This window comes from Scyliorhinus canicula, chromosome 4 (genome assembly GCF_902713615.1).
Source record: "Scyliorhinus canicula chromosome 4, sScyCan1.1, whole genome shotgun sequence".
NCBI lineage: Eukaryota > Metazoa > Chordata > Chondrichthyes > Carcharhiniformes > Scyliorhinidae > Scyliorhinus > Scyliorhinus canicula.
This window is the reverse complement of record NC_052149.1, coordinates 85,848,473-86,110,980: the sequence shown is the minus strand read 5'-3', so window position 1 is coordinate 86,110,980 and position 262,508 is coordinate 85,848,473. Positions and strand designations below refer to the sequence as shown.

Here is a 262,508-nt window from a genome sequence, read left to right as displayed (position 1 = left end):
GTCTTACCCAGGGCAACCTGGCCACTTCCAAAGGTGCGTGATGGTTGCAGATGGCAAGAGTTGCTGCATTTGGCACTGGTCACACTGTTTGACCAGATTCTCCATGTTGATATCCATCCTGGGCCACCATAACTGCATGTGGGCATTATCCAGTTTTGTCATCCCCAGATGGGAACAGTGTAATCTCTGGAACAATAGCTTCCTAGCGGGGTTGGGAATGATCTCCCTAGCTCCCCACAAAAATACGCTGCCTTCGCAACTTTATTTATCTTTTCTTACCAGAAAGGGCTGTAGCAATCCATGAACAACCTCTCGAAGCACTTCATTACGACTGAAGTCAGGGCCTCCGACCCCGACGGTAGTCATTGAGACACATTGCCCGGTTCTTCTTTGGCTCCGGTATGATGGTGGTCTTCTTGAAGCAGGTGTGTACCTCGGCGCAGAGTATGGACAGGTTAAAGATGTCCGCGACCACCTCTGCCAGTTGGTCTACGCAGGCTCTGAGTGCACAAACAGGGATCCCGTCCGGACCCATCGCCTTCCGAGGGTTCACTTTCAGGAAGGCCGATCTGACTTCGGAAGCTGTGATGGTGGGCAAGGGTGTGTTGTGGGCTGCTGGGGCACTCGACAACAGATCGTTGGTTTCCTGCTCGAGCCGAGCATAGAAACCAAAATGGGTCAAAATGGACCAAGAGTCTGGATGATTGAAGAGCTAATTTAACGTGTTCAAAGGTTCTTTCTGATGCCCTTTCCATCTCTGGTGTTCTTGAGTAGGGTGTATAACAATGTGGAAAGATTGGGAATAAAACTACCATAATAGTTTACCATTCCTAAAAATGGATTTAAATTCTGATATATTTTTGGGGTTGGTGCATCTTTAGTCATTTTGATCTACTCCTCCATCTGGTGCAGCCCTTTGGTGTCTACCCTGAATCGTAAGTACATCAATTCCTGAGCTTGGAAAGTACACTTTTTGCGTTTCAGCCTTACTCTGGCCTTTTTACATCTCTTTAAGACTTCTTCAGAATTTGCTCATTGCTTCTTTGGAAGCAGGGGCGATAGTGACGTTTAAGGGGCATCTTGTCAAATACACTAATAGGATGGGAATAGAGGGATATGGATGCCAGAAGTGTAGAAGATTTTAGTTTAGATGGGCAGCATGGTCGGCGTAGGCTTGGAGGACCGAAGGGCCTGTTCCTGTGCTGTGCTTTTTTTTGTTCTTTGTTCTCTTCAGACATTCCTGTAATTAGCACATCATTTAGATAGACAACCACCTTTGGTCGGTCTTGTCGTGAACTCTCTATCGTGTGCTGGAATATCAGACTCCAAAGGGTAACTGAGTATATTGGCATAAGTCTTTGTTGGTGTTTATGGTAGCGAATTCCCTGAAAGTTTAGTTTAACTTTAATTGTTGGTACACATGATTCATGTTAAGTTTGATATAAGTTAAACTTCCTCTTTATTTGGTGTATAAATCTTCAATTCTTGGTATTGGGTACTGATCCAATTTGGCTGCCTGATTCACAGTTAGTTTCTAGTCCTCCATATTCTGATGGTTCCATCTGGCTTCACCACTGGCACGATTGGAGCCGCCCACTCTGAAAATGTACAGGTTTGATAATACCTAGGGCAGAATTCTCCGACCCCCCCGCAGGGTCGTGAATTCTCCGCCACCCGGGAATCGGCGGGGGTTGGAATTGCGCCCAGCCGGTCGGCGGGCCCCCTGCGGTGATTCTCCGGCCCGCGATGGGCCAAAGTCCCGCCGCTGTCAGGCCTCTCCCGCCGACGTGGTTTAAACCACCTCTGTGCCGGCGGGAGCAGACGGCGGGAGCGAGCCCTGGGATCCTGGGGGGGGGGGGTGCGTGGGGCGATCAGACCCCGGGGGTGCCCCCACGGTGGCCTGGCCCACGATCGGGGCCCACCGATCGGCGGGCGAGCCTGTGCCATGGGGGCACTCTTTTTCTTCCGCCGCCACCACGGCCTCCACCATGGCGGAGGTGGAAGAGACCCCCTCCACCGCGCATGCGCTGGTGGTGACGTCAGTGGCCGCTGATGCTCCACGCATGTGTGGACTCACACCGACCGGCAAAGGCCTTTCGGCCAGCCCCGACGCCGATCGGCGTGGCGCCAAAGGCCGTTGGCGTCAGTCGGCGGAGCGGGAGCCACTCCGGCACGGGCCTAGCCCCTAAAGGTGCGGAGAATTCCGCACCTTTGGGGAGGCCTGACGCCGGAGTGGTTGGTGCCACTCCGCTACGCTGGGACCCCCCCGCCCCGCCGCGTAGGGGAGAATTTCACCCCTAATTCTTCCAGTCACTTGAGTTCAGATTCAACCTTCTTATTGTAACCCACATGGGACCTACGGGCCTGGCCGAAGGGAGAGGTGACTGCGGGATGGTCCATCTGCCCACCGCTCTGTTAGAACAGGCTGACCACGCTGATCCCACACTTATTTTTGTGGAAGAGCCCTTTGATGACTGTCTGCAGCTGAACTGCATTGCATCACCCAAAAACGCCCCCATTAGGGTCACTGTTTGGGTCAATGGCCAATCTTTGCTGATAGAGTTAGATGCAGGTGCCTCTGCCTCAGTTGTTGGAAGACACAGTTTTGAGTGGCTTAGGGTGAGAGTGCAGCTCCTGTCCTTGCGGGACACCAAGGCCCGGTTGGCCACGTACACAGGAGAACTGCTGGCTGTAGCGGGGACCCTGGTGACCCTGGTGGTGTATGGGCAGCAGTCCACTTGTTTGCCCTTTGATCATAGTGAAAGGTGATTACCCCAGTTTGCTGGGCCGCGACTGGCTACAACGCCTCCGTATGGATTGACAGAAGACTTTCCAACTGGGCTAAGGAGGCCTCAATGAGGCATTGGCGAAGTATGCTGAGGTTTTCCTGACCGGGCAGGGGAACGATCTGCGGTGCCATGGAAAATATCCACGTGGACCCTATGGCGCAACTGAGGTATTTTCGTGCTCGCTGAGTTCCTGATGCACTATTGCCTAGGTGGAGGCAGAGCACGGTCAGCTTGAAGGCCTGGGGATCACCCGGCTGGTGATATTTGCAGGCTATGCGGCACCAGTCACCCCCCTCATGAAGCTCCATGGCACAGTTCACCTCTGTGGCAATTAGAAATTGATGGTGAATAGGCCTCCAAGCTGGACCGGTATCCAATGCCATGGATTGAGGATCTGTACCTTGAATTGGCCGGAGGTCACTCATTTACCAAGCTCGATATGAGCCACATAAACCCTCCCGTTGGAGCTGGATGTGGAGATTGAACTGCTTGCCCAACAGAACAAAGTGTGCCAGGAGCAGCAGAACTCCCACCTGCGGCACCGCTTCATCCCCGGGAGTGGCCGGGTCAGCCGTGAGTACGTCCACATGCCGATTTTGCCGGCCCTTTTCAGGGGTCCATGTTCCTCCTCCTCATCGAAGTGCATTCCAAATAGTTGGGCATCCACAGGATGTCGTCCATGACTTTGAGAGCGACGATCGAAAAGCTCAGGCTCTCCTTTAGCAAGCATGTCATCCCGGAGCTACTGGTCTCTGATGACGGAACACCGATTACTAGTGCGGAGTTCGGGAATTTCATGCGGATGAATGGAGTGCGCCATATAACCACTGCCCCTTATCACCCTGCTTCTAATGGGTGGAACCAAAAGAATGGTGCAGACGTTCAAGCGTGGCATGAACAAGCATACTTTGGGGTTCCTTGGCACACGTTTGGCACGCTACCTTTTCTGTTACTGCTCCATGCCGTGCACCGCCACCAGCGTGGCACTGGCGGAACTTCTCATGGGAAGTTGGCTTTGAACTCACCTCAGCCTGGCATTGTCCGATATCAGCGGGAAGGTATGCTGCAGACAGGAGCAGCTGGGGCGTTGCCCTGCTGAGCAAGCCCCACCTAGATGATTCATACCAGGTGACACGGTCCATGTGCGTAACATTGAAGGCAGCGTCAAGTGAACTCCTGGCACTATCATTCAGCAGACCAGGTCTGTGTCGTACTGGGTTCGTGTGCAGGACTGGAAATCGAAGAGGCAACTCGATCACCTCTGCAGTAGGAGCTCTGTGATGGGCAATCGGCTTTTGGACGACCGGCACATCCCCAGGCTGCCCTAATGTCGGCATCTCTGCCGCGCCATCCTACGGGAGACTTGACACCGAGATGCAGGATGCTGACGATTCCGACTCTGCAGTGGAGGTTTAGTCGCTGGTCGTTTCTATTGGGGAGCCTCCTGATGACCAACCACTGACGGTGCCGCTGCCGCATTGTTCGATGAGGAAATGCCAGTCGCCAGCTTGCTACTTGCCACCTGGCCCTGCTCCACTGCCCGAGAGGCAGCAATGGGCTAAGAGGTGCAGAGACTCCCTCCCTCCTCCTTTGTCGGATGAATTTTCAGACTTTAGGGAGGGAGGCATGTTATAACCCACACGGGACCCTTGAGGCCAGGCTGATTAGGCTCCATGGAGAGGCAAAGCCCCCTTATCAGCAGGAGAGAAAACCCAGCCCAACTGTGAGCCGGCACAGTATTCCCACCCAGGACCTGTGTACATAGTCTTTTCATATCTCTATAAATAAACCTTTCATTCCTGATGCTTCCCATGGGGCTGCTTCTGTGAACTTAATACTTCTCTTTTAAGGCGGAGGTCAAGCTCTGAAAAACTTGGGCATGGCCTCTGGATCCACATAAATCTTTGCTTTAAGGCCCTTTATCTTGCCTAACTCGTTTTGGAAATCCTCCTGTTAAGATGTCCTGAACGCCTCCTTCGATGATTTGAAAGATCTCCAACCAATGTAATTTAATTTGGTGGAGCCAATTCCGGCCCATTGAACCTGGGCCTTGCCCTCCCACCACTAGTAGGGGCAGTTGAGTTGACTGGTCCCAGTGGCTTACGGGCATTGTGGTCGTTCATAGGTTTCTTAAAACTTCCCCAGTATAATTGCCTAGCCTAGCCGACGTGCTTCTTATCTTCATGGGCTGGACCCCATCTTGCAGATAATGCTACATTTGCTCACCTACAGCTGTAGTTGGGGACTCTGTGTTCACCTCCATTCTAAGTGGCTGGCCATTTACTATCACCACAGTCATAATTGGGGGCGTGTTGCCCACTTTAATATTGTTTGAACTGTATACCTCAGCTTCATCTTCAGGGTTATTCTCAACACTATATACTGGAGTTGGATTTTTGTTTTTACTGACCTGCTGTGGGCTTTGCCTAGTCTTGCCTATCCTTGTAATATGCCCCCTTTTGTTGCAGCATAACATGTAGCTTCCCTGAATTGATCTAATTCCTGGAGGTGATCGCCCCCACAGTGGTAGCATTCTTCATAGTTCCTGGTCTGCGGACAAAATTCTCTATTTCTCTGCACTCTTTTGTTCTGAGTCTCTTTGCTCCATGGTTGTTGTACCATTATCACTGCCAGCGGCTTCCTGTAAACCTGGTAGACCTCGTCTGCTTGCATGCTCTGCAACTCCATCGTCCCCCTCCCAATGCTTTCCATGGCTAGGGCAACCTCGAATTCCTTCTTCATGGTAATCTCCGACTCTGCTAGAAATTTGTTTTCCATGGCCGTGTCATTAACACCACAGACCAGCCTATCTCTCAACGTCCCATTGAGTGCAGACACAAACTCACATTACTCAGCCTTTTGTTTTAGGTGCACCACAAATCCTGTGATAATCTCCCCTGGGGCCCATGTTGTCGAATTGAACGTATAATTATTATTGAGGGCTTCAGGTGGTAGTGACCCTTGACTAACTCCACCAACTCCTCCAATGTTTTGGAGTCGGGAGCACCTGGAGTTGTCAAATTTCTAATCAGGTTGTAAGGGGGAGCCCCGCAGGCCATTGGTAAAATTACTTGCTGCTTTTCCTCCCCCTCCCGATACCATTTGCCAGCATTTGTTGCCCATCACTAATTGCCCTTGAACTGAGTGGCCATTTCAGAGGGCAGTTAAGAATCAACAACACTAGCTTTATATTTCAGATGTGTTCAATGAATTCAAATTCCACATCTGATGAAAGAATAAAGAGAAAAAAAAACTCTTGGAATGGATATTCCAATGACATGTCTTGTCCGCAGAGTGGGAGGCTGAGCTTCTGGATGACTAGTCCAGTGATATTATCAATACGCGACTGTGTCCTCCCACTAGCCAAACAGGTGCTCTCTTCAAAGCAATGCCAAGAAGCTCGTTCACATGAGGGCCGAAGGAAACATTTCAAAGACAATCTCAAAGCTTCTTGGGAATTAGCTGCTCAATCATCACAAAATGATGACTCATCGTGCAAAATGGTGTCAAGACATTCCAATCAACATGAGCAGCCACAAAGACAGAATGGCGAGTTAGTCAGAGAGGACAGCTGCTCGAGCCAACAATCTGCCACAAGCTCTACCAACTGATAACTGATGACATTACTGTAAAAGAGTCTGTAAGGCTAAGATAGAGTTCATAATACGTCTGCAAACCTACGCCACTTCCACCCAACCAACCATGAAGAAGAATCATCCTCGACACAAGGGATTATCGACGATGCACTGAGCTAATGTGTGGCATCAGGCCAATCGAATGATTTACATGAACATTTATCGCAGATTTGGCCTTTTCTCAAATTAGCCTAATAGTGGCTGAAAAGGTGACTTGCGGTTCAAATTTAAAGGGATTGACCAATTTAGGCTTCAGTATATTCTTATAAAAGAAATCAATTTAGACTCAACTTTTAAAAGAACCAATTAATCTACAAGGACTCTGCTGATCAGTATAAATTAAGGTTTATATTCTGTGTCTCCTTGTCTCTTCTTTTGTTCTGTCTTGCTATGAATGTTGTCTGAATTTCCATTTTGTCTGTTTCCCTCTATATTTCACACATACTTCCCCTGGTTATCGCCTTGGTGTTTTATTATGAGTTTTCTTACATTTCTTCACCTTTTGTGCTTGTCTCTGTCTCCTGTCCATCTTACTGTCTATCAATGTCGCACAGTTTCTGTCTTTCTGCTTGAGCCTCTTTCTGTCTCACTTAACTTACCGCATGAGCAGTGACGGCGGCCGACCTGGGCGGAGAACCCAAGGTACAGCAGGGAGGATAATAAAGGGCACACAAAGATAAAGCCTGTCTCACTTACCTTACACCTGCTGCAGCGGTGACCATTGGGGCCACCAATAATGGCTTTCAGAGGTGATATCACAGTTCAGAAACTAACACGGTCCCAACAGAAATAGAAGGTAAGCGAGACCTGCAAAATATCTCCTTACTCTTTTTAAAGTATAATATATCAGCTTAAATAAAGGTCGGGACTTTTGATTACAACAGAAGTGTTTGAAACGAAGGAAGGTCCCTAGCTTAATTAAATTCTCTTAAAGGGAGTAACTAGCTTAATCCAGAGAGAGGCAGGAGACCTCAGACCCAGCATGTGCTCCTCTTGCGCAACGTGGGGAATAAGGGACATGTCCAGTATCCCTGATGTCCACATGCACAGGAAGTGTGTCCAGCTGGCTAACTGGCTGACCGCATTTCAGAGCTGGAGCTGCGGGTGGACTCACTGTGGAGCATCCATAATGCTGAGGACGTCGTGGATAGCACGTTCAGTGAGGTGGTCACACCGCCGGTGAAGATTGCACAGGCGGAAAGAGAATGGGTGACAATCAAAAAAAGGAAAAGGAAGGAAATGCAGGAATTCCTTGTGGTCACCCCCCTCTAAAACAGATACACTGCTTTGGATGCTGGTGAGGGGAGGGCTCTCAGGGGAAAGTAGCAACAGCCAGGTTCATGGTACCATGGGTGGCTCTGCTGCACAGAAAGGGAGTAAAACGAGCGGCAGGGCTAAAGGGATAGGGGTTCAATAGTAAGAGGTACAGATAGACGCTTCTGCGGCCGCATCCAGGATGGCATGCTGTCTCTCTGTGTCAGGGATGTCACGGAGTGGCTGCAGGGCATTCTGGGGAGGGAAGGTGAACAGCCAGTTGTCGCGGTACATGTAGGTACCAAGGAAATAGGCAAACGCAGATCTGAAAGCTGAATATAGGAAGTTAGGAAGGAAATAAATTAAAATGCAGGACCTCAAATGTAGTAATCTCAGGATTACTCCCAAGGCCACACGCTACCGAGAGCAGGAATTAGGGGATAGATCAGATGAATGCGGAGTTTGAGAAATGGTGTACCAGGGAGGGGTTCAGATTCTGGAGGCATTGACACTGGTTCTGGGGAAAGTGGGACCTGTACGAGCCGGACGAGTTGCACCCGGGCAGACCTGGGACCAATATCCTACAGGGGGAAGCTTTTGCTAGTTCCATTGGGCAGGTATTAAACAGTATGGCATGGGAATGATGGGAACCCAAGGGTAGGCTCAGATGGGTCAGATTCAGATCAGGAAAAGGGAGGTGGAACATTAGTTAGTGATGTAGTCAGTAACTTGGAAAGACAAACGAAACAAGAGTTAAAAAAGCATACAGCAAAGGAAATTGATGAGGTTGGACTGTTCATACTTCAATGCAAGAAGTATCACAAACAGGGCAGATGAGCCAAGGGCACAGATAGACACGTGTCAGCAGGATGCTGTTGCTATAACAGAAATATGGCTAATGGAGGGGCAAAACTGGCAGCTCAATATCCCTGGATATGTTTTTTTACGCAGGATAGAGTGGGCGACAGAAAATGGGGGGGGGGGGGGGGGGGGTAGCATTATTGGTTAAAGAATGCATGACAGTTGTGAGAAGGGATGATATACTTAACGGGTTAATAAATGAGGCTTTACAGGCTGAGCTTGGGAATAAAAAAGGGGCAGTCACACTACAAGGAGAAAGAAGAACATATATGTCGTCAAATTTCTGCCTGTAGGAATAAGTGGGCAATAATAAGAGACTTTTACTACCTCAATATCAACTGGATTTCAAACACTATAAAGGGACATTGAGGGTGAAAAATTCAGGTACTGTGCCCAGGACTTTGTAAAAAAACAATACATGATAAGCCCAATGAGAGGAGACGCAGTCTGGATTTAATCTTGGAAATGAAGATGGGCAAGTGAGTAAAGTGACAGTGGGCAACCAGATCAAGAATAATGACCACAATTCAGTGAGATTTAATATTATTGTGGAAAAGGACAGAGATAAATCAGGAGTAAAAGTTTTGAAGGCAAATTTTACAAAACTGAGAAATGATCGGGCTGAGGTGGACTGGACAAGACTGCTAAAGGAAAAATCAGTGGTAAACCAGTGGGAGGCACTAATAAGTGAGATCCTTACGGTATAAAGTAGACATGACCCATCAAAATTGAGAATGGTACTGCCAAATATAGGTTCCCTTGGTTGTCTAGCAAAATACAGGGGAAGATTAACCAGAAAAAGAAAGCTCATGCTAGTCACAAAAACACTGCAGATAACCTAGAGGAGTACAGAAAGTACAGGGATTAAGTAAAAAAGGCAATAAGGAAATCAAAGAGGGATGTGAAAAAATATTAGCAAGCAAATTTAAAGAAAACCCAAAGATGTTTTGCCAGTATAAAAAGAACAAAATAATAGATAAGGAAAAAGTGGGACCCTATCAGAGATGAAGAAGGGAACTTGTGTGAAGATGCAAACAATATAGGAAAAGTTTTAAACAAATATTTTTGTCTCCATATTCACAAAGGAAAGGGATGATGTGAATGTAGTAGGCCAAGAGGACCAGTTTGAAATATTGGATACAATAATCGTAACGAGAGGGCAGCACGGTAGCATAGTGGTTAGCACAATTGCTTCACAGCTCCAGGGTCCCAGGTTTGATTCCCGGCTTGGGTCACTGCCTGTGTGGAATCTGCACGTTCTCCCCGTGTGTGCGTGGGTTTCCTCCGGGTGCTCCGGTTTCCTCCCACAGTCCAAAGATGTGCAGGTTAGGTGGATTGGCCATGATAAATTGCCCTTGTGTCCAAAATTGTCCTTAGTGTTGGGTGGGGTTACTGGGCTATGGGGATCGGGTGGCGGTATGGGCTTGGGTAGGGTGCTCTTTCCAAAAGCCGATGCAGACTCGATGGGCTGAATGGCCTCCTTCTGCACTGTAATTTCTATGAGAGAGGAATCATTAGAGGAGTTGGAATCCTTGAAAGTGAATAAGTCATCAGGGCCGGATGGATTGTTTCCTAGGATGTTGAAGAAGGTCAGGGAGGAAATAGCAGACGCTCTGAGATTATTTTACAATCTTCACTAGACATAGGCGAGGTGCTGGAGGACTGAAGGAATGCAAATGTGGTTACGTTGTTTAAAAAGCGTATGAAAGAAAGACCAAATAATTATAGGCTGATAAATCTTACTTCAGTGGTGAGAAAATTAGACGCAATCCTGAGAGATCAGGGGCTGGATTCTCCGATCCCCGCCGGACTGGAGAATCTCCGGGGGGCGGCGTGAATCCCGCCCCCGCCGGCCGTCAAATTCTCCGGCACCGGAGATTTGGCGGGGGCGGGAATCGCGCCGCGCCGGTCGGCGGGCCCCCCCCGGAGATTCTCCAGCCCGCAATGGGCCGAAGTCCCGCTGCTGTAATGCCTGTCCCACCAGCGTGAATCAAACCACCTCCCTTACCGGCGGGACTGGCGGCGCGGGAGGTCTCCGGGGTCCTGTGGGGGGCGCGGGGCGATCTGGCCCTGAGGGTTGCCCCCACGGTGGCCCGGCCCGCGATCGGGGCCCACCGATCCACGAGATGGCCTGTGCCGTGGGGCACTCTTTTCCTTCCGCGCCGGCCGTGTCAGCCTCCGCGATGGCCAACGTGGAAGTGACCCCCTCCCCTGCGCATGCGCGGGGATGACGTCAGCAGCCGCTGACGCTTTCGCACATGCGCGGACTTCCGCCGGCCGGCGAAGTCCCTTCGGCCCCAGCTGGCGTGGCGCCAAAGGCCTTCCACACCAGCTGGCAGGGCAGCAACCACTCCAGCGCGGGCCTAGCCCCTCAAGTTGAGAGCTTGGCCCCTAAAGGTGCGGAGAAATCCGCACCTTTGGGGCGGCCCGATGCCGGAGTGGTTCATGCCACTCCATCCCGCCGGGACCCCCCGCCCCGCCGGGTAGGGGAGAATCCAGCCCCAGATAAACTGCCACTTAGAAAGGCATGGGATAGTCAAGCATAGTCAGCTTGGCTTTGTTAATGGAAGGTCATGCCGTACAAATTTGATTGAGTTTGTTGAGGAAGTGAAAAGGAGGATCGATGAGGGTAGTGCAATGGATGTTGTCCACATGGATTTTAGTAAAGGATTTTACAAGGTCTACTTGACTGGTTATAAAAACAAAAGCCTATGGGATACAGGGTAATGTGGCAAATTGGATCCAAAGTTGGCTTAGTAACAGGAAACAAAGGGTAATGGCCAATGTGGTGTTCCGCAGGACTCAATTTTGGGACCCCTGCTGTTTGCTTTATATATTTATATATTAACGATTTGGACTTGAACAATGTTCAGGTTAGATGGATTGGCCATGATCAATGCACCGGGTTATGGGGATAGGCAGGAAGTGTTCCTAGGCAGAGTGCTCTTTCGGAAGGTCAGTGCAGACTCCATGGGCTGAATAGTCTCCTTCTACACTGTCGGGATTCTATGGAAAAACAAACTTCAGCTGTCGGGATTCTATGTGGCGCATGATTGGGAAAGTACAAAAATTGGCTACATAGAGGATAGCTGTAAGCTCCAGAATTATATAGATGGGTTGGTGGTCTGGGCAGATGGAGTTGAACTCTGATAAGTGTGAGGTAATGCATTTAGGGAGGTCAAACAATAAAATGGAATAAACAATGAGCGGGAATATACTAAGAGGGGTAGATGAAGTGAGAGGCCTTGGCATGCAAGTGCACAGGTCCCTAAAGACAGCAGTACAGGTAGATATGGTTGTAAAGCAGGCATGTGGAATGTACTCTTTCATTGGCAGAGGTATAGAATACAAAAGTAGGGATATAATGATGGAATTGAATAAGACAGTGGTGAGGCCACAACAGGAGTATTGTGTGCAGTTCTGGTCACCACATTACAGGAAGGAGGTGATGGCTATGGAGAAAGTGCAGGGCAGCACGGTAGCATGGTGGTTAGCATAAAAATGCTTCACAGCTCCAGGGTCCCAGGTTCGATTCCCAGCTGGGTCACTGTCTGTGCGGAGTCTGCACGTCCTCCCCGTGTGTGCGTGGGTTTCCTCCGGGTGCTCCGGTTTCCTCCCACAGTCCAAAGATGTGCGGGTTAGGTGGATTGGCCATGCTAAATTGCCCGTTGTGTCCTAAAAAGTAAGGTTCAGGGGGGGGGGGGGGTTGTTGGGTTACGGGTATAGGGTGGATACGTGGGTTTGAGTAGGGTGATCATTGCTCGGCACAACATCGAGGGCCGAAGGGCCTGTTCTGTGCTGTACTGTTCTATGTTCTAAGATTTATTGGAATGTTGCCAGGGCTGGAGAATTGTAGCTGCAAGGAGGTATTAGAGAGGTTGGGACTGTTTGCCTTGGAACAGAGAAGGCTAAGGGATGACATGGTTTAAGAATACAAAAGTGTAAGGGGCAGAGATAGAGTAGACAGGAGGAACTTGGCATAGAGTTCAACAAACAGGGGTCATAGATTCAAGTGAAGTGGCAGATGGATTACAGAAGACGTGAGGAAAAATATTTTTATGCAGAGGGTAGTCAGTGTCTGGAATTCACTGCCTGAGTTAGCGGTGGAGGCGGAGACCTTAAACTCTTCTTAAAAAGTACCTGGATTTGCACCTAAACTGCTGTAACTGCAGGGCTACGGACTGGGTGCGGGAAGATGGGATTAGAAAGGGCACCTGGGTGTCTTTGCATCGGCATGGACAAGATGGGCTGAATGGCCCCCTTTTGTGCTGTAACTTTTCAAAGATTCCATGTTTATCACTCTCTGTTTTTCTGTATGGGTGTCTGCCTGAAATACACTTCCCTTTTCTGCCTATGTGTTTTGTACATTGCATTGGTTTTCCTGTGCTTCTGTGTGCCTGAATAACAACGAATGAAAATAGATCAAATTAATTTAAGCTGCAAAATAAAATCCTCACTGATGTCACTGCACAGGGAGCTACAACGGGCCAATCAATGCAACTGGTTCAGAGGTGGAATGTTGGGGGGGGGGGGGTAAAGTCAGAATGGAAGTCATTTCCAGATTTGACAGATGCCGGTTGTCATGGAGAACAGACTTCACACGCTGACATGGAAGAAGAGCAATTAAGGTCCTTAATAGACTTATTGACCAGGGCGCGATTCTCCGGAAACATTTCTAAGTGTTATAGCGAGCGGGAACTGCCGCGAGCTTCCCGGAGCTCAGCCCAGCGAGGCCGGCAACGCATTCAACATTATTTGATCCACTTAGCGAGGCCTCAGGGGCCTCTTGCCGCAAATGAAGGCTCATCAGCTGATTCTCCGGGACCGCGCCCCCCCCCCCCCCCCCCCCCCCCCCCCACCCCTCTCCTGCTAACAAGGTCTATCAGCTCTTGCTCAGCCAACGCCTGCCAGCTCATAATAATGGCGCCGAGGTGACCGGCCCCAAGATTCTGGGATGCTGACCTGGGGAGGCTCCTAGACGCCGTGGAGGCCAGGAGGGATGTCCTGTTCCCCCGAGGGTCCAAGAGAGTCAGCTAGTGCTGCCTGGGATGAGGTGGCGGCAGCTGTGAGCTCGGGTAATGTGACCAGGAGGACTGGCCTCCAGTGCCGTAAGAAAGTCAACGACCTAGACTGGGCAGCATGGGTGAGTAGACACCAATGCCTCCCCCCCCCCCCTCCAACAAGGGAGCATCCACCCCCAACTCCCCATTTGACCACCAACCCTCCCTCCACCCCCTCCCCCTTCAACCTCCCCCCAACACTACCTCCACACACCCCCTCCCACCACTGTGAACCACGCATGCGGCATAATGATGCCCTCTCTGTGTCGCCTCAGGAAAAGCTTTCCCATAATCCTCGGGAGAGGACCCAGACTGGAAGAGGCATGCCGGAGTTAAGAATCCTCACCTCCTTCGAGGAGCGTACCCTGGGGACCGGAGCATCGGAACGGGCGCCAATCCTGTTCTTAGCCCGGGACCCCGCTATTGGCAGCGGAAAATCCAGCCCCAGTACTCGCCTTGGTAGACTGAATGAAATGATTGATGCCTTTGGGACACTAGATCCATGATCCTTGGCTGCTAACTTCCTCTTTGATCTCCATCCTGGCTCAGATTTGGATGCCAGCCGAAAATCGAGAAAATTGTGGACGGCACGGTTGCATAGTGGTTAGCACAGTTGGTTCACATCTCCAGGGTCCCAGTTTCGATTCCCGACTGGGTGACTGTCTGTGCGGAGTCTGCATGTTCTCCCCGTGTCTGCGTGGGTTTCCTCCGGGTGCTCCGGTTTCCTCCCACAGTCCAAAGATGTGCAGGTTAGGTGGTTTGGCCATGATAAATTGCCCTTAGTGTCCAAAAAAATGTTAAGTGGGGGTTGCTGGGCTGCGGGGATAGGGTACATACGTGAGCTTCAGTGGGGTGCTCTTTGTAAGGGCCGGTGCAGACTCGATGGGCCGAATGGCCTCCTTCTGCACTGTAAATTCTGTGATTCTGTGAGGTCAGCGTGGGGCGCCAACGGATCGCAATGCCTCGATGGCGGCATGAATGCACACTATGCCCCTCGCCGCGGTGGCATGCAAATCGTACAGTAGCACTCATTAACATATCCTTAATTGCCGATCTGGTAGTCTCCAGCCTCCCGTGATGCTCTGCCTTCATCTGGCGGTGGTGACGTGGTTGTGGTCCACTTGTGGTATTTAAAAGCAGGGACCGGGCACCATTGCTGCTGAGGGAAAGACAGGAGGTAAGAAAAGTTTCCAAAGATGCAACAGTGGACAGACAGTTGTGCTGCTGGCTGGGAGTTGGCTGACAGGGCCGGGGGTAGTAGTGGGCAGCTATCACGCTATGAGGCTTGATTATCCTAAATGGGTTGTTAATGTAGCTATTGACACACTCAGGGTTGTTCAGTCCAATCGTGCAAACACGTCTAACAATAGATGTTTTGCATTGAGTTTTACAAGCCCAGGTTGGTTGAGTTCTTGTCTCATTTAACCATCAGCACACTTTTCTCCTGCAGAATAACTTGGTGTGATTCTTTGAAATTTGACATTGTGGCATTGATGCTGATGTGCACAGGGTGAAAAGCTTCAGTAACATGTCTCTCTTTTCAGTAAGGTAGAACTCACAAATAATCTCCATCCATTCATCACACAAAGACCAACATAGTGACACAAAGCACAAGGTTAGCGTGACCCAGGAATATGGGTGAAAATCTATGAAAAGGGTGAAGTAAGTGTGAGTAAAGTTCAGACGTCTTTCTTTTGCCAATTAATCGTATTCTCCCACCCAGAAAGTGAAAATATTATTTCATTTGAGAATATGCAGGAAACATTAAAAGTAAATAAACCTTTTGTGCTGGCATTTTTCAACAGTTAATTAAAGGCTCCAAAAACTGTATTCAGACTAATGCCGGAGACAAACCATTTCCTTTCTAACACAGTCCAAAAGTTTAGTAAGGTTCTAGCGCCTTTAGTGAGTGAAATATTATAAAATGAAAGTTGACTTTGTGTTTCAAAAACAATTAATCGTAACAAATCTTATATGTTACAATATCTCTTTGAGGATGTCCTTACTGCCCCATCTTATTTCTCATCTTACAATTTTTTGATCCGCCCAGTCCCATCTATCTCAAAGGTCACCACTAATGCTGCTCTTAAATCAGCCACTCGATCGCCTGTGACAGCAATTTACATAGATTTACATAGAATTTACAGTGCAGAAGGAGGCCATTCGGCCCATCGAGTCTGCACCGGCTCCCGGAAAGAGCACCCTACCCAAGGTCAACACCTCCACCCTATCCCCATAACCCAGCAACCCTACCCAACACCAAGGGCAATTTTGGACACTAAGGGGAATTTATCATGGCCAATCCACCTAACCTGCACATCTTTGGACTGTGGGAGGAAACCGGAGCACCCGGAGGAAACCCACGCACACACGGGGAGGATGTGCAGACTCCGCACAGACAGTGACCCAAGCCGGAATCGAACCTGGGACACTGGAGCTGTGAAGCGATTGTGCTATCCACAATGCTACCGTGCTGCCCCATTAGACATTAGTTTTAGAATTAGAATTTAGAATTAGACAGTAGTTCTTGTTACATTCCCCTCTTGCCTCCTTGAGGGGAAAAGGGATCAGAACATCAGGAGAGTTGGAAGAAAGGCGAACTCCAGGGTGTCACATGTTGCTTTGATGTGCTGTTCTCCAACCCCATCCTTTCAACTGTAAATTCCTTCACTAAATGTAACATCTTCCCAAGATCACATTATATGAAGAAGGCCTTTTGGCCCATTTGATTTAATCCCCCCGGAATAACCAATGCTTTCTTCTAACTAATATAATAACCAGGGGAGACAGTGGCACAGTGGTACTGGACTAGTCATCCAGAGGCTCAGGCTAGTGCTCTGGAAGCATGGGTTCAAATCCCAGCCACGGCAGCTGGTGGAATTTACATTCAATGAATAAAAATGAAATCTGGAACTGAAAGCTAGTTCAGTAATGAAGACCATGAAATGATCATTGATGGTTGGAAACATATATCTAAATCACTAAGGTTACTTTTGGGAAGGAAATATGTGCCCATACCTTGGTTGACCTACATGTAACTCCAGGTACACAGCAATGTGGTTGACGCTTAACTACCCTCTGAAAAGGCCTCGCATACCACTCAGTTCAAGGGCGATTAGGGATGGGCGGCTGTTGGCTATGTCAGTGCCATCCACATTCTATGAAAGAATGTACAAAAAAAAATTATTCCCCTAAACAGGCTGGAACACACCTAAAGTAAGGCACACCCTGACAATGCAGAACTCCCGCATTGGTGCACGGGAGTACCATGCGATCGAGATCAATGTGGAACTTAAATCTTTTAACCCAGAGGTAAATGTGTCACCACTTCTGCCAAGTTGGCACAATGAAAAATAAATGCAAACCAGCTTATCTTAAATGTACATGAACTGCTTTATTTAATTTTGTCTTCTTTGGTAAAATTTGGTAACTTTTGTAAGAGTGTTCCACCCGGCCATTAATACATTTCCCTTATCCTCTTCTGCATATGAAATTAAATACATGGTTCACTTGGAAATAACTTTTAATGTGACTGGGTCGCTGATGCCAGATAACATCTGCTTTGTTTTTGGTGACTTTGGGTGTTGAAGCAGGAACACGCAATTATTTATTGTTGATTATCCAACGTTGTCATAAGGTTGGTGTCAGAGGATATAAGACCCAGAACAACACTGAAAGGCTTCGTCTGGAAGGGAACAGTGTGTGCGGAACCACAAAATCACAGCACCAGAGGTACATTCTTCACCAACAGAATTTCTGTATGAAGACTTGCGGAAGTGAAGAGAGGATTCTGTGCACTAAAGAAATGGTAGGATACATTTGTTTCTGGGAGGGTTTCTGTTGATCCATGCAGCAGAAAACAATGTGACAAAATATTTTAAAATCTGTGCTTCCATATAGACTGAAATATGAAATAAATGTACATAAAATAGAAACGGGAAGTAGTATCATGCGAATATGATTGAATTATTATTTCAACCTTCATGATGAGATTGTGAATAATGTCTTAAAGAAAGATTTGTATTTGTATAGCGCCACCAAAGCTTTTTGCAGCCAATGGAGTATTTTTGAATTGTACGGTAGGAAAAGTGGCAGCCAATTTGCATACGGACAGCAAGATCCTCCAAACAACAATGTGATATTGGGCAGATAATCTTGTTTTTGATGTTGATTGAAGGACAAATATTGGCCAGGATACCAGCGATACTACCCCTGCCCTTCTTCCAAATAATGCTGTGGGATCTGATCTTCTATAACCATCTTACAAAGGCAGATAGAGCCTCGGTTTATCATCTCATCTCAAAGATAGCGGGCTGGTTTCTCCGCTGTTGGGATTCTCTGTTGCGCTGATAGAGTACCCACGCCCAGGGGTTTCCCAACAGCGTGGGGCTGCCCACAATGGGAAATCCCATTGGCCGGCTGGCAGGATGGAGAATCCCTCTGCCGCTGAGGGCGAGCCGCACCAGAAAACTGGTGTGGCGGGACGTAGAATCCCGCCCAGTGCCTCTGACAATGCGGTATTCCCTCAGTACTACACTGGGGTGTCAGTGTTGGTTTTTTGTGTCAATTTAAATTAATGGGTTAATGCCGCAGCCAAATCAGTATTGCCTATCCACTAATATCACCACGACTAATTCCTCAACTAATATTTAATCGTCTTTTACCGCTGCAGTCATTATCTTTCAAATTTTCCAAGAAAGATGTAAAAATTGGGTAAAATCTTTCCACTTTTTGAAATAAACCCATGATAGCACAGGGCTAAATAGCTGGCTTTTAAAGCAGACCAAGGCAGGCCAGCAGCGTGGTTCAATTCCCGTACCAGCCTCCCCGAACAGGCGCCGGAATGTGGCGACTAGGGGCTTTTCACAGTAACTCCATTTGAAGCCTACTTGTGACAATAAGTGATTTTCATTTAATTTCATTTTGATAAATGTGAAATATTCCGGCAGGCGCGGCAAGCACTAAACATTTATAAAATAAAATTTTATGCCAAATACATGCAGAGGTATGATTTTCTCGTGTTAGTTCCTTGAAATAATAATAATATATTGACGGGATTTCCTTCAATAGGCAGCTTGTGTGGAAACCCATGAAAGGCATAAGCACATTCAGCCTCACTTTTGGCTTTTCGTTGCCATCTATGGTAAGTGTTTTTTCTTTATGTTAAAGCCGAGAAATGATCCCAGTGATGGCATTTATTTGTCAATCTTTTTCCGTTACTGCAAGAGCACTATTTAATCTATTTTCACAGTGTTTCCTTCCACCGCTGAACTACTGGAGAGCCGGATGGGAAGAATGATTAAAGTATACTTGCAATGGCCAGAGGGGTGTGCAAGAAACGTATTCGCCGTGTCACTCTTAAGTCATATTAATGAAAAACTTAATGAAATTACAAAGAGAACATTTACCAGCTCTCATGCACAAAATCATGTGTACCATTGACACACCCCAAACCCTCCCAAAAAAAACATTTGTGCGCCCCCTGTTGGCAGTAGCTGGCCACGAGTGACTGGCAGCAGAGAAAGCTGGTGCTTTGGGTATCAATATTTAAAAAGCCTCCCTTCATGATCAGTTGTGGGGGTGGGGGGGGGGGGGGGGGGGAGAACATCTGAATTGAGTTACTTTGGCAGTTGAGGGGAGTAGACTGCCTTGTTAAAGTGCCTGTGAGTGACTATTCAGCCATTTTAATTGAATTGAGTTCCTGGGAAAGCAATTTATGAGATGGGTGCCTGTTTCTAATAATAATAATTTTTATTGTCACAAGTATGCTTACATTAACACTGCACTGAAGTTACTGTGAAAAGCCCTAGTTGCCATATTCTGGCGCCTGTTCAGGTACACAGAGGGAGAATTCAGAATGTCCAATTCACCTAACAGCACGTTAGGAGGAAACCAGAGCATGCTGAGGAAACCCACGCAGACACAGGGAGAACGTGCAGACTCCACACAGACAATGACCCAAGCCGGAAATTGAACCTGGGACCCTGGCGCTGTGAAGCCACAGTGCAAACCACTATGCTACCATGCTGCCCATCTGAGTATCTTGTTGGTCTAGTGAAGTCCATCTCTCGTTGTGATCCTTTCTGATTTTGTTTGTTTGTTCAAATGGAGGGAAGGCCTGCATTTTATTCGAGTAACAACTATTATGATACATGAGATTGACAATGAATAGAATATGAGGAATCACAAACTCGACTGCAGGCAGTTAGCATGTCTAAGGGCACAAAATCCAGTTCATTCGCCTTTTCCTGCATGTGATATTTTGTCTGTTAATGAGTTTTATTCTCCGTACAAAAAATGTAAACATTCTAACTGGAGTAAAAATAACAATATAAGTTCAAAACAACTGTGGGTAACAATAGAGAATAATAATAGTATTTACCAGTTACCCAACCGGTGATAGGAGCCAACTTAGAGGCGTTGCCATTTTGTCTGATGGGTTTCCATTTTCAATACTTAGAAATTCAAATAACCCGGGACTGGAGTCAGCTTCGATAATTCCGGGCGGGATTCTCTGATCCTGGGGCTAAGTGTTGACGCCGTTGTAACGCCGGAGCGTTTTACGACAGCATCATCTGGCGCCTAGGATCAGCGATCCTGCGCTGTACAGGAGGCCAGCACGGCACTGGAGACCCTCACCCTGCTCCAGCTGCCAATACCGGCATCAGCACGGGCGCCGCGGATCCGCGCAAGTGCGCCACGACCGCCGCGAGTTTGCATGCGTTCCACGGCCGGCGTGAGTTCACGCATGCACGTGGGTTGCCATCTCCACACCAGCCCCGATGCAAGAGAGCTACAGGGGCCCGGCGCGGAGGAACATAGGCCCCCACCAGGATAAGCCTGCCCGCCGATTGGTAGGCCCCGATAGCGGGCCAGGCCACCGTGGAGGCCCCCCCCCGGGTTGGATCCCCCCTCCCCCCACCAGGCCGCCACCCGTAGCATGAACGGTGAGGTCCCGTTGGGTAGGACCACACGAGAATGACACCGGCGGGACTCGACCTAACTTGGCGGGCACTCATCCCATCGTCCGGGGAGAATCGCCGGGCGGGGGGGGGGCCATGTTGAGCGGCTAATGGCACCGAATAATCTCCCTCTGTCTTTGACAGGCAGAATCCAGTCAGTAAAAACAAATACCCTACCGCGTTTCTATTTCTATTTCAATGCTTACTGATGTTTTCACCAAAATCATTTTTTTGTGGACATGGAGACTGATTTCACCTTTCATTTGGACGTGAAAAACAGCCTGAATCAAGAAAACGGTTCTCCTGAAAGGTCGGCAGTGAGGAGGCCTGGCACTACCGAATCATTGGGCAGCGAATACTGAGAAGATACTGGGATGGTATAGAGATTCGGATGAGATATGGGTACAGATGGAGTCAAGCTCATGTAGGGGGTCAGGACTTTGAGTGTTAGTAACGGCTGCCGTACCCTTTTCTCCCGGTAAATATTCTGGCAATTCGGTTGTAACCTCTGTCATAATATCCACTCCTGTATATATTGAAGTGCAGACAGGCAGTGATTGACACACAGGATGACCAGTAAGCACACAGCACAGAGCAGCCAATCACCAGACAGAACGCTACCACTATAAAGCCAGAGGGCACTAGGTTTCCCGCTCTCTCTGGACCCAGCCACTGAGACAGTCAGAGTCCACGAGCTAGCCAGTGCAAACACCCTGCGGTAGCTAGTAAGTCTGGTCAGGCTAGTACTAGGTCTCCAGTCAGTTCAGTATAGTGTCGACCCACAGCTGAGCATGTATATTAGTTATATCGTTGAATAAAATCGTGTTAGATCTTCTCCAGTGTTAGAGGTCTGTCTCTCGCCACACTGCATCAAGTGCAGTCCACGTCGAACCAACCTGCCGAACACATCAACCTGCACATTAAAGATATGGAGACAGTTTTGCCGACACTTCAAATTGGCACAGCAACGAATCTGATGCTAATTTGTATGAAAAGAAAATCATCAGTAGATTCAGGAGATAGGAAGAAAAAGGGGTAGTTGTAATGAAAGAATTATTTATGGAAGGCCGATTTGCGAGCTTTGAAGAATTGGTAGCAAAATTTGGGCTATCACGAATGGAGAAATTTGAATATTTACAGGTGTGTAACTTCGCGAAAAAGATTTTTCCATCTTTTCCGATGTTACGGCCTTCCTTGTTATTAGAGAAGATTCTGTCGTGAACAGGGAAGAAAGAAGGAAACACATCTGGGGTTTATGGAAAGCTTATAGTAGAAGAGGCTGCATCCTTGGTTGGGATCAAAACCAAGTGGGAAGTGGGATTTGAACTGGAAGATGGATTGTGGTGCAAGATTCCATGATGGATTAACACAACATCATCATGTGCTAGATTAGGATTAATACAATTGAAGGTTATGGACAGAGGCCATTTAACCAAATCTAAGATGAGCAGGATGTTTGTAGAAGTTAAAGATGAGTGTGAACGGTATGGAATTGGCCAGGCCAATCATGTACATATATTCTGGGCATGTCCTAAGGTCGTGGAATTTTGGGTCTCCTCCTTTAGCACCATGTCGGCCATTCTACAAATCGCATTGAATCCCAGTCCTCCAGTAGCAATATTTGGGATCTCGGACTGGCAGAAGCTGCAGACAGGGACTGGGGCTGATGTTCTCTCCCTCGCCTTACTAATCGCTCTTAGTCTGATACTAATGAGGTGGAGATCATCTTCTCTACCCAGTGACTCAATATGGCTTGGAGATCTTAAAGAATTTTTATATCTCAAAAAAAGTTAAATACACCATGAAGGACTCAATTGATGGGTTTTACCAGAGATGGCGACCGTTCATTTTATGCTTTAAAGATTTGATCACCATTAGCTGTTGAAGGAATGGGGGAGGGGGCAGGGAAAGGGGCGGGGGCTATTTTTGTTTTGGACATAATTTGTTGTTGTTATTGTTTGGGTTTATGTATGACTTTTAAAAACTGAATAAAAATATTTTTTAAAATAGTAGATAATACTAGGCAATGATAAATGAGAGTATATGATAGTCTTCAGATTACTATTTCAGTGGAGGGAACTCAGCCAGATTTTCAGTTATTGGGAGCAGCGATGCACTGATTTAAGATACTGATGTGAATGGGGACACATTGGAAGAGCTGACACCATTGCTGTATTTACTTGGATGGGTTGATTTGTGCTGACTGGAACCTCCTGCAAATGTCTCTTACACTGAGATCAGTGTTGGAGACTTGGGCCCAATGTGTGCTACTCACTCAAATCCTTTCCCTCGAATTCTGACACAACAGAACCCAATCCACCAATCCCACACCTACTCCCAACAACTCCCCACCACGACCCCCATCTTCCAACCGAACCACAAACTCACTCACTCACTCACCTGTCCACTCACTCATTCACTCACTCACTTATCCACTCACTCACACACACACACACTAACAGACACACACTCACATACTCACTCACCCATCCAGTCACTCACCCATCTACTCACGGATGGGAGGGGGGTGACAAAGTGGTATTGTCATTGAACCAGTAAACCAGAGACCCAGAGTAATGCTCTGCGGTCACAGGTTCAAATCCCGCCACTGCAGGTGGTGAAATTTGAATTCACAAACTGACTCACGCACTCACAGTCACTCACACTCACAGTCATTCACACACACATTGACTCACACAATCGCATACACTGACTCACACAGTCACCTACACACATACTGACTGACACATTCACACACTCACAGTCACCCACACACATACTGACTGACACATTCACACACTCACAGTCACCCACACACATACTGACTGACACATTCACACATTCACACACTCACAGTCACCCACACACATACTGACTGACACATTCACACACACACTGACTCACACACTCACAGTCACTCACACTCACATTCACTCACACACACACTGACTCACACACTCACAGTCACCCACACACATACTGATTGACACATTCACACACACTGACTCACACACTCACAGTCACCCACACACATACTGACTGACACATTCACACACACACTGACTCACACACTCACAGTCACTCACACTCACATTCACTCACACACACACTGACTCACACACTCACAGTCACCCACACACATACTGATTGACACATTCACATGCACACTGACTCACACACTCACAGTCACCCATACACATACTGACTGACACATTCACACACACACTGACTCACACACTCACAGTCACTCACTCACACACACACTGACTCACACACTCACAGTCGCTCACACACACACACACACACAGACTCATTCACAGTCGCTCTCTCAAACACACACTGCCTCACACACTCATCACTCACACACACACTGACTGACACACACAGTCACTCACACACACACTGACTCACACACTCAGTCACTCACACACACTCATTCAATCATTCACACACACACACTCACTCACACCCATCCACTCACCCATTTACTTACTCATCCACACACACAAAATCACCAATCCATTCACTCACAATCATTCACCAATCTAATCCTAACACTCACCCATCCACTCACCCTCACTCACTCATCCACTCATTTGTTCACCCATCCACCCACTTACTCATACACTCACCCACACCGTCACTCACCCACACTGTCACTCATCCACACCGTCACTCACCTCACACACACTGTCTCACACACTCTCAGTCACTCACACACACACTCTGACACACACTCTCAGTCACTCACACACACACTCTGACACACACTCACAGTCACTCACTCACACACTGACTCACACACTCACAATCACTCACTCACACACACATTGACACACACTCACACAGACACTCACACAAACTGACTCACACACACACACTGACTCACAGTCACTCACACACACTCACACACTGACACACACTCACAGTCACTCACTGACACACACACTGACTCACACACTCACAGTCACTCACTGACACACACACTGGCTCACACACTCACACAGTCACTCACACACACTGACTCACACACTCACAGTCGCTCACACACACACTGACTCACACACTCACAGTCACTCACACACACACTGTCTCACACTCATAGTCACTCACACACACACTGACTCACACACTCAGTCGCTCACACACACACTGACTCACTCATAGTAACTCACTGACACACACACTGACTCACACACTCACTCACACACACACTGGCTCACACACTCACACAGCCACTCACACACACTGGTGTGGGAGATGATGGTGGTGGGAGGATGGTGTTTGGGTGAGGGTGGTGTGGGGGTTGATGGTGGTGTGAGAGTGAGTGTGGTGTGGGAGTGAGGGTGGTGTGGGAGTGAGGGTGGTGTGAGTGTGAGGTTGGTGTGGGGGTGAAGGTGGTTTGGGGGTGAGGGTGGTGTGGGGGTGAGTGTGTTGTGAGTGTGAGGGTGGTGTGGGGGTGAGGGTGGTGTGAGGGTGAGGGTGGTGTGGGGGTGAGGGTGGTTTGGGGGCGAGGGTGCTGTGGGGGTGAGGGTGGTGTGGGGGTGAGGGTGGTGTGGGGGTGAGTGTGGTGTGGGGGTGAGGGTGATGTGGGGATGAGGGTGGCGTGGGGGTGAGGGTGGTGTGGGGGTGAGATGGTGTGTGGGTGAGGTGGTATTGGGGGTGAGGGTGGTGTGGGGGTGAGGGTGGTGTGGGTGTTAGGGTGGTTTGAAGGTGTGGGTGGTGTGGGGGTGAGGGTGGTGTGGGGGTGAGGGTGGTGTGGGGGTGAGGGTGGTTTGGGGGTGAGGGTGGTTTGAAGGTGTGGGTGGTGTGGGGGTGAGGGTGGTGTGGGGATGAGGGTGGTTTGAGGGTGAGGGTGGTGTGGGGGTGAGGGTGGTGTGGGGGTGAGGGTGGTGTGGGGGTGAGGGTGGTGTGGGGGTGAGGTGGTATTGGGGGAGGGTGATACATGTGTCACAAGGAACCCCAACACAGAAGGGTCTCACTTCCTCACCCAACGCTGATCTCCACTGCACTTTCCTCAGGCCCACCGACCACATCCAGGGCCCTCTGTTCTAACGCGGTGAGGGGCTGTAGGTCCTGCGGTCTCCCCCCAGCCTTTTCCCGAACCCGGCGGTTATGGGTGGCCTTCTCCTGGGGCCGGGGGAGGGGTCAGAAAATGCAGCTGCCAGTGGTTAGCTGCACAGGGGCTTCATTTTTCCAGCTGGAATTGCACATCCTGGTTGAAAGGGCACCAGATGCAAGGATGTCCTCACACAGCAGCAATGCGGTCACCATTTCTGCAGATCAGACGATCAGGCCCAATGTGCATATTTTAAATGGGTTAATGCTTCAGTTAAAAGTGTGAACAGAGGGATTTCACATGGAGGGGTAAGGGCTGATTTTCTATTTGTTTGTGCTAAGTGTGCACCTGTGCATGGGATTAGATATCATTTGAAAATGGTCAAAGGGCAGGATTTTAAAATGGTCTGGAAATGGTCAGGAATTGATGCAAAGGTGCTTCCTACCTCATTACACATTGATGATGTCCTAAACTAGCATGTGTGCGAGGAAAAAGGTTTGCATTTGATTTCTTTGGGAATGTAACTAAGTTTTATTTCATAGTGGATTGTGATTGGAGATGAAATCTATGTTCCCTAGTGATTAGAAACTACAGATTAGATTTTCTAATTAACTGTACTTTAATACATTGATGTGTTTTTGCAGTAGCAGCGGCAATAAAATACCATCTGTCATAAAATCTGGGTTACTGCCTCCTCACTTCTGTATGCAGTGCATTTATTATCTGATTTCAATCTGATCTCAAACATTTCCCTAGATAATTAATACCAGTTAACCACTTTCCCCATTCGGTCCTTTAAGGTCCCCTCAGTGAATCTCCTTTCTTTGTAGTGGTTTAGAAATGGCTCCTGTGCTAAAGACTTCTGTCATATAATCACCATTTAGTGTTTCTTCCACAGGAGAAGGTGGGCTTGCCCAGCCAGTGTTTTCTCTTTGCCATCAGGCTGGCTACTCCACTATTCTTGTTGAGCATTTCAATGCTCAACATAGTGAGTACCAATGGCTGTCTAGATTTGGAGTCAAATTCTTAAGGTTCTGACTTGAGCAGTCAACCATCTTGCAGGACCATATGAATTACAATTTGTTTATGTTACAATTAGTTCAGACGTTTCAGGGAAGTGTATTGTCTTCACAGAACTAGCAGTTTGGGAAGGAGTCCACAGCTGGAACTATAACTTTTCAACAAACGGCATGACATGGCCAGATGCCAGGAACTATTGCCAAAAGTCCTTCACTGACCTGGTTGCAATTCAGAACAGTGAAGAAAATAACCATCTGAATGAGATGCTGCCAAAGAATCCATCTTATTACTGGATTGGAATAAGAAAGATTCATAATGTTTGGACCTGGGTTGGAACTAACAAAACACTGACTGAAGAGGCAGAAAACTGGGCTGAAGGCGAACCAACTCATGGGTCAGAGGATTGTGTAGAAATTTATATAAAGAGAGGCAAAGATACAGGAATGTGGAATAATGATCCCTGTGGAAAAATGAAACGAGCAATATGCTATTTAGGTAAGATCCAAACTTTATGCATGTTTCAGAGCTTGGTCACTCTAACACTGAATTCATTCCAAACATTAGGAGATGCATTGTTTCATAGACGACCCAGTTTATCTTCAAGCCACCTCTCTCTGACTCAGTTTTATTTATCAATAATGGTAAGTTCTTTGCTTCTCAGAACATTCTGCTGTGTCAGAACCATATTCGAAACAAGACATGCGTCGAACTCACTCTTCCCCAAGTTGGGGAACTTCTTCAATCAGGAACTACATAGCTTCATTGCCGGTGTGAATCTTCACTAATGTGTTTGAGGACCAGAGATACTTGCGCCATACTGCAACATCATCAATAAGTACATTTACGACAGAGAAAGATATTGTGGCCCTGATTGTTTTCCCTATGACCGCTTTATTTTATTGTCCAGATTAAGTTGCAACACTAGCATTAAAGTCTTACAATTTCTGCCCTCACACTTTATTTTCCGCCCTTCTGTAATCTACTGGACCAGCTTGGTGTGACCTGGCTATTACTTCCTGAGTTACCTCATCTCCTTCAGGTTTTAGTGCTGTCTACAGGGTTTGGTCCGACGCCATTGGATTTTCCATTGAAACAACTTCACTCATGTTCAGAGATCAAAATATCGAATCAATAATTCTACTGCTTTCTTTGTGTATCGTCAAGTAAACAATGGTCCAGAATTTGCAGTAATAATAATGGTAAGGCTGTCAGCGCTCATTATTGTGCTGAGTAAAACGAACAGCAACTTCTGGCAATTTGCGGAAATGCAGAAGTAGGTGTCAATCATAACCACAAGATGCCCTGTTGCAGTCTTCACAGATTAAATTATTGGGAATCACTGATCTGTGAACTTAAACTATTTACACACGATTCTCAGTGTAAAAACCAATGAAAATGTGAAGCCTTGTTTAATCAGAAGTAACTTTTAACAATGTACAAAGTCATATTATTACTGAGCAACGTCTCTGGTCTTGAAAAGCTAATTTTAAAAAGCAAATTTTGTTCCCTCAGAATAATTTAAAATTTCAGATTTTTGTGAAAATGTTGTTTAGGTTTTGTTTTGACATTTACATTTCTCCCTTAAGCCGACTTATATGTCCCAAATTTTGTTTTGTTTTCTATACAATGATTTAAATGTGATTTATATTCCCTGCGTTGCTGTCTTATTATCTGCTTTGCTGTCTTGGAGAATCATTTAATCTGATTGGCTGATGCTGGTTGCTGCCTGTTCTGTTGCTGGAAGCCACAGATCCCCTGTGATAGGTGCTTTTCCAATACATCTGCTGTCCTTGTGCTTCTAAATGGCAGCCGTCATAGGTTTGGTAGGTGCTGCTGAAAGAGCCTTGGTGAGTTGCTGCAGTGCATCTTGTAGCTGGTACACACTGCTGTTACTGTGCATTGATGTTGGAGGGAGTGAATGTTGAATGTTTGTGGAAGGGGTGCCAATCAAGTGGCTGCTTTGTCCTGGATGGTGTTGAGCTTTTTGAGTGTTGTTGGAGCTGCGCTCATCCAGGCAAGTGGAGAATATTCCATCACAGTCCTGACTTGTGCCTTTTTGGTGTGGACAGGTTTGGGGTGTCAGCAGGTGAGTTATTCTCTGCAGAATTCCAGCCTTTGATCTGCTCTTGTTGGCCACAGCATTTGTTTTTCTAGTTCAGTTGAGTTTCTGGACAATGGTAACCCCCGGAATGTTGTTAGTTGGGGATTCAGTGATGGTAATGTCATTGAATATCTAGGGGAGATGATCATTACCTGGCACTTGCGTGGCGTGAATGTTACTTGGGCCTGTACTCATTGGAGTTTAGAAGAATGACAGGTATCCTTATTGATACAAATAGGATTCTCACGGGGCTTGGCAGGGTAGATGCTGAGAGGTTGTTTCCCTTGTGGGAGTGTCTGGGACCAGAGGGCTTAATCTCAGAGTAAGGGGTTACCCATTTAAGACAGAGATGAGAAGGGTTTTCTTCTCTGAGGGTAGTGAATCCGTGTAGTTTGTTACCGCAGTGGGCTACAGAGGATGGGTAGTGCCACTGCCCCCCCCCCCAACAGCCCCCCCCCCCCCCCCCAACAGGGCTCCCCAATGGAAGCTTCCCCAGCAGCACTAGGGGGAAGTACCTGGGCATGATCCTCTCTTTAATAAGGACATGGGGAGTCCACACCAAGTAAGAATAAAGAACTTTGCTTTATTTCCAGTTATGTTATATAAAACTCCTGATAGACCCATAGACCCCCCACCTTTTGCACATAGCTGAATGGAGTTCCCCCCACCCCTCAGCGGGGGAGCTCATACTCTGCGAAAAGCATTGGGAAGATCATCATTGCCACCCCGTAAGTCCCGTGCGGGATATGATATTCCTCCCCCACCAAAGTCTGAAGGCACCCTCGACAGCCGAGGAGGAGGAGAAGGAGGAGCAAGTGGAGGATGTCGGACCCTCTTTGGTCCAGTGAAGCATTGAGCCCCCGGAGTGCCGGGTATACCTCCAAGGAGAATATCATGGTAGATGATCAGCAGGAGGCGATGAACTGATGAACCTGCATCTGAGACCTCAGACATCTGCGTCTCCATGTCTGAATCTGTAGATACCATGCTGGGCATGTCGGCGTCAATACAGATTGGAGGTGTCACAGCAGGTTTGTTCAACAATGGAGTTGGAGGATCTAGGATATCCTAGTTATGCTGCACCTTCACAACGATGTCAGTGAGCAAAATAAGTTGTATAAGAAGCTGATGACCCTTGAGCATTTCAGCAGGTGCCACCCCAGTTACTGCGTGCGGAGTGGTCCTGTATGAAAACAAAAAACATGCGGGCCTGGTGTCCATCGAGCTTGAAGTCTCCTTCTTTAGCATCCATTTAACCGTCTGCATGGCACTCTCAGTCAATCTATTTGATGCGGGATGGTATGGGGCAGTGTGGACTCCCACTGCACTTCATGAAAGCAGCAAATTCTGCACTCATCAAAGAGGCCGCGTTATCTGTTACATCGCCTCTGGGATTCCATGGGTCGAAAAAGAATTGTACAATTGTTTAACGGTCGACAGGAGGTGATCGTCGCCATCTTGTGCAGCTCTAGCCACTTGGAGCAGGCATCAAGCAGGATGAGAAACATCGAACCCAGGAATGGACCGGCAAAATCGGCGTGGACATGAGCCCAAGGGTGTCCTGGCCATTCCCAGGGGCGTACGGGTGCTGCCGCAGGGATCTTCTGGTGCTCTAGACAAATGGAGCACTACTGAGCCGATGTCTCTATATCCGTGTCCAAACCCGGCTACCAGATATCACTTCTCGCCAACATCTTCATTTTCGGTGATGCACAATGGCACACGTGACGAATAATGGCTTTGAAGAATTGAAATATGTCAATACCCCCGAAGAGGACAACCGCTGTTTACTGTTTAAACGCCTTGTCCTGGTCCTTGCTCCACACCCAAGGCTGGTGCTTCTTAACGAGGAAATGAAGGGTGACCAGGACTGTCGCCAAATTTGGAATGAATCTGCCATAATAATTGGCCAATCCAAAGAAATAGTAACGTTTGTTGGCATCTCACGGGGCAGGGGCCAGTTGGATAGCTCGCATTCTCCCGCCGTCCAGCTGCAGGCCATCTTGGTCCACCCGGTCCTCCAAGTAAACTACTTCTTTTGCGTGAAACATGCACTTTGAGTGGGGCAGGTAGACCCCATTCTCAGTGCTGTAACACCGCTTCAAGGTTCCGGAAATGCTCCTGGTCCATAGTCCCCGTGACTAAAACGTCGTCTAAGAAGACTGCAACGTTCGGCAATCCACGCAGGATATTCGCCATTACGCGCTGAAAGACTGCGCACGCCAAGGATACTCAGAATGATAGTCAGGTATAATCAGAGAGACCTTTGTACGTAATGATGGTGCCGTACTTCCTCAAGGACCCATCAAGCTCCAGCTGTAGATAAGAATTATGTCCAATTATGTAAATGTGCAGCCACTGGCCAATGTAGCATAAAGATCCTCGATATGTGGTAAAGGATAACAGTCTCACCTCGAAGCCGTGATCACTGTCAATTTATACTTTCTGCAGAGGCGGACTGTCTTACCCGGTTTCATGATGGGGACCACCGGGTCGACCAATCGGAAAAGCACAAATTCTCCAAGTGACAAAGTTCGGTCTCGGCTTTCTCTGCTAAAGCGTAAAGGACCGGGCGGGCACGGAAATATTGGGGCTGGGCTTCCGGGTACACCTGGATCTTGGCTGCAGCCCCTTTAATTGTTCCCAAGCCAGGGTGGAAAACTTTAGGGATCTTGCTCAGGACCTTACACAGACCGCCACATCCCACTTGGAGGATATGCTGCCAATCCAATTGCAGTTGGTATGGCCATTGTGGGCCAACAGGCTAGGGCCGCTTCCTTGCATGACAATGAGGGAAAGGCGAACCAATTGGTGCCCATAAACTACCGGAGTTAGCGTTGTCCCCACAATATTCAGTCATTCCCCTTTATAAGTGGCGAAACGAGCTGCCCTGTCAGCCCAAGTCAAAGTGTGCACACCCCGTCTAATAAGATCAAAGATGGTCTGCATCCCCATAGAACCAGCAGCTCCTAAATCCAATTCCATCTGGAGCACATGGCCATTTACCTGTATTGAAACTCGAATAGGGGCCACAAGGTGCACTGCCAAACAGTTTAACTGCATCTCAGCCTCATCCTCTGCCTCTGCTGGGCCATCCAGATGCAAGGCCCGGCCCCGGGGCTGACCCCTACTCGACCAGGGTGCCTGGAGCACTGGCCCTTCTACCTCCAGACGTTATGCCTAGACCGGCACCAACATGTCGCACACAGGCCGGGGTCTCCTTCAGCCAAGTCCGGGGACATCCCATGCCTCGATGGCCGGCCCTTCGTCCAGAGGCCAGAGTCATTGTGGTGATCAGTCCGTGCCGTGGGGATACCACGTGAGTAGCAACTCCTAAAAACATTCACCTCCATCTCTTGTATTTTTTGGATGTCACATTCCACGCCCTCTCGAGACAAAGAGATCTGTAGTGTCTGTTGAAAAGTCAGGGAGGTATTGACCAAAAGTTTTTGTTGTGTCTCTATATTATTAATAGTACAGACCAAGCGATCATGGAGCATATCAGATATAGCAGTTCCATACTCACAAAACCCGGCTATCTTCTGCAGCCGTGATAGAAACGCGGTGATGAACTCACGGCGGGACATCTCCGTTATATTAAAACGATACCTTTCAACAATCACTGCCAAGGTTGGGTTAAAATGTTGCGCCACAATTGCTACAAGTTGGTCGAACGAGTGTGTATCTGATACTGCCGGGTATGTAAGACTCCTGGTCACTCCGAACATGTGTCCCACCGGCCGTCAACAGTATGACTGTCTGGCACTTGATCTCCGTGATGTTGTTGGCGCGGAAGAAGTAACGCATCTTTTGTGCGTACTGGTTCCAGTCTTCAACACCGGCGTCAAATGCATCCAATTGGCCAAACAGAAGCATGGCAAAATAATTGGGTCCAACGCGAGTCCAGAAAATCGGGGAGGTGGGTCAGCTGAGTAGGTTGTAGCGTCAGCGGCAAATCGGTTTATTCCTCGTCGCCAGTTTAATAAGGACACAGGGAGTCCACACCAAGTACGAATGGTTTATTTACCGTTACATTATATACAAATTCCGGTAGATCCCTACTGGGTCTCTTGGTGGTTGGTGCCTTACTGGCCGACCTTTTACACATTGCGAAAGGGAGTTCCCCTGCCCCTAAACAGGGGAGCCTGTACTCTACAAGAACCATGGGGAAGATAATCATGCCCATCCCGCAAGTCCAGTGTGGGATAACATACTCTTCCCCCCCCCGGGTACTGTACTTTCCTGAGCGCCCTCAGAGGGATCTCTTCTCCAGTCCCTGTTTGTCAGGACCTGTTGTTAATCCTGCTGGGAAATTCTAACGCAGGGGAATAATGGAGTGGGGAATCCTGCTAATAATATTTAAATGTATGGTATGGGATTTCCGAACTTTCATGAACTCCATTACGTCATTGGCGGGGTACAGGGACAATCAGAACAGGAAATCCCGCCGGTGCAAAAGTCGTTTGGGGACTCCCATTGGATTCTCCATCCTCAGCGGTTTTCCCTCCCACCAAATATGGGGACGTAAAATCCCCCCCTCAATGGTCTACCCATACTCTTCATATCACATTGCTTCTCAGAATATTTTCCTAAACATATTTCTGTGTTTGTGTAACACTCTATAATAGCATCATGCAAGCCGACTTCATGCAGTGCACGTGGAGAATGCGTGGAAACGATTGGAAATTACACATGTCAATGCAATAAAGGATTCTGTGGACCAGAGTGTGAATTTGGTAAGAGTCCTTTTCTGTGATACCCTGAAATCAGTAGTAAAGGACTTAAATTAGACTGCTGCAATGGGCACGCTCTTATTATAAATTACTCCTTTGGCTAAATAATTTGAAATTGGTTGAGATGATAAGAGTCGCTAATACTCCCTTCTTACTCAAGGAAAACGAACCAGTCTTCAACTAGTGTCATCCTTGAATCTGTTTGCGAATTGAGGAATTTATGTACAACAAATCCAAGGGTGAAAGAGCCTCCTTCATATCTTTTCCTCTCATAACCCATAGAAGTCAGATTCTGTACGCAAGCCTATGTTTGCTCTGAATTCAACAGTAAATTAATGTGAGATAGTGTGTCCTGAACAAGTGACCAACAAGGTCTCTGAATTTTCATTCTGTGCCCACATCACTTCAGAAAATTACCAATTTTACTCGCACAAAGCAGTTACAGAACTAACTAATTAATTAAAAAGGTTTATCCACGGAGTCAGTTTCATAATGGAAAGTTAATATTTGACCCAGAAGCAGTACAGCAAGGAAACGTTGTCAATTCTTTAAGATTCATGTGGAATGTCTAATTGTTCTTGAGAAGTTTTTAATTGCTTTTCATATAACATAAAGAACTTGCATAAATTGTAACAGGATCAACTGTAACTTTTTTGAATAATAAAAAATACTGATCCATGTGACCTGGCGACCCTTAACCCGGTAGCACCAACAGGAAGGAAGTTAAGATAGAAAGAGGGTATGAGGCCAGAAACAATTTTTGTATTTGCTGGAGAGGTTTGGCAGGGGGATGGAAACCTATGCAAGAGTCACAGGAGGGGGAAACACGGAGAACAACAAAAGACAGAAAGGGGAATGATAAAAGTGATAGATAGAGAAATTAAGGGCGAGAATCAAACAGGCCCTCAGTGAAAAATAATGGGAATGGGGCAAGGAATGTTAAAAGACAAGCCTTAAGGCTTTGTGCCTTAATGCATGGAGCATTCGCAATAAAGTGAATGAATTAATTGCGCAAATGGATGTAAATGGGTATGATATAGTCAGAGTTACGGAAACATGGCTGCAGGGGGATCAGGGATGGGAACTGGGGTGTTCAGCATTTAGGAAGGACAGGCAAAAAGGAAAAGTCAGTGGGGTAGTATTACTGGTTGAAGAGGAAATTAACGTAATAGTGAGGAAGTATATGTGGTGAGATAACCACTGTAGTTATGTGTACTGCAGTAGGGGGATGTATGCCTGTACCTGTAATACAGGTTCCTCCGGTCAGCCCCTGCCGGCTAGCTCCGCCCACAGGGAGCTTATGTATAAATGTATGAGAGCTGCTCAGACCCTCAGTCTACAGTTGCGGATGGAGGGACAACATCGTACAGCAATAAAGCCTCTATTGTACCAGTCTCTCGGCTTTGAGTATAATTGTTAGCGCCACAATTTATTGCTGTACGATTTCCCAGTCACCATGGACATCAGAGTCAAGCCTGACCGTCTGCAGCTGGATCCACATTCGCCTCACGCCAGAAAAGACTTTGATCACTGGCTCGCAGTCTTCGAGGCCTACATCTCTTCAGCACACCCTCCCCCGACGGAGGCTCAGAAAAAGCAACTCCTGTACTCCAGACTTAGCTCCAGCGTCTTTCCGCTCATTCGAGATGCGACCGACTACACCGCAGCTATGGAACTGCTCAAGGAGAATTATGCACCATCGACGAACACCCTGTTTGCGAGGCATCAACTTTCTACTCGCGTCCAGCAGCCGGGTGAGTCGATTGAGGACTTCTGGAGGGCCCTTATACCTCTGGTACGAGACTGCGACTGCCGGGCCCTCACAGCCGCGGAACATTCGGATTTACTCATGCGCGATGCCTTCATTACAGGCATTGCATCGGACCCCATCCGGCAACGACTGCTGGAAGGGGTCGCCCCCGACCTCGCGGCCGCAAAGGCCCTGGCGCTCTCCATGACGGCCGCCTCCCGTAGTGCGCACACTTACTCCGCTAGCCACTCGGCCCACCCGTCCTACCCCTCGTGGACCCCGCAAACGGCTCCCCAGGCCCATCCGTCCCACCCCTCGTGGACCCCTCAAACGGCCCCCCCCAGCAGCCGCCCCCGCGCACTATGCCTGCGCTGCCCGCCGCACCGCACCTCCTGGGGGTCCCCACTGTTACTTCTGCGGCCAACAGAAGCACCCTTGCCAACGCTGCCCGGCCCGCACAGCGACCTGCAAAGCTTGTGGAAAGAAAGGCCACTTTGCGCGGTGTGTCAGTCCCGGACGGTCGCCGCTATCGCGCCGCCGGTCCCCACGCCTCAGCCGCTCCCTCAATGGGCCCCGCCGTCCGCTTCCCCCGACCCCACGTGCAATCAGTGGGCGCCGCCATCTTTTACCGCCCCCGCCACGTGCGCCCCATGGGCGCCGCCATCTTCATCCACCACAGCCAGGCACCCACCACCCTCTGCGTAAAGGAACTTTCCATGCATATCTCCCTTAAACTTTTCCCCTCTCACCTTGAACTCGTGACCCCTAGTAATTGAGTCCCCCACTCTGGGAAAAAGCTTCTTGCTATCCACCCTGTCTATACCTCTCATGATTTTGTAGACCTCAATAAGGTCCCCCCTCAACCTCCGTCTTTCTAATGAAAACAATCCCAATCTACTCAACCTCTCTTCGTAGCTAGCGCCCTCCATACCAGGCAACATCCTGGTGAACTTCCTCTGCACCTTCTCCAAAGCATCCACCTCATTTTGGTAATGTGGCGACCAGAACTGTACGCATTATTCCAAATGTGGCCGAACCAAAGTCTTATACAACTGTAACATGACCTGCCGACTCTTGTACTCAATACCCCTTCTGATGAAGTAAAGCATGCCGTATGCCTTCTTGACCACTCTATCGACCAGCACAGGCACATTCAGGGTACAATGAACCTGAACACCCAGATCTCTCTGGACATCAATTTTCCATTTACCGTATAGTACAGGAGCATGTATGTCATGCTGCAATTATACAGGGCCTTAGTGTGACCACACCTGGAATATTGGGCGCAATTCTCCCCCGCCCCCCCACGCTGGGTGGGAGAATCGCGGGGGTGCCTGGTGATTCCCGCCACACCGCCCCAGCACCCGCACGTGATTCTCCCACCCCCCCAAAACGGCACGCCAAGATTTACGACAGGCCGCTCGGAGAATCGCTGCTCGCCTTTTGTAACGGGCGAGTGGCGATTCTCCGGCCTGGATGGGCCGAGCGGCCTGCCCAATATGATGGGTTCACGCTGGCGCCAAACATACCTGGTCGCTGCCAGCGTGAACAGCGCGCGAACGCTGCGGGGGCAGCTGTGGGGGTGGGGGAGGGAGGATCGAGCACCGGGGGGGGCGCTCAGAAGGGGTCTGGCCTGCAATTGGTGCCCATAATTTACGCGGCGTGTCTCCTAGCTCCCCCAGGGTGGGAGAATAGGGAGCGAGGAGCGGCCTCCGACGCCGGAGTGAAACACTCCGGTTTTCACTCCGGTGTCAACACTTAGGGCGCGATTCTCCGCTGCCCATGATGGGTCGGAGAATAGCGGGAGGGTCTTCCCGACATTTTTCCCGCCCTCCCGCTATTCCCCCCCCCCCCCACGGCCGCCCCACGACACGAATCGCTGCTCGCCGTTTTTTACGGCGAACAGCGATTCTCCCCAGGCCGATGGGCCGAGTTCCCAGGCCTTTACGACCGTTTTCACGAACGCAATCACACCTGCTCTCACCGTTCGTGAAAACGGCCGCAAAGTGCCGTCCCGGACAACAATGGCACCGATTGGCACGGCCGCACCATGGCCGTGCCAAGGGTGGCATGGGCCTGCGATCGGTGGGCACCGATCGCGGGCAGCGGGTCCGATACCCGCGCACTATTTTTTCTTCCGCCGCCCCGCAGGATCAGTCCGCGGGGCGGCTGAGGGGCATGACGGCCCGCGCATGCGCGGGTTTGACGCGTCTGCGTGATGACGTCATCCGCACATGCGCGTGTTGGAACCGTCCAACCCGCGCATGCGCGGCTGACGTCATCGTGCGCGTCAGCTAAACCCGCGATGCCGTGCTTCACGGGGCCGCGCTGCTAGCCCCACCCGGGGGGGAGATCGGGTCCTGGGAGGGGGCGCGGAGGCTGCCGTGATACACGGCCAGTTTTACGGCAGCCTTTACGACTCGCCGCATTTGAGGAGAATCGCGCCCTTAGTCTCTTGTTGGGAGAATCCCGCCCATTGTGTGCAGTTTTGGTCTCCTTATCTGAGGCAGGTTGTTCTTGCTAGAGATAGAGTGCAGCGAAGGTTTACCAGACTTATTCCTGGGATGGTGGGATTGATTTATGAGGAGAGATTGAGTCAGCTAGGATTATATTTGCTGGAGTTCAGAAAAATGAGGGGGTATCTCATCGAAATCTACAAAATTCTAACAGGACTAGACAGGGTAGATGCAGGAAGGATGTTCCCGATGGTGGGGGTGTCCAGAACCAGGGGTCACAGTCTGAAGATACGGGATAGAACATTTAAGACTGAGATGAGGAGAAATTTCTTCACCCAGAGAGGGGTGAGCCTGTGGAAATTTCTACCACAGAAAGTTTCTGAGGCCAGAACACTGTATGTTTTCCAGAAGGAGTCAGATATAGCTCTTGGGGTTAAAGGGATGAAAGGATATTGAGGCAAACGGGAACAGGTTACTGAGTTGGATGATCAGCCATGATCATAATGAATGGCAGAGTAGGCTGGAAGGGATTAATGGCTTACTCCTGCCTGTTTTCTATGTTTCTCTGTTTGTACAAAGGAGAGCTACAAGCAGGAGAGTGGAAGGGTGTAGGCAATGAACACGCAGATGCAGACACAAAGAGAAGCCAGACAGAGACAGAAAGTGGAAACAGAATTTGTGTAAAGAGAAACCCGCAAAGTTCCACCAAATGATTGGTTTCTGTATGACAGCAAGTGAAACAGAATTCCAGAGGTTCTCGGGGAAGCGATAATGAGCTAGCGAAAAGGAATTTGCACATTCTCCCCGTGTGTGCGTGGGTTTCCTCCGGGTGCTCCGGTTTCCTCCCACAGTCCAAAGATGTACAGGTTAGGTGGATTGGCCATGATAAAATGCCCTCAGGGTCCAAATTGCCCCTTAGTGTTAGGTGGGGTTTCTGGGTTATGGGGATAGGGTGGAGGTATGGGAAGGCTTGGGTAGGGTGCTGTTTCCAAGAGCCAGTGCAAACTCGATGGGCCGAATGGCCTCCTTCTGCACTGTAAATTCTATGAATTGAATCCCAAAGCTTGGTACAAATATTTCAGGTACGTGGAAACCCATGCAGACACAGGGAGAACATACAGACTCCGCACAGACAGTGACCCAATCCAGGATTCAAACCCGGGTCCCTGGTGCTGTGAAGCATCAGTGCTAACCACTGTGCTGCCATGTGCCCATTTTAGTCTCGCCCAGAGTTCAGTTACCACCTCTTTTTACACAGAGGGTAGTAGGTGCCTGGAACTTGCTGCCGGAGGAGGTGGTGGAAGCTGGGACGATAGTGACGTTTAAGGGGTGTCTTGACAAGTACATGATTAGGATGGGAATAGAAGGATTCGGACCCCGGAAGTGTAGAAGATTTTAGTTTAGACGGGCAGCAGGGTCGGCGCAGGCTTGGAGGGCTGAAGGGCCTGTTCCTGTGCTGTACTTTTCTTTGTTCTTTGTATAGCAGGTATTCTTGTCAGCTGTGCAGACATTGCAATTACTACTTGTTAAGCCGGGGTGGGCAAACTTTTCCGTGCAAGGACCACATTCAGAAATTCACAATTTTAAAGGGCCGCATAGTATATTAAGTAAAATAATTAATATTTAAAATAGCCAAAATAAAAGGTTTTTAAAGAAAAAAAAAAGCAATTAATTTTTATTAATTAATATTTTAAAGTAGAAACTTCACATGAAACACATGTTGTGCCGAGCAATGATCACCCTACTCAAGTCAACGTATCCACCCTATACCAGTAACCCAACAGCCCCCCCCATTAACCTTGAAATAAAAAAAAAATAAAAAAACATTAAAAAATTTTTTTTTTTAATGACTTGATCTTGGTGGGCCGCATAAAGACCTTTGGCGGGCCGTAGTTTGCCCACCCCTGTGTTAAGCGGTTTAGTTGGACAAAGATTGCTCTGCTCTTTGAAGCAATACTAATATATGAAGAAATAGAAAATAATACTTTTCTATATGATTAGAAACAGAAAAGATCTCCAGTCTGTTGCAATCAAGATCAACTTCTCAATAGCGTCAACACAAGCTAGTATTAGATAATTAATTATTATAATCTTTAATTACATAATAATCCATGAATGATTCCAATCCCTCCTGCCCAGCTGAACAGTGTGCCACTCTCAATGTTCCTGACCAAGCGACTATGAATTGCACCCATCCTCATGGAAACTTCAGCTTTGACTCCACGTGTGAATTCCAATGTGCAGCAGGATTTACACTGCAGGGCTCACAGGATCTCCGATGCAATGCAACAGGAATGTGGACAGCAGAGACACCCAGCTGTGAAGGTACATCACAAACAATACCCACTAAAAGTGGAAATTGCAAAGCAGATTTTAAAATATGGTGCAATATCAATTACGACGAGATGAGAGTAGAATGTAATCGAGGCTTTATTACACAGAGATGTGCGGCCTCCTGCAGCAGCTGACGAAATGGCTGCTGTACGTGGAGCACACATATTCTGCCCCCGTACCTGTAGTACAGGGGCCTTAGCGTAAAACACACATATATATATATATACAGTATATATATCAGTGGTGACTACCACCAAATGTTAACTTAACAAGCATATAAGTAACTTTTGATTCAACTTCTTATTGTTTCGTTTCAGCTATAAAATGTGGAAGTCTCGAAGCTCCAGGGCAAGGATTCATGAACTGTATCCATCCCTTCCGACCTTTCAGTTACAACTCGACATGTGACTTTAGCTGTGATCAAGGGTTTAAGCTTCGAGGATCAGTCAGATTTCAGTGTGGAGTTTCTGGACAGTGGATAGGGCACAAATCCAACTGTGAAGGTACAATCAGCTCACGTTACACTGGAAAAAATAAAGATAGATGGAAGATGCCCAACTCGATTAGCTCAGTTTAATGTATGCCTGCTTGAAATGTATTCTGCAGTGGTACGGTGTGGAAGTCTGCAGATTGCTGGACAAGAATTGATGAATTGCACACATCCCGTTGGAGAGTTCAGTTACAATTCGACCTGCCACTTCAGCTGTACCGAAGGGTTTGTGCTTTATGGATCCGGAATGTTGGAGTGCGGAGCTTCTGGGAATTGGACAGCGCAGCACCCCACCACCTGTGAAGGTACACACAATGCTAGAATACAAATGAGAAATGAAATGAAATGAAAGTCGCTTATTGTCACGAGTAGGCTTCAATGAAGTTACTGTGAAAAGACCCTAGTCGCCACATTCCGGCGTCTGTCCGGGGAGGCTGGTATGGGAATCGAACCGTGCTGCTGGCCTGCTTGGTCTGCTTTGAAAGCCAGCGATTTAGCCTGGTGAGCTTTGATTTTACATTAATTTGTCATTTATGTCTGTAAAATTGCAAAATACATGTGAACTTCCACTCGTTCTGGGCAGGGGCTGAGGAACCTCTCCCATCAATTTGGCAAGACTGTGGCATTAGCTGTGCCGACGGGCTTGAACTCCACACATCTGATTCCACTGTGCACCTTCTGAATAGTAAATAGAAAGAATACCCATCTGTGTTACTCCCCTGATCCCCAGGAACACAATCCATCACTTTCCTGTGTCATTGTTGCAAAGGATGACTCCAGAACCATAAAGGCTGCTGAAGTCAGCAAGATAAAATGGCTTCTGAAGAATTAGGGGCAGGATTCTCCGTCGGCCGACGCCAATATCGAGAAATGGTGTGGGGGTGAGGGTGGTGAGGGGGTGAGAGTGGTGTGGGGGTGAGGGTGGTGTGGGGGTGAGGGTGGTGTGGGGGTGAGGGTGGTGTGGGGGTGAGGGTGGTGTGGGGGTGAGGGTGGTATGGGGGTGAGAGTGGTGTGGGGGTGAGGGCGGTGGGGTGGTGAGGGCGGTGTGGGGGTGAGGGCGGTGTGGGGGTGAGGGTGGTGTGGGGGTGAGGGTGGTGTGGGGGTGAGGGTGGTGTGTGGGTGAGGGTGGTGTGGGGGTGAGGGCGGTGGGGTGGAGGTGAGAGGATGAGGGTGATGTGGGAGTGGTGTGGGTGTGAGAGTGGTGAGGGGATGAGGGTGGTGTGGGGGTGAGGGTGGTGTGGGTGAGGGTGGTGTGGGGTGAGAGTGGTGTGGGGATGAGGGTGGTGTGGGGGTGAGGGTGGTGTGGGTGAGGGTGGTGTGGGGTGAGAGTGGTGTGGGGATGAGGGTGGTGTGGGGGTGAGGGTGGTGTGGGTGTGAGAGTGGTGAGGGGATGAGGGTGGTGTGGGGGTGAGAGTGGTGTGGGTGAGGGTGGTGTGGGGTGAGAGTGGTGTGGGGATGAGGGTGGTGTGGGGGTGAGGGTGGTGTGGGTGAGGGTGGTGTGGGGTGAGAGTGGTGTGGGGATGAGGGTGGTGTGGGGTGAGGGTGGTGTAGGGTGAGGGTGGTGTGGGTGAGGGTGGTGTGGGGTGAGAGTGGTGTGGGGATGAGGGTGGTGTGGGGGTGAGGGTGGTGTGGGTGTGAGAGTGGTGAGGGGATGAGGGTGGTGTGGGGGTGAGAGTGGTGTGTGGGTGAGGGTGGCGTGGGGTGATAGTGGTGTGTGGGTGAGGGTGGTGTGGGGGTTTGGCGAAGAGGGTGGTGTGCTGGTGAGGGTGGTGTGGGGGTGAGGTGAGGGAGGTGTGTGGGTGAGGGTGGTGTGGGGGCGAGGGTGGTGTATGGTGAGAGAGGTGTGTGGGTGAGGGTGGTGTGGGGGCGAGGTGAGGGAGGTGTGGGGGCGAGGATGGTGTGTGGGTGAGGGTGGTGTGGGGGTGAGGGTGGTGTTGAGGGGGTGTTCACACACGTGTCATGGGGAACCACTACTCAGCGGGGTCTCATTTCCTCGTTCGTGACTGCACTCCACCCTGGTGACCTTCCATTCCTCCGGGCCCCCGGCCACGTCCAAGACCCTCTGCTCGGCCATGGTGAGGTGCTGCTGGTCTGGCAAGGATAATCCAGGGAACTACAGGCCAGTGAGCCTTACGTCAGTGTTAGGGAAATTACTGGAGAGAATTCTTCGAGACGGGATCTACTCCCATTTGAAAGCAAACGGGCGTATTAGCAAGAGGCAGCACGGATTTGTGAAGGGGAGGTCGTGTCTTACTAACTTGATAGAGTTTTTCGAAGAGGTCACAAAGATGATTGATGCAGCTAGGGCAGTGGATGTTGTCTATATGGACTTCAGTGAGGCCTTTGACAAGTTCCCTCATGGTAGACTGGTACAAAAGGTGAAGTCACTCGGCATGAGGGGTGAGCTGGCAAGGTGGACACAGAACTGGCTAGGTCATAGAAGGCAGAGAGTAGCAATGGAAGGGTGTTTTTCTGATTGGAGGGCTGTGACTAGTGGTGTTCTGCAGGGATCAGTGCTGGGACCTTTGCTGTTTGTAGTATATATAAATGATTTGGAGGCAAATGTAACTGGTCTGATTAGTAAGTTTGCAGACAACACAAAGGTTGGTGGAATTGCGGACAGTGATGAGGACTGTCAGAGGATACAGCAGAATTTAGATTGTTTGGAGACTTGGGCGGAGAGATGGCAGATGGAGTTTACTCTGGACAAATGTGAGGTAACGCATTTTGGAAGGTCTAATGCAGGTAGGGAATATACAGTGAATGGTGGAACCGTCAAGAGTAGTGAAAGTCAGAGAGATCTCGGTGTACAGGTCCACAGGTCCCTGAAAGGGGCAACACAGGTGGAGAAGGTAGTCAAGCAGGCATACGGCATGCTTGCCTTCATTGGCCGGGGCATTGAGTATAAGAATTGGCAAGTCATGTTGCAGCTGTATAGAACCTGAATTAGGCCACACTTGGAGTATAGTGTTCAATTCTAGTCGCCACACTACCAGAAGGATGTGGAGGCTTTAGAGAGGGTGCAGAAGAGATTTACCAGGATGTTGCCTGGTATGGAGGGCATTAGCTAAGAGGAGCGGTTGAATAAACTTGGTTTGTTCTCACTGGAACGACGGAGGTTGAGGGGCGACCTGATAGAAGTCGACAAAATTATGAGGGGCATAGAGTGGATAGTCAGGGGCTTTTCCCCAGGGTAGAGGGGTCAATTACAAGGGGGCATAGGTTTAAGGTGCGAGGGGCAAGGTTTAGAGGAGATGTCCGAGGCAAGTTTTTTACACAGAGGGTAGTGGGTGCCTGGAACTCTCTGCCGGAGGAGGTGGTGGAAGCTGGGACGATAGTGACGTTTAAGGGACATCTTGACAAATACATGAATAGGATGGGAATAGAGGGATACGGACCCAGGAAGTGTAGAAGATTTTAGTTCAGATGGGCAGTATAATTAGCACGGGCTTGAAGGGCCAAAGGCCCTGTTCCTGTGCTGTACTTTTCTTTGTTCTTTTGTACTTTGTTGGTGGTCCCCCTCCGAGCTTCTCCCGCTCCCGGCAGTTATGCGCAGCCTGGTCCTGGTGCAGGGAGGGTGGGAACACAAAGAACAATACTATTAGATGGTCTGACACATGCAGCCCGGGGGGTGGGTAGCTGGTGGTCTCAGTGGCCAGGGCACCCGGCCATGGCAGCTGATATGGATTCTGGCATGTGGGGCAGGGTGGGGATTCCGCTGTCCCCTGGGGGGAGGAAGGGACGGGTTATGGATATCGGGTGGGGGCGGCAGTGTCAGTGCTGGGGCACAGCGCTGCCTACGCACCCTGGCCACCCTGTGGAGGTCGTGAAGTTTTTTGCGGCACTGCCGTGTGACCTTGCCCACGGCGCTGACCACCTCAGCCAGGTACAACGGACAGCACGCCTCTCAGTCTCCTTCCCTTGCCGGGGTACAGGGTCATCCGCCTCTCCTCCACGGCGTCCAGGAGGGTCTCCAGCTCAGCGTCCTGAACTGTGGCACTGCTCTCCTTCCAGCCATCTTGTTGGCTGGGACGGCGTGTGTGTGGGGAAAGAATCATTTAAGTGCGGCTGCAGCTTGTCGGCCGTAGAGTGTCAATCAAGGGCCCGGCGAACCCGGCACTGTTTCTCATTAGAACTGATTGTGTTCCACATGGCGCCGGTGCTAGCCCATTTGTGGTAGTGGAATAGATGTAGGTGTGGTGCCAGTTTTTCTGGCATGAAATACCACGGATTCTCCATTGGCGTCAACATTTAGGGCGAGATTCTCTGTTGTCCGGCACTGATTTCATAATCGGCAATCGGGCGGAGAATCTATTTTTACAACAGAACCGGACGGCGCCTGTTTTACGCAGTTGTGCATGATCCACTCCCTCCGAAACGGCGTCATCGCAGCGCACCAGACACCCTTGGGGCGGCCTCTTCGCATCATCTGAAGGCCCTGCCCCGATGCTCCGCCCCCGATGGGCCGGATTCCCGACCGCACGGTTGACGTGTGGTCTCAGTGGGCGGAAACCCAGCATGGTGGCTGCGGACTGTGTCCAGCTCATCCACAGTCGGGCGGGAGCCGGGCTGCTGGCCGGGTGTGGGGTGGGGGGATTCCGCGAGGGCTGGGGCGACTGGTGGGGATGGCCAGGACGATAAGGGTGATACTATCTGGCAGGTCGGAACCGCGCAGGGCCGGCGCCATGTTTTACGGCGCGACCACTGCAGATCGTCGGCGAGCGCTTAGGCTGCCATGCACCCAGCCATTCTCCAGCCGTTTTTATTGTGGGAGCGGAGAGTTTTACACGGTGCGTCTGCTAACCCCTCACCAGTCGCAGGATCGGTGAGGGGGCAGCACTGATTTCTTTGACGTAAAACGCCACAGATCCCCCGCACGTAGGCTCAAAAACAGTGAATCCAGCCCTCAGTGCTTCAGAGGGAAAACATTCTTCAACTTTCCAACACCTCGGGACAGACTTTCCTCTCACTTCCTGGGTGGACCGTTCTCGCTTTATTGAAGCCACATTTCTATCGTGCCATTCATAGAATTACAGAATCCCAGCAGTGCAGAAGTAGGCCATTCGACCCATCGAGTATCCACCAACCCTCCGGAAGAGATTTCTACCAAGACCCACACCCACGGCAGATCCCCATAACCCCACCTTACCTTTTGGACAAAGGGATAATTTAGCATGGCCAATCCACCTCACCTGCACGTCTTTGGACTGTGGAAGGAAACCGTAGAACCCAGAGGAAACCCACACAGACACTGGGAGAACATACAAACTCCACACAGACAGTCTCCCGAGGCCAGAATTAAACCCAGGTCCCTGGCACTGGGAGGTAGCAGTGCTAACCATTGGGCCACTGTGCTATCTCTTGCAGTCAATAGTAAAATTCTGCAACGGTACAGTAAGAGATGCTCTTCTGAAGCTAAACTCAGGTATTTTCTTGGAGTAGTGAAGAGGAAGCATGTGAACTTAGAGTACTGAATATTAATGCTATTATGCTGCAGGAAATGATCAGACCCAGTGTCTATCCATAGATGAAGTCTGAGGCTCAATCAATGGAATGAAACAATGTGACGAACACTGGTCTGAACTCATGGCTTGATTGCAGAGAAAATCTGCCAAAATTCCATAATCAATTTGAGAGAGGAAACTGGCGTTCAGCCAATGATGCTTATAGTACTCAATGTTGACACTATTATGCTGCAGGAAATGTACAACTCGAGCTTGATTTAATGTATGCCTACTTGAAATGTATTCTTCAGTGGTACAGTGTGGAAGTCTGCAGATCTTAAAAACAGGGAGGGTTGTGATTATGGGCTGATTAAACACAAGAATGAGAATATTAACAAACGGAAGGATTTGTTGAATGAAGGGATCCGGGCAGCAGAGTTTTGGGTAAGCTAATGAAATCAAAATAGGAGGCTGGCCAGGAGACCACCCAAGTAGCCAAGAAAAGGTGATCGAGGTGGACCATGTTGTTATGGAGTTGAAGTAGGCAGTCTTAGTGATGGAAAGCACATGGGGTTGGAAGCTCAGGTTGAGTTTGAACAGAATGTTTAAGTTGTAAATTGTTTGTAATCTAATATTTTATTATTGTCACAAGTAGGCTTACATTTACATTGCAATGATGTCACTGTGAACATCCCCTAGTCGCCACACTCCGGCGCCTGTTTGGGTAGACAGAGAGAGAATTCAGAATGTCCAATCCACCTAACAGCACGTCTTTTGGAACTTGCAGGAGGAAACCGGAGCACCCGGAGGAAACCCATGCAGACACAGGGAGAACATACAGACTCCGCACAGACAGTGACCCAATCCAGGATTCAAACCCGGGTCCCTGGCGCTGTGAAGCATCAGTGCTAACCAATGTGCTGCCGTGTGCCCTTTTTAGTCTCGCTCAGAGTTCAGTTACCACCTCTTTTTACACAGAGGGTAGTGGGTGCCTGGAACTCGCTGCCGGAGGAGGTGGTGGAAGCTGGGACGATAGTGACGTTAAAGGGACGTCTTGACAAATACATGAATAGGATGGGACTAGAGGGATACGGACCCCGGAAGTGTAGAAGATTTTAGTTTAGACGGGCAGCATGGTCGGCGCAGGCTTGGAGGGCCAAAGGGCCTGTTCCTGTGCTGTACTTTTCTTTGTTCTTTGTATAGCAGGTATTCTTGTCAGCTGTGCAGACATTGCAGTTACTGCTTGTTAAGCGGTTTAGTTGGACAAAGATTGCTCTGCTCTTTGAAGCAATACTAATATATGAAGAAATAGAAAATAATACTTTTCTATATGATTAGAAACAGAAAAGATCTCCAGTCTGTTGCAATCAAGATCAACTTCTCAATAGTATCAACACAAGCTAGTATTAGATAACTAATTATTATAATCTTTAATTACATAATAATCCATGAATGATTCCAATCCCTCCTGCCCAGCTGAACAGTGTGCCACTCTCAATGTTCCTGACCAAGCGACTATGAATTGCACCCATCCTCATGGAAACTTCAGCTTTGACTCCACGTGTGAATTCCAATGTGCAGCAGGATTTACACTGCAGGGCTCACAGGATCTCCGATGCAATGCAACAGGAATGTGGACAGCAGAGACACCCAGCTGTGAAGGTACATCACAAACAATACCCACTAAAAGTGAAAATTGCAAAGCAGATTTTAAAATGTGGTACACTATCAATTACGACGAGACGAGAGTAGAATGTAATCGAGGCTTTATTACACAGAGATGTGCGGCCTCCTACAGCAGCTGATGAAATGGCTGCTGTACGGGGAGCACACATATTCTGCCCCCGTACCTGTAGTACAGGGGCCTTACCGTAAAACACACATATATATATATACAGTATATATATCAGTGGTGACTACCACCAAATGTTAACTTAACAAGCATATAAGTAACTTTTGATTCAACTTCTTATTGTTTCGTTTCAGCTATAAAATGTGGAAGCCTCGAAGCTCCAGGGCAAGGATTCATGAACTGTATCCATCCCTTCCGACCTTTCAGTTACAACTCGACATGTGACTTTAGCTGTGATCAAGGGTTTAAGCTTCGAGGATCAGTCAGATTTCAGTGTGGAGTTTCTGGACAGTGGATAGGGCACAAACCCAACTGTGAAGGTACAATCTGTTCACGTTACACTGGAAAAAATAAAGATAGATGGAAGATGCCCAACTCGATTAGCTCAGTTTAATGTATGCCTGCTTGAAATGTATTCTGCAGTGGTACGGTGTGGAAGTCTGCAGATTGCTGGACAAGAATTGATGAATTGCACACATCCCGTTGGAGAGTTCAGTTACAATTCGACCTGCCACTTTAGCTGTACCGAAGGGTTTGTGCTTTATGGATCCGGAATGTTGGAGTGCGGAGCTTCTGGGAATTGGACAGCGCAGCACCCCACCACCTGTGAAGGTACACACAATGCTAGAATACAAATGAGAATGAAGATCAGCTTTGATTTTACATTAGTTTGTAATTATTGTCTGTAAATACCCTTGAATTACAAATTACAGCATAGAATTTACTGTAGAGAAGGAGGCTATTCGGCCCATCGAGTCTGCACCAGCCCTTGGAAAGAACGCCCCACTTAAGCCCACACCTCCACCCTATCCCCGTAACCCGTTTTAATGTAAGATTCAGAATCTATTCCATGTACGAACTATGAGGAGATACCGGCATTGGACTTGGTTGAGCACAGTAATAAGTCTTACAACACCTGAGGAAGGAGCTGTGCTCCGATAGCTCGTGATTCAAAGCAAACCTGTTGGACTTTGCGGCACTCTCAATTACGACGCGAGAGTGAGGTCGGTAATCAAAGGCTTTAATATACAGAAAACAGGAGAGCATTCGAGAGAAGTGTGCTCGCCACATGGAGCCTTATCCTATATACTGTTTCCTGGGGGCGTAGCCAGAGACGGAGTCCCCCAGGGTTCCAAGCCCCTTAAAGGGGCAAGGTATTAAAGGTAAATACCGTTCATCACAGACTGTAACCTGGTGTTGCAAGACTTCTTACTATGAGGCTGAAGTAATGGAATGAAGTAATGCAATTTACACTGGTCAGAGCTTATGTTTCTAATGCAGTGAAAATTAGTTCAAGGGAAGAAACTGGACTTTAGCCAGTGATCTAGAAAATTGGCGTACCTATAACACAGCACATTAAATCACTGCTAAAACTGGAGCTACACGTCTTAAAAAGCCTGTTTCGCAAATGATTTAAATGCTACGTATAATGAGTTACATTGGCATTTTGGGACCAGAGCCATGGTAATGACATCAAATATTAGACAAATGAGTGGAATGGTGAAATCAATGTGTCCATCAAGTGGTAGAAATCTACAGACAATTTATAAGTCCAGTGAAGGAAACATAATTTTGATCCTAATGCTTTCCCCTCTCTTGTCTCGAAGGGTCTGAGGTGAAATTGCAGCTTAAAATCTATTGTCAAATCAGTATTAGCAACATTTTCTCAGAATAAATTGTTGGTTCCTTGCTGTCCCTCAACATTGGAGTTACAGTGGTGTTGCTATGCCACCGCCTTTTCCTACACTCTTAACGTATTCACTAATTTTTAAACTTTGTTTTGATGTAGTTTATACTTCAGACAGGATGTGGGATCCGTATAAATCTACAGGAGTAATTACTGGAACAGTATTAGCCTTTCTGCTTCTATCATTTATAGTTTGGGCTTTTATACGTCGAAGAAAAGGTAAGATCTTGCCATAATTTTGACTTATTTGTGAAATATTGTTTTTCCCTGTTGTTCTGGTTTCTGTAGGCCATAGGTTGTTCCCTGTTGTAAGAGTGGGCAGGTAAGCTTGCTGCAAGATGTCTGGAAATGCCGCTGTCAGGCTCAAAGCAGACATGGGGCAGTGGGTCCAAGTGTTTATTTTTCTCGGGTTGGTGTAAGAGTCATTAGGAAATAAAGGAACCAGCAAACAAACTTGTTTTCATACAGCACCCACCGCGTTATCAGGACATTCTGAGGTGCCACACAACCAACAAATTACTATTTAAATACTGGCCGCGATCTACGGAAATGTTTATAAGTGTGATAGCGAGCGGGAAATACCGGGGTCGGGATTTTCCAGTCTCCGACATTGAAATCGCGTTCGCCGATCAGCTGGAGAAACCCCGTTTGCGCTGGAATCGGGGGGCGGCGCCTCTTTTGCAATGCTCCAGTCCCTCCAAAACCCCACACGCCGTATGGACGGCCTCAGGACGTCACCTGAGGCCCTTCCGAACCCTCCGCCCCCGATGGGCCGAGTTCCCGATGGCGCGGGTCACTCATGGTATTTATTTCCGTGAACCCGGCGTGGCGGCTGCGGACTGAGTCCAATGCCGCCACAGTCGGATGGGAGACATTCCATGGGCAGGGGTGGCTGTGGCGGGGGCTGTGGGCACTGGTGGGGATGGTTCAGGGGTAGCGAGCCTGGCCAAAGCGGGGCACCTTGTGGCAGGCCGGGTCTGCCGCGGCATGCGCCACGTTCAACAGCGCAGCTGCTGCAGGCTGCCACCGTGCGCATACGCAGTCACGGACCCGCCAATTCCCCAGCCGTATCCGCAGATAAAGCCGGGTCCTCTACGCTGTGTGCCTGCTGCCCCCCCCCCCCCCCCCCCCCCAACCAGATGGTGGATGGGTGCAACTTCTGCACCGTTTTTCTTATTGTAAAACACCACTGCTCCCACGCCGGTGTTAGTACTTAGTCTCAAAATCAGAGAATCCAGCCCCAGGTGTTTCCCGACAGCTGACCCGACGAGGCTGTTAGCGGTATCTAACGTTAATTAGGCCAGTTAATGGACTTCCGCTGGTGGCTAGGAATGAGTAGGTCGCACATTTGTTGGCTCCCGCTCGGGTCGGACCTTTGGACCTTTTCCCCCGATATTTTATTTCATTTTTTTTGTCGGACTTGATTCGGTAAATTGATGGTGGAGGCAATTGTGGAGTGGATTCCTACATCAGTGCATGGAGAAGCGGACCAGGAGTACTCGCAAAGGAAGAAATAGGTGAACAGAGAAGGCTTGGGCTGAGGCTGCAGTGGGGGAAAGCATGGCGGACGACCGGGGTCCTGGCTTGTCGACCCAGCGGTCGATGGAGCAGTTGATGCAGTTTATACAGGAGTACTTCGCCAAGCAGAAACAGGAGTGCTTGGACCCGATTAAGGAGTCGATTGCGTGGCTGGAACTCAGACTGGATGCTCAAGATCGGGCGATCCAGAAGGTGGAGAAGGCGCTGGCTGAGCAGGAGGAACATCAAACAGCGGTGGAGTTGGAAGTGGGGTTGCAGAGAGACCAGCAGAAAAGGCTCCTGGAGAAGGTGGAGGATCTAGAGAACAGGTCCTGCCGGCAGAACTTGAGAATCGTCATTCTCCCAGAGGGGTCCGAAGGAGCAGACGCAGGGGCATACATAGTGGGCATGTTCGAGAAGTTACTGGGGGATGGGACGTTCTCCCGACCCTTGGAGGTGCACAGGGCTCACAGAGCGCTCGCGAGGAAGCCGCGAGTGGGGAACCCCCCCAGGACAATGGTGGTGAGATTTCACAGGTACTTGGACAAGGAGAGTACTTTACAGTAGGCCAGGCAGACACGGAGGTGTAAATGGGAGAATAATATCCTGCAGATCTAACAGGACTTGGGTACAGATGTAGCCAGGAGAAAAGAGCGGGGTTCAATCAGATAAAGTTGACCCTTTTTAAGAAAAAGGTTAAGTTTGGACTGCTGTATCCGGTCCGTCTTTGGGTCACGTATGAGGAACAATTTTATTTTGAGTCGCCCGAGGAAGCGATGGACTTCTTTAGAAGGAAAGGTCTGGTGGCGGATTGAGGTCTTTGAACTTTGCTGCAGCAAAGTTTCATGTTAAAAAAGTTTCTTGTTTTTCGGACGTTATCTGTAATGCCTTCTGTATTGATTTGGGGCCTGTTGCAGAGCTGAGTGAGTTAAAGTTTACATTTGCACTGATGGGGGATGGAGGTGTCTTTGTTAGATGTTGAATCTTCTGTTTGATCTTTTCTTTGTTTTTTGCGTTTTATTTTTGGGCAATTGTGTGGGGATTGCTTTTCTTTTGCGTATGTGTGTCCAAGCGGGGGGGAGAGAACAATGGGTGGGAGAATGTCTGGCACTATGGGCGGGGATCACCAAGCTAGCTGGGCGGGCTAGCTTACGGAAGCGCAGTGGGAGGTGAGCCGATGTTATGCTTGTTGAAGGGGTTGGTTTACATACTTCTGTTACTGGGGGGGGAGAGAGGGAAATGTTCTGCTGATGGGGGAGGGACGTTTGCTGTGGGACAGAAAGGAGGTCGGGGGCGGAGGCTGCCTGAGGGCGGGCCGACGGATGCGTGGGGCGCGGGGTGGAGACTGGCCCAAGAAAGGTGTTGGCTGATCGGCGAAGGGTGGTGGGGGGGGGGGGGGGATGTGACAATGGGCCAGTTAAGAGGGCACGCGTGTTCGCGCATCTGAGGGGACTGAAGGCGGACGTGGTAATGTTACAGGAGACGCACCTTAGAGTAACTGATCAGATTAGATTAAGGAAGGGATGGGTCAGACAGGTTTTTCACGCGGGGCTGGACTCTAAGACTAGAGGGGTTGTGATCCTGATTAATAAGCGAGTGTCATTTGAGGCGGGAAGAATAGTTGTGGATGTGGGAGGCTGGTACATTATGGCCAGTGGGAAGCTAGAGGGGTTGCCGGTGGAACTAGTGAACGTGTACGTGCCAAATTGGAATGATGTGAAGTTTATAAAGAGGATGTTGGGGAAGATCCCGTTTCTGGATTTACATAAGTTGGTCATGGGAGGGGACTTTAACACAGTTATCGACCTTGGGGTAGAACGGTTGAGCTCAAGGACGGGCAGGGAGCCAGCAATGGCGAAGGAGCTAAAGGGGTTCATGGAGCAAATGGGGGGATGGACCCATGGAGATTTGGGCAGCCGAGAGTGAAGGAATTCTCCTTCTATTCGCGTGCATAAAGTGTACTCCCGGATTGACTTTTTTATTTTGAACAGGGCTTTACTGACGGGGACTAGTGGACATGGGGATTCGGCGATCACAATCTCGGATCATGCCCCGCACTAGGTTGACCTACAGGTTAGCAAGGAGAGTAGCCAATGCCAACACTGGAGGCTGGACATGGGACTTTTGGCTGATGAAGAGGTGTGTGGGCGGCTGAGGAAATGTATTCAGAACTACCTGGAAGTCAACGACATGGGTGAGGTTTCGGCGGTGGTGGTCTGGGAGGCGCTGAAGGCGGTGGTTAGAGGGGAGCTGATCTTAATACGGGCCCACAGGGAGAAGGCAGACAGAACAGAGACGGACCGACTGATAAAGGAGATATTGCAGGTCGACAGGAGGTATGTGAAGACCCCAGAGGAGGGCTTCTAAGGGAGCGACGGAGGCTGCAGGCAGAGTTCAGATTGTTAACCACAGGGAGGGCAGTGGAGCAGCTGAGAAAGGCGAGGGGGGCGAATTATGAACATTGGGAGAAGGCCAGCAGATTGCTTGCGCAGCAGGTTAGAAAGAGGAAGGCAGCCAGGGAGATAGGGAAAGTAAAGGATGGGGACGGGAACCTGGTCGGAGACTGAGCAGGGGTTAATAAGGCGTTCAAGGAGTTTTACAGCAGGTTGTATGAGTCGGAACTCCCAGCTGGGCCGGAGGGGATGAGGCACGTTTTAGGGGGGCTGAAGTTTCCGAACATGGACAGGGGGGGTGTTGGTAGAAGGGCTGGGGGCCCCGATCGGGATGTAAGAGATAGCAGAGGGTCTAAAGGCCATGCAGTCTGGTAAAGCCCCAGTGCCGGACAGGTACCCAGTGGAGTTTTATAAAAGGTTCTCTGGGATATTGGGATCGTTTTTGATGAGGACATTCAATGAGGCAAGGGAACGTGGGGTGCTTCCCCTGACGATGTCACAGGCCATTATCTCATTGATCCTGAAGCGGGACAAGGACCCGGAGCTATGCGGGTCCGATAGGATGATATCGCGACCAGATGTGGATGCCAAACTGCTGGCCAAAATCTTGTCCTCCAGGATTGAAGACTGTGTTCTGGAAGTGATTGAGGAGGACCAGACAGGTTTGTTAAGGGTAGGCAGTTAGCGGCTAATGTAAGAAGGTTGTTAAATGTGATTATGATGCCTCCAGAAGGTAAGGACGTGGAGGTAGTGGTCACAATGGGCGCAGAGAAGGCATTTGATCGGGTGGAATGGGAATATCTGTGGGAGGTACTGGGGCGGTTTGGATTTGGGAGGGGCTTCATTGACTGGGTCAGGCTGTTGTATCAGGCTCCTGTTGCGAGCGTACGGACAAACAGGTCAACATTGGACTATTTCAGACTGCATCAGGGGACGAGACAGGGATTCCCCCTCTCCCCACAGGAATGCCCCCTCTCCGCACTGGCAATTGCGCTGATCCGGGGGGGGGGGGGGGGGGGGGGGGTGGACACAGAGTCTCACTGTACGCAGACGGCCTGCTCCTATTTCGGACCCATTAGAAGGGATGGAAGAAAGTATGAGGATTCTGGGGTATTTGGCCAGTTTTCGGGTTCTAAACTAAATATGGGGAAAAGTGAGATGTTTACGATCCAGGCAAGGGAGTAGGAGAGGTGATTGGGGGAGCTGCCGTTTAGGGTGGTAGGGGGAAGCTTTTGATACCTAGGCAATCAGGTGGCGCGGGAATGGGAACGGCTACACAAGTTAAATTTGGCCCGATTAGTAGACCAAATGAAGGACGATTTCTGAAGGTGGGACGCGCTTCCGTTGTTACTAGCTGGGAGGGTGCAGACAGTGAAAATGACGGTCCTCCCGAGATCCCTGTTTGTGTTTCAGGTTCTCCCCATCTTTAATCCGGGGTACTTCTTTAAACGGGTCAATAATATGATCACTGGCTTTGTATGGGTGGGTAAGACCCCCACGAGCACAAAAGGGGATGCTTGAGCTGAGCCGGGGGGAGGGCGGCCTGGCGCTGCCGAATTTGAGCAATTATTATTGGGCGGCGAATAGCCATGATCAGGAAGTGGATGGTGGGGGGAGGGTCGGTATGGGAGCGTGTGAAAGCGGCATCATGCAAGGGCACCAGTTTGGCGACGCTGGCAACGGTGCCTCTGCTGTTCCTGCCTGATTGGTACTCCACCAGCCCCGTGGTGGTGGCGGCCCTGAAGGTCTGGGGGCAATGGAGGAGGCATGTGGGAGCGGAGGGAGCGGAGGGAGCGGAGGGAGCGGAGGGAGCATCGGTCTGGTCTCCAATCTGTAATAATCACCGGTTTGCCCTGGGAAGGCTGGATGGAGGGTTCCGGAGATGGCAGAGAGCAGGGATTGAGAGGATGGGCGATATGTTTATGGAGGGGAGCTTTTCTAGCCTGAGGGAGCTGGAGGAGAAATTTGGATTGGCGAGGGGAAATTAGTTTAGGTACCTGCAGGTGCGGGACTTCCTACGCAGGCAGGTCACAGCCTTCCCGCTCCAGCCGCCAAGGGGGATACAGGACAGGGTAGTTTCCAGAGGGTGGATGGAAGAAGGGAGGGTTTCTGACATTTATAAGAAACTCATGGGATCAGAGGAGACGCAGACCGAGGAGCTGAAATGCAAATGGGAAGAGGAATTAGGAGGAGAGATAGAGGATGGTCTCTGGGCGGACGTGTTCAGTAGAGTCAACGCGTCCACAACATGTGTCAGGCTCATCCTGATACAATTTAAGGTTGCTCACTGGGCTCACATGACAATAGCCCAGATGAGCAGGTTCTTTGGGGTAGACGATAGGTGCTCAAGGTGTGCGGGAGGACCAGCAAACAATGTCCATATGTTCTGGGCATGGCCGAAGCTTAGGGGATTTTGGCAGGGGTTTGCAGATGTCATGTCCAAGGTGCTGAAAACAAGGGTGCCGCCGAGTCCAGAGGTGGTGATTGTCGGGGTGTCGGAAGGCCCGGGAATCCAGGAGGAGAAAGAGGCAGACGTTGTAGCCTTTGCTTCCCTGGTAGCCCGGAGACAGATACTATTAGCTTGGAGGACCCAAAGCCCCCAAAGTCGGAGACCTGGCTAACTGACATGGCTAGCTTTCTCTGTTTGGAGAAAATCAAGTTTGCCCTGAGAGGGTCAATGTTAGGGTTCACCCGGAGGTGGCAGCCGTTTGTCAACTTCTTCCGGGAGAACCGTCAGCAGAACGGGGGGGGGGGGGTTAGTTTAGCTTAGAGTAGGGGGTTAATAAAGGTGGGACCTGTAAGGGAGGAAGACGGCTTTTGCACTATGTTTATATTTTCATGGACATTGTTTATTTTGTTGCTGTTGTAAAACCATAAATACCTCAATAAACGTTTATTTAAAAATATTAGGCCAGTTAATGATTCCCATGGGCTTCACGCCGCAAATAACTGTCCCGTCGGCGGATTCACCGGGACTGCGCTCGGCAGCTCCCCGCTAATGAGGGGGAGCAGCTCTTAAACCGATCCCGCAGAGCAAACCCCAGACAGCACGCAGACATGCCACTGCACAGACCAGCTCCATAATTCAGGGATGCCGACCTACCCAGACTGATGGACGCGGTGGAATCCAGGCGGGATACCCTGTTCCCGAGGGGATCGGAGGGTCAGCCACAGTGCAGCCAGTGCTGCCTGGGAGGAACTGACCGTCAGCTCGAGGAGAGTCACCAGGAGGACCACCACCCAGTGCCGCAAGGTGTTCAATGACCTCCACCGAGCCGCACGGGTGAGTTGGCATTGGCCTCCTGGCACTGGTCCTGCCTGCTACCCATAGAGGACCGCCCTGATGACCCTGCACCTGGCACCGCCACCCCCTAACACAATACCGCAACACTGGCATCCACCAGCAGACCCACCTATGCCCAGGAGTGGTGCACCCACCTGTTCCCACCATGACACCCCACCCGCGATGCATGAAGCGTGCGGCTCACCATGCCCCCTCTTGTGTCCCCGCAGGAGAAGTTGGCCCACAACAGGCGAGAGAGGGCGCAGACAGGCAGCAGGATGCTGGACCTCAGGATCTTCACCCCCAATGAGGAACAGGCTTTGGAGGATGCGGGGTGGCTGAGGACTGATTGGTCACCAACGTCAAGATTGGCCTATGTCGCAGAGGTGAGTATCCATTGGCCCTCACCCAGATAGCCTGTCACACATGAGTTGTTCATGCCAGGATGATGATCTTTCCCTCTCACTGACCTGATGTCCATTCTCCCGCAGGATCTCCATCTGATGGTGCTGGCCCATCCGGGGTGGCCCACACCCGCCCAGCCCCCATGAGAACACCTCTGAGGAGAGCTCCAGGGATGCCACCATCAAGCGGCACAGCTATCATCCGCACCTTCCACCGTCGCAGAGTCACACACCTCAGTGGAAAAATTAGTGGACAGGCTTCTGGGGCACAATTTGGTGAGGACCACACAGTTGCTGATGCATGTCAGGCGGAGGCAGGACTGTGTAGGGGAGGGAACAGTCAGGGATCCACTAGACCCCAGGAGCCAGCTGGGTCCTAGTCAGATGGTGAGCCTCTGGACCAGGCTATCCTGGAGCTGATGCAGTCGATAGGGAGTGGCTGTGAGATTCAGAGGGAGATGTCAGTGATTGGAGGAGTCCATAGTCGATTGGAGGAGTCCCAATGGCTGCAAGTAGGCATTGCTGAGATGCTGCGGAGCATGCCTCAGTGGCTTGAGGACTTTGCCGGGGCGCTGCAGAGCATGTCCAGTCTCCGGTCCAGAGCATGTCCCAGTCACTGAGGATGGTGTCCCAGATGCAGGTGGACATTGGCGAGGCAATGCAGAGCATGGTCCACTCATAGAGGGGCATCGCTGAGGGCATCGACACCATTGTGCAGACATTGGGCTGGCAGAACCTGGTGATGCAGCATCATCGGAGCTCAACCCAGCCGTCCCTCCATTCCGGGGTGACCCCCAGTGCCCTATGGGCATCGATTGGGAGGAGGAAGCACTGGAGATGATCTGGAGCCTCCCTATGAGGTGACAACGGTGGTCAGCAGCTCTCCTGAAACCACCCCCCCCCCCCAACAACGGCGTGTCTGGGAGTCAGCGTGCGGAACAGGGTGGCACAGTAAGGCACATGCCACTGCCAAGTCAGATGGGGGCCTCAGGCCCCAGACACTCCAGAGGACGCCTGCCACGTGCATCAAAGGCCACGGGTCGCAGTATGCACAGGGCCGGCTCAAGGCACCGGCAACTCGGGCAGTCGCCCGGGGCGCCATGTGCTAGGGGGCGCCAGAGACTCGGGTCCCGCGCATGCGCAGTTGGGCAGGTGCCAACCAGCGCATGCGCGGTGGCCGCCCTCCCCCAGGGCGGCTCCCCCTCGGTCCACCCCCCCGGCTCGGTCCGTGCCCCCCCCCGCTCGGTCCGCCCCCCCCGCTCGGGCCGCTCCCCCACCCCCCCCCCCCCCCCCCCTCGGTCCGCCCCACCCCCCCCCCCCCCCCCCCCTCTCCCGCCCCCCCCGCCCCCCCCCCCCCCCCCCACCTCCTCCCACCCCCCCCTCCGCCCCCCCCCCGCGGCCCCCCCCCCCCCCCTTCGGCCCCCCTGCCCCCCCCCTCGGGCCCCCCCCGGCACCCCCTCCCCTCGGCGCCCCACTCCCCTCGGCGCCCCCCCCCTCAGCCCCGCCCCCCCCCCCCCCCTCGGCCCCGCCCCCGCCCCTCGGCCCCCCCCCCCCCTCCCCCAAGGGCGCCGAAGTTCAGCTTGCCCAGGGCGCCAGCAACCCTAGGGCCGGCGCTGAGTAAGCAGCAGGCTGCCCCACCTCGCATCTGCATCCTGGGGACACACCTCGGTGCAGAGGTAGAGCGCGCAGGGCTACGCAGATAGAGGATTACTGAGAGAGCACTTGGGCATAGGGGTCATGATTGCACATCATTAAAACACGTTATACTTGATACCTCTGTCACGTTATTCCGCACTGCGGGCCGGTCTGCACCACCCTCCCCCAGTAGTCCTTCAGTCCTTCGCCCTCCCCTGGCCTCTCTGGCCCAGATCCCAGCCTCCCCCCACCCCAAGACATACCTCATGCAAGTGATGGGTGTGAGCGCACTGTCAGCAGAGACAGGAGTCAGACTATGGTATAGATTGAGGAGCACCAGATCTCAGCGCAGAGTGGGTTATCATCACTCTCCTGCCTTGTATATTGGCCATCTGACAGTGCCGACACAGGCCCATCACCCTGCAGTGATGTCACACAGACCCTGGGAGGGTGGAACAGAGCGATTGCGGGGGATGGGTGGGAAGGGAGGGAAGAAGGGGTCTGGTAATGGGTGGGTGGGTGGCTGTATGGGGGAATGGTCGGTGGGGGGGGAGGAAAGGTGTGGTGTGAGGCAGACTGGGTTGGGGTGGGGAACGGGTGTGGGGGGACAGTGGATGGGAAGGGGAGAGGGGGAGAGATGATGGACGAAGCCACGTCCTATGAGAATTGGGCGAGGATCAGGGCCTCCCTGGTCCTCCGGGCATGCAAGACCCTCGCCACCTCCTCCCTCCAGCTGGTCCCGCAGGTCCTCCTGGGCTCATCCGCCAGCCCCTCCTGATGCGGTTCCTCCTCATCCTCCTCCTCCTCGGAGGTAGCCGCATGTTCCTCCTCCATGTCCAGCATGTCGCCCCGCTGCTGTGCCAGGTTGTGGAGGGGACAGCAGACCACAACAAAGCGGGCGACCCTCCGGGCGGTGTACTGCGGGGCCACATTTTGTGCAGTCCGATGCACTGCTCAATGACAGCACTGGTGGCCACGTGGGCCTTGTTATAGCAGGTCTCTGCATCGGTCTCCGAAATCTGTACTGGCATCATTAGCCAGGTGCTTAGTGTGTACCCCTTATCCCACATGAGCCATCCGGTCATCTTGAGTGTCCCTTGGAGTTGTTGGGGATCTCCAACTGCCCCAGGATGTAGCTGTCAGGCACACTTCCTGGGACGCGTGCACACACGTGCATTATCTTGAGGTGATGGTCGCACACAAGTTGGATGTTCAGGGAGTGGAATCCCTTCCTGTTGCTGAACAGCACTCCCCGTGCTCGCAAGGTGACAATAAGCGCCCCCAGTGCCCATGGGCTGATTGTCCGATTTCGAAGATCACTACTCATCGCCTTGGATCCCCACAGCAGCCATTCCCCCAGTTTCACGTTTTAAATTGGTGTACTGAACGGTTCCTGCGAGGCCGCTTGCTGGGGAGTCCATTCGATATGGGGTCCTTCACAATAATGGGATGGTGATTAGTCTTAATTGGTGATTATTGGTTTCTTGCCACTCTGTGGCGGGATCCCGTTCTCGCCAACGGGGGCACGCCGGTTAGATCAGAAACTGATCGGCGCCCAGCATCTTTCCCGATTTCGGTTCCTCCCGCTATCATTTTTGCGCTCGGTGCGACATGGCTGATAAATCGTACCCGAAGACACTGCTGTAATTTAGGCAAACACAATAGGCTAACTTTCGCACCACAAAACAGCAGTTAATCTGTTTGATGGCGGTGATGGGAGGGTTAACATTTGCCAAGACACAGAGAACTCCCTACTTGCTTCAAAATGGTGCCACGTGTCTTTGGAGTGATAAGGCATGAGTCTTGTCACAAGGTGAGGCTGCTAACAAAGACTACAGGAATTTCCTTAGATTGAGATTTTCCTGAGTTTATGCCAGAGTGCCACACATTTCAGAAAACCAGATGTGTAAGAGCATGTGTGCAAAGGAAGATGCTCGATTTCCTTCCATTTCAATTAACAGAAGACAAATGGAGTGGGTTCCTTTCAAGGTATGGACTCTGACATGTCGAACTTCCTAATATTTATTGGTCCAGTCGATTCGATTTGCACGAACACAGACCTAGGATAATCTGCTTTAAGTATGACCTCAGAACTGAGGAACTGAACTTCATTCTCTGCTGCTCCAAGTGGATTGCTCAAGGAAAGCAATGGCAGAGAAACAATTACAGGGGGAAATACACGAGTGGGTCTGGTGCTGGTGACGCCACTTGCTTCTCCCGGATGGATTTCGCCACCGTGGTTGTCTCGCGTCCACCTCAGCTTCAGCTGTACGTCCCGTCTTTCGCCCGGATTTTCCTTGTTCTCTGTCCCTGTAGGTGGCGAGTTTATTATTGTTCCCCGTGCCCTCCTTCCAGCTATCATTCCTCTCTGGTTCCCCTCTATTGTTCCTTTTCTTCCTCACTCTTCCCCCCTCCCCTTCTTGCCCCCTTCCTCCCTCCCCTTCTCCTGTGGTTCTCCTTTCCTTCCTCTTAGGTTTAGCTGCCCTCCCTTTCATGCCTTGGCTACTTTCTCCTGATTCTTGGCTTCCTGGCTATTCTTCTGTGTCTCCGGCACCCAAACGTATATCTACCTCTCCAGTTTCCTCCCCCCCCCACCACAAACAGATGCCTACTTATGTGTCAAAAATAATATTGCCAATTGTACAGAGTTGCTGCTGTTGAGCTGGTGCATAATACCCTACCAGTTACTTTATTTTATTTTATGTTCGTTCTTTTGTGGTATGTTTGTGTGTGCTCTTCTCTTCTATATATATATATATCTCTTATTCTGAGTACATAACGGTAAATATACTTGGTTCAAAAACCCAATAAAAAACATTTATATAAAAAGAAAAGCAATAGCAGAGTTCTGGGAGCAAGTGGCTGCTTGCAGCGATGAATGCAGCTTGTGGTGTAACACAGGAGAAAAAGTAATGATGTAAATTATGTAAAAGCAATGATAAATGCTTTAACAATCATATTCACTTTCTTTCACAGCTACACAAGAAAAACCTCCTGCTGCAAGGTAATGTTCTGCACTCAGTACATGGGTGAATTTACACTCAGTACATGGGTGAATTTACAAGTCTGTGCTGCTGATGCCATACCAGGAATTAAGATGTGAAGTGCCCATGATTTTCTAACCATTCATAGTAAGAAGAATTTGTGGGCAGCATGTGCCCAAATCATAGAATCCCTACAGTGCAGAAAGAGGCCATTCAACCCATCCAGTCTGTACCAGCCCTCTGAAAGAGTATCCCACATCGGCCCAATCCCCTACCTCTATCCCTGTAACCCCACTAGGGGCAATTTTTGTTTCACGGCCAATCCACCTAACCTGCACATCTTTGACCTGTGGGAGGAAACCGGAGCACCCGGAGGATGCCCACGCAGACACGGGGAGAATGTGCCAACTCTATACAGACAGTCACCCAAAGTCGGAATCGAATCCGGGTCTCTCACACTGGAGGCCAGCAGTGCTAACCACTTTTGCCACTGTGTCGCCCTGTGTTCTACCGGAAGGAAAGACAGTCACTTTTATTTCCCCTCAGCATCAAAACCTAGTGAATGAATTTCTTATACTTACATCTAGAGGATTAGAATAGAACTGGAGAGTCTGAGGTCATACTCTCTGACAAAGGACTTGCATTTCCATCGCAGTTTTCACAACATCAAAATATCCCAAAGCAGTTCCATGCAAATTAAATACTTTTGAAGTGAGGTTACTGTTGTAATGTAGGAAATATTTAGTTCACAGCGAGCTCCCACAATCACCAATAAGATATATTTTTGCGAAGCCAGTTGAGAAACATTTTGGCCAGGACATTGTGGAGAACTCCTTAGCTGTTCTTCAAAATGCTATGGGACACTTTACCCCCATTTTGGACGGCAGATGGGTTCTTGGTTTAACGTCCCATCTAAAAGGTGACCCTCCCAATAGTGCAGCACCCCCTCAGTACTACTCTGCAGTGTCAGCATAGGTTTTGTATTCATGTCTCGGTGGTGGGACTTACCTTACACCCTCTGGCTTCGAGGTGAGGGTGAGAGCACTGACTAATGACTTAATACATCAACCAATGTGCAGGTAGATGGGGAGTTTCTCCTTTATGTTCAGGAGTCGCTGTTAAAATAATTGGAATTGTGGTTGTGACATCACATTCAGCAATCACTTCTTTCACTTATGAAAGCTAGCCAAATTTGATCAGGATTTGCCAATCATTTTTTATTTGGTCTTTTCTTTCATCCTTATCTATTATTTGGCCATTGACCAAATAAAGTCTTCTGCTCGCACCTCACTTTTTGTTCCTAGTGTTTGTCCAATGTTTTCAATTTATGCCGCTATGATTGATAGGACCTAGAGTTAGGTGTCACCCCAGCATTTCTTCACTTTTTGTCTCCTTTCCTCCGATTTTCAATCTTGCCATTGACTTGCATGATGGGACATAACCAATTACATTTCCAAAATTAAAACACAATATTTTATTCAAATTTGCTTAGCACTTTGGGGGAGGGTGCATTGCACAATGTCAGGGGAAATTCTGCAAAACATGGCTAATTTCAGCTTCAGTGAAGAAACTACAATGAAAATGTGAGCTGGGAACAGAAATTTTAAATGAAAAATAACTCCGGGCAAAGGTTTTTATCACATTTAATTACGCCTTCAGACGGGCAGCACGGTGGCCTAGTGGTTAGCACAACCGCCTCACGGCGCTGAGGTCCCAGGTTCGATCCCGGCTCTGGGTCACTGTCCGTGTAGAGTTTGCACATTCTCCCCGTGTCTGCGTGGGTTTCGCCCCCACAACCCAAAAATGTGCAGAGTAGGTGGATTGGCCATGATAAATTGCCCCTTAATTGGAAAAAATAATTGGGTAATCTAAATTAAAAAAAAACAAAAAAAAAAAAAAAAAAAAAATTACGCCTTCAGACTACATAGCTGGCTCAGTCAAAAAAAGCAATGAGTTTATATTTTTTATTTACTCATTTATTCATGGGATATGGATATCATTGGCAAAACCTATCTCTAACTGTCTTTGAGAAGATGGTGGTGATAACTAAATGAAATGAAATGAAAATGAAATGAAAATCACTTATTGTCACAAGTAGGCTTCAAATGAAGTTACTGTGAAAAGCCCCTAGTCGCCACATTCCGGCATCTGTTCGGGGAGGCTGGTATGGGAATTGAACCGTGCTACTGGCCTGCCTTGGTCTGCTTTAAAAGCCAGCTATTTAGCCCTGTGCTGAACCAGCCCCGGGAGCAACTACGTTGCTTGCTGGGCTGTTTCTGAGGGCAGTTAAGGGAAAACATGCTGCCGTGTGTTACGACACCCTGGGCTAGGGTATGGTTAATTGAATTAACAAATAATTCTTTGAAAAATGTCCAAAGTCTTTGGCCCTGGGTTGCCCAATAATTACAGTCACCAGGTTTGTAAATGTAAACACAATTACTTTTTATTTATAACAAGAACTATAATGAAATATGCAGCAATTACAACTGGTTAACTATGATATAATTCCTAATCCCCCACTTTAACTTGTCCCCACCTTCTGTCCCCACCTTCTACATACACACACAAGACAGACACACACAGAGGGGACGAGAGGGGAATGAAAGTGAAAGATAAAAGTCCTTGCTTCAGATAGTTATATCCAAAACATCTTGCTTCCATCTAGGCTTTCAGTTCAAGGTTTTCACTGTAGATTCATGCAGATTCTATGTACAGCTCTGCATTTTTCTGGAGAAAACACAAGGAAGAAAAAGAGAGGGGGAGAGGGAGAGCGTGAGAGAGATAGAGAGTGATAGGGAGAGTGTGTGAGAGAGAGAGAGTGGTGAGAGAGAGAAAGATCCTTAGGTCTCTGGAAGTCATCCCACTCAGACAAGATCCAATCACCATCTGTTACTGGGCAGACTACAGTCTTTTGGCCAATTCATTGGCCATCAGCCAACCATTCGAACCGAGTCCCACCCCATCTCCCGGGTGCCACAAAGTTTGGGTTTTGTTGTTCAAAGCTAGCAGAGTGCACTATGTTGTAACTTCTGAATTCCTAATTCTCTCTGCTGCTTGACTCAAAGATACATGCCCATTAAGCATCCATGGATCAAAACTTATAACAGCATAAATGAAGAAAGGGCAAATAAGGGAAACATCAGGAAATGCCTTTACATGTGTGAAAAGGGTGTCATATAGGCCAGACCAAGTAAAGACAGCAAATGTCCTTCTCCAAAGGGTCATGAGTGAACCAGATGGATTTTTATGATAATCCAATAATTTCATAATCATCATTGCTGGTACTAGATTTTTTATTCCAGATTTATTTAATTCACTGAATTCAAACTCACAAACGCTATGGTGAGAACTCAAAGTTCCAGATTATTTAGTCCGACCTCTGGATTGCCAGTTCAGTAACCTTACCACCACGTCACCACACCATTCAATAGAAAAACAGTATTTTAGAGAAATAGAAAGAACTGTCATGAATTCAGCAATTTTACCCTTGATAATTACACAGCAAATATGTTGAAGAAATCACTGAAGAATCAGCAAATGTCAAATAAACGTTTGCGCGAATGAACTGGAGAATGCCTTCATCCATTCTCCACAGAAAAATGAAATATTGTTTCAATTGATGGAACGATGGAAGTATATATGGTGAGGCCAACAAGTGACAAGGCTAGCAATACTCAAGCAGATACTATCTAGAACAGGGGTGGGCAAACTACGGCCCGCGGGCCGCATGCGGCCCGCCAAAGGTATTTCTGCGGCCCACCAAGTCATTTAAAAAAAAAAAAAAATTTTTTTTTTTTAAAATTTTTTTTTAAAAATTTTTTTTTAAAAGTTAATGGGGGGGGCTGTTGGGTTACTTACTGGTATAGGGTGGATACGTTGACTTGAGTAGGGTGATCATTGCTCGACACAACGTCGAGGGCTGAAGGGCCTGTTCTGTGCTGTACTGTTCTATGTTCTATATGAGGCGCCCAGAATCATAACCGGGTGAAATAATTATTTTACTTAATATACTATGCGGCCCTTTGTGAATTGTGAATTTCTGAATGTGGCCCTTGCACGGAAAAGTTTGCCCACCCCTGATCTAGAATGAAGCAGCCCCACATGATCATCATCCCACCCACCACTCACTCCGCCACCAGTGTACAGCGACATTAGCATACACATTCTACACAATTCACCGCTGCAACTTGCCAAGGCTCCAACAACACCTTCCAAATCACAGCTTTTAATACCTGGAAGGATAAGGGTGCCTGATGCATGGAACATCACCACCTGCTTGTTCCTCTCCAAGTGACACACCAACCTAACTTGGAACTATATCGTCTTCCGTCACAAAATTTTGGAATCTGGTTCTTGACAGCACAATAGGTTTACCGACACCACATGGACTGCAGTGGTTCAAGGCAGCAGTTACCACTTCCTTCTGAATGGCAATTAGGTATGGACAATAAATGCCAGCTAACTTTCTGTGAGCAAATATAAAGTGAGAAAAACAAAAGCTTCCAGTGTATAGATTATATAAATTAGATAGATAGCAGTTAGTTCAAGGCTCTGGTTTAACTAGTAGGAATATGTTGATGAATGTTGTGTGAAAACCCTTCACTTGGAGTATAGTGACATCTTGATATTGACTACACATATATACTCAGCATCAACAGTTAAGGCTTCAAATATTTTGTTTCTCTTGCAGAAATGGAGGAAATATGGAAACAACTTCAGTTTAATGGTGTGCAATTTTGGTTTGCAACCAGTGTTGAATTGCTCACATAGGTGACATGAAAACTTTGTAACTTCTAACAACATTGCAATGACTTCTGGGACTGGTGTGATTTGACTTGTGGCAGAAGCAACTGTCTGAAGAGCAGAACCCCATTCTCCAGAGACTCTGAGAAGCAACCTGTAGAACCTCATCCCTGATGAACTCTTAATATGGCTGTGGGAATTGTCATGCTGTACACTGAGGTTGTAGAGGGTTGCTCCAGAACGTTCATTCCTTCTTGAAAATATTAGATAAAGTTAAGAAATCTGAGGATGGAGGAAGCAGCAAAGGATTTCTCGATAGTGGTATTGATTCAAAGTTAAGTCTCCTTTAAGATCCAAAAATTGAAGATTTGTATTTCCTGTATATTTGGAAAGAAATATTTGCATTTATTAAAAGAAACCCTTAATGTATCAGCTTTAGATACATTCACTCATTCAAGTGATGCCAACTCCACATTCTCCTGCTTGGCTCAAATGCAAATTACTTTCTCGTTAGAGATTAGAAATACACTGTTGTGTTTTAGCACATATTTGGCAGTACCCAGTTATGCAGGAACAGCTTGCTTAATACATTAACCCTTCAAAGATAAATCCAAGTGCAGGTGAATTTTGCGGATATTCGGTACCCATCATCATATTAGACTACGGACAGTGAGAGCAAATGTAAACATAGAACAGTACAGCACAGAACAGGCCCTTCAGCCCTCGATGTTGTGCCGAGCAAATGATCACCCTACTCAAACCTACACCCTATACCCGTAACCCAACAACACCACCCTTAACCTTACTTTTTAGGACAGTACGGGCAATTTAGCATGGCCAATCCACCTAACCCGCACATCTTTGGACTGTGGGAGGAAACCGGAGCACCCAGAGGAAACCCACGCACACACGGGGAGGACGTGCAGACTCCGCACAGACAGTGACCCAGCCGGGAATCGAACCTGGGACCCTGGAGCTGTGAAGCATTTATGCTAACCACCATGCTACCGTGCTGACTGTAAAGAACAGTGAAAAGCTACAATGACACCAGCTCTTCTGGGAAGCAGATGAAAAGCCTCCAATTGTGAATAGTGGGTTTGACTGCTGAGAATTCCTGACCCTGGGTTCTCTTTTAAATTTGAATACCTCCATTAGAGTGGGATAAGTTCAATTAATGCCAGATTGCTTTATGCTGTCCAACCTAATTCCACTTCATTGATCTTTTCCAAATCCCTGCAATTTCTTTCCCCATCAAGTGTTTATTGAATTTCCTTTTGAAAGTGACTGTTGAACCCCTTTCCTACTTTATAGTTACATATTGTGGAAAAAGTTTTTTCTCCATGTCATCGCTCATATTATTTGGAGAGGGCAGGTCATACACAAAGGGGTGACTTATACATGGCAGGTGCAGGAATGTACAACATAGACATAGAACATACAGTGCAGAAGGAGGCCATTCGGCCCATCGAGTCTGCACCGACCCATTTAAGCGCTCACTTCCACCCTATACCCGTAACCCAATAACCCCCTCCGAACCCCTCCTAATGTACAGTTTGCTGGGTGACTGCGTAGCTAGGAGGGAACATTGGTCATCAATGATTCTTCAGTTAATCATATTAACTCGGTGCCCTCTGGCTATTGATCCTACAGCTATTGGAAAGGTTCTCTTTAGTTACTGTATCTCTAAACCATTCATGATTTCAAACATTGCTATCAAATTGCCCATTTGCCTTGTCTGAGGAGAACAACCTCAATCTCTCCTCTATCCATGTAACTCATCCATAAAAAAAAAACTTTTCAGTTCAGAGGCTTCACACCTTTCCTAAATCTGCTGGTCAGAATTGAACAGAATGGGCAGGCTTCTCCAGCCATATCTTCCTGGTGCCACCAAAGGAACCCCCCACCCCCTCCCATCCCGGGTCAGGATCCCCAGCAGTGTGGCCACAGCGAGCATTGCATGTGGCCATTGACTTTGTTGGGATCTTCCAGTCCCATCAGCAGCCAATGGTGAGTTGCCTCTGCTGCTGGAAAACCAGCCGTGGGGGTGGTGATGGGGTGCGGGGGGAGTGGCATCCAGGCCAATATTCCAGGTTAGGGCTGAACCAGTGTTTTACAGTTTTATGAAGGTTTAACCTTTTGGCTTTTGTACTCAAAGGCCTGAAATTCACTTCCACAGCATTGCTGCTGCTGGCGCTATGGAAGCCCCAGTGGCCTAGACTGGCATTAGCTGCCATTGTGCTGCCTCATGGGGTAGGAAGGACACGAGCATGGGCGTGCCATGCATGTTCCAAAACCAGCAGAAGTGATGCGAGCTTCACATTACACGGCCATTTTGGCTGATCCACTTGTGTCCACTTTCCCACCATGTGTAGATCCTGACTCTCCATATTACCCTCTGAAGTCGGTGCAGTGCCAGTTTCTGAGCTGGTGACTGAGTGTCAAATCAGGTGTTGGCGTTTCCGTATCCAGGCTTTGGGATGGCTCTTTCTCTTCCTTCTGGCCATGTTGTGGTTTATCAGGCAGCAATTCATGGATATCTGAAAGCATAAAATCGGAAGGGAAGGGTTGGCGTGAGGGGGTTGGGGGAGGTGGGGGGAATGCAAGAATCCCATTGTCACACCATCTGCAGCTGGCACATCATGTCAAATTGCAGATTAAGGCTTGAAGAGAGTTGAAAAGAGCTTTAAGGCAGTAACGTACCATCATCTTGAATGGTCTGGACAATGACAGATCCTACGAGCTTGCTTGCAGCTGGCTCCATGATATAATGATAATAATAATCTTTATTGTCACAAGTAGGCTTACACTAACACTGCAATGAAGTTACTGTGAAAATCACCTAGTCGCCACATTCCGGCGCCTGTACACAGAGGGAGAATTCAGAATGTCCAAATTACCTAACAGCACGTTTGTCGGGCCTTGTGGGAGGAAAACGGAGCACCCGGAGGCAATCTGGAGGAAAACCATGCAGACACGGGGAGAACGTGTAGACTCCACACAGACAGTGACCCAAGCTGGGAATCGAACCTGGGACTCTGGAGCTGTGAAGCAACATTGCTAATCACTTTACTACTGTGCTGCCCTTTGGGAACACCATCTCCTCTGTTAGGATCAGTAGATGAAGATGTATCTAACCCTACCAAGTCCCCATTGCTCCTTTCTATTGTGGGTTAATTTGTTTCTCAACAGAGAGGGAAGATATTACTCATTGTGCTGGATGAGAGAGAAAGGGCTGGCGCTGGGACTGAATCGCGGTTGTTCTACGACCCGATAGCAGTGCCGGTCCTGGAGTAATTCAGGATATGCTAATGGGCCAGCACCAGTGCGATTCCAACTGACACCGGCGTGGGATTTGCTGTGGTTGGATTGGCACTGGAGAACCTGACAAGCTGGAACTATCTCTAAGCTCCACTCCCGACACACTCTCATTCCAGCCAAGATGCTGCCACCCCGGTGAATGGCCACGATTCACTGGTGCAGAGCTGGAGACACTGTTGGCTGCCATGGAGGAGATGCGGGGCACCCTGTTTCCCAGAGTGGGAAGGCGGCTGCCACCCGCAGATCTCAAACGGGCCTGGGCGCAAGTGGCAGGCAGGATACTGTCTCCCTGCGAGACCTGGCACCCGCTGGCTCTCCCACCGACCCCACCGACTCTCCCACCGACCCCGACGTTTTCCCCACCGACCCCCCCCCTTCTACCGACGCTCCCCGCCCCACACCGACCGCCAACTCCGACAGCGCCCCCCCCCCCATAGCGCCCCCTGCCCCCCAGCCGGTGCCGGCACCGACCACCCTAATCACCCCTGATACCCCCCCCCTCCAAGGCGGGCAAAGGCTCAGTCACCCTTGCTCCCGGATAGACCACCATCGGAACCGACCGCATCCACGGTGCCACCACCAGAGCGGCGAATGTCAGCACGGACGATCAGACCGCCACAAAGACTGAACTTATAATTTAAAACACTTCACACCCGATGGACTATGTGTTTTTTTTATAAATAATTTTTATTGAAATTTTTACAAAATACAAAATCTAAACATCTTAACTTTGTTAACATACAACCGCGGTAACCCTCCATGAGCAGTACCCCCCCCCCCCCCCCCCCCAGCTTCAAGAGCAACTTCAAACAACAGGAAAGAACAAAAGAACAAAAACAAAGAAAAAGAAAGAAGAGAAAAACAAAAGAGAAAAAAAAAAGAGATAGCACCCTCCACAAACCCATGTGCACAGTTCTAAAACGGGGTAAATGTGATGAACGGTATTTACCTTTAATACCTTGCCCCTTTAAGAGGCTTGGAACCCTGGGGGACTCTGGCTACGCCCCCAGGAAACAGTATATAGGATAAGGCTCCATGTGGCGAGCACACTTCTCTCGAATGCTGTCCTGTTCTCTGTATATTAAAACCTTTGATTACCGACCTCGCTCTCGCGTCGTAATTGAGAGTGCCTCAGTTCCCCTCCAAGTCCCTCACCATCTCCACTCAGAAATATTTCACCGTTCCTTCACTCACTGGGCCAAAGTCCTAGTAGGGTTTACCTACGCACACGAACTGCAGCAGTTCAAGAAGGCAGCTCACTATCACCTTCTCATGGACAATTAGGCACAGGCAACAAATGCTGGCTGAGCCAGCGAGGCCCACAGCTGGTGAAAATGAATTTAAATAAAGACTGCCTTTCGGGACTGCAACCCCTACTAGTCTCACAAGCTGTTCGGCTCCGTGTTGTGCAGCAAGGGTGCAGGATGCAGAAATTATGGAAATGAGAAGGCAGAATGAAGTTTGTGTGCGAGCGGCCTCAATAAAAACAATGTGGTTCACGAACTGTGACCCAGCCACACTCAAAAATGGGGACAGATCAATTTGAATCCCTTTAACTGTATTTATAAAGTCCAGAGTCCAATATTAACTTATCCTGCCACTGTTAAAGATTGATGCTCAATGTTACAAACTATGTTGTTCATGCTCCATTATATCCATGGGCTTCAATGTTGCAAACTAGCTTATAATGAGTCTTATATCAAAATGCACAGGGTATAGGTTTATGTATTGGCAGACAATTATCATTAAATAATGAATAGCTTGCATAAAAAACCTCAAAAATCTATAGCTACAAGTGAAAATATTTACTTGTTTGGTACACATTTTTCCCATAAATATTTTAGATACTAAAGAAAAGAAGAATAAAGGTCAAGTTTATTTCTAAACTATTTAGTAACTGGTCCTGAAAGATATGAAAAGAGTTACATGTAAAGCAAATGCTATCTGAATTCACTTTATATGTCATTAAAGCTCTAGTTTTATTTGAAATAATGTAAGGTGACATGATTTGTTACAAGTTAGATTACTTACCTGTTTAACTTTTGTAATTTTCCATAATCTTTACAAACCCTCCTGGTACAGGAAATATATTAGCTGCATATCATCCTATATTATTAGCTATAATCATTCTATATATATATATAGGATGCACAGCGCAGAACTGATCAATATCAGTGTGACGGCATTTTATTTCATTCCTATCCAGTAAATTGGCTAATTCGTAGAGCTAATTCCAAACACTGAACTTAAACAATTGTTCAAAGTCCCGAGAATCAACTTTGTCTGAAATAGAAAGCAAGGTTAATGTCATAGACCTACCCAGTTTTGATGGGTTAGGTAAGTATTTTGGGCTAATCTGTCTTTTCAGAGGTGGCACAGTGGCAGTGACGAGCACTGCGGCATCACAGCGCCAGGGCCTCAGGTTCAATTCCGACCTCGGGTGACTGGCTGTGTGGAGTTTGCACATTCTTCGTGTCTGCGTGGGTTTCCTCCCAGTCTAAAGTCATGCAGGTTAGGTAGATTGGCTATGCTAAATTTCCCCTTGGTGTCCAAAAGTTAGGTGGGGTTATGGGGATAGGGTGGAGGATTGGGACCAGGTAGGGTGCTCTTTCCGAGGGTCGGTGCAGACTCGATGGGCCGAATGGCCTCCTTCCGCACTGTAGGGATTATATGGGCACGATTCACCAGCCACGCTGTGTGTTTGCTTGAGTGCTACGCAGCCGGAGAATGCCGGGAGAGGATTGCAGTGAGCCTCCCGACAACCTCCGCGCCTCCCGGGATTCTCCGAAGTTCCACGAGATGTCGGAGTTGGAACCCGCCCCAAATGAGCAGGACCGAATGACGCTCGCGGAAGTAGGTCGTGAACCTACTTATGGCCTACCTGGCTGGGATTCACCCACCTCCCTCGATTCTTCGGTCTCCTCAGGGAGGCTGCAGCCGAGTGCTGATCAGTGCTGGTCCAGGGGCACCCGGGGAGTCTCCTGGGCTATCGGAGACCCTGGTGGTCAGGGTAAGTGCAGGGTGGCTCCCTGGCCCATCCCCTGGAACGTGGGCACTGCCTGGGTGCCAGTGTAAGGGTGCCCGAGTGCCAGTGTCAAGGGGGCCATGCTCATGAAATGAGGGTGGAGGAGGGGTTTGAAGATTGGGAGAGTGCAGGGCAGGTAAGTTGGGGTCTCCGAGAGGTTGGGTAGGGGTCCTAGAATGGAGGAGGTGCTGTAAGGGGGCCTGAAGAGGGGGGCCCCCAAGTGCGGGGTGTCCTCACTTGGGGATGTGGGATAATGTCCATGTGTGTGGGGGGTGACATTGCCCGTGGGGGGTGACATTGCCCGTGGGTGGGGGACCCACAAACTCATTTAGAGATCGGAACACCCTTTCAAAATGGCAGCCCGATCTCAGAGTTCAGCTCCCCAGTGCTAAAAAATCATTCTAAACGTGGGAGAAACTGGTGAGAAACTCCCCGCCGCAAAAAAGTGGCGTAAGCGTCATTTAGTTGCACGGGAAACTCACTGAAAAACCTGCCACAAATTAACTTGGAAATTCTTTGGGAGAATCGCGCCCTATAATTCTAATCAATCAAACGTGCATTTCCAGCAATTTCTAATTTCATTTAATTTTGGAACAATTTTTGATTTATAGGACATATTTAACATGGATAGTTGGAGGTGCTCGGGAAAAAAATGGTGTAATCATCATTTTCAACCATTACAGGCTGCATAATGCACTGGGGCAGCACGGTAGCACAAGTGATTAGCACCATGGCTTCACAGCGCCAGGGTCCCAGGTTCGATTCCCTGCTGGATCACTGTCTGTGAGGAGTCTGCACTGTGCGTGGGTTTCCTCGGGGTGCTCCGGTTTCCTCCCACAGTCCAAAGATGTGCAGGTTAGGTGGATTGGCCATGATAAATTGCCCTCTTTGGCCAAAAGGGTTATTGGGTTATGGGGATAGGTGGAAGTGAGGGCTTAAATGGGTCAGTGCAGACTCGATGGGCCGAATGGCCTCCTTCTGCACTATATGTTCTATGTTATATGTGAGTTGTTACTGTGCGATACGTAAATATTGATCCTGGGATAAACTGACTGTATCAGGATGATCCAATTCTTTGTGAAAAAACGTGGCAGCTCTCCAAAATTAATGACATGCTGATAAAATGAGCTATTTCAAAGTCCCATTAACTTTCATTCAGAGCCTGTTTATGGAGGAAAACAGTTTTTCTCAACTTTCTACTGAATGAGGAAGTTTGGATCATTCAGTCACAATTATTCAAAAATATTTCACTTTACTTTTTTTTTAAATGTAACTGAGTTGCATGTGATGGGGATTGCTAAATCATGTGAACTATAGCACAAATGTTGCTCTGGATACATTAAAAATACGTATTGTTTTGCATTGTATAACCATTTTTTTCCTTTTCATTCCATTTTATCTCCAAGCTTCCTATAAAACTACTGAAGGAAAGGTGATCTGGGGAAGTTTCCTAGCGCCAACACTCAAAATCAAATAGGTTTCCTTGGTGATTCAGTATCTTGATATCATGAGATGTTCAATTTATTGACCCATCGTTAAGTTCCAAACTTATCAACCCTCTCCTCCTTGTGTTTTGATTGGAATCAGCACAAGTAATAGGAGTCAAATATAAAGGCTTAACACAAAACTAAGAAACACACAAGCAAACAATAGTGAGACTGATAAGTAACATATCACAGAAGAACTGTCTTGTGAATAATTTACACGTCTTCTTCATTAGCATATGTCAGTAAAAACTAGTTAGTATAAACTTGTACTGTATAAAACTGTATTAAAAGTAATTTATGGGCAGCAAGGTGGCGTTCGATCCTGACCCCGGGTCACTGTCCGTGTGGAGTTTGCACATTCTCCCAGTGTCTCACCCCCACAACCTAAAACGATGTGCAGGCTAGGTGGATTGGCCACGCTAAATTGCCCCTTAATTGGGAAAAAAAAAGAATTGGGTACTCTAAATTTATTTTTAAAAAGTAATTTATAAAACATATTACAAGAACATGTACATGCCCTTCTTGAAGAATAAACCATTTATTGATGCAGGTGTTTCAGGGCCCTGAACATAGAACAGTACAGCACAGAACAGGCCCTTCGGCCCTCGATGTTGTGCCGAGCCATGATCACCCTACTCAAACCCACGTATCCACCCTATACCCGTAACCCAATAACCCCCCCCTTAACCTTACTTTATTAGGACACTACGGGCAATTTAGCATGGCCAATCCACCTAACCCGCACATCTTTGGACTGTGGGAGGAAACCGGAGCACCCGGAGAAAACCCACGCACACACGGGGAGGACGTGCAGACTCCGCACAGACAGTGACCCAGCCGGGAATCGAACCTGGGACCCTGTAGCTGTGAAGCATTTATGCTAACCACCATGCTACCGTGCTGCCCTGATCTTGAATGATAATTTATACAGTTCCATAAAATGTTCAGAGTATTTTAAAGAATGATTCAGAAATGTGTTGGAAACAACAGGATATACTTAAGTGGTTTGTTTGTTATATATAGCACTCATTATGATCATGGTAAATCTTCCAGATTTCAACTAGCCGTTCTTTCATATTAACTATTGTCCTCGATCAGTCATGCCGTGTATTTACTGTGAATCAGAACACAGCACACTAACACACACAACCTGCTGCTAGAAAGCAAATTCAGTGATTTCCAAACCATTATAAGAGTCATGATCAATTCATAATCGTGACACATTTTGCCTGCGAAATGCACTTCCCACTGAGACACCTTGGTGTCAAGAATCAGCATTGGCTCAGTGGTAGCGGTTTTATGTCTGTGTCAGAAGGTTCAAGTGCCACTTCAACACATAATCCAAGCTGATACTTCAGTGCAGTGGAGGGACTACTGCACTGGAGGGAATGCCATCTTTCAGACACACTGTTAAATTAATCTCCTGTGTGCTTGCTCAAGTGATCTCAAGGCACTATTTCAAAGAGGAGTAGTAGGATTCTCTCAGATGTTCTCATCCAATGTTCCTCAACCAACATCATTAAATTAGATTAACTGGTCATTATTTCATTGGAATCTAGGCAAATTGGCTGTTGCATTTTCCTACAACAACATCAACACTTCAATAGTACTTCACTGGTTGTAAAGACTATTGAAAACATCTTGGGAGGTTTGGAAAGGCACAATATAAGCCCAAGCTCTTTTGCTTATTTCTATCACAACAGCGGAGAGAGAAGAATGACTGCAAAATAATCATAGGTCTTGATCATTATGTTAATAAGGAAGCTTTTGATATTTGCATGACTGTAGAGGTGTATTAATCCAGATTTTGCAGTCAGCATTATAGAAATAGCACTTGCTGTTCATCACAGCTGTCCACAGGCTTTTCATAGGCTTTCAAGTGGTAACATTTATTACTGAGAGGCCATTCTGGTGCAGCACAATCAACAGGGGATCTGCATGTGAGAGGGGAAACAGCAGCGTGGCTCTTCAACCAATCAAACTGAACAATCCTCACTAAGACACAGAGAGTCTGAACCATAAAGTACACATGAGAAAATTCATTCATTGGAAACTGGTACAGAAAGAGAAATACTAATAGAGAGAAAGGGAGGAAAAAGAGACAAAGAAAGTTTTTGAAAAATTTCTGCCGATAATTAAATCCTGAAGGAATGAGACTTTACATTCGTAAAATTAAAATGTTCAATGTCAGAAAGGTTATTTTGATGGTACTTCAGACATACCATACGTTACACATTCATTTTCACCTGTATTCCCCATTTTTCTGAAATATTTAATGGATAAGTAAAGCAACTTTATGTCCATACGTGGGTTTAAACCAGGAGTCTCCTGGCAAAGCACTGGTGTAATGCAGCAGGATAATTCGGACAGCAGCTTCCAGATTTCTGCAATTAACTGTTGACTCCGAATAGCCTCATCGTCATTTTTATTGCAAAATCTGGGCTATCATTGCTCGATGCAGTGCAGTTGTGAAACATCAAAAATTCCACCTTTTCAGAAGCTTAACCATTGAACATTTTTCCAGGAGCTGCATCAAACTAAAGCTGCTTTTAAAATGTAAGTTTTTAATAATTTGAGATCTGTTTGATAAACTGCTTCACAGTACAATGGTACATACTTTGACAATTTTTAAAATAACATGCACAGAATGTATTAACCAGTCCAAGTAAATGCTACCATTTACCTTTCATATACCATGTGAATACAGCTTAGATTAAGGAGTTATGGTAAAGGTTTCTTCTGCTTTACTAGTTGTTCAGACAATCCAGGTTTTCCCTTCAGACATCACTCAAATGCGTGTGTTATTCAACTACTAACATTTCTCACACTGGAGAATTTTAAATGTTTCATTTCATCAACACGATTCTTGTGAATCTGGAAGGCAGGAGTTACCCAACAAGCGCAGGAACACTGATCACCATACCAGTTGAAAGATCCCAACTTAGATCTGCACTTTGGGCAAAGCAACTGAAAAAAACAAATTAAACGTTAAAAAAAAACATAAAATAAATAATGTACATTTTATCCATAATTTCAAACTGAAAGAAACAGGTAATGCTTGACTGATGAGTCAGTCTTTAGGAATGAAGGTTGATTTCTCTCTTTTTGACAAAAAGAATGAATAGAATTCCATCACTTTTGTCACTCTTAGTAATCCAACATAATAATTTACTTCATAAAAACAGGAAATAAGATTTCCGAGGGAAGAAAACATTTCTAAAGTGACTCAATGATTTTGTCTCTTTCCTCCTTTCCATCTCAAACTCCAGTGACCTCTTTTAGTGTCTGTTTCTCAAATCTTTATCCAATCTATCAGCTTTGAATTCTTCCTTCCATTATTTTCCTCCTTCCATTGTTGCACTTTCCTCCCTTTTTAGTGAGACAGGAAATGATTTAATGCCAGAATTACACCAGTTTTTTCAGCGCCAGTAAACACAGAAGCTCCAATGCCAGAACTGCTCCCCCTCCACAACACTATTACTCAGTGGTCACAAAGAAAACAGTAGGCTCAGCTTTGGTACTGACCGAATGCAAAGGGCAAGAACGTACAGGAAGGGGGATTGAGGTACATAACAGAAAGGGGCTGAAGACAGTAGGAGAGATAGAGATAGAGAAATACAGCACAGAACAGGCCCTTCGGCCCACGATGTTGCGCCGAACTTTTGTCCTAGGTTAATCATAGAATTTTGGACAATTTTTCATGGCCAATCCACCCAACCTGCACATCTTTGGACTGTGGGAGGAAACCGGAGTACCCGGAGGAAACCCACGCAGTCACGGGGAGGATGTGCAGACTCCACACAGACAGTGACCCAAGTCGAAATCGAACTTGGGACCCTGGAGCTGTGAAGCAATTGTGCTATCCACAATGCTACCGTGCTGCCCTTAAGAAGTTAACCTACGCTCCATTATTCTACCCTAATCCAAGTACCTATCCAATAGCCGCTTGAAGGTCCCTAACTTTTCCGACTCAACTACTACCACAGGCAGTGCATTCCATGCCCCCACTACTCTCTGGGTAAAGAACCTACCTCTGACATCCCCTCTATATCTTCCACCATTTATCTTAAATTTATGTCCCCTTGTAATGGTGTGTTCCACCCGGGGAAAAAGTCTCTGACTGTCTACTCTATCTATTCCCCTGATCATCTTATAAACCTCTATCAAGTCGCCCCTCATCCTTCTCCGTTCTAATGAGAAAAGGCCTAGCACCCTCAACCTTTCCTCGTATGACCTACTCTCCATTCCAGGCAACATCCTGGTAAATCTCCTTTGCACCTTTTCCAAAGCTTCCACATCCTTCCTAAAATGAGGTGACCAGAACTGCACACAGTACTCCAAATGTGGCCTGACCAAGGTTTTGTACAGCTGCATCATCACCTCACGGCTCTTAAATTCAATCCCTCTGCTAATGAACGCTAGCACACCATAGGCCTTCTTCACAGCTCTATCCACTTGAGTGGCAACTTTCAAAGAACTATGAACATAGACCCCAAGATCTCTCTGCTCCTCCACATTGCCAAGAACCCTACCATTAACCCTGTATTCCGCATTCAGATTTGTCCTTCCAAAATGGACAACCTCACACTTGTCAGGGTTAAACTCCATCTGCCACTTCTCAGCCCAGCTCTGCATTCTATCTATGTCTCTTTGAAGCCGACAACAGCCCTCCTCACTATCCACAACTCCACCAATCTTCATATAATCTGCAAATTTACTGACCCACCCTTCAACTCCCTCATCCAAGTCGTTAATGAAAATCACAAACAGCAGAGGACCCAGAACTGATCCCTGCGGTACGCCACTGATAACTGGGCTCCAGGCTGAATATTTGCCATCCACCACCACTCTCTGTCTTCTATCGGTTAGCCAGTTTGTTATCCAACTGGCCAAATTTCCCACTATCCCATGCCTCCTTACTTTCTGCATAAGCCTACCATGGGGAACCTTATCAAATGCCTTACTAAAATCCATGTACACTACATCCACTGCTTTACCTTCATCCACATGCTTGGTCACCTCCTCAAAGAATTCAATAAGACTTGTAAGGCAAGACCTACCCCTCACAAATCCGTGCTGACTATCCCTAATCAAGCAAAGGAATGTCTGCATACTAACATTCAAAATATGTAACACAGACAAGTGGATGACCATGAACAAGTTATAGAACAGTTCGACAAATGAAGAGTTTACAGGAGATTATGAACTGTAAGATTGTAGCTTAACATGTAAATCCCCTTCCAAATCACAACATTTATATTGATAGGGTTAGACCAAGAGGGGCGGGAGGAGGCTTGTGTACAGAATAAATGCCTTTCCAGATGCTCAGAAATCCTATCCCTCAGTACCCTTTCCATTACTTTGCCTACCACCGAAGTAAGACTAACTGGCCTGTAATTCCCAGGGTTATCCCTATTCCCTTTTTTGAACAGGGGCACGACATTTGCCACTCTCCAATCCCCTGGTACCACCCCTGTTGACAGCGAGAACGAAAAGATCATTGCCAACGGCTCTGCAATTTCATTTCTTGCTTCCCATAGAATCCTTGGATATATCCCGTCAGGCCCGGGAGACTTGTCTAGCCTCAAGTTTTTCAAAACGCGCAACACATCTTCCTTCCTGACAAGTATCTCCTCATGCTTATCAGTCTGCTTCACGCTGTCCTCTCCAACAATATGGCCCCTCTCGTTTGTAAATACTGAAGAAAAATACTTGTTCAAGACCTCTCCTATCTCTTCAGACTCAATACACAATCTCCCGCTACTGTCCTTAATCGGACCTACCCTCGCTCTAGTCATTCTCATATTTCTCACATATGTGTAAAAGGCCTTGGGGTTTTCCTTGATCCTACCCTCCAAAGATTTTTCATGCCCTCTCTTAGCTCTCCTAATCCCTTTCTTCAGTTCCCTCCTGGCTATCTTGTATCCCTCCAGCGCCCTGTCTGAACCTTGTTTCTTCAGCCTTACATAAGTCTCCTTCTTCCTCTTAACAAGACATTCAACCTCTCTTGTCAACCATGGTTCCCTCACTCGACCATCTCTTCCCTGCCTGACAGGGACATACATATCAAAGACACGCAGTACCTGTTCCTTGAACAAGTTCCACATTTCACTTGTGTCCTTCCCTGACAGCCTATGTTCCCAACTTCTGCACTTCAATTCTTGTCTGACAGCATTGTATTTACCCTTCCCCCAATTATAAACCTTGCCCTGTTGCTCGCACCTATCCCTCTCCATTACTCAAGTGAAAGTCACAGAATTGTGATCACTACCTCCAAAATGCTCCCCCACTAACAAATCTATCACCTGCCCTGGTTCATTACCAAGTACTAAATCCAATATGGCCTCCCCTCTGGTCGGACAATCTACATACTGTGTTAGAAAAGCTTCCTGGACACACTGCACAAACACTACCCCATCCAAACTATTTGATCTAAAGAGTTTCCACTCAATGTTTGGGAAGTTGAAGTCACCCATGACTACTACACTGTGACTTCTGCACCTTTCCAAAATCTGTTTCCCAATCTGTTCCTCCACATCTCTGCTGCTATTGGGGGGCCTATAGAAAACTCCCAACAAGGTGACTGCTCCTTTCCTATTTCTAACTTCAACCCATATTACCTCAGTAGGCAGGTCCCCCTCAAACTGCCTTTCTGCAGCTGTTATACTATCTCTAATTAACAATGCCACCCCCCCACCTCTTTTACCATCCTCCCTAATCTTGTTGAAACATCTATAACCAGGGACCTCCAACAACCATTTCTGCCCCTCTTCTATCCAAGTTTCCGTGATGGCCACCACATCGTAGTCCCAAGTACAGATCCATGCCTTAAGTTCACCCACCTTATTCCTGATGCTTCTTGCATTAAAGTATACACACTTCAACCCATCTCCTTGCCTGCAAGTACTCTCCTTTGTCATTGTTACCTTCCCCACTGCATCACTACGTGCTTTGGCGTCCTGACTATCGTCTACCTTAGTTGCTGGACTACAGATCCGGTTCCCATTCCCCTGCCAAATTAGTTTAAACCCTCCCGAAGAGTACTAGAAAACCTCCCCCCCAGGATATTGGTGCCCCTCTGGTTCAGATGCAACCCGTCCTGCTTGTACAGGGTCCCACCTTCCCCAGAATGCGCTCCAATTATCCAAATACCTGAAGCCCTCCCTCCTACACCATTCCTGCAGCCACGTGTTCAACTGCACTCTCTCCCTATTCCTAGCCTCGCTATCACGTGGCACCGGCAACAAACCAGAGATGACATGGAGGTCATGGAAGATTTGAAACTGATTCAGTACCTTAGCAAAATGCTCTATAAAAGTTATTCTAATATAGAAAATGCTTCAAGATATTTCACACAGGTGTAGTAAAACAAAAGCAGAACTATATAAATTGTCACCTGCTTCCTCGAGGCTACCAATCTTTTAAGATAATTAGAAAGTTAAAACAGTAAAGATAATGAGCATATTTGTCCACAAAGTCCTGTTTACAGATGAACATTTCTCCCAAATTCCCTGGCCTACACCGGAAGAGTAGTGCCTAGGTTTTAAAATTCTCATCCTGGTTTTCAAATCCCTCTGTGTCCTCTATCTTTGAAATATCCTCCAAGGTATCGTTGCTTCCCTAATTCTGGCTTCTTGAACGTTTTGAACTTTAATTACTCCAGCATTGGTGGTCAAGCCTTTAGGTACAAAAAGCCTAAGCTCTGAAATTCCTTCCCTAAACATCTCTTTCTTCCTTTAGGTTGTTCCTTAAAACCTACATTTTTGGCAAAGCTTTTGGCAATTTGCCTTAATGTCTCCTTACGTGGTTGGTGACAAATTCTGCATTATAACACTCTGTGAAATGTGTTGGGATGTTTTATTCCATGAAAGGCACTTCATCGATACAAGTTGTTATTATTAATTAGCACAAGCAATCACATAGTTTTTATTGTATTTACCTACCTTATGTGTAGGAAAATAGTTCTTAAAAGTTGATGAAGTTTGGTATTTCACAAACATATATTTATTTTTTATTCATCGAGGACTTGTTTTGTACCAAAATCTATCCCTGACCTGTAACTAGTGAATCTGCAATCCTGGTTTATTAATCGCAAGATGAAATGGAGGGGGCAGAAAATAATCTGCATTGTATATGGATCAAAATCAATTAAATTGAATTTTAATACAGGAAATGAAGATTATGTTGTATTTCTTTTGGGTACCAACACTGTGAGGCTTTAGAAGTCAACAATAAATAGGTGCCAATTTCACCTGAGCCTGTTAGAGCAAACAGATACAGTAATCCTTTTCCTAGAGTCATTTACCTGGCCATCCAAAACACCAAGTAGTGCGGGTTCCATCCATTGCACCGGTTCAATAAAATAGGATGTACATTTGGTCTGGTCCTCCTCTCTCAGGGTTTGTGTCAACCTCTTGTGAGCGAAGGCAATTGGTCCTGTTCCAGGTACATGATTCAAAATACTTGAGCCACGAAATAAAGAACGCCTGAAATTATTTTTTTTAAAAGAAGGGACTGTCACAGGAATGTCTGCATACTAACATTCAAAATATGTAACACAGACAAGTGGATAACCATGAACAAGTTATAGAACAGTTCGACAAATGAAGAGTTTACAGGAGATTATGAACTGTAAGATTGTAGCTTAACATGTAAATCCCCTTCCAAATCACAACACTTATATTGATAGGGTTAGACCAAGAGGGGCGGGAGGAGGCTTGTGTACAGAATAAATGCCGCACAGACCTTTGGGCCAAATGGCATGTTCCTGAACGGATATTGATCCCTTTATATATATAGGATTTAAGGAATTCCTGTATAATTCAGCATTCTTGTTATTCTATTTTCTAACCTACATAAAATGGTAACATTTAAATAACTGTTGCTGGGGCCAGAGAGCTCTGGCAGCTCATGGAACAAGAGGGGGGGACAGGGAACTAGAAATACTAAACACTCAAAGTCACGAGTCATTGTAAATTGCTTTCTTCAGGGATTTGAATAACATTCTAAATAACTTTGCCTCTTCAACTCGTCCTTAAGGCAGTGTACGAGCAGCGAGTAATCAAAGTGACACAACTGGACAGCACATTATATGAGAAGCCACAAAGAGTAGTCAGTTCCTCTTGTTTTGATCATTGCCAAATAGTACTAAGAAGTCACTGATGTCTTCAGGCACAGTTGTAAGATATTAATCTAACATACCCTGACCATACATTTAGTTTTCAGATCATTTATAAAATTAGAAATATAATTCCACTCCTATGAATTAAGTGAAAGAATATAATTGAACAACTTTGGAATTAACTAAGAAACAATTAGATACTGTAATAAACAAACTAGACACTTTCTGGATGAATGAACTGAGATGGGCCAAATTGTCTGTCTGCCTCAGCTATAATTAACACGTGACAGTATGAGAAGTTGCTCAAACGTAACATAGGTCAAAAACAGTGAGGCCAGTAAGCTTAGTAATAAATCTGCAGCAATCGGAACTATGAGAGGCTCAAGAGACCAGTGCATCCAACAGTAATGGGTATTCAGTAAGTACATGATGCCCACACATACAGAAATATTCTTGCATGCACCATTTACAAATTATTTTCAAACAACACCTACCCATATTTGACATTGTAAGCATATTGTCCATTATATTGGACAAACAGCAATGTTTCTGAAGCTGTTGACAATTAAACTGTTGTTTAGGTTGCCTTGTGTGAGGCAGGATGGGGGTATGAAAATAATTACAATAAATCCCACCAAAAGAGAAACATCAAATTCTGATGGGACCGGATAGGCTAGGTGTGGAAAGAATGTTCCCAATGTTGTGGATGCCCAGAACCAGGGCCACAGCCTAAGAATAAGGAGTAAGCCATTCAGGTCTGAGATGAGAAGGAACTTTTCTCTCAGGGAGTTGTGAACTTGATGAATTCTCTACCAGAGAGCTATTGGGGCCAGTTTGTTGGATACATTCAAGAGGGAGCTGGACGTGGCCCTTGCAGCTAAAGGGATCAAGGGGTATGGAGAGAAAGCGGGAGTGGGATACTGAATTTGCATGATCAGCCATGATCATATTGAATTGTGGTGCAGGCTCGAATGGCCTACTCCAGCACCTATTTTCTAAACAAAAACATAGATTCTTCACAGAGTTGTACAACTCTAATCTTTTATTATTGTCACAAATAGGCTTACATTAACACTGCAATGAAGTTACTGTGAAAATCCCCATGTCGCCACATTCCGGCGCCTGTTCGGGTACACAGAGGGAGAATTCAGTATGTAAATTCATGTAACAGCACATCTTTCGGGACTTGTGGGAGGAAATTAGAGCACCCGGAGGAAACCCACACAGACAAACTCTGCACAGCCAGTGACCCAAGTGAGAATCGAACCTCGGACTTTTGCGCTGTGAAGCAACAGTGCTAAGCACTGTGTTACTGTGCAGCCCATTGTGTCTAGCTACCTTGTACAGCTATCAGCTTTTTAGAATCAAAAGGAATCACAGAATTTACAGTGCAGTAGGAAGCCATTCGGCCCATCGAGTCTGCACCGGCCCTTGGAAAGAGCACCCTAACTAAGCCCGCACCTCCACCCTATCCCACAGTTCCAGCCTATCCCAGTACCCCACCTTACCTTACCTCTTTTTTTGGACACTAAGGGCAATTTAGCATAGCCAATCCACATACCCCTGCACATATTTGGACTGTGGCAGGAAGCCAGAGCACCCAGAGGAAACCCACGCAGACACGGGGAGAATGTGCAGACTCCGCACAGACAGTGACCCAAGCCAGGAATCGAACCTGGGACCCTGGCGCTGTGCTAACCACTATGCTACCATGCTGCCCCCACTATGCTACTGTGCTGCCTCTTGAGAATGACCTTCTCAATTAGGGCTTAAGTTGAGTGTTCGGTTTCACTCAAAGAATAAACAGATCACGACATTATCCCCTAAACAAATTCTCTTTTTTAATATAAATTTAGAGTGCCCAATTCATTTTTCCCCCCAATTTAAGGGGTAAATTAGCATGTTTAATCCACCTACCTTGCACATCTTTATGTTGTGGGGGCGAAACCCACGCAAACACGGGGAGAATGTGCAAATTCCACACAGACAGTGACCCAGAGCCGGAATCGAACCTGGGACCTCGGCGCCGTGAGACTGCAATGCTGACCACTGAGCGACCGTGCTGTCCGACACTAAACAAATTCTGCTCACCTACACTTTCTGCACCGGTAGAGAATGTCATCTGTTTTCTCAAGGCTCATGGGATCCAAAGCAAATAAATCCCGAGGTAAATTCTGCAGTTCTGAATAAAGGAAACAGGGGACATGCAAGCAAATTATAGTTAAGATATTAGTAGGCAGTAAGTTGGTTTAAAAACGTATGGGCCTTACATCAGAGATTGCCGACATTACTAAAATAAAATTTGAATGATGAGAAGCACAGCATATTAGAATAGAACATATTGTATTTTTACAATATATTTATTAAACAGTCTAATTTCCCTCAAGATCTTAATTATCATTTGGTAATGATTGATTAGAGTGGTAGGATTCTAGTATCCGTCTACTTTATAGAGCAAAAAGAGCCTGAAATGACTGCTTTCACTGTTGACACTGTGTGATATGTAATGGATTCGGTACTGAGAGAGAGCGATAAACCACAAGAGGAAACTAAATCTTGAGAATGTATTTGGAATTTTTTTGAAGAATAAGGCATTCAGAAATTTGGACAGTTAAGGGGCCAGGCACTTCTAACTGTGGGTGAGTTTTTAATAAGTTACAATTTATGAATGAACTCGATGTGGGAACATTTATGGACATAACAAAGCAATCAGCTGAACGTAAATGAAGTAGTAGTCATCATGGTTAAGGAATATTGGCTATGAACTGCTACAACTTAGTGAAGTAAATGCTGACAGTTGAAACATGGAAAAAGAGCAAAAGGACAATTCCTCATCCAGCAACTAGAGAGAGACAGGTTTTGGGTAAGGGAGAGATGAAACAGGAAATGTGATACATCCTAATTATGGGATGATGTGAATTTCTTTTCTTGCTCTTGTCAGCAGCCAGCCAGTAGTAGCAGCAGATTACCTGGGTATTTGTCGATGATTTTCTGCAGTCGATATTGTTTATAATCAGCACTCGTTAAATCTACTTTGCAGCCCATCACTTCATACAACTTTAGTTGTTTCACAAATCCATCATTTATCCTATAATACAGGTAATAGAAACATTTTAAAATGTTCTTTCTGTAAAGTGCACAACCAGTTCAAATAGTGGCACAGAATCAGAGGCAACTGAATGAAAACTTACTTGACATCCGGTTTAACAGCCTGGAGTTTATTATGCGCCTCTTCGAAAGTAAGGTCATCAGTTTTCATTATAAAAGCAGTTACTACAGCAGCACTTCTACTGACTCCTGCATGACTGACATTGGAGAAAAAAAAACGCTTTACACTAAATGAAGTAACATTGTTAATACAAAGGACATTTCTTCCTAACTACGGCAACAGTTTGATTCTACTCTCAAGTTGCTGCATCTTGGCAGCACGGCGGCGTAGTGGTGAGCACTGCAGCCTCACGGCACCGAGGTTGCAGGTTTGATCCTGGCTCTGGGTCACTGTCCGTGTGGAGTTTGCACATTCTCCCCATGTTTGCGTGGGTTTCGCCCCCACAATCCAAAGATGTGCAGGTAGGTGGATTGGCCATGCTAAATTGCCCCTTAAATTTATATTAAAAAAACAAGTTGCTTGCTGATCATGGCTCGGCACAACATTGAGGGCCGAAGGGCCTGTTGTGTGCTGTACTGTTCTATGTTCTATCTGACGAATACAAAATATAGTCAAACTGGGAGCAGCCCAGTTGAAAGAGAAAAATGCTGAAATACCCAAGCGGGTCATGGAGCATCTGTGGAGAAACTTAATATTTCAGAAGGCCGTTGTCCTGAAATATTTAACTCTATTTCTCCCTCCAACGACCTACTTAGTAATTCCAGCATTTTCTGTTTTTGTTTCAGATTTCCAGCATCAGTTCTGCGGTCCTTTGATCCGAGTTGAGCAGGCAGTAGAATCTGATTGCTGGCTTCCCTAATCTACGAGACCAATCATTTTTCACCACTGAACTCGGATTTCAACTAATATACAATAAAACATTGTTTCTCGTCCCCTGGTGTTAAATGACAATTGGCAGATACTCCAGAGTTCCCACAATGAAATCTAAAGTGCATGGGAAATAAGTACAATACCAACATCCAAATAAACAGTGTGCTTCTATTACCTAGGGGATGTATAGACAAACGGACTATTAGCAGACTGTATAACAAGATAACATCTCATTATTTTGGATATGAAATTCCTGGTAGAGAATCGGAGCAAGGATAATGGAAGATAGGCTGTAAATTGCCACAAAAGATGACAGGGTCAACTGAGAGCACTGAAAGCAATTAAAGGCCTCAAACCTATGACAATTCAGTCTCTGCTCTTTTCTTTTTAATTATTTTTCAATTGGATCAGATACATAATAGTTTTGCTTATTAATGAGGAAGAATCTTGGTTTCGGTTTGCATTCCGAACTTGAGGACTTAAAAAAAATTTAAACGGCATTGCGACTTTCAGTAGCCTGTGCTGGCGTCAGTGAACTGGAACCATTCATGCATGGGGTAGTATTTTGTTCATCATAAACCCAAACTGTGTTTCTGTGAACAAACCACGGTAACCACCATTTATTATTTGTAACATGCATTATCCATTTAAATGAATTGTGAATTTAGTTTCCATTTTAATTCATAGGTTCACAGCAATTATGCTTGTTAATATGTCACGGACCCTTAAAGGGGGGGGGGGGAAGAGAAGAAGTGTGAACAGAAAGAGTCAGAGGGTTGGGGCAGGAGAGAGAGTCCAAGCATTGATTGGGGGGGGATCCAAAGTTCATTGGGAATGAAGGGTCAAGGGAGGATAGGGGTTGGGAATCGAGGGTGGGCCAGTGAGAGTCAGAGGGTTGGGGGGGGGTGTAGTTTGGGGGGAGGTGGTGAAAGAGTCAGTGGTGAGCTGGAGATGGGTGGGTCAGATGCATTGTTATGCAGTTCAACCAGGTTTTTCTCTGTCAAGTATCCCCTGGATAATGATCCAGGTAAGAATACCAGAACTGTCCGAAATCTCCAACCTTAACTCAAAAGTTGTCGACTTTTTTTGGAGTATTTCAAGGAGTGGGGGAATTTTCTAGCACAAGTTAAAACATCCCATGCAATTCCTACAGAGACCATGGGCGGGATTCTCCGGTCGCCAACGCCGAAATCGCGTTCGGTGATCGGCCGGAGAATACCCGCTTTCGCGATGCTCTGTCCTCGCCAAAGCAGCATACTCAGCGAGCACGCCGCGCCACGTATCAATAGCCTCAGGATATTGCCCGAGGCAATATCCCCCCCCCCCCGATAATCCGCCCCGAACAGCCGAGTTCCCGACAGCATTGGTCTCACCAGTTGGGAACTCGGTGTGGCGGTTGCAGACTCAGTCAAACACCACCACAGTCAGGGGAGGGCCTCTCCGCGGGCAGGGTGGGACATTATTTGGGGCTGGTTAGCACTGTGGATGGGGTGGGGGGGGGGGGGGGGTGGCAGTGGTCTGGGGCACTCGAGCCAGCTGAAGATGGACTCTATTTTGCAGGCCACGGCCCCGTCAATTCTCTGGGGCGTATCGGCAGCTAGTGCCGGGTGCTCTACTCTGCCGTCCTGCTCGCCCCCAGCAGAACAGGGAATTAATGGCTGTTTTGTGCCATTTTTTCACCGTTCCCATGCCGGCGTGGAGACATAGGGCTGGATTCTCCGATTCTGTGGCTATGTGTTAGGACTTCCAAGTGGTACCATAGCAAATTGTCCAGAGCAAATCTGGTCTCCAAACATCTGGAGACTGAAAGATCCGACTCATTGTATCAGTATAATGCAGTGACAGAACCAAAGCAATGACTGTACCAAAGCAGAGACTGTACCAATGCCTGCACTAATGCAGACTGTACCAATGCCTGCACTAATGCAGAGACTGTACCAATTGACCAGCACGCCAGCACTGGCTTCAGACAGCGCCTCCTGTATAAACCGCACGCAATCATCCAGAAAGCTCAGCAGGTCGGTGCACGGCTCATCCAGCGCCCGCACAAACATCGTCTGGCGGTCCCCAAGAGGTGGGGGTTCCTGTGAATCCACGGTGAGGACATGGGAAATAGCGGAATGCGACAGGCTCTCGGCCTGGGCCAAATCAGCAGCATCTCCAATGTAGAGACCGCTCCGCACCGGGAGCATGGCGGCGACGGCAGCGGCATGGCGTCATACGCACCGTGACGTCACAGTGAGAACGCGAGCTTCACGGTGGGTGGGGGGCGCTATAGGGGGAGGGGGGAGGGGATGGATATGGGAGAGTGGTTGGATATGGGGATAGGGGATGGATATGGGGAGAGGGGATGGATGTGGGAGGGAAGGGGATGGATATGGGGAGAATGGATGGATTTGGGAAGGGTGGATGGATATGGGGAGGGGCACGGATATGGGGAGGGGATGAATATGGAGGAAGGGATGGATATGGGAGAGTGGTTGGCTATGGGGGGAGGGGATGGGGATAGATATAGAGGTGGGTATGAGGGTAGTGAATGGATATGGCGATTGGGGTAGGGGATAGATATAGGGGTAGGTATGGTGGGTGGGGATGGATATGGGGATTGGGGATAGATATAAGCGGTGGGGATAGGGTATGGATATAGGGGTGGGTATGGGGATTGATATAGGGGTTGTGTAAGGGAATTGGGAATGGATATAGGGGGTTGGTATGGAAATTAGGGATAGATATAGTGGTGAGTATGGGGATAGGGGGTGGATATAGGGGATGGGGATGGATATAGGGGGATATGGGCATAGGGTGGATATGGGGATAATTATAGTGGTGGGTTTGGGGATGGGGATGGATATCGGGTTGGCATGGAGATAGGGGATGGATATGGGGGTGGGGATAGGGGATGGATATATGGGGATAGGGATGGATATAGGGGTGTTTATGGGGATAGGGTATGGATATAGGGAATGGGTATGGGGATAGAGGATGGATATAGGGAATGGGGATAGGGGATGGATAATAGGGAATGGGTATGGGGATAGGGGATGGATATAGGGTGTGGATATGGGCATAGAGATGCATATGGGGATAGGGGATGGATATAGGGTGTGGATATGGGGATGGGGTGGGTATGGAGATAGGGGATGGATATAGGGGTGGGTATGGGAATAAGGGATGGATATAGGGGTTGGTATGGGAATAGGGGATCAATATATGGGGATAGGGGACGGATATAAGGGATGGATATGGATATAGGGAGTGGGCATAGGGATAGGGGATGGATATAGGGTATGGGGATAGGGGATGGATATTGGGGTTGGATATGGGGATAGGTGATGGATATAGGGGTGGGTATGGGGATAGGGGATGGATATTGGGGTTGGATATGGGGATAGGTGATGGATATAGGGGTGGGTATGGGGATAGGGGATGGAAAGAGCGGGTGGAGATGGGGTTAGGGGGATCAGACGTGGTTAGGAAATGGGGTTTGAGGACAAGACTATGGACAGGGAATGGGGTTAGTCAGATAGGGATGTGAGCTGGTGTTGGGGGTAGTATATACGGTTAGGGATGAGGTGTATGATAATATAAATCGGTCTTGACAGGGTAGATGCTGAGAGGTTGTTTCCTCTTATGGGAGAGTGTAGGACCAGAGGATATAATCTCAGACTAAGGGGTCACACATTTAAGACAGAGATGAGGAAGAATTTCTTCTCTTAGAGGGTGGTGAATCTGTTGAATTTGTTACCACAGAGGGCTGAAGAGGCTGGGTCATTAAGTATGTTCAAAGCTGAGATAGACAAATTTTTAATCAGGAAGGGAATCATAGAATTTACAGTGCAGAAGGAGGCAATTCAGCCCATCGAGTCTGCACTGACCCTTAGAAAGAGCACCCTACTTAAGCCCATGCCTCCACCTTTCAATGCCTGCAGTAGAGCTTTGTCCTTGTTTTTCATTTTGGTTCGACTGTTAGACAGTTTGCCCCCGGCAAAGTCTGAACTTGTTTCAGTTCTGTAATTGCGCTTTTTTGAGGCTTCAGTATCCGCTCACAGCTTGGAAAACTCGATGGCTTTTTCTTTCAATCCCTCCACTTTTCCATTCAGCGGGTTCTTCAACTCTTCAATCTCTTTCTTGTACTCTGTCGAATCCACGATAGGCAGAACACAGAGAAAAAAGTAGAAATTACAGAACAGGGTTTTTATCGATACAATTACAAGACTTCCCTTTTGTCTAAGGGTCTCCTTCCCCGATTTGCTGCTGGGCCGGGGTTTTTATACAACTGGGGCTCTCCATGTAAAGGGGAAACCCCACCCCCTTAAAGGGGAAGTTCATATTGGTTTAGTACAGTGAGCTAAACAGCTGGCTTGTAATACAGAACAAGGGCAGCAGCCCTTGTTCAATTCCTGTACCAGCCTCCCCGAACAGGCACCGAAATGTGGCGACTAGGGGCTTTTCACAGTAACTTAATTGAAGCCTACTTGTGACAATAAGCAATTTATTATTATATTCCGTGGAGGCCATGGGAAATCGTATAGTCCTGATCCTAGGCTCCCCATTGGAGTTATGTCAGATTTCTTCTGAAATATTGAACATATTTTCTTCCAACTGGGTCTTCAGTTCTTTCAGTTACTTTGTTTCGTAATCTTCTAGAGCAACCAAAGTTGACTTGATGGCCTTGTACAGGTTTTCTTTTTCTTTGTGAAGCTTCGTCTTAGGTTTTCTGATCAGTTTTTTCCACTGTTCTTCATTTCTTCATGTTGGAAGGGTTATGTACTTTTACATTTGACCTTGAAGCATTATTTGCTGTTCTTTCAACTGTTCATCTTATTAATCCCTCAGCAATTCACGCTGTGCATCAATGGAGTGCTTTGCAGATACTGATAGTTCCAAAGCAGCTTTTTCTGCATTTTAACCCCTTGAGTTGTTCCAGGGCCAAGTATTGACTCTTCAAATAAAGATTATTATTAACATCAAGGCAGTGAGTTCTTTGAGTAACGTTTCTACATGCTGTTGTGCCTAGCTGTACTGGTTGAGTTCTTCCAGCTCGGCTTTGATACACTAATTTCCTGTGTAATAGCTTAATTTTCTTTTTGCAGGTTTGTTGTTTTTGGGTTACATCAGATAATGTTCCTTTATTCACAGCTCGATGCTCATTCTACATTGCCAACTGCAGTCTGGGTAATGTGTTGCCATTTTCAAAAAGCTCGATTTTTAAACCGTTTCTTTCATCTACACTAAGCTCTTCAGCTCATGCACTTCATTGCGCTGACATTCTTTGCAATCATCTTGTATTTTGTTTGAGTATTGTGTCCCTCGCTCTGGAGTCTCCTTGCCCATTTGTTACTTTATTGGGGGTATTCTATTCTTTTTCTAAGGCATATGCTCTCCACAACGTGGAGTTTAAAATACTTGTCAAAGCTTTCAACGTCTCACCAGGTGTGGTTGAGGATTTATCTGCGCCTTCTCTTATGGTTATATTGTCAGCAAATTCACCAAATAAGTACAAGAATATGTCAACTTACTCTTGCTCTGATTTCCTATTTAATCCTGATATACTCCTGCAATTTAAATATTTTCGTCTCCATGATGCCCAATTTTGTGTCTGGTTTGGGACGCAAGCACTGATCGATTTATCACATCCTTTATAATGGATTCTAGCATTTTCACCATGAGTGATGTCAGACTAAGATGTCTGCAGTTTCCTGTTTTCTCTCTCCCTTTCTCGCCCAGGGAATTTATCAACTTTCAGTTCCATTAGCATTTCCAGAAGTACTTTTTCATTAATACTAATTTCTTTTAGTTTCTCATTCTAGCTTGTCCCTTGGTTATCTAGTATTCCTGTGAAGTTTCTTGTATCTTCCTTCGTGAAGACAGACACAAACGGCCGGATTCTCCATTCCTGAGACTGTGTTCACGCTGGGGCAGGATTCGTGGAGTTTTGGAGTTCTCCGACAGGAAAACTAGCGCCGTACCTGGACTAATTCACCGACCATTACGGGACTAGCATTGGCTTAGCGTGGAACACAATTGATGTACCCCGGGCTGGGAAGGAGGCTGCCAGCTGCCGCCATTCGTTGTGCCTTGACACAGGTGGCAGAGGTCATCAGCGCCATGGTCCAGACCGGCCAGCAGTGCAGGAAGAAACTGCACAACCACCTCAGGGCAGCCAGGGCGAGTAGGCAGTATCATGCCCCTGGCACCAATTCCCGTCCCACACACCCGTAACTCCGCCCCCACCTGGACGGCGTCCGAACGCCCACGCTGCACCACATGCCAGCACCCGTACCGGCCGCCAAGGCGAGATGCCCTGGCCACTGAAGCTACCAGCTAATCGCCACCACTCCACCCCTCAATCCTGGGCTGCATACGTCAGACTGTTTAACACTGTGCGTTTCTGTGTGCCTCCTGCCGCTGAGGAGAAGGCTGCCCATATCCGCCGGGAGCAGGAGAAGACCAGAGGGGGACCACCGGACCTGCGGCCTCTCACCACAGCAGAGCAGAAGACCCTGAACATGGTCAGCGGGCCGGAGGAAAGAGAAGTCACCGGCGTGAAGGTTGGCATCGGGCAAGGAAATAAGACCCCGCTGAGTTGTGGTTCCCCATGACGTGTGCCACCTCTACCACACCAGTCCACCACACCACCCTCACACCCAACACCAACCTCACACCCACCACCACCCACGTAGTGGGGCTAGGATGCAGTGTCCTTGCCACGGCGATGGCGGGAAACCCCGCTGCCCAGGCATCCTGGTGGGCCCGGTCCACATTGAAATGGATATATTTTACCGATTGGGAATATATGGCCTCTGACAGTGCAGATGCACCTGTGCACCAAGATCTGTGAGATCTTGAACAGGTCCCCACTTGCCGCCTGGAAGCACCACGTTGCATAAATGTTCAAGACAACCATCAGGTTGATGGCCACCAGAAGCGGGAGTCCTCCCCCATTCCCCTGTGGTGCCATGTGCACATGATCCGGCAGATATGCCGCACTGTCCCCCTGCTCAACCAGAGCCTTCAACGGCATGTCTGGTCCAGCAGGTTCTCGATTGACAGCCGCTGCCTGTATACGCGAGGCCTCATGCGGCACCTCCTCCTCCTCTGCCCGTTGGAAGGCTGGCTCCCTGTCCTCAGTGGCTGCCTCCTGTTCCTCTGGGGCACGCTTCGCTGCTGCAGCTTCCTCCTCCTTGAGCAGTTCCAGCTCGTACAGCTGCAGGGCATCCCCAGGGCTGTGACGACTAGCAGGAAGGCCACCATTGCTGGTTGTATTCTAATATCTAATGTCTGCATGGTGTGTAACCCTATGCCCAACCAGGTCCAATGGGCTACACGGTGTCCCGGTTGGCACTGCATCTCTGCCCTTGCATGTCTCCCCCCCCATCCCTGCACCCTGGTCTCGTGGCCCTGGTGCCCGCACCTGCTACCAGGGATACTATTGGTAGCCGCTGCCCATGCCAGTGGTATGCTCTGCGGTCCCTGTCCAGCGCCCCCCCTGAAGGGGCTGAAGTGGCGGGTGGTGGCCAGTTGGGGGGGTGATATGTCAGAGAGTGTGGTGCAGGGGTGGAGGCTGGTGTGCAGATGATTGATTGATTGATATTTATTGTCACATGTACCGAAGTACAGTGAAAAATATTTTTCTGCGGCCAAGGGAAATACGTACATAGTAGACAAAAAGAATAATCAACAAAGTACATTGACAAATGGTGCATCAACAAATAGTGATTGGTTACAGTGCGGAACAAGAGCAGCATAGGGCATCGTCAATAGTGTTCTTAAGGGAACAGATAAGTCCAAGGGAGAGTTGTTGAGGAGTCTAGGAGCTGTGGGGAAGAAGCTGTTCCTCTGTCTGGATGTGTGGGTCTTCAGACTTCTTTTCACTGAGTGCTGAATTTGGGTGCATTTGAATGCTATAGTGAGAGTTTGGTGACAGGGATATTAAGGGTTTATTTTTTATTTGTATCTAAAGTCTAGTCTTTCTTTTATTTAGTTAATTAACTTAAAAGTTTCTGTTTGGTTGAGAAGAAGGTGAATTTTCAATCAGCTTTAAACAAAGGTTCTACTTGTAACTATTTGCAGCTGGAGCTTGTTAATTAGTTAATTGGATTAGGCCAGTTTTCAGAGGCTAGAGTCACAGTATAAATCTGAGCTAGTTACAGTGCAGACTTTGTTTGCACTGAGTGCTGAATTTGGGTGCATTTGAGTGCTATAGTGAGAGTTTGGTGACTGAGGGAGTGCTGAATTTGGGTGCATTTGAGTGCTATAGTGAGAGTTTGGTGACTGAGGGAGTGCTGAATTTGGGTGCATTTGAGTGCTATAGTGAGAGTTTGGTGACTGAGGGAGTGCTGAATTTGGGTGCATTTGAGTGCTATAGTGAGAGTTTGGTGACTGAAGGAGTTAGGTGAGGAAGGAGTAAGGTGCGCCTTTCATTTCATTTCCTACATTTCCTCAAAGAGCATGAAGGGAACCGGGAGTTTACAGAGAGTGCAGCTGACTGGGAGCAGAGTCAGAGAGCGGAGTTCCAGTTGGTCCACAGTGCAGCTGTATTCTGCAGGGTAAGAGGGGATGGAGGCTAGGGTAGTTGCATCCTCCTCCTGTAGGATGTGGGTGGTGAGGGATACCACCGGTGTCCCCGCTGACTATACCTGCGGGAAGTGCACCAAACTCCAACTCCTCCGAGACTGTGTTGGGGAACTGGAGCCGGATGAAATTCGGATCATCCGGGAGGCAGAGGGGGTAATAGAGATGAGTTACAGGGAGGTAGCCACACCCAAGGTACAGGACAAGAGTAGCTGGGTTACAGTCAGTGGAAAGAAAACGAACGGGCAGACAGTGCAGGGATCCCTCGTGGCCGTTCCCCTTCAAAACAAGTATACCGGTTTGGATGCTGTTGGGGGGGGGGATGACCTACCAGGGGAAGGCCCTAGCGGCCAGGTCTCTGGCACTGATTCTGGCTATGAGGCTCAGAAGGGAAGGGGGGAGAATAGAAAAGCAATAGTGATAGGAGACTCAATGGTTAGGGGAATAGATAGGAGATTCTGTGGTCGCAAGCGAGACTCCCGGAAGGTATGTTGCCTCCCGGGTGCCAGGGCCAGGGATGTCTCGGATCGTGCCTTCAGGATCCTTAAGGGGGAGGGTGAGCAGCCAGAAGTCGTGGTGCACATTGGTACCAACGACGTAGGTAGGAAAAGGGGTGTGGATGTAATAAATGAGTTTAGGGAGTTAGGCTGGAAGTTAAAGGCCAGGACAGACAGAGTTGTCATCTCTGGTTTCTTGCCGGTGCCACTTGATAGCGAGGCTAGGAATAGGGAGAGAGTGCAGTTGAACACGTGGCTGCAGGAATGGTGTAGGAGGGAGGGCTTCGGGTATTTGGATAATTGGAGCGCATTCTGGGGAAGGTGGGATCTGTACAAGCAGGACGGGTTGCATCTGAACCGGAGGGGCACCAATATCCTGGGAGGGAGGTTTTCTAGTAGTCTTCGGGAGGGTTTAAACTAATTTGGCAGGGGAATGGGAACCGGAATTGTAGTCCAGCAACTAAGGTAGCCGATGTTTAGGATGTCAAAGTGTGTAGTGAGGCAGTGGGGAAGGTAACACTGACAAAGGAGAGTACTTACAGGCACGGAGATGGGTTGAAGTGTGTGTACTTCAATGCAGGAAGCATCAGGAATAAGGGGCGAAATTCTCCGACCCTTCGCCCGGGGCCGCCGAAAATCCCGCTCCCGCCGTGGCAGAAATTCTCCGCCACCCGGGAATTGGCTGGGGGCGGGGGGGGGGGGGGAATCACCCCACGCCGATCGGCGAGCCCCCTGCGGCGATTCTCCGGCCCATGATGGGCCGAAGTCTCGCCGCTGGGAGGCCTCTCCCGCCGTCGAGGTTTGAACCACCTCTGGTGGCGGCGGGATCGGCGGCACGAGCAGGCTCCCGGGGGGGGGGGGGAGCGGGGCGATCGGACCCCGGGGGGTGCCCCCACGGTGGCCAGGCCCGCGATCGGGGCCCACCGATCGGCGGGCGGGCCAGTGCCGTGGGGGCACTCTTTTTCTTCCACCGCCGCCACTGCCTCCACCATGGCGGAGGCGGAAGAGAATCCCCCAGCGCGCATGCGCCGGTGGTGACGTCAGCAGCTGCTGCCGCTGATGTCACCACCGGCACATGCGCGAACCGGCGAAGGCCTTTCAGCCAGCCCTGGCGCCGGGCAGCGGGCGTCAAAGGCCGCTGGTGTCAGTTTTGGCGCCAGTCGGCGTGGTGCCAAACGCTCCGGCGTGGGCCTAGCCTTCTCCGCGCCTTTGGGGAGCCCGACGCCGGAGTGGTTGGCACCACGGGGCCCCGCCGGGTAGGGGAGAATCCCGCCCCAGGTGGGTGAACTTTAGGCATGCATTGGTACTTGGGACTACGATGTGGTGGCAATCACGGAAACCTGGATAGAAGAGGGGCAGAAATGGTTGTTGGAGGTTCCAGGTTATAGATGTTTCAATAAGATTAGGGAGGGTGGTAAAAGAGGTGGGGAAGTTGCATTATTAATTAGAGATAGTATAAGAGCTGCAGAAAGGCAGTTTGAGGAGGATCTTCCTACTGAGGTAGCATGGGTTGAAGTAAGAAATACGGAAGGAGCAGTCACCTTGTTGGGAGTTTTCTACAAGCCCCCCAATAGCAGCAGAGATGTGGAGGAACAGATTGTGAAACAGATTTTGGAAAGGTGCAGAAGTCATGGGTGACTTCAACTTCCCAAATATTGAGTGGAAACTCTTTAGATCAAATAGTTTGGATGGGGTGGTGTTTGTGCAGAGTGTCCAGGAAGCTTTTCAAACACAGTATGTAGATTTTCCTACCAGAGGGGAGGCCATATTGGATTTGGTACTTGGCAATGAACCAGGGCAAGTGATAGATTTGTTAGTGGGGGAGCATTTTGGAGATAGTGACCACAATTCTGTGACTTTCACTTTAGTAATGGAGAGGGATAGGTGCGTGCAACAGGGCAAGGTTTACAATGGGGGAAGGGTAAATATGATGCTGTCAGACAAGAACTGAAGTGCATAAGTTGGGAACATAGGCTGTCATGGAAGGACAAAAGTGAAATGTGGAACTTATTCAAGGAACAGATACTACATGTCCTTGATATGTATGTCCCTGTCAGGCAGGGAAGAGATGGTCGAGTGAGGGAACCGTGGTTGACAAGAGAGGTTGAATGCTTGTTAAGAGGAAGAAGGGTACTTATGTGAGGCTGAGGAAACAAGGTTCAGACAGGGCGCTTGAGGGATACAAGATAGCCAGGAAGGAACTGAAGAAAGGGATTAGGAGAGCTAAGAGAGGGCATGAAAAATCTTTGACGGCTAGAATCAAGGAAAACCCCAAGGCCTTTTACACATATGTGAGAAATATGAAAATGACAAGAGCGAGGGTGGGTCCGATCAAGGACAGTAGCGGGAGATTGTGTATTGAGTCAGAAGAGATAGGAGAGGTCTTGAACGAGTACTTTTCTTCAGTATTTATGAATGAGAGGGGCCATATTGTTGGAGAGGACAATGTGAAACAGACTGGTAAGCTCAAGGAGATACTTGTTCGGAAGATGTGTTGGGCGTTTTGAAAAACTTGAGGATAGACAAGTCCCCCGTGCCTGACAGGATATACCCAAGGATTCTATGGGAAGCAAGAGATGAAACTGCAGAGCCGTTGGCAATGATCTTTTCGTCCTCATTGTCAACAGGGGTGGTACCAGGGGATTGGAGAGATGCGAATGTTGTGCCCCTGTTCAAAAAAGGGAATAGGGATAACCCTGGGAATTACAGGCCAGTTAGTCTTACTTCGGTGGTAGGCAAAGTAATGGAAAGGGTACTGAGGGATAGGATTTCTGAGCATCTGGAAAGACACTGCTTGATTAGGGATAGTCAGCACGGATTTGTGAGGGGTGGGTCTTGCCTCACAAGTCTTATTGAATTCTTTGAGGAGGTGACCAAGCACGTGGATGAAGGTAAAGCCGTGGATGTTGTGTACATGGATTTTAGTAAGGCATTTGATAAGGTTCCCCATGGTATGCTTATGCAGAAAGTAAGGAGGCATGGGATAGTGGGAAATTTGGCCAGTTGGATAGCGAACTGGCTAACCGATAGAAGACAGAGAGTGGTGGTGGATGGCAAATATTCATCCTGGAGCCCAGTTATCAGTGGCGTACCGCAGGGATCAGTTCTGGGTCCTCTGCTGTTTGTGATTTTCATTAATGACTTGGATGAGGGAGTTGAAAGGTGGATCAGTAAATTTGCAGACGATACGAAGGTTGGTGGAGTTGTAGATAGTGAGGAGGGCTGTTGTCGGCTGCAAAGAGACATAGATAGGATGCAGAGCTGGACTGAGGAATGGCAGATGGAGTTTAATCCTGAAAAGTGTGAGGTTGTCCATTTGGAAGGACAAATATGAATGCGGAATACAGGGTTAATCGTAGGGTTCTTGGCAATGTGGAGGAGCAGAGAGATCTTGGTGTCTATATTCATAGATCTTTGAAAGTTGCCACTCAAGTGGATAGAGCTGTGAAGAAGGCCTATGGTGTGCTAGCGTTCATTAGCAGAGGGACTGAATTTAAGAGCCGTGAGGTGATGATGCAACTGGAGAAAACCTTGGTAAGGCCACATTTGGAGTACTGTGCAGTTCTGGTCGCCTCATTTTAGGGAGGATGTGGAAGCTTTGGAAAAGGTGCAAAGGAGATTTACCAGGATGTTGCCTGGAATGGTGAGTAGGTATTATGAGGAAAGGTTGAGGGTGCTCGGCCTTTTCTCATTAGAACCGAGAAGGACTTGATAGAGGTTTATAAGATGATCAGGGGAATAGATAGAGTAGACAGTCAGAGACCTTTTCCCCGGGTGAAACAAACCATTACAAAGAGGCATAAATTTAAGATGAATGGTGGAAGATATAGGGGGAATGTCAGAGGTAGGTTCTTTACCCAGAGAGTAGTGGGGGCATGAAATGCATTTTTCTATGTATTTTTCTGTATTTTTCTATGTTCTACGTTCTGTATCTTCTGCCTGATGGAAGGTAAAGCCTGGGTGGGAGGGGTCTCTGATAATGCTGTCTGCCTTCCTGAGGCAGCAGGAGGTGTATACAGAATCAATGTGGAGGGAGGCAAGCTTGTGTGAATCATTGAGCTGAGTTCACTACACTCTGCAGTTTCTTGCGATCTTGGGCCGAGCAGTTGCCATGCCAGGCTGTGAAGCAGCTGGATAGGATACTCTCTCTGGCACATCTGTAGAAGTTTGTGAGAGTCGGTGCAGACATGTCGAATTTCTTTCGCTTCTGTAGGAAGTAGAGACGTTGTTGGGCTTTCTGCACTGTTGCATCAACGTGAGTGGACCAGGACAGACTGTTGGTGATGGTGACCCCCAGGAACTTAAAGCTATCGACCATCTCCACTTCAGAGCCATTGATGTAGATGGGGGTGTGTGTCATGCTACACTTCCTGAAGTCGATGATCAGTTCCTCGGTCTTTCCAAAATTTAGTGAGGTCGGTTTTGGTACACCATGCAACCAAGTGTTTTATCTCCCTTCTGTAGTCTGATTCGTCGTTGTTTGAGATACGTCCTACCACAGTCGTATCATCTGCAAACTTATAGATTGAATTGGAGTTGAATCTTGCCACACAGTCGTGTGTGTATAAGTACAGTAGAGGTGGAGTGCGGGGGCTGGAGTGCAGTGGTGGCGGCGGGGGGGGGGGGGGGGGGGGGGGGGGGGCGGGGGGGTGGGTGGGTGGAACCAAACAGCTGGTGGCACTCTGCAGAACCAGGGTTCAAGATGAGTGGTCAGCGGGGTACACAACAAGATGGCTGCCTTGCAGCCGCGGCAATGGCGGTCAGTGCCTGGACATCACCCCAGTCCCCATGGGTGGTTACCACGGCCCCACACTCAGGACTCCCACCCCAGCCAGCCTGGCCAGTGTCAGGACCGGCAGCCCACGGTCACGCATCTCCATGTCCTACCTCCTCTCCCTCATCAGCATCGGCATCTGTTTCTCAATTTTTAAAAACACAAGTGAACCTCAACGTCGGGAATTCCCCCCCCCCAATGTAGGCGGAGAATTGTGGAGGCCCTGGAGAATACCCGCTCATGATGTGCAAATGGTGTTTACTGTACTTGAGGAGTGTGTGCATTGTTGCCACTCTTGAGGCACCGGAGAATTGTGATTTGGTGTGAACCCGGCCCCCGCCACAATTTTGGCGTGAAAACCGATTCTCTGCCCAATCGTGTTGAGCGATTCCGGCACCAGCTGATGGAGCATCCCGCCCAAAACATTTGTTTAGTTTCTCTGTTATTTCTGTATTCCCCATTATAAATTCTGCCTATAATGGGCCCAACTTTGTCCTTGCAAATCTTCCTTTTTATATATCTATAGAAGCTTTTACAGTCTGTCTTTATGTTTCCTGCTGTTTACTTTGTTATTCTGTTTTCTGTTTCTTTATCCATTTCTTGATTCTCTTTTGCTGAATTCTAAAATGCTCCCAAACCTCAGGTTTACCATTATTTTTGACAGCTTTATAAGCCTCTTCCTTTAACTTCTCTTGTTAGCCACAGTTGGACCACTTTTCGAATTGGATTTTTGTGCCTCAAAAGAATGTATATTTGTTGCAAATGATGTACTAATTCTTTAAATGCTAGCCATTGCCTGTCTACATTCATAAATTTTAATGCAGTTTCCCAATTTACAATAGCTAACTTGCCCTTCATACCTTCATAGTTTTCTTCTTTTAGATTTAAGACACGGGTTTTGGATTGAACAACATCATTTTCAAGCTTAATGTAAGATTCTTGCATATTATGATCACTCTTCCCCAAATGTTCCTCGACTTCAAGGTTATTAATTAGATCTTTTTCTTTTCACAATATCACATCTCATGTCACTTTCTCTCTAGTTGGTTCCTCATCATGCTTCTGCTCGAAAAGTATCTTGTACATTCGTGGAATTCGTCCTCACAGCATTAGTATTAATCATGTTTGCTGAGTTACTGAGTCAATGTGCTGGATTTTCATATTTTTGGTCTAAGTGTCAACTCGGGCAGGAAAAGCAGGATGTCGCCTGCCAACTGCACTACTGGCTTTCCCAAGATATCTTTTGACATTAGACAAAAGAAAGGTAAGGAGTGGGTACCATGATGTAAGAGCCTACTTGCCAGCAACTTAGGCTCCTGAAAGATCAGATTGCTGTTTTTAAAGGGTGCCCTGATGTTAAAAAAGAGAGAAAAAAACAACACCCCACAGAGAGCATTCCTTACCCCTCACCCCCCCCCCCCCCCCCCCCCCCCCCCCCAATGAAACCCCCGGCATCTCCCTCATGGAATTCCCCAGCAATGCCTCCTGGCAGGGGCTACCCTCACCTGAGGAAGGCGCTACGCTCCGAAAGCTAGTGATTCCAAATAAACCTGTTGGACTTCAACCAGGTGTTGTAAGACTTCTTTCTGTGCACACCCCAGTCCAATGCCAGTGACCATAGGCTGCTTTTCCCTTTGAGGGGGAGAGCTGACTGGTGGTGATTTAACCTGAGGATCACCATACCTCAGGTGAGGGGCAAGAGAAGTGAAGGCAGGCCTTCGTGAATAACCACATGAAGAAAGAATACTGTCCACTCCATTAATGTGTTATCATTTATTTAAAAAGCACTTGTATGAAGCAAAGAACAGTAGATTTTAGAATCGCACTTTCACAGGTATGACACTACAGTAACATTGTGTAGAATGATTTTTCTGGGACAAAACACAAAACTTAATGTTTTCATTGAAAACTCAACCATCATAAGTAAATGTGCTAACATAAATAACTCTAAATGCCAAAAGTCATAAGAATCTTGTTATTTTGCCACCTGTAAGTATTGATTTTCTTGTAGATATGAAGCACAATGTTTCTTTGTAAATCCACAGCAGGCACTCATTGCATTAAAGGCTGGGAGCATAGTTTTGGCGTTTGCACTCAGAGCATGATTGTTATAGAAATTCACCTAAAATTGAGCATCACCCCCTACACACATTTACCCACCTGCATAAATAAAACTGACACTATGGGCGCGATCTACTGGTAACGTTCCGCCGGAATTGGCTGGTAGATGGGGAGGTGGTGACATATTGGTATTGTCACTGGATTAGTAAACCAGAGACTCAGAGTAATGCTCTGGGGCCCCAGGTTCAAATCCCGCCACTGCAGGTGGTGAAATTTGAATTTAATAAAAATCTGGAATTGAAAACGTCTGATGATGACCATGAACCCATTGCCGATTGTCGTAAAAACCCCTCTGGTTCATTAATGTCCTTTAGGGAAGGACATCTGCCATCCTTACCTGGTCTGGCCTACCTGTGATTCCAGACCCACGGCAACGTGGTTGACTCTTAACTGCCTCCTCATGGCAATTAGAGATAGGCAATAAATGCTGGCACCGCCTGCGACGCCCACTTCCCATGAACAAATAAAAAAATAATCCCGGAGAGACACCCCCCCCCCTGGATTACCGATGGCCTTACTCCTCACGAGATTTAACCAGACCTCACAAGCCACTTGCAATCTGGGTCCCACCCACAATGGGCAAGACCCAGTCTCACACCCTTAAGTGAGTTTAAGAACCCACTTAGCCGTACCGCCGCCACCGGATCGAACGGCCACCTGACATCTACCAACCACACTGAGGAGACCCCAGGCGGGCATTGTTCATTACTGGTCCCCGTAAATGGGAACCTGGTGGAATGGTACCTGGGGTGGGGGGACGCCCAGGCAATTGGGGTCCCGTGTGGACGGCCTCTGGGCAGCTTGGCACTCTGAGCCCAGGGGTGCCCTGCCCTTGTGAGGTTGGTACAGGGAGGCTCGATGGCCCCCTGATAGGAAGTTGAAGTGTTGTGAGGGTCCGGGGGTTGTGAGATTAGGACGCCATTTTAAATGGCATCCCAATCTCTTCCTGGCGGAGTTCCTCAGTGATGCTGAGTGTGGCCTTGGGGAGCGTTCCCAGCTGGAGCTCGAAATGGCAACATAGTGCTGTCAGATAGTGGAGTTACCCCGCGAAACCTGCCCAGAACGGACTCTATTTCTTTCCAGTTAGAACGCGCCCTGTATATCATAAATAAGAAAATGACCAAGAAAGGATCTCTGGCTGGTGACTAATCCTGAGCCAATTAGATTCTCACCCATGACCCATACCAAGATACATAATATTTACCATATACAAGACATCTGAACAATTTGATAGAATTATAAGTTTTAGAAACAGGAAAGGCCAATATGCCTAATAAGATCACCATTTCTAAAAATGCCTCAACCCTGTCTACCCTCACTCACATCTCACTACATTTATCTAATTGCTTGTTAATTTAGTATCCTTCCTTTTTAATTTCCTTACAGTAACTTCTCCATTTAAACTATCATAAGCCCCTTATTAGATCAGCGATTTGTTAGCAGTCCCTTATGTCTTTCTCTGGCATGATATTAGTGATGAACTCTTGCTCTATAGCCATCCAGGCTCTCGTCACACCGTCCAGAGTCATGATGACTCTGATCTTTTACAACAGTGATGTTTTATAATCTGCTCATGAGCACTGAGGTTTTCCGTAACACCAGAGCTGATTATGCACAATAGGACCCAATGGGAGGACATCTGGGCCGCAATCTATCGGTGTGCATCGCAAACAATCAAAACACTTAGTTTGGTTGAAGCAGAATGGAAATGATTGCCCCTTTGACATCATGATGTACCTCTCAAATTGTGACTGAATATCTGAGATGGTTTAAAGTTCTACACTTTAGCAAGAATAAAAAAGAAAGACTTGCATTTATATAGCACCTTTCATAAGCTCAGGACATCCCAAAGACCTTTCCAGCCAGTGAAGTACGTTTTTGATGTGTAGTCACTCCTATCAAGTGAGAAAGGTTGTATTTTGCTTAGGACACATGGATTACTTACTGGTGCAATGGTATCACTGAACACTAGGTGTTGACAGAATGAAGGGTTTTGGTTGTAACTGAGCGTATAGCTGAAGCATTCTCTGAATCCTGTCTAGCATTTACATAACAGTCTTACATGCATCATTTGTTTTGGTAAGCAGTAATGATACAATTTTTGTTTTTAAAACCAATCGTTCAACAAAATAGGGGCCGGGATTCTCCGAACCCACAACGGGTCAGAAAATCGGGGGGGGGGGGGGGGTTGGGAAATTTCCGCCACCTGCTCTGACGCCGGGCCGACAATTCTCCAGCGACCAGAGAATCGGTGCCAATCGCGCCTACGCGGTTGCCGCTACAATAGGCCCCCACGCCGATTCTCCGCGGGTGACGGGCCGAACTCCCGCCGAGTTCCGCTGGCGTGGTTAAAACCTGGTACCCACTGGGAGCTTGGACCCGCGGCCGCTATGGATGTCCTGGTGATGGGGGGGGGGGGGGGATCTGACTCCAGGGAGGGCCTCCTCGGGGTCCAGGCCCGCGATCGGGGGCTTCCGATCGGGCGGGGTGGGCGGCCGCGATCTGGAGGGGGCCTACCTCCTTCCGCGCGGGCCCGCTGTTAGGCCCCCGACATGTTGCTCCGCGTCGACGTGGAGACGGCAACCATGTGCCGTGACGGAGACAGCCGTGGCGTGCATGCGCAGACCTGCGGCAGCCGTGGCAGGCAAGTGCGAACCCGCGCCGGCCGTGCAGGGCTGCCCTTTGGCACCGGAGCAATGCACAGCACTCCAGCGCCGTGCTAGCCCCCTAAAAAATGGTGAATTTCTGGGCCAGGAGACTCGTTGACGCCTGCGTACACCACTCCGGGGTTTATGCCGGCGTCAACACTTGGCTGGGATTTCGGAGAATCCCAGTCCGGGTTTGTGCTGTGAAATGTTTGCTCACTGCGCTGCACGAGTGAAAGATCTTGATAGAATAAGCCACAGAAATGGGAAGTAGTCATTTGGTAATACAGAACTAGAATATCATTGAAAAAATACATTTTATTGAAGCTTTCTGTCTTGCACTCATCAGGACAATCTCAAGCAAACCAAAATAATTTTATACTGTATGAGAATAGAGTGCTGGTTGGTTAGCAAGTGGATTCTGATTGAAAGAGGTATTGCCATGGAGAAATCACCAGTTAATGGTGACTGGCAATTACGATGGCAACTAATTTAAGATTGTCAGTCAGGCTTGCAATTTGGCGCATTTCCGTGTACAGGAAGCTACATATAGTAATACACAGTCCCCTCTTGTTGTAGACGGAAAGAGCATGTACACACATCGAGCCTGTTTCTGCTGAACAAAATAAGTGACAGCCATTTGCTGGTTCATTCTTCGGGGAAAGCTTTAACTAATCAAAGTCAAGCTGCCTGGTTCAAATTTTTAAACAATGATTGGTAGTTAACTGTCATTCACCATTAACTGTTGCATTCTCCACGGTAATGCCTCTACCTATCAGAGTCCACTTGCCAACCAATCAGCACTCTCTTCCCATACAAGATGAAGTTGTTGTTTCCCTTGAAATTGATATTCTTGTGATCGTCTTGATGAGTGCAAGATGAAAAGCTTTGAAAAAATGTATTTTTTCAGAAATGGGAAGGTTTGTTTGCATCTCCGTTTTGGAAATTTGGACATGGCTCCTTAAACACACTTTCATTGGTCAACAAAATAACATGAGTTACCCTATCCACTGTATATATGGGAAATATCTTGGTGCACATTGTATTTGGAAACCTGAAACCATAGACCTCTTGTTATGATGGTTTAACATCTCAAACTTTGACACAACATTTAATACAGAGAGAAGAATTTCTAAAGAAAAGTGATGCGCTGAACACATCAACCAAATCATCTGGTTAGCTATTCAAACATACAGAAATCAATAAGAAATTGCATTTTTAAATGCTCTATGTTAGAGAGACATCTCAGATCACTTTACTGAGTTGTAGACATTAAATGAACTATGTACAGGAGGGATAAGGGCCTGCAAAACCGTGATCAAAGAGAAGCATTAATAGCTCCCTCTTGGTGGCAGGGAGAGGTGACAGTAGAGCTGCTGAAGGTCAGAATTCCATGGGATATGGGCATGTTGGCTGAAGAAGCAGACAGTTGTTCAACCTGAGGACGTGGACAATGAGAAATTGTCTTGTGAGAGAGGGAGATATCACTTGAGAAGATAACTAGAAGTCAGGAGGGCTGTAATCGCAGAGGGGAAATTCAATGAAGTTGACTCCCGTGGACACAAAGCACCGGTGGATCTTGACAAAGAAAGGAGTAATGTGAATGCAGGCTAATGTGAGCAAATCATTCTGGATGAATTGTAGCCTATTGTGGATAAAAGTAAGCTGGTTCAGGAATAATTGGCAGTGCAGATTAAGGTTTCAGCAGGGAGAAACAGGCAGTGTTACAACAGTGAAAGAAAGGGGCCAGGTACAGGGGAGAAAGCAGAGTTCAGGGTTCAACAGAATGCCAAGATATTGCATGTCTGGTCTTAATGTTAAATTAGGCAGATTGATGGAATCTGCCTAATGGCCCATGGGTGTTTGAGAAAGCTGAAGGACATTGAGGAGGAAGGTGGCTCTTCAGACCTGAATGTTGGAGAAAGTGGCGATACCCTTGGAGAAAATGAAGGAGGCAGGGAATAGTTCTGAAATACATGCTCGGTGTGGAACAATAACACCCATTTGCCAGATGTCCCATTTTCTTTGTTCGTTCATACAGATGACACTTGTCCTATTCATCAGGATCCTGTTAAGAACAAAAGATTTACCACAATTATACTCGGGTTTTAAACCTAAAGAAACTGACTTTTGGTGATATGACAGTCCCACCATCCCAGTTACAGCCTGGTAAGCCTTTGCTGCACTCCTCCATATCAAGAACATCCTTCCTCAGTGATGTGACCATCAATTCACTCGAGACACGATAGGAAGTAAACTATGGCTTTAATAGACTTACAACTGAGCTTGCTTGCGACCAGAAGAACTGAGGGCAGACTCACAAGGCTGCAGCCCTTTATACTTCCTGTAGTGGGAGGGGTCACGGGCGGAGCCATGGGTGGAGCCGAGGGTGGAGCCCTGTACAAGCTCCTCATCTCCCCCTGTGGGCAGAGCTGCGCAACGGCTCACAGACAGGGCCCACAAGGACACAATGCTATACAGTGTGAACGCAATACTATACAGTGTGAATTACATGATGTACATTCACCACACTCAGTCAAGGCCACCAAAACTGCACACACTACTCCAGGTGTGGCCTCACCAATGCCCTATACAATTGCAGTAAAACATCTCTATTCCTATACTCAAATCCTCTCCCATGAAGGCCAACATACATTCTTTACTACCTGCTGTACCTGCGTGCTTACTTTCAGCGACTGTTGCACAAGGACACTAAGGTCTCGCTGAGTATCCACCTCTCCCAATTTACACCCATTCAAATAATAATCTACCTTCCTATTTTTACTACTGAAGCACATTTACCCACATTATACTGCATCCGTCATGCATGTGCCCACTCACTCAGCCTGTCCAAATCCCTCTGAAGTATCTCTGCATCCTCCTCACAGCTCACCCTCCCACCCAACTTTGTATCATCTGCAAATTTGGAGATAATACATTTAGTTCCCTCGTCCAAATCATTAATATATACTGTGAACAAGTGGTCCTAACACAGGTCCCTACGGTACCCCACTAGTCACTGCCTGCCAATCAGAAAATGACCCATTTATTCCAAATATGTGCTTCCTGTCTGCTAACCAGCTTTCTATGCATCTTAAGACACTACCCACAAACCCATGCGCTTTATCTTTATCTGTTAATCTGCTATACGAGACCTTGTCGAAAGCCTTCTGAAAGTCTAAATAAACCACATCCACCAGTTTGCCGTGGTCAACTCTACTCGTTGCATCCAACACCTTGATCTTATGTTGTTCACATATGGAAGTTGGGTGTCACATCAGTCAGCAGGGCTGATGCACAAAATAACAGCACCAGGTCAGATGCTTTTGTCCCACCAAGTCCCAGGAGGTGCAGTGCAGTGCACTATAAGGGTGCATGGCCTCAATAGTACCATCTGCAACAGCATTATGGATCATGCTTCAGGTCTCCTTCCCCACTACATTGCCCCCCAAATTTCTGAAGCTTCACCTTAGAGGGAATCTGCAATCCTTATCCTGTCTGGCCTGCTTGTGACTCCAAAGCCACAACAGTGACTAGCTCTTAACTAGCCTCTGAAAGGGCCTATCATGCTACTCAGTTCAACGGCAATTAGGGTTGGAAAACAAGTACTGGTCGTGCCAGTGATGCCCAAATCCTATGAAAGAATAAAATGATGCAGTTGTTTCTGGTGAAGAGCTGATATTCCTCTCTCCAAATGCAGGCTGGGAATTCTTGGCACTCTCAACACTCTGAACACAGAATGGTCCAAGTCCAACAATGAAAACAAAAGGCGTTTTTAACAAACAACTTGTCAGTGAGACTTGGACTGGGACATTCCTCAAAGCTGCGAGGGCTCTGGGATGAGGTGAGAGTGGCTGCCCTTGACACCAAGACAGCATTCAACCGAGTGTGGCATCAAGGAGCTCTCGCAAAACTGGAGTCAATGGGAATTAGGGAGAAAGCTCTCTGCTGGTTGGAGTCATGCTTGGCACAAAGTAAGATGGTTGGGGTGGTTTGAGGTCAATCATCTCAGTTCCAGGAAATCACTGCAGGAGTTCCTCAGGGTGGTGTCCTCGGCCCAACCATCATCAGCTGCTTCATCAATGACCTCCCTTCCATCATAAGGTCAGAAGTGGGGATGTTCGCTAATGATTGCACAATGTTAAGCACTATTCACAACTCCTTAGGTCCTGAAGCAGTCCATGTCCAAATGCAACAAGACCTGGACAGTTTCCAGGCTAGGACTGACAAGTAGCAAGTTAAATTCACTCCACACAAATGCCAGGAAATGACCATCTCCAACAAGAATCTAGCAATCGCCAATTAAGATTCAATGCATTACCATCACTGAATCCCCTACTGACAACATCCTGGGGAATTACCATTGACCAGAATCTTAACTGGACTAGCTGTGGCTACAAGAGCAGGTCCAAGGCAAGGAATCCTACAGTGAGTGACTCACCTCCTGACTCCCCAAAGCCTGTCCACCATCTATTAGGCACAAGTCAGGAGTGTAATGGAATACTCTCCACTTGCCTGGATGAGTGCAGCTCCAACAATACTCAAGAAGCTCAACACCATCCAGGACAAAGCTCATATAATTCCACACCTCACCACCTGGAGATTCCCCTCCAGGTCACTCACCATCCTGACTTGAAAATATATCACCTTTCCTTCACTGTCGCTGGGTCAAAATCCCTCCCTAACAGCACTGTGGGTGTACCTGCAACACAGGAACTACAGTGGTTCAAGAAGGCAGCTCACCACCACTTTCTCAAGGGCAATTAGGGGTGGGCAATGAATGCTGGGCTAGTCAGTGATGCTCACATCACATGGATTAATAAAAGAAAAATAAGCCAAATCATTTTTTGTTTCATCAGCAGGATCTTTGAGCTATGGAGTATTCTGGCTGCTGCTGACGTGCACCAAACAGAAGGCCTCTTGAGTCTGAAGCAGGGCTCTGGTTCCCAGTGCAAGTACTAGACAGCGTCCAACACCCATAGAACTATATTCCTGCACCACACAGCATCAGAAATTGTACTCATCATCCTTGAAAAATATTCTTCTTAAATTGGTTACAAATTGTAGTTTCTACCCATACAGTACTTAGTAAATGTTGATAAGATTTGCAGTCTTACCTGCAGCTGCATTGTCAAAGGACGGATTGTCAAATGTATCTTCTGTGCCCCCAATACTGGAAGAATAAATGTAACAGTTTAATTCCGTAGTAATTGACCTTGGGGCGGATTCTCCACCTCCCCAGCTGGGTATTTCTCGGCAGCGAACCTTCTCTGGCAGCGGGATTCTCCGTTCCTCCTGCTGGCCAATAGGATTTCTGAATGTAGCCATCCCACGCTGCCGGGAAACCCACGGGCAGGGTTATACTGCCAGTAGAACGGAGAATGCCGCCAAAGGAAAATTCATCCCCTTGTCATTGCTCATAGACAATTTAAAAACAAAATTGGAATTGAGTCTGCCTCAGGAGGCAACATTTCTGAGCAAACTTGGACCCAGTGTGTGAACAAGTGCTCAGACCTTAACCAGCTCCATATCTTCAATTCAGAATTGGAGTGTTTACAACGCGAATGATCAATAATTGCCGTATTCTCTGAGATGTGTAGGTTCGATGGTTTGACCATGCTAAATTGTCCCTTAGTATCCAAAGGTTAGGTGGGATTATGGGGATAGGGTGGGGTTGGACCTAGGTAGGGTGCTCTTTCAGAGGGCCGGTGTAGAATCGATGGGTCGCATAACCTCCTTCTGCACTGGAAGGATTCTCTGTGTCACAGAATTGGTGATGTCTGGCATTTGATGAACAAAATGCAACTATGGTCTGCGTTCTACGAGGAAATGATGGCCCTGCCCATTAGCTGAATGACCTTTGCAGGCCCTGGAATCCATGACACAAATGTGCATGGCTCAGGAAGTCAATTGCCTGAGGTTGTGGCTTCTGCCCCTATGCCGGGAGATGTCCCGGTGACAAGAGCTGCCAACCAAGAAGATGGTCAGCAACACTCCAGTCCCAACAGCACCGCCTGGAAGCTGGGATTGCAGTCAGTGTCCCAGCAAGAGCATTGCTGGAAGTCAGGCCTGAAGGTAAGTGGAGCAACCTTGCCTCACCGGTCAGCCAGACCCGGCAAGGGGGGGTGGAAGGAGATAATTGGGAGGCGATTAGCTGTCCCACCGCTGGGAAAATACCAGTGGAGGTGGATGAGCGATGGGATTGGCTCCTTCCCACCCATACCATCCATCTGATTTTCTACCCCTCCCGCTTCCCAGAACATATAATTCCAGCCTGTTTGCTGACATGTTAGTAGATCTCCAATGGCATTGCTCCTGGTGAGTTATAGGATGTGTTGTTTTACCCCAAGGTGGTAATTACCTCTGCGTCTGGATTGAGCAATTCATAATTCTCAGTGTTTTCAATCTGAACTTAGTTCCACTTGCGTTGTCTGCTCTGAAATCAGCACCTTCAATTCTCTCCTTCCATACATACTCTCCCAACCACATTCAAGGCCATCCCATCCATCTGCTCGTCTTCCATTTAATATTTTCCCTAATTAACAGCCCGATTGAGATTGGAAAATTTGTGAAGAAGCCGCAAAGACAAACTTCATCTTCTGTCTTTGCTGGTATTAATGGGCCATCACATCAATACAACAGCCTGGAGTTTTAAAAAGAGTTTAGAAATGTTTATTGGGGACTGAGTTGCACAGTGGGTCAGTGCCCTGTTTATGACTTCATAGATTGTTTGAATCCATTCATAAGAACATAGGAACGTGGGACTTAGGAGCAGGAGGAGACCATTCAGCCCTTGGAGTCTGCTCCGCCATTCGATAAAATCGTGACTGATCTGAGCATCACCTCAGCTCCATTTTTCTGTCTACCCCTCAATAACAATTGACTTCCTGGTCTAGCAAAAATCTATCCAACTCAATCTTTAATAAATTCAATAATCCAGTTTCCGAGAACATTTCACAGAATTATGATCCTCTGAGAGAAAAAAATATTTCTCCTGTTCTCCATCTTAAAAAGGAGACCGTTTCTTTGTAAACTGTGCCTGCTAGTTCTAGTTTCCCCTACAGAGGAAATACCTTCCTATCAAGTCTCCTTGGGCTCTTAAATGTTTCTCTCTCAATCTTCGTGAGACAAGAACTTCATCCCAGGAATGAATGAAGCACAGTAGCACAGTGGTTAGCACTGTAGCTTCACAGCGCCAGGCTCCCAGGTTCGATTCCCGGCTTGGGTCACTGTCTGTGCGGAGTCTGCACGTTCTCCCAGTGTCTGTGTGGGTTTCTTCCCGGGTGCCCTGGTTTCCTCCCACAAGTCCCAAAAGACATGCTGTTAAGTAATTTGAACATTCTGAATTTTCTCTCTGTGTACCCGAACAGGTGCCGGAATGTGGTAACTAGGGGATTTTCACAGTAACTTCATTGCAGTGTTAATGGAAGCCTACTTCTGACACAAATAAACATTATTATTATTATTATTATTCATACCCTTTTTCAAACAAGGAGACCAAAACTGTAGACAGTACTCCTGATGTGGGATGACCAAGGCCCTGTACAGCCGCAGGAAAACCTCTTTAGTCCAAAGAGATGGGATGAAATTCTGCTCCTGACTGGCTTCATGTGATATGTGAGATGCCTTTGGGTAGCCTCAACCTGACAGTGAGACTGGTGCCATCACATCACATCAGCAACATGATTCTTATTGACAGTTTTACTCAGAAAAGCTACATGAATAGTCAATATAATGCAGAGCATTACACTAGTATAGTATGTGGTGTGCTTCCAAAACTGGGGAGAAAGCACCTCCTGATGGCAGGAAAAGGAGCTGTGCATTGAAGCCACTGTACAGCACTTGTCCAGGGAGCTTGGCACTGATTCTGGGAGCCCACAATGAACCAGTATTCAATTTCTCAGGCTAAAGTTCCCATTTTGATGAGCACAGACATTTATTTTTAAGTTAAGAGAAAATACAAAGAAGATGAAGTTACCTTTCAGAATTTAGTATTGCTGTATCAGATTCTGAAAAAATAAACAAAACAAATTGAATAGGAAAACTTGTACATTAAAATTTTTAATTTTAACAGCTTTCAAACTTACACGTGAACTAATAAAACACAAGTGCTTTCTGTCAGGGCAGGAATAGGAAAGCTATAATGGTCCTTAGTGCCTCTGCAGGAGGGAGAGATAAAGGGTCAGCAGAGATCCCAGTCTTTGCACTGACTTCTGCTGGGAGTATATGTGTGGGTGTCCGAAAAGGAGACTATGATTAAGTATAGTTGTGATGCCATCCTTGGTCAAAGAGCCAGTTACACTTACTGTCCAGCCTCACACGTGAAGACGAGGCACAGAGGACACCAGCATCCATGAATTAAGCACCCCAGGGAGGACTTTTACCCCTCCCACCGCCCGGCTATGGATGTGTGACAGGTCTGCCCACCCTCAGGTGGTGGGTATTCAATTGAAGTCATTAAAAGCCTATTGGTTTCTTCGTCGGCATCCAGGTCCCCACAGGTGGCAGGGGATGTAGTAACTGCCTGGAGGCTGCGTAATGCCTGATGGACAGGGGGCTGGGGGGGGGGGGGGGGGGGGGGGAGGAATGCGGGCAGGTTAGCACTCCAGGAGATAGATACAGCCTCTCTGCCTGCCTGGATTCAGCAGCAGCCAGGCTCCTCCCCCACAATGCTGGCCCAGCTGCAAAGAACATTTCTTATTTAAAGTTGAAAAAAGTGGAGAGAGGGCACCTCCATTTTAGAATAATCTCCCATAGCTGCCATTACATCTTGCTGCTGCTTTCACACGGCAAGGCCTCTTATTGGCCCACAAGCTCAAGTATTCGCCTGCTATTCTTCATTGGAACTTGCTGGCCCTCCGGCCACTAATTCACCAATTCAGGGAAAGTCACTGTTGAGTGATTGTTTTTCATATATTGTGGGCTTCAGGTTGCCACGTGAAACCTTACAGGGGGGTTCAGAAGCCCACAGAGAAAATTGTACCCTGCGGACTTATATATACAATAGAGGAATGGGGAAATTATAAATTTTAATTTATTGAAGAGCTAGTATGAGTTTGAAAGATGGCAAAATCAATTAGGCAGATGATGCACTATCAGTTACTACAAAGACGAGAGTAGTGGAATAATCGAGGCCTTAATGTGCAAATATGTTGTGCTTCCTGTAGTTGCTACCAGAATGGCTGCAGCACCAGTGAGCACACACATTTATACTCCGCCTACTGGGCGGAGCCAGCAGGCATGGATTTACCCAGGGGCTGGTTTAGCACCAGGCTAAACAGCTGGCTTTTAAAGCAGACCAAGGCAGGCCAGCAGCACAGTTCAATTCCCGTTCCAGCCTCCCCAAACAGGTGCCAGAATGTGGTGACTAGGGGCTTTTCACAGTAACTTCATTTGAAGCCTACTTGTGACAATAAGTGATTTTCGTTTTTCATTTCATTTCTGGTATATGAGTCCTACCGTACTACATATAGTACAGCTAGTGTTGACTGCCACAGCAGACTGCCTGGACATTTAGCATGCGTTGTGTGCCAGAGGTACTTGTATGCGTGAATACTTCAAAAATACTGATTGGCCATGAAACTCTTTGGAACATTCTCAGGTTGTGCAAGGTGCTATGTTTGGCCTTGACCTTCCAGTCAGGAGTGAAGCTGTGGATTATACTGCTGACTGCATTTTAATTTATAATTTTATACCTTTGGTTGGCTATAGCGGGATCTTCCTGTCCTGGCTTCATTGTAGATTCATCATTGAGGTGACCGAGAGGCGAGGTAATGAAGTGCAGTTGCGAAGGAGCCACGCCCCCTTCATTGTCATGAACTGAAGACACATCCTTTGAGAGGAGAGAAGTAATGGGGGTGAGGGCATGAGCCAGGAATGTATGTGGTGGGTAAGCTGCAGGGGGTGGGTGAGCTGGGGAATAGGGAGCAAGTTGGGGTAGTTGGGTGGTTAGCTTGGGGGCGAGAGTGAGCTGGGTGGCCACGGGTGAGCTCGGGGTAGAGCATAAGCTGGAGGGTAGAGGGTGAGCTGGGAGGTGGAGATGAGTTGGGGATTGGGAGTTGACTTGGGGGTGAGGGTTGGAGTGAGCTGGTGGGTTGGGGGTGAGAGGTGAGCTGGGGGAGGGGTTTAGCTGAGATATGGGAGCTGAAGGGAAGCTGAAGGTGTGGGAATTTGTTGAACATGGGGTGCAGAAGCATTGGGGGGCGGTACCTTGCAGGGTGGTGGAGTGGTGGGGGGGGGGGGGAAGACGTGTGGGGAAGGTGAGCTGGGTGAGCCATGAATGCAGGAGCAGGGATAGCCAGAGATGGTGGGGGTTGGGGGTGGTTATTGTTGCCTCGCAGCTTGAGACAACAAAATCTTGTCTTGCAACCCCACTGGGGGTCACAACCCAATTTGGGAAGCGCTGTTCCACTAGGTACAGCTTAATAAATCAAATAAAAAACTTGTAAGTCCTGCGAAAATAACTCATGTTTCCTTGCTGACAGGTCCCAATAGGACACTCAGCAGGGGTTCCAACAGAGCCACTTCTGGCAAACTAGAAATTTGAGATTCCAAAGTAAGTTTCGTGCTACATTAGCAGCAAAAATGTGTTGTATTTGTCATTGTTGTGACTGGAAGATTTGTGTCAATCTTTCTGTGGAGTGATCTTTCGCTCTGGCAATCCAGTAGGTAAGCAAAGGTAATTCAAATGTGAGCAGATAGAGTGGCGATCTACCTGAATGGGAACAGAGTCCCATGCGATGAGCCGGATGTTTCTTGGCGATCGGAGCGCTGACGAGCACCATGCTATCGAACGGCCATTCAGGTAGATTGAGAGCCTCAGTGGGGAAAGCGTGGACGAGGCTCCCCCCCCCACACACACACACACACCCCTTGCACCTGCACAGGGCACTCCTAGGTCCGATCCCTGGCACAGGAAAATTGCCAGCCTAGTACCTTGGCACTGCCAGCCTGTCAGTACCGCTGCCAGCTAACAGTGGCACCTGGGAAACTTGGTAGTGCCAGGCTGGCACCCAAGTGGCACTTCCATGGTGTCAGGCATGCACTGCCAAGGTGCCCAGCTGGCACCAGCAGTGCCAGAGTGTCACCCAGCCCAGAGACAAGCACCTGGGAGCCTCCGATCCCCTGACGCACCTCCACGAGTGGCGTTCCACCTGGTCCCACTTTATGGAGAGCAGCACTGAACAACGCTCACCTGCAATCTCCAAAGCGAGGCGGTTATATCCCACGCCTAGAGTAGATTGTGGAAGTGCATATTAGAGTAAGACTAACATGCAGATTTGTCAAAAGTGATCCCACCCACAATGCGCAGGGTTCATGTTGCGACATCTTGTGAGATCACGTTAGATCTTGCAAGGTTTGGTGAGCTGGGTAGATCCCGGAAGAGGGATCTCCCGGCATCTACTGGTCACATTGTACTGTGCCGCGCTGCCTTTTGGGCGCAATGCGGCCGGTAGATCTCACCCAAAGATATAAGATGGCACATGTCTGGTTAGTATTTGTAACCAGTTCATTGGAAAATAAATCTTATAATTCTTGGACTCATGATACTGCGATTTACCTTCTTTTTTCAGTTTCTTCCTAATCATGACCACAATTGTGCCAACCATGCCAGCAAGAAGAGAAAGTCCAACAGCTGCTGCAATTGCACCCGGGTAAATCTGAGAAGCTGCTGCAGGGGGCAAGCTGCGAAGCACTGAACAGGAAAAGACCACAAGGCTGTCAACATGGTGAACACATACACACACATTACTGGAGCAGTCACAGCTGAATACTAATACAGCAGACCAACAACATTTGTGACCTTTTGCTCGCGGTTTATGCTACACTGATTAATTTTACATCATAAACAGCTTGCATTTGTATAGTGCCTTTAATGTAATAAAACATCCGAAAGGGCTTCACAGGAAGATTATAAAACAAAATATGGCAATGACCACATAAGGAAATATTTCGGCAGATGACCAAAATCTTTATCAAAGAGTACAGTTTTTGGGAGTGTCTCTAAAGGAGGAAAGAGAGCTTTAGGAAGGATATTCCAGAGTTTAGGACAAAGGCAGCTGAAGGCATGGCCACCACCAGTGCAGCAATTAAAATTGAAGTTGATCAAGAGGCCAGAATTACTGGAGTACAGGAAACTTGGGACGTTGTAGAGCTGCAGGAGGTTACAGAGATAAGGAGGATTATAGCGACTACAGAGATAGGTGGGATGAGATTGTGAAGCCATTTGAAAATAAGGGTGAAAAGTTTAAAATTGACGTGTTGCATTAACGGGAGCCAGGGATTATCGGTGAATGGGATTTGGTGTGAGTTAGGACATGGATAGCAGAGTTTTGGATGGACTCAGGTTTACGGAGTGTAGAATGTGAGAGGTTGCCAGGTGTGCATTAGAATAATCAAGTTTAGAGCAGAAGAAAATTAGAATGAGGGTCTCAGTATGAGATAAGTTGAGGCAGGGGCAGAGTTACAGATAAAGAAATAGGCAGTTAGTGATTATGATGCGGTGAAGGAAGCCATAATAAGTGCCTACAAAGTAGTGCCAGAACCTAGAGACAGAAGTTTAGCAATCTAAGAACAGAACCAGGGGCGCGATTCTCCGCACCCCACGCCGGGTGGGAGAATCGAGGGAGGGCCAGGCGAATCACGACACACCGCCCTGGCACCCCCCGCGATTCTTCCACCCCCCCAAAATGGCATGTCGCGTTTTTCGACAGGCCGCTCAGAGAATCGGCGCCCGCCGTTTCTCACGACGACCGGCAATTCTCCGGCCCGGATGGGCCGAGCGGCCTGCCGAACCCAACTGGTTCAGGTCGGCGCCAACCACACCTGGTCGCTGCCGGCATGAACAGCGCACGACCTCTGTGTGCGGGGCCTGTGGGTGGCGGAAGGAGGATCGAGCACCACAGGTGTCTTCAGGAGATGTCTGGCCCGCGATCGGTGCCCACCAATCGTCGGGCCGGTGTCTCTAAAAGATGCACTCTTTTCCCTCCGCCGCCCCGCAAGATCAAGCCCCCATGTCTTGCGGGGCAGCGGAGGGGAAGATGGCAACAGTGCATGCGCAGGTTGGCACGGCCAACCTGCGCATGCGCGGCTGAAGTCACTTAGGCGCCGCCGGCCGCGTCATTCCCGGCGCGCCGCTTTGATGCAAGCGTCAAGGCCCGGCGCCCGAGATTCACGCGCCGCTGCTCCTAGACCCCGGGAGAGGGGGTGGGGGGGGGGGGGGGGGTGTGGCATAGAGAGCGAGGAGCGGCCTCCGATGCCGAGTGAAACACTCCGGGTTTCACTCCAGCGTCGGCTGTTTGTCTCCCGATGGGAGAATTCCGCCCCAGGTCATGCTTATATAGAATTCGAAAGAATTAAAACAAGCTCATTTTGATAGGTGGGCAAGAGCACTAAAAATAAACCAAACATCTGAGGTGCTTCGGGAAATAATTATTTTAGAAGAATTTAAAGATTCACTTCCCGCAGTAGTGAGAACTCACGTGGAAGATCGGAGAGTTAAAACAGCTAGACAGGCCACAGAAATAGCTGACGATTGAGTTGGTTCATAAAGCAAAGTTTAGTGTCCGACATCAATTTCAATTTGCGACGGATGGAAACTGGGGACATGTGAACATACATAGAACATACACTATAGAAGAAGGCCATTTGGCCCATTGAGTCTGCACCGACCCACTTAAGCCCTCACTTCCACCCTATCCCCATAACCCAATAACCCCTCCTAACCTTTTGAACACTACGGGCAATTTAGCATTGCCAATCCACCTAACCTGCACGTCTTTGGACTGTGGGAGGAAACCGGAGCACCCGGAGGAAACCCACGCAGACACAGGGAGAATGTACAGACTCCACACAGACAGTGACCCAGCAGGGAACCGAAGCTGGGACCCTGGTGCTGTGAAGCCACAGTGCTAGCCACTTGTGCTACCGTTCTGCCCAAAGTGAAGTTCACAGGGGGTCCATACAGAGGAGGTGTAGTTGGTGATGTGTTGGGGAATTTGTCTCAGAAAAAAAGGAAACCAATGATAATGATAGAGAGATAAGAAAACTCAAGTGTTTTCATTGTAATAGATTGGACACGAGAGGTTGCAGTGTTGGTGGCTTATGAAAGTACTGGGAAGACAGACTCGGCAAAACAGGATAAGCCAGAAGAGTTTATTAAAGTGGGAAGGAAAACCACTATCCCAGTGGAAGAGGTGCCAGAGAGTGTACAAACTGTTCAGAAGCTGGTGAATAAGCAGATAACTTTTTAAGGATTTTATTTGTGAGCGTAAAGTTTACTCGTGTGTACAAGGTGGAGTAGGTGAGGCGATTAAGACCTTACGAGATACAGGAGCAAGTCAGTCTTTAATGGTGAGGGACAAGGAGATAGTAGTTTGGAAGGCACATTGTCGGAAAAGGTGGTAATACGTGGGATTGGTGGTGAGAGCAGTTGTGTTTCACTATGTAAGGTGAGGTTACAGAGTCCGTTGAAAGGTGGTGAAGTGGAAGTAGGAATATCATTGTCAGAGATACCAGTTATAGTGGGGAATGGTATAGCTGGATCAAAGGTGGGAGTACAGCCTATTGTAGTTGAAAAGCCAGAGGAAAATCAAACAATAGGGTTGATGCAAGAGTTATATCAGGGAGTATTTCCTGAATGTGTAGTAACTCAATCACAAAGCCACAGGCTGAGACAGGAGGATGAGAATGGGAGGAGTGCAGATAGGGAGGATGAATTGTCAGAAACTGTGGGTGTGATCTACCTGAATGGGGACAGAGTCTTATAGCACGAGATTAGCTGGGTGTTTCCCGCTATCTAATGCTCATCCGGGTAGATAGAACATAGAACAGTACAGCACAGAACAGGCCCTTCGGCCCTCGATGTTGTGCCAAGCAATGATCACCCCACTCAAACCCACGTATCCACCCTATACCCGTAACCCAACAACCCCCCCCCCCCCCTTAACCTTACTTTTTAGGACATTACGGGCAATTTAGCACGGCCAATCCACCTAACCCGCACATCTTTGGATCAGGGGCCTCAGCAGGGAACTCCCCGACTTTGCCCACTGGAACTCCTCGGGGCAGTGTTTAAATGGCATTCCAAACTCTCGAACCACTGACCTGATCCTCAAAACCCTTCCAAGCTGCAACTCAATATGAGGGGTCCCCAAGCACCCAGAACCCCCCCCCCCCCATACACACATCCGTGCAGGGCACCCCCTGGCCCGATCACCACTGTACAAAAATGCCAGCTCTGCACTTTGACTGTGTCTGCGTTATACCTTGGCAGTGCCCCATTCCCTGCCAGTTGGCAGTGTCACCTGGGCAGCTTGGCAGTGCCTGGATGCCAGTGGCAGTGTGCCCAGGTGAAATTGGCAGTGCCAGGATACCACCATGCCCAGAGGACACGCTCCTGGGGCCTCGAATTCCCTGGGCGACCCCCACAATTGCCATTCCATCTAGCCCCCATTTGTGGAGACCAGCACTGAATGGTTCTCACCTAAGGTCTCCAATGTGAGGGAGTTAGATCCCACACCTTGGTTAGATCTCGGGAACGCATATTATCGTGAAACTAGCTCTCTCACTCTAATATGCAGATTTGCCAGAAAGTGATCCTGCCCATAATGTACGGGATTCACATCGCAACTTCTCGCGAGATTGTATTAGATCTTGGGAGACGTGGCAAGCCGGGTATATCCTGGAACTGAATTATTGACAAAGGTTTCTTGTGCCTATGGAGATGGTCACAGAGACCATTTTTAGATCTGAGAATACCAGGACCACCTGGACTTAACTAATGCAAAAGTGTCCGAAAGAAAATCTGATTGCTGATGCAATGTGGGAAAAGTTTGCACTGGACAATATTCATGTGATGTTTGCTTATTTCAAAAAAGACTATATGTACTGTACAGAATGTAAACTGTATCTAATCTTAAGAAATGTTTAGAATTGAAAACGGTTGAGAAAATAAAGCCATCTGTGTATATTAATAGATCATTTTCTTTTGAGGAAGGGAGCTGTCATGATAGGGAGATATTTGGAACTTGGGTCCAAGATGTAGAAGGCATTTTAGGGCTTAAAAAGACTGCTAATAGCAAACTCAGAAGGATACGTCCACAGCCTGAGTTGCCTTGTCCCATTCAGACTTAACCTCGTTAGTGGGAATAGACAGGATGATCCACTCAAGATTTTTTGTCATTTGGGCCTACCTTGTTTGACCAGCCATCACCCCATCACAGAGTCTGATGGACATATTTGCCTGTCAATGGAAGGTTAGTTGCATATAAATGACATAGCTCTTTTCTTTTGTATAAATGGGAGTTGGCAATCAGCCAAGATAACGAGAATACATTCAAGTCTGACCACCTCAGGGGACAACCTTTGTTTGAGGGGGTGGGTGGAGCTAGAGAGAGAGAGGCAGAAAATGCTATTTGAACAATTACAGAAAAGGCTGTGGAATCGACTAGGGAGGTCATGAAAGTTGCCACCATGGCAGACTTGGAAAAAAGATTCTGAACAAATATCCCTAACAGAAGTAAAGTGCTCTGTAAATGCAAGTATTGCCTTTGTCTGTTTGTACAAGTGGAACAGGAGCTGCATTTTTATGTACAGTGTGGTTTAATGGGAACTCATGTGTTAAGGTTAAGAAATTGCATGTAATCTTTTATTTTTGTTTTAATAACGTTTGTTTATAAAATAACCAAGTCCTATTTCTTACCTTATCACTCCCAGAACTAATCGGTCTTTCTGCGCAGTCTTAAAAACTTAAAAACATTACGCGTCTGTTTCAACATATTAGCCATTGTTGATGGCTGACCAGGTGTCAGTAACAGTGTGGCAGTCATACATGTGGAAACTAACATTGTGCATTTGGATGATTTTACCCAGGGACAGATATAGATGAAATGGAGGAAGCCAAGGATAGAACCTTAAACAGAAGTAATTGTTCAGGAGTGGGAACAGAAGCCATTGTAAGTAACACTCAATTTACAATTAGATTGATAAGAATAGAAGCAGGCAAATGAAGATCCACCCAGCTAGACAATGTGCAGAAGCATTGGAGGAGGACAGTATGATTAATTGTGTCAAAGGCTACAGACAGGGTGAGAAGGACCAGAATAGATAGTTTGCTTTTGGCATGGTCATGTAGGATGTCAAGTATGACTTTGTTTAGAGCTGTTTTGGTTGTTTGGCAGGGATAGAAACCTGATTGGAAGGATTCAGGCATGAAGTTCCTAGAAAGGTGGGCATGAATTTGGGAGGCTACATGATGTTTAAAGACTTTCGAGATGAACGAGAGGGCAGAGGTTAAGGTTTGACTTTTGAGGAGAGAGGTGATGAAGACAGATTTGAAGGAGAGGGGAACAGGAACTGAGGGGGAAAGAGAAACCTTAGTACCCCCGAAAGCTGAAATTGATGGTGCATAGATATTGACTACTATCTGCAACTCGGAAGTTTAAAATAAAGGATTATATTAACATCCATAAACAAAATATATCAGTTTGAAGTTACAACATATTATTGACAAAATGGCAATGAGGAAGATGCCATTATTCAACCCTGATGAGGGATTCCCTTCAATAATCTCATCAAGGCAGGGAGTTAAAACTGTCCACCCCACTAGCTACCTCACAAAAAACAAAAGTAGAGGATTAATATCCCTATGGTGCGATAGCCAACAAGTAAAGGTTGGTACCTGAACCTGGGAACAGTGGTTGCCAAAGAATGTGTCAAGATGAATACAGTCATTGAGGCATAAATGCATTCCCAAGCTGTGGTCTCAATGTAACTTTGAAATAGTTGCACTTTCGGAAAGGTCAGCTGCAGAAGGTTTAACGATATATTATCACAATGATGTTACAATTCAATAGAGCCCATCAGGTACATTGAAATTAAAGCAGATGACTTCCATACACAGACTTCTTCACAGGATGATCAGAAAAGAAAACAGGCAAATGACCAATATGCAAATTATTGGGAGAAATTTGGCCATAGGTTGATGTTTTGTCAGTTGTCATTTTTACTGTTCAGTGCCAAGACTGCCCATAACCTTCAGAAGTGAATTATACTGTTTCAGGAAGATGGGGGGGGGGGGGGGGGGTTGCAAGAGCAAAAGGACCTGAAATTGCATGTTCACATATCCATGAGGGTGATAGGCAAATTGATTGCGCAATTAAGAAAGTACATAGGACACTTTGCCTTGTCAATAAGGTAATTGAACAGAAGTCATATCAAACCTCTGCAAATCACTGTTCTCAGCCACAGCTGGAGTACTGTGCACAATTCCTGGGCACCATACTTTAGGAAGGATGTCAAGGTCTTGAAAGCATACAGAGGAACCTTTACCAGAATGATACCTGGGATGAGTGACTAAAGTTATGTCGAAAAGTAGAGGCTGTCATCAGAGCAGAGGAGATGAAGGGGAGACCTCATAGATGTATTCAAAATTGAATAGTATTGATAGTGTAAAAAGGGAGAAACTTTTTTCTGGCAAATGTGTTGGTAACAAAAGGTTATATATTTCAAATAATTGGCAAAAGAACTAAAGCAGAAATGAGAATCATAGACATTTACAGATTGGAAGCAAGCCATTCAGCCCATCATGCCATACCAGATGACAAGGAACAATTTGGTCTAAGCCCGGTTTCTGGTTCTTAGACCATAGCCTTGTGTGTGAAGGTGCTTCAAGTGCGTATCCAAGTACTTTTAAATGTTATGAGGTTTTCGACCTCTATCACCCTTTCAGACAATGAGTTCCAGATCCCTATCAACCCCTGGGTTAAAGGTGTTTCCCTCAAATCTCCTCCAAACCTCTTACCCTAAATCTATGCCCCCTGGTTATGAATCCCTCAACCAAGGTGAATTAGAACTCCCTAGCCACGCTATCTAGGGTCCCTCACAATTTTATACATTTCAGTGTGGTCATCCTTTAGCCTCCTCAGTTCCAAAGAAAACAGCTCTCACCTCTCCAATCTTCCCTCCTTGCGAAAATTCTCCAGTCTAGGCAACATGCCTGGAAATATTCTCTGTACCCCTTCTAACACCATATCTTTCCTGCAGTGCAGTGATCAGAACTGCAATACTCTACCTAATGTCTTATATACTTCCAGCATAACCTCCCAGCTCTTATATATTATGCCTCAGCCAGTAAAGGCATGTAACTCAGATGCCTTCTTAGCCATCTTATCTCCCAGTCCAGCCACCTTCAGAAATATATGGACATGCGCTGCCCATTCTCTCTGTTCCTCCACACTTTCTACTATTTATTTTGTACTTTGTTGCCTTTTTAGCCATCTCCAGGTGCATTAGCTCACACTTCTTTGGATTGAGCTCCATTTGCCAGTTGGTTGGCCCATTGATGTCTTTCTTCTTCATTATCAACCACACAGCCAATTTTTGTATCCTCTGCAAACTTCCCCTCTAAATTCAAGTCCAAATCATTGATACATACCACAAAAACCAAGGGTGCGGAATTTCAGTGGGAAGCAGAATTTCAGAGTAGGAGAAGCAGATCCCAGGAACTTTCAAAAGACAATTGGACACACAGTTGAAGAGGACTAATCTGTCGGATTGTCGGGAGAAAAGCTGAAGAGTGGGACTAAATTGGATGGTTCCCTCATTCGAAGAGCTGGCATGGTCACAATGGGTTTCATGGCCTCCTTCTGTGCTGTAAGATTCTATGATTCTGAGGGACAGCTACCCTAAAGGTAACACAGGCCCTATGTGGCTGACAAAGCTGTGGAGGTGAAGGAGGCAAAATGGCACCATTCAGCAATCATCCCTCGATTGGTGTTATTTTCCCTTTAGCTACTGCATTATCTAATCATCATGATAGGGTATCTAGGTGAAGCACTAAACTGGTGTCATCATGCCTTAATTTATTGGGTTTGCAAAATAAGAAAGCTAAGTGCTGTGGACTATTTGATTGTGGAATACCTCACAATAAAACCCAACCCTGCATTCACATGACCTGCACTTTCTCAGTGGGATCTGTGGATAACTGGCAGGAGTAGAAACCTTGATCCAATGGGACTGAGGCTAATTGTAGCACCATTCCCCAACCATCCCTGGAATTAGGGACACACAGACCAGGGATCTAATCTGGGACATTCCTCGGATATTGGGCTCAGGAAAACATAGCTGTGCATTTACTAACAAGAATCAATCTATTTCTTTTGTCTCGTTCAACAAATCAACATGCAAACCTATTTTCAACCATTATATGAATGACATATTGCGTTAGAACATAGAACATAGACCAGTACAGCACAGAACAGGCCCTTCAGCCCTCGATGTTGTGCCGAGCAATGATCACCCTACTCAAACCCACGTATCCACCCTATACCCGTAACCCAACAACCCCCCCCCCCCCCCCCCAACCTTACTTTTTTAGGACACTACGGGCATGGCCAATCCACCTAACCCGCACATCTTTGGACTGTGGGAGGAAACCGGAGTACCCGGAGGAAACCCACGCACACACGGGGAGGACGGGGAGGACGTGCAGACTCCGCACAGACAGTGACCCAGCCGGGAACCGAACCTGGGACCCTGGAGCTGTGAAGCATTTATGCTAACCACCATGCTACCGTGCTGTTCTTATACTAATTATCAAAGGAACCCTGACACTAATCCACTATGTACAACTGTATTTTCTATGTAGTACCGTCGCAAGATGGAATCTGATCTGTCCATTGTCCAGATTCATTGCACTGGAGTCTCACGGGTCCATTCAACTTCAGGCCTTTGACACAGTGAAAGTCGCATATTGAGCCGTAGCTGAAGTTTCCAAGGTGATGTGAACAGTTCATGATCTGTGAGTGGGCAGCTTTCAGTTGCTGGCATTTCACCACTGTGTTGGATTTCAAAGAGTGACATTATTATAAATACATTATATCACTGGCCAATAATTATTAATAGAATTAATGAACATTTTGAACATTTACAATTTGCAAAATGATTTTGACAGTATTGGGTAACCTGAAATTATGTCATGTAAAGAACACCAAAAATAAAAATCACTTCTTTTTTATAAATGAAGCAGCCATCAGGGTAAAATCATAGCACAGAGATGTTTGAATGTAGCAATGTCTGGCAGTAGGACTACAAAACCAGTGCTAATTCTCCAATGTGATTTCTACCCTATGCTGCCGGGAAACCCGCGGACGTGGGTGTGTGACTGGCGCAATGGAGAATCCCGCTGGCAGAGAATTGGTCTTTGGGTTAGATTTTGGTGACACAAATTTACTGACCGACTACTGAGAGAGTTTTGTCAGTTGGCTTGAAACAACTAATGCCAATTGCTGGGCTGGATTCTCTGGCTCCCCAGCCCTCTGTTTCCCGGCAGCGTGGTGTTCATCGGTGGCAGGATTCTATCTTCCCACCGTCTGTCAATAGGATTTCCCATTGAAGCCACCCCAAGCCACCGGGAAACCCGTGGGTGGGGGAGCGCTGCCAGCGGGAAAAGTGATCACAATGACCGGAGAATTCCGGTCACTATCTCTGATTACTGCAAAAAGCAGAGAGTAGGGCGACTAATTTGAATTGCTGCCTGCACCAAGTTAGTGCATTTCAGTCAGGGTAGCATGTGGAAGCTGCGGGCAGCCTCAGTGATTTGACAGAGAGAACAAAAGGAGTCTGGATTTCTATTCAGTGGTTCTAGCTAGAAACTACTCAATGTGCAGTTGGTAGGAGATAACAGGATTGGAAAGGGCTGTTATGATGCCTACATGTCAACCCAGCTCCTGACACTTTCTATCTAGGTTCATACATTAAGCATTGTCAATCTACCCAGTATCTGGTTTAATAGCTTTGAAATGCCCACAGAGATCAACTTTGACTAAACACTAGGTCTATTTAAACCAGCAAAAAAAATAGGGCCTTCCCTTGTGTGTGGCTGGAGTCTTGGCAAAGCAAGGCTTAAGTCATGTATCAAAACAGGATTCAGAAAATGGGTTATTCAGTAAAGACATTTGTTGAAAATCAGCTTCACTTACTGGTTTAACTATACTTCCCGTCTTCTCAATGACTCAATTAATGCCCTGAGTACCACCATTGGTTGGTCAGGAGTCACTCAAATATTCCATTCTGTTGATTTTTGTCAGTAGTAGAAGTCAGGCCATTTGGTAACAGTGTTAATCAGTAATAATCCACGAACACGAAAAAGCTACAGGCGAGAATTTTACCGACTCCGCCAGCGTGTTTGCAGGTGAGTGGGCTACCTCTAGCCACAATTTCATAAGGGGTGGGTGAGGCCGAGAGTCCACCCACCCTTGTTCCAATTGAGGCCCTTACATGGCCAATAGGTGACCACCTAAGGGCCGCTTCCCATCATGCCTGAACTTTGAGGTTGGCAATTGAGTTTAGTGGCAGGGTGGAAGCTTGGCAGGCCACCCTGCTTGGGCCTTGTGTGGGAAGGGGTTCCCGGTGGCTTGGGGTGGCTTCAATGGGAAATCCTATTGACAGACGGTGGGAAGATAGAATCCTGCCACCGATGAACACCACGCTGCCGGGAAACAGAGGGCTGGGGAGCCAGAGAATCCAGCCCAGCAATTGGGAGTTAAAGAGGGAGTTAAAGTGCCCCCTTTCCACATTGGGTGCCCCCCAAAAGTCTGCCCACCATAGCTGCTCTGTCCCCACTCGAAAGTCTCCGCCCTCCCTCCCCACAGGCCACAGCTCCCATCCCCACCATAAGAGCCCCTGCACTTCACTGCACAGAGACTCTGGGACTTTGAGGGACTGCTTGTAGTCTTAGTCCTGGCCACTGCTATCACTGGTGTTGCTGGGGACTAGAGTTGACAGCCGATCAGATTGACTGAATGAGGAGCAGCAATCCTGTCTCCAGCCCATTAATGCTTCTCGGAGTATTACATGGCTATGGGGTTACCGTGATCAGTGGGGAAGCCTTCCCTGTGAATTCTTCCGCTGGCGAAGCAGGAAACCTTACCATCTGAAAAATCCTGCCCCAAGCCAATTTTGTCCAAATTAATTTTCTTTCTCATTTTCTCAGGGAGGAAATTACCCTGAGCAATTTCCCAACTGACAAGGCTGGCATTCCTATGTTTTTACCAATGTTACTCCATGGATGAGCAGCAATGAATAAGGTTGAACAGGGAAGGGCATACGTCTTCAAATTTCATCTCCCTTCCTCGGGGAAATGCCACATTTGAATTCACATGGCAGCTCTAATACCAAACTCTCGGGGGCACGTTGGTTACCTGTCCTCTCAAGCGGGCACCAGTACACAAATGAATATGTGTTTGAAGATTAAAAAATGTAAGAACTAAATAAACAAATACATTATTATTTATCTTTTGAGGTAATCATGTACCTTCACAAGCTGGCATCTCATCTGTCCACTTCCCTGAAGCTGTGCATTCAAGTTTGTCTGCTCCAGTCAAAATGAAGCCCTCCTCCACACAGCTAAGGTTACACACCGAGCGATAACTAAACTCTCCAATTGGGTGGGAGCAGCTCATCCTGCCATGGTGCAGACTCCTCAATATGTTGCACCTTACAGCTGGAACAAGGGAGATGTCTTTTAGTGTCTTCCATTCACTAATATATAAAATGTTAACCATTATTCAAGAAGATCTGTGCTGTGATGTTGCTAGGATTGAATCCTGCAGAACTGACATGCCACACCCAACACACGGAGTTTGCTCTGATAATCTGATTCCTTCCATTGAGTGGAAAGTTAGTAAGTCTGAACCATTGAAATGAAAATTATTGGAGAAGTGGGGCTATCACCATGATGGTACAGAAGGAGGCGGTTCAGCCTAAGGAATCTATGCTAGTTCTCTGTAGAGCAATTCCCAACACTGGACTCTCCATCGGCGGGGTCCTCTGTCTCGCAGGCAGCGCACTCACGTCCACGGATATCCCGACGGCATGTGGGTTCTCACAATGGCAAACCCCATTGGCCGGCTGCCAGGATGAAGGGTCCCACTGCCGGCTGGGACACACCGCACCAGAAAACGGATGTGGCGGGACGGAGAATCCCGCCCAAGAAGTTTTGAAAAAGAACAAAGCCGTTAAATCCAAGAAACTTGTCCATTCTTATATTCCCATCTAACCTGCCTACAAGCTCACCATATAATTCAATTTGTTTTTTCTTCAGAAATATTTCTAATAGTCACTTGAACCCATTTACACTGTTCAATTCAAGTGGTTTACTCGACAGCTCCCACTTTTTAGATGAAAATGCACTTCCTGAATTTTCTCATTTTTAGTTACTGCTTCCTGGCCTTTGCACTCTTCCTTATGGGGAACAACTTTGCTGGTCACTTTTATGAATTTTGGCGTAAAGATTGCCAAGTGCAATCCTGGCGCAATGGACTCTGAGTGGGGTCAGTCCATTGCTCATGTGCCCCTCTGTCACTGCCAGGCTGCAGAGGTGGGATCCCCCAAGCGTTCTGGGTGTTGGGTGGCTTGGGATGTAGGTGAGGGGTTGATCCCGGGACCCTCCAGAAGGATGTGAATTTAGCTGTGATGAAAGGTTGGCATTGACCGGGTTAGGCAGACTTCAGTGTCAAGCCAATGGAGAGTCAGCTTCTGGATGACTCATGGTTCACGGTGCACCTCAGAGTTGTGAACCATAGCCTGGATCCAGAGAGTCAAGTTCAAAACGTCTTACCCAAGCTCCCAATGCCCCCCTGGTCCATCCATGCCCCCAATGCCCCTTTCATACCAACACATGCCCCACCCACTTCCATGTCCATTCACTCTGTTTTCACCAGTGAGCTTGTAGGAATAATGGCACTTGTGGAAGTGCTCCGGAAAAACATCCATTCACAATTGTTTTTTAAACAAACAATCTTCCTACAAATCTATACAGGTGTCGATTAAACAGAAGAGTAAAGTATCAACAACAGAACCTTCAGGTATTTCACGGCCCTTCATATTTTATAAATAAAAACTGATACATTGTCAAAAGAGATCACAGAAAGAACAATTTATTATACTCAAATAAGTGTGTCAATCAAGTATCGGCTGCAGTTCACTTCAGCTATCAAAACAGAACTCTCGCTGAGAAAATGGTTTTATGAGCGTCGGGCCTCAGCCAAGTAAAGCAGGGTGAGGACAGATATATGAACTCTTTAAGTAGAATTGGATGGCCTCATTGTCCATGCTTGCCTGAGAGCCCATACTCTCAGATTTATGAGTATTTTTAGATATGGCATGTGTATTCTTTAAATTATATATAATTTCAAATGTAGAATGGCTGCCCACTTGATTTTAAAATGACTATCCGCGTTACATTCCCCAGTACCTTTACAGTTAGGGGTGTGTGCTGTCCACTCTTTATTAGCTTGACACTGAATACTTTCTGACCCACGTAGTACAAATCCTTCCTTGCAGTTAAAATCACACACTGAGTTGAAACTGAAGTCTCCAATGGGACGGGAGCAGTTCATTGCCCCTTGTTCAGGCTGTTTCAGTGTCTGACAGGTTACAACTGAAATACAAGATCACAACTTGAAATGAGAATGTTAAAAGATAGCATAAACTCAATACTTTCTCAACATGAAACATTGTGGTTGTAAACCCGGCTCTCCTGAAACGTTTTACGTGTTTAGAAATGAATGTTGTGTGAGGTTGTCCAGTACCTTTACAGCTGGGAGTGTGTGTTGTCCACTCTCCATTGGTTTGACACTGAAGTCTGCCTGACCCGGTCAATGCAAACCCTTCATCACAGCTAAATTCACATGTTGAGATGTAACTGAAATTTCCCAGGGGGTGGGTGCAGCTCATTACCCCTCGTTCAGGTTGCGTCAGTGTCTGGCAGGCTACGGCTGAAATACAAGACAGGAATTTCAACTTACTTTTCAACACGTGACCCCCATATTTACATGTGTAAGGATATATAGGGGTTGGTTTAGCACAGTGGGCTAAACAGCTGGCTTGTAATGCAGAACAATGCCAGCAACCCAGGTTCAAGTCCCGTACCGGCCTCCCCGAACAGGCGCCAGAATGTGGCGACTAGGGGCTTTCATAGTAACCTCATTGAAGTCTACTTGTGACAATAAGTGATTATTATTATTATTATATACAACCTACAGAACTGCAAAGGTGAAGCCAGCTTTTACTGAAGAGTTTAATACCAAACTTAGAAATGAGTATTCATAGAGAGCGTGACAACTTCATGAATGGAGTTGGTTCCTTGCCACACATGAAATGTATCCAATTCCCTCAGAATACAACTCGGATATCTTACGTTGAGCTGCAATTGAAGACTTGGATGGGATAGAATCAGTTCCTGGCCCTGTTTTCACGTTGTTATTGGTGTCGAACAGTTTACAGCTAAAATACTAGTTCTCAAGTGGGCTGCACAATAGCACAGTGGTTAGTGCTTCAGAGCTCCAGGGTCCCAGGTTCAATTCCTAGCTTGGGTCACTGTCAGTGTGGAGTCTGCACGTTCCCCTCATGTCTGTGTGGGATTCCTCCGGGTGCTCCGGTTTCCTCCCACAGTTCAAAGACGTGCAGGTTAGGTGGATTGGCCATGATAAATTGCCCTTAGTGACCAAAGGGGTTGGGTGGTGTTGCTGGGTTATGTTATGTGGCAGAGGTGTGGGCTTTGGGGGGTGCTCTTTCTGGGGGCGCTGCAGACTCGATGGGCCGGGTGGCCTCCTTGTGCACTGTAAATTCTATGTCAATATCAGTGAAAGATATCTGAAGGTTCTGAAAGTTGAACAGGTTCACCAGCATTCAAAATTTCATTGGCCTGCACACACGTTTGTGGGATGTGTTGCATTATTGCACCATTTTAATATTTAATGGTTTATCTCATGTTCTTCAGTACCTTTACAGTTGGGACTGTCCATGCTCCATTGACTTAACCCTGGGGTCTGCCTGACCCATTCACTGCAAGCCCTTCACCATAGCTAAATTCACACGTTGAGGTGTGTGTAAATGAAGTCTCCAAAGGAATGGGAACAGCTCACTGTCCCTCAATCTGGCTGAGTCAGTATCTGACAGGTTACAGTTTAAATACAGGATTCAAACTGACAATTCAAATACTGAATGATGGGATATACTAAGGAGGTGATTCTCCAGACGTGTTGCGCTTGGCGCAAATCCCATTATGTAGGGAGAATTGGGGGCGAACCCCAAAATGGTTTTTGCTTCCCATTTTCCTGATCTGCTCCAGCTGCCATGGTCAGGATTTTGCCCAGAAAGGGCGAGAACCTGATCACAACTAATTTTAATATTTGTTAGGGAGATTAAAGTCGAATGCAGTGGCCTCACAGTGTTCATCCACCTCCCTCCCTCTCCTCCCAGTGGGAAGCCATCCGGACACAAATCACTACTAGTTCCTAAAATTAGGGCCCAGGTGCTGGGACACCGATGGGGAGCAAGGGGGTGAGTACCCTCTCTACACTTGGCTCCAGGGTAACCATTGCTGGTTGAATTACAATCTCCATTGGCTGCAGGGGGTGAAAGGCCAACATGTTAGCATGGTGCGTACCCCTGTGCCCAATCAGATCCACTGGGCTACATGGTGACCATGGTTGGCACTGTAGACTCTACCCCTGCAAGCCCCTCCCATCCAAGCACCCCTTGCCCATCGGTGCATGGCACTGGGGCGGGGCCTATGGCCCTGGCACCCATCACTAATGCCAGGGGTACCATGGGCTGGCACTGCCCTTGCCTCCATATGCTCCGTGGCCCCTGCACGGTGCCCCAGCAGTGGGCTTTGCCCTGGATGGGCCGCCTGATGCCCCCCCGGTGGGTGGCAGCCGGGTATGGCGGAGAGTGGGGTATTGGGGTGGGTCCACACATACAGCCGGTGCCACCCTGCAGAACCGGGGCCAAGGTGAGTGGTCAGTTGTGTGTGCAGCTGGATAGCTGTCTTGCAAGCCGCGACAATGGCAGTCAGTGACTGGACACTACCCCAGTCCCGTGGGGGGTTACCCCACCAGTCAGCCCATTACCCAGTCACCCTCCCCTCCTTCCCCTCTGGGCCTGACAGGCCCACACCCTGGCCAGTGTCCGGCCCGGCAGCCCACAGTCGCTCCTCTCCATGTCCTCCCTCCTCTCCATGTCCTCCCTCCTCTACCTCATTCATCAGCCATAATGCAGGTTTCACCATTTTTAAAAACACAAGTGAACCACGCCATTGGGAACTCGGCCCATCAGAGGCGGAGAATCGCAAAGGTTTTGGAGGATACTGGGTCAGGTCCACTAATGATATGAAAACAGTGTTTACTGTACATGCGTTCCAGACTGCATTGATGCCGCTGGTGCGTGTTAAGAAATGGGTTAAGAGACATTCCAAATAGATGTCTCATTGATGTTAAGTATCCAATAATTGACACTGATTATGTAAAGGAGTCACAGGTGGCTCTTGTGGCAGGTGATGTGGTGATAGAGTTTTGTCTGGAGTGTGATAAAGGAAAATAAAGGGTTTGTGAAAAGGAGCAAAACTCTTGATTCTTTACTCAACAGCAGGCAGCAGCTAACAGCAAGGTGGCGGACAATTGCGATTTGGTGTCAAATCGGCACCCACCGCGATTTTGGTGTCAGATCCTATTCTCCACCCAATCGTATTTCCAGATTTCAGTATCAGCCGATGGAGAATCCTGTCAATTACATTTGCAGGTCGGGGTCTTTGCTGTCCATTGTCCAGAGGTACCACACTCCAGCCAGTTTGTTCCAGATAACACAAACCCTTCAGGGCACCAAAAACCACATGTTGAGGTGTAGCTAAAGTTCCCAATGGGATGGGAACAGTTCATCGCCCCATGTTCAGGCTGTGTCAGTGTCTCACATTTTTTAACTGTAATAGAATTTGCAGTTTGTTATTTAAAATCAGTCTTTTGCATGAATACTCAACGGCTCACTTGGCTCATTCCTTCTTTTGAAGATATTTTATTCCAGACATATTCAACATAATAATATCACAGCTTTAACATCCAACAGAGTATACAGTTTGTACATGTTCCCCCGATTTACTTCCCGTGCCCCCCCCCCCCCCCCCAATGACAAACAACTCCTCAAATATCGCCATGAACGGCCTCCACCATACTTCAAAGCCCTCCTCCAACTCCCATGGGGCAAATTTGATTTTCTCCAACCTAAGAAACTTATGCAAGTCCCTCAACCCTGCTGCAACCCCCGGCGCCATGGCCTACCTCCAATTCAACAGTATTCGTCACCAGGCAATCAGAGAGGTGAAGGCCATGACAGCGGCCCCCTTCCCCTCCAGCAGCTTCGGCACTTCCGACACCCCAAAGAATGGCACCGTTGGGTCCTGCTTCATCTCCACCCCTACGATCCTCGATACGTTCCTGAACACCACCTCCCAAACGTTCTCCAACTCCTCACCCCCCAGTAATATGGGCATGGTTTGTCGGCCCCTCCCACACCTCTCACACCCGTCCACAACCTCCGAAAAAAAACCACTCATCCAGGCCCGAGTCATGTGTACCCTGTGCACCACCTTAAATTGTATAAGGCTCATCCTTGTGCAGGAGGAGTTTGAGTTCACTTGGTGCATTACTTTGCACCAAAGTTACCATCCTATCTCCCGTTCTCCCCTTGTCTGCATGGGTCTCCTCCGGGCACTCCAGTTTCCTCTCACAAGTCTGGAATAACATGCTTGTTAGGTGATTTGGACATTCTGAATTCTCCCTCTGTGTACCCGAACAGGCGCCCGAATGTAGCGACTAGGGGCTTTTTACAGTAACTTCATTGCAGCGTTAACGTAAGCCTACTTGTGACACTAATAAGGATTACTATTATTAGAACTTCTCCTTCCACTTCCCCTTGATCCTTTTCACTAAGGCTTCCCCAACCACCCATATATACCCCCAACCTTACCATTCCCCTCCCTCATCCGGATGCTCCAAACTCCGGTACTTGAGGGAACAATGGCAGCTCCTTGCGACATGTGACCCAGTTTAAAGTGCCTCCTCAGCTGGTTCCAAATTTTGTAGATGCCTCCACCACCTGTCTCCTCGTAAACGTCCTTAGGGCAAACTGAAGCGGGGCCATCACCAGAGCCCTCATGCCCGTACCCTTCTCCTCTAATCTGACCCAATCTGCCCTCCGCTCCACCTCTACGCAATAATAATGCAACACATTCGGGAGTGTCAGCCCCCCTTCCCGCCTCTATATTTGCAACAAAGCCCTCTTCACCCTCTACACCTTCCCTGCCCACACAAATTCAAAGATTAACACCTCTACCCTGCGAAAAAAAGGCCTTGAGAAGGAAAATCGTGAGGGACTGAAACACAAACAGTAATCTTGGCAGTATGTTCATCTTCATCATCTGCATCCACCCCAACTTAACACGGCCAATGGCAACTGAAGCATATCCCATTTTTTAAGGTTTCCCTTAACCTCCTCTACCAACCCCATCAAATTCTGCCTATGCATTGTGGCCCACTCATGTGTTACCTGGATCCCTTGCCACCTTAATAATAATCTTTATTAGTGTCACAGGTAGGCTTACTTTGACACTGCAATGAAGTTACCATGAAAATCCCCTACTGGCCACACTCCGGCGTCTGTTCAGGTACACTGAGGGAGAATTCAAAATCCAGGTTTGCCCCCTGCCACAAACCTCCTCAGTAAGCCCATGATTCTGCCAATGCTTTCTAACGAGTCTGTCACGAACAACAACAAGTCATCGGAATACAATGACACCCAGTGCTCCCTGCACCTATCTTGATCCCTCGCCACTCAGCTGAGGCCTGAAGTGCCACTGTCAAAGGCTCAATCGCCAGCCCGGACAATAGTGGGGAGAATGGACACCCCTGCTGTGACTTTATACAAATGTACAGCATGTGAAGAGTTGATGTTATATCAAGCCTAGCCACTAGAGGGAGCTAAGGAACAGGACTATAAATTACACTGGCTCTTGGGCTTGTGGAGGAGATTAGATTGGAGCTAAAGAAGACAAGATTCATAGTGTATTGCAGAGCTAATTAAGATATAATAGTTATAGTTAGTAGATAGAGATAATGTTAGTGAGTGTAGTTTAGTTCTTACATGTATGTTTGCGATTTAGAATAAGTGTCAAACTCAAATTTAGTAATGTTAATAAAATTAGTTTAATTCTTCAAAAGAGCTTTGTATATCTTCGTGATCACTGAACCTTCCATCCTGGAAACCCCTCACAAAGATCACTACATGGTACCAGGTCATGTATTCCAGAAAAGCAAGCAGTAAGAAAGAAGAAAGAAAATAAATTGGCGCATCACTACACATCTCAAAATCTGCAAAGACAAAAGAAAAACCGAAACCAACACGGATCTTGTGCAATAACCAGATAACTTCAAGCTGTCCGGTAAACTAAGTTTGAATTGCAAAAACTTGAAGCAGCAGCTTGAAGTCTTTCTCTCTGTCTCTGCACTTGAATCAGCTTTTGATAGTAGAAAAATAGCTCTCCTACTAAATCTGGCAGGTCCGCAGACATTTGAGCTCTCTAACTCATTTGATTTCTCAGAAAATGAAGTAAAAATAAGTATGAGAAAGTAATGAAAAAATTTGACTCTCATTGCAAAAAACAAGTCAATGAGGTGTACAAGAGATACATGTTTTAAAAAAGATTGCAGCTAAGAGGAGAATCTTTTGACTTTTTTCTATCTGAATCGAGGCTCTGAGTGCAATCCTGCAATTTTTCCTCAATCACAGAATTAATCCCGCGTGACCAAATTGCTGGCATATTTGAAAAGCAAATGTGGGAACGTTTATTAAGAAAACCAAACTTAACTTTAGAAGAAGCCACTATCATCTGTAAAACAAGCGAGCAAGCCACCAATGAATATGTTGAATTCAGATCCCGTGAAAAATGCGCGAACTTCAGCAATGTGGTCGACACCATTGTCTCTGTGGTGCAGATTAAAACAAATCACACTGCAGAAGGTAGCCATTTTGCGCAAACGCGGGTAAGGAAACGCGATGCAATCCCACTGCGCTCTGGCCCACCTAAGAATCTTTTCCTTGTCCTGGAACTTGTGCATTCGCACAATCACTGCCCGCAGTGGCTCCCCCACTCTTGGCCTCTACCTCAGGGCGAGGGGCTGGTTTAGCTCACTGGGCTAAATCGTTGGCTTTTAAAGCAGACGGTTCGATTCCCGTACCAGCCTCCATGGACAGGCGCCGGAATGTGGCGACTGGGGGCTTTTCACAGTAACTTCATTGAAGCCTACTCGTGACAATAAGCAATTTTCATTTCATATGGGCCCAATTCACTTCCGGGTCCTTGTCCAGCATTTTCTCATCCACTAACCTGGTCAACATTCTCACAGCATAACCTGTTGCACTCGTTTCTTCCATTTCCTCCGGTAGGCCCACAATCCAAAGATTTTGCCACCTGGACCTATTCTCCTGGTCCTCCACCTTTGCTTGCAGCATCTTGCACATTTCCCCCAGGATCGCCATCTCCACTTCCAGCAAAACAATCCAGTGACTCTGCTCAGACATAACCTTCTCCACCTCCTGGATCATCACCCCCTGCACCTCCAGGCTCCTCTCCACCCATTCTAAAGTCCCGAAAAGAGGTGCCACTACCCCTATCGCCTTAGATCAGTGACTTTACATTTCTTTACACTGTTGCTGAAATTAGACCTTAATGAAGCTCATCGACTGCTCCACTGGTGGCTTTCCAGTTGATGAAGACCTTTCCCCCTCTGCCATTCTTCCAATTGCTACAACGCCACGAGTCTCCTCCAACTCCTCAGCCAGGGCTCCAACTGTCTTCTGTCGAGTTTGGTAACCCACAGACCTGCCCATCCGGGGAAGAACTAATCCCTCTCCACTCTCCACAGCAACTTTTCCACCGAAATTCCCCAAAGTTTAGGTAAAAGGGGCCAAAACCAATGCCTTCAAGCAGGAGCCACCCTGTGTGTGACCACTCATTCCACTTGGCTCATTTAAAAAAATTAATTTATGGGACGTGGGCGTTGCTGGTTAGGCCAGAATTTATTGCCCATACCTAGTTGTCCTTCAGGAGGTGGTGGTGAGTTGCCTTCTTGAACCGCTGCAGTCCTTGAGGTTTAGGTACACCCACTGTGCTGTTAGGGAGGGAGTTCCAGGATTTATGAACCAGCGACAGTGAAGGAATGATGATATATTTCCAAGTCAGGGTAGTCAGGGTAGTGAGGGGAACCTCCAGGTGGTGGGATTCCCAGGTATCTGCTGCTCTTGTCCTTCTAGACGGTAGTTGTTGTGGGGTTGGAAGGTGTTGCTTAAGGAACCTTGGTGAGTTACTGCAGTGCATCTTGTAGATGGTGCACACTGCCGCCACTGTTTATTGGTGAAATGAAATGACAATCGCTTATTGTCACGAGTAGGCTTCAAATGAAGTTACTATGAAAAGCCCCTAGTCGCCACATTCCGACGCCGTTCGGGGAGGCTGGTACGGGAATTGAACCATGCTGCTGGAGGATTTGAATATTTGTGGAAGGGGGTACAATCAAGTCGGCTGCCAATCAAGTATTGTTGGAGCTGCACTCATCCAGGCAAGTGGAGAGTATTCCATTACACTCCTGACTTGTGCTTTGTAGATGCTGGACATACATTGGAGGGTCAGGAGATGAATTACTCGCCTTAGGATTCCTAGCCTTTGACCTGCCCTGGTAGCCACAGTTTTAATATGGCTAGTCCAGTTCAGTTTCTGATCAATGGTAACCCTCAGGATGTTGAGAGTGAGGGATTCAGCGATGGTAATGCCATTGAATGTCAAGCGGTGGTGGTTTGATCCTCTCTTGTAGGAGATGGTCATTGTCTGGTACTTGTGTGGCACTTGTCAACCCAAGCCTGGATATTGTCCAGTTCTTGCTGCATTTGAAAATGGACTGCTTCATTATCTGAGGTGTTGCAAATGTACAGCAAACATCCCCACTTCTGATCTTATGATGGAAGGGAGGTCATTGATGGAACAGCTGAAGATGGTTGGGCAACATGGGACTATTTTATGAAGTTGCCATTCCTGGTAACAAGGGGCTAATTTATGAAGTTGCCATTCTTGGCACCAAGGGGCTAATTTATGAAGTTGCCCTTCCTGGTAACAAGGGGCTAATTTATGAAGTTGCCCTTCCTGGCAACAAGGGGCTAATTTATGAAGTTGCCCTTCCTGGCAACAAGGGGCTAATTTATGAAGTTGCCATTCCTGGTAACAAGGGGCTAATTTATGAAGTTGCCATTCTTGGCACCAAGGGGCTAATTTATGAAGTTGCCCTTCCTGGTAACAAGGGGCTAATTTATGAAGTTGCCCTTCCTGGTAACAAGGGGCTAATTTATGAAGTTGCCATTCTTGGCACCAAGGGGCTAATTTATGACGTTGCCCTTCCTGGTAACAAGGGGCTAATTTATGAAGTTGCCATTCTTGGCACCAAGGGGCTAATTTATGAAGTTGCCATTCCTGGCAACAAGGGGCTAATTTATGAAGTTGCCCTTCCTGGCAACAAGGGGCTAATTTATGAAGTTGCCATTCTTGGCACCAAGGGGCTAATTTATGAAGTTGCCATTCCTGGCACCAAGGGGCTAATTTATGAAGTTGCCCTTCCTGGCAACAAGGGGCTAATTTATGAAGTTGCCATTCCTGGCAACAAGGGGCTAATTTATGAAGTTGCCATTCCTGGCAACAAGGGGCTAATTTATGAAGTTGCCATTCCTGGCAACAAGGGGCTAATTTATGAAGTTGCCATTCCTGGTAACAAGGGGCTAATTTATGAAGTTGCCATTCTTGGCACCAAGGGGCTAATTTATGAAGTTGCCATTCCTGGTAACAAGGGGCTAATTTATGAAGTTGCCATTCTTGGCACCAAGGGGCTAATTTATGAAGTTGCCATTCTTGGCACCAAGGGGCTAATTTATGAAGTTGCCCTTCCTGGCAACAAGGGGCTAATTTATGAAGTTGCCATTCTTGGCACCAAGGGGCTAATTTATGAAGTTGCCATTCCTGGCAACAAGGGGCTAATTTATGAAGTTGCCCTTCCTGGTAACAAGGGGCTAATTTATGAAGTTGCCCTTCCTGGTAACAAGGGGCTAATTTATGAAGTTGCCATTCTTGCTAACAAGGGGCTAATTTATGAAGTTGCCCTTCCTGGTAACAAGGGGCTAATTTATGAAGTTGCCCTTCCTGGTAACAAGGGGCTAATTTATGAAGTTGCCATTCTTGGCAACAAGGGGCTAATTTATGAAGTTGCCATTCCTGGCACCAAGGGGCTAATTTATGAAGTTGCCCTTCCTGGTAACAAGGGGCTAATTTATGAAGTTGCCATTCTTGGCACCAAGGGGCTAATTTATGAAGTTGCCATTCCTGGCACCAAGGGGCTAATTTATGAAGTTGCCCTTCCTGGTAACAAGGGGCTAATTTATGAAGTTGCCATTCTTGGCACCAAGGGGCTAATTTATGAAGTTGCCATTCCTGGTAACAAGGGGCTAATTTATGAAGTTGCCCTTCCTGGTAACAAGGGGCTAATTTATGAAGTTGCCATTCCTGGCAACAAGGGGCTAATTTATGAAGTTGCCCTTCCTGGTAACAAGGGGCTAATTTATGAAGTTGCCATTCTTGGCACCAAGGGGCTAATTTATGAAGTTGCCATTCCTGGCAACAAGGGGCTAATTTATGAACTTGCCATTCCTGGCAACAAGGGGCTAATTTATGAAGTTGCCATTCTTGGCACCAAGGGGCTAATTTATGAAGTTGCCATTCCTGGCAACAAGGGATAATTTATGAAGTTGCCCTTCCTGGCAACAAGGGGCTAATTTATGAAGTTGCCCTTCCTGGCAACAAGGGGCTAATTTATGAAGTTGCCATTCCTGGCAACAAGGGGCTAATTTATGAAGGTGCCATTCTTGGCACCAAGGGGCTAATTTATGAAGTTGCCATTCTTGGCACCAAGGGGCTAATTTATGAAGTTGCCATTCTTGGCACCAAGGGGCTAATTTATGAAGTTGCCCTTCCTGGTAACAAGGGGCTAATTTATGAAGTTGCCATTCCTGGCAACAAGGGGCTAATTTATGAAGTTGCCCTTCCTGGCAACAAGGGGCTAATTTATGAAGTTGCCCTTCCTGGCAACAAGGGGCTAATTTATGAAGTTTCCATTCCTGGTAACAAGGGGCTAATTTATGAAGTTGCCATTCTTGGCACCAAGGGGCTAATTTATGAAGTTGCCCTTCCTGGTAACAAGGGGCTAATTTATGAAGTTGCCCTTCCTGGCAACAAGGGGCTAATTTATGAAGTTGCCATTCCTGGCAACAAGGAGCTAATTTATGAAGTTGCCATTCCTGGTAACAAGGGGCTAATTTATGAAGTTGCCATTCTTGGCAACAAGGGGCTAATTTATGAAGTTGCCCTTCCTGGCAACAAGGGGCTATGTTATGAAGAAAGGTGAGCAGGTTGGACCTAAATCCACCAGAATTTAGAAGAATGATGATAATAATAACAATCTTTACTTGTGTCACAAGTAGGCTTACATTACACTGCAATGAAGTTACAATGAAAATACCCTAGTCGTCACAGTCCGGCATCTGTTCAGGTACACCGATGGAGAATTCAGAATGTCCAATTCGTCTAACAAGCACATCTTTCGGGACTTGTGGGAGAAAACTAGAGCACCCGGAGGAAACACACACAAGTACGTGGAGAACGTTCAGACTCCGCACAGACTCCAAGCCGCAAATCGAACTCGGGACCCTGGCACTATGAAGCAACAGTGCTAACCACTGTGCTAAATGAGAGATGAATTTATTAAAACATATAAGATCCTGAGGAAACTTGACAGGGTGGATTCTGGGAGGATCCACTTATGGGCAAAACTACTCTTGGACACAGTTTAAAAATAAGGGTTGCCCATTCAAGATGCAGGATCAGTGAATATATTCAATGCTGAATAAGATTCCTTATTGAGAGGCAATGACAGCAAGGATAGACAGGAAAATGGAGTTGAGGCCACATTCAGATCAGCCATGATCTAATCATGAAAGCAAAATACTGCAGATGCTGGAGTTCTGAAAAAAAAACATAAAGTGCTGGAAAACTCAGCAGACCTGCATCATGCCAAATGGTGAAACAGGCACAAAGGGCAAATGGTCTACTCCTGCTCCTAATTCATATATTTGTATGTGGATCCTGTTACAACACCCTGGGATATGCGCGGTCAATTCCAGCCCCAGTCGAGCCGGAGTTGCAACTGCAGTGAAATTAGATTTAGTTGAATGCCAGGCAATGACTATCATGAGAATCTAACCATCACCTTTTGACCATCACAATTGCTGAACGCCCATCACCAGCATTCCGAGGGTCAATATTGACCAGAAATTTAAAGAGACCAAACATTTAAATACTGTGGCCGCTGGAGTGAGTCAGAGGCCTGAGAGTTCTGCAGTATTTCCCTACGATATTTGGGTGGTACCACCATCCGATGAACAGCTGTCCATTCCTCGATCGCAGGTCTTTGAGGGTCTCTCCACTTCTTCATCTGTAATCCGTTCGTAATACAACGCCACTCAGAAACCCCCTCAGCTACAACTTCTGTGAGAGCTGTCTGTGCTAATCTAGATAACTCTTGGTCTGCCTCCTGGGCCTTAATTAATGAAATCCTACCAAACACTTCCTCAAGGATAGTTTTCTTTATTCTACCATCCAATGGTACTGATACTTCAATCTGTTGTGGTGGACTTTGTTTAGTCATTGCCCTGGTCACCATAACTGATGGAAAAATATCTGGAACTAACCCTGTAAATGCTCGATCTCCTTATCTTCCCCAAGACTGTCTGTAATCATGGGTGAAACTATAACCTTCACTCCTAACAATCATTCCCAAAAGTAAGTCTACTCCTTCTATTGGTAACTTCTTAACCATTCCAACAGCTATTGGACCTGATAATAAATCACACTCTAATTGCATTTTATACAATGTAACTGGGACATAATACCCACTTAGCCCCTTCGCTAACACCTTGGGCTGGATTCTCCGCAGCCCCGTGCCAAAATCGCGTTCGGCATGGGGCGGAGAATGCAATTTCACGCCAAAATTGGGTCCGCCGATTGTCCAGGACCCGAGAATCGGTGTGATCGCCGAGACGCCACGCGGCTGGGAGCCCATTGACAGAGGCCAGCCCATCGATCCTCCGCTGCCGACCGGCCGAGTTCCCGACGGCATGGAACTAACCTGGTATTGCCGGTTGGGATGCTGGCGTGGCGGCTGCGGACTCAGTCTGCGGCTGCCCTGGTTGGGAGGGGGGGGGGGGGGGCACTGGACACCGGGGAGGCCTTCTAGGTGGCCAGGGGTTAGATCCGCGCGGTCAGATGCTCGGGCCCGTGGCCGATCGGGGTGGTCTCATTTTTCAGTCTGCCTCCGCGGTCCACGTTCACCATAGAGCTTGGTGCGGCCGCAGGAGGCCGCCGCCGCTATGCACATGCTGGGACTCAAAACCGGAAGTGCGTGGGCCCGTATCCACAGCTAAAGTTGTGTGAACTACTCTGGGTCCTTGCTAGCCCCCTGCAGGACATTGAAATAGCTGTACTTTTCTCCAGGAATCTCTAGAGTACTCACCAACATTTTTACGCGGGCGTTTTGTGGAGAATCCAGCCCCTTAGCTTCCATTGATCTCTCTGGAGTGAAAATCAAATTCCTCTCCAATAGGAGAGTTTGCATTGTGCCTGTGTCCCTTAAAACAGTTCTGGGTTTGGCTGCACATTGCATGAAAATGTGGTGATCTACCCCTTAGATAAAAACCCTGGGCTGGATTCTCCAACAAGATTCTCCAGCGTATTTACCTCAAGTCTCCTAGTTCTCATTGGAGCTACAGTTTGCCCTGTGGTATCTTCCACTTTTATTCCCTTTTCAAAAATCCTCCTTTTAACCGCTACAAATTCCATGGAATTTCCTCACAAATTCCAACAGGCTGAACGAACATCTCCCACTTTATTGCGATGGTAACATTTAGGCCTTCGAATCTCACCTCCATCCTTTGTATCTTCCTTCCTGGTCTGAGGAGTAGATCTTGGCTACTTGTCTTCCTTTTACTCACCCACTTTCTATCCTTTTCCAAAATGAATCTGGGCCTACCGATCGGTGGGCAGGCTGGTTCCATGCCCATGTTCCATGCTGCTCCATGCTGGGCCCCTGTAGGGCTCCGCCATATTTCCCGGGGGTTTATAGTCAGTATGGGCTTAACCGATTAACATGCCGGACATAAACTTCAAAATGCTGAATCTTTAGTAACATTGCTAAGGCTTCCTTTTCAATGGTGGAGTGTTTTTTTTTGGCACATGCTTTGTTTCTTTGAAAAGTACTCCACCAGCCTCTCTTTCCCTGACTCGCCAACCCAAAGCAACACTTACCCCACCTCCACGTCACTGGCATCTGTGGTCACTTTAACCAGTTTGGAAAAATCAGGGACAGCCACCACTGCATGGCTGATCAATATAGCCCTAAATTTCTCTAAAGCTGTTTCGCATTCTGCAGATCATATTATTTTTTATTGTTTCTGCAATTCATGGCCGCGATGGTACTGAAGTTGGGTATAAATTTCCTATAGAATCTGCACATGCCTAGAAACCCCATAATCTCCCATTTCGCTTTGGTAATGGGAAAATCTAGTAAAGCCCTTACTTTGGCCATTCTGGGTGACACTCATCCCTGTACCACAACATGCGACAAGTACGTCACGCTTGCTTCGGCAAACTTGCTTTTCACCACATTGATGACTCAATCGACCAACTGCAGTTATTTAAATAACTTCACCAATTAGACCACAAAACCATAAGACACAGGAGCTGAATTAGGCCACTCGGCCCATCGAGTCAGCTCCGCCATTCAATCATGGCTGTTATTTTCTCATCCCCATTCTCCTGCCTTCTACATGTTCTTTCCATGTGTCAATGTCATCCAAATAGACCACGCATTTGGGCAGCCTAGCCACAACGTGATGTATGAATCGTTGAAATGTAGCCAGTGCATTTTGAAATCTGAAAGGTATCACTTTACAGGAGTCACAAAGGCAGATATACCTTTAGCGCAGGGTGTTAAGGAACCTGCCTCTACTGCTTTAACAAATCAATTTTCAAAAGACATGAGGTGCTGCCTGTCATATCATTCCAGTCCTCCAACCTGGAAATTGGATACAAATCCATTTTGGTGATGACCTTCTGGTAGTATATGCAGAACCGGGTTGTCCCATCCGACGTAGATACTAGTAACCGGTGAACTCCAGCTACTCTTATTCAGTACAATTAAATGATTCTCCAACATGTATTGGATTTCAGCTTCTATATGAGCTAGTTTCTGTGGGTTTAGTTGATATGGATGCTTGGATGCTGTTTTATTGGGTTGCAGTCACCCACGTCTGCATCATGTTAAGTTAATCTAGTGCACTCAAGTATGTCCCCTACAAATCTGCTTATGCTTTTTGTAGTACTCTTATGAGATTTTTTTCCTGCTCTTCTTCTAAGTATGCAAACTCAGTATCTAAGTGCTCTAATATTACCGTATGTTCTAGTCCTAGCACAGGAGGATCACTCTGTGAACTGTCCACCTCTTCCCCTACCTTACTCTTACTGTCCTCTTCCACTACTTCTAACTACTGACACATTTGTACCTTCCTATCCCCTTCCCCATGATGGTATTTTTTCGACATATTTAAGTGACATAATCGGTGCTTCGACCTATGGTCTGGAGAATCTATTCGGCAAGTCACTTACTTGTCCTAACTACCTTATAGGGGTCGTTGAATTTCACTTTCAGAGGTTCGCCCTGCAAAGGCAACAATATCAGTAACTCAACTCCAGCATGAAATGCTCTAGACCTGGCATGTTTGTCTGGCCACATTTTCATTCTTGGCCCTGAAACCATTAAATTCTCTTGGGCTACCTGACAGGCTCCTGTGAGCCTTTCCAGAAAAGTGGACACGTAATCCAATATTGATTCATCCTGTTGTTTCAGAAACTTCTCTTACATCAGCTTTAATGGACCCTATGCATCACGGCCATAGACCAATTCAAATGGGTTAAACACAGTCTATTCGTTCAGAGAATCGCTGGTGGCAAACAGTAAAAGAATGCAATCCCGCATTCTCGCCAGATCGATTTCCCCACCGGAGAGAGTTTTTGATGCTGCACTACAGGGGCTACACCCTCCTGGGCTGTCTTGTGTTTCTAACAGACACAAGCATTCAACCAATACATCATCTATCTTTGCTTCCTTAGCTTTAACTGGCACCCCTGCACTTCATTCATTTACCAATTACATTAACTTGTCTTCCAGCAGGAAGGGGACAGGATATTGGAATGGATCCACATTTACTGGGTTTAAGAGAATGGTAACTGCGATTTGAAATCCTGATCATCTGGTGGGACGCAGGGTGGGAGTCACTGGGAAGGGCTGACAAGCCTTCAGTCCAACTGCCCACACCATGCCCACAGTCAGTTTTGGAGTCATGTGCAGGAAATTCCTGGGTAACTTGAAAATTCCAACAGCTGTCCAGTCGGATTTGTGGCCGAGGACACAGAAATAGAGCTCTTTCTATACATTGAGAAGAAGCATGATTCACCTACTCAGTCCCTGCCAGGAAATAGGGAGAAACTGCAGTGTCAGTGATGGTTAGGGTGCCGATATATTACCTTTGCAGGTCGGGGTCTTTGCTGTCCATTGTCCAGAGGTACCACACTCCAGCCAGTTTGTTCCAGATAACACAAACCCTTCAGGGCACCAAAAACCACATGTTGAGGTGTAGCTAAAGTTCCCAATGGGGTGGGAACAGTTCATCGCCCCATGTTCAGGCTGTGTCAGTGTCTCGCATTTTTTAGCTGAAATAGAATTTGCAGTTTGTTATATATCAGTCTTTTGCATGAATGCTCAACTGCTGACTTGGCTCATTCCTGGCTACAAGGGGACCTCGTGTGGCGGCTGCACACTGTGCCAGCGTCGCCACAATCAGGGAGGGAACTGTTCCGCTGGCAGGGGTGGCTTCGGCGGGGTCTGGGGGGGACTGGTGAGCGGTGGTCCGGGGGTGGCAAGGGGGGGTTACAGTGGGGCAGGTATTGGCAGGCTGAGTCTGCACAAGGCCATCGCCATGTTGTACGGCCCAGCTACCGCAGGCCACCGCCATGCGCATGCGTGGCCACGGACCCGGCCATTTTGCGTCCGTATCGGCAGGTAATGCCGAGGATGGGCACGGCCGCCAACCTTTTGGTTGTAAGACCAGACGGATCCTGTGGACATAGCCGAGATATGCGGACATATGATCTTCTCAGGCAAGGTTGTCTACCTTCCCTGCAGATTCAGCGTCATTGCAGGTTCACAGCAAAGGAAACGCTGGACACCCACTGCTTTCAAAGAATAGATTAGGGGCTGGATTCTCTGTCGCCCGCTGCCGGTAGCACAGTTCCTGATGGGTGGAGAATCCAGTATTGGGGAAAAGAAACTGGATTGGCGTGCTGATCTGTTTCTGATGTTCTGGACCCCCACAGAGTCTCCCGAATGGAGAAGCTTGCCCCAGTTCTTTTACTTCAGCTCCTGAAGAGCAACAAGCTGCTGGTTTTGATACACTTAAAGAGCTTCAACTTCCACCTATGGGCAGCAGGCAGCAGAGACAGGAAACAGCTCCATTCATATAACATAGAACATAGAACAGTACAGCAAAGTACAGGCCCTTCGGCCCATGATGTTGTTCCGACCATTCATCCTAATCTACGATCAACCTAACCTACATCTCTTCAATTTACTGCTGTCCGTGTGCCTGTCCAAGAGTCGCTTAAATGTCCCCAATGACTCTGACCACCACCTCTGCTGGCAGTGCATTCCACAAACCCACCACTCTCTGTGTAAAGAACCTAACTCTGACATCTCCCGTATACCTTCCTCCAATCACCTTAAAATTATGTTCCCTCATGACAGCCATTTCCACCCTGGGGAAAAGTCTCTGGCTATCCACTCTATCCATGCATCTCATCACCTTGTACACCTCTGTCAAGTCACCTCTCTTCCTTCTTCACTCCAGTGAGAAAAGCCCTAGCTCCCTCAACCTTTCTTCATAAGACATGCCCTCCAGTCTAGGCAGCATCTTTCTGATAATTTCTGGAAGGTTCTCTCAAAAACATCATCCATCAGGAACCAATCACTAACTGTTGCCAGGTGGAACACTGTCCTTGGCCAACCCATTGGTTGCCAGTTAACCAATCAAACTAAGTCCCTCCAAAACCGTTCCTCCCATCAACGCATTGCTGAAGATTCTTTTCCAAAATGCAAAGCCTGGGAATACAGATTCTGGCAAATGGGCTATTTTAAACTTTGAGTCCTCTGTTTCCTCCTCTCGACTTAAAGGCGCATCCCAATTATTGATCCATGCAGCAAAACAATAAAATAAAATAAATGGAAACAAAGGAATTAAACTGGAAGAACTCTTACATCCCTCCTTCCTTAGAGAGATGAAAAACTATTGCAAGGATGTTTCATCACAAGGTTTGTGACACAAACCATAAAACACACATCCATTCATTCATCCCCACGACAGAGGTTTCCCCAGTTCATGCATCTGCAACTTATCAGCACTTAAATTTGTGATAATGCACCTGCAATACATTGTCCTATCCGGGAATATGCACAGATTTTATGTGCAGTTTTCTTTGCTTGGATAATATCCACTTTTCCTTCAGCCGCTCCATTTGAGATGCTATTCTCTCAAATGCCATGAAGAATGGTTCTACACCCTTTCCCTCAAATTTTGGTAGGGACTGAATAAACTTTAGCATGTCCCCACTAAGCACTGTTCTAGGGTCAGGCTCCCCTCTAGCTCTTGACAGCTCTCCGTTAATTTCCAGCGCTGCAAGCTGGAACTCTGTCCTTTGGCTTCTTCCTCTGATTCCAGCGACCTCGTCTTTTTCCACATCACCAGCATATCCATTGTTAAAAATACCTTCTCATGCTTGAACTTCACCAAATTCTCTCCAGATCAGTTTCCCCACCAAAAAGAGCTTCTGAGGCTACACTATAGGGACTATTTCCTCGTGGTTTCTCGTGGGTTTCTAACAGACCGAAAGACTCAACTAATACATCTTTGCCATCTTTAAGAGACACCTCTACTTTTCATTCACTTGCTGATGCACCATCAATTACAACGAGACGAGGGTAGAATGTAATCGAGGCTTTATTACACAGAGATGTGTGGCCTCCTACAGCAGCTGACGAAATGGCTGCTGTATGTAGAGCACACATATTTATACTCTGCCTACTGGGCAGAGCAGGGATCTACCCCCATACCTGTAGTACAGGGGCCTTACCGTGAACCCCATATATTCAACATTATACAACAGTGGTGACTACCACATTCACCCCCTGTTAAAAATGAGTCCAGCGGGGCTGGTGGAAAACTATATACATGCAGATTGCTTTTAAAAATTATACAGAAGGTTAAAATTTAGATGATCCGGAGCCTTGATTTGTCGTCGAGAGCGCCGCAGTGCTGGGCGACTCAGGCATCGGCTTAGTCTTCAGTGATTCCGGGAGCGTGTCGAAATCCTCTTCATCCCCGGGTGGGAGCAAGGGGAGGGCGGAGTGTCCTGGAGCGGAGGCTGTGGTGGGGTGCACCGGGGGAAGGGAGGGTGGCGCGGGGGCAGAGGGGGTGGGGGGTGTGTGGGGAACCAGATGGTGTCAGGTCCCTGAGGGAGACTGTGTCTTGGCTGCCGTCGGGGTACGCTTCGTACCATACTGAGGTTTGGCATGGAGTACCTGTATCCTAGGGTCCGTCTTGTGGAGGCGCACGTGTTTACGGAGGAGAACAGGTCCTGGAGCTGCCAGCCACGTTGGGAAAGAAACCCCAGAGGTGGACTTCCTGGGGAAGGCAAATGGACGTTCATGGAGGGTTTTGTTAGTCGCGGCGCACAGAAGCGACCGAATGGAGTGAAGTGCGTCGGGGAGGACCTCCTGCCAGCGGGAGGCCAGGAGATTTCTGAACCGTAGGGCAAGCTGGACGGCCCTCCAGACTGTCCCATTTTCCCTCTCTACCTGCCCGTTTCCCCTGGGGTTGTAGCTGGCCGTCCTGCTCAAGGCAATGCCCCTGTTGAGCAGGTACTGGCGCAGCTCATCGCTCATGAATGAGGAACCCCGGTCGCTGTGGACGTAGGCGGGGAAACCGAATAGAGCGAAGATGGTGTTGAGGGCTTTGATGATGGTGACATATCAGGGCATGGGATGGCAAAGGCGAATCGGGAATATTCGTCGACCACACTCAGAAAGTACGTGTTACGGTCGGTGGAGGGGAGGGGCCCTTTGAAGTCCATGCTGAGGCGTTCAAAGGGGCGGGAGGCCTTCACCAGGCACGCACGGTCAGGCCGGTAGAAGTGCGGTTTACACTCCGCGCAGACCTGGCAGTCTCTGGTGAGAGCCCTCACTTCCTTGATGGAGTAGGGCAGGTTGCGGGCCTTGATGAAGTGGTAAAAACGGGTGACTCCTGGGTGACAGAGATTATCGTGCAGGGTCCGGAGTCGGTCCACTTGTGCGCTGGCACATGTACCTCGGGACAGATCATCGGGGAGCTCGTTGAGCTTACCGGGGCGATACAAAATCTCGTAATTGTAGATGCTGGCGAGCTCGATCCTCCTCCTCACGATTTTATCAGTTTTGATCTTGCCCTGCTGTGTGTTGTTAAACATGAAGGCAACCAACCGTTGGTCAGTAAGGAGAGTGAATCTCCTGCCAGCCAGGTAATCCCTCCGCTGAGCGTAATTCTCCTTCAGTAGCGCCATGGCTTCTGCGTAGGTCGGCGCGTCCTGGACGAGGGGAAAAACGTAGGAGCTCAGCCGCGTGTACAGAATCTGGAGCTTCTGTGCTTCTGGGATTGGGTCTGGCGCAGACCCGATGTACGCTTCAAAGCAAGCTAGCCAATGTTCAAAGTCCTTTTTGGCATTGTCTGCTTGAGGATGCAGCTGCAGGCGATCCGGCTTGATGCGGAGGTCCAGCTCTGAAAAATCTCTGTGTAATAAATTTGATGCACTATCAATTACGACGAGACGAGAGTAGAATGTAATCGAGGCTTTATTACACAGAGATGTATGGCCTCCTACAGCAGCTGACGAAATGGCTGCTGCACAGAGAGCACACATTTATACTCTGCCTAATGGGCGGAGCCAGCAGGCAGCGATCTACCCCCGTACCTGTAGTACAGGGGCCTTACCGTAAAATCCATATATACAATATTATACAACAGTGGTGACTGCCACACTTGCTAATTACATTAACTTAGCAGGAAAGTGACAGGATATTGGGATAGATACAGATTTACTGGGTTTCTAAGAAAGATAACCGTGATTTGAAATCCTGATCATCTGGTGGGGTGCAGGGTAGGAGTCACTGGGAAGAGCTGACAAACCTTCAGTCCAACTGCCCACACCATGCCCACAGTCAGGTTTGGAGTCATATGTGAGAAATTCCTGGGCTTCTTTGAAAATTGCAACAGCTGTCCACCCAGCTTCTTGGCCAAGGACACAAAAGTAGAGCTCTTTCTACACATTGTACAGCTGAGAAGATACATGATTCACCTACTCAGTCCCTGCCAGGAAATAGGGAGAAACTGCAGTGTCAGTGATGGTTCGGGTGCCGATATATTACCTTTGCAGGTCGGGGTCTTTGCTGTCCATTGTCCAGAGGTACCACACTCCAGCCAGTTTGTTCCAGATAACACAAACCCTTCAGGGCACCAAAAACCACATGTTGAGGTGTAGCTAAAGTTCCCAATGGGATGGGAACAGTTCATCGCCCCATGTTCAGGCTGTGTCAGTGTCTCGCATTTTCTAACTGAAATAGAAGTTGACAGTTTGTTATTTAAAATCAGTCTTTTGCATGAACACTCAACTGCTGACTTGGCTCATTCCTGGCTACAAGTGTTATCTTCTGAAGAACGTAAGAAGTCTTACAACACCAGGTTAAAGTCCAACAGGTTTGTTTCAAACACTAGCTTTCGGAGCACTGCTCCTTCCTCAGGTGAATGAAGAGGTATGTTCCAGAAATGAAGAGGTATGTTTCTGGAACATACTTCTTCATTCACCTGAGGAAGGAGCAGTGCTCTGAAATCTAGTGTTTGAAACAAACATGTTGGACTTTAACCTGGTGTTGTAAGACTTCTTACTGTGCTCACGCCGGCATCTCCACATCATGGCTACCTTCTGAAGAAAGGGTTTGAGCAGGTTGGGCGTAAACCCACTGGAGTTTAGAAGAATGAGAGATGATCTTATTGAAACTTAGAAGATCCTGAGGAAACTTGACAGGTGAACTCTGGGAGGACCCACTTGTGGGCAAGACTTCTGGCCGCCCCAAAAGTGTGGAATCCTCCGCACCTTCAGGGGCTAGGCTGGCGCCGGAGTGTTTGCCACTGCGCCGAAGGGCCTCCGCCGGCCAGCGTGAGTTGGCACATGCGCGGGAGCGCCAACGTGTGCTGGCATCATCGCAGTGCATGTGCAGGGCGGTTCTCCTCCGCACCAGCCATGTCGGAGGTTGACAGCAGCCGGTGCGGAGGGAAAGAGTTCCCCCATGGCACAGGCCCGCCCGCGGATCGGTAGGCCCCGATCGCGGGCCAGGCCACCGTGGGGGCACCCCTCGGGGCCAGATCCCCCCGTGCCCCCCGAGGACTCTGCAGGCCGCCCGTGGAGCCAGGTCCCGCCGGTAAGGACCTGTTGTGATTTACGCCGGCGGGACCCCATCGCGGGCCGGAGAATTGCTGGGGGGGGGGGCACTGCCAGCTGCCGCCGACTGGCGCGATTCCCGCCCCCGCCAAAACCCTGGTGCCAGAGAATTGGGGCAGCCGGTGGGGGCGAGATTCACGCTGCCCCCCAGCGATTCTTCGACCCGGCGGGTGGTCGGAGAATCCCGCCCAAGGGGTCGTCCATTTAAGATGGTGATGAGAAGATTTTTTTCTCTGCGAGGGCCTGTAGTCTGCAGAATTTTTTCCTCAGGAGAACTTTGGAGGCGGGATCATTGAATATATTCAATGCTGAGTAAGATTAATTTTCGAGAGGCAATGGCAGCAAGGACAGACAGAAAAATGGAGTTGTGGCCACATTCAGATCAGCCATGATCTAATGATGAAAGCAAAATCCTGCAGATGCTGGAGATGTGAAATAAAAACAGACAGGAAGTAGACCTGGCAGCACCTGCATCATACCAAATGGTGGAATAGGCGCCAAGAGATGAATGGTCCACTCCTGCTCCTAATTCATATATTCGTATGTTGTTCCTGTTATGACATCCTGGGCTAGTGCATGGTCAATTCCAGCTACACTTGACCCAGAGGCGCAACAGCAGACTAGGGAGGTTATGTTGCAATTGTATAAGGTGTTAGTGCGGCCACACCTGGAGTATTGTGTTCAGTTTTGGTCTCCTTACTTGAGAAAGGACGTACTGGCGCTGGAGGGTGTGCAGAGGAGATTCACTAGGTTAATCCCAGAGCTGAAGGGGTTGGATTATGAGGAGAGGTTGAGTAGACTGGGACTGTACTCGTTGGAATTTAGAAGGATGAGGGGGGATCTTATAGAAACATATAAAATTATGAAGGGAATAGATAGGATAGATGTGGGCAGGTTGTTTCCACTGGCAGGTGAAAGCAGAACTAGGGGGCATAGCCTCAAAATAAGGGGAAGTAGATTTAGGACTGAGTTTAGGAGGAACTTCTTCACCCAAAGGGTTGTGAATCTATGGAATTCCTTGCCCAGTGAAGCAGTTGAGGCTCCTTCATTAAATGTTTTTAAGGTAAAGATAGATAGTTTTTTGAAGAATAAAGGGATTAAGGGTTATGGTGTTCGGGCCGGAAAGTGGAGCTGAGTCCACAAAAGATCAGCCATGATCTAATTGAATGGCGGAGCAGGCTCGAGGGGCCAGATGGCCTACTCCTGCTCCTAGTTCTTATGTTCTTAAATTAGGTTTCACTACTTCCCTGAGGTCTTTAGTTGAGTCCACTAAGCTACAGCAAATGATACAAACACAGCATCATTTCAGGTTCACGTCAAAGGATATGCTGGGCAACCACTGCTTCTAAACAATAGATTAGGGCCCTGTTTCACCGCCTCCTGCCGGCGGTGGAGTTCTCAATGTGGTGGAGAATCCAGCGTCAAGGAAACAGGATTGGCACAACATGCTGATCTGTTTCTGATGCTCTGGTCCCTCACTGGCAGCGGGATCGAGGTTTCAGCCCGCACTAGCGGGAGTCTATAATCTGGTCAAAATAACCCATTTCCAATCTATTAATGGGCTGGACACCATATTCTCCATGCCTCTGACTCTCTGGGCCAGGATTTACTCGGGCATTGATTGGGACAAGCATTTCGCAGCTTAGCCCTGATGCAATTATCCTCACGGTGGGCCAGGGCAGTTAGCCATTAAGGTAGGTGCCCGCCAGGAGGCTCCCCTCCACACACTGCAAATCATGCTCAAAATGACGCCCGATAGTAATTGCTTCTGGGTGCCACACCCAGCACAAGCACAAAACAGAAGTGACTCAGCTCCAGTGGGAGAAAATAGTCTTGTGATTGGAGAATCCTGCCCCAGTCCTTTAACATCAGCCCCTGAAAAGTAACAAGCTGCTGGTTTTGATACAGTTAAAAGGGGCGGGATTCTCCGAAAGCCTGCCAGGTCGGAGAATCGGCGGAGGGGTGGGGGGGGGGGGGGGGGGGGGGGGGGGGGTGCGTGAATCCCGCCCCCACCGCTGCTGAATTCTCCGCCAGGATTTGGCGGGGGCAGGAATCGTGACGCGCCAGTCGGCGGCTGCTGGCAGCGCTCCCCCCCCCCCCCCGGCGATTCTCCAGCCCGCGATGGGCCGAGTGGCCGCCCGTTTACGGCCGGTCCCGCCGGCGTAAATTAGAGTGGGTACTTACCGGCTGGACCTGGCTGCGCGGGCGGCCTCCGGGGTCCTCGGGGGGGGGGGCTTGGGGGGATCTGGCCCCGGGATGTGCCGCCATGGTGGCCTGGCCCGCAATTGGGGCCCACCGATCCGCTGGTAGGCCTCTGCCGTGGGGGCACTCTAGTCTTCCGCATCGGCCGCTGTGGACTTCTGCCATGGCTGATGCGGAGATTAACCCCCCTACGCATGCGCTAGGTGACGCCTGCACACTCTGGCGATCCCGCGCATGCGCCAACTCGTGCTCGCCGGCAGAGGCCCTTCGGCACTGGTTGCCGTGGCGCCAAGCCTCTTCTCCGCTGGCCGGCGCGGGGCAAACCACTCCGGGGCCGGCCTAGCCCCTGAAGGTGAGGAGGATTCCGCACCTTTGGGAGAGCCGGACACCGGAGTGGTTCACGCCACTCCTTGGCACTGGGACCCCTCGCCCCGCTGGGTAGGGGAGAATCCTGCACAAGAGATTCAGCTTCCACCTACAGACAGCAGGCAGCCGAGAGAGGAGCAGCTCGCTTCACTTCTGATCACTTCTGAAAGGTTCCCTCTCAAACCAGTTACTCCCATCTACGTGATGCTGTAGAATCAGGCTGCTCCATTTTGCAAATTCAAAGCCTGAAAATACAGTGCTCTGCTTTCTTCTCTACTTAAAAGCATTTCTCAATTACTGATCAATGGACCAAAATAAAAAAATAAAATGAATGGGAACAAAGGAAATAAATAGCAAGGACTCTTAAACACCCCTGCCTTTAGAGAGATGAAATGTCATTGCAAGGATGTTCCATCACAAGATATGTGACACAAACCATTAAACACACATCCATTCATCCTTCCTTCCCCACAACATAGCTTCCAGCAGTTCTTATATCCGTTACTCATTGGCACTTAAATTTGTAATAATGAATCCGCATCAATATTGTCTTTTCCAGTAATATGCACACTTTTCACCATCAATTTTCTTTGCATTCTTAATGTCCATTTTTCCTTCAGCCTCTCCATTTCATTTGCTATTTTCTCAAATGCCACGAAGAATGCCTCTCCATACTTATCCTCAAATTTATGTAGGGCCTGTATCAAACTAAACAAATCCTCACTGGGTTCACTTTTAGAAATGGACACTCCTCTAGCTCTTGGCAGCTTTCTTTTAAATTTCAACGCGGTAACTAGAGCTACCTCTCTTTCGATTTTCCTCTATTTCCAACTTCCTCATTTCAAATGGTCTCTCCTCATTTTTCCCGCATCTACAACTCTCTTCCTAGTATGTAATTTAAAAAAAAATTCCCTCTCATGCTCGAACACCAACCGAATTCTCTCCAGGTCGGGTTCCCCACCAAAACAATCTTCTGATGCTACACCACAGGGACTAGCTCCTCGTGGGCTGGGTTTCGTTTCTAACAGACCCAAGCACTCAACTAATACATCATGTATCTCTGCCTTCTTAGCTTGTACTGGAACCTCCACTTTTCATTTACTTGCCAATTACATTGACTTGTCTTCCAGCAGAAAAGAGACAGGATATTGGGATGGATACAGATTTGCTGGGTTTTAAGAAAGATAACCGTGATTTGAAATCCTGATCATCTGCTGGGGTGCAGGGTCGGAGTCACTGGGAAGGGCTGACAAGCCTTCAGTCCAACTGCCCACACCATGCCCACAATCAGGTTTGGAGTCATGTGAGGGAAATTCCTGGACTTCTTTGAAAATGCTAACAACTCTCCAGTTGGCTTAGTGGCCGAGGACACAGAAATTGAGCTCTTTCTGTACATCGAGAAGAAGCATGATTCACCTAATTAGTTCCTCCCAGGAAATAGGGAGAAACTGCAGTGTCAGTGATGGTTAGGGTGCCGATATATTACCTTTGCAGGTCGGGGTCTTTGCTGTCCATTGTCCAGAGGTACCACACTCCAGCCAGTTTGTTCCAGATAACACAAACCCTTCAGGGCACCAAAAACCACATGTTGAGGTGTAGCTAAAGTTCCCAATGGGATTGGAACAGTTCATCGCCCCATGTTCAGGCTGTGTCAGTGTCTCGCATTTTTTAACTGAAATAGAATTTGAAGTTTGTTATATAATATCAATCTTTTGCATGAATACTCAACTGCTCACTTGGCTCATTCCTGGCTACAAGGGGTTATCTTCTGAAGAAAGGGGTTGAGCAGGTTGGGCCTAAACCCACTGGAGTTTAGAAGAATGAGAGATGATCTTATTGAAACAGAGAAGATCCTGAGGAAACTTGGATGGGTGAACGCTGGGAGGACCCACCTTTGGGCAAAACTACTCCTGGACAAAGCTTAAAAATAAGGGGTCACCCATTTAAGATGGAGATGAGGAGATTTGTTTTCTCGGAGAGGGTCAGTAGTTGGTAGAATTTGTTTCCTCAGGAGAACAGTAGAGGCAGGATCATTGAATATATTCAATACCAAGTAAGATTCTTTTTTGAGAGGCAATGGCAGCAAGGACAGACAGGAAAATGGAGTTGAGGCCACATTCAGATCAGACATGATCTAATTATGAAAGCAAAATACTGCAGATGCTGAAGGTTTGAAATAAAAACAGACAGGAAGCATATCTGGCAGCATCTGCATCACAGCAAATGGTGGAATAGGCGGAACAGGCGAATGATCTACTCCGGCTCCTAATTCATATATACGTATGTTGTTCCTGTTATGACATCCTGGGCTAGTGGATGGTCAATTCCAGACACACTTGACCCAGAGTCGCAACAGCAGTGAAATTAGATGTCGCTAATTGACTGAGCTCTTTGCTCTAGTCCAATAAGCTAGAGCAAGCAGGGGTGGAATTCTCCGACCCCCCGCAGGGTCGCGGAATCGCCCGGGGCCTTCGTAAATCCTGCCTCCATCGTGGCCGGAATTCTCCGGCACCCGGGAATACGCGTGGGCGGGAATCGCGACTCGCCAGTCGGCGAGCCCCCCGCGGCGATTCTCCGGCCATCGATGGGCCGAAGTCCCGCCGCTGTCAGGCCTCTCCCGCCGACGTGGTTTAAATCACCTCTGTGCCGGCGGGAGCAGGCGGCGGGAGCAGGCCCCGGGGACCTGGGAGGGGGCGTGGGGCGATCAAGCCCCGGGGGGTGCCCCCACGGTGGCCTGGCCCGCGATCGGGGCCCGCCGATCGACGGGCGGGCCTGTGTCATGGGAGCACTCTTTTTCTTCCGCCGCCGACATGGCCTCCACCATGGCGGAGGCGGAAGAGACCCCCTCCACCGCACATGCGCCGGTGGTGACGGCAGCGACCGCTGAAGCTCCGGCGCATGCGCAGACTCACGCCGACCGGCGAAGGCCTTTAGGCCAGCCCTGACGCCGGTCGGCGTGGCCAAAGGCCGTTAGCGCCAGTTGGTGGAGCAGGAGCCACTCCGGCACGGGCCTAGCCCCTAAAGGTAGAGAGAATACCGCACCTTTGGGGAGGCCGGCGCCGGAGTGGTTGGCGCCACTCAGCTACACCGGGACCCCCCGCCCCGCTGGGAAGGGGAGAATACCGCCCCAGATTTGTAACTTTAACACGACAAAACCTTTTATTTTGAACAGTATCTTTACTTAAACAGAGAGAGAATGTAACTGGGAGTACTGTGTCAGAGAATATTGGGATGGATACAGATTTACTGGGTTGCTGAGAAAGGTAACTGTGATTTGAAATCCTGATCATCTGCTGGAGTGCAGGGTAGGAGTCACTGGGAAGGGCTGACAAGCCTTCAGTCCAAATGTCCACACCATGCCCACAATCAGGTTTGGTGTCAAGGGCGGGTTTCTCCCCTACCCGGCGGAGCGGAGGGTCCCGGCGTATTGGAGTGGTGTCAACCACTCCGGCGTCGAGCCTCCCCAAAGGTGTGGAATTCTCCGCACCTTTAGAGGCTAGGCCTGCACCAGAGTGGTTGACGCCCCGCCAGCTGGGACCGAAATGCCTTTGCCGACCGGCGTAAGTCCGCGCATGTGCCGGAGAATCAGCGGCTGCTGACGTCATACCGGCGCATGCGCAGTTGAGGGGGTCCATTCCGCCCCCGCCATGGTGAAGGTGGAAGAAAATGAGTGCCCACATGGCACAGGCCGGCCCGCCGATTGGTGGGCCCCGATCGCGGGCCAGCCACCGTGGGGCCACCCTCCGTGGTCACATCACCCCGCGCCCCTCCCAGGACCCAGGAGCCCGTCCGCGCCGCCAATCCCGTCGGTACCAGAGGTGGTTTAAACCACGACGGTGGGAGAGGCCTGTCAGTGGCGGGACTTCGGCCCATCACGGGCAGGAGAATCGCCGCGGGGGCCCGCCGACCGGCACGCAGTGATTCCCGCCCCCACCGAATCTCGGTGGAGAATTCGGGACACGGCGGGGGCGTGATTGACGCCCGGGGTGGTCGGAGAATTCCGCCCAACATGTGTGGGAAATTCCTGGGCTTCTTTGCAAATTCCAACAACTCTCCAGTCGGCCACGTGGCCGAGGACACAGAAATAGAGCTCTTTCTGTACATTGAGAAGAAGCATGATTCACCTACTTAGTTTTTCTCAGGAAATAGGGAGAAACTGCAGGGTGCCGATATATTACCTTTGCAGGTCGGCGTCTTTGCTGTCCATTGTCCAGAGGTACCACACTCCAGCCAGTTTGTTCCAGATAACACAAACCCTTCAGGGCACCAAAAACCACATGTTGAGGTGTAGCTAAAGTTCCCAATGGGATTGGAACAGTTCATTGTCCCATGTTCAGGCTGTGTCAGTGTCTCGCATTTTTTAACTGAAATAGAATTTGCAGTTTGTTATATATCAGTCTTTTGCATGAATACCCAACTGCTGACTTGGCTCATTCCTGGCTACAAGGGGTTATCGTCTGAAGAAAGGGGTTGAGCAGGTTGGGCCGAAGCCCACTGGAGTTTAGAAGAATGAGAGATGATCTTATTGAAACATAGAAGATCCTGAGGAAACTTGGATGGGTGAACGCTGGGAGGACCCACTTTTGGGCAAAACTACTCCTGGACAAAGCTTAAAAATAAGGGGTCACCCATTTAAGATGGAGATGAGGAGATTTATTTTCTCGGAGAGGGTCAGTAGTCGGTAGAATATGTTTCCTCAGGAGAACAGTAGAGGCAGGATCATTGAATATATTCAATACCAAGTAAGATTCTTTTTTGAGAGGCAAAGGCAGCAAGGACAGACAGGAAAATGGAGTTGAGGCCACATTCAGATCAGCCATGATCTAATCATGAAAGCAAAATACTGCAGCTGCTGGAGATTTGAAATAAAAACAGACAGGAAGCATATCTGGCAGCATCTGCATCACAGCAAATAGTGGAATAGGCGGAACAGGCGAATGATCTACTCCGGCTCCTAATTCATATATTCGTATGTTGTTCCTGTTGCGAAATCCTGGGCTAATGCATGGTCAATTCCAGACACATTTGACCCAGAGTCACAACAGCAGTGAAATTAGATGTAGCTAATTGACTGAGCTCTTTGCTCGAGTCCGATAAGCTAGAGCAACCAGGTTTGTAACTTTAACAGGACAAAACCTTTTATTCTGAACAGTATCTTTACTTAAACAGACAGAGAATGTCACTGGGAGTACTGTGTCAGAGAATTTTGGGATAGATACAGATTTACTGGGTTTCTGAGGAAGGTAACTGTGATTTGAAATCCTGATCATCTGCTGGAGTGCAGGGTAGGAGTCACTGGGAAGGGCTGACAAGCCTTCAGTCCAACTGCCCACACCATGCCCACAGTCAGCTTTGGAGTCATGTGTGGGAAATTCCTGGGCTTCTTTGAAAATTCCTACAGCTCTCCAGTCGGCCTCGTGGCCGAGGACACAGAAATAGATATCTTTCTGTACATTGAGAAGAAGCATGATTCACCTACTTAATTTTTCTCAGGAAATAGGGAGAAACTGCAGGGTGCCGATATATTACCTTTGCAGGTCGGGGTCTTTGCTGTCCATTGTCCAGAGGTACCACACTCCAGCCAGTTTGTTCCAGATAACAAAAACCCTTCAGGGCACCAAAAACCACATGTTGAGGTGTAGCTAAAGTTCCCAATGGGATGGGAACAGTTCATCGCCCCATGTTCAGGCTGTGTCAGTGTCTCACATTTTTTAACTGAAATAGAATTTGAAGTTTGTTATATAATATCAATCTTTTGCATGAATACTCAACTGCTCACTTGGCTCATTCCTGGCTACAAGGGGTTATCTTCTGAAGAAAGGGGTTGAGCAGGTTGGGCCTAAACTCACTGGAGTTTAGAAGAATGAGCGATGATCTTATTGAAACATAGAAGATCCTGAGGAATCTTGGATGGGTGAACGCTGGGAGGACCCACTTTTGGGCAAAACTACTGGACAATGCTTAAAAATAAGGGGTCACCCATTTAAGATGGAGATGAGGAGATTTGTTTTCTCAGACAGGGTCAGTAGTCGGTAGAATTTGTTTCCTCAGGAGAACAGGAGAGGCAGGATCACTGAATATATTCAATACCAAGTAAGATTCTTTTTTGAGAGGCAATGGCAGCAAGGACAGACAGGAAAATGGAGTTGAGGCCACATTCAGATCAGCCATGATCTCTGATGAACCATCAATCGAAGGCGAGACGAGTTGCTGTACAAAAATTAGGCTTTAATAAGCTAGAAGTTAGCCCTGCGGTCGACTACAGTAAATGGACGACCACCGGGAGTTCTGGGTATTTATACCTCGCTCTGGAGGCTGGGTTAACTCAGCCTCTCGACCAATCGGAGAGCCGTCACTTGACTGGTCTCAACCAATCAGTCGAGAGGCACATGACCGACCAGGGCCAATGGTAAGCCAGTGTTCTGCACCAATGGCAGACAGCTATGCAAATCATACCACCACAATCTAATCATGAAAGCAAAATACTGCAGATGCTGAAGGTTTGAAATAAAAACAGACTGGAAGCATATCTGGCAACATCTGCATCATGCCAAATGGTGGAATAGGCGGAACAGGCGAATTGGCTACTCCGGCTCCTAATTCATATTCTATCCTAATTCAGTATCTTGATCCTGTTATGACATCCTGGGCTAGTGCATGGTCAATTCCAGCCACACTTGACCCAGAGTCGCAACAGCAGTGAAATTAGATGTCGCTAATTGACTGAGCTCTTTGCTCGAGTCCGATAAGCTAGAGCAAGCAGGGATGGAATTCTCCGACCCCCCGCAGGGTCGCGGAATCGCCCGGGGCCTTCGTAAATCCTGCCTCCATCGTGGCCGGAATTCTCCGCCACCCGGGAATAGGCGGGGGCGGGAATCACAATCACGACTCGCCAGTTGGCAGGCCCCCTGCGGCGATTCTCCGGCCCGCGATGGGCCGAAGTCCCGCCGCTGTCAGGCCTCCCCTGCCGATGTGGTTTAAATCACCTCTGTGCCAGCGGGAGCAGGCGGCGGGAGCAGGCCCCGGGGTCCTGGAGGGGGGGGGGGTGCGTGGGGAGATCGGACCCCGGGGGGTGCCCCCACGGGGGCCTGGCCCGCGATCGGGGCCCACCGATCGGCGTGCGGGCCTGTGCCGTGGGGGCACTCTTTTTCTTCCGCCGTCACCACGGCCTCCACCATGGCAGAGGCGGAAGAGACCCCCCTACCGCACATGCGCCGGTGGTGACGGCAGCGACCGCTGAAGCTCCGGCGCATGCGCGGACTCACGCCGACCGGCGAAGGCCTTTCGGCCAGCCCTGATGCCGGTCGGCGTGGCCAAAGGCCGTTGGCGCCAGTTGGCGGAGCGGGAGCCACTCCTGCGCGGGCCTAGCCCCTAAAGATAGATAGAATACCGCACCTTTGGGGAGGCCGGCGCCGGAGTGGTTGGCGCCACTCAGCTACACCGGGACCCCCCGCCCCGCTGGGTAGGGAAGAATACCTCCCCAGGTTTGTAACTTTAACACGACAAAACCTTTTATTTTGAACAGTATCTTTACTTAAACAGAGAGAGAATGTAACTGGGAGTACTCTGTCAGAGAATATTGGGATGGATACAGATTTACTGGGTTGCTGAGAAAGGTAACTGTGATTTGAAATCCTGATCATCTGCTGGAGTGCAGGGTAGGAGTCACTGGGAAGGGCTGACAAGCCTTCAGTCCAAATGTCCACACCTTGCCCACAATCAGGTTTGGTGTCAAGGGCGGGATTCTCCCCTACCCGGTGGAGCGGAGAGTCCCGTCGTATTGGAGTGGTGTCAACCACTCCGGCGTCGGGCCTCCCCAAAGGTGTGGAATTCTCCGCACCTTTAGAGGCTAGGCCTGCACCAGAGTGGTTGACGCCCCACCGGCTGGCGCGAACGGCCTTTCGCGCTCCGCCAGCCGGGGCCGAAATGCCTTTGCCGACCGGCGTAAGTCCGCGCATGTGCCGGAGAATCAGCGGCTGCTGACGTCATACCGGCGCATGCGCAGGGGAGGGGGTCCATTCCGCCCCCGCCATGGTGAAGGTGGAAGAAAAAGAGTGCCCACACGGCACAGACCCGCCCGCCGGTCGGTGGGCCCCGATCGCGGGCCAGCCACCGTGGGGGCACCCTCCGTGGTCACATCACCCCGCGCCCCTCCCAGGACCCAGGAGCCCGCCCGCGCCGCCAATCCCGTCGGTACCAGAGGTGGTTTAAACCACGACGGCGGGAGAGGCCTGTCAGCGGCGGGACTTCGGCCCATCACGGGCAAGAGAATCACCGCGGGGCCCCGCTGACTGACACGCAGTGATTCCCGCCCCTACCGAATCTCGGTGGAGAATTCGGGACACGGCGGGGGAGGGATTGACGCCCGGGGTGGTCGGAGAATTCCGCCCAACATGTGTGGGAAATTCCTGGGCTTCTTTGCAAATTGCAACAACTCTCCAGTCGGCCTCGTGGCCGAGGACACAGAAATAGATATCTTTCTGTACATTGAGAAGAAGCATGATTCACCTGCTTAGTTTTTCTCAGGAAATAGGGAGAAACTGCAGGGTGCCGATATATTACCTTTGCAGGTCGGCGTCTTTGCTGTCCATTGTCCAGAGGTACCACACTCCAGCCAGTTTGTTCCAGATAACACAAACCCTTCAGGGCACCAAAAACCACATGTTGAGGTGTAGCTAAAGTCCCCAATGGGATGGGAACAGTTCATCGCCCCATGTTCAGGCTGTGTCAGTGTCTCACATTTTTTAACTGAAATAGAATTTGAAGTTTGTTATATAATACCAATCTTTTGCATGAATACTGTACTCAACTGCTGACTTGGCTCATTCCTGGCTACAAGGGGTCACCTTCTGAAGAAAGGGGTTGAGCAGGATGGACCTAAACTCACTGGAGTTTAGAAGAATGAGAGATGATCTTATTGAAACATAGAAGATCCTGAGGAAACTTGGATGGGTGAATGCTGGGAGGACCCACTTTTGGGCAAAACTACTCCTGGACAAAGCTTAAAAATAAGGGGTCACCCATTTAATTTGGAGATGAGGAGATTTATTTTCTCGGAGAGGGTCAGTAGTCGGTAGAATTTGTTTCCTCAGGAGAACAGGAGAGGCAGGATCATTGAATATATTCAATACCAAGTAAGATTCTTTTTTGAGAGGCAATGGCAGCAAGGACAGACAGGAAGATGGAGTTGAGGCCACATTCAGATCAGCCATGATCTAATCATGAAAGCAAAATGAAGTGTTCACTAGTGTAGACTTGAGAGATGAACAGACACTTCCAACACTGATGAAGGTTCAACTCAATTTTATTAACTACTTCTAACTAACTAACACACGATGACTGTGGGTCTAAATGATGCTAACTTCGTCAGTGTTTCCCCCCCTACCTCCTCCTCTAACCAAAAAAAAAAACCACGGTCGTTGGGAAGCGGGAGCAGGGGCCTGTCGTGAAGGTTAGTGAGTGCCTTTAAATTTGCTTACCTTTCAGCGGGAGCCGGGTTTGAGGGAATATCAGGTAAGCTCTTCCTTTCTTTTTCTTGTTTTTTAAAATCTAGAGGTGATGTCAGGGAAGGCAGTACAATGCTCCTCCTGCAAAATGTTTGAGGTGAGGGACGCCGTCAGTGTCCCTGCTGATTTCATCTGTGGGAAGTGCACCCAACTCAAGCTCCTCAAAAGCCGTGTTAGGGAACTGGAGCTGGAGCTGGATGAACTTCGGATCATTCGAGAGGCAGAGGGGGGTCATAGATAGAAGCTTCAGGGAGGTAGTTACGCCAAAGAATAAAGATAGATGGGTGACGGTGAGAGGCGTTGGGGGTAAGCAGTCAGTACAGGGATCCCCTGTGGTCGTTCCCCTTAGTAACAGGTATACCGCTTTGGATACTGTTGGGGAGGACGACTTACCAGAGGTCAGCCACGGGGTACAGGTCTCTGGCACAGAGTCTGTCCCTGTTGCTCAGAAGGGAAGGGGAGCAAGGAGTAGAACATTAGTCATTGGAGACTCCATAGTTAGGGGGATAGATAGGAGATTCTGTGGGAACGAGAGAGACTCGCGGTTGGTGTGTTGCCTCCCAGGTGCCAGGGTCCGCGATGTCTCAGATCGTGTTTTCGGAATCCTTAAGGGTGAGGGGGAGCAGCCCCAAGTCGTGATCCACATAGGTACCAATGACATAGGTAGGAAAGGGATAGGGATGTAAGGCAGGAATTCAGGGAGCTAGGATGGAAACTTAGAGCTAGAACAAACAGAGTTATTATCTCTGGGTTGTTACCTGTGCCACGTGCTAGCGAGTCGAGGAATAGGGAGAGAGAGCAGTTGAACACGTGGCTGCAGGGATGGTGCAGGAGGGAGGGTTTCAGATTCCTGGACAATTGGGGCTCATTCTGGGGTAGGTGGGACCTCTACAAACGGGATGGTCTACACCTGGACCAGAGGGGTACTAATATCTTCGGGGGGAGGTTTGCTAATGCTCTTCGGGAGGGTTTAAACTAGTTCAGCAGGGGATTGGGAACCTGAATTGTAGCTCCAGTACACAAGAAGCTGAGAGCAGTGAGGTCATGAGTAAGGTTTCAAAGTTGCAGGAGTGTACCGGCAGGAAGGAAGGTGGTCTAAAGTGCGTCTACTTCAATGCCAGGAGCATCCGGAATAAGGTGGGTGAGCTTGCGGCATGGGTTAGTACCTGGGACTTCGATGTTGTGGCCATTTCGGAGACATGGATAGAGCAGGGCGAGGAATGGTTGTTGCAGGTGCCGGGGTTTAGATATTTCAGTAAGTTCAGGGAAGGTGGTAAGAGAGGGGGAGGGGTGGCATTGTTAGTCAAGGACAGTATTACGGTGGCTGAGAGGACATTTGATGAGGACTCAAATACTGAGGTAGTATGGGCTGAGTTAAGAAACAGGAAAGGAGAGGTCACCCTGTTAGGGCTTTTCTATAGGCCTCCGAAAAGTTCCAGAGATGTAGAGGAAAGGATTGCAAAGATTATTCTGGATAGGAGCGAAAATAACAGGGTAGTTGTTATGGGGGACTTTAACTTTCCAAATATTGACTGGAAACACTATAGTTTGAGTACTTTAGATGGATCCGTTTTTGTCCAATGTATGCAGGAGGGTTTCCTGATGCAGTATGTAGATAGGCCAACAAGAGGCGAGGCCATATTGGATTTGGTACTGGGTAATGAACCAGGACAGGTGTTAGATTTGGAGGTAGGTGAGCATTTTGGTGATAGTGACCACAATTCGATTATGTTTACTTTAGCGATGGAAAGGGATAGGTATAAACCGCAGGGCAAGAGTTATTGCTGGGGGAAAGGCAATTATGATGCAATGAGGCAAGACTTAGGATGCATCGCCTGGAGAGGAAAACTGCAGGGGATGGACACAATGGAAATGTGGAGCATGTTCAAGGAACAGCTACTGTGTGTCCTTGATAAGTATGTACCTGTTAGGCAGGGAGGAAGTGGTCGAGTGAGGGAACCATGGGTTACTAAAGCAGTTGAATCACTTGTCAAGAGGAAGAAGGAGGCTTATGTGAAGATGAGACGTGATGGTTCAGTTGGGTAGCTTGAGAGTTACAAGTTAGCTAAGAGGGCTCTAAAGAGAGAGCTAAGAAGAGCCAAGCGAGGACATGAGAAGTCTTTGGCAGGTAGGATTAAGGAAAAAGACAAAGTTGTCGAGGAGAATACTGAGATACAGGCTACTAGACTAGAAGGGCTTGAGGTTCATAAGGAGGAGGTGTTAGCGATTCTGGAAAGTGTGAAAATAGATAAGTCCCCTGGGCTGGATGGGATTTATCCTAGGGTTCTCTGGGAAGCTAGGGAGGAGATTGCTGAGCCTTTGGCTTTGATCTTTAAGTCATCTTTGTCTACAGGAATAGTGCCAGAGGACTGGAGGATAGCAAATGTTGTCCCCTTGTACAAGAAGGGGAGTAGAGATAACCCCGGTAACTATAGGCCAGTGAGCTTTACTTCTGTTGTGGGAAAAGTCTTGGAAAGGTTTATAAGAGATAGGATATATAATCATCTGCAAAGGAATAATTTGATTAGAGATAGTCAACATGGTTTTGTGAAGGGTAGGTCATGCCTCACAAACCTCATTGAGTTCTTCGAGAAGGTGACCAAACAGGTGGATGAGGGTAAAGCAGTTGATGTGGTGTATATGGATTTCAGTAAAGCGTTTGATAAGGTTCCCTACGGTAGGCTATTGCAGAAAATACAGAGGCATGGGGTTCAGGGTGATTTAGCAGTTTGGATCAGAAATTGGCTAGCTGATAGAAGACAAAGAGTGGTGGTTGATGGGAAATGCTCTGACTGGTGTCCAGTTACTAGTGGTGTGCCACAAGGATCTGTTTTGGGGCCATTGCTGTTTGTCATTTTTATAAATGACCTGGAGGAGGGCATAGAAGGATGGGTGAGTAAATTTGCAGATGACACTAAAGTCGGTGGAGTTGTGGACAGTGCAGAAGGATGTTACAAGTTACAGAGGGACATAGATAAGCTGCAGAGCTGGGCTGACAGGTGGCAAATGGAGTTTAATGCAGAAAAGTGTGAGGTGATTCATTTTGGAAGGAATAACAGAAAGGCAGAGTACTGGGCTAATGGTAAGATTCTTGGTAGTGTGGACGAGCAGAGAGATCTCGGTGTCCATGTCCATAGATCCCTGAAAGTTGCCACCCAGGTTGAGAGGGTTGTTAAGAAGGCGTACGGTGTGTTAGCTTTTATTGGTAGAGGAATTGAGTTTCGGAGCCATGAGGTCATGTTGCAGTTGTACAAAACTCTGGTGCGCCCGCATTTAGAGTATTGTGTGCAGTTCTGGTCGCCACATTATAGGAAGGATGTGGAAGCATTGGAAAGGGTACAGAGGAGATTTACAAGAATGTTGCCTGGTATGGAGGGAAGATCATATGAGGAAAGGCTGAAGGACTTGAGGCTGTTTTCGTTAGAGAGAAGAAGGTTAAGAGGTGACTTAATTGAGGCATACAAGATGATCAGAGGATTAGATAGGGTGGACAGTGAGAGCCTTTTTCCTTGGATGGTGATGTCCAGCACGAGGGGACATAGCTTTAAATTGAGGGGAGATAGATATAGGACAGATGTCAGAGGTAGGTTCTTTACTCAGAGAGTAGTAAGGGCGTGGAATGCCCTGCCTGCAACAGTAGTGGACTCGCCAACACTAAACGCATTCAAATGGTCATTGGATAGGCATATGGACGATAAGGGAATAGTGTAGAGGGACTTTAGAGGGGTTTCACAGGATGGCACAACATCGTGGGCCAAAGGGCCTGTACTGCGCTGTAATGTTCTATGTTCTATGTTCTAACTTAAACTAGAGACCTAAGCCTTGTCCGAACCAGTTGATTCTCTCAGCACGTGCTGTAAGTCTGTGCTGAGCTGGATGAATTCTTGTTACACTCAGAGGCAGCACCCAGAATGAGCGGGAACCATAGTGCCCTCTGCCTTTATAGTGTGTGTATTCTAACTCGTGATTGGCTATGGTGTTTGTACATGTTGATTGGTCCCTGTGTGTGTCCATCAGTGTGTGCCTGCACCATGATATACTGGTGTATATTATGACATCCCCCCTTTTATAAAAAATATGTTGATATAGGCACGTGATAATAAATAGCGTGGGTGTGTGGAGAATGTACCTAGCTACGTGTGAGGTGCGAAGACATATGTACAAAGCTATATACAGGGAACAAGACTATTTACAGAGGAAGGTGCCTGGTGCAGATGACTACCATGAACTGGAACAACCAACAAATCTATTTACAAATCACTGGATAACGAATGCAACAATAAAGGATATAGGAAAAAAAAAATTTCAGAGAGTCCACATGTGTACAGACTTCATAAGTTCAGTCTCTGAGGTGGGCAACGAACTCTGGTTGACCGTATGGGTGGCACACCACTCATCATCCTGGCTGGCGCTGCGGACGTGGACGGGTTCAGTGCCACGGTTGGGGGACATCCTGTTCGTAGTAACAACGCCGATTTGGAACGGGACCTCTGAGTCATTACAGGCATAGTCTGAATCAAGGTCTAGAGTAGGTTCATTGATGGCAGGCTGGATAGCCCTGATGTCTCTGTGGGGCTGGGTGGACCTTCGAAAAACAGCAGGCATGGAAGATCTGCACATTGCAGCGTAGTGGCCTCGTTTGCCACACTGCAGGCAGCATCGGGACTTTGCGGGACATTGCCGCTTTAAGTGGGCGGAGCTGCAGCTGCCGCACGCCGGAGTATAGGAACATTCACCGCGCCACCGCGCATGCGCGGAGTGATCCAGCGTAGCGCGCACCTGTGCGAAGCGGTTGTGACGTCAGCACACTCGCTGCGTGTAAGCGCGGGACTCCGCGAAAAGCACGCAAAATGGCCGCCATCGTTCAGATCCAGAGCCTGAAAAGATTTAATCATTTGGACCCATTCTGCCTCGTAAGGGGCTTGCCGCGCCGTTTCAGCGGCCTGGATGCAGGAGTAGCGCATGGAGGCATGTTCTTGAAGTACACAGGTCTCAATGGCCGTGGAGAGAGTGAGCTGCTTTACTTTTAGTAGCTGCTGGCGCAGGGGCTCAGATTGAACACCAAAAACAATCTGGTCACGGAGCATGGAGTCAGAGGTGGACCCGTAGTTGCAGGACTGCGCAAGGACGCGGAGGTGGGTGATAAAGGACTGGAAAGGCTCGTCCTTACCCTGAATTCTTCTGAATTATGGTCTTGAACTTCGATTTGTCCTCCCCCTCATCGAAGGTGAGTGAGTTGTAAATGTGGAGAGCGTGGTCATCGGCTGTGAAGAGGAAGAGAGCAATGTTCCGTGCGTCCAAGGCAGCTTCCAGGTCCCTGGCTTCGAGGTACAGCTGGAAGCGCTGTTTGAAAAGTTTCCAGTTCAAGCCCAGATTCCCTGCAATGCGGAGAGGCGGCGGCGGGCGAACGGAGTCCATTCTGTAGGATGGCGCGAGACTGGTGGAAGGCAGATCACTGAAAGGTAGGTCTCAGAAGTGCGAGCATCCCTCAACTCCTGGTATCATGAAGTGTTGGCTAGTGTAGACTTGAGAGATGAACAGACACTTCCAACACTTATGAAGGTTCAATTCAATTTTATTAACTACTTCTAACTAACTAACACACGATGACTGTGGGTCTAAATGATGCTAACTTAAACTAGAGACCTAAGCCTTGTCCGAACCAGTTGATTCTCTCAGCACGTGTTTTAAGTCTGTGCTGGGCTGGATGAGTTCTTGTTACACTCAGAGGCAGCACCCAGAATGAGCAGGAACTGTGGTGCCCTCTGCCTTTATAGTGTGTGTATTCTTTTTTGTTATAAATTTAGATTAGCCAATTATTTTTTCCAATTAAGGGGCAATTTAGCGTGGCCAATCCACCTACTCTGCACATTTTTGGGTTGTGGGGGCGAAACCCACGCAGACACGGGGAGAATGTGCAAACTCCACACGGACAGTGACCCAGAGCAGGGATCGAACCTGGGACCTCAGCGCCGTGAGGCGGTTGTGCTAACCACTAGGCCACCGTGCTGCCCCTAGTGTGTGTATTCTAACTGGTGATTGGCTGCGGTGTTTGTACATGTTGATTGGTCCCTGTGTGTGTCCATCAGTGTGTGTCTGCACCATGATATACTGGTATATATTATGACACAAAATACTGCAGATGCTGGAGATTTGAAATAAAAACAAACTGGAAACATTTCTGGCAGCATCTGCATCACACCAAATGGTTCAATAGGCACATGGCCTACTCCGGCTCCTAATTCATATATTCGTATGTTGATCCTGTTACGATATCCTGGGCTAGTGCATGGTCAATTCTAGCCACACTTGACCCAGAGTCGCAACTGTCATAATATACATCCACGTATAGGATGGTGTGCAGACAGGCAGTGATTGACACACAGGATCACCAGTGAAAACACAGAACCCAGCAACCAATCACCAGACAGGACAGGACCACTCAAAGCCAGAGGGCACTTGTTTTCCCGCTCTCTCGGGATCCAGCCTCTGAGACAGTCAGAGCTCGTGAGCAGCAATTAGAACAACACCATAAGAACATAAGAACATAAGAACTAGGAGCAGGAGTAGGTCATCTGGCCCCTCGAGCCTGCTCCGCCATTCAATGAGATCATGGCTGATCTTTTGTGGACTCAGCTCCATTTTTCGGCCCGAACACCATAACCCTTAATCCCTTTTTTCTTCAAAAAACTATCTGTTTTTACCTTATAAACATTTAATGAAGGAGCCTCAACTGCTTCACTGGGCAAAGAATTCCATAGATTCACAACCCTTTGGGTGAAGAAGTTCCTCCGAAACTCAGTCCTAAATCTACTTCCCCTTATTTTGAGGCTATGCCCCCTAGTTCTGCCCGCATCTATCCTATCTATTCCCTTAATAATTTTAAATGTTTCTATAAGATCCCCACGCATCCTTCTAAATTCCAACGAGTACAGTCCCAGTCTACTCAACCTCTCCTCGTAATCCAGCCCCTTCAGCTCTGGGATTAACCTCGTGAATCTCCTCTGCACACCCTCCTGTGCCAGTACGTCCTTTCTCAAGTAAGGAGACCAAAACTGAACACAATACTCCAGGTGTGGCCTCACTAACACCTTATACAATTGCAGCATAACCTCCCTAGTCTTAAACTCCATCCCTCTAGCAATGAAGGACAAAATTCCATTTGCCTTCTTAATCACCTGTTGCACCTGTAAACCAACTTTCTGTGACTCATGCACTAGCACACCCAGGTCTCTCTGCACAGCAGCATGCTTTAATATTTTATTGTTTAAATAATAATCCCATGTGGTAGTAAGATCGTCTGGTCAGGTTAGCTTCAGGTCTCCAGTCAAGTCAGCATAGTGTCAACCCACAGTTAAAGCATGTATCATAGTTAAATGTTCAATAAAATTGAGTTGCATTTCTTCAAGTGTTGGAAGCCTGTCTCTCTCATCACTGCAGTAAATGAAGTCCTCGTAGACCCATCTTACCCAACACATCATGGTACCAGTGAGTCATGCTCGAGTTTGACGGACCTACCTTGAGATAATCTGCCTTTGACCAGCGATCAGCCATCCGGTAACATGGACAGCGTCCGCCCTCCCCCGCAGCTCCGTGTCTCCGGCAACCTCGGTGCAAACTGGAAGATTTTCAAGCAGAGGTTCCAGCTCTATCTTGAAGCCACCGACCTTGAAGCCGGATCGGATGTCAGGAAGATCGCACTCGTTCTTTTTACAGCCGGGGACCACGCTATCCACATCTACAACTCCCTCACCTTTGCTGAAGGCGAGAACAAGACGAAGTTTAAAACAGTCCTGCTGAAGTTTGGCAGCCACTGTGACATCGAAGTCAATGAGAGCTTTGAACGCTATGTATTCCAGCAGAAACTTCAGGGTAAAGATGAACCTTTTCAGTCCTTTTTAACCTATCTCCGCATCCTCGCGCAGTCCTGCAACTATGGCTCCACTTCCGATTCCATGATCCGGGATCATATCGTTTTCGGGGTCCACTCCGATCCCCTTCGCCAGCAGCTCCGAAAAGTTATGCAGCTCACCCTTACCATCGCCATCAAAACCTGCGTCCTCCACGAGCAAGCGAACAACCGGTATTCCCATATCAGGGCGGCAGAAACGGCACGGCAAAACCGATGAGGGCGGCCATTTCGCGCGCTTTTCCCGGGTTCCTGTGCATGCACACCACAACCAATGGGAAGGTGAGGCCGACGACCGAACCGCGCAAGTGCGTACGTCGTTCGACCGCACCGCGCATGCGCGGCGGCGCACGGAACGTCCTGACGTCGGCGCCATGACGTGTTCCAATTGTGGCTCCACCCATTTAAAGTGGCAATGTCCCACAAAATCTCGACACTGTCTCCAGTGTGGCAAGCTTGGCCACTACGCAGCCCTTTGCAGATCTGCTCCACTGCCCAACACACAGCGATCCCAGCCACAGCAGGAGCGTCCGATCAGTACAGCAACCCGTTGCGGACTCCGACATTCTTCCAGATCCCGACACCGAGGGTCTCACATCCCCATTCCGGGTGGGCATCATCACCAAGCATACGCTGCCTTTATCAACGATGGTGAAACAACTCCCAATAATGAGCATTGATCCAGACGACGAGTGCTGTGCCATCCTTACGGTTAACAAGGCTCGCAAACGCTTCAAGCTGGACACCGGCGATTCAGCGAACCTCATTTCAAAGTCTGACCTTGACACCATCCGCGTCAAGCCAAGCATTCTTCCACCGGCCTGCCAGCTCCTCGACTACAATGGCAATGCCATTGCTGCCAGTGGCTCATGCCAGCTTGCGGTGTCCCATTGTTCTTCAAAAGCATCGCTGCGTTTTGAAATTGTCGGAACCAACAGAGCTTCCCTGCTCGGTGCTCGGGCCTGCAAACTCCTGAACCTTGTGCAGCGGGTTCACACCATGTCGTCTTCACAGGCAACAGCCTCACCAGATGGTAACTTCCAAGCTCAACTCGATGACATCATAGCGCAATACCATAGCGTGTTCAAAGCTAAGGGCACACTCCCATACCGATACAAAATCCTGTTGAAGCCAAATGCCAACCCCCTGGTCGACGCACCACGTCGGGTGCCGGCACCCCTTAAGGACCACCTCAAGCAGCAGCTGCAAGGCCTCCAGGACCAGGCCATCATTTCTAAGGTCACGGAACCCACGGGCTGGGTTAGCTCCATGGTTTGTGTCAAAAAGCCGTCAGGGGAACTTTGAATCTGTATCGACCCCAAAGATTTGAACCGTAACATCATGAGGGAACACTACCCAATACCTAAACGAGAAGAGCTAACCAGCGAGATGGCTCATGCCAAGTTCTTCACGAAGCTGGACGCCTCCAAGGGGTTTTGGCAAATACATCTGGACACATCCAGTCCAAAGCTGTGCACATTTAACACCCCGTTCGGTCACTACTGTTACAACCGAATGCCCTTTGGCATCATCTCAGCCTCAGAGATGTTCCACCGCAAAATGGAACAAATGATGGAGGGCATCGAGGGGGTGCGAGTGTACGTCGATGATATCATTATCTGGTCCACAACTCATCAGGAGCACATTGATCGCCTCAAGCGGGTGTTTCACAGGATCCATGAGCATGGCCTCTGACTCAACAGAGCCAAATGCTCGTTTGGTCAATCAGAAATCAAATTCCTTAGCGACCACATTTTGCAGTTCGCTGTGCAGCCAGATGCAGACAAGGTGTCGGCGATCAACGCCATGAAGACCCCGGAGGACAAGAAGGCGGTCCTCCGCTTCCTAGGGATGGTCAACTTCCTTGGGAAGTTTATCCCCAACCTTGCATCATACACCACAGCTCTCAGCCATCTCGTTAAAAAAACTACGGATTTCCAGTGGCTACCCGTGAGCTCAGGGCAAAACTCACCAGGGCCTTGGCATTTTTCGACCCCGCCAAGGAGACAAAAATATCCACCGACGCGAGCCAGGCTGGCATTGGGGCAGTGCTCCTCCAGCGGGATGACTCCTCCTCCTGGGGCCCAGTCGCATATGCCTCTAGAGCCATGACACCCACTGAGCAACGATACGCTCAGATTGAAAAAGAATGACTGGGCCTCCTCACAGAGATCGACAAGTTCCATGATTATGTGTATGGCCTCCCCAAATTCACAGTCGAGACGGACCACAGGCTATTGGTTCACATTATCCAAAACAACCTCAATGACCTGACGCCACGGCTACAACGTATCCTCCTCAAACTCCGCCGCTACGATTTCGACCTGGTCTACACCCCGGGCAAAGAGCTCATTATTGCCGATGCACTCTCCAGATCTATCACCACACCGTGTGAGCAGACGGACTTTGTCTGTCAAATAGACGCGCAGGTGCAATTCTGTGCCTCCAACTTTCCGGCCACTGATGAAAGGGTCGTGTAAATTCGTCAGGAGACGGCCAGGGATCCTTTACTCCAGCGGGTCATGCGACATCTCACGGATGGTTGGCAAAATGGGCAGTGCCCCCAGTTTTATAATGTAAAGGACGATATAGCAGTGGTAGACAGCATACTAATGAAGCTGGACAGAATTGTGATCCCACAGAGCATGCGAGAGCTGATCCTCGTCCAAATCCACGAGGGTCACCTGGGGGACGAAAAATGTCCCCGTCGAGCCCGAGAGGCAGGATATTGGCCAGGCATCAGCCAGGATATCGCCAACATGGTCCTCAATTGCCCAACGTGTCGAAGGTTCCAGCCGGCTCAGCCTAAAGAGACTACAGCCGCATGAAATGGTGACCTCCCCATGGTCCAAAGTTGGTGTTAACCTGTTCCATGCCAAGGGCCAAGACTATGTCCTCCTAGTGGACTACTTTTCCAACTACCCCGAGGTGGTCAAACTGACTGACCTCACCTCAGCAACAGTAATCAAGGCATGCAAGGAGACTTTTGCCCAGCATAGCGTCCCACTCACAGTTATGAGTGACAACGGCCCTTGCTTCTTCAGCCAGGAGTGGACAGATTTTGCCCGGCTGTACAATTTTCGGCACGTCACATCAAGCCCCCACTACCCCCAGTCGAATGGCAAGGCTGGAAAAGGTGTCCACATCGTTAAAAGACTGTTGTGCAAAGCTGCTGACTCGGGTTCTGATTTTAACCTGGCGCTGTTAGCCCACAGGGCGACTCCTTTGTCCGCTGGCCTGTCCCCAGCGCAGCTCCTAATGAACCGCACACTGCGAGCGACGGTGCCGGCTATCCACATTCCGAACCTTGACTATTTCCCGGTCCTACAGAGGATGCACAGTATCAGGCCCACTACAAGTTTGCGTACGACGCCCATGCCACAGATCTCCCTGACCTGGTCCCTGCTGACCGAGTTCGTGTTCAGCTACCTGACGGTGGCAGGTCTGCCACAGCTGTGGTGGTCAAACAAGTGGCCCCGAGATCGTTCCTCGTTCCATGCCTGATGGCTCCTTTCTTCGGCATAATAGGCGGGCACTGCGGCGGCTCCATGCCCGCCACCTAACCGTGATGTCCCGCCTCACACGCTGGTTCGTCAGGACGCGCCCTTCCACTAGGCCACCAATCTGCCAGTTATTCTACCGACCTCTGCATTGGAGGCAGTTACCAAGTTTAAGTGCAGGCGGCCCCTGACCCACCCTTGAGGCGGTCAACCAGAATTTGTCGCCCGCCACAGAGACTGAATTTATAGATTGAATGTTGCATTACCTTGTTATCTCATCGTGTACATATTGTTTTTTTTCGTGTTATCTGCCCTCCATTTGCACTAGACACCTTCCCATGTAAATACGTTAGCATATTTTGTACATAGTCAGGCTCCTGTACACACACTCACTATTTATTGACCTGAACACATTTTTTAACAAAAAAAAACATTAAAAAAAGTGGGGGTGGGGAGATGTCATAATATACATCCACGTATAGGATGGTGTGCAGACAGGAAGTGATTGACACACAGGATCTCCAGTTAACACACAGAACACAGCAGCCAATCAGACAGGACCCGACCACTAGGAAGCCAGAGGGCACTAGCTTTCCCGCTCTCTCGGGATCCAGCCTCTGAGACAGTCAGAGCTCGTGAGCAGCAGCTAGAACAAACATCATGTGGTAGTCAGATAGTCTGGGCAGGTTAGCTTCAGGTCTCCAGTCAAGTCAGCATAGTGTCAACCCACAGTTAAAGCATGTATTATAGTTAAGTGTTCAATAAAACCGAGTTGCATTTCTTCAAGCGTTGGAAGACTGTCTCTCTCACTACTGCAGTAAACGCAGTCCTCGTAGACACATCTGACCAAACACATCAGCAACGGCAGTGAAATTAGATGCAGCTAATTGACTGAGCTCTTTGCTAGAGTCCGATAAGCTAGAGCAACCAGGTTTGTAACTTTAACAGGACAAAACCTTTTATTCTGAACAGTATCTTTACTTAAACAGACAGAGAATGTAGCTGGGAGTACTCTGTCAGAGAATATTGGGATGGATACAGATTTACTGGGTTTCTGAGAAAGGTAACTGTGATTTAAAATCCTGATCATCTGCTGGAATGCAGGGTAGGAGTCACTGGGAAGGGCTGACAAGCCTTCAGTCCAACTGCCCACACCATGCCCACAGTCAGCTTTGGAGTCATGTGTGGGAAATTCCTGGGCTTCTTTGAAAATTCCTACAGCTCTCCAGTCGGCCTCGTGTCCGAGGACACAGAAATAGAGCTCATTCTGTACATTGAGAAGAAGCATGATTCACCTGCTTAGTTTTTCTCAGGAAATAGGGAGAAACTGCAGGGTGCCGATATATTACCTTTGCAGGTCGGCGTCTTTGCTGTCCATTGTCCAGAGGTACCACAATCCAGCCAGTTTGTTCCAGATAACACAAACCCTTCAGGGCACCAAAAACCACATGTTGAGGTGTAGCTAAAGTTCCCAATGGGATGGGAACAGTTCATCGCCCCATGTTCAGGCTGTGTCAGTGTCTCACATTGTTTAACTGTAATAGAATTTGCAGTTTGTTATATAATATCAGTCTTTTGCATGAATACTCAATTGCTGACTTGGCTCATTCCTGGCTACAAGGTGTTATCTTCTGAAGAAAGGGGTTGAGCAGGTTGGGCCTAAACTCACTGGAGTTTAGAAGAATGAGAGATGATCTTATTGAAACATAGAAGATCCTGAGGAATCTTGGATGGGTGAACGCTGGGAGGACCCACCTTTGGGCAAAAGTACTCGTGGACAAAGCTTAAAAATAAGGGGTCACCCATTTAAGATGGAGATGAGGAGATTTGTTTTCTCGGACAGGGTCAGTAGTCGGTAGAATTTGTTTCCTCAGGAGAACAGTAGAGGCAGGATCACTGAATATATTCAATACCAAGTAAGATTCTTTTTCGAGAGGCAATGGCAGCAAGGACAGACAGGAAAATGGAGTTGAGGCCACATTCAGATCAGACATGATCTAATCATGAAAGTGAAATACTGCAGATGCTGGAGATTTGAAATAAAAACAGACAGGAAGCATATCTGGCAACATCTGCATCACAGCAAATGGTGGAATAGGCGGAACAGGCAAATGGTCTACTCCGGCTCCTAATTCATCTATTCGTATGTTGTTCCTGTTACGAAATCCTGGGCTAGTGCATGATCAATTCCAGGCACACTTGACCCAGAGTCGCAACAGCAGTGAAATTAGATGTAGCTAATTGACTGAGCTCTTTGCTCGAATCTGATAAGCTAGAGCAACCAGGTTTGTAACTTTAACAGGACAAAACCTTTTATTCTGAACAGTATCTTTACTTAAACAGACAGAGAATGTAACTGGGAGTACTCTGTCAAAGAATATTGGGATGGATACAGATTTACTGGGTTTCTGAGAAAGGTAACAGTGATTTGAAATCCTGATCATCTGCTGGAGTGCAGGGTAGGAGTCACTGGGAAGGGCTGACAAGCCTTCAGTCCAACTGCCCACACCATGCCCACAATCAGGTTTGGAGTCATGTGTGGGAAATTCCTGGGCTTCTTTGAAAACTCCAACAATGCTCCAGCCAACTTCGTGGCTGAGGACGCATAAATTGAGCTCTTTCTGTACATTGAGAAGAAGCATGATTCACCTAATTAGTTCCTCCCAGGAAATAGGGAGAAACTGCAGTGTCAGTGATGGTTTGGGTGCCGATATGTTACCTTTGCAGGTCGGGGTCTTTGCTGTCCATTGTCCAGAGGTACCACACTCCAGCCAGTTTGTTCCAGATAACACAAACCCTTCAGGGCACCAAAAACCACATGTTGAGGTGTAGCTAAAGTTCCCAATGGGATGGGAACAGTTCATCGCCCCATGTTCAGGCTGTGTCAGTGTCTCACATTTTTTAGCTGTAATAGAATTTGCAGTTTGTTATATAATATCAATCTTTTGCATGAATACTCAACTGCTGACTTGGCTCATTCCTGGCTACAAGGGGTTATCTTCTGAAGAAAGGGGTTGAGCAGGTTGGGCCTAAACTCACTGGAGTTGAGAAGAATGAGAGATGATCTTATTGAAACATAGAAGATCCTGAGGAATCTTGGATGGGTGAACGCTGGGAGGACCCACCTTTGGGCAAAACTACTCCTGGACAAAGCTTAAAAATAAGGTGTCACCCATTTAAGATGGAGATGAGGAGATTTGTTTTCTCGGACAGGGTCAGTAGTCGGTAGAATTTGTTTCCTCAGGAGAACAGTAGAGGCAGGATCACTGAATATATTCAATACCAAGTAAGATTCTTTTTTGAGAGGCAATGGCAGCAAGGACAGACAGGAAAATGGAGTTGAGGCCACATTCAGATCAGACATGATCTAATCATGAAAGTGAAATACTGCAGATGCTGGAGATTTGAAATAAAAACAGACAGGAAGCATATCTGGCAGCATCTGCATCACAGCAAATGGTGGAATAGGCGGAACAGGCAAATGGTCTACTCCGGATCCTAATTCATATATTCGTATGTTGTTCCTGTTACCGCACCCTGGGCTAGTGCTATGTTATTCTCTAAGTCTGAATAAAGGTTGTAGACTTCCAGTTAACACAAATATTTTATTCAATGGGTTTGTTCTGTTTCCAGAGCTTAACTAGATATAATACAGTCAAGAGGTATGACCAGTGAAACTAAGATAAACTGCCTATGCTGAGCTGTCTCTGTCTGTTGCTGCTCACCGTTGGTGCTTCTGAAAGAGGCAGATCCTGCCTTGGGCTGGATCGTCTCTGATGCTGCCCTCTCGTGATACTGTGGCTATTACGGCTGTCTGTAGTCCATGGTGTATGTACAGATGTACAGATCACAACAAGTGGATGGTCAATTCCAGCCACACTTGCCCCAGAGTCGCAACAGCAGTGAAATTAGATGTAGCTAATTGACTGAGCTCTTAGCTCGAGTCCGATAAGCTAGAGCAACCAGGTTTGTAACTTTAACAGGACAAAACCTTTTATTCTGAGCAGTATCTTTACTTAAGCAGACAGAGAATGTAACTCGAGGTCTTTGCTGTCCATTGTCCAGAGGTACCACACTCCAGCCAGTTTGTTCCAGATAACACAAACCCTTCAGGGCATCAAAATCCACATGTTGAGGTGTAGCTAAAGTTCCCAATGGGATGGGAACAGTTCATCGCCCCATGTTCAGGCTGTGTCAGTGTCTCGCATTTTCTAACTGAAATAGAATTTGCAGTTTGTTATATAATATCAATCTTTTGCATGAATACTCAACTGTTGACTTGGCTCATTCCTGGCTACAATGGGTTATCTTCTGAAGAAAGTGTTAGAGCAGGTTGGGCCTAAACACACTGGAGATTAGAAGAATGAGAGATGATCTTATTGAAACATGCGGGCTGGGATTCTCCATCTGCTGAAGCCGAAATCCGGAAGCGCGATTGGGCGGAGATTCGGTTCTGACGCCGAAATCGCAGCAGGCCGCAGTTTCAGGTGAAACCGCAATTTTCCATTGCCTCGCTAGCGGTGTCAATGTATTCTGGAACATTGTTAGCAGGTCAGACCGGGTATTCTCCGGTGCCTCCGTCATTCTCTGCCTCTGATGGGCTGAATTCCCAACAGCGAGGTTCTTTGTGTTTTTTAAATTTGTGAAACCGGCATGATGGCTGATGAGAGAGAGAGAGAGGGGCTAGGACACAGAGAGGCGCGACCATGGGATATCGGGCCTGACACTGGCTGGCTGGGAAAACGGGCCCTGTGACGGATTAAACCCCCTGACGTGATTGTGGCAGTGTCCAGGCAATGCATCACCATTGCCCAGCCTGCAAAGCAGCTATCTTGTTGCTCAACCCAATGACTGCCCACCTTGGCCCCTGGCTCTGCAGAGTCACACAGGCTGTATGGGTGTCCCCACCCCATCATACCTGCCCCCCAGCCACTACCCTTCACCCACCTTCCGCCATACCATCACCTCCACCCAACCGGCCGACCCACCCAGGGCAGCGGCCATGTCAGCCACTACAGGGGCACCAGGCAGGGGCCACAAAGTGAACCGCTGGCATGGGCAGCGCCAGCTGATGGTACCTATGAAAACACGGACGAGCACCAGTGCCAGAGTACCCATGGTGTCCGCAGTGCCAACCGTTTAGCCCGTTGGATCTGGTTGGGCACAAGGGTAGGAACCATGCTAACATGTGGGCAGCAGGGTAGCATGGTGGTTAGCATAAATGCTTTACAGCTCCAGGGTCCCAGGTTCGATTCCCGGCTGGGTCACTGTCTGTGTGGAGTCTGCACGTCCTCCCCCTGTGTGCGTGGGTTTCCTCCGGGTGCTCCGGTTTCCTCCCACAGTCCAAAGATGTGCGGGTTAGGTGGATTGGCCATGCTAAATTGCCCGTAGTGTCCTAATGAAAGTAAGGTTAAGGGGGGGTGTTGTTGGGTTACGGGTATAGGGTGGATACGTGGGTTTGAGTAGGGTGATCATGGCTTGGCACAACATTGAGGGCCGAAGGGCCTGTTCTGTGCTGTACTGTTCTATGTTCTATGTTCTATGTTGGCCTTTCACCCCCTGCAGGCAATGGATATTGGAATACAACCAACAACGATGGCCTTCCTCCTAATCGCTGCAGTCTGGGGGATGCCTTGTGGCTGTACGCGCTGGAGCTGTTCGAGGAGGAGGGAGCGTGCAGCAGTGGAGCCTGCAGCAGCGGAATATACAGCGATGCTCAGGATGGAGAGCCAGCTGCCCAACAGGCCGAGGAGGAGGTGAAAGGAGGCGCCACATAAGGCCTCACGTGTCATTCGAGGACTTGCAAGACCGGGCATGCCGTTGAAGATTCCGGCAGAGAGACACTGCAACATACCTGCCAGATGGTAGCCCACCTGGCACCGTGGGGGTATGGGTCAGGACACCCACTCCCGGTGGCCGTCAAGGTGACAGTCACCCTGGATGTTTATGTCATGGGCTCCTTCTAGGCGCTGACTGGGGACCTGTCTGTGATCTCACAGAATTCGGTGCACTGGTGCACCGTGCTGTCACAAAGGTCCTATATGCCCAGTTGGCACAATACGTGCATTTCAATGTCATCCACCAAGATGTCCGGTCAGCCGGGTTTGCCATCATCACCGAGATGCCCTGGGTCCAAGGGATGATTGACAGGATGCAAGTCCCTCTACGAGCACCTGCAGATGACCGGCCACTCTTCACAAACCGAAAGGGTTTCCACTCGATGAATGTGCAGCTGGTGTGTGACCATTAGTCGGGTGGAAAGGTGGGGAGCTCAGCCACCCACAATGTCTGCCCATTTCCCCCCCCCCCCACACTCATTCTCTGGCCTGCCCAGACCAGCCCATCTCTCATACCCATCTGACAGAGCACCGAGGCAGGTTGTAACAGTGTTAACAGGTATTTAATATGCACAAATATTTACAGATACGTGCCCTAGCCCCTATACCTAAACTGTGCCCTGCACCCATGCCAACTTAACTGGTGTCCAACCTTCTGGCCTTACGAGTCCTAACGCTGGGTCTAGGCGGGTCCCCAGACAGTACATCAGGAGTGGAGGCGGCCTGCTGCAATTCCTGCCCTGCTACCTGGGTCCCTGTTGGCAGGCAACTTCTGTGGCGACCGGACCTGGATGGGTACCGGTACCTCCCCTGCGGGAGTCACCGGCGCAGGCTCATCACTTCCTCCTTCCACGGGGTGCCCGATATCCCCCAGGCTACTCCATGGGACGGGGGTGCGAGCGGAGCTATCCCTTGAGACTCCCCTGCCACCTGGCGCTGCCAGTCCTGGAGGCTTGCTCTGGTCTGAGCCAGGATCTGCATACTCGCAGTCATGGGGCACAGGGAGTGAACTATCGCAATCTGGGACTACGCCACACTCCCCATTGACTGTGCCTCCACTTTCTGAGCCTGTGTCACATCAGCCAGTGACTGAGCCACCTCCCTCTGGGTCTGTGCCACGTCAGCCATGGCCTGCTGTGACTGGGCCACGCTCAGGAGCGCCGCTGCAATTTCTAGGTGGCTTTGGCACATGTCTGCCTGTGAGGCAGCAATCCTGTCCTGGGCCTTGCCCCAGGCCTTGGACATGCTGATCCATAGCCGAAGCCCTCGCCCCCAATGCCTCTGATTAGTTTTGACTTCTTATCGGATACTGGAAGGGATTCTGTCACAATATTCACGTGTACTACACATCCTCATCCATACGCTGTTCTTCCTTCATGTCCGTAGCTCAAGAAAGTGCCAGCTATGACGAGATTTTTTCCTTGTGTATAAATGAGACTGAAGTCAAGCGAGAGTTTAGTCTCCCTCAACATTGTCTCCCGAACTTTGTCATTACTAATCCTGAACACAATTTGATCATGGATCATCGATGCTTGCAAAGTTGCAAAGTTACATGTCTGAGCCTTTAACCTCAAGTCTGTTAAAAGCTGTCAAATGATTCGTCTGCCTGCTGTGTACACGTGCGAAAAATATAACGCTCTAATGTTTCGGGTTTTTTGGTGTGCAATGGCGGTCGAATTTCTTTATGGCTTCATCGAAGTTATTTTTATCAGCTTCATTATCGAATACAAAGGTTTTAAATATTTCTATCACCTGTGCCCCTGTAACAGTGAGCAGCAATGCTATTCTCCATTTATCAGGCTGTGCCTGAAGACCTAGAGCTGCTATGTAGTGTGTGAATTGCTGATTAAAAGCGCGCCAATTCGCATCTTCATTACCAGTGACTCGAAGCTGGTGTGGTGTCTTCAGACCTTCCACCATTGACTTTAATGCCCAGTAGTGTGTTGAGTGATATCTGTGAGTACTCTACGTGGTCAGTAGAAATTCTTTTTCTTCTTTCTTCTCTGTTATCTTGTCTTTTTCGAACTTCAGAACCAATCCTGGTATCTTGTTAGATCTTCAAAACCAATTCTCATACCATGTTATATTCTGGTGCTTGGCTGGTCAGAATAAGTGCATGAGAGAATGTCTAGTTTGTGACTAGTTAAATGTTTATTGTTAACCAATAATGTGGGTTAGATAACCATAAGAAACTGATCAAAAACTACTAACTATTCTAAATTATCTAAGAGCTACTACAAATGTGACTATCCATTACGCCGACTATCTCCAGGCTCCCTGAGGTAACAGTCTCACGTGGTTGTTCTTTTCTGCCACCGATGGGCCGAGTTCCCGACGGTGCGGACTACATGTTGTCCCAGCAGTCGGGAACCCGGCGTGCTGACTGCGGACTGTGTCCAGCGCTGCCATACTTGGCCGGGATCCGTGCCGCTGGCTTGGCGGGCTTCTGCTAGGGCTGGGGGGACTGGTGGGGGGGGGGGGGGGGCATGGCCAGGGGGTAGGCTAAGGGGCCACGGTTGGCGGGTTAGGGTTTGTACACGGCCGGCGCCATGTTATACGGCGTGTCCAGTGCAGGTCGTCAGCCCGGCGCATGCGTGACGCGGGACCCGGCCATTCTCCGGCCCTTTCCGGCGCAATCCACGGGTGTTTCACGTGGCGCCGGTGCTAGCCCCTCACCGGTACTGGGATTTGTGGGGTTCGCGCCGATTTTCCGGTTGTGAACCTCCTGCGGATTCTCGTTTCACACCGGCACTTAGCCGCAGAAACGGAGAATCCAACCCCTGGTTTTTGCCATTATCTTATGTATACATTGCCTGGAGAGCTTTGGTGGCTGGTCAGTGGGTTGATGCTGCTTGAATGTCTACTTGAATTTGGCAGCCTCTGCAGAGGAACTAAGTCATCTGTAGGCAGCACGGAGGCTCATGAACCTAACAGATTGAAGGATCTTGAGGTGGAATTCTCCCCCAAGATTTCAAAAGGCTGGACTCTCCAGCCTCCTGGCCACATGTTTCCCGGCGGTGGGAAACAGTGTACCGTACACTGTATCCATCGGCCCGGGGAGGGCCGATCCGCGGGCAGGGAGGGCTTCACTCAGGACTGGGGGCACTACTGGGGGGCGGTCCAGGGTGTGCGAGCGGCTGAAGGGGGGGCACTATTTTTGCGGTCCAGGTCCGCAGGTTGCGTCTGCCATGAAGGACGCCGTGACTGCTGCAGGCCGCCGCCATGCGCATGCGCGACCACACACCCAGCAATGCTCCGGGCCGTATCGGCAACTAGACCTGGGAGCTCTACACTGCCTGGCTGCTATCCACCCTCCCCCTGGAGCAGGTGGCGTTAAACACCACCGTTTTCACTCCGGCGTGGGGACTTAGTCTCCCAAACGTGAATCCAGCCCAACATTTTTAAGTGACGATTTAATCAGAATCACACCCTCACTGGGCAAGAAGCAGATTACTTCGGGGCACAATGATGGGGAGAATCCCGAAGAACATGCTATGACCCCTCCCGCGATTTGCAGGTCTGTGCACGAGGGCGTGGGGCTGGAAATTGTGACCCCGGACTGAGACATGTGGATCGCAAAGCAGAAATTTTAAAAAGTAGAAAATATAAATGACATTTAAATCATTGGACAGGAAGCTAGATAAAGATTGGAACATATACATGGATTTAAGGAAAAAGTATAAAAAAGAAAAGCAGATAAAAATTATTTGAAATAAATACAATTTTTAAAAATGCATCATTTATTTTCTTCTGAGGGAATCCATAAAATAAAATTTCAGGTCAAATAGATTGTTCAGTAATAATGATCAATTACTGTGCTGTTAAAAACTCAGTTACTCCATTTCTGCTTTTGAGTCAGAACAGTGGAACCGGAGTTTACACCATCACAGTGATCTCTGGATAGATTCCATTGGTATAGGTAACAATAGTACACCATGCAAAGGAGCAGGCTATCACTGACCACAACCCTTCAATTTCCAAATATGCTGATGCCGGAAGGTATTTTACCCTGTAATAAGCAACAACATATTGTATCATACCAATAAAAGGGTGATAGAAGGCTAGCTATGTGGGTTTTGGTCTTTTGTCATCCAGCGATCATATGTTTTTACCATATAAGCTTCAGCTTTGTTTCATGGATGTAACAATTACAGCAGTTTGTATTTATCCCTTAAGGCAGTAACCCAGTAACTGAGACATAACAGGACAATTGGCAAAAGTAAAATAAGGAATCCTGGCTTCTAAATATACAGGTACACAAGGAATAATATTTCATATTTGTATATGTGTCAGCAATAATTTATTACATTTTACTTCCATTTTTTGTAACATGAGTGCCATTTCTGCACATTTACACCTCATATCCATGAGAATTAAACAACAATAACTGTCTATATCTGATTTACACTGTTGCCACTGCTGACAGCCTGAACTGCCATTGCAGGTGTGGTGAATGTGATTCACACCGGATTATAATCTGTATATACATGTGTCTATATTGTAAGTGCAGTTGCACTACCTGACCTCCAGGGGGAGTAGCTCTGGGAATGCTCAAGAGTTGTACGGGGCTTCTCCCTTGGCTCCGCCCAGGACTCCTCCCCCGGGAGCTGCTGTATAAAGATCAGTGCCACAGGGTCAGCCGGCCAATTCACCGAAAGTTCAACGGCTAACAGGCTGGCTCTGTTGTAAGTATATTAAAACCGCTATTCTAATCCTACAAGCCCGTGTCCGTAGAATTGTTGGTTCCAACAGCAGGACAGCAAACTAATGAGACCCATCTAAAGAGGTGGCAATCCCATTACTATATTACCAGTGCCACCTCCAATGCTGGTATCTCTTCTGGCAACCAGTGACTCAGTAAATCAGCCTGGTGAGACAGCTCGATAATGCTGGCATACCTAACCAGATAATTAAATCAGAAAAGAGGACTTATAAACAACAATGCATGTTGCAGTGCTATTGCAATGTAAATGTAAATTTGTGTTATACATTAGACTTACTACACAGTACCAATATCCTTAGAAATGTTGCAATCTTAAAGCAGTTTTGGAACATAAACAGGCTTTAAAACTGAGAGGTACCTTCACAGGAGGGTATCTGTTTTGTCCATTGTCCAGACGCTCCACATTGAACACTGTCTGATCCATTTAATGTAAAGCCCTCTTCACAGCTGAAGTTGCATGTTGTATTGTAACTGAAGCGTCCAAAGGAATGGGAGCAGCTCACATTCCCTTTCTCAGGATTCTCCAGCCTTGCGCATTTTGCCGCTGGAAAAATAATTCAGCAATTTTGACGTTTTAAGACTCATGCTGGCAATAACTAAATTATGCTGTAGTGGAAGAATTGATTGAAATGCAATATCCGGTTGTCATTAGTCTGGATGGCATAAGATCAGTTTTGTTGTGTGGTTGAGGCCCAGACGGGAGTTTGGGGGATTGTCCTATTTCCCAAAGTATGCTGTTCGAGTCTGTATTTTCTCAAAACTATTTCTCTTTACTTATAGCAAATATTTACCCATTTGAGCTTCTACACGAGGTTGGAGCATCTCCTCTTTCCCGATCTCTCTTACTTCACAAGGTCCCATATAAGATATTAGCATGTAAAGCGTAAGGGTTGGGGATAGTGTATTGAGATGGATAGAAAACTGGTTGGTAGGCAGGAAACAAAGAGTAGGAATAAACAGGTATTTTTCCAAATAACAGGCTGTGACTAGTGGGGTACTAGTGCTCGGATCTCAGCGATTAACAATATATATTAATGATTTGGATGAGGGAACGAAATGTAATATCTATAAATTTGCAGATGACACAAAGCTGGGTGGAAGGGAAGTTGTGTGGAGGATGCTTCAGTGTGATTTAGACAAGTTGAGTGAGTGGGCAAATTAATAGCAGAAGTGGTATAATGTGGATAAATGTGAGGCTGTCCACTTTGAACAGGAAATCAGGTTATTATCTGAATGGCTATAGATTAAGAGAGGGGAATGTGCAACAAGACTTGGGTGTCCTTGTACACCAGGTTAAACACGCAGGTGCAGCAGGCGGTGAGGAAGGCAAATAATGGCTGGAATTTGCTGGCCGTTGGGACTCTCTGTTCCCGCTGGCAGCTCACCCCGGCTGTGGGTTCCTCGGTGGCGTGGCGTGGCTTCAATGGGAAATCCCACTGACAAACAGCATGAGTAGAGAATTCTGCCACCAGCAAATGGCACACTGCTGAGAAACACTCGGCTGGGGGACAAGAAAATCCATAATAATAATAATCTTTATTAGTGTCACAAGTAGGCTTACATTAACACTGCAATGAAGTTACTATGAAAATCCAACTCGTCATCACAGTCTTGCACCTGTTCGGGTACACAGAGGGAGAATTCAGAATGTCCAATTGACTTTAACAAGCACATTTTGGGGATTTGTGGGAGGAAACCGGAGCACCTGGAGGAAACCCACGCAGACATGGGGAGAACGTGCAGGCTCCACACAGACAGTGACCCAAGCTGGGAATCCAACTCGGGTCCCTGGCGCTGTGAAGTAATAGTGCTGACCATTGTTATCCATCCCAGTATGCCAGTCTTCATAGTGAGAGGATTTGAGTACAGGAGCAGAGATGTCTTGCTGTAATTATACAGGGAATTGGTGAGTCTACACCTGGAATATTGTGTGCTGGTCTCCTTATCTGAGGGATTGAAGTGAAGGTTTACCAGACTGATTCCTGGGCTGGCAGGACTGACATAGGAGAAGGGATTGAGTCAGTTAGGATTACATTTTCTGGAGTTCAGAAGAATGAGGGGATACATCATAGAAACCTAGAAAATTCTAACAGGACTAGACAGTGTACATGCAGAATGGATGTTCCTGATGGCAGTGGAGTCCAGAACCAGTGGTCACATTCTGAAGATATGGGATAGACCATTTAGGACTTAGATGAGGAGAAATTTCTTCACCCAGAGAGGGGTGAACCGATGGAATTTTCTACCACAAAGCAATTGCGACCAAAACATTGTATGATGTCAAGAAGCAATTAGATATAGCTGGGGGAAAAGGAATCAAAGGTTATGGGGGAAAGCGGGAACAGGTTATTCAGTTGCATGATCAACCATGATAATGAATGGTGGAGTAGGCTCGAAGGACGGAATGGCCTTATCCTGCTCCTAGTATCTACGTTTCTCAGTCATTATTACATCTGTATCATGTATGCTTCTGATGTTAACACTTTACTTCACAAAATCTACCCCTACTTTGACTTTCAAGAAGGACAAACTGTACGAGGGGAATTGATATTCAGGAGACAGCAATTTACAATACTAGTTATAAGGGATTAATATCAGTAACTCATTAAGCACACTATATAAGGGATTAATATCAGTAACTCATTAAGCACACATCGATACAGAACGTTGTACCTCAGAGTCCATGACAGCATCTGTTAGCCATGGATGTTACCAGTGCTTGAATAATACATTGCCAAGTATGATACATGTTTGACTCATTGCCGTTATGAGAGTGAGAAACAACTACTACCTCAGGAGATTGTGGTCGCAATTGCTTTCTGTGGTAGAAAATTCCATCGCTTCACCCCTCTCTGGGTGAAGAAATTTCTCCTCAAGTCCTAAATGGTCTATCCCGTATCTTCAGAATGTGAAGACTGGTTCTGGTTCTCTTGGTCAAAGTGTGGGAATTACATTTTTCTATTTGCTCTTAGAATATCATAGATCATAGAATTTACAGTGCAGAAGGAGGCCACTCGGCCAATTGGGTCTGCACCAGCTCTTGGAAAGAGCACCCTACCTGAGGTCAACACCTCCACCCTATCCCCATAACCCAGTAACCCCACCCAACACTAAGGGCAATTTTGGACACTAAGGGCAATTTAGCATGGCCAATCCACCTAAACCGCACATCTTTGGACTGTGGGAGGAAACCGGAGCACCCGGAGGAAACCCACGCACACACGGGGAGGATGTGCAGAGTCCGCACAGACAGTGACCCAAGCCGGGAATCGAACCTGGGACCCTGGAGCTGTGAAGCAATTGTGCTATCCACAATGCTACCATACCGCATATGAATGTCACAAGTTAGGCCAACATTTATTGTCCATCCCTGATTGCCCTCAAGAAGATATTGATCACCTGCCTCTTGAACCATTGCTGCCCACATGGTGCAGGTATGCCTACAGAGCTGTTAGGGAGTGCATTCCAGAATTTTAATCCAGCAACCCAGGAGGAATGGTAATATATTTCCAAGTCAGGATGATGTGTGACTTGGAGGAGTCCTTGCAGGTGGTGTTCTCCCATGTATTTGCTGTCCTTGTTCTCTAGAATGTCACAGGATTAGAATATGCTATTCTCATAGAATTTACAGTGCAGAAGGAGGCCACTCGGCCAATCGGGTCTGCACCGGCTCTTGGAAAGAGCACCCCACCCAAGGTCGACACCTCCACCCTATCCCCATAACCCAGTAACCCCACCCAACACTAAGGGCAATTTTGGACACTAAGGGCAATTTATCATGGCCAATCCACCTAACCTGCACATCTTTGGACTGTGGGAGGAAACCGGAGCACCCGGAGGAAACCCACGCACACACGGGGAGGATGTGCAGACTCCGCACAGACAGTGACCCAAGCCGGAATCGAATCTGGGACCCTGGAGCTGTGAAGCGATTGTGCTATCCACAATGCTACCGTGCTGCCCTTGAAGTTGGCTTGTTAAGTTGCTACAGTGCATCTTGTATATGGTACATACGGCTGCCATTGTGCACTGGTGGTTGAGTGAGTATATGTTTATGGTGGCAGGTAGGATTCAGATCAAACGGGTTGCTTGGTCCCAGATGTTGTTGGACATCTTGAATGTTGCTGGAGCTGCACTCATCCAGGCACTCTACCACACTCCTGACTAGTGCCTTGTAAATGGTGGACAGGCTTGGTGCAGAGTCAGGAGGTGAATTAGTCACTGCAGAATTCCCAGCCTCTGACCTGCTCTTGTAGCCACGGTATTCAGGAAACTGTTCAGTTTCTAGTCAATGGTAACTCTCAAGATGTTAATGGTGTCGGATTCAGTGATAGTAATGTTATTGAAGGCAAGGGAAATGGGCAGATTTTCTCTTGTTGAAGATGGTCATTGCCCAGAGTTTATGGGGGTTATTGGCATTTGCCATTTGTTAGCTCAATCCTGAATTTCGTACATGATTTGCTGTGGGACCATTTCAGAAGTTCGAAATGACACCATGCAATCATCAATGGACTACTTATAACCTTATGTTGCATGTTGATGAAGCAACTGAAGATAGTTGGTTCAAGACACTACCCTGAGGAACTTCGACAGAGATGGTCTGGGGCTGAGATGCTGGACGTCTGACAGCCACAAGCATCTTCCTTTGTGTCAGGTATGACTCCAACCAGTAATTTGTTTTGCTCCTGATTACCATGGACCTCAGTGTTGTTCGGGTTCCATGATGCCACACTTGGTCAAATGGTGCCTTGATGTCACTTCATTCACTTCTGGAATTTATTTAATTTGCCCACATTTGACCAAAGCTGCAACCAGGTCTGACGCTGAATGACCCTGGTGGATCCGAACTGGATTATCAGTGAGCAAATTGTTGCTGAGTAAGTGGCACTTGACTGTACTGTCAACAATACTTTCCATCACTTTGTTAATGATTGAGAGTAAACTGATGGGGATATTAATTGACCATATTGGATTTGCCCTGTTTTTGTAGACATGCTGGGCGGAATTCTTCCCCCCCCCCCCACCCCCCCACACCGGGTGGGGGAATTGCCGGGGCGCCGAGCGAGTCCTGCCACGCCGCCCCGGCATCCGCACGTGATACTCCCACCCCCCCCAAACTGGCATAGTGAGATTCACGGCTGGCCACTGGGAGAATCGCCGCTCGCCGTTTGTAACGGGCAAGCAGCGATTCTCCCGCCCGGATGGGCTGAGCGGCCTGCCCAACACGACAGATTCCCGCCGGCGCCGGGGGGCTTCTTGCACCGGGGGGGGGGCCTCAAAAGGGGTCTGGCCTGCGTTCGGTGCCCACCGATCAGCGGGCCGGCCTCTCTGAAGGAGGACCTCCTTTCCTCCGTCACCCCGCAAGATCCAATCCGACATCTTCTTGCGGGGCGGCCATGGGGAGGACGGCAACCGCGCATGCGCGGGTTGCCGCTGGCGAATTTGCGCATGCGCGGGTGATGTCATTTACGCGGTGCTGGCTGCATCATTTACACGGTGCCGCTTTTACACGGCGCCAAGGCCCGGCGCACGTAAATGACGCAGCGCCGCTCCTAGCCCCACGGGGGCGGAAGAATAGGGGGCTGGGAGCGGCCTCCGACGCCGGAGTGAAACACTCCGGTTTTCACTCCGGCGCCGGACTTAGGGCGCGATTCTCCGCAAATGCGGAGAGTCGTGAAGGCTGCCGTGAAACCGGCCGTATTTCACGGCAGCCTCCGCGCCCCCTTCCGGGACCCGATTCTGCTCCCCGGTCAGGGCTAGCAGCGGGGCCCCGTGAACCTCGGCATCGCGGGCTTAGCGAATTTCGCTAAGGCAGCGCGCTAAAGTAAATGGCGGCTGACGCAAACGATGACGTCAGCCGCGCATGCGCGGATTGGACGGCTCCAACCCGCGCATGCGCAGATGACGTCATCACGCATATGCATGAAACCCACGTATGCCGTGGTGCGGCCGTGCCAATCGGTGCCATGGTTCCCCAGAACGGCACTTTGCGGCCGTTTTCACGAATGGTGAGAGCAGGTGTGTTGGAGTTCGTGAAAACGGCCGTAAAGGCCTGGGAAATCGGCCTATCGGCGAGGGGAGAATCGCACCCTTAGGGCTTGATTCTCCGCACTCACAACGGTGCGGAGAATAGTGGGGGTCGTAAATTTTTACGGCGACGCTGTTCCGACGCCCTCCCACTATTCTCCAAACCCCGCAAAATCTCGGAGTCGCCATTCCCGACAAACGCCTCCTTCACACCCCCGACACGACCAGATTCGCCACTAATAGCCCTCCCCCGCTATTCACCGGCCCGGATGGGCCAAAGTCCCGACGTCATCGCGCCCTGTTTGCATGGCGTGAAACACACCTGCTTTTTAAGTTGTCAACCAGTCATGCTGGCTGACGACAGCTTGGAGGAGGTGAGCGCACCGCTCAGCGCACCGCTCAGCGCACCGCTCAGCGCACCGCTCGAGTCTGGCCACAATGGAGAAGGCATCCCTGAGAACGGGAGGGGGGGTCCAGAGCGGGAACAGTGGGGGAGACGGAGGGGGCAGTGGGGGAGACGGGGGGGGGAGACGGAGGGGGAGATGGAGGGGGGGGGAGTGGGAGTGGGGGGGGTGTTAGGGAGAGAGTGAGCGAGTGAGCCGTCCAACCCCGTAACAAAATGTCTGCCACCATGCCATGGCGTGCCGGTCACAAGGACAAGGCCGCTGTTTGCCCTGTGGCTTACGGACACAGGCCACTGACGCATCCGTGAGGAGGACATAGTTTACTGGCCGTTGGATGCAGAAAGTGACCAGGGGTTAGGCTGCCCGCGTGTCAGCAGCGCGACCAGGCCACCGGGACACACTGGTATCCCATGGCTGGCGGCTGCCGAGGTGTCGACTAACCTCCGTCTAACATGTCCCGTTTCTCTGCCCCCACCACCCTTCTGTAGGTTAGCACAATGTCTGTGAACAGAACGGCTATGTTCTGCGCAGTGGTTGGGGCCGCTGAACTGCATTTGGCGATGCAGCAGCATCCACACCCACAACCCGCAGTGGATGCAGGGCCAGCTGCAGCAGCAGAGGGAAGGGCCGAGGAGTTGCTAGTCGTCGAGCAGCATGGGGGGGGGGGGGGGGGGGGGGGGGGGGGGGGGGGGAGGAGGAGGAGGAAGAGGAAGAGGAAGAGGAAGAGGAGAGAGTGAGGGTGCAGCCACGGCGCCAGAGGCGACGACCAAAGCCGAGGGTGTACCGTGTCCAGGTCTCTTTCCTAACAATGACGGACATCACCTGCAGGAGGAGATTCCGGCTGAGTAGGCAGACGGTGATACATATCTGCCAACTCCTGTCGCACCTCGCCCCACGTGGAACGGGGGGAGGACACGCGATCCCGGTTGCCATCAAGGTGACGGTCGCTCTTAACTTCTATGCTACCGGCTCCTTCCAGTCTCCGAGCGGGGACGTCTCCGGGATCTCCCAGTCATCGGTCCACAGGTGTATCCGGGATGTGACCGACGCCCTCTATGCCATCGCGGACCGCTACATCACCTTTCCCGAGGACCAAGCAAGTCAAGACTCACAAGCTCGTGGATTTGCCAGAGTGGCCGGGATACCGATGATGCAGGGGGCAATCGATTGTGTTCACGTCCCCATGCGCCCGCCTGCAGGGGACAGGGATGTGTTCACAAACAGAAGGGGGACATACTCCATGAATATCCAGGTGGTATGCGACCCCCACATGAGGATCATGAACGTCTGTGCAAGGTTCCCAGGGAGTGTGCATGACTCCTACATACTGGCGCAGTCGTTCATCCCTGCGATGTTTGAGGGACGTCCCCCCCGGCTGAGGGGCTGGTTGCTAGGCGACAGGGGTTATCCGCTGAGGTCTTGGCTGATGACGCCTATACGGAGGCCTCAGACCAATGCGGAAACACGATACAACGAGGCCCATGCAGCAACCAGGGGTGTGGTGGAGCGCTGCCTTGGCCTCCTGAAGATGAGATTCAGGTGCCTGGACCGCTCCGGAGGGGCCCTGCAGTACCAGGCCGACAGGGTCGCTCGCATTGTAGTGGTCTGCTGTGCGCTGCACAACATCGCGATGCAGAGGGGAGATGACCTGCTGCAGGAGGCGGAGGGAGAAGCCAGTGGCAGTGGTGCCAGCACAGAGGAGGAGGAGGAGGAGAGGGAGGAGGAGGAGGCTGGTGGAGTGGCGGGCGCAGCACGCAGACACGACCCAGGTGCTGGTGATGTCCAGGAGGCGGCACGACAGACCCGGCGAGGATGGCGGGCACGCGACGCCTTGGTGGCAGCACGGTTCACGCATCGCATGTGACGTCCCCGCTGAAGACCAAACCACCACCTGCATCGCTAGTCGTGCAGAGGGTCAACAAACAACTTCCACCACCACAACCCCCCCCACCCCCTCTCAGTGTACACTGCTCCACTTCGACATCACCCTTACTACTGGGTCCAGACGGTATGGCACAACATTGATGGCTGTGTCAGCGGGTGTGATCAGTGCCATGTGGAATGATGACAGCCCGCTCTACGATGAGCTGTGAGCTCAGAATCGTTAGAGAGAGTCTGACCCATGGCAATAGCTGAACCATCCACCTTGGTGGCCGCTGAGTTCGTCACTGACACTCCATCACGTGCCCGCGTGGGCTAGCTGTGGGAGGGGTTAGGGGGGGGGGGGGGGGGCAGGGGCAGGGACTGCACACCCGGCACCGAGGTTTCACCACCCGTCACCCCCAGCGACACTCGGTCACCATCACAAATCCTGTGGCTGTGGAACAATCACACGGTATTACAAGTAAGGTGGAACAGTGCGTTTAATGTTAACAATTATTTACAGGTGCCCTAGCCCCTACAACTAAACTGTGCCCTTCACCCGTGCCAACTTACTCAGTGTCTATCTTAGTTGCCTTACGGGCCCTACCACTACGTCTAAGTGACTCCCCAGATGATACATTAGGAGTGGAGGAGGATTGCTGCGAATCGCCCCCCTCGACTCGTTTCTCCTTGGCCAAGCGTTTCCTGGGGCGACCCGGCCTTGATGGGCCAGGCTGCTCTGCGGGCGTCTCGGGTGACATTGTGCCACCCTGCTCTGTCTGCTGCCCACCCGATGCACCAGGAATGGGACGGGGGAGGCCGAGAATTCCGGGACGTCCCGTGATGGACTTAATGAAACCTCCCCCGAAACCTCCTCCTCCCTCCGGGAGCCCGGTGGCCCCCGGGCCTCACTTTGGGACAGAGGTGCGAGCGGGGAGGTGCCCCATCGCACCACCGACACCTGGCGCTGCCAGTCCTGGAGGCCTGCAACGGTGTCCACCAGGATCCGAAGGTTTGCAGAGACGGAGTCCAGGGAGTTAGACATTCCCGCCAGGGACTGTGCGATCACAACCTGTGAGTGCACAACGCCATCCAGCACATGTGTCAGGCGGTTGATGCTCTCGGCGACTGACTGTTGCGACTGGCCAATGACCTGGTGAGATTGGGCCAAGGCCTGCAGGGCGCCGGCAATGTCGTTTTGCCTCTGGCACATTGCTGCCTGTGAGAGGGCAACCCTGTCCAGGGCCGAGGATGACGTGTGCATATGAACCCCAACGCCTTGCATCACCTGACCCATTGCCTCCACCGCAGATGCCATCCGTGCGGTGTCGGACTGGGTCTCTGCCATGAGCGGCACCACTCCCTGCTCGTGGACGTGGTTCGACTCCTCTAACAGCGTCTGCAGAGTCTGGAAGGAAGCCCTCATCCCGTCGTTGTTTCCCTGGGTTTCTTGAGGCATCGGCTTTGCGGGTGGGTTGAGAAACTCCAGGAACTCCGAAAACGTCTGGGAGCCAGCTGCATCCTGGGCCTGGTCTGGCCTCCGCGAGTCCGGGCCCTCGGTTGCTCCGACCTCCACCTGCTGTACCTGCTCAGCTGTGATGTGCAAACCAGACTGTGACCCAGGAGACTGATCACTAAATAGGCCCGCCGGGGTGAGTGTCTCTGGGATGATGGATATTGTGGGAGATAGCAGTGCTGCAAGCTCGATGTTTTCGCAATTTAGCCCCTCCTCAATGGTGTGGGGCCGCTCAGAGTCCGGAGGGTTATCCCTGGCCATTTCCGGGGGTTGTGTTCTCGCCATCCTCTGGGCGTCCTGATCCGCAGATTGGGTTGGGGAGGATGGGGCTCCCCGCTGATCGGGCACCCTCTGTCGTGCGGCCCCGGGTGAGGTGGCGGCAGATGCCTGTGTCCGTCTGCAGCCAGACGGCCCTGGTCGTTCGGCATCACGTCCTAGGGAAGAGAATGAGACGGGTTATTTAGATTTGCTCGGCAGGCCGCTGGACGGTCCCAGTGTGCAGCGTGTGAAGGGACAGAGGATGGGGGAGGTGTCCCAGTGGGCAGGGTGTGTGAAGGGACAGAGGATGGGGAGGTATCCCAGTGGGCAGGGTGTGTGAGGGACAGAGGATGGGGCAGGGGTGGGTGTTTGTCAAGGAGGGTTGTCTCACTTGCTGCAGATCCGCCAACCTCGCATAGCGCGACATCCCGGGTGGCAGACCCCCCAACAAGGTCCAGTGCCCTCTGCTCAAAGGTGGTGAGGGGGTGCAGGTTGGGCGAACCCCCTCCAGTCTTGTGCCGCTCACGGTTGTTGTGAGCGGACTTGGCCTGTTGGGGGAGGGGGCATAGGTAGATCATTACAATACGGCAGGTATCAGCAGTCCGTTCAGATACTGGCACAGTTTGGGGGTCAAGTTGTCATAAGACGATTGCATCTCTCCTCGGGGCCAGAGCGCTGGGTCTGTGACAACTTTGTGAACCACGCTCAAATAACTCTGGCCTAATCCCCCTCCACCCCCCGTGCCGGGGGGGGGAGGTGGGTGATTAAGTAAAGGGGGGGGAGGGATGGTTGTGACCAAGGGGCACCTTCTTGGCACTTACCCTGGCAGCCCTGGTGAGGTTGTGTAGCTTTTTCCGGCACTGCTCTGTAGAGCGAGGGGTCTGCCCCACAGCACTGACGGCAGCGGCCACCTCACGCCAGGCCTGGCGTACTGCGCTGGCAGGTTGGTGATGCCCTCTCCGCGGGCGGATGATGCCCCTCCTCTGCTCGACAGCATCGAGCAGAGTCTCGACATCGGCCTCCACAAAACGAGGTGCAGCTCTCCTGGACTCCGACATCATGGCCGACAGATTCTGTGCTCGCCCGCGCCTTTTTACGGCGTCGGGCGGCGTCACGTGGGCGTGATCGTGTCGTCGCCGCGTTCCATCGTCATGCCGCACGTGATTGACGCGGCCGCATTACTAGCCCATTTCCCGGAAGTGAATACGTCGGGAAATGGACCCTTCACGACCGTCGTAAAACGCGCCCGTTTTTTACGACAGTTTCGCGATTTTTCGCGGGTGCGGAGAATCGCGCCCTTAGTCTCCCGATGGGAGAATTGCGCCCCCTATATGTGCCACTTTTCCACCTTGTGGGGTAAATGCCAGTGTTGTAGCTGTATGAGCAGCTAAGGGCACAGATAGTTCTGGAGCATAGGTCTTGAGCACGACAGCTGGGATGTTGCTTGAGACATATTGTGCGCCTACATACAGCCCCACACTTTGGCTGGGATGTACTGGCCTCAGCAAAGCAGGTCCCGTTCTGATGGATGTGGCAAGCCATTGAAAATTCCATTCACTTGACTGCGACTGGAACATCCCGCTGGAGGAAAGGTTTGCTCCTATATATACTCTTATGAGAACACAATAATCAGTAAATCAAAAAGAAATTAGAGGAGGGACATTGGAACTAAAATAAAGCATCAAAAGGAAACATAATAAGTTAACTTAAATGGTCATTCATGGGGGTGATGATGCATCCCAGCCCCTGTGGTACCCACCAGTCATGGAAAACCTGAAGCATGCTGGTGGACACCACCTCCTCCATCTCCAGGGCTGCCCGGCTGCGAATGAAACCACAGTAAAGGGACAGACAGTCAGGACAGATGACACCCCCTCGGCCAGCCACCCACTGCCTGGATCTCTTAACAGCTAACGTGGTCAGGCCTACTCCTATATACACTCTTGAATAAAACTAAAATCAGTAAATCAAACACAAATGACAGGGGTTTCTATGAACACAGGCTTGTCTCCAGGAAATGCTTACCACCTGAATACAATTAACCACCAACTAATATATTAGGGCGGGTTTAGCCCAATGGGCTAGACAGCTGGTTTGTGATGCAGAACAAGGCCAGCAGTGCGGCTTCATATTCCCATACCAGCTGAGAATTCTGAATTCTCCCTCTGTGTACCCGAACAGGCACCGGAATGTGGTGACTAGAGGCTTTTCACAGTAACTTCATTGCAGTGTTAATGTAAGCCTACTTGTGACAATAAAAAAAAGGTTATTTATGCCAATAATACCAGAAGGCCAGAAACAACCTTGGAACAATATCCTGGTATGAATTAGTGCCTTTGCCAAAGAAAGAAAAACAAGGTGGGAGAAAGTCTTGCTTCGTGTTTCAATGCAACAACTACTGTTAATAGAAAAGAATGATTCCAGATGTTGTGATACCTTCACAGCTGGGGACCTGTGCTGTCCATTCACCAGAGGCTTGACACTGTAGATTGCCCGATCCCTGAAGTACAAATCCCTCATTGCAGCTGAAGGCACAACTTGAGTTGTAATTGAAGTCTCCAAATGGACTTCTGCATTGCATGATACCTTGGTTAGGAATCTTCAGTAAATTGCATTGAACAGCTAAAACATGAATTCATACATTTGTCAGATTAATGAATGGAATCCATTGCATATCAAACATTTTTGGGCGATACTGTAATTACAATTATTTGTACTTTAGCTCATTTCGTGGAAGATATCAGAAGCTAGCTCAATTATGAATTTAGTGGTTAAATACATCCTACAGTGTGGCTCAGAACTGCACTGACCAGAAAGATTTCAGTTTGAATTCTGATTGTGTCAACTGATTTCAGCTGAATACAATTACCCATTTGAAGCAAAACAATTGGTGTCAGCATTTCTGAACTAGGGAGGAGAATAGAATCAGCTAGTTTTCACACTCTTGTTCCCTAGCGGGTGCTGGGAAGAACATCTGTGGGGCTATCAGGAGAGAACAGGGGTAGATCTGGCTATCATTGCCTCTGTAGCTGAACACATGGAGATTTGAATGCAATATCCAAAGGTGGTCATTTCCATAGAATTGTGTGGAGATTGAGGCAGCACGGTGGCGCTGTGGTTAGCACTACTGCCTCACAGGGCCGATGACCCGGGTTCAATCCCGGCCCCGGGTCACAGACCATGTGGAGTTTGCACGTTCTCCCCATGTCTATGTGGGTCTCAACCCCACAAACCAAAATGATGTGCAGGGTAGGTGAATTGGCCACGCTAAATTGCCCCTTAATTGGAAAAAAAGAATTTGGTACTCTAAATTTATAAGAAGGGAAAAAAAAGAATTATATAGAGATGGGAGAAAGTTGGGGGAAGAGTCATTAGGAGAATCAAATCCATGCTGGTTAACAACAGGACTGACCTATCACATAATTGCTGTAATCAAAATGAATATTTGACTGAATCATTGCTCTATTACAACAGCTTATCCTTTTAAACCTCGTCTATGGAGAGAGGCAGTGGTGCAGTGGCAAAGTAGCATTGTTACTAGACCACAGTAATCCAGAGACCCAGGGTACAGCTCTGGGGACCCAGGTTCAAATCTTAACATGGCAGATGGGGAAATTAGAATTTAAAAAATCTGGAGAGAATGTGTGCTTCCTCCACTGGAGCCAGTTGTCATTATTCAAACCCTGAAGTTTAGACTACAATGTAGTAAACTTTACACTTTATGATATTGTCATATGAAAATGTACAATTAACTTAATTGATGAGGTTAAGAAATTACTGTTCACTCGTGATTCTGCTATGAGTCCATGAATAGTCCCCAATAATAAATGTAGATAACTGCTTAGTAATAATTTGAGAAACAGAATTATTTTTTAAAAAGCTCTGTTTATCAATGGGGTAGTTTTAGTATTTTTCTCTCTGATTTCTGGCAACACCATATCAAGGTTAGGAGAAGAGGGCACTTTTAGTTTTAAGATAAATTACTAAACATAACCGTTCAGTTATTCACTCTTACCTACCTTTGCAAATGGGTGTCTTTGAAGTCCATTTCCCCGAAGCTTCACAATAGAGCCTTTCGGATCCCTGCAAGATAAACCCAGCCTTGCAGACAAAATCACATCTTGAGCTGTAACTGAAAGGTCCAAAGGGGTCAGAGCAGTTCGTGAGGAGGCCGTGAGGAATCTTCAGTTCACTGCATTTCACAGCTGCAAAGAGAAGTTTGCAAGAATTAATCTGTACCAAATAAGTAAGTCAAAACATTTTCAAATGTTGTTGCAGATAACTTTGTAACAGGCTGCATTGGAAATCAAGGATAAGACAGCCATAGAATGGTTACACAACAGAAGAAAGCCATTCGGCTCAGTATCATGTTTTTAAAAAAATTCAGTGTGCTGGTAAACTGTATGGGTTAGTCATTAACTGGGGTTATAGACAAACTGAACTTGTTGCAGGATGGGATGCAAATGGTTGATGTTATAACCCCAATGGATGTCCCAGGATCAGGACAATACGATTTGCCGTGACCACCCCGGAATATGAACTTCTCCTTTAGGACAGGCAGGTCTTCCCCTTTGAGGGTGTGGGGTTTCCCCATTACAAGCAGAGCCTCAGTTGTATAAAAACCCCGGCCCAGCTGCAGGTTGAGGAAGGAGACGTGGGGATGTGAATAGTATAGAAATAAACCTTGTTCTGTAATTTCTACTTCCGTCTATGCGTTCTGCCTACCGCGGATTCAACCCTGCTGACGAGGATTCAGTGTAGCTGCCATCGACACTGGTTGCTATGCGGCCAGCCCAACTCACCTAGGCTTCGGCAGGCCCCACTACTAACCACCAAAATGCCACATAGGAAAGCTGTAACCTTTTGATGCAGGTACAGACAATTGGGAACAATATGTTGAACGCATGGACAATATTTTTCGAACGAATACTGGCGATGCACAAACCACTGATATTACTGGTGGTTTGCAGAGGGCCCACCTATATTGTGATAAGGAGCTTGACTCACCCGGATGCCCCAGATTCCTGGTTGTTCGCCACCCTGGTGACCTTGAGGGAGCATTTCAATCCAAAACCACCGCTCATCGTACACTGTGTCCGGTTCCACACGGCTGCCCAGGCCCAAGCCGAGTCAATGCGTGACTTCCTGACTCGTCTCCGGAAACTGGCTGCGACTTCCGAATTCAGAGTGACACTGAATAAGTGACACTGCAAACCTTTCTCTGGTGGTGGTCCATGGGAGCTGTCTGAGCTTGTTGAAGAAGGGGCAACACTGGGAGTGGGGCCGAGAGCAGTGAGCGGCTTTCGTCGAGGTAAAACAACAACTCTCCTCAGCAAGACTGCTAACCCATTTCGAACCATCTGGGTCAACCCTGGTGACCTGTGATGCTTCTCTGTATGGAGTCGGGGCTGTGCTGGCCCATGGAGTGGACAACGGATCTGAACGTCCCATTGCCTACGCCTCAAGAATGTTGGCTGACACAGAGAAGCAGTATGGCTAGATTGAGAAGGAAGGTTTGGCTGTTGTATTCGGGGTCAAGAAATTCCATCAATATGACTGGGCATTGCTTCACTATTATAGAATCATAGAATTTACAGTGCAGAAGGAGGCTGTCATAATATACACATCAGTATATAATGTTGCAGAGACACACACTGACTGACACACTGCAAGACCAATCAACACACACAACACAGCAGCCAATCACCAGTTAGGGCACGCTCATTATAAAGCCAGAGGGCACTAGTTTTCCCACTCATTCGGGATGCAGCCTCTGAGATAGACAGAGCCCACTGTCAGTAGCACAAACCTTCACCATGTGCTAGCAGTATAGGCTGGTCAGGATAGGCATAGGTCTTCAGTCAACCTAACATAGTGTTGATCCACAGTGCAAGTATGTTTAACAGTTCTTAGTTTAATAAAATAGTGTTGTACTGTTACAAGTGTTGGTAGCCTGTCTATGTTACTGCTAAGGTAAATGCAGTTTCCACAGATCCAGAGACCCAACACATCAGAGGCCATCCGGCCCATTGAGTCTGCACCAGCCCTTGGAAAGAGCATCCTACTCAAGCCCATACCTCCACCTTATTCTGTAACCCAATAACCCACCACCTAACCTTTTTGGACACTAAGGGCAATTTGGCATAGCCAATCCACCTAACATGCACATGTTTGGACTCGGGGAGGAAACCGGAGACCCAGAGGAAACCCCCATAGACAAGGGAAGAACATACAGACTCCACACGGACAGTGACCCAAGCCGAGAATCAAACCCAGGTCCCTGGCACTTAAGCCTTCCGAGTGCGCTTCAATGAGGATTGGGCAATCTCCCCCCCCCCCATTGCTTCCACCCGCATCCAGTGATGGACATTGCTGCTCGCAGCGTCAGACTATGTGTTGGAGCACCTCTCCGTGTTAAAGATTCCCCACACCGACGTGTTAAGTCATCTGCCCCTGCTGACCAGGCCACCTACACCAGAGACAGCTGGCCAGGTCATTGCCGCCCTCTATTTTATGGATTTGCTCCCAGTCACGCATCTGGTGGACCTACACTGACCCTCAGCTATCCCGGGTCAGTCACATGGGGCAGTATGAGGCCTTGCACAGGACTGCACCGCAGGACCTAAAGGCCTACACCATAATGATGCAGGAGCTTAGCATAGAGGATATCATGCTCCTTTGGGTGACCTATATGGTGGTACCCGAATGTGGACGTGGCCCACTCCTGATGAACCTCCACAGTGGTTACCTTGGTGTGTCCAGAATTTGGTGGCCCAGAATCGATGCGGACATTGAGCAGGTGGCCCAACACTGAGTCCAGTGTCAGGCACACCAGAAGTTACCTCCTGCAACCTGCTCCACCCATGGAAATGACCAGGCCATCCATGGTCTCACCTCCACATAGATTTTGCAGCCCCTTTTCAAGGGGCGATATTCCTCACTCTCGTCGATACTCACTCAAAGTAGATGGAGATCTTCAATGTACAGGCGATGATTACCCGGATCACCATAAACTCCAGCACATTTTCAGCATGCAGACTGTACCTGAAGTGCTCGTATCGGATAATGTTACAGCATTTACAAGTGCAGAATTCTCTGTATTCATGTCTGCCAAAGTGGTCACGTGAGGACTGCCCCATACTACCCAGCTTCGAATGGATTGGCTGAGTGGGCATGAATCAACAAACAACGGGATCCTGGGAGAATCGCTTAGCAACGTTCTTTATTCTGTTAACAGACTACTCCGTATGCCATGACTGGCATCGCGCCAACCGAGATGTTGATGGGTCGCCGCCTCCGCACCCTTTTGAGTCTCCACGGGTCACCACAGGCCACTGTGTGAGTTCACACTGGGAGACGCAGTAGACGTCCGGAACTTCGGCAGAGGGGCCGCTTGGATCCCAGGTGTCACGTTGGAAAAAACAGGTCCTGTTTCTTACCCAATACAAACACAGAGCCGTGGGTCTAAACGCAACATCGACCATCTCCGAAGCCGCGTGCCGGATACCCCCACCATACAGGCCGGTGATTCGGACGTCTCGTCTCCACCACTGCCCTGGCTCACCTGTTGGCTCCGCCGGTTGCCGAGGATTCAGCGATGATTTCGGAGGACACTGAGATGCCAGACGAAGAATCACTTAGCTCCGACTCGGAAACCGAGATGGACATTCTGCCACCGCTGGAGTTGCCCGTGCCGGCTCTTGTGGCCATGCCAGCGTTGCCGTCACTGCCCAGACTCTCGTCACGTAAATGTTACTCCCCGGTCCGATATATGCCGCCTGAAGCCGCGAGGGTGGCGCCTGCATGTCATCCCGGCCTAACTGCAGGTCAGGGGAAGGAGCCCCTGAGGGGAGTGGTGGAGTATTGTAATTGTATCAAAATGAACCGTGTTCTGTAATTTCTACTTTTGTCTATTGGTTCTGCCTACTACAGATTCAACAGTTGAATTTTGGAGCATGAGGAATGATAGACCAGTCAGAAAGACATTTGAAAATTGAGTCTGGAGCTGACATAAGGGCTGGGATGCCTAGTTCCACTGCGTCAGGTTTCTCCATGGCCAATACAGTGAGTCATTCAAATCTCAATTGACTTCAGTAGGACCGGCAGATCTTGCTGGCGGGAAGGACCGGAATATCCCAACCAAGGTTTTTCCTCGTTATCGGGCTGGTGGAGGCCAGACCTGATTAATGCTCTCGAGGTGATAGTAAGTGATGTTGATGATGGAGAGCACATGGAGTTTGAAGCTTAGCTAGGTTCAACAGGATGTTGAGGTTTCCCACAATCTGTTTAAACCTGACAAAGTAATCAAGGGAACGAGGTAGAATCAGTGTCGAGACACCATCGTAGCTTATGGTGGAGTTCAATAATGGTGGTTTCTGTCTTTCTGATATTTGACTGAAAAACATTCTAGCTCATTCTTAGCTTAATGTATAACACCACATAGCACAGCAATGATCATGGGGTTGACAGAAATGAGAGAGGTGTCATCAACAAAGCAACTTGTATTTATAAAGCACAGATAAAGCAGCAAAACATCCCACGGTGCTTCAAACTAGCACTATAAAAATGATTTATTATGAATCTACATAAGGAGGTCTTACGGCATATAACCAAAACTGGGTCATAGAGCTAGGAGCATCCTAAAGGATGCATGAGATGAAGAGAGGTTTAGGAATGGGAATTCTGGAGCTCAGGCCTCTTGCAGCTGAAGGAACAGCCATCAATGGTGGAAAGTTAAAATTCAGGGATCCTCAGGAATTGAAGGAGCACAGATAGTGGGCGGCACGGTAGCACAGTGGGTAGCACTGTTGCTTCACAGCACCAGGGACCCGGGTTTGATTCCCAGTTTGGGTCACTGTCTGTGCGGAGTCTGCACGTTCTCCCTGTGTCTGTGTGTGTTTCCTCCGGGTGCTCCGGAAGAAGGTGCTTGGAAGAAGAATGGGCAGCAGGGTAGCATGGCATGGGCAGCAGGGTAGCATGGTGGTTAGCATAAATGCTTCACAGCTCCAGGGTCCCAGGTTCGATTCCCGGCTGGGTCACTGTCTGTGTGGAATCTGCACGTCCTCCCCCTGTGTGCGTGGGTTTCCTCCGGGTGCTCCGGTTTCCTCCCACAGTCCAAAGATGTGCGGGTTAGGTGGATTGGCCATGCTAAATTGCCCGTAGTGTCCTAAAAAAAAAAAGTAAGGCGGGGGTTGTTGGGTTGCGGGTAGAGGGTGGATACGTGGGTTTGAGTAGGGTGATCATGGCTCGGCACAACATTGAGGGCCGAAGGGCCTGTTCTGTGCTGTACTGTTCTATGTAGTGCTGTTAGGTAATTTGAACATTCTGAATTCTCCCCCGTGTACCCGAACAGGCGCCAGAATGTGGCGACTAGGGGCTTTTCACAGTAACTTCATTGCAATGTTAATGTAAGCCTACCTGTGACAATAATATTATTATTATTATTACCTTATCTGATTTTAAGGCTGGAGGAGATTACAAAGATAGAGCCATGAAGGGATTTTAAAATGAGGATGAGAATTTCGGAATCAAAGTAGGCCAGTAGGTCAATGTCGCCAGGGATGAAGGGAGAATGTGACTTGGTACAAAGTAAGTCACAGGCAGCAGTGTTTTAGATGATCTCAAATTTACACAAGGTGTGTTGGAACAGTCAAGTTTAGAGGTAGCAAAGGCACGGGTGAGGGTTTCAGTAACAAATGAGCTGAAACAAGGGTAAAGTCAAGTGATATTATGGAGGTGAAAATAGACTATTTAGTGACTGCAAAAGGAGGCCATTTGATCCATCAAGTCTGCAGCAACCCTCTGAAAGAGCACTCTACCTAGGCCCCTCCCCCACTTTATCCCCATAACCCCACACGTTGACCAAGGCCAATCCACCTCACCTGTACATGAGGAAACCGGAGTACCCAGAGGAAACCCACACAGACCTGGGGAGAAAGTGCAAACCCCACACAGACAGTCACCCAGAGCCAGAATTGAACCTGGATCCCTGGCGCTGTGAGGCGGCAGTGCTAACCACTGGGCCACCATGCCGCTCTTTTGGTCAGAAGCTCGTCTTAGCTTTAAATATGACAAGTAGGTTGAAATTGTCTGGTTCAGCCTGAGGCAATTTCTGGGGGAGGTCAGTGAGTTAGGGAATGGGTTTTGTGTCAGGCTGGAAGCTGTGACTTCTGCTTTCCTGATATTTGGGTGGAGGAAATTTCTGCACATCCAGTTTTGGATGTCAGCAAGCATAAGTTAGAGACATTGGAATGGGCCAAGAGAGATGGTGATGAGGTGGCTGTCATCGGTGTGCATGTGAAAACTAATGTTGCGTTTTCAGGTGATGTCACAAAGGGGCAGCGTGTAGATGTGAAACAGAAGGAGACCAAAGATGGATCCTTAGTAAACACTAGAGTTAACAGCTTTGACAAAGCGCATCCAGACTCAAAACGTTAGCTCCCTTCTCTCTCCCCAGATGTTGTCAGACCTACTGCAGTTGTTCAGTATTTTCTGTTTTTGTCTGAGAGTTATCAGTAGGAAGAGAAAATATTGCAAATAATCCTCTGGCTTTGACATAATAGAAAAGAGAGAAGAGATAGTTTAGCCATTGGTATTAAACAGCAATACCATTACAGAGTTTCCACCATGAACATCCTTGGGGTTACCATTAACCAGAAACTTAACTGAACTAGCCACATTAATACTGTTGCTCAAAGAACAGGTCAGAGGCTGGGTATTCTGCAGCAAGTAACTCACCTCTGAACCCCCCAAACCTGCCCACGATCTTCAAGGCACAAATCTGGAGTGTGATGGAATGCTCTCCACTTGCCTGATTGATTGCAGCTTTAACCATTCTCAAAACGCTTGATATGATTCAGGACAAAGCAGTTCACCTGATCACAACCCTATCCAACACATCTGACTCCCTTGGCAGATTTTCCAATCCATGAACCTCTACCTTTAAGAAGGATAAGGGCAGCATGGGAACACTATTACCATCATGTTCCACTCCAAGCCACACACCATTATGACTTGACCTATATTGACATTCCTTCTGGTTCAAACCACATCTGACACCACATGAACTGCAGCAGCTCATGAAAGCAACTCGTCACCATCTGCTAAAGTGCAATTTGCAATCACCAATAAATGTTGGCCATGGCAGTAACACGCCCATTCCATCAACATAAATAAAGGAGCAGGCATTTGCAGATCACCCAGCTGGTCAATGTTGGAGGAGGATGATGTAGTCAACCATGTTTAAGGCTGCAGACAGGTGATGAATGACAAGAAGGGGTAGGTGGGCTCGATTGAACTAAATGGGAATGAAGTCCCATAGTGAGCATGTTTAGCCACGTTTTTCCTGGCGCTTGCAGTGCTGAGAAACACATGGCTATTCAAACACGACTTGCGTTGAATAAGGGGCCTCAGCGGGGAACGCATGGCCAGAGCTGCACATAGCCCCATTTTGTACACTGGGAGCTCCGTTCGCTGGAATTCCAGGAACATGAATGGCATCCCGATCCCTGACCCTATCCCCCCCCCCCCCCCCCCCCCCCCCCCACCCCATCCCACCCACTCCACAGCCTGAATGCATTAAGGGACGATCCCCGGCACCCCCCACCACACCCATCCATGGCACCCCAGGCCAAATCACACTCAGATACAAAATGCCATTTGGCACCTTCACAGTGCCAACTGGCAGTGCATATGCCAGCTGGCAATGCCACCTGTGCAGCTTGGCAGAGCTGCCAGGCAGGCTCTGCCAAGATGTGAGGCTGGCACCAACAGTGCCAGGGCACCATCCTGCCCAAAGGGCATGCAGCTGGGAGCCTCCAATTCCCTTGGAAACCCCCACGATGCCATTCCGTCAGATCCCCATTTGTGAGGACCAATGCTGAATGGCACTCACCTAAGGTCTCCGAGTCAAAACAGAATGAATCCCAAAGCCTCAGGTACCTTGGGAATCTGCACATTAGAATGAGGCTAACTGCCTTGCTCTAATATGCAGATTTGCCAAAAAGAAATCCAGCCCACAATGGGTGGGATTTACATTGCAATGTCTCGCAAGATCGTGTTGAATCTTGTGAGGCGTTGCGAGCTGGGTAGATCCTGGGAGGGGGGTCTCCCGGCTTTTATCAGCCGCGCTGCAGCGCGGCGAGCTGCTTTTCGGGCGCACCATGGCCATTGGATCATGCCCTTTATCTTTGTCACAGAAACAAAGGATGTCATTTGTGTTTTTGTTGATATCATGGGAGGAACAGAAATCTAATGGAGAGATTCAAAAGTGAAGCTCTAGGAATGGTGGTCATGGATATGGGAGGTGAGAACACGCTCAAGAACATTGGAGAGGAAAAGGAATTTGGAGTGGTCATTTGAAAGGGCAGTCATGAAAGAGCTGATGAGGGGGGCAGAGTGGCATAGTAGTTAGCACTGCTGCCTCACAGCGCCAGAGACCCGGGTTCGATTCCGACTTTGGGGGACTGTCTGTGTGGGGTTGCACATTCTCGCCGTGTCTGCGCGGGCTTCCTCCGGGTGCTCCTATTTCCTCCCACAGTTCAAAGATGTGCAGGTTAGGTGGATTAGCCATGCTAAACTGCTCCTTAGGGTGAGGTTGCAGGAATAGGGAAGGGGCTTGGGCCTAGGTTGGGTGCTCTTTTGAAGGGTCGGTGCAGACTCAATGGGCCAAATGGCCTCGTTCTGCACTGTCGGGATTCTATGGCAGATTTGAATGAGAGACGACACTGCCTGAAGAGAGAGACGTGCTGACATGGCAGGCAGGAAAGGAAAGTGATTTTAGTGGGTCAAGGATGCAGGAAGGGAATCTCGCAGGAAATATGAGATTTCAGAACTCAGGCACATACAGATGCCAGAAATGGGCTTTGAATCTCATAGAGTCAAATACCTTGCCAGTACTCAAAATCAGTGTTAAAACATGAAGAACAATCTCTTGGGCAAGATAACCAAATGTTGCTGGTGGGAAAATGAAAGACCAGAAACGGATTCAAAGCAAATACACTCAGAATCCCTGAAACAGGATGTGAATTCCCATCACTTCTGCTGTATATTTTTTTATTTCCTATTTCCAATATTGTCCTTCAATTAAATTGGTGTCATGTAACCATTCACAGGTATCTTTCACTACAGACAGATCAAAAATAAAACACTTCTACTCACACAGTACCTTCACATGTTGGCTTTGGCGCTGTCCACTGTCCAGAAACTTTACATTGGATCCTGCTCAGTCCACTTAATGTAAATCCTTCATTGCAGCTAAAGTCACAAGTTGAGTTGTAATGGAAGTCTGCAATGGGGTGGGTGCAACTCATGTTGCCATGGTCAGGCAACGTCAAGGTTTCACACACCTGGACTGCAACAGAAAAAGGTGAACGCTATAAGGAAATTCTTTCCCTGAAAAATGGCAAAGTAACAATTAATTCCCTTTTTAGGAAGATTAAAATGGCTGTATTATAAAATGAAGGCATACCTTTGCAGGTGGGGGTCCGGTCTGTCCATTGGCCAGAGGCTAGACATTGGACTCTGTCTGATCCATGCACAACGTACCCTTCTCTACAGCCAAAGGTGCAGGTTGAGTTGTAATTGAAGCGTCCAAATGGACCGAAGCACTTCATAACATCCTTACTGGGAACTTCCAACCACATGCATTGCTTGACTGAAAGTTATACGCAAATGTCAAACAGTGTTGGCACAGAGTTCAGCAATTAAGCACTACTTGGTATCTTTCAAAGAGTTCTTACTAAAGAAGGAAATGAGATCCCTTTAGGCTTCTAGTGAGGAATACAAGTACTGGAGAACGGGACAGGGTTTTCAAATTAAGATCAAGAATACCCAGGCTAGGGGTGTACAGGTTTCTTGTGAGGAAAATGTCTCTCTGTTGTGCTCCAGTAATGTGCTTTAACAAAGAAAATATTCCACAATAATCTCAGAAGAGAATGATTGGGCTGCACGGTTGTTGCCATATTTAATGACCTACTGCTATTTACATGTAGCAGTGTTTCTTGATGCAGCAAAGACTGTCCAAAGTAAAGCATATTCAAAACATAAACCTTTGTTCTGTACCTTTGCACTGTGGAAGAGGATCTGTCCAATCTGCTGAAGCTGTACATTTAAGCGTCTTCTTTTCACGTATTTCATAGCCTTCTACACAGTTAAAGTTGCATAATGAATTGTAACTGAAATTTCCATAAGGATGTGAACAGTTCATGAGGCCTCGGTCAGGTGCCTCCAGTTCCATGCACTTAATAACTAAAAATAATAATATCAACATAATTTGAGAAAGAAGGGATGAGAAAGAACTATGAAACACAGTACATATATTAAATGTACACCAAATATATATTTATCTTCTAAAAATGTACTAGCTATTGTTATATTACTTGTTTGTAATATGTCGTTACTCTTTACTTTACTTGCAGAACGGTCTGATGGTTAGATTTCAAAGAAACTATCAATCTTCAATTCAAAGCAACATAGGTTTAATGAATAACAAATTAAATACTAATGAGTTTGTTCACTCTTACAGAACTATAACTAGTGATGAAGTAAATCAGAATAAGTATCAACTATATTTAACTACAAGTATTAACTATGCTAGAGCTCTCTCTCTAACTGCTATCTAGTCACTCTTGGTTTGAAGAGGACCAAGATCCTTTGAGATCCCATATGTATACAAAAATCTAGTGCTGCCATCTAATGGTTGTCTTACACTATGATGTAGTTGTTAACTCTTTATATACCAGTATATATATATACTACAGCTATTTCATAGTTATTTCTTAAATTTGCATTGAAACAAAACAGAAAATACTGGAAATACGGAACAGGTCAGTCAAAATCTGCAAAGGTAGGAAGCAGCTTAATATCTTGAGTGTTCAGATATGAGAACATAAGAACATAAGAACTAAGAGCAGGAGTAGGCCATCTGGCCCTTCGAGCCTGCTCCGCCATTCAATGAGATCATGGCTGATCTTTTGTGGACTCAGCTCCACTTTACGGCCAGAACACCATAACCCTTAATCCCTTTATTCTTCAAAAAACTACCTATCTTTATCTTAAAAACATTTAATGAAGGAGCCTCAACTGCTTCACTGGGCAAGGAATTCCATAGATTCACAACCCTTTGGGTGAAGAAGTTCTTCCTAAACTCAGTCCTAAATCTACTTCTCCTTATTTTGAGGCTATGCCCCCTAGTTCTGCTTTCACCCGCCAGTGGAAACAACCTGCCCGCATCTATCCTATCTATTCCCTTCATAATTTTATATGTTTCTGTAAGATACCCCCCTCATCCTTCTAAATTCCAACGAGTACAGTCCCAGTCTACTCAACCTCTCCTCGTAATCCAACCCCTTCAACTCTGGGATTAATTTAGTGAATCTCCTCTGCACACCCTGCAGTGCTAGTACGTCCTTTCCCAGGTAAGGAGACAACACAATACTCCAGGTGTGGCGTCACTAACACCTTATACATAACCTCCCTAGTCTTAAACTCCATCCCTCTAGCTATGAAGGACAAAATTCCATTCGCCTTCCTAATCACCTGTTGCACCTGTAAACCAACTTTTTGCGACTCATGCACTAGCACACCCAGGTCTCTCTGCACAGCAGCATGTTTTAATATTTTATCATTTAAATACTAATCCCTTTTGCTGTTATTCCTACCAAAATGGATAACCTCACATTTGTCAACATTGTATTCCATCTGCCAGACCCTAGCCCATTCACTTAACCTATCCAAATCCCTCTGCAGACTTCCGGTATCCTCTGCACTTTTTGCTGTACCACTCATCTTAGTGTCGTCTGCAAACTTGGACACATTGCCTTTGGTCCCCAACTCCAAATTATCTATGTAAATTGTGAACAATTGTGGGCCCAACGCTGACCCTGGAGACTGGAACTGTCCCCAGCCTGCCACATGGAGAAAGAAGAGCAGCCCACACCTTGGAGCTGTCCTGCCATGAATTATTCCTTTAAATTAAACCTTTGAAATTAAACTTTCGAAAAATGTTTTTGTGTCGGATTAAATCCAATCCCCATGTACTATTTAATTAGATTTTTTTAAACGGAGTATTTATCCCTCTTGATCTGACAACAAATTAAAAATAGTTATTTAATTGAAATTAAAAATGTTATTTAAATCAAATTAAAAATAGTAATTTAAATCAACCCAAAATAGTTATTTAAGTCAAATTTAAAAAATTTTAAATAGTAATTCAAATCAACTCAAAATTGGTAATCTAAGTCAAAACTAGTATTTAAATCAGTAACTCCAGATATTCAAATTTAGCTCAGTCTGCCTTTCAGCCAATCAGGTTACAATCTCGTGTCACGTCACAATATTGTTTTTTTAAACAAACAGTTGTCTTACCCGAGAGCGCTCTTTACTGAAGTCTCGCCCTATCTCTCTCCGTGCTCTTTACTGAAGTCTCGCCCTATCTCTCTCAGCGCTCTTTACTGAAGTCTCGCCCTATCTCTCTCAGCGCTCTTTACTGAAGTTTCACCCTCTCTCTCTCCGCGCTGTTTACTGAAGTCTCGCCCTCGCTCTCCGCGCTCTTTACTGAAGTCTCACCCTCTCTCTCTCCGCGCTCTTTACTGAAGTCTCACCCTCTCTCTCTCCGCGCTCTTTACTAAAGTCTGGCCCTCTCTCTCTCCGCGCTCTTTACTAAAGTCTGGCCCTCTCTCTCTCCGCGCTCTTTACTGAAGTCTCGCCCTCTCTCTCTCCGCGCTCTTTACTGAAGTCTCGCCCTCTCTCTCTCCAGGCTCTTTACTGAAGTCTCACCCTCTCTCTCTCCGCGCTCTTTACTAAAGTCTCACCCTCTCTCTCTCCGCGCTCTTTACTGAAGTCTGGCCCTCTCTCTCTCCGCGCTCTTTACTGAAGTCTGGCCCTCTCTCTCTCCGCGCTCTTTACTGAAGTCTGGCCCTCTCTCTCTCCGCGCTCTTTATTGAAGTCTCGCCTCTCTCTCTCTGCGCTCTTTACTGAAGTCTCGCCCTCTCTCTCCGTGCTCTTTATTGAAGTCCCGCCTCTCTCTCTCTGCGCTCTTTATTGAAGTCCCGCCTCTCTCTCTCCGTGCTCTTTATTGAAGTCCCTCCTCTCTCTCTCCGTGCTCTTTACTGAAGTCTCGCCCTCTCTCTCTCCGCGCTCTTTACTGAAGTCTTGCCTTCTCTCTGCCCGCTTTACTGAAGTCTCGCCCTCTCTCCCTCCGCAATCTTTACTGAAATCTCACCCTCTCTCTCTCTGCGCTCTTTACTGAAGTCTCGCCCTCTCTCCCTCCGCGCTCTTTACTGAAGTCTCTCTCTCTCTCCGCGCTCTTTACTGAAGTCTTGCCTTCTCTCTGTCCGCTTTACTGAAGTCTCGCCCTCTCTCCCTCCGCGATCTTTACTGAAGTCTCACCCTCTCTCTCTCCGCGCTCTTTACTGAAGTCTGGCCCTCTCACTCTCCGCGCTCTTTACTGAAGTCTCGCCCTCGCTCTCCGCGCTCTTTACTGAAATCTCGCCCTCTCTCTCTCTGCGCTCTTTACTGAAGTCTCGCCCTCTCTCTCTCCGTGCTCTTTACTGAAGTCTCGCCCTCTCTCTCTCCGCGCTCTTTACTGAAGTCTGGCCCTCCCTCTCTCCGCGCTCTTTATTGAAGTCTCGCACTCTCTCTCCGTGCTCTTTATTGAAGTCTCGCCCTCTCTCTCCGTGCTCTTTACTGAAGTATCGCCCTCTCTCTCTCCGCGCTCTTTACTGAAGTCTCGCCCTCTCTCTCTCCGTGCTCTTTACTGAAGTCTCACTCTCTCTCTCTCCGCGCTCTTTACTGAAGTCTCACTCTCTTTCTCTCCGCGCTCTTTACTGAAGTCTCACTCTCTCTCTCTCCGCGCTCTTTACTGAAGTCTCACTCTCTCTCTCTCCACGCTCTTTACTGAAGTCTCACTCTCTCTCTCTCCGCGCTCTTTACTGAGACAAGATCTCAAGCATGAAATATTGATGTACTTTATCTTCACAGATACTGGCTGGCCTGCTGTATAGTTCCACTAGGTTTTGTTTTATTTCCAGTACCTACATTTTTTTTTAATTATTTATACAAAAAATTCTTTGTAGAATTAAAAATAACTCATAGGAATAATAACTTCAGCCCTCAAAATATATCAAAAGAGAAACGAAAGATGGAATTGCAAAAATGGAAAGAACACTATGGTCCCTATAGCTATATGGAATCCACACTGTGCACCATGAGCTGAATTTTATGAGGGGATTATCCCCCCCCAGCTCCCCATTAGTAAAGTCACTCACAAACCAACCCATTTTAAATAAGGTTGCCTCACAGCACTAACTGGGGGTGGTCTTAACAAGCAGAGAATGGGATCGCCCCTCAGCGGAAAGAAGTCTTGTCCTTCAGAGCTGCTGGCTAATCTGATTGGCTGGTAATTCTTGCCATCCCACCAATGCCAGTACTCCCACGAAGAAGATCATGGTGACTGGAGATATAGTGCACGATTCAGCAGACTTGAAACTAAGCCCAGATTCGAGCACGCTTGCTGGGGTGTTTCCCGGCAATAGCAGCACCAGGATTCACCCCTCTATTCACCGGCACTTTACTGTTTTTTGGCATCGGGGAGTACTCCCCTGCCGCTGCCACATTTTAGTTGATTTCTTGCAACGGCTCCAAGCAGATCGGGGTGCCATTTTGACTGGCAGCACCGATCTCTGCAACTTACCCTTTCAGCCCCCCCATCCTCCACTTTCTGGAGCCCTCCTCACACCTCCAACCTTCTCGTGGACCCCAGAACCCCCCTCACCCCATCTAATGGGCAAGCCTCCCCACCCCCGCCCCCAGCCTGACCCCAGCAATGCCAAACTGGCACCCAGGTACCTAGGCTTTGACAGCCTGGCAGTGGACCTGGCAATGCCCTGGCAGTGCCACTTAGGCATGAGGATGGCAGTGCCAAAGTGCATGGGTGCCAGAGTACTACTCTGCCCTATTGGTGAGGTTATTTGTGGGCAGTCCCCCTTGGCCGTACGCAGGTACCCCATGTCCGTGAGGGGATGGGGCGAGTTTATTTTAAGAGCAGATTGAGGTGCCCTTTAAAGATGGCCCCCGATCTCTGTGGAGCCAGTATTGCCAGCTCTATCAGGCCCGACTCACCAGCGTGGCAGCGGAAACCACACCCCCAAAGTCTCTGCGCACAGAGTGCCACAGAATCTGGAGGGAAAACTCGGCTGTGCAGCTGGAGAGCTACACACGGGTTTCCTTACTGAAACCGACACTGACAAAATATCCTAAGGTTCTGCCTGATGTGTCAGTAGCCCATCATCTGCCCACCTACCCCAACCCGGCCTCCATAATACGAGAAATAGTAAGGCGCCCAATAGCCTGCTAACCCTTAGGCCAATTGAAACATTTAAGTGGCCTATTAATGGTCACTTCAGGGCTTCAATCTGCCTCCACTGCCATAATATGCTGGGAATTGGAAGGGGGTGAAAGTGGAAGCTGACAGGAGGGGGGGTTATCTTTTTGGGGCGGGGATTCCTTATGCATAATGGGGGCACTCCCCCACCCCTGTTAAAATCATACCCCTGCTTTGCGCCTCCCGACTTCACCTCCAAAATCCAGATTGCCACCCTTCACAGTTACTTCATTGAAGCCTACTTGTGACAATAAGCGATTATTATTCTTAGGGTGGCTAGATCCAATTGAGGGTGGAATTTTTTTTTACAAAAGTTGCTCTCGGCATTGGGACAAAACAAAGAAACAAGAGAAAAGCTTCAACCAGGACCAAAAGTGACAACAACCCAGCTGGTCTCTCACAATTGATGGAACTCAAATCCCCAGTTAAAGGGTAGATAAAAGAAACAACAGCAAAATGGTGAAATTATGCTAATATGTACCAATCATGTTATTATGTCATTACGTGCTTATATACGTGCATCTGACCACAATCTGGTGAGGCTTCCAGCTTCATAAAAGTCCAGATCATTTCATAATGCATCACATGCAAACCCAACTGGTATTCAGCAGTTCATTTTGCAATTCCAACCCGTTATGCTATTATCTCAGGTCGTTGCAGTTCTGTACTTACACATTCTGTTCTTAGCCTGATGGTGTGCATTGTATGTTCATGTTTTCAAAACTTGTTTATGCCTTCTTTCAAAACATTGTACAAAGGGCTCACCTTTTTCACAATTGTCTCCATAAAATCCTTCATGGCAGTTACATTTATAGTAACCAATAGTTTCCACACATTCTCCATGACCACTGCAAGAATCAGGATAGCATGAAGCTGTGGAAAGATTACACAGACATATTTTTTGTAATTACTTCTTGCAATTAACATAATTAAACCCTAATCAAGACTTACGCTCAGTTTATCACAAAATAATAAGATAAATGGTGAGAAAAACTATGGGTGGGATTCTCCGACCCCGCGGGACATCACCGGGGACGTGGGAGATTCCCACCATGCTGCTCCGACGCCGGGAGAATCAGCACCAATTGCGCCCACGCGGGTGCCGCGGCGCTGGTCGAGGGCCGCTGAAATAGGCCCCCGCGGTGATTCTCTGCGGGCGACGGGCCGAACTCCTGCCGAGACCCGCCGGCATGATTTCAACCTGGTTCCACCCGGCAGGAACTCGGACCCGCGGCTGCTGTGGACGTCCTGGTGGGGAGGGGCAGGGGGATCTGACTCCGGGGGGGGGGCCTTCGCGGGGTCCAGCCCGCAATCGGGGGGTCTACCTCCTTTCACGCGGCCCGCTTTAAGTTCCCCGACATGTTGCTCCACGCTGGCGTGGAGACGGCAACCACGCGCATGCGCCGGTGCAGAGACATGCTAGCCCCTTGAATGGCCGTGAATTCTGGGCCAGGAGGCCCGTTAATGCCAGCGTGCACCACTCCGGTGTTTACGCCAGCGTCAACACTTGGCCGGGATTTTGGCCCAGCTTGTCCATGCCGCCCAGTTTCTGTCACTAAGCTAGTCCCACTTGCCCGCATTTGGCCTATATCCCACTCCACCCACCCTGCCCATGTAACTGTCCATAGAGTCATAGATGTTCACAGCGCGTCTAAGTGCTGACTCCAACAGAGGATCTGTGGAGTACCACAACGGAAAATTCAACGCCACATCTGCGCAGACTTTGCTACCGGTGTGGGGTTGGCACCAGCACCACGTGAAACACCTACAGAACACGTGTAAAACAGTGGGAGAGTCTGTGCTGGATATGCACAGGGCTGACAGCTGCAGCCGCGCGTAGAACACAGAGCTCCCACACATGCACCGGTCGTGCCCGAAAGGATGGCACCGGTTGTGCTGGACTGCATATCCGTCCACTCCGGCCCCTCAGCCCACCTCCTGGCCACTACACCCCCCCCAGCCCTGACAGAAGCCCACAAGCCAGCGGCATGACTGTCAGCGAAGTATGGCGATGCTGGACATTGTCTGTATACCCTCTCTCCCTCTCCGCAGCCGCCATGCCAGGCTCACAACCATTGAGACTGCACGTGGACCATGCCATCTGGGGCTCGGCCCATTGGAGGCAGAGCATCGCTAGCATAGGGTACTTTGCTGGCCGGACCTCATCATGAGCGGCTGGCTACAACAGCGAGCTTGCACGGTTACTTACACTGCCCCATGTCCCCTCATGTTCACCCACAGCCTCTGGCCGGGTGACCTCTCCATTCACTCCATCAGTCATGGTGAGTCTCATGTTTTGGTGACAGTGGATAGCCTTGTGCAGCCCCATTGTCGCGAGGCTCATTCCCTGCCTTTGGCTGCCTCTTCCCCAGAACCATGCTTGTATATTGAACCTGGGGGAAAGCTGGTTCGCATTGATGATGACCGTTGACAGGAGGCTCAAGGCTCGCAGGAATGTGAGAGAACACAGCTGCTCTTGGAGGTGAAGAATCCTTCTTCACCTCCAAGAGGTAGATGATTAGGATTGAACATCACGTCACCTTCCCCCTGTCAAATAGCAACACTCCAAACAGCAGGGCAGCCACTGAACAACCTGGGACTTTAACAACTATTTGTAGCCCCATTCACCTCACCACACCTTGTAAAAGTAAAAATGGGAAAATATGTCATTTGAAAAATGGAAGTCTGGCAATACCAGACCTAATGCATGAGAGAATGTAGGGGAAAATCCCACAAAGGGTTAACAGCAGCTGCAAAAGATGGTTTTGAAATGCAAATAGCCTTTATTGAACAGGCGTTAAGAAAGCAGCTTGTGACTATTCAAGCTGGAAAACTGATGTATGTCTTTTAAGTCACAGCACATTGAACTTTTAGTTATATGGAAAAAGCAATATTTCGCACCTTCTTTGAAGTCAATTATTTTAGTAAGCAGCTAAAAAAGAATTGCAGGGATCTTCAGTTGAATTGGGTGACAAATGTTCAGAACAAAAGAACATAGGGCGCGATTTTCCGCCCCCCACGCCGGTTGGGAGAATAGCGGGAGGGCCTCCCGACATTTTTTGCGCCCTCCCGCTATTCTCCTCCCCCTCGCCTGACCCACGTCACGAATCGCCGCTCGCCATTTTTCCGAGCGGCCGGACCTTTACGCCCGTTTTTTCACGGCAGCAAACACACCTGCTTGCTGTCGTCGTAAAAACGGGCGCTGGATTCCCGTTTGGGGCGGGAGCAGCACCGTTGTGCTCGGGAGGGGACAGGCCCGCGATCGATGCCCACCGATCGTCGGGACTGCGTCCAAAAGGGACGCACTATTTCCTCTCCGCCGCCCGACAAGATCAAGCCGCCACATCTTGTCGGGCGGCGTTTGAGAAATGCGGAACCGCGCATGCGCAGGTTCCGTTAATGGCGTGATGATGTCACCCGCACATGCACGGGTTGGAGTCGGCTTCAACCTGCGCATGCGCGGCTGACGTCATACAGACACCAGCTGCGCGTTATCTTGGTGCGCGGCCTAAACGATGGTCGTTAAGGCCGCGACGCCGTGATTCCCGGGGTCCCGCTCCTAGCCACGATGGGGGGGGAGAATCGGGTCCCGGGAACAGGTATGAAGGCTGACGTGAAACACGGCCAGTTTCACGGCAGCCTTTACGACTCTCCGCATTTGCGGAGAATCTCGCCCATAGAACATAGAATTTACAGTGCAGAAGGAGGCCATTCGGCCCATCAAGTCTGCACCGGCTCTTGGAAAGAGCACCCTACCCAAGCCCACACCCCCACCCTATCCCCATAACCCAGTAACCCCACCCAACACTAAAGGCAATTTTGTGGATACTAAGGGCAATTTAGCATGGCCAATCCACCTAACTTGCACATCTTTGGACTGTGGAACTGGAGCACCCGGAGGAAACCAACGCACACACGGGGAGAACGTGCAGACTCCACACAGACAGTGACCCAGCGGGGAATCAAACCTGGGACTCTGGCGCTGTGAAGCAATTTGCTAACCACTGTGCTACCATGCTGCTAGGTGTGAAATTCTGCTGACACCAGGTGAATATGGGAAGCTGGAGACAATGTGACAACGGGAACACAGGTTAGCCCCAAATCGGAGTCAGAGTTCTGAGCTGGGGGCACTATTTGGTCATAAAGCAACTTTGGAAGTGACAGGAACCAGATGTAACACCCCTCTGGGATCAAAGCACTTTTGAACATCACAAGGGAAACAATGTAATCAGAGTTCGATGAGCTGAAGTCATGCTCAATATGAATACATAGTTGTGTTAGAAATAATAAAAATTAAAGGTACCTTGTACAATTAAGAGTAAAATAAAGTTACTTTACGATAATGTCATATAAACTTGATAACTGCTAGAAGGAGAATATAAACCATTAAAATGGGGACAGCCAGCAGAGTCAGCTCTCATAGCTGCCCTCGGTCATGGGAAGAATAGAGCACAGAAACCGAGCAGAACAGCGAATCCATCTGAGAAAGACCAAAAGCTAAAGAAGAGAGATTGCCAAGGTAGACCTGAAGGTCTTTTCAACCAACCAGGAGAATCCAGAAGCAAAATCTTTTTACTTTTCTATAAAGACAGTGATTGAATCTTTTAAAAGAAAAAATATAATAATAAAATAACTTAAAGGTTTTAACTTGGAACAGTGGTTATTACAAAGTCTACTTTACTTACTTAGCAATGCGGGACCCAGGATCGATGCTACTAAGTGGTAAGCAGATAAAATTCTTCTCTGAAGATATGGGTTATACCAGGGGATAACTTGAAAATATAGATTGACCCAAATAGCACCCACCTAAGTCTGAATTGGAATCAGGGAGTGAGAATCCCTGTTCACCATTTAGAATGTCTTATTGACCCTTTTTGGCATAGGGGGAATTCTAAGAATAGTGGTGAGTTTTCTACTTCACCCCCCACATCCCCCTTCCAGGACATTGACTTGACATTGCAGCCCTGACCCCATCAGAGACTTACACCTGCTGCTTGCTCTGCAAAGCTTCAATCCTCACAATCTCTCCTGCCCAAGTGATGAGCCAGTGGCCGCAAAAGAAGGTGTCTGTGATGGGCAATGTGGTCCTTCCCCTGGTCTTCCCAGGGAGTCACATGAGGGGCCTTCACTGAGGGACCCTTATGCCTTCTTGTCTGAGCTGTTGCAGCTGCTTGTGTGGTGGAGATGTTCATACATGCAGGCACACAGCTCTATCTTAAGAAACTGAAGTGAAGCTGTAGCCATCTAAGATGGCCACCTGCAAAGGACCATGGGAATTATGACCAACCCAGGACTCAGTCAGGTACACAGCCTATGTGTATCTAAAACACAGGTAACCAGACCTGACCGAAACCACCGCTCGTTTGCATTTCAATGGTCCATTTTCCCAGGGCAATAGGACTCCAATCAAGCAACCGGTACAGTCACAGATTGATTGGCGCCACTCCCCTTACTCAGAAAGCACAACTGCCACGGTCAATGACCGCTAAGGACCCACCCTGCTACCAAGGTACCCGCCCCTTTATTGGCTGAAATCGAAGAGAGTGATCAGAGCCCTGTCGAACTATTGGATCCAAGGTTAAGGACCGCCCCAAAGAGCGTGAAATCCCAGCGGGGTAAAAGAGAGCACAGCCATGTGTTCTGTCTCTTGGATCCAGCCTGTGCCTAACCCAATTGCAGCAGGAACAGCCAGCCAAGTTCAAGACCAATGATCACTACCTGACAGATGAGCCCAGCAGAGACAGAGCCACTTTCTTCGAACCAGCCAAGTGAAATCCAGATAAAGTCCTTATCCATTTGCACAGTGCCAGTCGCCCTGAAGTTAAGTATAGGTTATTGTAGCTGATAGGTGTAGTTTAACTCGTAGTAGATATTGTGTTTGCATGTCGAGATAACTCTTGTGTATGTAAATGAACCATCTTTTGAACTAACTAACTGGTTGTGTGGTCTTTTGATCGATATAAAGGGTAAGGCTTGTGGTTCACCGAGATAAATAAATAGAGCAACATTATTGGCGAACTCTGACGGGATTTGATTAGAAGTGACTTTGTCACTCCGAGAGAACTCACAAACCTTGAATCCAATTGCGAGAAAGAGAAAGAACCACAAGTGCACGTCCCATATCGACCAAATAACCAAATTTCGGAAGTGTGTACTAACCCGCATGTGTACCTAACAGGAAGAGTAAGATAAACCCGTTAGAATTGTGTACAACTATTGAGGGATTGTGAGCCGGAAAATAGCTTCAGCCATACCCATTGTTCAAATCGCCGCCTTAGTCCCCTGTCCCAAATTAAAAGTAGAGAAAGAGATAAGAGAAGTAATGGCCACTAAAGCAATGGAAAGATTGATGAATCCATAGGAACCTGAGGTCTCAGCGACCAACAGAGAAGAGCAATGCCCCATATGGGAGGAAGAGTTAAGGAAATACTTAAAGGGGAAAGGATGGCCCCTTTTGTTGAATTTTTGCGCTAATGCTGAGTCAGATCAAGGAAAGATAGGACAGACTTGGTGGGAGAACCTAAGCGAGGTTCACAAGAAAAACGTAGGGAAAGTCAGAAAGCCGATGGCAATAGTGACCTGTTTGGCACAGTTGCGAGGCACAGAGGAGGTCGTGAAGACGATCCATAGGCAGTTAATTGAGAAGGAAGAAAAGAACGAGGGAAACAGTAACAAAAGCAAGAAGATAATTGAGCAACTCTGGGAACAGTTAGCAGCTAAGGATAAGGAAATGGCCGATGTAAAACGTGCACATCAATCTTGTCTAGTTCACCTTAGGAGCTTCCAGTTCCAGTATGATAAACGCCTACCAAGATACACAGTGTGCAGTCCTGGTAAGAGAGGAAACAGAACAACAGGTCACCCAGCTAACTAGAAAATGCGCAGGTTTAAAAGCAGCTTTGAGAGCGCTCCACAGCTCCACTAAGGAACAGAGACAGAGCACCGTTGACCATGCTAAATGCCGATAGCAGATAGAAAAGTTACAGTCGCTACTCTCAGTACAGAATGGCTTCAGGGACACTTTCGGGCAGGATTTAGATGAAGAAGATGCTCCCGATTGGCAAGAGTTAAACGATAGCGCCCAAAGATATGTAGAGGACACGGGAAATCAAAGCCCCCACGCCCCAAAAAGAAAAGCACCCGCAGCACCGACTGCACAGGCAGCACACCCCCCCACTCACAATTCGACCCCCATGAATCCAGTTACCACACAACGCAAGTCATCGGATCAGGATGAGCCTGATATCATTTACACCACCCCACAATCCATAACCCAATTAAGAGACGCTTACATGAAAATTATTCCATTCCAGCCCACCCCAGACCCGCACAGCTTCTTTGAGGAGGTGCGCCAACAAAGAGTTGTGTACAGCCTAGATGAGAGGGAGGAAGTAAAGCTAATACTTATGAGCCTTAGCCAGTCCGTAAGGTCAGCTTTGCCAGAACCCCGAAATGTAGCAGGAGAAGCCCTACAGGAAATGAAAACTGCCATATTAGATGCCATCGGGTATAACAAAGGAGATCCAGTCGAGGGTTTAAATCACCGCAGGCAGAGGAAAGGGGAACATCTGACTGCCTTTGCTGGTCGCCTCTGGATACATTTTAAGGCAGTATTTGGGGATTTAAACCGCGCTAACCTAGATGCTGAAGGCACTACCAAATGGACCCACACTTTAGTCTCCCACGCCACAGAAGCAGGTAAAAAGGCTTGCGTAAACTTCGATCCCACAGAACAGGCACACAATGAAGCATGGGTACTGAGACATTTATCTAGAGCATGGGAACAGTCACTGCAGGAACAGATACAACAGAATGGCCAGGAAGCCACCATGCATCCAGTTAGGACTAGTCAGGGACCCGCATGGATAAACGAGGGTAGAGATGGAGTCCAATATCCCAGGGAACCATACCCAAGGGAGCAATACACCAGAGAGCCTGCTCCACCTCATGTTATGTTAGGGTCATTTTACAACTGTGGGCAGTCAGGACACTTCGCCCGAGATTGCAGGAGACCCCCACCACCAGCTAGACTCGCCCCCGGGTATGAAAGAGAACACCACGCACAGCAGCTACCAGGCCCCAGCTGCCCCATGCAGACTGTGAGCGCTTACCCGCCACTTCTCATGGCAGGGATACCTCAGCAATGCCACTTCATTTTTGTTTCTCTCCTCCTTCTTCTTTTCTTCGGTCACACTACACTGACTCCATATGCTAGTTACACCTCAGGCCAAATGTGATTGCAGCTAACAAATATATAAAACTGGCCGCCCTAAAATTCGGCTGGTTAAGATAAGCCTCAACCACCACCGGTTGCAAGTAAAGAAAAGACTGGTCGAAGAAATTGTCCACCCACTCCCCGCATCGACCACACGCTGCGAGAGTCTCTGTACTTTAAACATTTGCATTTCTTGTCTCTCCAAAATGGTATTTCGAAAAAAAATGAGGGAGTCACACATGGTGACAATCATAACGGATAATTGGAGTAAGGAGAGAAAGACTAATAAAACGAGACATTAACCAAAAATAATAGCAGATACTATGCTTGCATCCCCAGGATTAAACGGAAAACAGAAAACACAGGATGAATCAAGGACTGCTGACATGCGTTTGGATCATCGCTGGACTTCTGCAACTTAGCGCGCAACAGACTTTTGTAACAAACCCCACACCGACCCCGAATACTACCACACAACAGGCCACCACCAGCCCGGACACTACACCACACATAAAACATCGAAACCCCCACCTGGTACGAAAACATTGCCAAATGGAACCCCCTTCATACACAGCAGAGGACTTTCTAGTAATTGCAATAATCTAGTGTCATTCAGACATTCCGACTCCATAAATGGCGAGCAAAAGCCTCCCGCTCCCCGATATATACAGTCTGATCCCCCTTTTTGGAATTCAACAAAATGAACTCATGTACCAATCGCTGCTAAAAAATAAACCATGTACCTCTTTAACTTTATTAGGATTAAATAGAAATGTGATGCTGCTGTTTAAAATTTTGTACTGTATATAAGTTCTTTGATATTCTCCAGTAGAGTGAGAGTGGCTACGATAGGGTTAGCTAGAGATCAACTGTGCGGATAAATTAAATGTTTTATTGTGACCTAAATTATAGTAACCGTTTGAGATAAATTAATTTATGAATGTATTAATGGAATAAATGACCCAAACCATAAGATAGAGTAGAGTAGAACTTTGCCTTGACCAAGGGTGACTGAGCCACCAAGGATGAACAGGGATCAGTAGTGTGATCCACCACGTTTCGCATTCAGGATCAAAAGGACGGAATGTAGCCATCTAAGATGGCTACCTGCAAAGGACCATGGGAATTATGGCCAACCCAGGACTCATACCCAGACAGATATAGAGCCTATGTGTATCTAAAACACAGGTAACCAGGCCTGATCGAAACCCCCGCTCGTTTGCATTTCAATTACCCATTTTCCCAGGACAATAGAACTCCAATCAAGCAACCGGAACAGCCACAGACTGATCGGCGCCACTCTCTTTACTCAGAAAGCCCAACTGCCAAGGTCAATGACCGCTAAGGACCCGCCCAGCTACCAAGGCACCCACCCCTTTATTGGCCGAAATCGAAGACAGTGATCAGAGCTCTGTTGAACTATTGGGTCCAAGGGTAAGGACCGCCCCAAAGAGCGCAAAATCCCAGAGGGATAAAAGAGAGCACATGTTCTGTGTTCTGTCTCTCTTGGATCCGGCCTGTGCCAACCCAATCGTAGCAGGAACAGCCAGCCAAGTTCAAGACCAATGATCACTACCTGACAGATGAGCACAGCAGAGACAGAGTCAGTTTCTTCGAACCAGCCCAGTGAAATCCAGATAAAGGCCTTTATGTATTAGCACTGTGCCGGTCGCCCTGTAGTTAAGTATAGGTTATTGTAGCTGATAGGTGTAGTTTAACTTGTAGCAGATACTGTGTTTGCATGTTGAGATAACTCTTGTGTATGTAAATAAACCATCTTTTGAACTGACTAACTGGTTGTGTGGTCATTTGATCGACATAAGGGAAAGACTTGTGGTTCACCGCGATAAATAAATAGAGCAACAAAGCCACTGCCGAAAGATGATAATTTCTGTGAGATATATGTCTTTTATGGGATTCACAAACTAATATTGTGTGATACAAATGGGGCAAGACTGACCTGCGGGCCAGGAGACCTCACCTGAGCCTTAAGGGAGCGTTAGCTGAAATTAAATCTTTGATCTGACAAGGGCTGTCTCCCGAGGAAAGTTTCAGCAGCTTGTGGTGATCTCTACCACTATATATGTGTGTGCTTGCATTAGGGGATGTACGACAGTACCTGTATTACAGGTTTTCCGGTAAGCCCCTGCCGGCTAGCTCCCCCCACATGGAGCAGTATAAATATTCATAAGTTTCCCTGAGATGCCATTCTGCAACTGCAGATGAAGGAATAGCATCTCACTGTAATAAAGCCTCTCTTGTACCGATTTGAGTCTTTGTGTGCAATTGTTAGCGCCACAATTTATTACAGTGAGATTTTCCAACATCATGGACATCAGAATCAAGCCTGATCGCCTGCATGTGGATCCGCAGTTGCCACACGCCAGGAAAGACTTTAACCACTGGCTGGCTGTTTTCAAGGCCTACATCTCCTCAGCGGACCCTGCACCATCGGAGGCTCAGAAGTTTCAATTCCTAGACTCAAGGCTGAGCTCCAGTGTGTTCCCGCTGATTCAGGACGCGCCTACTTACGCCCGGGCCATGGAACTGCTCAAAGAGAATTACACTCAGTCGACGAACACTCTGTTTGCAAGACATGTACTCTCCACTCGCGTTCAGCAACCGGGTGAGTCGATTGAGGACTTTTGGCGGGTCCTTACCCCTCTAGTACGGGACTGCGACTGACAGGCCGTCTCGGCCACGGAACATTCGAATCTCCTCATTCGGGATGCATTTGTATCGGGTATTGCATCGGACCCCATCCGGCAACGACTGCTGGAAGGGGCTGCTCTCGATCTTGTGGCAACAAAGACATTAGCGCTGTCAATGACGGCCGCTTCCCGTAATGTGCGATCCTATCCTGCCAGCCGCGCGGCCCACCCATCCTACCCCTCGTGGACCCCGCAACCGAACCCCCCGACTGGGGCCTCTCCCGCGCAGTATGCCTGCGCTGATCACCGCACCGCACACCCTGGGGATCCCCGCTGCTACTTCTGCAGTCAGCAGAAGCACCCCCTGCAGCGCTGCCCGGCCCGCACCGCGATCTGCAAATCTTGTGGCAAGAAAGGCCACTTTGCCGCGGTGTGTCAGTCCCGCGCAGTTGCCGCTATCGCGCCCGAACTCCCCCACCGCCGCAGCCGATCGCGCAATGGGCCCTGCCGTCCACTGCCCCTGGGGCTATGTGCGATCATTGGGAGCTGCCATCTTTCGCCGCCCCCGCCATTTGCGCTGCTCCCTCACGGTCCATCCCGCCAACCAGCGGATCTCATTGGCCTCCGGATCCCACTCTGTCCCGGTCCGGGGCTTCTGTCTGGTTAAACTCACCGTACAGGGCGTTGAATTCAACCGTTTCCGCCTGTACGTTCTCCCCAACCTCTGTGCGACGCTTTTACTGGGCCTGGACTTCCAATGTAACCTCCAGAGCCTCACCCTCAAATTCGGCAGACCCCTACCTCCCCTCACCGTTTGTGGCCTCATGACCCTCAAGGTTGACCCTCCCTCCCTCTTTGCCAATCTGACTGAAGATTGCAAGCCCGTCGCCACCAGGAGCAGATGGTACAGCGCCCAGGACAAGGCCTTCATCGGGTCCGAGGTCCAGCGGCTGCTTCGGGAGGGCATTATCGAGGCCAGCAATAGCCCCTGGAGGGCCCAAGTGGTGGTGGTTAAAACTGGGGAGAAACACAGGATGGTCGTGGACTACAGCCAGACCATCAACCGGTACACGCAGCTCGACGCGTACCCCCTCCCTCGCATATCTGATATGGTCAATCAGATTGCACAGTACCGGGTCTTCTCGACAATTGACCTGAAATCCGCCTACCACCAGCTCTCCATCCGTAAATCAGACCTATCCCTACACTGCCTTCGAGGCGGACAGTCGACTGGATCAATTTCTTAGGGTTCCCTTCGGCCACTAACGGGGTCTTGGTATTTCAGCGAGAAATGGACCGAATGGTTGACCAGTACGGACTGCAGGCCACGTTTCCGTACTTAGATAATGTCACCATCTGCGGCCATGACCAGCAGGACCACAACGCCAACCTTGCTAAATTTCTCCACACCGCATCTCTCCTCAACCTCACTTATAACAAGGAGAAGTGCGTGTTCCGCACAGACCGCTTAGCCATCCTCGGCTAAATAGTCCAAAACGGACCACTGGGGCCCGATCCTGGAGCTTCCCTTCCCCCACTGCCCCAAGGCTCTCAAATGCTGCCTGGGGTTCTTTTTTTACTACGCCCAATGGGTCCGACAATACGCGGACAAGGCCCGCCCACTGATCCAGTCCACACAATTTCCCCTCACAGCCGAGGCACAACTGGCCTTCGCTCGTATTCGCTCAGACATAGCCAAGGCTGGGATGCACGCAGTAGACGAGACACTGCCCTTCCAAGCAGAGAGCGACGCTTCAGATGTCGCCCTTGCCGCCACTCTAAACCAGGCAGGCAGACCCATGGCATTCTTTTCCCGTACCCTCCATGCCTCCGAAATCCGACACTCCTCTGTTGAGAAGGAGGCCCAGGCAATTGTTGAAGCGGTGCGGCACTGGAGGCATTACCTGGCCGGCAGGAGATTCACTCTCCTCACTGACCAACGGTCGGTATCCTTCATGTTTAACAACACGCAGCGGGGCAAGATCAAAAACGACAAAATCTTGCGGTGGAGAATCGAGCTCTCCACCTATAATTACGAGATCTTATATCGCCCCAGCAAGCTCAACGAGCCCCCAGACGCCCTCTCCCGAGGTACATGTGCCAGCGCCCAAGTGAACCAGCTCCGTGCCTTGCACGAGAGCCTTTACCATCCGGAGGTCACTCGGTTGTAACATCTGGTCAAAGCTCGCAATCTGTCCTACTCCGTCGAGGAAGTACGGACAGTTACCAGAGACTGCCAGGTCTGTGCGGAGTGCAAGCCGCACTTCTACCGGCCAGACCGCGCACGCCTCAGCGTGGATTTCAAAGGGCCCTTCCCCTCCACTGACCGCAACACCTATATCCTTAGTGTGGTCGACGAATTCTCTAGGTTCCCCTTCGCCATTCCATGCCCGGATATGACTTCTGCCACCGTCATCAAGGCCCTTAATTCCATATTCGCCCTGTTCGGTTTCCCTTACTATATCCACAGTGACAGGGGATCCTCGTTCATGAGTGATGAGCTGCGTCAGTTCCTGCTCAGCAGGGGTATTGCCTCCAGCAGGACGACCAGCTACAACCCCTGGGGAAACGGGCAGGTAGAGAGGGAGAACAGGATGGTATGGAGGGCCGTCCAGCTGGCCCTATGGTCCAGGAACCTCCCAGCCGCTCGCGGGCAGCAGGTCCTCCCTGACGCGCTCCATTCCATTCGGTCACTGCTGTCACCGCAACTAACAATACACCCGATGAACGTGTTTTTGCCTTCCCTAGGAAGTCTACATCTGGGGTGTCGCTCCCGACTTGGCTCGCTGCTCCAGGGCCAGTCCTTATTCATAGGCATGTCAGGCACCACAAGGCAGACCCTCTGTTGGACAAGGTACGCCTGCTCCACGCAAACCCCCAGTATGCCTACGTGGAGTTCCCCGACGGCCGCCAGGATACAGTCTCGCTCAGGGACCTGGCTCCCTCGGGTGCCGATCCCATGCCCACACTCCTCCCTACCCACGCGCCACCCTCCTTTTCCTTGGTGCCCCCGAATTCAGCCCCACCAGGTCCATCCCTCGTTCCCCTGCCCACACTAGAGGACATGGAAGATTTTGGCTCGCTCCCGGAGTCATCCCGCCACTGGCCAGCACCAACACCGCCAGCTCCTACGCCGTCGTTGCCGACACCGCCTGTGCAGACGTCGCCATCACTGCTGCGTCGCTCACGGAACGTCAGACCGCCGATCAGACTCAACCTGTGATGAGCACAGGGTTGCCCGATGGACTCTTGGTGTCCTTTTCCCCTCCTCTGTAAATAGATCACGTTTATGTATTATAGTTTCACGTCACCCCCGCCAGACTCATTTTTTACAGGGGGTGAATGTGGTGATCTACCACTGCGTATATATGTGTGTGCTTGCATTAGGGGATGTATGACAGTACCTGCATTACAGGTTTTCCGGTAAGCCCCTGCCGGCTAGCTCCGCCCACAGGGAGCAGTATAAATATTCATAAGTTTCCCTGAGATGCCATTCTACAGCTGCAGACGAAGGAATAGCATCTCACTGTAATAAAGCCTCTCTTGTACCATATCGAGTCTTTTGTGTGCAATTGATAGCACCACACAGCTACTGGTGCATCTGTTACTTGTGTCGACTGAACTGTGCTAATCCCCTCCTCTGTGTACTGTGGAGCTGTGGATAAAAGGAGTCAGTGAGGTGTATCAACACCTGGTGGTCCAGAGAATAATCATGGCCACGCTCATCCTTTTGAATGAAGTGCATTCAACAATGTAACTGGTCAGATGTCTGAAAGTGGCATCTAAGGCGTGAGTTACTAGTCTTTACACTGTATCATGTATAGGTTCAGCCATGGCACCGCCATCCCGGGGAAGCCCTGGCTGCCCTCCAGGTTCAAGCCCTTCCCACTAGCAGGAAACACAAGACTCCAGTTCAGCAAACAAAATCCCCTCTGCAACCCAGGAGAAATTTGGAAGGGTACTTACCTCCTTCCCCCCACCTCAGATTCCATGGCGTCAGGCCCCCATTTTTGAGGACGTGCACCCAATGACACCTGCGTGACTCCTGGCAGTGGGGAGGGGTGGGGGGTGGGGGGGGGGGGGGGGGGGGGGGGGGGGGGGGGGGGGGGAGCATCACCGGAGGCTGTTGAACCGGACTTCCAACCTGATAATTGCATTAAAATGAGTGCAGATGAGCACTTTGCGTTTCCCTGCCGGGTCTGGGCGGGAAACCCGTCTGGCAGGACCAGCCGGGAGACTTGCAACGGGTTTGAAGCCCGGCGTGAACCCATCTATTGTCCGACGCCTGATCCAATGGGCCATCGCTAACCCCACCGATTGCTAATAGCTCCAGAGAATCCCCCCCACAGTGAGTTATTGTTGTGACAGAAGTATGTATCTGCACAATTAATCTGGTGTGTTTTACTTATGTTTGAGTACCATTAATATCCTGAGCTTCTGTCAACAGATGATGTCTACAGGAGTTTCACATGGCATAACTTTCTAAAGGCAAGTTAAAGCAAACTAACGTCGCATATTATCCAACTATTGGTTGTAAATTATTATTTAGAAATTTTTGAGGAAGCATTCCACTGGAATTTTAACCTATTTCTTTCAGAAATTAACTGGCCTCTTATGGCCTGTTTTTGCTTCAGACTTTCAGTTTATCCTATTTCTTTCCACCTCGTCAAGCTTGGGTCAACTGGTAGCATTGTTGCCTCTGAGTCACAAGTTATGAGGTCAACTCACACTGCAGGCCTGAACATGTAGAGCACGATTTAACAGAGATGAAACAGAATCCCGAGTCGGGCACGTTAAGCCGGGTGTCTCCCGGCACTGGCAATGCCAAGAACGATCCCGCTATTAAACAGGCTTTACTTCATTTCGGGGTCTTGGCGAGTCACATCCCACTCCGCTCGCTAGTGCAGGAAGAGATTGGGCCGTCATTTTTAAATGGCACCCCGATCTCTAGACCCCCCCCCCTTTGAGATACAACTGAAGGATGAAGCTGAGAGTGGCTGACATTGCTATGGGGGGTCACATATAGGCTGGGGAAGGTGCCAGATATCCCTCATTGTTACAGTGAACCAGATGGATTTTTAATGACAATCCAGTAACTTCATGGTCACCATTACTGATACTAGCTTTTAATTTCGTATTGATTTATTAGCTGATTTTAAATTCCCCAGTTGCTGAGGTGTGATTTGAACTCCAGTGCTCCTGATCATTAGCCTACAGGCCTCTGGATTACAAGCCTTTTTTCTTTAGCAATATAATTTTTATGTAAGGGTGGCATGGTGGCACAGTGGTTAGCACTGCTGCTTCACAAAGCCAGGTACCTAGGTTCAATTCCAGCCTCAGGTGACTGTGTGGAGTTTGTACGTTCTCCCCATGTCTGCAGGGGTTTCCTCCGGGTGCTTCGGTTTCCTTCCACAGTCCAAAGATGTGCAGGTTAGGTGGGGTGCGACTTCCGGTGGCGGCCATGGAGTGAGTGGTCGCACGCAGGGCAGCCATGGCTCAAAGGTGTCGGTTTAGGAACTTTATACCCATTAGTGGGGTAGCTCCGGCTGGAAAGTGGTGCAGAAGGTGGAGAGAGAGAGGTTCTCCCCATGATTGGGATATCTACTGGCTACCAGACCCGGCAAAAAAACAGTTAATGGCCTGGCTAAGGAATTGGATTGGACCAGTGGCGCAGCAACACATGCGAGAATGACAGAGGAGGAAGGGTCGTCACCAGTGGCAAAGCCCCAAATGGAGCAGTTGATGGCCTTCGTCAAAGAGGAATTTTGCCAGCAAAGGAAGGAGATGCACGGTGACTGATCGAAGGCCATTCAGGGAGCAGGAGCACCTCTGCGAGGAGCGATGGACCGTGTCAAAAAGTGCCTTCAGGCACATGGGGCAATGATACGAGAGGTGGAGAAGGTGGTGTCCGACCAGAGCCATTGAATTATGTCCTTGGTGGCGGAGGTGAGGATCCTGGGGACCTATGCAAGTCGCTGAGGTTGAAGGAGCAGGGGGACCGGTCCAGGCGGCAGAACCTGCGGATTGTGGGGCTGCCAGAGGGTGTGGAAGGAACAAGCGCCATGAAATATGTGTGGAGGGTTCAGGCCAGGTTAGTGGAGGAGAGGGTGCTGGATAAGACCTCTGAGGTGGATAGGGCCCACAGGTCTTTAAGGCAGAGGCCGGGAGTGGGGGAGCCACCGCAGGCGGTAATTGTGTGGATACACAAATTTGTTGAGAAGGAGAAGATTCTATGATGGGCCAGGGAGAAGCGAGACTGTGAATGGGAGGGTAATTGTGTCGGAATATATCAAGATATTGGTGCAGAGCTGGCGAAGAGGCGTGCTGGATTTAACAGGGCCAAGGCGGTGTTGTACTGAAAGAAGATTCGGATTGGGGTGCTGCACCCGGCGAAACTGTGGGTCACATTTAAAGGCCGGGAGTACTATTTTGAAACACCAGAAGAAGCCAATGATTTTATCAGGGACCATAAACTGGGAGAAAAAGGAGAGTTGGTGTGAGATGGCGGAGCTGCATCTGTAAAGGTTGGAGGTTATGGCTATTGTGTGTTTTTTGTATATGGGGTTTTTTACCTTTGGGGATGTGACATTACACAAATGTAAAGCATGTGAAGAGTTAATGTTATGTTAAGCCTAGCCACTAGAGGGAGCTAGGGGTCAGTACTATAAATTGCACTGGCTCTGAAGCTAAGGGGAGGAGTTTAGATGGAGCTGACAAAGATAAGATGTATTGCAGAGTTAGTTAAGATATAATAGTTATAATTAGTAGATAGAGATAGTGTTAGTGAGCGTAGTTTATTTCTTACATATATGTTTGCTATTCTGAATAAGTGTCAAACTCAAATTTAGTAGCGTTAATAAAATTAGTTTAATTCTTCAAAAGAGCTTTGTGTACCTTTGTGATCACTACGCCTTCCATCCTGGAAACCCCTCACAAGGATCGCCACATGGTACCAGGAGAACAGCTTTCAATTTTAAAGTACCAAGGGCGAGATTCTCCCATATGGGGAGAAATCGTAAGGCTGGCGTCAAACCCGGGCGGTTTGACGCCAGCCCCCCCTTCCCGACCGGGAACCGATTCTGGTCCCCGGTCGGGGCTAGCAGCCCGACGCCGTAAGCTCCGGCATCACGGGCTTAACGAATTTCGTTAAGCCCGCTTGCCGGAGTTAGCACCGGCTGACGCGTCATATGACGTCAGCCGCGCATGCGCGGATTGGAAGACTCCAACCCGCGCATGCGCGGATGACGTCATCGCGCATTTGCGCGAAACCCGCGCATGCGCGGGCCGGGTTGCCCCTCAGCCGCCCCGCGAATGGATACTGCGGGGCGGCGGAAGGAGAAATAGTGCGCGGGCATCGGGCCCGCTGCCTGCGATCGGTGCCCACCAATCGCGGTCCCATGGCACCCTTGGCACGGCCGTCGTACTGCCGCGCCAATCGGTGCCATGGTTATAAAATGCGAGTGTTTACGGCCGTTTTTACGAACGGCCAGACCAGGTGTGTTTGCCATTCGTAAAAACAGCCGTAAAGGGCTGGGAACTCGGCCCATCTATCAGCTGTGAATCGCTGCCGGCCGTAAAAAAACGGCGGCAGCGATTCGTGTCGGGAGTTGGGCGTGGGGGGGGGGGGAGAATAGCGGGAGGGCGTCGGAACAGCGTGGCCGTAAATTTTACGAGCCACGCTATTCTCCGCACCGTCGGGAGTGCGGAGAATCTCGCCCCAAGTTTCCACATGGTACCAGGTCGTGTATTCCCGAAAAGCAAGCAATAAGAAAGAAGAAAGAAAATAAATAAAAGAAAACCGCATCGTTACACATCGAAATCTGCAAAGAAAAAAAAAGAAAAAAACAAGACCAACATGGATGCTGTGCAAAAACCAGATAACTTGAAGATGTCCGGTGAACTAAGTTTAAATTGGAAAAATTACAAGCAGCAGTTTGAGGTCTTTCGCTCTGCCTCTGTACTTGAATCAACTCCTGACACTAGAAAAAATAGCTCTCCTACTAAATCTGGCAGGTCCGTAGACATTTGAACTCTCTAACCCATTTGATTTCTCAGAAAATGAAGTGAAAAATAAGTATGAGAAAGTGATGGAAAAATGTGACTCTCATTGCAAAAAACAGGTCATGAAGTGTATTAAAGATACATGTTTAAAAAAAAGGAGCAACTAAAAGGGGAATCTTTTGACTCTTTTCTAACTGAAGAGCAAATGCGGGAACGTTTACTAAGAAAACCAACTTAACTTTAGAAGAAGCCATCAACCTCTGTAAAGCCTCTGTAAAGCAAGTGAGCAAGCCACCAATTAATAGGTTGAATTCAGATCCCGTGAAAATGGCGGGAACTTCAGCAATGTGGTCGACGCCATTGCCTCTGCGGTGCAGCTTAAAACAAATCGCGCTGCAGCAGGTAGCCATTTTGCACAGGTGCGGGTAGAAAAAAACCACAAAACTGCCATTCGCCGTTCTGCGCACTTTGAAAAGGACGCGAACCGGAAGTTGACCGCAAAAAAGAAAAAGAGACGCAGTCAGAGGCTCGCTCCCATGAGAAGGAAGGGGAAGAAAAGAAGAGCGGAGGATACAGTGGGTCGACCGGGTAGCACCCGTGACACTGAAGAAGAATTGGCAATGTGGCCAACAGGCAAGAAAGCACACGAAGAAAGAAAAGGAGGCATTGCATTGGACAAATGAAAAAGTTGGTGAAGCAGAGAAGACAAGCAAGAAAATTGGTCTTCAAGACGCTTCACGTCAAAAGGCTAAACAAGTTGGTGATGCAAAAAAGACCAACCAGAAAACCTGTCTCCCGGAAGTTAACACAATATCGAATAATCGATAAAAGTTCAGGCCAATGGGACGATGTCATTATGAATATCCAATAAGCTGTGCACAAGGGACATATTTAAAATTATCAAGCATATCATGTTGTGTGAAACACAGTTGCATCTGTACAAATTACATTTGTAAAATGATAATGCAGATCATGTTTTGTAAGACACAGTTGCATTTGTATGTAAATGTTTAACAGTTCCAGAGGATTGGGGATGTGGTGATATGCCTGTGCACAGTTCTGTGCATAGTTATCGATGCTACCTCCAACCAGCTGGTGGCGATAGAGATCTATCATGTGAACCAAGACACCCACCAGTTGGTAATAAGATTTCCAAGAGGATAGTCACATCTAGAGCAGCTCCAGGAGAATTCACTGAGTTCATTTAGTAGCCATTGACTATATTATAGTTTGTTCATTATCTTAGCATGCATTTGTTAATAAATCATCTTTCTAGTTAAACAACTGTTCTGCGTACATCATTGCTACAATCCCAGGGCGGCACGGTGGTGCAGTGGTTAGTACTGCTGCCTATGGCACTGAGGACCCAGATTTGATCCCGGCTCTGGATCACTGTCCATGTGGAGTTTGCACATTTTCCCCGTGTCTGCGTGGGTTTCACCCCCACAACCCATAGATGTGCAGGATAGGTGGATTGACCACGCTAAATTGCCCCTTAATTGGAAAAAAATAATTCGGTACTCTAAATTTAAAAACAAACAATTACTACGGTCCTAACATAGAACACAATAATCAGAAGGCTGCTAAATGTGATTATGAGTTTATCAGTGGGGTGGGTGCCGGAGGTCATTGGCTCTGTGGATGCAGAGAAGACTTTTGATTGGGCGGAGTGGAGGTATTTATTTGAGATCTTGGGTAGGTTTGGGTTTGGCCCGATGTTGGTGGTGTGGTGTGCACTTGTTATATATTGCTCTAGTGGCAAGTGTATGAACAAATGGGATGAGTTCACTGAGTTTTTGGGCTGCACAGGGGAACGAAACGAGGTATCGGCTTTCACCGATGTTGTTTGCACTGGCGATTGAGCCCTTGGCGATAGCTCTTATGAGGTCTGTGGAATAGCAGGGGATTGTGAAGGGGAGCAAGGAGCTGGGTGTCGCTATACACGGATGACCTGTTGTTGTTCGTGTCGGACCCTTTGGAGAGTATGGGAATATTGGAAAGGTTTGGGGCCTTCTGTGGGTATTAGTTAAATGTCGGGAAGAGCAAGGTATTTCCGATGAACACGGCCGGACGGGGGGGCCAACTTGGGGATGTTGCCATTCAAGGTAGCTCAGGAAAGGTACAGGTACTTGGGTATTCAGGTGACGAGGCAATGGGCTACGATGCACAGGGGGTATTTGACAACGTTGGTGAAGGAGATTAGGGGAATTATAAGAGATGGGATGGAGTAAGTCAAGATGGAGGAGAAGTCCAGTAGGGGTTCCAGTCTGAGGGCTAAGGTGACAGCTCTGCTGCCATTAGCTCCAGGGAAGTATACGGGGAGCCCGGTGGTACAGTCAATGGTCAGGGCATGGAATCAGCTGCGGAGACACTTTAAGTTGGAGGGGATGTCAGTGTTGACACCGCTGTGCGGGAACCACAGGTTTAAGTCAGGGGAGATGGATGGGATGTATGGGAAGTGGAGGCTGGTGAGGATGAGGAACTTCTGGAAGAGCAGTTTGCAGGTCAGGGTGAGTTGTGGGAGAGGTTTGAGTTGCCAAGGGGAAGTGAATTTCAATATATACAGTTGAGGGATTTTGCGCGCAAGGCTTGGAGGCCGTTTCCCAGGTTGCCGGAGTACACCTTATTGGAGCACCTGCTGCTCCCAGATGAGTCGGGAGAGGATAGGATTGCGGATGTATATGAGTGGTTGGTGGAATGAGGCGGTGGGGGGGGGGGGGGGGGGGGGGGGGGGGGTGGTAGCGCGAATGGTGAGGATCAAGAACAAATGGGAGGAGGTGTTGGGAGGATGCATAGGCTGGGGTCTATGGTGTGAGGCGATGTGTAGGGCGAATTCAACCTCCTCTTGCGCGAAGATGAGCTTGATTCAGTTCATGCTGGTGTATAGGGTACATTTGTCCCAGGTGAGGATGAGTGGGTTCTTCCAACGGGTGACTGATGAGTGCAAGAAGTGTATGTGATGGCCGGCGAATCATACGCATGTGTTCTTGGGCTGCTATCTAAAATTGTGGGGGTAGAGGTCAAGCCAGACCCGATGGTGGTGATCTTTGGGGTATCGGAAGTGCCGGAGCTACTGGAGGGGGAAGGGGGCGATATTGTAGCCTTCGCCTCTCTAATTGCCCGGCAAAGGATCTTGCTAAATTGGAGGTCGGATATGCCGCCGGGAGACCTGTACAACTTTCTCTGGTTAGAGAAGATTAAATTTGAGTTGAGGAAATCGGCGGAGGGCTTTGAGGTACAGTGGGGGCTGTTCATTACAATGTTTGAGAAACCGTTCATTGAGGGGTGGTGGGGGGGGGGGGGGGGGAGAGTAGGGGGTAAAAAAGGAAATAATGTATAAACTGTGGACTGTGAGGCTGTGGAGTGTGTTGTATATGTTACTTTTTTTACACATGTTTGGAATAAAATAAATTTAAAAAAAGGTTAGGTGGGCTGCTCTTTCAGAGGGTTGATGCAGATTTGATGGGCTGAATGGCCTCCTCCTGCACTGTAAGAATTCTATGGTTCTAATAATGGCCAGAGCTTTCCAGCCGCTCATGCACGTGGGATCTTCTGGCCGTGCCAGTGGCATACCTCTGCATTGGGTTTCCCAGCGGTCAGACGTGCATTAAATGGGAAACTCCGTTAACAACGGCCGGACTGGAAGATCCCACCGCCGGGCAATGGCGGACCGCCTCCCCCGTTGCATTGTGTGGAAGATTCCACCCAGGGTCTACAATTCAGAAATGATCCACTGATTATAAATGCCTTTGGGATGTCTGAAGGAAACTATATGGACCAACCGGTAAATCAACAAATGAAAGTTCTTTCTTATCTCCTAATAAATTTTAAAGTTACCTTTGTAACACAGTGGTCTTTTTTTTTTACGACAGGATTCATCATTCCATTGCCCTGTATGTGAAATTCTCTTTATATACATTTCCACACAGTCTTCATTGTTCCTTCCATTGTTGGGTTCACCAGGAGCCCAGTTCTTCACAAAATCTTCCAACACACGATTTGTTCCAATCCAGGTCCAGTTATTTTGTATCTTCCTCAAACCAATCCAGACATGGGTCCCTGTTTTTGGCAAATATTCATCCAGGTATTTGTTTTCTTCCATATTCTGAATGGCCACCATGTCAGTATAGTTATTTTTACAGAATCGTCTTGTTCTGTTCCATGTCATGGTTCTATTCTGATAATGGTATGTCCAGCCAAGCACTCCTTGTAAGATCAGTGATTCTGTAAAAGAAGAAAGGCTGTGATTTTATGGGCCGGATTTTCATGGAGTGGTAAGAAATTTGGGACCATTTAAAAATGGCAAGCGGGATACAATTCTGGGATTCTCGCCCCCTTTCCTTGCACCTCCAATATTTTCTATGGTGCAGGATAAGGGTATGGGTAGCAATCTCACACCTTTTTACTCTTGATCTGGCTGACTCCATTGCATGAGTAGGTATCTCCTAGCTCCCACAAATATCTTTGCAGTCTGGCCATCATCTCCATGGCTTATGGTTGTGCAGCACTTGTGACACTTGTGGCATGTTGGCACAGTGGTTAGCACTGCTGCTTCACAGCGCCAAGGACCCGGGTTCAAATCTGATCTTGGGTGACAGTCATTGTGGAGTTTGTACATGCTCCCTCTGTCTGTGTGGGTTTCCCCCAAGCGCTCTGGTTTCAACCCACACTCCAAAGGTGTGCAGGTAAGGTGGATTGGCCTTACTAAATTGCCCTTTAATGTCCAAAAGATAAGGTGAAGTTACGGGGATAGGGTGAGGCCATGGGCCTAGGTAGAGTTCCCATTCGGAAGGTCGATGCAGACTCGATGGGTCGAACGGCCTACTTCCGCACTATAGGGATTCTCTGATTACCCTCAAATGAGTCGTAAATTATAGTCTGGATTTGGGAACCTCATGAAAGGTAAAGTCAAAGGACCTTACCCATGCGTCCACGCCCACTCCATGTCAACTCATGTCCCCACACAACTTGGCCGAGAGCTCAGGCTCTCATAAAAGAATTATGTGAGTGTGGTTGTTTGCACATATATAAAGAAGATTTATGTGGTTGTAATATGCTACTTTTTCTGTGATCTCTTTTGTTAATGACTCAATGTTCATTTCCACAAGATAAAGAAATGTCAAGTGATTATTTTTTCTGTTATTGATACTTTAAAGGTCTGGCTTATTGACAATTTTTGGGTTGTTACATACTTTTTAAAGAAAATTATGAATGGATGTGTTTTAAGCAGTTCCACACATACTATAGTGTTAATTGGTTCTATACAGAGTGTATACTGGGTGAATGGACATGGAACTGCAATGAGTTAGCATGGAGGGTATGAGGGGTTGGAGGCATGAGTTGACATGGAAGTGGAAGGGGAGTGGGTGGGAGGTGAGGGCTAGAGGGCCTAAAATATAAGCAAATAACTAGAGAACCAAGGTTTGGCTTTTGAACAGCCTGCCTTGGCACCAGCCACCTGTGGCCACTTCTTACCTGCTTCCAGGGACGATAGGTCCGACTACACCTGCCCTCCCAGGAGCGAAAATATGGTCTGGCAGGGCATTTTCTACCAAGGCGGGTTCCGCAAGGTGGGAAATTTCTGCCTCAGTACTCAAAGTCCGGCCCTATATGTCGATAAATATTAACTAATTTGTGGCTGTTTATTGCCTTATGAAGCAATGGGAAAGGCCCTTACTCTTCATCCAAAGGCAAACTTAACCCCAGTGGGTGAAAAGAAATTGGCAGGACACCCAGGTTACAGTCATAAAGGAAGTGCAAGCCCACTTTGTTTGGTCGTCTGACATAATGTAAAAGTGCAAACTCCCTGCACCCTGTTCCACCACCCAGGAAAAAGCTTTGCTTTCTTCTCAGCTTGGAGTGTTCCACTGGCTCTTGGTGATCAGATCTGATATTTAAAAACTTTTTCTCAGCCTCTCACTGTGATTAAAAGTGTCTCCAAAGCTAAGGTGTGAATATCTTTTCTGAATAACTAAACATGGCCACAAATTGTCCATTGTCTGGGATTCTGATAGAGCTTGTTCACAACATGGAACATGTGCTGTAAGATCACCAATATTAGTTAACACAGACATGCTTGTTGGTGACTGGGGATTATCTGAAGATTCTGGGATATAGAACAAGCGTCAGAATTTTAAACTCCAACCGGGGAGGGGGTGGGGAGGGGGGGGGGGGGGGGGGGGGGGGGGGTTTGCGGGAGGTTGGAGAGCATAATATTGTTTGGACAGGATTCATTTGGGACCCCCACCCACACTTGCATAGACACAATTTCAATGGATGGGCAGGGTGTCAGGCAGGAAACCCACCATGCACCTGTTAAGGACCTTAAGGGCATTCTCCTATCCAACGTCAATTTTTAGGCTGATGCAAGTATGGTGGGAAACTGAGAAATAAACATCTCTCCATCTCAGGCAGGAAGAGAAAGGCAGCGCCTCAATCGGAAGGCCCCTTCAGAGTTTGGGCACCATTCCCCCTGGGATCTTGGAACTCTGGCCCTCCCTCCCCCTTCCCTGGCCTACTCCCCAACACCACGATTGCACCCTCCCGAACCCCAAGGCACGTCCGAACCACCTGTCCCTGGAAGAAAAAAGACTTACCTATCCAATGGTCCTGGGACTTAGCTCCAAGCAGAGCATTGGAATACCGGTTCTGGCCACTGCAGCTCTGCGCCTGGCCAGGTTGAAGAGCTGGGGAACCAGCACATCCACCCTGACCCGACCCAACCACCCCTTCCCGACCCATCTGCCTCCCCTCACTAACCAACCCCCCCCATCCCGACTTGGCCCCCAACCCGACCCAACCCCCCCCCCCCCCACAACCCCCCCCACACCCCCCACACCCCCCCACCCACCCCCCCCCCAACCTCCCCACCGCCCCCCACCCCCCACCCCCCACCCCCCCACCCCCCACACCCCCCCCACCCCCCCCCACACCCCCCACCCCCCCCCACCCCCACCCCCCCACCCCCCCACCCCCCCACACCCCCCCCACCCCCCCCCCACACCCCCCACCCCCCCACCCCCCCCACCCCCCCCCCCCACCCCCCCCCCCCCCCCACTGCAAGCTGGAAAAGTGAATCACAATGACCTGAGAATTGCAGCCAGTGTTACATTTGTTAGCTTTAAATCTGCTGCAATTGTTCCAGAATCTAAAGAACTTTGGAAAATCATTCCTCTGCAGTTGGCTGTTTTGGAACCCCAGGCTATCAGGACTTGGAGATTAGTCCGATTTTCAAGCTTCCCAAGTTTTTCTTATTAATTGTCTTAAATTCATCGTGCTGTTTAGCCCGAGGTTACTCCTATTTCTGACACATAACTTGTGAATTCTACTGTGAAGACAGGGACAAAGAGTGGACTTTTCCCCCCAAAATGACAACGTTCATTTTGGGCATGAAACTCGGTGCGATGGCACAAATCTGATCGTGATCTCCCCGCACTTAGTGCAATAAATGAACTCCCCATGTGAACCACACGGATCTAGACTCCCCAAGAGTCTAATTCGCCCAAACTGAGGCTCAACTGTGTATTGTTAACAAGGAGGATCTGCATTTAAACAATCCCTCAGCACTGACTCCCAGTCAAGACAGGAGGATGGCAGCACGAGGCCCACCTCCTTTCTTCCTGGAGGGAGACCTAAACAGACTTTTGGGCGCCGTGGAGGAGAGGCGGGACACCAGGTACCCCCCAAATGGGTAGTAGACACATCAGCAGTGAGGCTACTCCAGCATGGGGTGTAGTGTCTGCAGAAGTTAATGCCAGGGCGGCACGGTAGCTCAGTGGTTAGCACTACTGCCTCACGGTGCTGAGGACCCGGGTTCGATCCCAGCCCTCACTGTCTGTGTGGCGTTTGCACATTCGCCGTGTGTCTGTGTAGGTTTCACCATCACAACCCAAAGATGTGCAGGGTAGGTGGATTGGCCATGCTAAATTGTCCCTTAATTGGAAAAAAAATAATTGGGTAATCTAAATTTCTGAAAAAAAGAAAATTCGAGTCACAAGGGTGAGTGACCACCTGTCTTCCCCTGGAATCAGTCCCATCTGTCACACCAGGAATGTCAACATTAATCCACTCCTTGACACCTCGTGGCCTCCCAGCAACCGGCCCCCCAGAAGATTCCTGAAATCCCCCCCGGCACATCTCATCACTACCCACCCCTTCATGGAGGCAATCCAGGGATGGGGGGCTGCTTTGTGGTGCGGGGGAAGGGGAGGGATTATTTGCAGTACGGGGGGGGGGGGGGGGGGGGTCGCTGGCCAGCCATTGAGCTTCGCTATCAGGCGCCCCCTCTAAGTTGAAACCCAATAGCCTCCCTTGGGAATCCCTCATATTCCTTGCCATGCATAAATTTGCATGGCAAGTGGTACAGAGTTGCTTCCCAATTTGCGTTCCCTGGGGATCATAAATCAATAGCAATTCTCCTCTAGCGGGAGAACATACCAAACGGTATCTCGCCCAGTGGAGAATCTCACCCAGTGCGTTTTTATATTCCTGGTTAGTCTAATATCTTTCAATTTTTTTACTTTTTTTGTTAACTTTGACGGGCCTTTGCTAGTTTCTAAAACATTTTCAATCCTTGGACTTATTACTATTCTTTACCAGACCTTAAGGCTCTTCTTTCAATCTACTACTATCGCTAACCTCCATAGTAAGCAAAGATGGACATTTCTATTCAGGTTTTATTTTGCCATGGAATACATTTTTGTTGAAAATGTTATAATTGTTTCTTTAAATGTTGATTCACCGCCATTACTTTTTAGTCTATTTACAAAATCAACCTTAGTCAATTTCATCCTTCTACATATATAATTGGTTTTGTTTACATTTAAGATTCTTGTTTGGGACTCAAATATGTTTCTCTTAAACTTAGTATGAATTTAATTGTATTATGATCACGATTTTCCATCAGATATTTTACAATGGGATTACAAATTAACATTGCTTCATTACTGTAGCGTTTTTAAAGGATAGACTTGCAGACCACGAAGGTACAAACAAGAGCTTTATTGGAAAGGTGTTTACTCTACTGGCTGCTAGAATGATTGACTGTTAGTCCGCCCAAACTGCCAATGACGTCATCACACATGATCGAACTCTTAAAGTGATCTTGTTCCAATTAGGAAGAAACATGAATGCACACCAATAATGTAATTCTAGACCTAAAATAGTCTTATCCTTAATTGACTCAAATTAATTTTCCTGATCCCAGATTTTGAAGAAATAAAAATAAATATTCTCAAGTTCATAGTTAGAAGTAAATCTGTGGGGCTGGATTTTCCGTTCCTAAAATGAAGTGTTGACACCGGGGCAGGATTTGTGGATTTACATGACAGCAAAACTGGCGCCGAACCTGGACCAACTCAGCGACTGTGGAGGGGCTGGCACCATAGCCATGGAATCAGTCTGCAGCCGCCCTGGTGGGGGAGCGGGGTTTTCCTTCACCGGGGTGGGGGGGGGCCTCACAGACAGCCAAGCAAGTGGTCGGGTGGCACCGATCCGCGGGCGCACGTGATCTCGGGGACCTACATTCCTGATGCGGCTGAGTCCACCATGTCGCATGGGGCCACCGCCGTACACATGCGCGGACTCCCGACCAGAAGTGCGGGGCCCTGTACCTACAGCCAGAGCTGCGAGAAGCAGTCCGGGGCCCTGCCAACCCCCTGCAATTTGGAGAATCACTCTAGACATTCTTAAGGAAAGCGCAGAGTGAAACGCCCGCGTTTTGATGCTGGCGTGGGGACATAGCCCTATTATTGGAGAATCCTGCCCCAACTCTGTACCAAAATGAAGTGCTTTCTCTTTGTCATGTTGTTCGAGCAGGAAATATTCCACACACATCACAAGAGTAGCTGAACAGTCAAATAAAGGAAAGAGAAGTGATATCTTACCACAGATCACGACCACTAACACCAAAAATCTGAATATGTAGCCTTGCATTTGTGGCCATCGACTGCATGGGCAGATCATGCCGTCATGAGATACCTTTATGTGACAAGAAAAATCCAATAGCAGCCATTAAAAAAAGAGCTTTTATTGCATAAGTATTAATGACAGCCATGTTCTGGTTGGTAAATAAAATTATGCATGAAAATAGACCAGCAGCTGGCCTTACAAATACTTTGTTACTCTCAACATGATATTGTTTCGCTGATTATTTAATGTTCTGTCACATTTTGCATTTATTTTCTCCTCTCCGGACCAAATACACATATCAGAAAATAGTACTGATGTGACAGCAGCTCATCACAATCTATCCCAAATCCTCATTCTTCTTATAAGACTCCTAGCAAATTATCTGAGGAAGAGAGACTGAGTAAAGATTCTCAGAGCATAATTTAACCCTGTCCTCATCCAACATCCGTACCTCAATTGACAAATGCAAAATCAGGGACGGCATCTTAATCCTTAATATTCAAAGTGCTTAATATTTACATTTTTGTACTGTTACTTTAAGTCTCTCAAGTGAATGTAATCCTTAATATATTTTACAAGGTTTCAACGATTATAAATAACAAATTAGGAATCTTCAGTCTATTATATTTCATTTATTTCCTTAACAGTTCTTAATTAAAGATTCTTAATTAAAATTTGAATTTAAGGAGGGATTCTGTCATCCAACAATTCAATGAGGACCCTAGCAAACAGTACATCTCATAAAATCATATATGGCTATCTTGAAGTTTACTACCCATTATTAATGTTACTTGGGTCCAAAATTACCCAAGTTGCACTTCCTGAGAGCTCTGGGCCTGGATTCTCCGAATCCTCTCCGGGTCGGAGAACCGCTGGGGGTGTGGGGAATTCCCGCCATGCCGCTCCGACGCCAGGATGCCGATTCTCCGGCGACTGGATAATTGGCGCCAATCGTGCCCGCGCAGTCGCTGCGTGCCATTTGGGGCCCCCGCGTCGATTCTCAGCGGGTGACCGGGCGGGTGTACCACCCGGTTGGAGTTCGGACCCGCGGCCGCAGTGACAGTCCTGGTGGGGGGTGGGAGGAATCTGACTCCGGAGGGGGGGGCCTCAGATGTGGCAGGCCACCGATCGCCGGGCCATCGCGATCTGGGGGGACCTACTTTCCTCCACGCGGGCTCGCTGTTGGTGGCTCTGTCATGTCGGCAGCACCCACGTCGAAGAGGGCCACCGCGCGCATGCACAGCCGCGCAGTCTGGACAGCAGTGCCCCGCCGGCAGCCAGAGCTGCGGGACGCCTTGCTAGCCCCCTGGAAAATGGAGAATCATCCCGGACTTGAGGAAAAAGTCTGGAGTGATTCTCGCCCGCCTTCCGGTGGGCATGGGGACTTAGTCTCCAAAAGGGAGAATCCCGGCCCTGGGGCGAAATTCTCCGACCCCCAGCAGGGTCGGAGAATTGCCTGGGGCCGCTGGAAATCCCGCCCCCGCCGTGGCAGAGATTCTCCGTCACCCGGGAAGTGGCGGCGGCAGGAATCTCGCCACTCCGATCGGAGAGGCCCCTGCGGTGATTCTCCGGCCCGGATGGGCCGAAGTCCCGCTGCTGGGAGGCCTCTCCCGCCGCCGAGGTTTGAACACCTCTGGAACGGCGGGATCAACGGCGCGAGCAGGCCCCGGGGTCCTGGGGGGGCGGGGGGCGATCGAACCCCAGGAGGTGCCCCCACGGTGGCTTGGCCCGCGATCGGGGCTCCCCGCTCAGACTCCGGGCCAGTGCCCTGGGTGCACTATTTTCCTCCGCGGCCGCCAGAGCCTTCGCCATGGCGGAAGCGGAAGAGAACCCCGCATCGCGCATGCGCCGGCAGTGACATCAGCGGCCAGCTGCCGCTGACGTCACTGCCGGCGCATGCGCCGACCGCCGAAAGCCTTTTCGGCCAGCCCCGCTGCCGGGGACGCCCGTTTTTTGCGCCAGTCTTCTGGTGCTAACCGCTCCGGCGCGGGGCTGGCCCCCAAAGTTGGGGAGAATTTGGGGAGGCCCGACCCCTGAGTGGTTGGCGCTACTCCCCTACGCCGGCACCCACCGTCACGCCGGGTAGGGGAGAATGCCGCCCCTGGCCTTTGGTGTGAACACTGGATTGAGGAATTAACCCTATCATTTAAACCTTAAACAAATCCAATACGGAATTAATGCTTTAACTGAGACACATGGTCAGCATTTAAAGCACACTCGTTGTGGTAGGTCCTATAAACCTTTATGTCACCAGTTCTTTCCAAGCTGCCTGTTATATTAACTGCTCACAGATTTTTGGCCTCAAAGCCAGTCTGCTGTTTAACATCTAACTGGTGAATATGAAGAAGCAGAACTCCAGGCTGAACAGCAGCCTGTTCCTTGAAGCCTGCCTCTGTTATAAGATTTCCTACCATCACCTATAGAACTGACTCAGTCTCTATGTACCAACGTCATGTTGCGGTATCAGCATCAACTATAAATCCCCATCTTCAGCCAGCTAAACTCAAGCTCCTCCATGAAAGAATTCTTCGTTGGCCTCTGACTCTGATAATCATTTGAATCATTTGAATATTTTTAATCATTTGAACCCTGATAATCATTTGAACTAATATTCATATCTGTAGTTCTCGTACTGTCACTATCCATAGCTGTGAAGTCTTTTTTTCCCCATTCCCGAGTGTGTGTGTGTATTAATGTGTGTGATGGAATATTGCAAACACTTCTCCCCTGGGTTTTCAATGTGAATAAACTCATTTCCTGAGTTAATCACAACACAGGCATCCTAGTGAGCTTGGACCACATTCAAATTGATGCATTGTGCCGACTGGGCATATAGGACAACCGTGAGGGCTCGGATACACCTTGCACCGAGGTATGTGAGATGCTGGACCGGTCCCCACTCAGCACCTCGAAGTGACCCTGTGGCATAAAATTTCAGGGCGACCGTCACCTAGGTGGCCACTGGTTCCCTTCCCCCACTCCCACACGGTACCAGGTGTGTCACCATCTGGAAGATATGTCGCACTGTCTCTCTGCTCAGTTGGAGTCTTCGACGGCCCGGTCCGGCAGATCCTCGAATGACAGGCGCTGCCAGTACACTCGAGACCTCATGCGCGCCTCTTTTCCACCTCCACCTCCTCGTTCTGTTGGGCAGCCGGCTCTCCATCCTGGGCGGCTGCCTCCTGTTCCTCTGGTGCAGGCTCCCTCTGCTGCTGTACACCCCGCTGCTGCACTCTATGCTGCTGCAGCTTCCTCCTCCTGAGCAGCAACAGTTCGTACAGCCGCAAGGCATCCCCCTGGGCTGCGGCGACTAGGATGGCAGCCACCAATACTGGCTGTTTTCAAATATCCATTGTTTGCAGGAGATGAAAGGCTGACATGTTAGCATGGTGCGTACCCCCATGCCAAACCAGGTCCAATGGGCTGCATGGTAGCTCTGGTTGGCACTGCGGACTCTGCCCCCACATGCCGCCCCCCATCTCCGCACCGCTCGCCCCGTTGGTGCCCGGAACTGTAGGAGCCCCTGGCCCTGGCATCCATCTCTGATGCCAGGGGTCCTGTTGGCTGGCACTGCCCTTGCCAGTGCTATGCGCCGCAGCTCCCTCATGGTTCTCCCGTGTTATAACCTGCCTGAATACTGTTGGCTGAGGACTATTGGGTATCCCATAATGTATTTGTTTATTGAAAACTCAACAACACAAAAAAGAGTCAGCAACATGCAAAAACAACATCGTCATGAAAAACAGTAATGTGCCAAAAGCATTTACAAGACATAAAAACCACCAGCTCTCAAGCCAGCACACACACACAACCACCCCCTGTCCCCAATGATAGCCCCACATTGGCAGAAAGGCAACCAATGAGCAGCACAGATGGCACAGTTTGAGACAGAGAGACAGAATGGGCTGGATTCTCCGATTTTTCGGCTATGTCAGCAGGATCCATAGAACATAGAACATTACAGCGCAGTACGGGCCCTTCGGCCCTCGATGTTGCACCGACCTGTGAAACCATCTGAAGCCTACCTGACCTACACTATTCCATTTTCATCCATATGTCTATCCAGTGACCACTTAAATGCCCTTAAATTTGGCGAGTCTACTACTGTTGCAGGCAGGGCGTTCCACACCCCTACTACTCTCTGAGTAAAGAAACTGCCTCTGACATCAGTCCTATATCTACCACCCCTCAATTTAAAGCTATGTCCCCTCGTGTTGGTCATCACCATCTGAGGAAAGAGACTCTCACTGTCTATCTAACCCTCTGACTATCTTATATGTCTCTATTAAGTCACCTCTCAGCCTTCTCCTCTCTAATGAAAACAACCTCAAGTCCCTGAGCCTTTCCTCGTAAGACCTTCCCTCCATACCAGGCAACATCCTAGTAAATCTCCTCTGAACCCTTTCCAAAGCTTCCACATCCTTCCTATAATGTGGTGAGCAGAACTTCACGCAGTACTCCAGGAGCGGCCGCACCAGAGTTATGTACAGCTGCAGCATGACCTTGTGGCTCCGAAACTCAATCCCCCTACTGATAAAGGCTAGCACACCATATGCCTTCTTAACAGCCCTATTAACCTGGGTGGCAACTTTCAGGTATTTATGTACCTGGATGCCGAGATCTCTCTGTCCATCTACACTACCAAGAATCTTGCCATTAGCCCAGTACTCTGCATTCCTGTTACTCCTTCCAAAGTGAACCACCTCACACCTTTCCGCATTAAACTCTATCTGCCACCTCTCAGCCCAGCTCTGCAGCTTATCTATGTCCCTCTGTATCCTATAACATCCACAACTCCACCAACCTTCGTGTCATCTGCAAATTTACTAACCCATCCTTCTACACCCTCTTCCAGGTCATTTATAAAAATGACAAACAGCAGTGGCCCCAAAACAGATCCTTGCGGTACACCACTAGTAACTGAACGCCAGGATGAACATTTGCCATCAACCACCACCCTCTGTCTTCTTTCAGCTAGCCAATTACTGATCCAAACCGCTAAATCACTTTCAATCCCATACTTCCTTATTTTCTGCAATAGCCTACCGTCGGGAACCTTATCAAACGCCTTACTGAAATCCATATACACCACATCAACCGCTTTACCCTTATCCACCTGTTTGGTCACCTTCTCAAAAAACTCAATAAGGTTTGTGAGGCATGACCTACCCTTCACAAAACTGTGTTGACTATCGCTAATCAACTTGTTCTTTTCAAGTTGATTATAAACCCTATCTCTTAAACCTTTTCCAACATTTTACCCACAACCGAAGTAAGGCTCACAGGTCTATAATTACCAGGGTTGTCTCTACTCCCTTTCTTGAACAAGGGGACAACATTTGCTATCCTCCAGTCTTCCGGCACTATTCCTGTCAACAAAGACGACATAAAGATCAAGGACAAAGGCTCTGCAATCTCCTCCCTGGCTTCCCAGAGAATCCTAGGATAAATCCCATCTGGTCCAGGGGACTTATCTATTTTTACACTTTCCAAAATTGCTAATACCTCCTCCTTGTGAACCTCTATTCCATCTAGCCTGGTCGACTGAACCTGAGTATTCTCCTCGACAGCATTGTCTTTCTCCAGTGTAAACACTGATGAAAAATATCCATTTAACGCTTCCCCTTTCTCCTCTGATTCCATGCACAACTTTCCACTCCTATCCTTGATTGGCCCTAATCTTACTCTAGTCATTCTTTTGTTCCTGATATACCTATAGAAAGCCTTAGGGTCTTCCTTGATCCTATCCGCCAATGACTTTTCGTGTCCTCTCCTTGCTCTTCTTAACTCTCCCTTTAGGTCCTTCCTGGCTAACTTGTAATTCTCAAGTGCCCTAACTGAGCCTTCATGTCTCATCCTAACATAAGCCTTCTTCTTCCTCTTGACAAGTGCTTCAACTTCCTTAGTAAACCACGGTTCCCTTGCTCAACAACTTCCTCCCTGCCTGACAGGTACATACTTATCAAGGACACGCAGTAGCTGGTTCCTTGAAAAAGCTCCACATTTCGATTGACCCATCCCCTGCAGTTTCCTTCCCCATCCTATACATCCTAAATCTTGCCGAATAGCATCATAATTGCCTTTCCCCCAGCTATAATTCTTGCCTTGCGGTATATACCTATCCCTGCCCATTGCTAAAGTAAACATAACCGAATTGTGATCACTATCACCAAAGTGCTCACCTACATCTAAATCTAACACCTGGCCGGGTTCATTACCCAGTACCAAATCCAATGTGGCCTCGCCCCTTGTTGGCATGTCTACATACTGTGTCAGAAAACCCTCCTGCACACACTGCACAAAAACCAGGATGGCACCGCCACACCGATCCTCCTCCCGGTGGGGGGGGGGGGGCTAGCAGCCACTCCGCGTAAAGCCCTTGGCTGTACCTGCGATATGGTCGCAGAATGGCTGGGTCCGTGGCTGTGCATGCACACAGGGGCGGCCTGCAGCAGCCATGCTGTACAGCATGGTGGCGGCTGTGTGCAGACCCTGCCTGCCAAAAACTGCCCCCCTGTAACCCCACCCCTCACCATCCCTGGACCACCCGCCACCAGTCCCCCCAGCCCCTGCCGAAGCCCTCCCTGCCAATGGACTGGCTCCCCCCCCCCCCCCCCCCCCCCCCCCCCCGACAGTGACACAGTCCGCAGCCACCAGGCGATATCTCTGAAAGTTGTGAGGAGACATGTCCCACGCTCCCACGCCGATCGGGGGCGGAGCATCGGGGGAGGGCGTCAGCTGACATCCTGAGGTCGTCCCGACAGCGTGCTGCATACTCGAGTACGCCGTTTTTGAGGGGGCGGAGCATCAGAAAAACAGCGCCACCCCCGATTCCAGTGTAAAAATTGATTCTCCGGCCGATCGCCGAACGTGATTTCGGCATCAGCGATCGGAGAATCCAGCCCAATACCACTCCCCTCCCAAGAAGGGGCCACAGTTCAATCCAAAACAGTTCCTTTAAACAGGCTACCAGCTACAAAGCCAGCAGACGGCCACTTCTCCCGTTCCCAATCGCAAACTCACATCGGTGGAAAGGCACCCAAACGAGCAGCCCAGAACACTGGAAAAGAACACACCAATACGGGGCATGGCAGGCGAGAGGAAGAGAGAGAAGGGTCTCCCTTTACAAATACAAATCCAGAGCAAATACAAGAAACCCAACAAACATTTAAATAGGAGTCAAAGATGCCAACACTCAAGCCTGCGCACGCTCCCCTTGCCCTCCCCCACCCCCCCCCCCCGGCTCCAGCAACAGCCCCACTTCGGTGAAGAGGCACCTGTAAGCAGCTCAGTTCACTGGGAAGGGACAGGAAGCGCACGGTTGAGCAGAGAGAGAGGGAAAACAGCCCTCCTCTTCACCAGCACCGGGAAGGACCCCTCAACCCCCAGTGCACAGAAGCAGGAGGGACACAACTAGCGAGCACCCAATGCCAAGCCCAAAATAATACACACCATAAATACAATAATAACCATACAATCCCCCAACAATAAAACACAACCAACATCAATATAAACAGTACACATAGGGTGGGATTCTCCGACCCCCCACTGGGACGGAGAATCGTTGGGGGTCGACGTGAATCCCGCCCCACCGGCCGCCGAATTCTCTGCCTCCCAAAAATCCCCCCCGACGTGAATCGCACCGCCCGCGTCGGAGAATGGCGAGGACCGGGGAACACAATGGGCCCTGGGGCCGCACAAATTCTCCAGCCCGCGATGGGCTGAACGGCCACCCGTTTTAGGCCTGTCCCGTTGACGTAAATGAAGGTAGGTACTTACTGGTGGGGGCCTCAGGGGTCCTCGGGGGGGGGGGGGGGCGAAGGGATCTGGCCCAGGGGGGTGTCCCCATGGTGGCCTGACCCACGATGGGAGCCCACCAATCCATGGGCAGGCCTGTGCCGTGGCGGCACTCTATTCCTCCGCACTGGCGGTGTAGCAGTCTGCGATGGCCGGCGCAAAGATGAACACCCCCTGCGCATGCGCTGGGATGACGCCAGCACACGCTGGTGCTCCCGTGCATGTGCCAACTCATGCCAGCCGCCGGAGGCCCTTTGGTGCCGTTTGGTGCCGTTTGGCGTGGTGCCAAACCCCTTCCGTGCCAGCCGGCATGGCGTAAACCATTCCGGTGCCGGCCTAGCCCCCGAAGGTGCGGAGGATTCCGCACCTTTGGGGCGGCCCAACGCCGGAGTTGTTCACGCCACTCCTTCCCGCCAGAGTTGCCCGCCCCGCCGGATTTCTAAGAATCCCGCCCATAGTCTTTCTTTTAATGTTTTTATTAAGGTATCCAGACACCATCCAGTCTAAAACTGCAAAAGAAGTCCATCCCACTCCACTTTCAGCTTTCAGACCGGCAGCAGGCCAACCAAAATCGACTGCTTGCTCCACTCCAAGCCGATAAGTAGAAAGGCAGCCAGTGACAAGTACGAGTCCCATGCGTGGCAAATGTAGGCAAGCACTCTCCTCGCTCTCCCCTGCAATCAACTGGCAGCAGCAACAGGCTCCCCTTTTCCATCGTTCACCCAGCCATAGCACCGTTCCCCCCTGCAATTGTCCAGGATTCAAAGTCCAGAAAAGGAAGCCAGCATACAGAATACACGCCAAGTCCAGAAACAGGGGGCGGGATTCTCTGACCCCCCCCCCCCCCCCCGGCCGGGTCGGAGAATCGCCAGGGGGCGGCGTGAATCCTGCCCCGCCGCCGGCTGCCGAATTCTCCGGAGGCAGTTTTCGGGCTGGAACGGGGATTGCGCCGGTCGGGGGCCGTTGGCAGCGCCACCCCCCGGCAATTCTCCGGACCTGAGTCGAATCCCACCTTGGGTGTCTGTATGGGTTTCCTCCAGGTGCTCCAGTTTACTCCCACAATCCCAAGCTGGGTGGATTGATCATGCTAGACTGCCCCTTAATGTCCAAAGATGTGTACGTTAGGTGCGGTTACAGGGATAGGGTGGGGACTGGGCCTAGGTAGGGTGCTCTTTTGGAGGGTTGGTGCAGATTCGATGGGTTGAATGGCCTCCTTCTGCACTGTAGGGACTCTATGGTTCCACTGGGGGCCCCCACTGTATAGTCTCTCTATTCTGATCTCATAGACAACTTACTACTGCTCCGATAATACCATGTCCTTCTACTTCCTAAATACTGTATTGTGTTCACATTTACTGCACTAGCTCCATTAATCCCTTCTGTTACTTCATCAAATGTCGATGAGTCAACATGATTTACTTCTAACAAAACCACATCTGCTGTTCTTATTGACCCACGAGTAAGAATTAATCTTGTCAATGTCTCTATAATAATCTTTATTGTCACAAGTCGGCTTACATTAACACTGCAATGAAGTTACTGTGAAAAGCCCCTAGTTGCCACATTCCGGTGCCTGTTCAGGTACACAGAGGGAGAATTCAGAATGTCCAATTCACCTAACAAGCACGTCTTTCAGGACTTGTGGGAGAAACCGGAGCACCCAGGGGAAACCCACGCAGACACTGGAAGAACATGCAGACGCCAGACAGACAGCGACCCAAGCCGGGAATCGAACCTGGGACCCTGGTGCTGTGAAGCCATAATGCTAACCACTGTGCTACAATGTCTCTGATAGTTTTCCCACACGGATGTCTGACTGATTGGCTGCAATTACCAGGTTTATCTATCATCCCTTTTGTGAACAAGGCTGTAACATTTACATTTCTCCAGCCCTCTGACACCCCCACATCCAAAGAGATTTGAAAGATTGTGGTCAGAACTTCTGCTCTAACCCTTCCGCAATCTAGAATACAACCCATCTGGACCAGGTGGGTGACTTCCAATGTGGCCCACCTAGTTTGCACCGTCTATCTGTTTTTATCCTATTCAAATCTCTATTTCCCTGAGGCAGCATTAACTTCATTATTTAATTTGTGAAGTAATCATTCGGTAGGCCAATCATGCCATCTTTCTCCACAAGAAGATTTCCTTTCTTCCCCTAATTACCCACCTACTTGGGAATTTCTTTTTGTTACCTGTTCATCTTTCCTCAAACGCTCTCTCACTCTGCCCTTCCTTTAATCTCTTTCAGTTACACTTCCCCTCCTGCTGCACTCTCTCTATTTAGCCTGGCTTACTGTACTGCGTACCTGAAATCTATCATAAAACCTCGTCATCTGCTTCATTTTAACATCTTTGCTGCCCTCCAGTTTTGAATGCCCAACTTTCCTCCTTTATGGGAATGTGATGATTCAGGTGAACATAAATTGTAAATCTAACATGTTTCACTGCTGTACCGCCGGGTAATCATTCCAAAAACAGCACGCAAAAATATTGATATGATTTTGTTTAAAAGCTTACTTAATCTTAGATCGCATACTTTGCTAAAACTATTACCCAGTTACAATGCAAATAATCCAACCAGTGGATCTGATAACTAGCTGACCGATTAACAAATCTACGTTGGCAAATATACATCAATTTTCCAAAAGGAACAACATTAACAATAAATAATTCACCCATATCATATGTGACGTTAATCTAAAACTGTGACCATCAGATATTAGAGTTTGCCGTTTATTGTTTTATCGCTGCTTTAAAAAGAGTTACTGTTCATTTCCTTTGACAAATTTGTGAGTTACCAATGTTTTAATTATTCTTTAAATTTCAGTCTCTCTCTTCAACCCAGCAGTCCTGCGCTACCCGAATACTGCACTCGACAATTGTTGCAGGACTTTCCCTTTCACATGCGAAGAGCCAGAAACCGTAACTCACCATCTTTACTATGTGAGAGAATCCTTAAGAAGCACTCCGAGCACTGGCGTTACCAAACCTTTATGTGTAGCAGCAGGAACACAAAGTAGAATCTATTGTGTGGATTTCCTGAAGAGCTGTTGATTAGGAACTTGCTCACTTCTGCTTCTTGTCTGACAAATCTCTAAGGCTTACTGGAGTTGAATGCAGAGAAATAGTGTGGAACATTTCAACAACTGTTTCCAGTTCTGTGAATTGTTGGCTGCAGAACTCATCTTATCTCAAGTTGTTTTCAATGATCCTGGCCACAAATAGGCAGGGCAAAAGAGAGCAGACAACGTCATATTGCTTCAATTCACTGGGGTTTTGCTGTTTTGTCTTTTCAAATGCAGTTGGCATTGTGTGTGAGCAAAACTATCTACTGACTGACTTGTTTCAAAATAATTTGCAAACTTAATAAAATAGAATATTGATGGATCAGTAGGTAAATTTACTTCATGCACTCCATCAAGTCACTTAGACCAAGAACATTCCATGTTCAATCCCTGATTTCTGCCGAGTTAACTGATTTCTTCAAGCTCCTCAGTTGTTGGATTGCTACAAATAAAGTTGCTGGCCTTGAGGAGTCAAATAAAAGCCAGATTTCCCACATCTGACCAATAGCCAATAATTCGCACTGCAAAGGTATATCAGCGACTGGCAAGAGAGGGCAGAATTGGAGTGATGCCCTGAGGCAGGTGACCTGCAGATTACTCCACATTCTTTCTCTTTTATGGAGTGGCCCTGGCTATCACAAATAGGCCTGATTATCTATTCTGCAGCCCTTCTGAGGGAGGGAAGAGAAATTGGGCTCTGAGATGTTAGTGAGGTGATATCCGACTAGTTTCGCTGCAGCTGTGTAATGCCTTAGTGCTTGACTGTCAGTAGATCCTGATGGAGTGGGGGGGGGGGGGGGGGGGACCCATCATTCAGGCAATGCCACTTCTTAACAGCAACAAAGAATGTCCATGGTTTTTCATGGAGCCAGATTATTATCCTTAAATACTGCCTGGGAGACAGTCTTCCACTCCTGATGCGGTGCACTCACTTGCTACTGCAGTCCCTCCCAGCCATTTGCAAGTAACTGTGGGGTGGGGTTCATCTGCTCAGGACCTAATAACATACATCATAGAATCATAGAATTTACAGTGCAGAAGGAGGCCATTCAGCCCACCGAGTCTGCACAAGCCCTGGAAAAGAGCACCCTACTTAAGCCCACTCCTCCACCTTATCCCTCTAACCCAGTAACCCCACTTACCCTTTTTGGACACTAGAGGCAATTTATCATGGCCAATCCACCTAACCGGCACATCTTTGGACTGCGGGAGGAAACCGGAGCACCCAGAGGAAACCCACGCAGACACGGGGAGAACGTGCAGATTCCGCACAGACAGTGACTCAATTCTGCCTCATAACTGATCTATTCCAGGAATTACCACAAATTTTGTCCTGGAAATAGTACGGCAGGATGTGCAGATCCAGGATAGAATAAAGAAATCCAACCACTGTTTTCCAAAACCTGTCACTTTGGGACACATTCAGATACCAACACTCCCTACCACATATCTCCAATAAACCCAAGAAGCAAAACTTCTCAGGCAGGTCAGTCTGTTGAAGGACAAACATTTACCACGTTAGACTGGAATGACAGATTCCAATCTAACAGCTTGCACACATGTGCCCACCTCTCTGTATTAAAAACTCACCCTTATTCCCACACCAAATTGCTCCTAATCACAATTATTTATCTTCAAAATCTCATATCCTTTTCTTATATCGAATCACATAATTTACGGCATAGATAAACATTATTTTCCCTTTCATTGTAAATTCAATAACTTGTAAAGGCATTTTTCTTCATAATTAGTGAATATTACTTTTCAAATCGATGATTAAGACATCTGCTGGAATTCTTCCATTTTGAGACTAAGTGCAGTGGCCATTGGCCAGAATAGTGGGGGCTTTTTCAACACTTGGAACCTTATTAATTATGGACAGACGAGTCCCCTCTGACTCTCCTGGTGGGCCAGCAACTTATTTGTCCGGCCGCCCTCAGCTGACACATTCAAAGGTTCTGGATGCCACACTAAAATACCAGTCCAGTGTGCTTGTATGACTCCCCAGCCCACATGTCCAGAGCAGACTCAAGGAGAAGACAACACTGACTTTCAGCACCAGTGAGGTCCTATATTAGAGTGTGCGGGCCCACTGGCATGTCCTCTAACCCAGGGGCAGCTCGAAGAAGCACACCAATCTCACCTCTCTGGTCTGGGAGGCTGTTGTGCAGGAGGTCAGCACGGCCGTCACCTGCCCACGAAGCGCCATCCAGTGTAGGAAGCGAGTGAATGATCTCATCCATTCTGCCGGGATACATCCTCTATTAGCCCCTCCACTATCAAACTCTCAGCATGGCAACATGCAGCAAAACGGCTATTCTGTTTACAGATCTGTCACATCCATTAGCAGGGGACACATCTCAAAGCTCACTCTCACAACAATACTTCCACAACACCACCATCCCAATTGCCTTGTTGCTCCAACCTCAATCTCTGTCCCTTATGAATAGGGCACACCACACACAGGGAACATGCATTTCATCCAGCCCCTGCTCTGTCCCCTCTCATCACTACACCAAGTTGGGTAGGAGAGTGAGCTGTGAGGAGGATGCAGTGATCCTTCAGCATGATTTGGACAAGTTCAGTGAGTGGGCAAATGAATGGCAGACGCAGTATAATTTGAATACATGCGAGGTTATCCACTTTGGTAGCAAAATCGAGAAGGCAGACTATTATCTGAATGGCCATAAATTTGGAGAGGGGGAAGTGCATCAAGACCTGGGTGTCCTCATACACCAGTCACTGAAGGTAAGCATGCAGGTACAGCAGGTGGTAAAGAAGGCAAATGGTATTCTGGCCTTCATAGCGAGAGGATTTAAGTACAGGAGCAGGGATATCTTGCTGCAATTATACAGGGCCTTGGTGAGGCCACACCTGGAATATTGGACTGGATTCTCCCAAAATGGGGCTAAGAGTTGACGCCGTCGTGAAGACCGTGGAGTTTCACGATGGCGTCATTGGGCCCTCAGGTGGAGCTATTCAAAAGCCTACAAGTGGCTAGCACGGGCAGGTCGTGCCCCGCATGACGGACCTGCCCGCTGATTCATCGGTTCCGTCATTGACTCCAGTTACAAATTCTCCCCCCACACACAGCCGTCACAGACAAGATGGTGGCGCGCAGAGCAGCGCTGTGATTTAGGAATGGGGAGCTTGAGGCCCTCCTGAACGCTGTAGAGGAGAGTAGGCTGGTGTTATACCCTGGACTGGGCTGTAGGACAGCAGGCGGCATTGTTCGCCATGCATGGGCAGAGGTGGCCCAGGCCGTCAATGCCATTGGGGCAGTGGCCAAGACAGCTGACCAGGGCCGGAAAAAGCTGTATGACCTCCTCAGGGCAGCCAGGGTAAGTACCCAGCACTGTGCCCCTGCCACCAACCCCCCTACCCCCCCACATATATGTGACCCACCCACCCCCCACGGGGACGGTCCCACCCCCATACTGACCCACATGGCTGCACCCACCCATGCTAGCCGCAATGGCCGGGTGCCTTGTGCACCAGTGCTATCAGAGACTCAATCCCTGAGCTCCATGCATCGGGCTGTCTAATGCTGTCGCTGTTTGTGTTCCCCCCACGCCCCAGGAGAAGTCCGCGCATAACCGCCAGGAGCGGGAGAAGACCGGAGGAGAACCAGAAGATCTGCATCCCCTCACCGTGCCCGAGCAGAGGGCACTCGACATCGTTGGCGGGCTGGAGGAGAGGGAGGTCGTCAATGCAGAGGTCAGAGGCATGCTACCAAGTGAGACCCCCTGCCTGGTTGCGGCTCTTCATGACACATATGTGCCCACCCTTCACCCCATCACCCCTCCACCCCTCACCCCACACACCAACAGCCCTCACCACCTCACGCCTCATCCCGCCCGCCTGTCTAACCATACGTGCTGTCTTGTGCCTTCCAGGATTAGCCGGTGATGGGCCCGGCCCATCTGGGGCCCCCCGCCCCCAGACAGTTCCAGGTCCAGTGCCCCTCAGGGACCCAAGCACGGACGGCGAGAGCAGCCGGAACACCAGTCGTATGGCCGAGACTACCCAGGACACCACGACCCAGGGGACAAACACAGAGGACACGATAACCCAGGAGATGGAGGCATAGGGACAGACGCACAGCACAGGAGACCCCGGACTTCGGGTCCGATGAGGACATAGACTTCCCAGCACTGCTGCCTCCTACACCATCTTAGAGACTGTCACCTCAGTTGGAAAATTTAGTGTCGAGGCTTCTGGGACACTCACTGGTGTGCACCACACAGCCGTACCGGTACAGCAGGTGGAAGTAGGAGCAGCCGAGGGGCTGGACAGTCGGCAAGCAGTTCTGCCCCAGCAATCAGCTGCCACCCAGGCAGGTCCCGGGTTCCTGGAAGATCCATTCCCATTCCACAGTGCAGACACAGTCAGAAACCCAAGGACCAGAAGAGAGGATGACGACCGGCTTGCAGCACCTGCAGATGCAGGTGGAGGAGTCCAACCTCGTGCAGGGAGTGGTGCTGGTCATGCGTGCCACCCAGGCTGAAACTGCACGGGTGGCATCCGCAGTGGCGGCAATGGGGGTGACGGTGTCGGACATGTGTCAGGTTTTGCAAGGTCTGGGGTATTCTGTTCAGAAGGGGACCATGACCCTGGAAAGGGCTGCCCACTCACAGGCAGCCTTGTGTCAGAGCCAGCTGCAGATTGCAGTGGCGCTCCTCAGCGTGGCCCAGTCACAGCAGGCCATGGCTAAGAGCATCGGCGCCATTGCCCAGGTGCTGGCCGGTGTCGCACAGTCCCAGAGAGAGGTGGCACAGACCCAGAGGGAGGTGGCACAGACCCAGAGGGAGGTGGCACAGACCCAGAGGGAGGTGGCACAGACCCAGAGGGAGGTGGCACAGACCCAGAGGCAGGTGGCGCAGTCCCAGAGGGAGGTGGCGCAGTCCCAGAGGGAGGTGGCACAGACCCAGAGGGAGGTGGCGCAGACCCAGAGGGAGGTGGCGCAGACCCAGAGGGAGGTGGCGCAGTCCCAGAGGGAGGTGGCACAGACCCAGAGGGAGGTGGCACAGACCCAGAGGGAGGTGGCGCAGACCCAGAGGGAGGTGGCGCAGACCCAGAGGGAGGTGGCGCAGACCCAGAGGGAGGTGGCGCAGACCCAGAGGGAGGTGGCGCAGACCCAGAGGGAGGTGGCGCAGACCCAGAGGGAGGTGGCACAGACCCAGAGGGAGCGGCACAGACCCAGAGGGAGGTGGCACAGACCCAGAGGGAGGTGGCACAGACCCAGAGGGAGGTGGCACAGACCCAGAGGGAGCGGCACAGACCCAGAGGGAGGTGGCGCAGACCCAGAGGGATCGGCACAGACCCAGAGGGAGCGGCACAGACCCAGAGGGAGGTGGCACAGACCCAGAGGGAGGTGGCACAGACCCAGAAGGAGCTGGCGCAGACCCAGAGGGAGGTGGCACAGACCCAGAGGGAGGTGGCACAGTCCCAGAGGGAGGTGGCACAGTCCCAGAGGGAGGTGGCACACACCCAGAGGGAGGTGGCACAGACCCAGAGGGAGGTGGCACAGACCCAGAGGGAGGTAGCACAGACCCAGTCTTTGAACCACCCTCAGTGCTGCGGAGTAATAATCAGCATTCCTTTGCTCATGGTGAATGAATGGAATCCCTTTGGCCACTGGTGACTGGCATTAATTGTTCACCCATGAGTCCAATCCACTGGTGGGCTGGCAGAGTTGAAGCAGTTGTACCCCTTTCTCTGTAGCCTTCACTCTCCAAGGCTGCATTCCTGGTTTCCCCAAGGCAGCTTT

General features: G+C 48.7%; 3 protein-coding genes and 1 long non-coding RNA gene across 7 annotated transcripts; 2 read left to right on the top strand and 2 right to left on the bottom strand.

Annotated features, from left to right (window-relative positions):
* The first annotated feature begins 25,854 nt into the window (after positions 1-25,854).
* On the top strand, positions 25,855-66,836 carry LOC119964743 (P-selectin-like). Its single transcript, XM_038794676.1, has 12 exons — positions 25,855-25,928; positions 26,755-27,135; positions 33,370-33,477; positions 39,820-40,005; positions 40,332-40,517; positions 40,621-40,809; positions 47,425-47,610; positions 47,935-48,120; positions 48,224-48,412; positions 49,590-49,706; positions 61,697-61,724; positions 66,395-66,836. The coding sequence occupies exons 2-12, from the start codon at positions 26,811-26,813 to the stop codon at positions 66,426-66,428; spliced, it is 1,734 nt and encodes a 577-aa protein (XP_038650604.1). The 5' UTR covers positions 25,855-25,928; positions 26,755-26,810; the 3' UTR covers positions 66,429-66,836.
* A 9,985-nt stretch (positions 66,837-76,821) lies between these two features.
* Positions 76,822-89,599, bottom strand: dusp12 (dual specificity phosphatase 12). Its single transcript, XM_038794675.1, has 6 exons — positions 89,316-89,599; positions 86,590-86,703; positions 86,368-86,486; positions 85,490-85,580; positions 82,583-82,763; positions 76,822-77,244 (listed from the first exon to the last, which is right to left on the bottom strand). The coding sequence occupies exons 1-6, from the start codon at positions 89,567-89,569 to the stop codon at positions 77,083-77,085; spliced, it is 921 nt and encodes a 306-aa protein (XP_038650603.1). The 5' UTR covers positions 89,570-89,599; the 3' UTR covers positions 76,822-77,082.
* Positions 89,600-107,085: 17,486 nt separating this feature from the next.
* Positions 107,086-257,007, bottom strand: LOC119964739 (P-selectin-like). 4 transcript variants are annotated; one of them, XM_038794666.1, is made up of 27 exons: positions 256,605-257,007; positions 245,849-245,942; positions 239,802-240,188; positions 217,863-217,970; positions 211,778-211,963; positions 211,185-211,370; positions 210,882-211,067; positions 201,736-201,921; positions 200,153-200,338; positions 188,007-188,192; positions 179,808-179,993; positions 178,438-178,623; positions 164,736-164,921; positions 161,703-161,888; positions 160,352-160,537; positions 157,660-157,845; positions 152,536-152,721; positions 147,552-147,737; positions 134,565-134,750; positions 131,581-131,766; positions 131,244-131,429; positions 129,303-129,491; positions 126,639-126,824; positions 117,549-117,683; positions 113,967-113,997; positions 111,106-111,161; positions 107,086-108,056 (listed from the first exon to the last, which is right to left on the bottom strand). In XM_038794666.1, exons 1-27 carry the CDS (start codon positions 256,605-256,607, stop codon positions 108,049-108,051), a joined length of 4,359 nt encoding a protein of 1,452 aa, XP_038650594.1. In that variant the 5' UTR covers positions 256,608-257,007; the 3' UTR covers positions 107,086-108,048. The 4 variants fall into 4 exon arrangements, with proteins under 4 accessions (XP_038650594.1, XP_038650596.1, XP_038650597.1 ...); XM_038794668.1 differs by lacking the exon at positions 178,438-178,623 and having other exon boundaries at positions 256,605-257,005; XM_038794669.1 differs by lacking the exons at positions 178,438-178,623; positions 179,808-179,993 and having other exon boundaries at positions 256,605-257,002.
* On the top strand, positions 256,010-257,060 carry LOC119964745. The gene is made up of 2 exons (XR_005460351.1): positions 256,010-256,085; positions 256,501-257,060. It is a non-coding gene; the product is annotated as an uncharacterized LOC119964745 (long non-coding RNA).
* Positions 257,061-262,508: the final 5,448 nt, after the last annotated feature.

What these genes read in the sequence shown, in the direction of transcription:
- LOC119964743 (XM_038794676.1), top strand. Translation starts at nt 26,811, where the DNA reads ATGACATGGCCAGATGCCAGGAACTATTGCCAAAAGTCCTTCACTGAC. An exon ending in GCACAAATCCAACTGTGAAG is followed by an intron (nt 40,518 to 40,620) that starts GTACAATCAGCT and finishes TGTATTCTGCAG; the next exon opens with TGGTACGGTGTGGAAGTCTG. An exon ending in GCACCCCACCACCTGTGAAG is followed by an intron (nt 40,810 to 47,424) that starts GTACACACAATG and finishes CCTCCTGCCCAG; the next exon opens with CTGAACAGTGTGCCACTCTC.
- dusp12 (XM_038794675.1), bottom strand. Translation starts at nt 89,569, where the DNA reads ATGCTCCCGGTGCGGAGCGGTCTCTACATTGGAGATGCTGCTGATTTG. An exon ending in TACCGGTGCAGAAAGTGTAG is followed by an intron (nt 82,764 to 85,489) that starts GTGAGCAGAATT and finishes AAATAATTTCAG; the next exon opens with GCGTTCTTTATTTCGTGGCT. An exon ending in TTGGTGTTTTGGATGGCCAG is followed by an intron (nt 77,245 to 82,582) that starts GTAAATGACTCT and finishes TGTTTTTTTCAG; the next exon opens with TTGCTTTGCCCAAAGTGCAG.
- LOC119964739 (XM_038794666.1), bottom strand. An exon ending in CCGGACCCCCACCTGCAAAG is followed by an intron (nt 211,068 to 211,184) that starts GTATGCCTTCAT and finishes TTTCTGTTGCAG; the next exon opens with TCCAGGTGTGTGAAACCTTG. An exon ending in ACACACTCCCAGCTGTAAAG is followed by an intron (nt 131,430 to 131,580) that starts GTACTGGACAAC and finishes CTTGTATTTCAG; the next exon opens with TTGTAACCTGTCAGACACTG.